The 250,370-nt window shown below is 35.6% G+C and overlaps 34 protein-coding genes, 4 long non-coding RNA genes and 1 pseudogene across 43 annotated transcripts; 21 read left to right on the top strand and 18 right to left on the bottom strand.

Moving 5' to 3' along the window:
- Positions 1 to 3,817: 3,817 nt before the first annotated feature.
- LOC108985936 (transcription factor MYB106-like) lies at positions 3,818 to 6,518 on the top strand. Its single transcript, XM_018958414.2, has 3 exons — positions 3,818 to 4,092; positions 4,201 to 4,330; positions 5,315 to 6,518. The coding sequence occupies exons 1-3, from the start codon at positions 3,960 to 3,962 to the stop codon at positions 6,225 to 6,227; spliced, it is 1,176 nt and encodes a 391-aa protein (XP_018813959.1). The 5' UTR covers positions 3,818 to 3,959; the 3' UTR covers positions 6,228 to 6,518.
- Positions 6,519 to 18,140: 11,622 nt separating this feature from the next.
- LOC108985953 (cystathionine gamma-synthase 1, chloroplastic-like) lies at positions 18,141 to 21,959 on the top strand. Its single transcript, XM_018958436.2, has 11 exons — positions 18,141 to 18,723; positions 18,824 to 18,927; positions 19,180 to 19,253; positions 19,351 to 19,519; positions 19,753 to 19,812; positions 19,913 to 20,116; positions 20,247 to 20,333; positions 20,479 to 20,586; positions 20,771 to 20,866; positions 20,983 to 21,101; positions 21,652 to 21,959. The coding sequence occupies exons 1-11, from the start codon at positions 18,237 to 18,239 to the stop codon at positions 21,779 to 21,781; spliced, it is 1,638 nt and encodes a 545-aa protein (XP_018813981.2). The 5' UTR covers positions 18,141 to 18,236; the 3' UTR covers positions 21,782 to 21,959.
- A 1,700-nt stretch (positions 21,960 to 23,659) lies between these two features.
- LOC108985939 (SPX domain-containing protein 4-like) lies at positions 23,660 to 27,590 on the top strand. The gene is made up of 3 exons (XM_018958416.2): positions 23,660 to 24,255; positions 26,443 to 26,608; positions 26,827 to 27,590. The coding sequence occupies exons 1-3, from the start codon at positions 23,956 to 23,958 to the stop codon at positions 27,309 to 27,311; spliced, it is 951 nt and encodes a 316-aa protein (XP_018813961.2). The 5' UTR covers positions 23,660 to 23,955; the 3' UTR covers positions 27,312 to 27,590.
- A 1,299-nt stretch (positions 27,591 to 28,889) lies between these two features.
- On the bottom strand, positions 28,890 to 33,138 carry LOC108985941 (phosphate transporter PHO1 homolog 9-like). Of its 2 annotated transcripts, none has more exons than XM_035694469.1 (12): positions 32,140 to 33,138; positions 31,990 to 32,028; positions 31,828 to 31,918; positions 31,602 to 31,731; positions 31,333 to 31,453; positions 30,969 to 31,227; positions 30,766 to 30,870; positions 30,619 to 30,663; positions 30,197 to 30,346; positions 29,833 to 30,111; positions 29,555 to 29,694; positions 28,890 to 29,182 (listed from the first exon to the last, which is right to left on the bottom strand). In XM_035694469.1, exons 1-12 carry the CDS (start codon positions 33,090 to 33,092, stop codon positions 29,083 to 29,085), a joined length of 2,412 nt encoding a protein of 803 aa, XP_035550362.1. In that variant the 5' UTR covers positions 33,093 to 33,138; the 3' UTR covers positions 28,890 to 29,082. The 2 variants fall into 2 exon arrangements, with proteins under 2 accessions (XP_035550362.1, XP_018813963.1); XM_018958418.2 differs by having other exon boundaries at positions 31,828 to 31,899; positions 31,980 to 32,028; positions 32,140 to 33,137.
- Positions 33,139 to 36,322: 3,184 nt separating this feature from the next.
- Positions 36,323 to 39,424, top strand: LOC108985944 (transmembrane emp24 domain-containing protein p24delta9-like). The gene is made up of 4 exons (XM_018958421.2): positions 36,323 to 36,646; positions 37,220 to 37,429; positions 38,559 to 38,635; positions 39,142 to 39,424. The coding sequence occupies exons 1-4, from the start codon at positions 36,431 to 36,433 to the stop codon at positions 39,284 to 39,286; spliced, it is 648 nt and encodes a 215-aa protein (XP_018813966.1). The 5' UTR covers positions 36,323 to 36,430; the 3' UTR covers positions 39,287 to 39,424.
- Positions 39,425 to 40,487: 1,063 nt separating this feature from the next.
- On the bottom strand, positions 40,488 to 42,977 carry LOC108985958 (uncharacterized protein At5g39570-like). Its single transcript, XM_018958443.2, has 2 exons — positions 41,734 to 42,977; positions 40,488 to 40,805 (listed from the first exon to the last, which is right to left on the bottom strand). The coding sequence occupies exons 1-2, from the start codon at positions 42,784 to 42,786 to the stop codon at positions 40,707 to 40,709; spliced, it is 1,152 nt and encodes a 383-aa protein (XP_018813988.1). The 5' UTR covers positions 42,787 to 42,977; the 3' UTR covers positions 40,488 to 40,706.
- Positions 42,978 to 43,190: 213 nt separating this feature from the next.
- On the top strand, positions 43,191 to 45,823 carry LOC118349594. The gene is made up of 2 exons (XR_004802574.1): positions 43,191 to 43,531; positions 45,575 to 45,823. It is a non-coding gene; the product is annotated as an uncharacterized LOC118349594 (long non-coding RNA).
- A 3,712-nt stretch (positions 45,824 to 49,535) lies between these two features.
- LOC108985959 (vesicle transport v-SNARE 13-like) lies at positions 49,536 to 52,430 on the bottom strand. 2 transcript variants are annotated; one of them, XM_018958445.2, is made up of 6 exons: positions 52,208 to 52,430; positions 51,905 to 52,007; positions 51,210 to 51,268; positions 50,931 to 51,119; positions 50,297 to 50,467; positions 49,536 to 49,945 (listed from the first exon to the last, which is right to left on the bottom strand). In XM_018958445.2, exons 2-6 carry the CDS (start codon positions 51,996 to 51,998, stop codon positions 49,793 to 49,795), a joined length of 666 nt encoding a protein of 221 aa, XP_018813990.1. In that variant the 5' UTR covers positions 51,999 to 52,007; positions 52,208 to 52,430; the 3' UTR covers positions 49,536 to 49,792. The 2 variants fall into 2 exon arrangements, with proteins under 2 accessions (XP_018813990.1, XP_018813989.1); XM_018958444.2 differs by having other exon boundaries at positions 51,905 to 52,010; positions 52,208 to 52,425.
- Positions 52,431 to 52,724: 294 nt separating this feature from the next.
- On the bottom strand, positions 52,725 to 58,997 carry LOC108985951 (ARF guanine-nucleotide exchange factor GNOM-like). Of its 2 annotated transcripts, XM_018958433.2 has the most exons (3): positions 58,791 to 58,997; positions 57,216 to 58,029; positions 52,725 to 56,855 (listed from the first exon to the last, which is right to left on the bottom strand). In XM_018958433.2, the coding sequence occupies exons 2-3, from the start codon at positions 57,948 to 57,950 to the stop codon at positions 53,208 to 53,210; spliced, it is 4,383 nt and encodes a 1,460-aa protein (XP_018813978.2). In that variant the 5' UTR covers positions 57,951 to 58,029; positions 58,791 to 58,997; the 3' UTR covers positions 52,725 to 53,207. The 2 variants fall into 2 exon arrangements, with proteins under 2 accessions (XP_018813978.2, XP_018813980.1); XM_018958435.2 differs by lacking the exon at positions 58,791 to 58,997 and having other exon boundaries at positions 52,725 to 56,851; positions 57,216 to 57,302.
- Positions 58,998 to 72,503: 13,506 nt separating this feature from the next.
- Positions 72,504 to 73,745, top strand: LOC108985950 (ethylene-responsive transcription factor ERN1-like). Its single transcript, XM_018958432.1, has one exon. It carries the CDS (start codon positions 72,504 to 72,506, stop codon positions 73,743 to 73,745), a length of 1,242 nt encoding a protein of 413 aa, XP_018813977.1.
- Positions 73,746 to 75,066: 1,321 nt separating this feature from the next.
- On the bottom strand, positions 75,067 to 80,415 carry LOC108985954 (SNF1-related protein kinase catalytic subunit alpha KIN10). Its single transcript, XM_018958437.2, has 11 exons — positions 80,170 to 80,415; positions 78,712 to 78,904; positions 78,429 to 78,613; positions 78,159 to 78,341; positions 77,926 to 78,057; positions 77,284 to 77,469; positions 76,932 to 77,021; positions 76,783 to 76,866; positions 76,267 to 76,407; positions 75,773 to 76,006; positions 75,067 to 75,538 (listed from the first exon to the last, which is right to left on the bottom strand). The coding sequence occupies exons 2-11, from the start codon at positions 78,899 to 78,901 to the stop codon at positions 75,425 to 75,427; spliced, it is 1,539 nt and encodes a 512-aa protein (XP_018813982.1). The 5' UTR covers positions 78,902 to 78,904; positions 80,170 to 80,415; the 3' UTR covers positions 75,067 to 75,424.
- A 1,250-nt stretch (positions 80,416 to 81,665) lies between these two features.
- Positions 81,666 to 87,415, bottom strand: LOC108985940 (protein IMPAIRED IN BABA-INDUCED STERILITY 1-like). Its single transcript, XM_018958417.2, has 9 exons — positions 86,685 to 87,415; positions 85,369 to 85,653; positions 84,894 to 85,211; positions 84,159 to 84,386; positions 83,589 to 83,689; positions 83,236 to 83,344; positions 82,652 to 83,149; positions 82,287 to 82,419; positions 81,666 to 82,026 (listed from the first exon to the last, which is right to left on the bottom strand). Exons 1-9 carry the CDS (start codon positions 87,054 to 87,056, stop codon positions 82,022 to 82,024), a joined length of 2,049 nt encoding a protein of 682 aa, XP_018813962.1. The 5' UTR covers positions 87,057 to 87,415; the 3' UTR covers positions 81,666 to 82,021.
- Positions 87,416 to 88,251: 836 nt separating this feature from the next.
- LOC108985955 (probable WRKY transcription factor 3) lies at positions 88,252 to 92,651 on the bottom strand. 2 transcript variants are annotated; one of them, XM_018958440.2, is made up of 4 exons: positions 91,987 to 92,650; positions 90,418 to 91,127; positions 90,181 to 90,339; positions 88,252 to 88,845 (listed from the first exon to the last, which is right to left on the bottom strand). In XM_018958440.2, exons 1-4 carry the CDS (start codon positions 92,398 to 92,400, stop codon positions 88,575 to 88,577), a joined length of 1,554 nt encoding a protein of 517 aa, XP_018813985.1. In that variant the 5' UTR covers positions 92,401 to 92,650; the 3' UTR covers positions 88,252 to 88,574. The 2 variants fall into 2 exon arrangements, with proteins under 2 accessions (XP_018813985.1, XP_035550759.1); XM_035694866.1 differs by having other exon boundaries at positions 90,181 to 91,127; positions 91,987 to 92,651.
- Positions 92,652 to 104,460: 11,809 nt separating this feature from the next.
- Positions 104,461 to 107,167, bottom strand: LOC109005558 (annotated as a pseudogene).
- A 1,429-nt stretch (positions 107,168 to 108,596) lies between these two features.
- LOC108985946 (lamin-like protein) lies at positions 108,597 to 109,630 on the bottom strand. The gene is made up of 2 exons (XM_018958424.2): positions 109,397 to 109,630; positions 108,597 to 109,250 (listed from the first exon to the last, which is right to left on the bottom strand). Exons 1-2 carry the CDS (start codon positions 109,581 to 109,583, stop codon positions 108,913 to 108,915), a joined length of 525 nt encoding a protein of 174 aa, XP_018813969.1. The 5' UTR covers positions 109,584 to 109,630; the 3' UTR covers positions 108,597 to 108,912.
- A 960-nt stretch (positions 109,631 to 110,590) lies between these two features.
- Positions 110,591 to 112,447, bottom strand: LOC109005559 (lamin-like protein). The gene is made up of 2 exons (XM_018984556.2): positions 112,207 to 112,447; positions 110,591 to 111,341 (listed from the first exon to the last, which is right to left on the bottom strand). The coding sequence occupies exons 1-2, from the start codon at positions 112,388 to 112,390 to the stop codon at positions 110,998 to 111,000; spliced, it is 528 nt and encodes a 175-aa protein (XP_018840101.1). The 5' UTR covers positions 112,391 to 112,447; the 3' UTR covers positions 110,591 to 110,997.
- An 8,137-nt stretch (positions 112,448 to 120,584) lies between these two features.
- On the bottom strand, positions 120,585 to 124,805 carry LOC109005560 (chorismate mutase 1, chloroplastic-like). Its single transcript, XM_018984557.2, has 6 exons — positions 124,338 to 124,805; positions 122,923 to 123,148; positions 122,751 to 122,837; positions 122,121 to 122,264; positions 121,286 to 121,378; positions 120,585 to 121,145 (listed from the first exon to the last, which is right to left on the bottom strand). The coding sequence occupies exons 1-6, from the start codon at positions 124,499 to 124,501 to the stop codon at positions 120,903 to 120,905; spliced, it is 957 nt and encodes a 318-aa protein (XP_018840102.2). The 5' UTR covers positions 124,502 to 124,805; the 3' UTR covers positions 120,585 to 120,902.
- A 2,070-nt stretch (positions 124,806 to 126,875) lies between these two features.
- Positions 126,876 to 128,392, top strand: LOC109005561 (UPF0301 protein CHU_1773). The gene is made up of 2 exons (XM_018984558.2): positions 126,876 to 127,163; positions 127,275 to 128,392. The coding sequence occupies exons 1-2, from the start codon at positions 127,019 to 127,021 to the stop codon at positions 128,024 to 128,026; spliced, it is 897 nt and encodes a 298-aa protein (XP_018840103.2). The 5' UTR covers positions 126,876 to 127,018; the 3' UTR covers positions 128,027 to 128,392.
- A 539-nt stretch (positions 128,393 to 128,931) lies between these two features.
- LOC109005562 (pentatricopeptide repeat-containing protein At5g46100-like) lies at positions 128,932 to 130,411 on the top strand. Its single transcript, XM_018984559.2, has one exon. The coding sequence runs from the start codon at positions 129,108 to 129,110 to the stop codon at positions 130,254 to 130,256; it is 1,149 nt and encodes a 382-aa protein (XP_018840104.1). The 5' UTR covers positions 128,932 to 129,107; the 3' UTR covers positions 130,257 to 130,411.
- Positions 130,412 to 133,543: 3,132 nt separating this feature from the next.
- On the top strand, positions 133,544 to 134,797 carry LOC109005556 (zinc finger protein ZAT4-like). The gene has a single exon (XM_035694865.1). It carries the CDS (start codon positions 133,680 to 133,682, stop codon positions 134,607 to 134,609), a length of 930 nt encoding a protein of 309 aa, XP_035550758.1. The 5' UTR covers positions 133,544 to 133,679; the 3' UTR covers positions 134,610 to 134,797.
- A 2,164-nt stretch (positions 134,798 to 136,961) lies between these two features.
- LOC109005555 (QWRF motif-containing protein 7) lies at positions 136,962 to 141,875 on the top strand. The gene is made up of 4 exons (XM_018984553.2): positions 136,962 to 137,695; positions 139,562 to 139,798; positions 140,568 to 140,675; positions 141,779 to 141,875. Exons 1-4 carry the CDS (start codon positions 137,021 to 137,023, stop codon positions 141,827 to 141,829), a joined length of 1,071 nt encoding a protein of 356 aa, XP_018840098.2. The 5' UTR covers positions 136,962 to 137,020; the 3' UTR covers positions 141,830 to 141,875.
- A 495-nt stretch (positions 141,876 to 142,370) lies between these two features.
- Positions 142,371 to 146,853, bottom strand: LOC109005563 (leucine-rich repeat receptor-like protein kinase TDR). The gene is made up of 2 exons (XM_018984562.2): positions 144,094 to 146,853; positions 142,371 to 143,021 (listed from the first exon to the last, which is right to left on the bottom strand). The coding sequence occupies exons 1-2, from the start codon at positions 146,768 to 146,770 to the stop codon at positions 142,612 to 142,614; spliced, it is 3,087 nt and encodes a 1,028-aa protein (XP_018840107.1). The 5' UTR covers positions 146,771 to 146,853; the 3' UTR covers positions 142,371 to 142,611.
- A 3,041-nt stretch (positions 146,854 to 149,894) lies between these two features.
- LOC109005564 lies at positions 149,895 to 158,634 on the bottom strand. The gene is made up of 6 exons (XR_001998485.2): positions 158,454 to 158,634; positions 156,974 to 157,930; positions 156,748 to 156,819; positions 155,844 to 155,910; positions 152,157 to 152,203; positions 149,895 to 150,326 (listed from the first exon to the last, which is right to left on the bottom strand). It is a non-coding gene; the product is annotated as an uncharacterized LOC109005564 (long non-coding RNA).
- Positions 158,635 to 160,097: 1,463 nt separating this feature from the next.
- Positions 160,098 to 163,071, bottom strand: LOC109013146 (transcription factor IIIA-like). Its single transcript, XM_018995128.2, has 6 exons — positions 162,814 to 163,071; positions 162,594 to 162,728; positions 161,335 to 161,623; positions 160,924 to 161,159; positions 160,658 to 160,801; positions 160,098 to 160,562 (listed from the first exon to the last, which is right to left on the bottom strand). Exons 1-6 carry the CDS (start codon positions 162,937 to 162,939, stop codon positions 160,392 to 160,394), a joined length of 1,101 nt encoding a protein of 366 aa, XP_018850673.2. The 5' UTR covers positions 162,940 to 163,071; the 3' UTR covers positions 160,098 to 160,391.
- Positions 163,072 to 164,564: 1,493 nt separating this feature from the next.
- Positions 164,565 to 165,984, top strand: LOC109013147 (transcription repressor MYB6-like). Its single transcript, XM_018995129.2, has 3 exons — positions 164,565 to 164,924; positions 165,008 to 165,137; positions 165,350 to 165,984. The coding sequence occupies exons 1-3, from the start codon at positions 164,792 to 164,794 to the stop codon at positions 165,954 to 165,956; spliced, it is 870 nt and encodes a 289-aa protein (XP_018850674.2). The 5' UTR covers positions 164,565 to 164,791; the 3' UTR covers positions 165,957 to 165,984.
- A 7,401-nt stretch (positions 165,985 to 173,385) lies between these two features.
- LOC109013145 lies at positions 173,386 to 177,565 on the top strand. Its single transcript, XM_018995126.2, has 5 exons — positions 173,386 to 174,086; positions 174,977 to 175,444; positions 175,681 to 176,058; positions 176,141 to 176,208; positions 177,063 to 177,565. The coding sequence occupies exons 1-5, from the start codon at positions 173,475 to 173,477 to the stop codon at positions 177,271 to 177,273; spliced, it is 1,737 nt and encodes a 578-aa protein (XP_018850671.2). The 5' UTR covers positions 173,386 to 173,474; the 3' UTR covers positions 177,274 to 177,565.
- A 1,871-nt stretch (positions 177,566 to 179,436) lies between these two features.
- On the top strand, positions 179,437 to 182,192 carry LOC109013139 (putative methylesterase 14, chloroplastic). The gene is made up of 5 exons (XM_018995121.2): positions 179,437 to 179,890; positions 180,430 to 180,669; positions 180,768 to 180,911; positions 181,030 to 181,164; positions 181,517 to 182,192. The coding sequence occupies exons 1-5, from the start codon at positions 179,639 to 179,641 to the stop codon at positions 181,787 to 181,789; spliced, it is 1,044 nt and encodes a 347-aa protein (XP_018850666.1). The 5' UTR covers positions 179,437 to 179,638; the 3' UTR covers positions 181,790 to 182,192.
- Positions 182,193 to 182,287: 95 nt separating this feature from the next.
- On the top strand, positions 182,288 to 183,110 carry LOC109013142. The gene has a single exon (XM_018995124.2). It carries the CDS (start codon positions 182,511 to 182,513, stop codon positions 182,835 to 182,837), a length of 327 nt encoding a protein of 108 aa, XP_018850669.1. The 5' UTR covers positions 182,288 to 182,510; the 3' UTR covers positions 182,838 to 183,110.
- Positions 183,111 to 184,358: 1,248 nt separating this feature from the next.
- LOC109013140 (immune-associated nucleotide-binding protein 9-like) lies at positions 184,359 to 188,566 on the top strand. The gene is made up of 6 exons (XM_018995122.2): positions 184,359 to 184,625; positions 185,435 to 185,684; positions 185,893 to 186,170; positions 186,888 to 187,052; positions 187,158 to 187,292; positions 188,163 to 188,566. The coding sequence occupies exons 2-6, from the start codon at positions 185,453 to 185,455 to the stop codon at positions 188,361 to 188,363; spliced, it is 1,011 nt and encodes a 336-aa protein (XP_018850667.2). The 5' UTR covers positions 184,359 to 184,625; positions 185,435 to 185,452; the 3' UTR covers positions 188,364 to 188,566.
- A 965-nt stretch (positions 188,567 to 189,531) lies between these two features.
- LOC109016631 lies at positions 189,532 to 190,948 on the bottom strand. Its single transcript, XM_018999023.2, has 2 exons — positions 190,768 to 190,948; positions 189,532 to 190,037 (listed from the first exon to the last, which is right to left on the bottom strand). Exons 1-2 carry the CDS (start codon positions 190,841 to 190,843, stop codon positions 189,796 to 189,798), a joined length of 318 nt encoding a protein of 105 aa, XP_018854568.1. The 5' UTR covers positions 190,844 to 190,948; the 3' UTR covers positions 189,532 to 189,795.
- A 978-nt stretch (positions 190,949 to 191,926) lies between these two features.
- On the bottom strand, positions 191,927 to 196,080 carry LOC109013138 (elongation factor 1-gamma-like). The gene is made up of 7 exons (XM_018995120.2): positions 195,899 to 196,080; positions 195,177 to 195,326; positions 195,029 to 195,089; positions 194,851 to 194,903; positions 194,246 to 194,347; positions 193,617 to 194,133; positions 191,927 to 192,541 (listed from the first exon to the last, which is right to left on the bottom strand). Exons 1-7 carry the CDS (start codon positions 195,905 to 195,907, stop codon positions 192,162 to 192,164), a joined length of 1,272 nt encoding a protein of 423 aa, XP_018850665.1. The 5' UTR covers positions 195,908 to 196,080; the 3' UTR covers positions 191,927 to 192,161.
- A 3,490-nt stretch (positions 196,081 to 199,570) lies between these two features.
- LOC109020652 (12-oxophytodienoate reductase 2-like) lies at positions 199,571 to 203,233 on the top strand. Its single transcript, XM_035694864.1, has 5 exons — positions 199,571 to 199,834; positions 200,824 to 200,964; positions 201,096 to 201,226; positions 201,714 to 201,890; positions 202,383 to 203,233. The coding sequence occupies exons 1-5, from the start codon at positions 199,764 to 199,766 to the stop codon at positions 202,973 to 202,975; spliced, it is 1,113 nt and encodes a 370-aa protein (XP_035550757.1). The 5' UTR covers positions 199,571 to 199,763; the 3' UTR covers positions 202,976 to 203,233.
- Positions 203,234 to 203,608: 375 nt separating this feature from the next.
- On the bottom strand, positions 203,609 to 205,720 carry LOC118349593. Its single transcript, XR_004802573.1, has 3 exons — positions 205,537 to 205,720; positions 204,508 to 204,594; positions 203,609 to 203,834 (listed from the first exon to the last, which is right to left on the bottom strand). It is a non-coding gene; the product is annotated as an uncharacterized LOC118349593 (long non-coding RNA).
- A 2,047-nt stretch (positions 205,721 to 207,767) lies between these two features.
- On the top strand, positions 207,768 to 211,281 carry LOC109021313 (12-oxophytodienoate reductase 2-like). The gene is made up of 5 exons (XM_035694863.1): positions 207,768 to 207,897; positions 208,896 to 209,036; positions 209,163 to 209,293; positions 209,782 to 209,958; positions 210,452 to 211,281. Exons 1-5 carry the CDS (start codon positions 207,827 to 207,829, stop codon positions 211,042 to 211,044), a joined length of 1,113 nt encoding a protein of 370 aa, XP_035550756.1. The 5' UTR covers positions 207,768 to 207,826; the 3' UTR covers positions 211,045 to 211,281.
- Positions 211,282 to 218,965: 7,684 nt separating this feature from the next.
- On the top strand, positions 218,966 to 222,591 carry LOC108979796 (12-oxophytodienoate reductase 2-like). The gene is made up of 5 exons (XM_035694862.1): positions 218,966 to 219,192; positions 220,183 to 220,323; positions 220,455 to 220,585; positions 221,074 to 221,250; positions 221,747 to 222,591. Exons 1-5 carry the CDS (start codon positions 219,122 to 219,124, stop codon positions 222,337 to 222,339), a joined length of 1,113 nt encoding a protein of 370 aa, XP_035550755.1. The 5' UTR covers positions 218,966 to 219,121; the 3' UTR covers positions 222,340 to 222,591.
- A 1,760-nt stretch (positions 222,592 to 224,351) lies between these two features.
- On the top strand, positions 224,352 to 227,450 carry LOC108983625 (12-oxophytodienoate reductase 2-like). The gene is made up of 5 exons (XM_035694861.1): positions 224,352 to 224,477; positions 224,907 to 225,047; positions 225,181 to 225,311; positions 225,885 to 226,040; positions 226,721 to 227,450. Exons 1-5 carry the CDS (start codon positions 224,407 to 224,409, stop codon positions 227,311 to 227,313), a joined length of 1,092 nt encoding a protein of 363 aa, XP_035550754.1. The 5' UTR covers positions 224,352 to 224,406; the 3' UTR covers positions 227,314 to 227,450.
- A 3,100-nt stretch (positions 227,451 to 230,550) lies between these two features.
- On the top strand, positions 230,551 to 232,592 carry LOC109021116 (40S ribosomal protein SA-like). 2 transcript variants are annotated; one of them, XR_004802572.1, is made up of 5 exons: positions 230,551 to 230,713; positions 230,896 to 231,066; positions 231,587 to 231,782; positions 231,877 to 232,080; positions 232,273 to 232,592. XR_004802572.1 is itself a non-coding variant. In XM_035694860.1 (5 exons), exons 3-5 carry the CDS (start codon positions 231,741 to 231,743, stop codon positions 232,371 to 232,373), a joined length of 351 nt encoding a protein of 116 aa, XP_035550753.1. In that variant the 5' UTR covers positions 230,553 to 230,713; positions 230,896 to 231,066; positions 231,587 to 231,740; the 3' UTR covers positions 232,374 to 232,570. The 2 variants fall into 2 exon arrangements, 1 of the variants encoding a protein (XP_035550753.1); XM_035694860.1 differs by having other exon boundaries at positions 230,553 to 230,713; positions 231,587 to 231,785; positions 231,876 to 232,080; positions 232,273 to 232,570.
- Positions 232,593 to 232,835: 243 nt separating this feature from the next.
- LOC109021115 lies at positions 232,836 to 236,220 on the bottom strand. The gene is made up of 4 exons (XR_002001033.2): positions 235,916 to 236,220; positions 235,643 to 235,740; positions 233,898 to 233,934; positions 232,836 to 233,158 (listed from the first exon to the last, which is right to left on the bottom strand). It is a non-coding gene; the product is annotated as an uncharacterized LOC109021115 (long non-coding RNA).
- Positions 236,221 to 244,748: 8,528 nt separating this feature from the next.
- LOC108985933 (12-oxophytodienoate reductase 2-like) lies at positions 244,749 to 246,837 on the top strand. The gene is made up of 5 exons (XM_018958411.2): positions 244,749 to 244,906; positions 245,022 to 245,162; positions 245,389 to 245,519; positions 245,676 to 245,855; positions 245,972 to 246,837. The coding sequence occupies exons 1-5, from the start codon at positions 244,833 to 244,835 to the stop codon at positions 246,529 to 246,531; spliced, it is 1,086 nt and encodes a 361-aa protein (XP_018813956.1). The 5' UTR covers positions 244,749 to 244,832; the 3' UTR covers positions 246,532 to 246,837.
- Positions 246,838 to 250,370: the final 3,533 nt, after the last annotated feature.

Genomic DNA, 250,370 nt, shown 5'->3' with positions numbered 1-250,370 from the left:
ATCCAAGCATTTTCAAATATTAAAGATGAAATTGAAGCACTTAAAAAAAGGCTAGAATTTGATAATATACTTTGAGTAGAATGACCAATTGAATTAGAAATGATGTTTGTAGCTTGGTGATTGGTATTATCATCATGTTGTGAGTGAATTAATGCTAACAATTTTTTATAGTCTTCTTGAGAGAAAGGCATTTGATTAAAATTCTCAAAATGAGTATTCAAGGTTTTGCCCGAAATCTGATTAGCAGTTGCTGTAAACTTTCCTTTATGTCGAAAGTTGGTTGAATTCTGTTTGAAGCCTGGAGGGTAGCCATGTATCTTGTAGCATTTTTCCACTGTATGATTGTTCATACCATAGTGAGTGCAAAACAATTTATCTCTTTTCGGCTGTTGTTTTCCAGGAACATACCTTTTCATTGCTGGATTTGTATCTTGAACTTTGCTCATAAAGACAACAGTGTCAATCATGTTGTTCTTGCTAATCTCTCTCTATTTCTCTTCTTGAACAACCAAAGAAAAAACTTCATTTATATTTAGCAGAGGTTCTAACATCAAAATTTGCCCTTTGATTTGGGAAAAACAATCGTTTAACCCCACCAAAAATTGCATCACATGCTGTCGATCTTGATAACCCAAGAAAATCTTTATTGCCTCATACTTACAGATTCTTAATGCTCCACATGAACATGTTGGAATCTGATTATAATCCAGCAATTCGTCCCATAGGGATTTGAATATTGTATAATAATCTCGCACTGATGAGTCTTCTTGCATCAAAATTGATGGATCTTTCTGTAGTTGAAAGATTCTTGGTCCATTTCCTTGTGTAAATCTGTTTTTCAGATCATCCCACATGTCTTTAGCTGTTCTTACACATATTATGCTGCAACCTATTTCTTTTGAAACAGAAGTGATGATCCAGGAAGAAACTATATTATTGCATCTCTCCCACAATTCATAGGCATAATTTTTTAAACTTGGTTGTGCAATCGATCCATTCACAAACCAAATCTTGTTCTTGGCTTTCAAAGCCATCATCATGGACTTGCTCCATGTATGATAGTTTTTTCCAATGAGGACGTTCGACTCCAGTATGTTTCCTGGTGAATCACCACTTTGTAAGTGATAGTAACTTGGAATATTCTCCATATTTGAATCAGAAAAGGAAGCAGAACTAGCCATTTACAATCTGATACCATGAAACAGAGTAATCAAAGATGAAGGAGAAGAGAAGTCTGTTACGAGAGAGATGAAGTTGGAAATATGTATTTTCATTTTAATGAGCCGTATTATAGAAGAATAAGTCTGCATTTATAACCTGTAATACAGAAGTATAAAAGTAACTGTAATAACTAACTCTCTATATAAGCCAACCAAAACATTACATGTGTTCATTCTAAAATCTACATTTCATTATATCAATCTATAACAGGACCTAGTCTTTTTTTGTCTTTTTTTTTTTTCATGCACTAAATCATGATGTAATTAGGACATGACCTCGGCCTTCATCCACGAGCCAACAGCCCCACATCAATAAATTGCTCGTGCTTCGACCATGTTATATATGTAAATACCCTTTAATAGAGTTACAATTGTAAGACACTTCTTGATTATAAATGGAAGCAGCCTTTTCTGGCAAGGTAAGTTAAATTATATATATATATATATAAGGGTATTTAAAATGAGGGAGATATTGAATAATTCGAAGCAGCTGAATGGAGATAATAGAGGATTGAATTATGTTCCATTATTATTCGAGATTAAGGTTGTGCCTATAATGTTGAGCTATATATAATAATATATATATATATATATAAACGTACGTGCTTTCTTAATTACGCAGCTAAAGCCGTATTTGATTGTCCATAATTGTGGGGACTTCTAAACGTACGTACACGGCCATTATGGGTCACAGAGGCTTTCATCCTAAACTTTAGATCAATTAATTAATAAAACTTTAATCACAACCTCAGTTTCTTGATATTTTTGGATTGGGGCCGATTATGATTAAGAAAGCACGAGAAAAATAATAATTGTGACCATGAAAGACCTCGGGCTCGATTCTCACTGAGAGTACAAGAATGACCTCATTAAAGGTTACGAGGGCACAACAGTAAAGGTTACGAGGGCACAACGGGTCTTTTCCTTTTGGAGACATCATTGCTTGTATGATTGAAATCGCGATGTTATTGCAGTGGGGTCGTTCAGATCAATTCACATTGCTTCGTTTGGATGATAAACATCTCCCAACTCATCGTTATAATTTTTTTAAATTCTAACATAAAATATAATAAATAATTTAATTTTTTTAAATTTTAAAATAATAATAATATTAAAAAATAATATTTTAATAATATTTTATCATTTCAACTTAATTCAATTCAACTGACTTCAACATCCTCGCGTGATCACACGTATATAGTCCGCTGTAAAGTCTCTTTGTTTTGCTTTGTTTTCTATACGTTGCATCATGCGAAGGCCACACGACTGGTAGTTGGACTTTGAAAATTCAAATCCACCCATTTCATGAAGTTGGTTGAAATGGTAAAATAAATTTTATGAAATTTATTTAAAATAAATTTAAATATATTTATAAAAAATTAAGAAATATTTATATAAATCTTACGTGTGAAGAGATATTAAGTTAAAAAAATTATAAATCTCACATATAAATAAATTTTGAATTAAGATAAATTTAATAATTTAAAAATTAAATATTTAGATATTACACTTATTTTAAAATTAGATTAGATTAGATTAAAATTAATAACTTACAATCGGATCTCAATCTTTGACTCGGGTTGCGATGATAGGCCAGTTGGGCTAGCTAGCTACCTACATATATATTTCACACAGGAACCTTAATTTTAACATAAGCAATACATAGCGGATCAGCCACATGATCATGATCATGTAGAGTACTGGGGGCGTGGTCTACTACATGTATATGGCATTGCGAATCTGACATAAAAAAAAATTAAAACTTAATTAGGGAAGAAAAATGATTTGAAATGCCTACCAAATGCATGCATGCATGCATAATTTTCATTTACAATATTTAAACTTAAATAAAAATTTAAATCTCAATTTTTTTTCAAAAGTCGTGCGTCCGACTCGACGTTAATTGAACCATTAATATCTTCACCACGACGGCCGAAAAAAGAAATTATGAATTAAAGCTATCATGAAATTAAAGTACTGGTTATATATAAGAATAAATATAGATAGAAGTTATTATTAAGAGTATTTATTTTGTATATATGATGTGACATCATCTAGACCATATATCTTTTCAAATGAGTGTTGAGAATAATCAACTAGAAGTAACCACGCAGTGAGTACAAAGTGTGTACTGTTATAGTGACTTCTCTCTAACATTACTCTATATATAAAGGTTAGAGAAAAAATGCAGCATGTTCCATATATTATGGAAATTAGTAAATTAAAACCGCACCTCCATACCCATAAATCCTGCTTGGAGACTTCTCAGTTGAAAAATCATGACAAGAAGTTAATTAATTTGAAAGCTTGGTAACTAATTTTCAATGTTAATTTGTACTTTGTAGAACAAGAATAAAAAAAAAAAAAGTAACTTTATCAAGTGAAAAGACATTGCAGCCATTTCATTAATTTAATTATTCCATGATCGGAAATTATACCATTTAATTATGTACTAATATTGGTTTATGGTAATTATAAGTACTACAACTCCGAATATATATACCACCAAATTTAGTTGAATTAAAGTTAAAGCTGGCCATAAGGGTACTTTCGGCAGATGGGTTTTATATATTATGGGTCGGATTCATTTCTATTCTGTCGCTGACCTTTTCTCCTCATGATCTGCCCACTCAGTTTACAAAGACAAGCTTGTCCAGTACTACTTGTTGTATGTGTTTAATATAAGGAAGAGCAAGAACCAGTTCCTCCTTAATTAGTTTGCTGATTCCACTTCCAAACATGGGTCGGTCGCCTTGCTGTGACAAGGTGGGCTTGAAGAAAGGGCCATGGACGCCGGAGGAAGATCAAAAGCTCTTAGCTTATATCGAAGAACATGGCCATGGAAGCTGGCGTGCCTTGCCGGCAAAAGCTGGTGATGAACTGCACTGATCCTAGCTACCTAATTATTTGTTAAGAGATATATAATATCGGTTTTAATTAGTACTTCATGATCTTTGACTTGTGTGTTACATTTTTCCAGGCCTTCAGAGGTGTGGAAAGAGCTGCAGACTGAGATGGACTAATTATCTTAGACCTGATATTAAGAGAGGAAAGTTCAGTTTGCAAGAAGAACAAACTATCATCCAACTCCATGCCCTCCTGGGGAACAGGTATTTAAGATTCTTGTAAAATATAACATTTTGCTGTTGAGTATTAATTAATATTTTGTCCCATTTTTATTTTTGTTTCCTTTTTCCCATAAAAAACAAAGTGGCTTATTCTTCGATCTCCTTGTGGCTAATGTGTCGTAATTTGGAACTTTAATTAATTAAGCGGCCTGTTAGTCCTAATAATCTTGAAACTCCATGGCCGTTGATCGGATTTCTCTAAGCATGCTTCTGCTAGCTTTTCCTTTAATTCTTTCATATAGATTCGCCTAATTCAGAGATAAAAAGATTGATTTTCATTGTACTCGTCTTCCTTCCTTTTAACAAAGTTCACTATTATTTGAATTATGTCATACATTATACTTTGAAACTCATCATTCCTTCGTACTACACATCACATTTTTTTAATTTTTTTTTGTTTTATTCTTTTTAAACTTATTAAATTTTTATACTCATAATCAATATACTATATATTTAATAAATAAAAAAAATATTATGATGTATAAAGATGATGAGTGAATTTTTCATACTGTATACATGCTTTAAATGTAATGGTACGTCCCTCAGATCACTTTCTGAACCAGTCGGTCTACCCTCTCACCTACACAAATTAGATCTCTTGCACTAATTTTAACCTATATTCGAACTGTGCTTAATTTCTACAATTTCAATCTTTTTTTTTTTTTTCCGGACGCACGCAATTTTATTAAGTGGGTTATCTTTAAATGCAAATTATGTTCATGGCACAAAAATAAAAATAAATCGATATATTTTTTTTAAAGGATTGTGATTTCATTTTTTCTCAAACATGTCATAGAAACTGAGGAATCTTTCTTCTATATTATACGCTGATCATGAATTATTGTTTTTGGATGCAGGCTGCAATATTGATAATTGCTTCTTGTAGTTGATAATCTCTAGGGTTTTATTATAGTTTTTGGGGTCTGTTCGTACGTTCTAATTATGCCTTTGTTGTCGTGTCCTCAGGTGGTCGGCCATAGCTACTCACTTGCCAAAGAGAACAGATAATGAGATCAAGAACTACTGGAATACGCATCTTAAGAAAAGGTTAGCTAAAATGGGGATAGACCCTGTCACCCACAAGCCCAAGAATGATGCATTACTCTCTGGCGACGGTCAATCCAAGAGTGCAGCTAACCTTAGCCACATGGCTCAGTGGGAGAGTGCTCGGCTCGAAGCCGAAGCTAGACTGGTTAGAGAATCAAAGCTACGTTCACATTCATTACAACATCAGCTCGGTAACTCAGGAGTACCTATGCCTCCAAGGTGTCAGGATATACTAAAAGGCTGGAATGGAGCCTGGTCTAAATCAACAGAAGGCAATGGTGGTGTTCCTGCAGTCACAGCAATTAATGGCAGTGACCTTGAGTCTCCAACGTCAACACTTACATTTTCTGAGAATGCGCCTCCGGTTTTGACTGCTGGAGTTGGGGACAATTCAATGCCTATGATCGAGTTTGTCGGCTCTACTTCAGGTTCTTCCGAGACCGGAGCTGTCAAAGAAGAAGCCGAAGAAGATAATTGGAAACCCTTTGAAATCTCCACCCATGTGGCAGAATACAAAGAGGGGATAGAGAATTCATTGTCTTTTACATCTAGTCTCCATGACTTGTCGATCTCTATGGAAGGAACATGGACTCCAGAATCTCTGATCAGGACAAGTGGTACTGGACATATTCATTTCGGAAATGTTATGGGAGATGAGGGGTTCACTAATCTCTTGCTTAACAACTCCGATGATCAGATCAGTTTATCAGATGGAGGGGATGATTCTGATCACAATGGAAGCGGCAGCGAATACTATGAAGATAACAAGAACTACTGGAATAGCATTCTTAATTTGGTCAATTCCTCCCCCTCTGATTCCCCAATGTTCTAAGTTTGTCAAGAAGTCCGGGTCATCATCATCAGGAAGTCATGAAGAAGTGATCTTCTACAACACGGTGCTAGCTACTCGATCCTCGAGCCAACTCAAGAAGTAATATTGTTTAGCATTAGCGAGTTTCAGATCAGAGAAATGATGATATTGCCAAAGCAGTACTACTAGTATGGTTGCTTCCACAAATTTTATATCTGAAATAAAGTAACCAAATGCTTCACATGTTTGAAAAGTACCGTACGTGAAAGCAGCAACATTAATACAGTTTTGGCAATCTGTCTCTCGTGTCAAATATTGCTCATTCATAGTACTTAGCCATTTCAAATCTTTCGAGTGATCAACCAGATGATGAAAATCCATTTCTTCTTTGAGCCTTTTTTTGTCTTTACCTTTCCATTAATTCAGATCTGAGTTCTCAAGGGCCAAGGATCTGGTCCTGTGGATTAAAGTGACTACTGATTCTAAATGGATTCTCTGGCCAAAAAAAAAGTATGCCCATTTGTCCGATAATTAAGAGAGGTTTTCATGTCGTGTTCTGGGCCTCTGGCATTAGAAAATTAGAAGACATAAGTTTTTATTAAGAGGGGAAATATTTTATTGTTTTCAATCTTAGGTGGTTATTATAACTCACTTGAAACTAGTCGGGAAAAAAAATATCTTGATCATATCAATTTAGAGCTCCGATCCGATGTTACTAGTAATTTTACCTTGATGTCTTGATCATCTGATTTATGATCTGCAACCAGTTTTGTCAAGGGATCAATTTGTCTGTAATTTTTTCTCCTAGAATTATTGAGATGCAACTTAGAACGGTACGTACACATAATTCAGAGGGAGCCAGTAGTACTACTTTTACTTGAACAGTGAACTGAAGATCAGTACGTACCGGCCACATGCTTGCTACACGGTACCCCTCGAAAAAAGCCAAGACTGTTTGCAAAATTTTGGATATAGATTGACGGCCATAGCTACGTACCTTTTAGCCTAAGGAATTAGTACTTGGAGCTGTGTTGTGATCCAAAATTAACAAAAAGAAAAAAGAAAAACAATGTGTTGGCCGGGTGGTGCATAAGTATCAAGTACTGATGATCTGTCTCCTCTCGTCTTGTATGGTTAAGCATGTGACGCAATGCTGGCATATATGGCACCATTTTGGGCAGACCACTATACAATGTCATGACGGCTGATAACGGGGCAACGTACCCCATCTAATTATAAGGACTCTTATGAATTATCAAACAAATTCGGAGATAAGACAAATCATCATTACAAAGTTGTCAAAATCATTCTTTTTCAGTTTCTTTTCCGAGATCTCTACTACTTTCATTAAATCAAGCATGGCATTACTTGGGTACGTACGTGTGTGTATCTATATATATATATATACATAGGGTCTAATTGGTCACTAAACATATGCATGCATAGACACACAGACACAAATGTTGTGTTTTGCAACAAGGGTTTTGTGATCTATTGGATGCAGTGGTATGGACACAAATGTTCTTTTTTTACCCTAAATGTTAATTGTGTGGCATGCATTTCCATCAATTAATATCATGATCAGTAGAGATCATAAAGGTATTGCGTGCATCGATCAACGATCTTCCAATATTTTACCATAGGCATGATGATCTCGATCGATCGAGACTTAAATGTAGGGTCTAGGTTGGTGATCTGGATGATATATATCTAGAATATATTAATAATGAAATTATGTTAGGCTATGGTCCACAATCGATCGAAGAAAGAGTGCCATTATTTTTGCTTTTGCAACCGATGGAGGCATGCTGCAGTACTCGTAATTAAGCTGTCTTGACAATAAATCGGCAATATTTATACATGGTCCCCCCCCATTTTGGGTTGATCCTTTGGCCTGCTGACTCTCTTGCTCTTGTTTCGAAAAATCATGGAGGCCATGAAAATGAATGATTCAGAAATCCTCAACGTGTCCAGGCTCAAAATATAATTCATATTGTAGCTATATATTTCAAAGACAAACCATGGACAAGATCTTATTTCTTGTCTCTTGGGGCCATGGACATGTCATACTGGTCTGAAAAAGAAGGAATCTAACCTCTGTCGTTGTCTATAATATTAAATATCAATTATTCTACATATATTTATTTTTATATATTCTTTACGTATTCTATTCATTAGCGAAACTCAACATATATTTTGTATTAAGAAAAATGACGCAGCCAATTACATCAGCAAAGTCCATCAAATACAAACTAGAAAGTAGAAAGGGATCGGAAAATCACTTTATTTTTCAAGCCGTGATTATTTTTCAACATATATATATGACGATGAAATGATCAGCAAATTTACAATTTATCTCCTTTTAATTAATTAAACTTTCATTGTTTTGTAATATATATCATTATGATCTGGTTATTAAAGTAACATGCGGCTCAATTTAGAAAAAATAACTTGGTCGATCAATATATAACTTTTCTTGTACGTTTAATTATTTGGTTCCATATCTTTAGATATTACCACATTGCTTGGTGCAGCTAGCACTGTAAAAAATAATTGAGAACCCTTTTTTTTTCTTTGCAAATGATAGATCATTAATGTATCCAATAAATAGTTCCTTCCTTCAAATTTAAAATTTTGAATAATTCTATTATAAAATTTCTATATTAAACATCGTCTACGAGATATAATTTAATTTTAAATATAAATTTTAAATTTTAAATTTTATAAATCAAATTATAATAATACTTTGTGGTTTGGAGGACTCAAAATAATATTTTTCTGAATTTGTACATTATAGTATCGTACAATAAATAATTATATATATATTAATAATTAATTAACAGAAAGCTTTCGGCCCTTCAAATATCGATAGCTATATAGGTAGCCTGGCCTGGGCTTGACTGATGACAAAAGGATAAATTAGATAATATATCGATCGTGACTCGTGAGTGTAGAAGTAGAACCATCGATCATCATCATATATATCAAGTATTAGTAGTAAAATACTTTAAAAAGTTCAATGAATTAATTATCTTCTTTACAAACAAAAATGGTAGCCTTTATATATATATATATATATATATATATATATTGCAAAATACATACCCTAATTATTATATGTGATAGAAAGAAAATGAGAGAGAAATAATTAATAAAATATATATTTGATATATGTACAGTAATTTTTAAATTTAAAAATATTTTTAAAAGTCACTGTAGTTAAATTCTAAATATTTAAAATTTAACTAATCTAATGTGAGTATATTTTATTTTTTAATAGTTAAATAAATTTAATTTTTAACTAATTAATCCAATGAGAATGTTTTAATAGCCAAATTAATTATTGTTTCCTCGTGCATGCAGCCCACTTTCACATGACACGTACACACACTGCATATATATACATACATACGTACATATATATATTATATATATATATATATGATATTTCAACACAATGCAAAATTTGGCAACTACCATGATCAATGACGGAAGATTTAAAGCTGAAATTTTTGGTTTATTTAACCAAAATGGGTTATTTATATACGTACTGATCAACAAAGCACAACGCACGTTAACGTACGCGCGCCGGTAGCCGATTCGTACGCATAATTAAGTCGTGGATGTATAGATGAAGCATGTAAAGACTGCCTAATCACGTACTGTATGAATAATTAATTAATAATTAAGGCGTCGCCTTAATTCTTGGATTCTCACTAGCTTATAATTTCTTTTCAACGTTAAGCGGCCGTGAAGTACTATATATAATGTATGTGTGTATATATATATATATATATATATTGTGTGAGAAGATCAGTACGTCGTTCTTAATTCCTAGATCACAGCTTGTTCCATCTTTAGTCCCCGGCCCATGCATGCACCAGCTAGCTAGCTAGCCCTAATTTGCCGGTGCTTCTTTTTAGTAAATTTAATTATGCATGTAAAAAGGAAACTTTGAATGCTCCTCTAGAGGAAGATCAAGATGATGATGATTTTTTTCTATGGTGTTTGCATGCATATTGGGAATTAATTAAATGGTTTGTGAGAGAAATTATTTCCTTCGCCAAAAAGTGAAATATAAAGAATGTTGTATGTGTTTCATTGTTGGAATTTCGGTGTGTATATATATATATATATATATATATAATCACAATACGATCGAAAATCAAGTTGAAAATAAACAAAGTTCATCCGCCAATATCAATCAGTATTAATATTTTTACCAATTAAGAAGATATTGACATTTTATGATTTTATCTGTTGGCCATAGGAAGAGCTTATTAGACTACGTACTGCCGTGTCGTTCTTTAATGCATGGAATTAACTGATCAATATCAATCCAACCGACTGAGGAAGGGAAATTAAAAACATGATATGAAGTACGCTACGATATATATGTCATGATGTTGTCATCGATGATTCGATCTCATATATTAAAAAAATAAAATAAAAGAAGAATAAAAAAAAAAGTTAATATATTTGCCATTAAATGAGAGGATCATGAATCCAGGCTGTGTTGAAAGCTGTAGCCTGTGGAGGGTAGATACAGGCCACAATTTAGATGTCAAAGATAGATAGATAGATACCCTACATACTTTGCTTTTTTCTGCATCTATATATTTGTATTTATTGTGGTAGAGCATTTATTTCGGTGTATATATAATGCACCTCACATGGGTCTTAAATTTGCCTCGACTCAGGCCAACTGTGCCTTATTAAATGAGTTCCTGATCTTGCAATTTTTGTTTGTGCTCATTTATACCAACCCCGAACTCGAAAGATGATCAATATATATAAATATATATATATATATAGTTTGCAATAATATTGCATACAAAAGGAGTTCTCTGCGAGTACTGCCTCGAACTGTTGCAAATGATAATTAAGATTTTCTTTAAGTTTTTATCGAAATTGTGAAGTCTAAAACGGGAGAGAAATAACACATAAAATATATATACCCTAAAATATTTGTACTTGCCCAAATAATTTTTTCGTATAATATTAAATGCTTAATATACGTTCTAAGGTCCCTAGCTAAATATTATATATGATCTGTTCCATCAACTTCATTATATTTTTTTCTTTTAAATTAGGTGTAATAAATGCTGAAGATTTTCATATCTACCAACAATAAAATCCACTTAATATGGAGGAAAAGTCGAATAATTTTAATGAAATCTAATAATAGTATATATCTTTTTCTACTAATTTTATGCACATATTAATCAAGGTCCTCGTATTAGCTATGACCAATCAGATTGATGACAACATGTCGACGAATGTGGAATACATACATACACACACATATATATATATATATATATATATATGCTTCGCACAAAAGTGCCCATTATGAGCTACGTATCGTTACTGTAAAAATTTAGAGCTCGTTTGGATACAGAAATCATTTCAACTCATCTTATTATTATAATTTTTTTAAATTAACATACAGAATATATTAAACAATTCAGTTTTTTCAAATATCAAAACAATAATAATATTAAAAGATAATATTCTAACAATATTTTATTCAACTCATCTAAAACTATCTCATCTCACTATCCAACCAAAACATCTACTTAATTACTCAGTTTGAACAAAATTTAGGAGAATATATATAGTGACACATGATGCATGCAGCTAGCAAATACTTGTATATGTGAAAGCGGAAGTAATACACTAGAAATGATGTTATATATGTATATATGGCATGCAAAGATTGTCGTCGGCATTTAGCATTTAGATCAATGTTTTGAAGTATGATATGTTTACAAAATTATACTATATATATTCACAGATATTAATGTCCATATATTATATATATATATACACACACAAATGTCAAGTTTTTTCAAAACAAAAGGAAAATGATATAATCTTTAATATTGTCTTATCGGCCAACATGAAACTCGGCCACTTTTATGGGTAGATGTCCAATATAGCTTTGAAAACGCCCTCACTAAATTATAAAGAAAGAGCTTTAAAAAGGGAACACAAGGAAATTTAGGCAAAAACAAGTTTACATGACCATACCCACATGATTATTTATGGTGTACTTGAAGGAAGACGCAAGTAGGAGTATTCTTTTCTTCACTCTCGGCCATCTCAAATCGACTTCTATATTTTATAAATGGTTATGGGTCCACCACACAGTATTTGGCGTGTTCAACCCATTAATTTCTACGGAACTTTTCACAACACCAGTGCAAAAGAGCTCTGAAAGTAATTGAAATTTTTTGTAACATCTTCGAAAGTACTTGAATATTTAATTGCCGGCAAGTATTACCTAATATCATTACAAACAAAAACACCTTAGGCTGATTTGAATTTAAAAATGGGGTGAGATAATTTTATATAAAAATTAAAAATTAAAAAAATATTATTAAAATATTATTAAAATATTAATTTTTTATATTATTATTATTTTAAAATATTAAAATATTTTTTATTTTTATATAAAAATTTAAAAAAATATAATAATAAAATAAAATGAGACGAAATACTTTTTAAATCCAAACCACCTTGAGTAAAGGTTAAACGAAATATCATTGGAATCTATAATATTTATATTTGTATGAGTGAACGATGGTATTAAATACTCAAGAAATGTCACGACGCTCTTATTTGTTATGAGTCTATCTCTCTTAATTATTCTAGATCTTAAAATGTCGGTCAAGAAGTTTAAAGAATCCAAATGCATTGAAACCTTACTATTTGAACAAATTTTGATTTATCTTGAAGAGTGTTATAAAGATGATTACTAGATATATTCATAAGTTATGTAAGCGCTGCGCATTTTTTTTAAAAAAATAAAAAAAGAAAAATCCTTACAGCCGGTTTTCAAACAAAAATAGTCTGCCACTTATAAACTTACACGTAAGCCTTCCACGGTATCTATCCTAAACCATCAAACATCAGAAAACCAATTTGTTTGCAAAACTCACTCGCACCCCCCTTCGAAGGAAATCCCTTGCATAGGCCTTCATCCCTTGCACCCGCACCCCTAAATCACATCCCCTAGGTCGAAGTTCAACCCGAGCACCCCCTACGTCGAATCGCACCTGCACCCCCGAATCGAATCCCCTAGGTCGAAGCTCAACCCGAGCACCCCTTCATCAAAGCTCAATGCGAAGGAAATCCCTACGAATTGGCATCGGAAGGTGTGGATCGGTCGACCTCCACACCTTCTGATGACTTCGACTATGATCACTCCCAGTACACCTCCTATGCCTAGCCCTTCGCCTATCGAAGGATTTTGGTTTGATTGTGGGTTGATTTTGGTTTGATTGGGTTTTGATGGAGAGGAGATGGAGATGATCAACGGAGATGGAGGAGATCAGCGATAGAGATGCGTTGGACTGAGATGGTCGGAGTCGGCATCGACGTCGGATTGAGATGCTTGTGTCGGCGTTGGCGTCAGACTGAGGGCAGAGAGACCAACGAGGAAGAGAAGACAGAGGATGATGCTGAGGAAGAGAAGGCTAGACGAGGTGATTATTTGTGGTGGTGTGTATTTCTCTTATAGTGTTTTATCCTACGTGACTTGAGATGAATGGAGGGCTGTTTTTGTAGAAAAAGCAACCCGACCGGTGTGAAGCGGTTTTCTAAAAAAAAAGTCGGAGAAGAATTAAAAATTTAATTTTTTCATGTAAGTTTCATATTTACTTACTTTATTTAAAATAAATTATACTTGTACACTTTATAATTATAAATATCATTTCTCTAAATTGTTATAAAATACCTCAATTTATTACAACTTGCTCCTTCTGTATCAAAGATCTTTTCTTTCGGCCATCCTGCATCAAATTTCTTTTAGCCCATGGACTGACTACCCGGCATTCCTAGACCCACATTTCCTCTCTCCCTGCCGTGGGCCTTAAGGGTTGTTGATCCTGCCATCACTTATTTTAGCCCATCACCAATAACTACAGATCAGGGAATTAGTAGTTATTGGGTTGCAACTGCAGCCCATTATGCAGTTTAATTGGGCCTCATTTTTGCTCAAAGCACGTCTTTCTGGTCTCATCCTTTGATCCAAAATTACTTGGGGCCTTCCAACCTGGATTCTGCCATCCCAAACCCAATAAAAAGTAGCGAAAGAAATCATGGGCACTCTTGCATCGTCGGCGTTGAACTTGTTTTCAAGTTAATGCTACGTCCATGAAAAAATTATATAAAAAAATCTCATAAATTAAAGTTACTTCATTTAATCTATTAAATCTATATTATATTAAAAGTAAATTTATAATTTGACGAATCACATCAATTCACGTCAGTTTATGATATTACTTTTATATAATTTCTTTGTGACAAGAGTATTTCTCTTTCAATAATCTTCTTAGACTATACACTATATTTAAAGATAACTGTTAAATCTACTTTATAATAAAATTATTTTATAATCTGATGAATCACGTCAAATTACACTAAATTGATTTTATATAATCTTTTTATATCTAGAGTATTTCCTATTAAACTATAGCAATTAGGGAATTGAGAACACTGAGGATAGATTCATGTTTGTGAAGGATTATATTTCCTTTTGATTCGATGTCTCTATCTTTAAAATTCGAAGGTGATGTTCATACGTTCCATTTTTAAATCATTAGATCCAACAAACAAACGCACCTCTAATGGCTAACACGGGTAGCATAATGGCGGCTTCAATTTTGGTCAAATGCCGCCGCCATTTTTCTGTTCACATACATCTTCTTGGCGTGCTAATCTTCTTGGCGTGCTACTTTATAGTATTAGTAGTGAACTAAACTTAGTTAAATTTTAACCAGAATTTAGTTAGATCGTATAAAAATTCACTATAATAGACTCAATAAATAAATAATAATCATAGCTCAAGATTTATTGATACCCCATATGATAAGAATAATAATAGGTGGTATTTGAGATCTCACATTCATTAAGAATTAGAAATTCTTACTCTTTATAAGATTCAAATGGATTCTAATTGTATTATTAACTAGTCTTTTTAGATAATAGGTCATGTGACTTGAGCCTTCTATTGAGACATTACAAATAATATCAGAGTCTATCCCAATAAAAAATGTGAAACTTGAACCGTGTCACTTACGACAGACTGGCCCGATGAGGACATTGACAATTTAAAGAGATAGATTGTGATACCTCATATGATAAGAATAAATGAAGGTAATGTATGTAATCCCACATTGCATACATTACCTGAGAATGAGAAATTATTGCTCTTTATAAGATTCTAATTATATTATTGACCTATCATTTTAAAATATATGTAATGGCTTGGGCATTTCATTAAAACGTTACATTTATTCACAGACCAAATCTAGTTAGCCCCTTGGGCTAGCTAAATATTATTTTTACCATCAAAAATTATTTTAAACAAGCATTTGGAGGTGTGTTGGAGTATTTAGTTTGTGGGGAGGTGCAACTGCATGTCTAGTTTAACTTGTAATGGTTTGTTCAAACGAGACTGTTCCTAATTTTTGAATTAAATGGGAGGTTGTGATGCATTTATTATTTACATTATGTGATTAGATTTTGTATGCATGGATACAAGAGGTACTTATAAAAAAAAACATGAACATTAAAAAATTAATGTATACTTATATTCATCAGGAATTATATAAATATTATAAAATTAATGTGTATATTTTTAATAACGAAAAAATATTAAGATTATAATTAAAATTAAAATTAAAATAAATGAAAATGTCAAAATTAATATTTTAATAGAATTGTCATAGATTTAGATAGTCTGTTATTTGATATTATTGAAAAATAGCTAGCTAAATTTATAAAATTAAATTCTCTAGTTAAATTTTGACCAAATTTTGAGAGCACTAATAGTGAAGTCAACAAAGCTAAAATTTGGCCAAGATTTAGTTAAGATGTACAATAAAATAAAATAATGAACTCAACATAAACAATAAAAAACATTACTATATCCACTATTTTTGACACTTCTATTTGACCACTGATCAAAATTATTATTATTTTTTATTGATTAAATAAGTAATTTTAAATGTATTGATGTATTTTTTTATTTTTTAAATATATTAAAAAATATAATTTTTTTTTTATACTAAACAGTATGCCTAGCGGTCAAGATTGGGCGGCAGAGCAGCCGCACCCATAAACAATAATTATAAACTAGGCTTCGTTTGGATGATAAACATCTCTCAACTCATCTCAACTTAACTCATCATTACAATTTTTTCAAATCTCAACATAAAATATAATAAACAATTCAACTTTTTTAAATATTAAAATAATAATAATATTAAAAAATAATATTCTAATAATATTTTATCATCTCAACTCAACTCAACTCAATTCACTTCAACATCCAAACGCAACCTAAGGTTGTATCACTGGCCAAATCTGACTGGCTAAATATTATTTTGAATAAAATAATTCATCTTCCTGCTGTCTGTTATTCTCCCCGCAAGAAGAAAAAATAAAGAAAAACCACAAACGTATGAGTTCAATCCCATGCCGAATTCCCCCCGTCTGGGATGAAACTTTTGGTACACATCCTGACCCTGTTATGATCACTACTTTTTTTAATCACTTTGAAAATTTCTCATTTTCTCATTATAATTTTAAATTTTCATATAAAATAAATAAATTTTTTAAATTTTAAAATAAAAGTAATATGAAAAAATATTTTATAATAATATTTTATTCAAATTTTTAATTTTAATCTCAATTCATCTCTAAAATCAAACGAGACCTAGTGATATTAAAAAGATAATATTAAAAAAATATAATAATATTATTTTATTCAACTTTCAAATTTTATCTCAACATATATTGTCTCATCTCATTTCATCTGTGAAAACAAACGAAGTTAAGTCCACTACATTGGCATTGACATTAGCTTCATCAAAAATCTAACCAAATGTAAAATATAATGAATTTCATCAAAATAGAGTTGCATTGGATTAGCCAGAGAGATAAGTGAGAAGTTTTGAACTACAATAAATAGATGGACTTTTTCAAATTTAAAAGGTTACTGTTCACCTATCAAATATATTTTTTATTCACTTTTCATCTCCAACGGTCTTTTTTATTCATGTTTAATTTCAAACCGTCTTGTAATAATAATACAAAAATAAAATAAAATTATTAATTAATATATAATTAATGTAATTATAAAATATGAAAAAAATATTATTATTAAAAAAATAATATTATATTATTATTTTACTGAATTCAATAGTTAATTTAATATAGAATTATGGTTAAAAAAGTTTTAAATTTATAAAAAATATTTTTATTAAATTTTAAATATGATTTTAACGAAACTAATGCCAATACTTTAAAGCTCTAATGCTCTTATGGCATGTATGGCTAGATAACCCTTTTATCCTTTTGTGTTTGTCTGTCTGTTGTGAATTGGGAATGATGGAATCCTGATCCCACTACGTACTAGCCGGGATATCATCATCAACACTCTATTATTTTGAACCAAACAAGGCAGACGCTGTACCACGAAGCCATCTCCACCAACCAAACGTTGAAAATCAATACCAAAGTGGATATTCGATTTGGATTCTTCGGCTAGTTTTTTTTTTTTTAAATAAAATCGTGCTGAGATTAAAATTAAAATTAAATATTATTATAAAATATTTTTTAATAAATATTTTTATTTTTAAATTTAAAAAAATTAAATTTTTTATTTTATATAAAAATTTAAAAAATTTATAATATTTAAAAAAGATAAATTAAAAAGAATTATAAAAACAAACCAACGACCACGTATTAATTAAATTGCAAACCAACGCAATTTAATATTCATAGATAAATTGTAAAAGTTTTTTGTTAAAAATAAAATTTCTGTACACGTCAGTCGGCTCATTCTAACCACTAACTCAGGTTAGGGTGGCTGGAAACCTAACTTTGGTTACAAATAAGAAAACGACAAACAACGACCACGTATTAATTAAGACGTTTCGCATTTCTCTGAAAGAGAGAACGCAACGTCCAAAGGTCTCCGGAGAGTCCGAGGCAATAACGTGCCGTTGTAGAATCAGAATGGCCGTGTCCACGTGTCCTAGGGTTTTTCCCTCCTTCGAGTGTCGCTCGGAACCCGACTTCTCCGGCGCGCCGAATATCGGACGAGGGGATAAGAAGCCGAGCCACGGCAGGCTCTACTCGGCGCGCGGAACGGTATCGTTCCACTGGGGCCTCTCCTCCCTGATCTTCCGATTCCCTCCAAACTTCGTACGCCAGCTTAGCACCAAGGCCCGCCGGAACTGCAGCAACATCGGCGTCGCCCAGATCGTCGCGGCCTCGTGGTCCAACAACCCCGCTTCACCGTCTGCGGCTGCGGCTGCGGCTGCGGCCGCAGCATCGGCCACTCCAGCCTCCGCCGAGCCGATCGCGTCGCTGGTCGATCCTGCAGCCGAGGATGACGTGACGTTGGTGGAGAAGGAAGTGGATCGTAGCGTTGGCGTTGAGGGTTTGCCCAAATCCAAGCCCTCCGTTTTTAGCTACGATGGGAGCCTCGCTATTCATGCTGGTGACGATACTTTCTTGTGTTCTCCACTTTTATATTATTACGGTTTCGGGTTTGGTGCTTTTGTTTTATGTTCTGAAAAGCATTTTCGTCGGTTGTGTAGGCGAGAGATCTGGACGCGGTATAGTGACCGATGCAATTACCACACCGGTGGTTAATACTTCTGCCTACTTCTTCGACAATACTGCTCAGCTCATTGATTTCAAGGTATGCAAACGCTTTTTTAAATTCATATTTAACATTCACTCCGCTGCATTTACATAATTAGCAACATAGATATACGTACATATATTTGTAGTTGATATATAAACTTGTAAAAAAGGAGCTGATTTGGTTAATTCTATATTCGTCAATAGTTAATTGAAAAGGTTCTTGATGGGAGAAACGAATTAAAATAGAACGAAATTTTTATTTTTATTTATGGAATTTTATTGATGTATGTATGTTCTAATGAGATAGGAGAAACGCCGGGCAAGTTTTGAGTATGGGCGGTATGGAAATCCAACAACAGTGGTTGCAGAGGAAAAGATAAGGCATGCATTTGTTGCCTGGCACTAGTTTTCTTTATAATCTACACCTAATTGATTAAACATTTAGTGAGGTTGTGTTTGTATTTGTCCCTGTATTCAGTGCACTTGAGGGGGCTGAATCAACCCTTATAATGGCATCTGGAATGTGTGCTAGCACAGTCTTGTTGTTGGCATTGGTTCCAGCTGGTGGGCATCTTGTGACGACAACTGATTGCTATAGGAAGACTAGGATATTCATCGAGACTATTCTTCCGAGAATGGGAATCAAGGTATAGGTTCTGCTTCTTTTGGTTGATTATCTGCATGCTGTTGGTAATGTGTCGATCCAGGTCTATTGACATTTTTTCAATGACAAGTACCTTATTTTTTTGTGCCCTTCTTGGCTTGGAAGAGCTGTGTGTCCCAAAGAGTTTGATATATTGAGAGAAATGGGGTATTTTGGTGCTACTTTTAAAGTTTTATTCAGTGGGTTTGTTCTTGATTATGATTATCACTTATGCAGGCTACTGTTATTGACCCAGCAGATGTAGGAGCCTTGGAATCTGCGCTGAATGAGAACAATGTCAGTAATGAACGTAGTGCTTAACTTTTATCGTTAAATGCTCTATTGACTACTTTGTTATGGGCAATCCTAAGTTGGGTGGAATTACACTTCTATGCAGGTTTCTCTTTTCTTCACAGAGTCTCCTACCAATCCATTCCTCAGATGTGTTGACATCAAGCATGTTTCGGAACTTTGCCACCAGAAAGGAGCATTGGTCTGCATAGATGGCACCTTTGCAACACCTCTCAACCAGAAGGCCCTTGCCCTTGGGGCTGATCTTGTTCTGCATTCTGCTACAAAATACCTTGGGGGGCACAATGATGTAAGTTGGGTTATTCTGGCGACTCGGTCTTTTTTTTAAAGTATACTGGCAGCTTATTTAGTTAAAACAATATAAAGAAGTGGGCTGTCTATAAATATGAAGTTAAGCACAAGAATTTTTCTTATTACAGGTCCTTGCTGGTTGCATTAGTGGTTCCATGAAGTTGGTCTCAGAAGTCCGTAATTTGCATCATATTTTGGGTGGTGCTCTCAACCCAGTAAGTCTCTTTTGTAGTCTTTCACAATATATTGACTTTTATTGTTATGCACTGCAAATTATTTATAAGGAAACGTTGTTATCTATTGCAAATTTAGTGAAACTTCAGCTCCATCATGATGATTTGTATTACTTTTCCTGAACAGAATGCTGCGTACCTTATCATCCGAGGTATGAAGACACTGCATCTTCGTGTACAGCAGCAGAATTCAACAGCGTTGGGGATGGCCGAAATTTTAGAGGCACATCCTAAGGTGTCAATTCCATTGATATATACAAGTGTAGAATAATGCAAATTAAATTCACAGCCATTCGGCGCTGCCGCTAGCTTGTGTAGCATGTAGAAACACCTTGGCACTATTGTTGCACTTCCATTTTTTCCTGCTTGCCTTTCTATTTGATATAATCACTGATATCATCACATCTTATTTTTGGCAGGTGAAGCGTGTGTATTATCCGGGCTTGCAAAGTCATCCTGAATATGACCTTGCCAAGCGTCAGATGACTGGTTTTGGTGGTGTGGTCAGTTTTGAGGTGATTATTTCTCACTGCTTTAATGTGCTGACCACTGTGGATATATTTTCTAATTTGTGTACTTCCTTTTATGGCGTGCCACATTTTAGCATAAAAGTTTTTCGCCCGTAATGCAGGTTGACGGAGACCTACAAACTACCATAAAATTTGTTGATTCACTAAGAATCCCATACATTGCCCCATCCTTTGGTGGCTGTGAAAGCATTGTGGATCAGCCAGCAATTATGTCTTACTGGTATTCCCTCAAGTTCTGCTTCATATTGTTCCCTAGATTTACAGTTTTTGTCATTTTGATTGCAATGGTCCTGCTGTGTGCACTTGTGAATATATATCTTTGCAACCTAACGAACTCCACTACAAAGGGAAAATCCAAAGGTGTATCTTGCAACATAAGGTCCCCAGACAATAGTTAGTGCGAGATTTAGGGTTCACTGGTGTCTGCATTTCTTGGAATGCCAACCAAACTGTTCGTCCATAGGGGGGACTCTACAAGGACCCCTGTTGGAGCCTCACCTATTGAACAGTTATAATCTTTGCCTTCTAGGATCTCAGGGTTTTGAAATTGTCGGGGAATATTTTCCCTTTTTAGGATGTTGAGATACCCAAGTGAATTGGCCTTTATGGAATCTAGTATGAAAATACTATATTAAGTGCCTAACTATGCGATTGCGCCTCCAAATGAGAATCCAACACTTGATGTTTGATATTATGCCAGATGATGTATAACAAAGTGATGTGATAATGATGTTCACGCTGACTTATTTTCCAATCGATTTTTGAAACAGGGATTTACCTCAGTCAGAAAGGCTCGAGTATGGGATTAAGGATAACCTGGTTCGATTTAGCTTCGGAGTCGAACACTTTGAAGATTTGAAGGCTGATATACTTCAGGCCCTGGAAACCATTAAGGCTTGAACATCTCCCCGATCTTGTGGAGCGTAAACCTGTTGTGTCCTTTTATTTTAACCGGGCCTTTTTCTTTTCTATTATTTTTCCGGGTTCTACTTTTTTGGGCGTTTCAATAGATTTTGATCATCAATTGGTCCGTTCTGCTCGTTAAAATGATCTAATGAATGACTTTAAATTTCGTCTCTGCCCCCCCTCCCTTCTTTGTTACTGTACCTGTCTTGCCCTTGCGTGATGGAAAAGGCAAGTTATATTCGAGAAAGAAAACGTTTCGAAATAAAATCAATCTCTTAACACCTAAATGATATTTGAGTGAGTAATTACTCCGACAAACACGTGCAACTATCTTCCTAATATAGTATGTAACGTCAATTAAAATTATGTTTACATAAATAATTTTAATTACATGGTATGGTGAAATATAATAGGATTGGAGAATTGTGCGAATTATATTTTGAGCCTAGTTTGGATTCAAAATTTAACTTATTTTATTTTATTATTATAATATTTTAATTTTTTATATAAAATATAATAAATAATTAAATTTTTTTAAATTTTTAAATAAAAATAATATTATAATAATATTTTATTTAATTCATTTAAAATCACTTCAACTCATCTTAAAATCTAAACTGAATTAATTATTTTCATCAGAATTTTGTCCAATCAATCAGAAGCACAATAATGTTTTTAATCTTAGTTGAAAGCCCTTGCGAACATTCGAGTTTTCAACCATGCTTATGAGTACTGAATTATTAGTGTCAAGATGCTCTCTTTTCTTTTTTCTTTCTTTTCTATTGCAATTTTGACTTTGTTTAGACCTGCATACGAATAGAAATCGGAAGTCGTTTTATCTCAATGGATGGAATTGTGAAATGAGTGTTAAATGAAGAAATATAATGAACTAAAGTCGGTGTGAGGTCTCTGAATGCAAGATGGAAGGAATAAGGTGGTTGCAGATAGATTTTCTACTAAAAGACTGATCTGGGTTGATTTCATCAACTCATCCTTTCTTCTTACACCATACGTTGATGGCTTTGTTGAACAAAGTTTTGAGGGGCAGGTGCCTTTAAGCTCGAGATATCCTTTGAATCAGGGACCTAGATTGCCTTACCGTTTTTGGCATATCAGAGTTTTTTTGTTTTTTTTTTAAACGAAAGATATTTATTAAAACTTCACTTATGACGGAGGAAAATTATGATCACAAACTTCAACTATTGCACGTTTGGACCAAGTCTTATTACAAAACTAAATATGACCTCATTTACAACGTAAATAAGGGATACTGGCTATGTCTATTGCCAAAGCACTCCTCACCATTCACGATAACTCATTACAATTATAAAAAATACGATCCTCCTTAAACTTTAGAGTTAATTATTCAATAATTAATCATACAAATGATTTGCTTGGTTAGGATGAAAAAGATTCTTTTATATTTTTTTAAAAAAATTTAATGACTTTAAATAGGAGACAAAAAAAAAATTAAAATATTTATTGCCACAATTTTCATTCCGTTTAAGAATGTTTAATAAATGTCGTAAAGATTAGAAATAGAAAAATTCTACTCCCCTTGTAAATATATATTTTTTAACCTAAGAATTTTAAGTTTTTATCCGAACTCAAACGGATAGATGATCCCTCTATCCTAATTTGGGTTATTATCCTAATTTGGGTTATAAGCTTGTTTGGATAGTAAGATGAGATAAGGTGGTTGTAAATAAAAGTTAAAAATTGAATAAAATATTAATAAAATATTATTTTTTAATATTATTATTCTTTTAAAATTAAAAAAAATTAAATTATTTATTATATTTTATATAAAAATTTTAAAAAATTATAATAATGAGATAAAGATAAAATAGAATCGTTTTTATATCCAAATCCAAAATTATTCTTTGGTTCCCCTCAAGGAAACAAAAGCTTTCAAACAGATGAAGTAGCACCAGCAGATAAGAGCAAAATCATCAAATACTATATGCTTTTCATTACCCATCCACTTCCAAATATTCCAAAAGTCACTTCTCGGTTACCGCCCTTTTTGTCTTTCTGATTATTTCCGATGTGCACAATACAAAAGCAGTACCATGAGTTCCGCACACTAGTGGGCGTATCGTTTAAACGCAATATAATATCTTTCTGCTCCGTCAGAAATCAATCCCAGAGAATAGCACATATCTGAAATGAAATTCGGGAAGGAGTTCAAGACCCACCTAGAGGAGACCATCCCGGCGTGGAGGGACAAGTTCCTCTGCTACAAGCCCCTCAAGAAGCTCCTCAAACACCACTTTCCCAATCCCGCCACCCCAGATTCCGATCTTCATCCGAACCATCTTAATAATACTAGCAGTACTGATGGTCTCGATAAAAAACCCACCTTGGCGGACCTCCAAGAATGGTTCATTCTTATTCTCAATGAAGAGCTCGACAAGTTCAACGATTTCTACGTTGATAAAGAGGAAGAATTCATCATACGCTTTCAGGTTCTTGGTTTTGACTTTTTTCTTTCGTAATCAGTTTCATGCGCTCGTCCCAATATATGTAGCTATGGTCTATGTGCGTGGATATGTCTTGTATCTATGTGCATGGATATGGCTTGTAGCTTAAAGGGTGATTCCGATTGTATAATTTGTTTTGCAAGTCTTTGTACCATATCTTTATTAACAACGTTTGGCGTTGGAAACTTGGAAATCGAAAACTTCAATTATGTACCGCTTGGAAGAGAGGTTGGGTCAAAAGGCTTTAGAATAAGCTGGACAGAAATTGATTGTACTGAATGTAAATGGAAGTAAAAGTATTAGAAGGTGAGGAAGCTTAGAGAGGTTATTACATGTAGGATTAGAAGGAAGGATTTGAATTAATTAAGTAGGGCGCTGACTGTTGTTTGTGTTGGGAGGAAAAATACATTGGCCCATAAATTGGGCCCAGCCCATCAAGATATCACTAGGAACAAAAGAGGGGACAAGAAGAATATAGGGGCTGTGAATGTCAGAGGGAGATAGGAAAGGATCAAGGAGAGCAAGTCAGACACGCTAATGAGATAAAGTCATGTCATGGCAGGGAGTATCAGAGCAGGCCATAAAGAGAGTAGGCCAAGGAAGGAAGTTGACATACGCAACAAATGCGTACATATATAAAGTATACAACCAGATGAAAAGACAGAGATAGACTAATGAGCGACTTCTACTCCAAAGGGAGACCGAGCTCTCCCTTAATTAGATCTTCTTCTTCAAGCAACCCCTCAAGGAAGATATCGCCCTCAACAAGAAGAGTTCCAACATTCTCTACACAGTGAGATATGAGGATCTATGAGTGATTGTAAACAGATATATATATACTATATTGGAGACATCCCTCCCCAAATCCCGTGGACGTAGACATATTGTCGAACTACGTAAATCTTGTGTCGTCTCTTTTTACTTTCACAGCACTTATTTTCCATTCACCGCCATGGATGTACGAGCCGCCACCATACAGCCACACCGGAACACTGCCGGGGGCTCCAAATAATTCACATTGCAGCACCGGGGATGTGGATTTGCCCAGGCCCGTGAAACACGACGTCAACAGTTTTATTTATTGAAAACATACCAAATCAAAGTTAATTTACATAAGATGAGTTGCAAAGTAGGGCATGGTATAGTAGTAGTGGTCTTTAGTTTGGAAGCCTTTTGTGTAATTTAATTTTCACCATCAGATTGCAGCCTATCTGCCAAATTGCCCTGGTTCAGATGGTTCATCAAATTTGCGTATCATTGATTTCATAGGAGATGGGTATCAAATCCTATTCGGTGTGGTAATGGGAGGCCAATACATGCCATGAAGATTTTCGAGAATAAAGTTCCAACAAGAACCTATGAAGGACATTTTGTTTTTTAGTGATGCTTTGGTGGTATTATTGATATCTGAACATTTCATTTATTCCAGATCTAATGAAAAGCACTAACCTCACAGTTCCACAACCGTCTTCCTTGGGAACTATAAAATCTAGTAGTTGCATTTGTTTTGGCTTGAATAATTGGGGCTCGATAATCTCTTCAACATGAGTCCGTATATTATATTTCTGAGTTTGGAAGACTATTGGCTGTTGCTTCTCTCATGCACATATTTGACCCTACTCCTAATGGCATGCACGACTCCTCGTCACCACCACACATATAGAGTGTGACATATAATTTATTCGTTTGTTCATCAATGTTTGAGGTGCAGACCGGGCTATGATGGCTGTGATAGCAATATGGCAATGGTTCTACCTTTTTACTTCGAATTTTTGCAAGTTCTCTGTTCTATAAGTAGAATTTCTCATGTTGTGATAAATTGTTAATATCATGAGTCTTAGTATCAGGCAGTACCTAAGATTTTAGTCTACAACGTAGTTTGTTAGATATAAGTTGAGTAAATGCAGTTCTTTTAATGAGTTGTGAAGTTGATGTTTTCCCCTCCTTTCTTCCTGTTGAATAACATATTCTTGAGGTCATGTGATGCTTGTTTTCTATTTGAAGTCTATTTTATGGGAGTCAATGGCTAGTCATTGGAGAATCCTCTGGGTTTATTCATATTGCTATTCATGTTTAGAATGGCGAGGCACCAACCAAATATTTAGCCTTACTCATCGATGCATATTTGCATTTTTATTCTTTATAGGTAGATTATTTGCAATTTTTTAACAGGAGCTGAAGGAAAGAATAGAGCAAGTTAAGGAGAAGAGCAGCAAAGGTGGAGTTTTCACATCAGAGAGTGAATTTAGTGAAGAAATGATGGAGATTCGGAAGGACTTCGTCACCATTCATGGGGAAATGGTGCTTCTAAAAAATTATAGCTCCTTAAATTTTGCAGGTATGACATTCGCTAATTTAGTTTCTCTTCTAAATATAACTGGGGTTGATATGAACTTTGTCATTATTCATGGATGCTACTGAAAAAATATTATAGCCTTGTAAATTCTAAATATACAACAAAGACGTCATAACCATTTTTTTGTTTGGTTTCCCGAGTGTCCAATTTGAATCTGTGAAGTGGAGCTTATCACCATTTACATTCTTTTTCTTCATCAGGGCTAGTTAAGATCTTGAAGAAGTATGACAAGCGAACTGGGGGACTGTTGTGTCTACCATTTACCCAACTTGCCCTTGATCAACCTTTTTTTACAACAGAAACGCTCACAAGATTAGTCCATGAGTGTGATGAGAATCTTGAACTCCTTTTCCCATTGGTAGCAGAAGTTATTGAATCTAATCCTTGTACGAAAGAACTATCAAGCCCACCACCATCTAATGCAGCAAATATCTCACCCAAGACACCATCAACTCTTGCAGAGGAAACTGTGGATCTATACCGTAGCACTATTGCGGCAATGAAAGCAATACGAGGCCTTCAAAAAGCAAGCTCCACCAGCAATCCAATGTCATTCTCATCCCTTTATAGAAACCGGGAGGATGAGAGTAATGGTGCTGTAACTGCTGAAAACTCTGCTTCAAACTCTTCAGCCTCCTTGCATACTGGGAAAGATGGTGATCATGAGGATTCACATTCCGTGTGACAGAGATCGTCTCTGTGGTTGCTGTAGTGTGCTTCTTTTAGCTTCTAGTTCTTGATACAAGCTGGAACTGAAAAACTGGTCTCCATGGCTCTGGGTAGAATTAGTTCCACAACCTTAATAAATTGTGATTCCAATGTGCCGAGTAAACTTGCGTGGCATTAAGTTGAATATTTTAATTGGCAGATTTGATTTCTGTGCATGGATTTGTAGAATAACACTGGTAATTTTTCTGCTGGTTCTTATATGAAAAAAATAAAATAAAATCTGCTGGTTGATGAATTTGTCTTCCAACTTTTTGGTTGGAAAAACGGTTACGACTTCCAGGGTAACGTAACAGCTGCTTGGGAACTGCTGGAGGCACCCCACAGGTCAAGCACAAAAGTAATGTTGTGGTAAACTTTGATATCATTCTCTATGATGTTGGACATGGTGTAATTGGTGCAGGTTCTCCAAGGCTCTAAAATTTAGAGTCTGTTTATCGTTGCCCCTGTTCTTTTGGGGTCCATCATGAACTTAAAACGCCCTGGCCTGCGCAGGAAAGCAGAACAGGGCGTTTTAGAGCCTTGGAGAACCTGCACCAAGGTTTGACTTTCGTGAAGGCAATGTTGTGTCTGACTTTCTAGCTAAGTGTGGGGCTGAAGGTTTGAACTCTGATTGGTCTGATATTCACATGCTGCCTAGCCTGTTGAGGGGTCTTCTCCGCATGGACAAATTGGGTATGCCCTACCTGAGGATATCATAAGCCTCTTGCCAGGTTTGTTTTGTGTTATTTGCTTGTCTAATTTTACTATCTTGGTATTTGCGTCTCTTTGTTCTTGTGTACTTGGCTTTTTGCAGGTTCCCCTCTTTGGCTTTCTTGGAAGTAGGTTATATATATTTCTTAAGACTTGTACTCTATATAGTTACACTGGTTTTGATGTCTGGGTGCTCTTTTTCTAGATTTAGGTTTTTGTACCTCCCAGGTGTCGTGATTGTAACCACAGTTTTCCTCCGCAAAAAATGAGGGCAATCAATAAAATTGGGGTTCCGTCCTCTTTTTTTTTTTTTTTTAAAAAAAAAAAAAAAAAGGCAGAACAGGTCCCACACAAATCTCCTCTCTCTCTCTGTCTTAGGTTCTGTGCTGGATTTTGGACGTTTGATCCCAAAGCCATTTCAAAGAGCACGGCTAGGGTAGTTTGAGAGAACAAACATGGTGGTGGTAAAGCATGCATTTTCAACTTCCACTCGAATTCCTTTTCAAATAGTTTCAATTGGCTCTTCTGTTTTTGTTCTCTCTCTCTCTCTACCCAAGCAATTTCAATCGACTCTTAGTGAAAGAGAAAGGTGGTGGTCACTAGTCATCATCCATCATAATTGCTAGGTTCGTGGTCTTTGCATCAATAGGGTCTGATGGAATGGTTCGATGTGCTTATCTAAAGCAGCATGCTTGGTATCTTGAGTCTTGAGAATTGTAGAGTACTAAGCTCTGCACATTGTCGTCAAACCCACTTCTTTGGGTTCACATCAGAGTCTATTACTACTCTCTCTCTCTCTCTCTCTCTCTCTCTATCTATGTAGACATTTTAATTTCACTCAAACTATAGATAATACAGATAAAATTAAAAACGTTAAGCAAAACCAATATCAAATAAATACCTATGTCCTTGTCTACCTTCAGTTAAAAGCAGACATGCATTTCAACTAAAAAAGACTAAAAACAAATAACTGTATATGAATGGTGATAGCCATCATTCAACCACCATTTTTTTGCTCTCTTCCGAGTTGTACATGCCTATATGTTCCTGTCTTCATCGTTGTAATGGTGGAAAGGTAGGGGCACTGACTTGAATGCTCGATACTTCCCAACATTGTTCAAGTGTTCATTCTCCAATCTGATCAGTTGAACATTAAATCATCATTAGCGTATGAGTGGAGTTTTGACTCTTGAGGCCTTAATTAATTATATTTGATCACGAATTGATTCATGGTGGTTGGCTTCATACATTCACAACTAAGTTCACCTACCACTGCATTATATATTATTAGTTCTCTGTCTTAAGTAGTACTGCTTTCCACCCAGAATCAATGGCTTCTGAGTTAAACAAGTGTATGTATATCAGCTCATATGACACGTGGAAACACAAACATATAGAAGCACATATACATTGTATATGCACTGCTAATCTCTGATATTGATCATGTACATGTATATATTAGTTTGGGGATTGAATACTACAAATGTATGAGTATTATATATAGCATACCTGAAGAAATTCCAAATTCCACGTCGAATGATCTCCAAGCAGGCAACTATTGCAATTAACGCTTGTCTATGCAGGAAAGGTGCTTCCCTAAACCCTAATACTGACTGCATCCAAGCAAGTCTCAGTACAACATTCAATGCCTGCAATTAACTGACGTTAATTAGCCATGGTTCAATTTCAGTAAACAAAGAAGAAGACTGAAGTACTATCTATGAGTACTCTTCCTCCCAGAGCAGCTGTGAAAATGCAATGACGATGAACGGCATATACATTCTTACCATTGCTGCAAAGTAAACACTTCTGTTCGATACAAGGAGTTTATCTCTCAGCCATGGGTTTTTGGAATCCCTTCTCAAAAGACCCCAATCTACGACAATGTCCCAATATGTAGCAATGATGGTTGCAACACCTGAACTCACTGCAGCCATTATCTTCCAAATCATCCCCTTTTGTAAATCATGAGTTGTCCTCATGGCAACTGCTACAAGTATTGAGAAGTATTTCAGTCCATTATACCCATGCATTGCATCTTTCTCCTCTATCAAGCGTCGAAGGCTCTAAAACATTAGACTGTTGTGAGCAAAAACTGTTGCCGCATGCGTAAAAACATGTATATTCAACATATAAACGGAAACTAAATACCTGCAGGAAACGCATCCAGTATGGAACTATTGCTACAACGAAATAAAAACTGTTATAAACACCACTTGCTTGGCACTTGTTTGATCTTATTTTGAAGTCACCCCAACCATAATAACAAACATAGAACTCAAGACTTCTGAAAGCCTGCACCTGAAATTATATCATAGACTCATAGTGTTAATCGATGCTTGCAATGGAGACAGTTCCGAGATTCCTCATGTCATCCACACCCTCATCATAATTTTAGGCTAAATTTATAATATAATTAAGTTGAAGTTCTTAAATGAAAAGTAATATATCTCATTAATTCTCATTTAAAGTTGTAAAGACTTTTAGCTTTCCTAATTGTAGAAACTTACGCAAAAGCATGACGATTGACGAGTATCAATAATTAATATGCTAACGTAAGCATGATGTCTAACCTGGCTAGTTAGCTGGTCTGCCAAGAAAAAATCTTGGAGGGTAACCTACGGTGGAGAAAAGATAAGAACATTAATTAAACTCGTGTTTACATGTGGGTGTAAATGATTGGTATCGCTGTTACAAATTCTAATTAATTCCCACCATACCTTGTACAGAGGAGCACAAAGACAATGAAACGCTGATTGGATTAGGATGAAGCGACTTGAACGGTATATGATGTTGAAGGGACAGAATATTATGAGAACCACAACCTGCGCGCATTACTTAAAAGGATCAATGGTTCATACCCATCTGGGGAATTTTGTTTATGTGAAATGCTTTTCTGAAGAGATTGTGCAGTAAAGTTTACAGTAAGTAATCCCAAAGGGACTAGTTCTGTTAAGGCTCCGAAGCTTCTTGTTCTTTCGTCCATTTCCATATCTAAATTTGAAATGACGCCAACCAATGCAAGTACAGCAAGAACTGAACTGAGAAGAAAGACTTGTCTGTAACCCAATTCTGTTCCTTGCTTGAAGCCGAAAATAAACGAATAATTGACTCTGAAACGCCTCCAAAAGTATATGTTTGCAGAGTACATAAGCATATGCAGGACAATGAATCCGAACAAGCTGCAAACACGGGCACAAACATTATTACAGATTATAATATGAGCATGCACTAAGTTTATAGGAGATAAGTATTAAATGGTTTGTCCCAACACCTGGAACTGTTACCTGTAAAGAGGAAACATGTTATCCATGTACTGAGTACGCCCATGGCTTTTCAGCAGATCTCTTGCATGTATAAGCACAACGGTGGCTACTACAAGTGCAAGTGAGCAGCCAGAGAAGAAACCTGAAGATTTATTTAGAACATTTAAGTAGATTGATGTATGATGAGCATAGATGATGACTAATCTTTACTATTTCATTTGAAAATTAGTTTGGAAAACAATGTTCCGAGGCCATTGAACAGCTTAATTAGGAACTTTGCCTCATCTCACCCAAGGAAAACGTAATCCGATGTCTCTCCCTTCTGGCTTTTGGCCTTAAAATCTTCATTCCTTTTCTATGATTTCCATTTGCAAAGTGCTTAATGAAGGTAGCCTCCACCCTTTCCATGAGCCTAGTAATCTGCGGGGGCACGAGATTGAAAAGAAGGAAACTGTTCATTTAGAATCCGCTCAGAGTAGCATAAGCTGAATTATTTCCTGATCTATAATAACTAACCTCATCCGAGCTACCGAGATAAGAATTGTCCACCATCGCCATATAAGTCTTTGATGCATTTCTTGAAGTGATCTGTGGTAGTGAAGCCAGTCTGTCAGAATAAAAACCTTGTAGTATCTGATTGATGAAAATAGGAACAGAAACTTTTTGACCTTTTCATACTTCTTCATGATCTTTGAAAATGCCAATAGATTCAAAAAGCTGTTACATTCATGATTAAAACTAGGTTCAGGTAAACTCCATCCGCAAAGATCGTAGATAAGAAAATGACTTTGTTTATAATCATATGATTATTGAAGAACACCGTGTTACCAGTAGCTCTTCAGAATTTGCAGCTTTCGATAGAATTCAGTAAAAGCCTGTGTCATTAGTTCCTCTGCTTTCCTAAGCTCTTTCTTGCCGAAGGACGTGGCGGAATTCGTACTCATGAGAATGGCTTTCAAAGTAGATACTGGAGTTTCTGGGGTGAGATTATTGATCTGTGCATGATCCAGTATTTCTAATGATGTTGGCCTCGATCCTTGGATGGAAATCTTTTGTCCCTTGCCCTTCCTATAATTGTCTCCAGAATTCTCGAAAATCTCGTTTTGGTTTTGCTCTTCCAAATTTCCTTCAGCGCTCATCTCAATTTCTTGAATCAAATCCATATGCTGCCGTCCAGGATTTCTCTCATTGCTTGCAAGATTTTCCAAATCAGCTCCAAGAAAATGAGATTTCACCATCGGTTTATCCACATTTATGCGAACAGCAATCAAAGCATCCATCTGCTCAGTCAATTCATTTGCCTCGTCCATAACTTCCTGCACCTTCATTTTGTAGAAGTTTAAGACCTTATTGAACTCATCATCAAGCCTCCTGAAGAAAACAAGCTCGTACTCTCCGCCGGTGTCGGAAGACATGAGGAACATGGTTTGGTAGTGCCCATCTGCGCCCTCCTGCTGCTCCACTGCATGAACAAGAATTACTTCATCCTCATTCTTTCTCGGAGAGCTTCTGTGCCGGCTTGTTAGCCCGCTAAAAGCTCTGTAGAAGGAAACCTTTCTTTTCAAAGAACTTTTTGAGGTCGATGCGGCCATGACTGGCGTTGATACGCTTCTTTGTCTGATCCGCCCGATATCTTTCAACACTGTTTTCAGACTGTTGTAGTCCATGTACGCGTCACGCCATTCCTGCACCATCTGTGCCGCGAATTCTTTTCCGAACTTCATCTTCTTTCCAAAAAAAAAAATCAGCTTTTGCAGATTATAGTATATATACACACACATACATATGCATTGACGTGCATGCTTCTTATATTAAGATTGGCAGATGATTGTATTTTACTTTTGAGCCTGGCCGGAGTATTATCCACTTGCATCAATTAATTAACCGAGAGAGAGAAAGAGAGAGAGAGATGATTGTCATGGAACGGGAGAAGAAAAGAAAAATATAAAAACACAGAAAGTCAAATTAATTGTCCCGCTTATTCAATATTGCGCTGAATTAAATTAGGTATATTGTACGTAAGGGTTGTTCATCTGTCACTGTTTTCCAAATAACTAGTAATAAGTGGCCATTCATCTCTATTGTTAGTAGCTAACCACTACAAAAGAATATAGAATTTAAAAGAAATCAGCGACAGAAACATCGACAGCGAGTTCATTTTGTCTGTATGCATGCGGTTCCAGCTGCGTGGAAATTTGATATTGTTTCAACTTTGAAGCAATCTACATTATTGGCTTTCTCCATTGCAATATATAGTCTTTATAAATTTTAGTTTGACTTTGGAAATGTTCGATCGTATCAATATTATATGTGGTCGACATGATGATCAGTACGGACATCATCTTGATATTTCTAAAATATTCCTATCCAGTGCATGGAACCTTCTGTGAATTTTTCATTTCAAATAGAGTACTTTTGACTTCAAATACAATTAAGTACCATACCAATTGGCCATATTGCTCTCGTATTGATACCAGACTAGTCTAATCTTGATGAACTTCAAGTGATCTGGTCTTGTTTTCAGGCTTGGTCATGCATGTTCCTTTCTCGAGCTTTTTCTTGAAATAGGTCCGATTTTGGAATTTGGACTGAATTAAGATTAATTCAGTTTAGTCTAATTTTAAGCTGAGTCTAATATCCAAACACTCAACTCTTAAATCACTAAACTCAAGTCCTTTTTACATATGAGACTGATAATCTTTTTCAACTTAAAACTTCTTTACATGCGGGACTCACAATTTTTTTCAACTTTTCATAAATACATCTCAACTCATTTTAACATTCAAACACATCTAAACTTATCTTAGATGAGTCTCACAAAACTCACTCCATCATCTCAACTCACTATAACTCATTTTAGCTCAACTTAACTCAACATCCAAACGAGCCCTTACCAACAGTACGTACGTCACTCTAGCATGAAAAACCATGTCAACATTGGATCGCCACCCAGAAGAAGAAGAAGAAGAAGATCAAGCAGCAGCAGCAGTGGAAATAGCAGTGTGAATGCATGCTGTCATTTCAGATCGTTCATTTTTCCTCCCTCTTTTGTAGGGACAACACCAAATTAATTACAACCTTGATACTTTCATGCTATATAGCTGATAAAACCATTATTAGATTAAAGTAAAAACTAACTATTTTTTTTTTTTTTTATGACAGAAATTTCATTTCTGACTTAAAATCAATTACGTGGCAGCATCTTAAACAAGAGTTCTTCGTAGAATAAAATCAGGTGGAGAATACCACCATACTGAAGCGTCATTGATACATTTAGCATGAATATATCACAAGTAAATGAGCAGCTGTACATTTCCTTCTCTACCAACTTGGGATACTTTATAGAAATCAAAAGACTAGAGTAGAGCAATAATTTTATCTCTGCCAGAATAGAGCCTTGATGAAAACAAAGTATATATATTCTCTCTATTTAGACAATCTACAATACATGAGAATCACCTTCTTGGAAAAGCCTATATTGCACACCATTTATAACCCTCTAAATGCTATTTAGATAATGAGTTCAAGATTAGATAAGTTGAGATAAAAGTTGAAAGTTGAATAAAATGTTATTAAAATATTACTTTTTAATATTATTATTATTGTTTTGAGATTTGAAAAAGTTAAATTGTTTATTATATTTTATGTATAAATTTTAAAAAATTATAATGATGAGATGAAACACTTCTTATATCCAAACCGGGTCTAAGTACTGCATTGGCCTTAACATCGTCCACCTCTGCAATAGCCTCTTCATTTTTTTCTCACAGCTGTAATAACAATGCCCCTTGCATCCAGTAAGAAGCAAATACACCCCTGTTGCAAGATGGGTATTGTTGAATGTATACTTTTCCAAACATATGAAGGCTTTGATCCCAAAGAAGATGGTAAGAAATCAGTATTTGGAAAATATTTTGTTAGAAAAACTTTGGAACCAAGAGACTCACAATTGAATAAAATTCTCCACCCATGCTTTGCTAGTAAGGCTAAATTAAAATCTTCCAAACTTTTGAACACCATTCTGCCCATGTGTTTTGACCTAGATAACCTCTTCCAACTTTCCAATGCACTACAAGAAAAATAGGCTTTTGTGACCATTTAATTAAGACGAAAAGGTTATTTGTGACCAAAACAGACTCATTTTGACTGTAAATAATCATTTCGCTGAAATTAAATAGTTACAAATAAGCAGTTTTCTTGTAGTGATGAATTCTCCGTTCATCTCCTACTTGTCCCCACCATTAAACTCTCAAGCTCTCTACACAATTGTTTTGATAGTTTAAAACAACTCATGGCATTAATTAGGAATAACCTGCAATACTACCTTAATCAATATTTCACGACCTGTTTGAGATTACAACTTTTCCTTCCAGCCTTGTAATTTATGCCAAACTTTCGTTAATGCATATGATGCTTTTGAAAGAATATAGCTTTGATATACCAATCAAAGCTGGTAGGCATAAATATTTTCAATGACTTGTGGCTTCGTGAACTACCCATAACGCGTCAATCATTCTCTGTTCATCAAGACTAGTATGGAAAAAAAGTGATTTATTTATGTCTTTCCCTAAACATACAAAAATGTTTACGGTTTAAACGAACAAATATGGAAAATTAAAAGAATGCATGACGACTTCAACGTCATTAAAATTGATTACTCTAAAGATTTGATTACATTTCGTACGTGCGGTAAAATTGATTAGTAGAGCTTATTCGGATAGTGAGATGGAAGATTTAGATGAGTTGGATAAAATATTATTTTTAATATTATTATTATTTTAAAATTTAAAAAAATTAAATTATTTATTATATTTTATATAAAAATTTTAAAAAATTATAATAATAAAATAAAATAAAATGAATTTATTTCTCCATACAAGCTCTTAGATTTGATTGGCGCTCGTAGAAATTAACAAGGCAAGTAAATTTACTGAACGTACTTTTTTTTAGCACGGCCTTCGCTTTAAGCCGGTCGTTGATTTGCTCGTAGTGACGTTAAAAGAACACAACGTTAGATCCCAGTACTTACTCCCAGAAGCAAGCTTTGCTTTTTTTCACCCAACGTCGGAATTCTTCGCCAAATTTGAAGGATATCCTTCTCCTTAATTTTCTGCCAAACATGTCTGGTTTTATAATGAATCTGCATCTAATTGTAACCATAGTGTTAGTCATATTCCTAATGTCTGCGCGCTCCATGCGTTTCGACCTCCGTTCGGGGGCCACAAAATGCATATCGGAGGACATTAAGAGCAAGGCAATGAGCGTGGGCAAGTACAGCGTCGTCAATCCCAACGAAGGCTTTCCTGTCCCTGATTCCCACAAGATCACCGTCAGGGTAATGCCCAGGATCATCACCGCTAAGCGCACGGGCATCCGTGTGCACATCATTTTTGCATGCCCCAAACGGGCCAAACCCCACCCCATTTTTCCTGGAGTTTTTTTCATTTTTTGTTTTTCGAACTGGGCCTCTGCTAATATGTCCGTATCTGCCAATTTTCCATCTCTCTGCATGTGTTCGATGCATACGCTGGCTTTTTTGGGGGATTAATGCAAAATTCAAACCTTGAAAATGGTTATCCATACATATCTAATGCACAAAGAAAATGGTAAGACTATTTTCTCAAATTACTATTAGTGGAGCCCCCCCCCCCCCCCCAAAAAAAAAAAAAAAAAAAAACTTGGAGCAAAGATACTTGCTGTAAAAACAAGGTTCAGTACTTAGTTAGAGGCGGTATTTGGACTAAATTAAGCAATGATTAAATTGAAATCAGAAGCTTATGTGAGTCTCTGTTCTAAATTTTGGATTTTTTTAAGCATCAGTTTTTTGTTTTGTTTTGTTTTGTAATTTGTGGATTTTTTGGGCTTGATTTTGGAGGATTTACGTGGTAGCGATCGGGGTTTTTATTAGGTCAATTCGCCTCATGGTGTTAAGTACCACCATGGGGATCACGTGGAAGCGGGTAATTTTGCGTTTACTGGGGCTGAGCCTGGTGATTATACAGCTTGTTTTTGGGCGCCTGATCGTAAGCCCCCGGTGACAGTGGGGGTTGATTTTGATTGGAGAACTGGAGTTGCTGCGACAGACTGGTCCAACGTTGCTAAGAAAGGGCAGATTGAAGTAAGTACTGTTATTTCATTTCTTACCGGGTTTTCATTCGTCTTTGGTGTCATATGAGATGAGTTGGAATTTAAAGACTTGCTATCTTGTTGGTTTCTAACTTACTATCGTGTTACTGCTGCATAATTTTTTTCTTGGATGCGGAGAGTGTTGTCAGTTTGGACTTAATAATTTAGCAAATCTCCATTTCTTAAACTTATGTTTCAATTTTGGGGCCTCTTCTATGATAATTACATGTCAATGCACAAGGTAGTCAGCTGATGCAGATCTCTGGTTCTGTTCCTGAGTCTGGGAAAAAGCTTGGTGAATGAAGCTTCTGGAAAATTACCACTAGCTTGCACAGGCAAGTTGTGGTTACACAATACTGGATGATGGTGACAATGTATATCAGAAGTTGGTGCTGGGAAGTTTACAACAACTACATCCTCTTAGGATTCACCTGTTTTCATTTAAGATACTCAAGTTCCTTAGTATAAAAAAATTTGGAGCTCGGGCGTTTTAGGCATTTTAATATAATTTTAATGGGAACATCATATGTTAATGCCAAACAAAAGAAGAGGAATGCTCGTTCCTATACCTTTAGGAGTGGGTATTCCTATTCCGCCTGCCAAGCATGACCTTAGTCTATTATGTCTTGTATCATGTGCAATCTGAAAAATAGTACTGCTCCTCAGGGAGTTTACTTAAGAAGGCATTCCTCTGATCTACAGCTTTGTTCTAGCATATCGTGATCTTTTTTTTTTTTTCCTGCTTCTGGTGCGAATCGTTGTTGAAGAATCTCATCAGATTTCAACAATCATGAAATATTGTCACAGTTTAGCATCAGCTTAGGAATATGCATGAAATAGTCAATTAAATGATCTCATTCATTCCAATCGGATGAATTCTTTTCTAGCTCAGTATCCAAAGCCCATTATTATTTGAAATTTTCCAAACCAGTTACAGTAGTTATTTTGCGGGATTAATCTTATATTATGATGGATGTTAGTAGCTCCTATTCCTGTTGTTATCTTAATGTTTTGATTCTATAGTTTGGTGATCATTTTTGTTTTTATATGAAGAGTCCAAGCAATTAGTAAAAATGCATGCTTCACATGGTTTGCTGATGCATTATCTCATATTGTGCTAGGTGATGGAACTTGAGTTGAAGAAATTGCATGCAACTGTCGTATCCATTCACGATGAGATGTTTTATCTTCGTGAGAGGTATGAATACTAATTGATTTTTGTGAATGAAAACTTCAATGACCTTATGCATTCAATTGACTTAACTTTAACACCTTGCTTGATTGATGTATTTGCTTCTGGGGAAGGGATGCTTATTGGAAAAGTTTGTACTTAATGCCATTGTTTCTGCAAATTCATGTTCCACACATGTATGTGTCCGGAACTACAAATCTCAAAATCCTGCCTACTTTGCTAGTGTTCAAGAATCGGTTGTACTCTAGATACAAACACGTTACTCCAACCCTTTTCTTGCTTGTAGAGAAAAGAGAAAAGTGCGGAAGATTTAATTTCCCAAATTTCTAATAGGAAATGATTTTTAACTTTGTAAAACCATTTATACCAAGACCTTGGATTTGAATAACCATTTACCTTAAGAGTTTGTATCCAAACAAATTTCTGTGCTCTGGTTTGTTTATGCTGAGGGGCACCATTCCCTTCCAGTTTATATCTGATCATGTATTCTTTTCTTTTTTTTGGTGATCTAGGGAGGAAGAAATGCAACTACTTAATAGAGCAACCAACACTAAGATGGCTACTTTTAGTTTCCTCTCGCTTGTGGTTTGCATGTCAGTAGCCGTTTTGCAGCTATGGCATCTGAAGACATTCTTTGAGAGAAAGAAGCTCCTCTAGATCTAATTTAACAACCAATTACTGTTCTTTTCTTTATTATTAATCTCTCATGGGCTATATATTATCACCAATTCATTGGTTGGACTATTCGTACTTCTTACAAAGTAGTTTTTAAACAATTCTCGGCAATTTATCGAAGTTGATGCCATTCATAGTTTTGTAGAATACTTCTTTAAAAATGAACAAAATATGAGATCAGTGATCATGTATGGGTCTGTGTTACGATTCACATCGAATAAGTATGAAATTGATTGGTGGTTTATAAGGCTTTAAACATCCTTTTCTTGTAAATTGATTTTCAAGGATGAATTCTACCTAGTGAGTTCATAACAATATGTGGTGGGATGGGCAAGTATCTGCTGGGTGGCGTGGGAAATGCAACTATTTAGGGGGATAACGCATACAATTAACAGAAACCCAAAGATCATAACAAGTCATATTTTGTTGGCTTGCCAATACTGACTGGCTGCAGAACAAGATGAAAACCACTGGTGCTTTTGTCATGTAAAACAAGAAACTGGTGGTTCTACCCTTTACTCTTTTCTTTTTTCCTTGTCTCGCATTATACTGACTATTTTCGAATAATTGTTGGGACGCCACGTCCCCTTCTTTTGTACCTTGGTTGATTTTCAATTATAATATTTTGGTTAAAAAAGGCTAACAGGCAATAATAAACATTATATTTTCCAACAATGACATAATGACAGTACTTTCCAATTCAAATTGGGCACTGAACAGAAAGTCCCAACTTGGCCCTCAATCTCCTCTTTATCTCAACATATGGTCACTTGATACTTGAACACTAAAGCATCTTTCTCATTAGACATTTTCTTGGGCAGTTGGGCGGATGGTGGGTGGAGAGGAAATTTTAGAGGAAAAAAAGTTCCAGAACAATCAACATAACTGCTGACATAAAATTCAATTTGGTTAGGAACAACAAAACCCCTAAAATGTCACTTTTAATTTTTAGAGAGAGAGAGAGAGAGGATCTTCCACTTGGCATTGAACATTATACTTCAAATGTACAGTATCGTTAGAATGTAATTTGTGATTGGAAAACCTTGACCTTTTCCTCCATCTGCCTATTTCTCTTTTTACACTTTCTAAAATGGGATGTTTTCTACCGATCAAATCTGTCAAACTTTGACCTAAAAACATGCCATTGATTCCAATGGCATGAACAATCTGAACAAAATAAAGATAAACAAACACATCAGCCCAAATATTATCCGGGATTTTATTTATAATCACGCACACTGAAACAAAATCGAGTTTACAGAGCTAAATATGTCAAGAGTATGGAATACTCCATCAGTACAATACGACTTTAAAAGATTCAAGATTACTCATGCCTCGACCCATTATTTAGTACTAATTATGGCATGAATCCCATTCACAAACCAACCCGCATGCATTCCAATCACTCATCATCATCGCTCTTGCGGTGTTGGTGATGTTGATGCTTATAACCGTGGTGCTTCTTCTTCTTCTCATCATCATCATCAGAGCCATCATCTACCTGTCAAAAACCAAATTGCTTTACAAATTAATGGAATAAAAAAAATTGTAGTAGTTAATATTTGTAGCTGATGACAAACACGTGCGCCCATGATTTATATGTACCAACGCTTCTAAAATTATAAATAACACTATCAACTAGTTGAGTTTCATACGGGTTTCATTGGTTCCGTTGAAAATATTTAAGGAGTATATTCTAAAGGACAATGATCAATTTATTGTTGTCTGGGTAAGATAGCTGAAGTTATTTCCCCGCATTTCAAAGGTTAAAATAAAGTGTAGGTATACGTCAATACTTCAAGTTACCACCCCAAAAACTGGAAATTAATGTTATTTAAAAAATTGGTTCTATGGCTGTTCGTGTTTTGAGGATGAACAAAGCATTTAGCAACTCAGTCTCAAAGAAGCAGAAAGTCCCGTCCCATACTCATTTGTGCGCATAAGGAACTAGCTATGATATGCTAAGCACCCCTAGAAATCTACCCCAACTTCTCCATGCACCATACATGATAAAAATCTGAACTCGATATTAGAATCACTACACGAGGATGATGAACACATCGTTTATCTCAATTGCAAATGATCTGACCATCTATCGTTCTCGGCCTACACAGAGTTAGCTCAAGTAAGAATGAGATGTCAACTGCAGTTTTATAACCAAAGGCTGTGGTAAAAAAGTTGTGAGAATTAAATTGAGTTGCAGCTACAGCTCCATAATTATTACCATGCATATTTGCAAATCTCAGACATTATAAAAAAATGTAAACCTGAAACTAATATCATATAAAACTAACATATAAGGCGAAAATAATCCAAAAATAAAAGTGATAGTGGAGTTGACGTATCAGGTATCATATCAGGCATCAAACACTATGATTGGATGTAAACATATCATAAAGAAACGTTAATTGAAGAACAGAGATGCTCACGTATTTCTTGCGCCCATAGCTCTCTTCACCGTATCCATGCTTGCGCCTCTCGCCACTATCATCATTATCATCATCACGCCTCTCATAGCTCTCCTCCCCGGACCGCCCATAACTCGGCCTCCGCGGCGGATCATCCCTCGGCCTCTCACTCCTCCCTCCATACACATACCCACCACCACCCTGTTCCTCCTCATGAACCTGTTTCCGCCCATACCCTGATCCGTACTCAGACAGGGGCGCCTCATACTCGGGCTTCCTACCATAACCTGATCCGTTCTCTGACTCGTGAGTCTCATAATCGGTCTTCCGGCTATACCCGGATCCGTATTCCGGTGAATGTGGCTTCTCATACTCACTCTTCCGCCCGTAACCGGAACCATATTCCGATTCGGGATGTTGCTCGTACTTGTTCTTCTGGCCATACCCTGATCCGTATCCAGATTCGACCTGATCATACTCGCTCTTCCGCCGGTAGTCCGATTCGGGTTGCTGATTATACACACTCTGCCGGCCGTATCCAGATCCAGGATGCTGCTCGTGCTCGTTCTTGCGGCCGTGCCCTGATCCGTATCCCGATTCGGCCTGTGCATACTCGCTCTTCCGCCCGTACCCCGATTCGGCCTGCCCGTACTCGCTCTTTCGGTCATACCCTGATCCGTATTGCGATTCTGGTCTCTCCGACCCGTAATCGGGTGCACCATGTCCGGGCTTGTTCACCCCAGAGGAAGGGAACCCATAACCACCTCCTCCAAACTGTCCCCCTCCAGGTGGAGAGAGTGCGGGCCGGGGCTTGGGGCGGGCGTAGCTGCTGTACTCAGTCTCGAGGGCCTCATCGCGATAGGCAGACGGCTCTGCGTACGAGGAGTACTGGGGCCGACCGTAGTCGAAGTCATCGGAAGGCGAGGACGAGGAGAGATGGTAGCAGGTCTCATTGGATGGCGGGAGAGGACGACCGTATGTGAGCACGATGTCATAGCCCCCTCCGTACGGAGTAGGATCGAATTCGTCGAAGTCGTCGACCTCGTCTTCGCGGCCACGAGAGTAATGCGTCATCGTTTTCCGGGAGTATGCTGTTTTGATTTTTTTTTTTTAGTGAATAAATGAAGATGAAGAGGTCGCGTTTATGGTGATGGCGACAAAGAAAAAGGCGCCGTTTGAAAAGCTCGTAACCGATTCGATCGTGTGGACACGTGGCTAACTATTTGGTGCGAGTGAGTGTGACAGCCGACAGGCTGCCTGAGATATGGATAGGCCTCATCGAAAGTAGCCGGCCCCAAAAGAATTAAGTAATGCGCAACCTTCTCAATTTTTATTTTTCATATATTAAATATTTAATAAAATAATAAAATAATAAAAATTAAAAAAAATGATATTTAAAAGTTATATAAATAGTAAAAAATTATACAGATATTTTCAAAAAAATATGAGTTGTGCTATACAATCCCTCATTGTTTATTGGCCTCCACAAACCAACTTATGCGGTTTTTTTTTTTTGTTTTTTGTGTCAAAAACTTAAAATATGCATTTGATAATGGTCAAGTAACATTCAATTTCAATTTTAGACCCTCCATCCACATTCTCTCCTTCACTCTCCAGCTCGTCCTCCTTTTGCTGGCCTCATCCTCCGCTCGCACCATGTGGCTCCATCACTTTGGCATCGTGTGGGTCTGCTGTCAAGGCTAACAAAAGTTTGAAACTTTTTCGACTTCATCATTTTCGCACGGCTTTATTCTTCCACTGGCATTCTTGCTGCCGACACCCACCATCATCGTCTGGCTTCGCCGATAAGGCGATAAGGGTAAGAAATGAAAGAAAATAGTTTTTATTTCATCTCTTCATTTCTAGCATTACTCATATTGTGTGTTTTTGTATTGAATGGATCTGAGATTTTGTGTTTGTTTGATCTGTGTTTTATAAAATTTTTGAGTTGTTGATTTTGTATACTCAGATAATAACTGGAATTTTTTTTATTTTTCCTATTTTATCAAGTGGGTGGCAAATCCATGTTTCCTGATCATTTACGGTATCATTGCCATTTCACTGGTTTCATAATTTCAACTAAGCATTGCAATTGTACTGCCTGTAGCACACATACCAGTTTCTGAATAGCTTATATAACCTATTTTGAGAAATCGAAGTGTTCCTTGAATGTACGTTATACCTTCTTGAATAAACCAAGTTTTTCCCAGGCCATGGTGCTAAGATATAGTGCAAATTCTTTTCTTCCGTTTCTGAATCTTATTCTCATTTTTTTATAATATTTTTTGTGCAATTTGTTTGGTTTGTTCTCATCGAGAAGTTTTAATTGGAAACGGTTAAATTACAGATGTAAAAATCCCTTATTCTCTTTGTTGCTGAGCTTAGATGGGTTTAGTAGAAACAATACATTTGAAATAAATTGAGCTTGGCAACTAGAAAGCAAAATAAAACATAAAATTATGGGATATGCTTTCGTAGCATGTGTGGGGATGGATAGACAAGGAAGCAAAAAGGTAGAAGAGAATCAATTTCAGTATCTTAAGAACAATTACAAAATTAGTTTTACTTATTATAGAGGTGTTTGTCAGAATCTGGGGATAACTTTTCATTGTTCCAAAAAAAGGAGGTGGGATTTTTTTTAAATTTTTTATTGATTTTCACAGTGACTGTCTGTGGTTTCAAACTGAATATATCATGGGAAATCTTTTTTGTGAGGCAAACTAGACCGGTCATTGCATTTAAAATGTATGAGATGTTTTCGAAAAAGTCTCTTGTGTGTTCATCCTTGCCTACCTCATTTTACGGGATTGAGTGTCCAAGATAGAAGCATGAGAAAAGTTCCTTTAGTCTAACTTTGATGCAGTTTCAAAAGACACTGGTGTCAAGCTTAACATTTGCCTATAATCATTCCAACATTTCATATGCCTTGTTCTGTAATATAAGAAAAGAAAGTTGATTTATACCGGAAGTTATAAAGTTAGCTTGTGTGTGAATTTGTTTTTTACCTTACCTATAATGATGAACCCTGTTTATGAGATAGTGGAGAGACGGTTCTGGGGTGGTAGCTACTGCCTTTGGCTGAGATGGTTGCTGGTTTTCTTGGTGAGTTTGGTGGCTTTGTTAGTCCCAAATTTTGCTGACTTCTTGTCTTTGGTTGAAATTTTCCACATGTTCAGTTTTTGTTTTTTCAAGTAGTGATCTTTGGCACTAATATTGGAGCTGAGAAGATTTACAGCAATAAAACATGAACTGCAACATTTTTCTTTATGAAACATGGCAACATTTTTCTTTATTGCCCAGTATTTTCAAGTTGTGTTTCTTTCATGCATGGCAAAATTTTCATTTATGAAACATGAACTGCAACATTTTTTAGGGTGGCTTTGTTGTTGGGTTGATAATCGCGACATTGGGTATTTTGTGTAATAGTTCTGGAAGTGTATATAGGAAAATATGGTATTGTTGGTGTTTGTATTCTTGGAAGTGTAATAGTTCTGGTCTTCAAAGCATTTTTGGAAGTGTACATAGGAAAATATGATATTGTTAGTGTTGGTATTTTTGGTCTTTTTGGAAGTGTAATAGTTCTGGTAATTTTGGAATTGTAATAGTTCTGGAAGTGTACATACACAATTCACAAATATTTAATATGATATCTGGAGGCGTTGGTAAATTATTGTATTTTCAGTAACTTGGTGTAATTAGACATGTCCATACACGGATTTTGGGAATCTAAAAATGATGTTCTGTTGGGTGATTTTGTATTACATTTTGTATAAGTTGAAGATGTATTTCTTTATGTATTTGGGAGTGATTGTAGGAAGTTGAAGTTGCATTTCTTTATTTATGTATTTGAGAATGATTGTAGAAAGTTGAAGATGCATTTGACCACTGTTGTAGGAAGCTGAAGATGCAACTCTGTTGTTGGGTTGCTAAAGAAACTTGTTGAATTCATGAACTGTCACTCTTGTTCAGAAAAATAGCTTTATGTATTTTATGAAAAAATATATGCACAATGGGTGCTGTTGTGGTGTGTTATTACTATATGTATTATATATGCATTCAAAAACAGAGCAAGCACATCTGGAATATAGACAAGTGTGATCATTTTAATGCTTTTTATCTTCGTACTAGCTCTATAGTTAGTTTTCACAGAGAATAATTGATGGGGGATAGGAATCAAATGCATAAATACTACATATATTTTCTGAACAAGATAGCACCACCATATTCATTATATTCAGCAAATTGAGTTATGTATTTGGCTACTTGTTGGGTTGACCGCAGAAAATTACTGATTTTGGCGGAAATGAATCCAATTTAATTAACATGAAAGTGTTTAAAAATAATAAAGTCACTAAAGTACTACATTCGATGATTCATTCCAACAACAATATAAAGTCACTAACAATAGATTTCCCAATAATTTTTTATAAGTAAAAATATTATATATAGTAAAAGGAGTAATCAAGTACACTGAATGTATACAAGAAAACACTTGACCTATATTAGAGAGCCCTTAATGACCCAAAAAGCCCTTGAAAAACAACTCAAAATACACCAACTCAAAAACAACCCAACAGATTTCTCAATAATTTGTCTCCCTTACAAATACTAAGTCCCTCTAATAACAAAGTCATCAACTGGTTGGTTAATGTATCCCAATTAGTTGGGGCTTCATTGTGATCTCAATACACATGAAACACCGTATGTCTACTTCTTGCCTTCGAAGCTCTACTTGATTGTTGTGGAGTCCCAATTTCCTCTTCCAAATCTCTTCTTCTCTCTTTTGAAAATCTTCTTCATTCCTTAACAATTCAGTTTTTCTCTTTACAAGTATTTTCTCTCTGTCTATAGTTGCAGTATGGTAATCTCTGATTTTAAATCTAAATTTGTCAACCAACAATATGCATAGTAGAAATAAGCTGCAAAACATATAGTAAAGTCGTAATTCATAGAGTGTAAAAGGTCTAAATTGGAATGAAAAGCAAAGGACTGTAAGATTGTTTTCTAATTTTATGTATATTCATATGGTATTATCATTGGTGGAAAATGTAGCTCCTACCTCTCCCTTCCACTCGTGCACAGATTCAATAGCTAAAAATGCAAAATACACATGGCTCAAGGAAATCCACAAATAAAAAAGAGGCATGACACCATTCTTCATGCTCCTTTCTTCTTCTCTTATGTTATAAAAAGTTCCAAAGCTGCAAAATACCCTAATCCAATTCCACTGTGATACCACCAGAGCCAAGCCTAGGTAATCAACTTAATGCCAGTTGTTCATAGGAGTATCCATTGGGAAAACCATAAAAATCAACTACCAATTCAAAGATAGAAGATTTTTATTTTTTTCATTTTGGTAGTTAGAAAAACCAAGCACAAAAGCAAGTTGAGCACAAGCTTTAACATTTATTTGTTTTCTTCAAATGAGAAATTCTTCATAATTACACAACTCATTAAAACTTACCTATGTGGTAGCAGACATCCAACACAAATTTCATTAATAAAATAGTTGCTAATTTTAAGATCAACCTAAAACAAGACTAACAAATTTAAATGCCCAATTGTTCTCGAGCCAATGTGATCACTATAAAGAAAATATTCAGAGCAAACTCACAAGCCTAAGCATCTTAGGATCACCACTGAAAGGGACTTTTGATGTAGTAAGTGTTACAACACAGAGGAAGAATGTATCTATGTGCATTTACATTACCTATGCATCTGGCGGCTATTCAAGATCTGAATCATCTTAGTGAAATCTACAGGAATCTGAGGTCAATCAAAGATATTACACAAACTAAGAGTTAGAGAGAGAGAGAGAGAGAGAGAGAGAGAGAGGACTCACTTTTGGTGGGGGGCTTCGTCTGGGTAAGGGGACTTCACAGAGATGGGAGAGTGAGGGTGGGGGGCTGGACACAGAAGGGAGAGTGAGAGTAGGGTGGCTTCGCTGAGATGGAAGAGTGAGGGTGGGGTGCTTTCATTTGTCTGGGTGAGGGAGAGTGAGGGGTCTTGCTTCATAAAACCGTGACATGGCTTCCGAAACGAGTTCGCCACATCAAGAGAGTGGTGTGCGTCCCACAAATCGAAGGCTGGGTAGACTTTTTCAAGAATTATAAGTGGGCCGTTTCAATTGCCCGTTTACATGTTTAAATTAGGGGTGTAACAACTTTGAATTTTAGCATAGAGATAGAAATGATAATTGCAGTAGTAATTGTATAAGTAGCGTATAATTATTTTGAGAAGTAAATAAATATATGATCTATATGAAAATAAATTAATTTTTTAATATTAAACTCTACTCTTTTTCAAAATCATTACACGATGTTTACACACCCTATAACTATATATAACCCTACAACTACAGGTAGTATTCTCTTCGTTAAAATTTATTGAGTTATATTTAATATGCATAAGTATCTCATTTATTTATTCAATCAAGTTTTGAAGTTTAATCGCTATCAAAAGAAAGTCTGAGTTTACTTTTGAGTAAATTAAGTTTAATAAAATAAATTATTTACGTAATATCTTATAACTTTATCTGCAAACTTCATTAAATAAGTTTTAAGTTTTTTAAATATACTTATACAATTCACATATACATATATCAATAATGAATATGTATACATGAATTAAAAACATAATTTATCTTTTTAGGTACTTACGATATTTTTATTATAAAATTAAGGATAGAGTAATACTATTACAAGACCTCTATATCACATACCGCTTGTTAACGTCGTATTTCACATACCTTTGGGTTAGACTCCAGTAACTCAGGTTTTCCGAAATGATCCTGCAAAAGATGAATAAAAGTGCAACTGAGAGAGGGCGGCTTTGGGGCCGATGAACCTCCAATGCCAAAATTAGTAAGTATTCATAGAAATTTGTAAAAAAATGAAGGAGTTTAGGGATCAGAGAGCTTTCTCGTGCCTAGAGCTTGCTATTTATACCGTAGGTTGGGAGAAGTGCATATCGTATTTGTCTCCAATGAGTTTGTGCCCCTTTTGTTGTCAGAATTCTTTAATCCGGTGTAACTTATTCAACAGTACCATAAATGTGGCGTGTAGCTCGATAGTGGCGCTATTAATGCGGCATGGTTTCCTAACTTTGCACATGTCCTCTGTTGGTTGTAGATGATCCAATGTCGATGGATCAAAGGCTGTCCGCATTTCCCATTGTGCTCTGTGCATGTCTTTGGGTTCTAAATGCGACCGCAAGCTGTCAAGCTAACCTGTTTTGTCGACTATTCAACTCATTTTCCTAGTAGATGTCTCGCTCCTTAAGCGGATTTGGTGGCCTTCGAGCCAGGTATTGGACTGAGGCCCAGTGGGCTTTGTAAAATGGAAAAAATCCCCTTATATTTAAAACCGCTTATGTGACATAATTTAATTTTAAAAATAAATTTTAAATTTTAAATTTCACAAATCCAATCTTACCATTAAAACAATAAAACAATGAGTATAAGGTTAGTTACATTTTTTTAAACGTGGGCAAACTGAGCTGAAATTTATGAAGTTGTATAATTTAATAATCTATTAAAAATTTTGTATATAACATAGTGTGAACACCACTTCGTCAAAAATACAATAATCCGTCTGAGTTTCTCATCTCAAATTTTATTTTTTATATAGATTATCTTCCATTTAAAAGCAGAACTATAGAAAGAGCTAGAAAAAGGGCTGTATATCAATATCAATCATCACTCTCTTGAATTTGATGGAACAATCAACTATGAACAAACAATACTAGCAAGATATTGACACATATTCTAAAGATGCAAAAACATCACAGATACAATATTAACTTTCTTCAAGGAAATAAGGGCATATTATTAAGTTATGATTAATCATTATCCATTCCATTTTTACTCATCATAATAGAGGAACCGACATTCCATCCGACAAAAAATAGAGAACACATTAAACATTCAACGATGAACAAAAGCAAATCAACATGTTGCTGTTACTGCGCAGCAAAGTATCTTTACTTTAGCACTCAATTGCAAGCTCACAATAACCAAGAACGGTAGAAGGCGAAAATGGCGTCCCTTGGACACCCAGAAGCCAAACCAGAGAAAATGTCCTCATTTAGCAAGTTTAAAATACAAGATCAAGATGATAGCGATGACAAGAACTGCAATAATGGAGCCAATGATCAACTTATTCCTGCTCATCCTCCTAGACATGGCAGTCATAATCCTCTTGCTCTTTCCTACGTTGTCATCCACTCCATGCAGCTGCACGGAAAGAGAATCATCCGATAGAAACATTGGCGTGTATTTTCATCAATTGGTAGGTAGAGAAATAGCCATACCTATCTTAAAATTGAAAGTTCATAACTAGGCACTACGACTGAGAGGGGAAAAAATGATAGCACCTAAAAGAAATGTAAATGATGCCCAGTAGTGGCATGTGAATATTTTGAAGCAAAGAACGTCGGAGGAAGCACAATCAAATTCCCAGTTCAAATATTACTGAGGTGGAAAAGTCAGAAAAGTAAAGTACCATTGAAGTAAATGAGGAGCCAAAAGGCAACCTACTCATTTTAGAGAGAATAAATTGAATTGAAAGCCTTAGATGACAATTACCGTGTTATGAGCATGCAAGAGAGACTGTCTCTGAGAATGCAAATCCTGAAGAATAGAGACACCAAGCTCCTCTGTTTCCAGCATGGTTCTTCTGCCATCCTTAATTCTGTCACCCGATTTGCCTAATCTCTCCGTTGACATCATTAATCTTGTTCTCTGATCAGCAGATGCCTATTGTATTGGCATCAATCATGTGTCAAATGAACCACAATTCAAGGAAGAAGGAAAAAGAATGTGAAAATATTCACCACTTATCAGACCTCATAATGAGACACTATAGTTTCAGTTTACCATATTGGGGGAACCAATACCTGCGTACTTGGGTTGTGCCATTGTGCTTATTAATAAAATCTTCTTACTTATCAAAAACAAAATATATTGGCCGAAGCATAACAAGTTATGAGTTTTAGGGACAGTAAACTTGGACTGCCTGTATCCTTGGATCCAAGAACTTAGGCTGCCACCATCCAGATGACAAAGCAAACTTCATTAATATGATAAAAGGGTGCCAAAATGAGATGGAAGCTGAAATCTCTTTCCAGTGAGTTACCAAGTCTATAATAAAAAACTACTGATCACCTTCTCACTTCAAAAGAACAAGAAAAAGAAGGAAACTATGCACTTCTAGACATACCGTGAGTGCATCTGCCATGCCTGATTCCAACAAGTCATCTCGGGCAGTCGCATTTAAGTTACCAGATACAATTCTTTTGACCTCACTTTTCAGATTGTTCAGATCTGATTTATATTCCCTCAACTTAGCAAGTAGGGCAGCCTTAACATTAGGTTGCAAACTTCTTGCCTCAAGATCCATTTTTCGGATCTGAATCAATTACAAGCAACATAAAATTCAATGCTGAGAATACAGGACAATGCATTAAATTTCCCCAGAAAGAATGAGTCAAGAAGGTACCAAAGATTCCGCTTCATCAATTCCAGACTTTATCTCAGAAACTTTCTGTTTCTTTTGCTCTGCAAAACAATAAGACATTAAATAAAGATAAAAATACCAGGTTGTTTTTGGTGGCCTTGGGAAAATTCTTGTCCATCACATTTCTAAAAAGATAATCAAGGGGAGAGTGAGCTTATGCAATCCCGTAATATTTTTGACAACCAAAGGACCAGAAGCTATTAAAACTAATTCACCCTCATCTGAAGGTTCGCCAGTTTGCCTTTTCCTAGTGTAAAGTGGTGGGAAGCCTTAGCATTATGCCGAATTGCCAATGATTCATACCAAACAAACCAATCCAAGTTTACTTACCCACCAAAAATAATCAAAAAGAAAATCCAAATAAATCAGACTCGGAAATATCGATTTTAAAAAGAAGCCAACAAGTTTCTTTTTTGGGACATCGACTTATCCAAATTTTGATAACCCTATCGTGCAGATCAACAGAACGTTACAAAGAACTTTTTTTGACTAATCGATTTCCTACTTTGCAATTTTCCCTTTTTCTTTTTTTCTTCAACAAATTAGAAAGTATAAATTTTTGGTTAAAAAAAATTACTTAGAAACACGCGTACCCTTAATCCCAAGACGAAAATACGAACATATACAAATTACATAATGAAATTAATCGCGAAACTGAAAGAGATTTTAACCAATACCTCCATCGACAGCACCAGCTGCCGTACACTTTCTCGATAGGTTCGCGGAGAGCTCGCAGTATTGGCGTTCGTATCCTTCAAACACGTCGCTCATCTTGTATTCCTGCTGTTCAATCACCAACCACCACGTACCCAACACCATCAATCATCAAACAAAGATCAAACTCATTGAACAAAATTCAGGCTTCAGCCGCAAAAAAGTAAATTCTTTATCAAAAAACAACTTGAGAACCCTAATTCAAACAAAATCACGAGAAGCGATCATAGAATTGGATACATAAAGATCGGATTCAATGGTTGGACCTGCGACTACAGGAGATCGGGGGGTTCACCGGGAGTTGAAGAAGTTGCCGGAGAAATAGCCGCTGTGGATCTTCGACAAGGTGTTGGTTTTATAGTTTCTGTTTTGTTATTCAAAGTAAAGAAACGGTAACCCGGCCTGCGGGGGTAATAACGCGATTGATGTTTGATGATAACAGCACCCGTTGGGGCACGCTCGCAAGTCGCATGTATTGATGACAGATGTGGAAGGATGACGCGGCAAATGTATTGATTTTGTATGCAACTGCAAATGGGATTCCGGAGAGGGTGACATTCGGTTTTGGGCCTAATGGGCTAAACCTTTTCTAGGCCCAACATCATTATTCATTATTCTCCTAATGTCAGATCCAATGATTTGTCAGATGGAAGTTGAAAAGAAATGAATAATATTACACCACATTGAAATATTCTGTAAAAGCAACAGCCAAATATCTGACATGAGATCCGCAGATATTGCTAGACAATAGAAAAGCAAAAGAATTATCTGGCTCAGAGTGCAGCTCAAGAAATCCAGCTGAACTAGACCATTGCATTATCAATATTAAGAATATACAGAGGGCAAATGGCGCAATTTGATGGTTTTGGTACATAAATTAATCAACCAAATACAAAATTTAAGTGAGATATCTACTAAGAGCCCACTGGTATAACAAATTAGCACTACTTCTAACGCTCTCTCCAATACAGCCATTCCACTCGCTCACTGAGTGAAAAAAAGGGCAATCTAGCCAAAACAAGAAGTTCAAACCACCCGGTATCAAACCAGGTTCCAAAGCTTGCTTCCTTAGTTTCTGCATCTCCTCCAGAAACTTTTGATCTTGTGAAGTCTGAAGGCTGTCAACTCTAAATATCAACATCCAACCGCAGATGGCTGCCTCCTTGGTGTTGTAGCTGGTATGCCTAAATTTGGGCAAACCAATGAAGCACATATTTCTCAGGCCATCTAAAATTTACCAAATCGTCGTATAATCTAAAACTCTCTTCATGCTGTGGTCTCACTTGACCGGACAAGCACTGTTCCATCAGGTGCAGGAATTCCTGCTGCTTTTATTTGCTTTGACTGCTGCTGCTCCAATTCAAATGCAGGGAACAATTCTGATTGCAAAGAAGGGGATATATTCTTCACATGCAACCATGTCAGTTGCCAAAAACTATCCCCACCAACAGTGTCACTGGGTGTGAGTAATCCTGTCGTCTTCATCACAAGTAGAGTGTTCCTGAGGAGCTCAGGAATCAATTCATGAACCTTCTCACTACGTCTTCCCCTGAATTTTATGTTCATATATCTCTCCATACGATTAAGAACCCCCAGCCATAGTTTGCAGAAAGAAGGCAAGCGCCAAAGATCCAACAGTAAATGCAAGAACACTTTTGACATGAGTTTCATGGCTAGAACAAGTGTTCCCTCCATATTCCGGTAGTCCTTTGGAGATTTACCCAGCACAGTTTCCAGTAAATCATCAAGCAAGGTGAAGATCACCAGATCAAAACACTGCAACCACAAGGTATTCGGAAGTTGAATCCCATCCACTCCTGCCAAAGACCTCTGCAACATTAAAATAGCATGGTTCCTCACTTCTTCTCTCTGGTCTAAACACACTTTCCTCAAACCCTGGACCAGCCTCAGCCACATCTCTCCGATATCTTGACTGACTTTCACTGCAGCCTCCTTATCCACATCATTCTTAGTCTCGCAAGACCATGTAACTAGACAAACAACAGAACCTGCCATCATATCTAAGGCAGAAACAGACAGATCAACCTCCCCGACCCGAGACTCAGCAAATTGCCTTGCAGCATCCACACAAAGAACATAATTAGACGGTAACAGGTGTGCCCCATCACACATAATAAATGCTAGTGCCTCAAACCCTACTTCAGATGCTTCCGGATGCCGAGCTGTGATAGATAGCAATGAAATAATTGTGCGCCAACCCATATGGGATCTTACATGAGTTGCATTTGCTTTTACAAGGCGCATAACTTCTTGTGTGATGTGTTCACAATAAGCATCAGCAACCCGAGCATCAAGTTTTAAAACCAGTTGCAGTGACCTGAGGAGTTCATCAGTCAGGTTTTCCTTATAAGGAAGCAGTCGCTGGCATATCTTAAGGAGCCCAAATATAGCCTTTTCAACCAGCATGCAAGGCATAATAGTCGACTGAACAATATCAGATATGTGCTCATAAACACCTTTCCAGATAAGCATTATTCTATCTCGATTATTCAGGGTAATTGCAATCAGCAACTCCAGGCAGATTACCACAGTGTCTTCATCCTCAATGGATCCAGTTACCTTACGGAGTCGGCCTGCAGCCAAGATAAGGGCCTTCACAAGCTGTACTAAAGACTCGGCTTGGAGAAACTTACTCTCCATAAAAATGCTATCAATGTGGCAGTTCTGTATAGTCTCCCGAGTGCGCTGCTGACCTGCGAGTTGGTGTTCTGTTGGTTGTGAGCTCGGCTCCTCCATATCAAAAGATAAGAACTGGCTGAACCTGCCCATCAGACCAGATGATTTACGAGGAGTGGCCACAGATGGCATGCGCGACGCAGACAATGAAGCAGTAGCAGGTTTCCCCCGCTCTGGATCAGAAGAGGGCTCCAGATCATACTCTGCATCACTAGTCAGGCTAGCAGGTAGAAGGCCAAGCTTGTACAAGCTTAACACACAGTCCAGTATGTTCTTCCATCCAGAGTGAATATAATCACCATACCTATTTGCTATGGTGAAAACTGTTGTGGTTGCCATCCTGGCCTTCGAGTCATCTCCAAGAGAAACGATAGCTTCCTCAATGGATAATGGAGTCACGAGGGTTGTGAATTTACAAAGAGAGACGACCAAATCATCCAACACATCATCACAGTGATAGCATGCTGCTATTTTGGCTACAGACAAGAATCCATCAATACATGTTTGTAAAACATCTTCCTGCTCCACCTGATCAAAAATCACCGACATAGCAGCGATTGTGGGTCCTGAAAGGATAGTAAACATATCATAGGTGAGGAGCTCAATCGAATCACAGACAATGAAAGGGGAGGACTTTCTGGATTTGTAAATCACATTAATCCATCGGCTCGATGCAATCACCGGAACCCCAGCATTTTGGTCAGGGATCATCTGGATTTCGTTCTCACAAATAGAGCGGTAAAGCTCCGACAGGAACCCACGTGGAAGATCCATCCCTCCGTTGATTCTCCTATTGTTTCGGATAAAGTCTTCTTCAGTCATCTTTTTCTTTACCTGTGCATTGTGTTGATCTGTGTTAAGCAATATTAGTGAATATGACAACAAGAGAGCAGCATCTTTGTTGATTAATATATGTGGTGACTGCTCATAATATCTTTCTGCAAATGCCTCAAGTACCCTCTGTATTTTCTGTGATTCTCCAGGCAATCTAAAAGTTCCCAAGAAAAGACGCAATGCAGTATCTAAACTCATGTCATGGAAATCAAAAGTCCTAGCAAATTCATGCAGCACCTGAACACAAAATTCATCATGATTCCCAAGAAAATCCCCAACAAGATTCTTATCTAACCCAGTGGTGTATCTGAAAAGGCATGCCACACTTTGAGGGTCAAGTTTCTCAGGCAACAAATGCATTCCTTGAAGAAATTCTAGACCTTTCTTAGGATCCCTATTGAAGTGATCTGCACCAACCATCAACTTTCGCTTGATGTATTTCAACTTACGGACAAATGGAACCCAACAATTAGGGTCACTATAATTCTCACACGTCTTTGTCCAAAATTCCTTATATCCCTCATCATCTAGCGAAGGCTCTGATGTAAGAGGTTCATTTCCTAGCCTCTCAGCCATACCCTGAACCATGGATATTAAACCATCCAGGGCAAGAATATGCATTGCAGATAAAGGTCCATTCACAGGAAATGCACTTTTTGACAGCAGGTTAGCAAGATCTTCAAACATATTACTGCAGGTTATGTCACAATCAAAGTTTGCATACATCTCAGCCATAAAAGTCTGCCGCCTGCAGAGATCAACCAGAGCCTCCATAGCAACCTCCTGCAGTTGGTATGAAGAGCCATGCTTGCTTTGGGCAAGCCTCAAAAGCACACATGACAGGAAAGCTTCAAGCTGCACTTTGAGCTCAGTTCGTAAATGATGATACAGGTTAAGAACAATGCTACATACTGTTGAGAGAATCAGGGGACTCATCGACAAGCCATATTGCATAAGATTACGAAACAGTTCGTCTTGAACAATAGCCAATAACTGGGGGTGTTTACTTACATAGGGGCCGCCCAACTCAATAGCTGAATTAATCAAGCCTAATGCAAATAAGGGAACATCTTCATCATATGTTATAGGATTTGATTGAGGACTGAATTCTATGTGCTCGATGGCATTCAACAGAGAGCACAGAAAGTGAAATATCTCCACCATGCAAGGGACCCCATACGGTTCCATCAAAAGTTTCTCATCATTTTTAGTAGGCTCCACTCCACTACTAGCATTCATCCCCCCATCACTCATCCCACTAGCTGACGTACTCATGGGAGCCTTTGAAGCATATGTGGATGATTGACCACCAAATTCAACTCCACCAAAGCCATTTTGTAGCTGTTCACTTTCCAATGTATGATCCTTCTCTGGTGAACCTACCTGTACAAAAAGATGAGCTTTAGGAATTCATGCGGAAGATAAATAGCTGGTCCCAAAATCTTAAAAATAAGGCGAAAAATACCCTGTACGCTACCACTCAATTCAAAACTAAAGACTGTATCTCATTTAAGGCTTCACCTACAAACCATTCATAATTCCATACCACCAAATATTCATACACATGAAGTACACTTAATTGATGATTCTCCAAAAGACTTCAAAAAGAAATCCCCTCTTTTCGTTTGGCAAAACTCAGAAAATTATATTGCACTATATCACCAAGTAATATGGTGCCAGAGATGTCATATATTGTTAAACTGGACAACATATAACATCAAAGGATGTGCCAAGAATCATTACCTCTGTATTAACACACGACCTGTTTCCATTAGCCAATGCATGTTCAGCGCTGTCCATATCAGGCAAGCGAGAGAAAATACACCTAACCAATTCATGCATAGTATGGCGTGCTATCCGCTGCAACAATTCACCTTTGGAGCTAGCTTGATGAACCACTCGAAAGCATGTATTTACAATATTGCACACATGCTGATTACTCAACCTAACTGATGCCGTACTCTTCATGCAAGCCAGAAGAACCTGAAGTATCTTCATCAGCACCACTTCTTCAGAGGCAGGATCAGTGACCTCAAACCGGCAACTTGTCACAGCATCAACTATCAAATGCATAGCATCTCCCACATTCACAGTATCAAGATTAAGTATGTCGAGGCTCAATATCTTGTAAACTGATGACAATGCAACTCCAGTGATTGGTGCACCAGTTTCATCAGATTGAATGACATCCAAAAACGGCTGGAGGTACACAGCTGGATCGACGTTGTGCCACTTATTTTGCCAAGAAAATATCTTCTTTCGTAGTTCTTTCAATGAATGGATGAGAGAGTGCTCTAGCTTATCATCATCTGCCACATAGCGAACTCCCCATCGTACATTTCTTCGCATCACAGCCAAAACAGCACCTATTTCAGAATTAACCATACAAGCTAAAGCACCTCTGAAATTCTTAGCAGGAGAATCCTTCCTTTCACCATTAAATGAGATGGTTCCAGAGTCTGGCTTTAGATGCCCCATGTTTGTTCCAGTTTCTAGATACAGTTCAATTTACGATTGAACCATGAGTCCAGAACCCAGACACACAAGATTCCAAAACCTGGCCAAATAATTCCATTCTTAATAATCATTGGAGCTCAACACAAACTAATTCAACTATCAATTTGTGTAAAAGGTGCAGCTAACAAACTAATCGCTAACAAACCAAATATATATCAGAACATGTAATAAACGGTGCAGCTATAACTGCAAATAAAAGGGGTAGATAAAACCTGCAGTTATATAGTAAACTGAAACATGGACATAGCAAGAAAGGAACAGCTTTGTTCTGGAATGCAGAAATTTCTGGATTAGTGGACTATATACAGAGGATGAGGAAATAAAATCAAATAATCAAAATGCCGAAACATGAACATAATAAACCAATGAACTCGGTTGATTAGGCCAAATGTAGAGAAAGAACAATTATTGTGTTCGTGGCCAAGCAAACTTCAGATATAAGGAGGGGGAGAGACAGAGAAAGAGAGCTCCTCGAAATACCGAATTCGCTACTCTAGGCCGGAGTCAATACTACTAGAAGATATAGTCGACTGAGACATATACTTGAAACCCATTTTCCCCTTGAAACTCACATTGCATAATTCAATTACTACGGATTAGCCAGAACTAACATTTTAAATTATTCCATAATAAACCCAGATTGGGCGCATCAATGCATAAAGCTACTTCTAAGATGAAAAAACCAAACACCAACACCATTGACCAGATCTACCCGAAATCAAGAATTTAAGGTCTCAAAGTAAAATCTCCCATCAATGAGACAAGCAAATTCAAATTAAACATCAGTCAAAGCACTCGTACCGGGACACTTCAAAGTTCAAATCCAAATGAGCCCGAATGGTATAAAAGCAACAATTCAGATTTTCCAAACAGATCGAAACAAGAAAAAAAAATTCAAACTCGGCGTTGGGGATGGCCAAGTTGAGAATTTGGTTCAGGGACCTTGCAGAAATGGGATGCGCGAGAGACGGGAGCTGGTGTTGTCACATGGGGCATGGAATCGAAATGGGTATTGGGCTTTTGGCATTAGACTCGAAGAGCTTGGGTTATCAATGCATCTAGAGTCCTAGACCACGAAGGTCTTCGCGGCCCGGAGAAACTGCTTCGGCTTTCTTAATTTCGTCTTGAGTTTTTTTTCTTTTACAGCTACATATGAATTATAAAAATAAAAATCAGTACTTTCAGAATTTCATTTACACTTTTCATAGTCTCAAAACTCTAGAAAAAAATAATTATACTAAACTAAACTTATTTTCATTATTATTCCTATGATACAAAAATAGATTATAATAGTTCAATAACAAAAGCTTGTTCTATAGACTGTAAAATGTCCATTTGACATTTCATCAAATAACGCTAAAATCTCAACAATCAAATCAATGTGCAATGCATGTACATATATGTGACTTTTTTTTTTTTTTTTTTTTTTAAGCACTCTGGTCACCCGTAATTTCATCTTACTATGTTTATGTGCCAATATCCATTAACTATTAAGGCCTATTTTGGATAATGAGATGAGATAGTTTTAGATAAAAATTTAAAATTGAATAAAATATTAATATTATTTTGAGATTTGAAAAATCAAATTATTTATTATATTTTGTGTGTGAATTTGAAACAAAAACGCTGCTGGACAGAGGCACCTATAAAGGGAGAATAACGGAGACAAATAGGGAGGTGACACGTAGGCCTTCCTCAGTTGTTAATATGGAGTTGCATGCAGGGTATCAACGAATCAGCCCCATCTTCTTTCGGCCTCTCCCCCAAATTCGATTTTCTCTCTCTCCGAAATTGATTTTCTCTCTCCTTCGGTAATTCCTTCGATCGACTCTCCCTCTCGCAGAAATTTGCGCGGCTCTCTCTCTCTCTCTCTCTCTCTCTCTCTCTCTCTCTCTCTCCTTCCCTCTCGCTCCTTTGAGTCACTTCGATCCTTCAATCTCCCTCACGAAAACACTCACAACAATCGGCACCTCAAGTAGTGCGTTTCCCTTTTTTTTTTTTTTTTTTTGTAGAGAGAAAATAGATGCAGAGAACCTTGGACCAAACACAGGACTTCCAAGTTAGAAATGCGTTACTCTGTGTCTTTGAAAGCAAGCTCTAGGAAAGAAATTAGACCTTCAACAAAATACAAGATTTTGAGATGCAATTTCGTCGTAAACTTATAAAAAAAAGTTTTATAATCTGAAACCATATCAATTTATAAAATTTTTGTACAAGATTTTTGTGTAGACCAAATATTTCCCTTTTCCATTCCCATTGTGGAATCGTATATTTTCTTGCTTCAAGAATTCTCACTTGTTACATCGTCGAAGGGAATAGGGGTTGAACAAAACTTCTGGCTGGAACCATCTGATGGTGAGCCAATGCGAATAGATAGTGGCGGGAACAAAAAGACTCTAGATTATCCAGAGAACTACAGAACCTGCAACGACTTGTTCAAATTGTTGTGGAGAATGGTTCTAGTTGGTATGTGAATGGTCAGATTTTGATAATTATCAGTAACACATTTTGTATCGACCTTGTTTTTTTGGCAGAATCCACACTGTGACAAGAACAGTTCCATGTCATGACATATACGCCTTTGTTGTTTCTCCTTCGACAGAGTGAGAGAGCAGAGAGAGAGGGGGAGGGGAGAAGCGAGAGACAAATAGAAAGAGAAATCTGCAGTTTACGCAGGGTAATCTTTGGTCATGAGCTCCTTACGTGTCAGTGCGCTATTGGTCTCCGTTATTCTCAGTTTGTAGGTGTCACCGGTCTGAAGTTATTCTCAATTTAAAAATGTTGTAATGATGAGATGAAACCGTTTCTATATCCAAACAGAGCCTAAATCTTCTTTTATTATTTTTTTAAATGATAGGTTTAAGATCAGTTAATGAATAATGTCGCATCGTTATTAGTAAGATAGAATTGAGATCATGATAACGTAGTATATAACAGTTAACGTGGAAATTGATAATGAATAAGATCTAATCTCCACTTAAAATATGGTATGATTATAGATTCAATGAATTATCCTAGAGTTACTAGCTAGAATTGGAGATTTTGGTGACTATTCCAAAATACTTGAGCTCTTTTTGATCTTTTACTTTGTTTTTAAATGTTTCTGAGAAGATTAGATTATTTTATATATATATATATATTCAACTTCACTCATAGGTTATTTTTGCATCAAGGATTTTCTTCTCATATATGGCTTATTCAATGATCTCTTGGATAACATTTTTTGACCAGAACCTTAACTTAGAAACTATAAACGGGCATGAATTCGTCCAGAGATCAACAGGGCGGCATGAATCTAACCCTTCAAATGGAGTTGTACATGACGTGGTAACCGATTATTTATTTTGAAATTATTATTGTACGTTGTTTTATATATATATATATATCTAGCTCCCTTTGAATTGCTACTAGAATCGTTGAGTTTGTAGCTGGACATCCACGTGGAGGAACAGGAACTACGATTGACATCTTCCCAGGGACATGTTTGGTCATGCTCTTAGGCGCAGGATATTCTTTGTTAGAGTGAATTATCCCAGCAGGTTTTTTCTTTCTCTAACGTGCCTTTTAAAAAATTTCGGAAGAACCAAGGGGTTACACGTGGCATATAAGGTAGAGTACTGTTGTCTAATTAGAAGTGGCAATATCATAGTTGCCTTCATTAACAATATAATGGAACTCCCACTTGACTTTGGGGAGCTAGCTAGGGTCTGCTCATTTAATAAATTATATATAGCTCTCCATTTCTCTGAATATAAAATGTATTTAATACATTATTCAATGTAAAATGCATAATTCATTATAATATATATATATATATATAATTCTTCGTAATTTTAGTTATTATCATGTTATGATATGGCATCAAATAATTGGTAGATGAATGAAAAATAATAAATATTTAATACCAGTACGTACATGATGATTATAAATTAATGAAAATATAGAATTAATGAAATTATAATTTGTTGGATCCATTGATTGAAAAAAGAATCTCAAATTGGGCGAGTAAACCAAAGAAGAGTTGTTTAACTTTGTATGAGCTTCGTTGCATAGCTTATAATTAACCAATTACAATACTTCACATTAATTAATTAGGAGACAGAAAAATGGAGCGAGTCCACGAATGTCACAGTCTGATCATCATCATGATCAGCTTGCTTGATGATGATGGATGATGGTGATCGTGAAAAGCCCGTCAAGATTAACAACATGCAAATTAATTAAAGAAGAAAACATAATTTTTTTCAATGTTTAATGGAAAAATTTTATTGCAAGCAAGTTTGTGCATCAATTCGTGCACCAATATTGATATGTAATACATATGTTTAACGAAACGATGTGAATTAAAGATGAAAATAATTTTTATTATATAGAAGATTTTTTTCTTCTCTCAAAAAAATTTTTTCATTTTTTTTTTAATAAAAAAATCATCGGTACGCGATATGGTGCACGAACTCGTTTGTATCTAGCAAAACCCATGTTTAATATATCAATTCTTCTAGGTACAAGCAAAGCTGCGTACCAATTGTGTACCCAAAGGTGACATGGCAGACAACATGGGCAATTAGGTAATTATTGAAAGTAAAAAAGCAAAAGCAATTAAAACAAAAGAAAGAAGAATCCCGCGTCTCCCTCCCAGCCCACTTCCCTTCCTCCCCAGATCGTACAACCGCTTCCCTCCGTCTTCTTAAATCTCTTCCTCAACGAAGCCTCTTTCAAATTTCTTCCTCTGCGCGGCGAGGTTGATGTGAAGTAAGTGTACAAGAATACATTTATTTATTCTGTTTTTGCAAGTAAAACTTCTAAGAGGGAAAAATATGAACCATCTGAATGTACAAAAAGAAACATGCTTCAATATTAAAACTCCCATAAGAATGGGTTAAATATTAGCCATGAAGAGTGAAAAAGAGAGGAGCTTTTGCTCTAAAAGAGTCGCCCACTTTCTAGGATTAATTAGGATTTATGCTTTTTTTTTTCTCTTTTTCTGAAGAAGGCAGTGGGCACTACTTTACTCTCTGTTCGTGCTTTTGAAGGAAAATTAGTTTTAAGTTCAGCTTTAGTCCTCTTCATAATCTATGTCAAATCTATGTTTTATGCTCAGCACTTATGAAGACAGCATGAGCACTTATGAAGTCAGCATGTGCGCCTATATTTTAACCAACATGGATGTATTGAAGTACATTATGTTTTATTTTGTATTTTATGACTTATACAGGTGTTGTTTGCTAATAAAAATATATCCATATATTATTGAAACGTTAAAACAAAGTATTTGCATTTGCTTCCTTTCTCATTGAGGCTCTTTAGCCTGCCTTAAGGAGTTTTAGACTATTATTGCATACTAATTTTTATTTAGATTCCTTTGGAGTAGTTATCTCTAACTTTAATATCCTTTTCACTATACTAGACCACAACAAAGTCTTTTGAGATTACAAAATACGTGATATTTCTAATTGGATAGAGCTTTTTCCTGTCCATTTAGTGATTGTAATGGATTAATTTTCAATTTACACTCTTATTCTTGTGCAGGACATTCAAGCACTAATCAACAAAATTAATAAGTCTATAGTGGCTCCACTTCCAACAAAGTATTTTGATGGAGAAATGGAAAGAGCACGCATCTCCTATCACACCTCCTACTACAAATTCATCAACAAATCCATCAAATTAGATGATACCAAGACCATTTTATACATATTTGTCAACACCTCCTAGCATAGATCCATCTATCAATCCTGCAACTCAGGTATTATGAATATAAAAAATTTAGAATAGGCCAACTAGTAGATTTAATTTTGATTTTGATCTATCTTCAAATCTTTAGTTTGAATTGGTATATATATAGATATGAATTAATTGGAAAAACAATACTTGCATGAGTTCTTTGTGAGACAACAAATTAATTTAGTGAATAAGAAAAAGATGAAGCTGGATGCCAGAATATTTCTTAACTTTTTTCTTTTTTTTTTGGTAGCTAGGGAAGGTCTTTCCAAACACAAATCGCCTTGTAATTACTATCTTCATCCTAATCATGATGATAGACCCTAAAGAAATAACATGTTTATAGATCGAACTAATTAGTAATTTTCTAAATAGTGATGATCTGTATGAAATTAGTACTTTCCTGACATAAAAAGCATCATCTATTGAAACACTACTTATATTCTATATATATATATATATATAATTGTACAAGAAGTACATGTGTGTGTGTATATATATATATATATATGAAAGTAGTAGTGGTAGGTACTGCATATAATATATATGAACGATATTTGAGAGAATCTTAGCTAATGAAATAGATTTTAATTTTATTTGATTATAATTAATTATTACCTATATATCATGTCTTGTAAGAATTGATCGGTCGATCGCGAGCATTAAATGATTGAATTAATGTATATATAATATGTTTTATATTAATGTCTATATTTATTAGTACATTTTTAGTTAATTGTCATTATTGATCTATATGTTAGGTGATACCAATGTCTTTTTATTTGGATTTCTCAAGCTATATGCATGAGAGCCATGCACCAATGCCACATGCTTGGTTCCTACCATTCTTACCTCGTCCTAATGTCAACCCATCTTCATGGACTTTTCAGGTGATGAGTTAAATTTTTAAGTAGCGTGTGTATTTTTCAAAATGCTTAAATTGATTCAAAATATTGTTGTAAACTGAATGTAAATCTTATGTAGGGATTTTAGTCATCAGCCCCTTCTTCGATTGGTTTAAACTCTGGAAGCTCAAGCCATGTGGAAGAAATTCAAGAGCCCACACCTGACTCGAGGGAGGTTGTCTACGCCCTCTGAATCCAAAGATGACAATGAAGAAGGGACAATAGTGCATACTGAGGAGGCCGATATCATTGATAAGCCGAAGTTGAGGATGGTGTTTAAATCTGAAGAAGAGTTAATTTTTTACTATAAAAGCTTTGGAAAATAATGCGACTTTGGGATAATAAGACAAAGGAGCCATAGGTTTGAGGATGAGAGGCTCAGATATATCACATTGGGTTGTGCTTGTGGTGGGAAGACACGGAATCGGATCACAAATATCGCTCGATCACGTCCGACATCAAAGACAGGCTATAATGCAAGGATAAATGCTACGTTTTTTGAAGGGATGTTGAAGTTGTTGACTATTCACAATACCCACAATCACGAACTAAGTCCACAAAAGGCGAGGTTCTTTTAGTGCAATAGAGAAGTGAGTTTGTCTGTTAAGAGAATACTAGATACAAATGATTCGGCTGGTATCAGAATGAACAAGAGCTTTGCCGCTCTTGTGCAAGAAGCATGTGAGTTTGAGAACTTGCCATCCAATGAAAAAGACTGTCGTAACTACATTGACAAGGCACGCCACCTTCGACTTGGGAAAGGTGGCGCTGGAGCCCTCCATGAGTATTTTGCTAAGATGCAATACAAGAATAAGATATTCTTTTCACTAATGGATATGGATAATGATGGGAGGTTGAAAAATATTTTTTGGGCAGATTCACGAAGTAGGGCATCATACAAATATTTTGGTGATATTGTCACATTTGACACTGCATATCTGACAAATAGGTATGGGATGCCGTTTACACTGTTTGTTGGTGTAAAAAATCATGGATAGTCAATACTTTTGGGGGCAGGATTGATTTCTAATGAGGATACAGAAACGTTCACATGGTTGTTTCAGATTTGATTGAACCGTATGGACGGTGAAGCTCCAAAGGCTATTATCACATATCAAGATAGAGTCATGAAAAATGCGATTGCGCTTGTCTTTCCGAATACCTGACACCGATTTTGCTTATGGCACATACTGAAGAAATTATTTGAAAAACTCGGTTCACATGGTGCATACAAAGATGAGTTGAAAAGTCAGTTGTTTAAATGTGTGTATGACTCTCAAACAATATAGGAGTTTGAGAGTTGTTGGGAAGTGATGATTCCAACATACAACTTGCAAAAGAATGCTTGGTTGTAGAGTTTATACGCTAAGCGTACCTATTGGGTACCGGTATTCCTGGAAGAAATTTTTTGGGCTGGAATGAGCACAACCCAACAAAGCGAGAGCATGAATGCTTTCTTTGACGGGTACGTTCATGTTAGGACAAGCTTAAAAGAGTTTGTTGATCAATTCGATAATGTGTTGAGAAAGAAGATTGAAAATTAAAATGCAGCAGACTTTCACTCATTCAACGTCACAATTCCTACCGTCTATATTTCTTCACTTGAGAAGATATTTCAATCCACATATACTAACTCTAAATTTAGAGAAGTTCAAAAAGAAGTAGTGAGAATGCTTGTGAGAATGCTCGGTGTTCTTCCAACTCTACACTGAAAAGATGGTGTAATTGCAACGTACCATGTAGAAGATGAAATAGAAGTTGATGATTTCATCAAGGAGGTGACCCAAACAGTGTACTTTAATGAGGCCGAATTTGATGTGAAGTGTCCATGCTCACTGTTCGAAATGAAAGGGATATTGTGTAGACATGCATTAGCCATTATGAGAGTTAACAAAGTGAAAAATTTGCCAGAAAAGTATATATTAGATTGATGGAGAAAGTACATTAAAAGAACATACACTCTCATACGCAGTACTTATGACTCAATTGATGCAAAGCCAGAAGTGAGCAGATATTCGTGTATATTGAAGGTATACTATTTTCTTATTTTCACGTATATTTTGTTGGTCGTCGTTTGTTATATGGTCGGATTGTGACATTCTTATTTTGTTTTGAACTTAACAAAAAAGAAAAAAAATTTGAATAGGTATGCTATGACGCTGCATTGCAGCGTCATGTGATGAGCATGTTGATGATATAATAGATAAGTTACATGCAATGAACATTGTCTACCGCATCAAGAAGTCTCCCCAATGACCTTTGGAACATGTTGCAGATACAATTGTCGATACAAGTATAGCTGGAAGTTCAAAGAAAGTCTTAAGTCCTCTTGTAGTTAGAGGCAAAGGAAGACCGCCATGCCTCAGGAAAAAATCAATGATTGAAAGAGTCAAACACATGACGAAGAAGACTACTTAGAAGGAAAAATGTAAACAGGTCAACTCAGTATTCCATTATGAATATTTGATATTTTTATCTTGTGTATTTATTTGTTAGACATAATCTGATTTTTTTTATTGATTTGTAGCCACATGAAAGAGATATCGATAGGGTTGACACGTGCATGAATTTATTTGGGTAAACAATTATTGGGGCTCAAGAGAGTGTTGTCATTCAGGCAACTCATAATTGTATTGTCTTACTTTTTTATTCTTACTTTTTGTAATATTTGGTAATATGATTATGACTTTTTACTTTTTTTATCTATTGCTAGCCTTCTCAAAACACTTTCGAAGTGTTGGACGTTAGTGAAACCCAACTTGGAGATGAGAGACAACCAGAACATAATAAAGCTCTAGATGAGACTTAAGATCGTGGACACGTGCATGACTGAAGATGTTGAAATACTTTCATTTGTAATTAATTTTGTTGGTGTATTTCATTCCATAGTTGGGATTTGTTTATGTTATGACTCATTTGGTGTAATTATGGGAGGTTGGGATTTTGAGTTGTAAGTGTTAATTAATACATGTAGAAGTAGGTAGTATGTTACATGTATATGCAATGGAATCTTGTATATAATGAAGTTATATTTTGTTAAAGTGAAATTAGAGACACCAATGAAGTTATCTTTTGTTAAAGTGAAATCAGGGACTTGAAGTTATGCTACTGAGTTGTGCAATTTTTCATGTAATTTGTGAATAGTTGCTTGGTTTCTTTTTGCCAACCAATGAAGTTATATTTTGTTAAAGTGAAATCAGAAACTTGAAGTTATGTTACTGAGTTGTGGAATTTTTCATGTAATTTGTGAATAGTTGCTTGGTTTCATTTTGCCAACCAATTTGCCATGATCTGTTTACTGATGTATTAGGACAATATCTGGTATCAACTTATTTAAAGTACTTTCATGGGAACAAATAACGCCAAGATCACACTTCCCAGCTTCATACATAGATAAGTTATATAGAAGAACATTGATGGGCATGCATTATTTACATCTCAATTTCTCAACTAGTTGCTTAAGGTTATACACAACAAATGCCACAAAAATATATACAAAGTTCCCTCTAGTTATATGGTTTCATTGTTTATAGACACAACACAATGAAATTAATATAAAAATAATCCAACAGACACGAAGTAGAGTGCGTTCACGCCGGATGTCTGCTTGTTGCCTTTGAATATCAAGTTAGCCATTGTGGATTCCCAATTTATACTTTACAATCTCTTCATCTCTTCTTCGAAACTTTTCCTCATTCCTTAACAACTCAATTTCTATCTTCATAAGTTTTTTTTTTCTCTTTACTCACTGTGATTTGCCCATTTGAAATAGTTGCAGTGTGGTAATCCCTAATTATAAAGAAACAAACGTAAAATATCAAACTTTTGTAGAAACTCAAATGCACATCAAAGTTATACTAAAAAATTTCTAACTCTGTATTGTAGTTTGGACACTAAAAAAATGATCGGCTTGAATTTTTTGGCATATTCGATGTTCTAAATTTTGCGGGCTTCCTACAAGTGCACATTGGGTTGTTCGTCGAAATCCATGAAGAAGTTGAAGATGACATCCTTATGAAGACAATGTCAACAAATCAACCAAAGAATACAAAAACTTTGCATATACATTATCAAAACTTTGCACATTACATGATCAGCAGTTTCCCCATTTCTCTTATACATAAGACATCAGTCTATCACTACAATATGATGCATGCACTAATTTTACCAAGTAAGGATGCAATCCAGCGACCCCCGTTGGAACTTTAGACCTCCAATTACTCTTTCAAGGGAAAGCAAAGTCAACTTTAGGAAGCAGCAATCAGTGAAAATGATTTAACCTCAAAAGATCATCTCTTCGAGGGGACCCAAAAAAAACTTATCTTGAATTCCACTACTTCTCTGAACATAATATAAAGCATTGAAAAAAGAAGATACAGAGTTAACCACCAAATCATGTACCAATTGGAAAAATTGAAATCCCTATAAGCCTTATTACTCTGTAAATGCAGACCTGGGGTGTTAGTTAGGATCTCTTTATATGATATAAAAAGCAAAACAAACTGTCTATTTAAATATGAACTTCCAATGTTTGCAAAGATAGTAAAGCATAAGCTATACTATATAACCGACACAATCCAATATGCCATTGACGAAATTCTTGGTAGATGTAATAGAAAACAAATTTGGTAAGAGAAAGCATAACTTAGAGTTAGCAGTAAGGTGAGCTTGATACACATTCTGTTTTCAAAACAAGCAAATCAAAGAAGTTTGATTGTAAGAGTTAAAACACATCGAATTTGATGACATGTTTAGTTATGCAACTTCATTTGGGGAAGCCCATCCTCCTACCAACAATTCCTGTGATTTTTGTTTCAAGGCATTGATAGAAGAGCATCAAAGACACAGTCACTTTGAACGCATTAAAGTGAAAAGATAATTCTAGAAAAGAAATAGGATCCATTTTGCTTCACTTACTACCTTACAAAGATGTTGTTATGTCAAACCATCAAAGGCAGCAAGCTCAATTCATATCCAATTCCAAAAATCACCAGCTAGTACAACGAATGGCTAAAGTGATCAAAGTATAAACATTTACCAGGAGACACATCATGTTGTTGCTGGTATTTTCTTTTATGTATGCTTCTAACAACAAATGACTAAAGTGATCAATTGGGCACTCATCTTTTTTTACAAATTACAGTGCATACTTATTTCTAGTTTATACAACTTACAGTGCATACAAATTACAGTGAGCAGTCTAGATTACAGTGCATACTTATCTAGTTCAGGGCATGAAGGATATTAGTTCATCCTCATAGACTGAACTCCATCACTAAACAGCTTCCACATTTCCTCAGATGAAGCAAAAAATACGAAAAGCACAGAGAAAGAGAGAGAGAGATATATATATATATATATATACCTGTACATTGAATTGCGTCGACGGAGAAAATGGATTTGTAGGGATTAGGGCTCGGAACCAAAAATGGAATTTGATTAAGGTTAGGGTTTGGAACCAAAGAGGGAAGAGGACATCTGTGCTTAGGGTTAGGGTTCATAACAATCTCAAAGAAAAAAACGGAATTTGACGGAGGAGAGACCGAGAATCGACATTGCTGAAGTGAAGTGAAATAGAGAAAAGAGAGAGCCTTACCATTTCGGCGAGAATGGAGGAGCCTTCAAGTTTCTGTGATGGGCAAGAATGGAGGAGAAGGTGGGATGGACGAAACGGTGTGTTACACTTGCATTTTTTCCCTTCATTTTTCCAAACAACTAAAATGAAACACACCGTTTCATTAAATTCATTACATGTCTATACTTTGGTGCGCATAGATGCGCAAACCGCTTGCCTTTAGACTTTTCCTTAATATATTATAATCGAAATATGACTAATTGTCGGGTTTATTGGCATGCATGGACAGACTTTTATGTATAATATATATTGTTGTAGTGGGGCTTTGAAGATATATATATATATATATATATATATATATATAATCGAAATATGACTAATTGTCGGGTTTAGTGGCATGGACAGGCTTTTATATATAATATATGGTGTAGTAGTGGGGCTTTGAAGAAATAGTTTTTTTTTTTTTTTTTACTTTAATCAAACATGACAAAAGAAAAATGATGATGAGGGTCTTTTTTTGAATGGATGGTTAATTATCCAAAGGATCATGGGCTTGCTTGAAAATGACCTCATGGAATAATAAACTTTCTTTCACGATATTGCAGGAAAAACAGGTTCGCCGTTGTAGTTAAGGTGTCTTCGATTGTCTGGTTTGGGTAGAAACCAACTTGCATATATATTACATACAAAATTACCAGCTCTCTGATCTCAAGTAATCCACGAAAAAAAGAGGAGAAGAAGACGTTATGCTTTATGTGAATAACTATATAATTAATTGCATGCATATATATGCTTTTAATACATGAAAACACATGCAAAGAAAAGGCAGGCATGCATGCAGCTAGGGTTATTTAAAGCTTGTGACAACAAAGTAGGAAATAGGCTAATGTGGGTTATTATGATGAGAGGCCAACATGATCAAAATGAAAAATAATTAAGGTTCTGTTTGGATATAGAGATGGTTTTATCTCATTATTATAATTTTTTCAAATATTTACACAAAATATAATAAATAATTTAATTTTTTCAAATATTAAAACAAATATAATAATATTAAAAAAATAATATTCTAACAATATTTTAGACAAGATGCCTCGTTTGGTTTTGTAGATGAGATGGGTTAAGATTAAAATTAAAAGTTGAATAAAATATCGTTAGAATATATATTTTTAATATTATTTTGGTTTTAAGATTTAAAAAAATTAAATTGTTTATTTTATTTTGTGTGAGAATTTAAGAAAGTTGTAATGATTAAATAAGATAAGATGAGTTAAGAGGAGAAGAGTTGTAAAAACTAACGATATTTAAAACCATCTTATCTTATTTCATCTCACTATCCGAATGAGTCCTAATTAAGTTTTCAGGATCAATATATCATTTGTTTTTCTTTTATCTGTGTTTGTTGTGATGAGGTTTCATGTTGAGATCCGCCTCCACGACCTCGTTCTGATCTTATATATATTCTTACGTCTATCTGGATGTTCATCTTTGATCAGGACAACAACAAAAAGTAGTTGAAAGTAGTTGGGGTCCTCTTGGTACTATTACTGTTAATTTACAATGAATGTATTTCTTCTTCCAAGTGATGGAGATATTTTCAAAAGTTAGTACGTTTGGCTCCTAATATATATTGTAGTTTCTTTCACTTTGGGTGACGAGTTTTATGCTTTAATTGTCTCTACTTGCATGATAAAGGATAGGTCAATAATTTGTCGAAATCATCAAATTATAATCGAATAAATTAACAAGATGAAGTGCAATTAACGACCCATTCTGCAGGCGGCAGCAGCAGCTTAAGCTTACGTTTCCATTCTGAAAATAAAATAAAAAATAAAAAAATCATGTTGAACTCTTAAAAATTAAAATAATATTATATCAAGGAAAATAACTCTAATTATAAGGTACCCCATTGGCTCGGTCAAAGCAAGATTAATTAATAAATTGCAATTAATTTGCAGCAATTAGATGGTCGGTTTCCCACTTTATTTTGAAAGAGAAGCCTCCACATGGATCGACATAAAAGCCAAAATTATAAAGAAACAACTAAACAAGAACAAAAAGCAGCAAGACCCTTTCAGCTCTCCACTTTCGTTTGACAGGATCTTCCACTCCACTCCCTTCATATAAATTGCAACATACCAACACAAACAGAAGCATAGAAACCAAACCTTCACGAGTACTCCCCGGCAGTAGATCAGTTTGATTAGAGAAAAAGAGGCAAATTTACCAAGTTTAGAGAAGAAAATTTAAGAGAGACACATTAGGAGATCTTCACACAAAGAACAGAAAAAAAAAACAACTGAAGTACTATACATGGCTAGGAAGAGAAACTCTAGTGGTGAGACCGTGGAAGATAAAAATTCTAGGGAGGGAACCATGGTTTGGGATCAGATGGTGAAGGAAGCTGCTGCAACCGTGGCTCTAGGTGGAGCCGTGAGAGCCCGAAAGCGATTTGTTGGCGTCCGGCAAAGGCCATCCGGCCGATGGGTGGCGGAGATCAAGGACACCATTCAGAAGATAAGAGTGTGGTTAGGCACTTTTGATACAGCTGAGGAAGCAGCCAGGGCCTATGATGAGGCTGCTTGCTTGCTGCGTGGTGCCAACACTCGGACAAACTTCTGGCCTTGTTCCTCATCATCATCTTCATCCCCAGCTCTTTCCTCGAAGATCACTAACCTCCTCCTCCAAAGACTCAAAACAAGGAATAGCAGTACTTGCACTGCTTCATCGGCCACGTCTTCCTTGCCCATCGGCCAGCAGGAAAAGAAACAAGCAGAAGCGTACAGAGATGAAGCAACAGATTTCTCAGATACCTCATTCACAGATTACCTCAATGATCCTGAAGATTACACCAACTTCAACAACATTAATGTACCCAGTACTAGTGCAACTGCTGCCAGTCCTGATTATATGAACCCGAGTTTTGAATCGTCTTTTACAGAAAAACAAGACTGTAGAGAGAGAGAAACGGACTTCGACTACAATTGGAATCCAAATGTAGCACAGACCTCTAGCGGTGACGGGAGTTTTGGAGGTGAAGGAGAGGAAGATGGAGAAGAAGCAGGCACTGATGTTGGAATCATTGATTTCCGATTTGTGGATGATTCTATTGGAAACTGTTTCTATTCCCCATTTGAGATTGCCGAAGAGATTGAGGAACCGGTACTGGAACCAGAGAACTACACTGATGAGCCATCAATGCTAAGAGCAGCCATGAAGAGGATGAAATATGAAAGGAAGTTCTCAGCTTCTCTCTATGCATTCAATGGGATATCTGAGTGCTTAAAGTTGAAAAACAGATCAAGAAATTTGAATGGAAGAGGAATATCTGACCAATTAAGCAATCTACAGAAGGCATGCAACAACAACAAAGTGGAGAAGAGTGCAGAAGAAGAAGAAGAAGAAGAATATGTGGAAATGATGGGGAAGAGGGAGGAGGAAACCCCACAAAGTTCAGTTGAAATGGGAACTTCTTCGGCCTCTTCTTTGAGCAACGAAGGTGAATGGTCACTTTGGAGCTCCCTGGATCTTCCACCTATCTGCTTTGTTAACTGATTGATAGAGGTTCTTCTGTTGATCATAACATTTGATGCTCTAATTAACAAGTGAAAATATTCACATTTATTTTATGAAATGCTGTTATCTGATGTATGTCCGAGGAAAAGAAAAACATGTAACGGACCTTTTATTAGCGTATACGATGAAGTAAAATGCCATTTCTGTTTCCTGTCATTCTTATGAGCGAATAGAACGATCCTTGCTTTTCTCGCAAGTCTTTTATATGCTCTACGCACTATTTTTAGGATGAAGAATTAGCTTGTATTTCATGAATTCCCATTTCAAACTTATAAATTGTCATTTAAAGATTTCAACTTAGAAGTCTAAAGCTGGTTTCTGACATTTTTAAACTTCATAATCTCCTGTCCAATAGATTTGAGGAAGGAACTTCTGAAGCAGGTGTTGGATCATGGGAGGGTTGGTTATGAAGATGTTGATGTACCAATGAACACAGAACAAGAAGAACATGATCATTGAGATCTCAGGGTTGCTGAAGAAGATAATGAAAAAGTTGCTCCGAATCATAGAGACGAGATTGATAACTGATATTGTAGTAGTACTGTAGGCTATAGTTTTTTAAGATCTGCTTTCTTCCTTCTTTTGATTGGCTTTGATTTTGTGATCTTCTTCAGCTCTTTTAATTCTTTGATTCAGGGTGGGAATTGAGATTTTGAAGATTGAAATATTGTTTGAGCATTTCACTTTGACTTCAGTAACAGAAATGATAAAACAACAACTAGAGTGAAATGTATGTAGAAAGGACCCTCACTCAAACAGTCATTTTCTCCCGAGTGAGGCTCTTCCTTTCTCCCTGTCTCATCCATCATCATCATCATTTCAACTCCTATCCTCTACTAGATGCCACCCATCCACAGTGTGAGAAAATGAAAATGGCTACAAGCCTACGAGTAAATATGTTTGGGTAGGGACAACTGTGACATTTGTTGTTTTAATTTTCATATGTTTTTTTTTTTATTTAGATTTTGTGGAAGTAAATAGGAAATATGAGAAGTTGTTTGGATTAAACTTTTTGGAGATATATTTATGTTGAACTTTGAAGTTTGTTGCAGTGAGTAGATAGATTTAAGTGGTTCAAATAATTTTTTTTTTATGATTTTTCTTTATAAGTTTTATGTGCTTTTTATCTTTTCATAATATCCTACACAAATAAACAGAAAATACTTTTTTGAGATTTTTTATTATTATTTAAAGATAAAGTTGAAAACTATTTTAAAAATAAAATAATTTTTGCATCCATCCAAAAAAGAAAAAAAAATCAATTACTGAGTAAACATGAAATGAAACGAAACAGAGACAATTACCGATCTTCCCAAGTCATTGGTTGTTCAAATAAACAAGAACAAGAAGATAAGTTTAGATTTCTATTACAAAAATAACCTCGGATTCAGATTAGATAAAAATCAAAGGCAAGAGTCACATGTTAAGCATCCTCAAGGATATAATCCAAGGGCAGGGCAGACTGCACCAAAACCCAGATTGTAAGCCACCAATTCCAGCGTTGAAGATCGGCTCAAACTAAACAATACCCGAAAAAGTCCGGGAAAAAAGCTACCAAATTGAACTTGTATATGTTATATACATAATTGACTTCTTATTCACAAGCATCAGAAGAGATTCACAGGCAAAGGTCTTCTTGTGAAGCTAGGCTTCTTGCTTTAAAGGACTCGGAGCTGGGCCAGGAAAGCAGCACAAAGATCCAAGAAGAGAATCTGTGGGCCATGGACCCTTTGGAGATCAAGCAGATACTTCTCCTCCCGAGTTTTGTAGAGCTGGTAAGAACATAGCAGAAAGCATATATTAGCACTACTCGAGGGAAATAGCTCTATTTTAATTGGCGTCAGTCTAGATCATGCATACAATGACAAAGTTAAAACACAAAACAAAAACAAAGCCAGTCCATTCTCCCCAGAAGAATGCTTGCTAGCTGGGGTAGCCCATTCCTACATATCCAAGCACAGAGAAAGCACAATCATAGAGAGGAACAATCAAGCAGAACAAATTACCTGCACTTCGAACTTAACAACATTGGGCGAGTTGGTAACACCATCATTCTCAACAATGGTCGGTTCATCCCCAAAGTAGTGATTATTGTGCACAGGATTGTTCAGCATGCCTTCAAGATGACTAGGAATCCAACGGCACTTCATGTTGTAGTGTCCAATCTTCTTCCAACATACATGCAATTCTTGCAGAGCTTTGAGGACTTCCGTCATTATTTCACGAGGATGAGCTCGGGACTGCCAAAATGTTGGAAGTACACAAATGTATCAATGTTCAGCGGAAAAAAACATCCACCCTGCTATTACTGTCCACATGCTATGCAGTTAACACAGAAACACATCATTGTCTCTCAAATAGCAAGACTTCAAGAGAGGCATTACCGAGATGGAAGCATTGACCATATACAACATGCAAAGCAATCTACTTATATATATAACAGCAGAGTAACTTCGCTACTTGAGTCCTATTCCAACATAAACATAGTTTAAAAACTAACCTGAAGTCCAAGAGCCCATTTCCTCTCAACAGGGTACTGTGGTCTCACGCCCATCCCTTGATACTCCATATATCCTGGAAGGCGGTGCCCAACAGCTGAAGCAGAGACCTCATTTTGATGCATACGATTGAAACCAAGATCCTGGCAAAAACAAAACCAAGTAACATCTATAGAACTCCCAATTTAATTGAAGTAGGTATAACAAAGAAAACATATGATTACTAATTAAGTAGATGAAACAACTTCTAAAAACAGAACAGTACATTCAATAAACACATATCCATGCAATGCGAACAGAAGTTAACAAAGGATAATGATGTATCATATTCCACAGGAAGTTCAAACTAGGGAATCTACAAGGTCAGGTCAATTGCAAATGGGGATATATTTGCAAAAAAACCCAGAGAACACTATCCAAAAGACCAAAGGAGGCTCAAAATGATTTTCTCAAGTAGAAAAAAGGACGCTATTAGAATCTTTACCAGCATAGAATAACTTAGCAAAAAACAGACTTACCATAGTCTCTTGGAACTCAGCTCCAAGATAGCCACTGGAAGGGCGGAACCGGTTGTCCAATAACAAATAGTAAGCAACAGTAGCCTGAAATATGTGTCAAGAAATAAGACAATTTAAAAAATGAATATTTAGTCCAAAAAAGTCCAAACCTTATTCTGCATTCGGTTGCGAAGAGATTCAACCAGCTGGTTCCTGTCAAATCCCCTTTTAACAACTTCCTGTAGAATCTCCTCGTCAATCTGCAAAAGAAGTGTGTCAATGGCAGAATTAAATACGACCAAGGTAACAATAAAACAAATACCACACGATATAAATAATAAGTATGTTGCCCAATTCTCCTATAACTTTTATAGCTATAAATGGATAAATAAAGCAAGAAATTACCCAATTCCACACAAAGAGGAGGACACTCTATAAGCAAACAGTGCAGTTATTATGATTCCAATTGACACATGCGATCAACAAAAAGAGAGGTATAAAGAGATGGAAGGATCAACATACATTTTTTGCTTGTTGCATTGTATCTGGTGGGGGCACAGCTAAATAACGTGGAAGATGAGACTGAAACCATTGGTGCTGGCGAATCTCAGGAATGGTCATTCGCTTCATTGGGTCAACTACAAGCATCCTTGGGATCAAGTCTCTTGCACCAGATGATAAATGACTGGGAAGAGTGTATATTCCACCCTAAAGAACAAGATGACATCAGTTCAAAATAATATTGATCTCTTTGCGCATGACTCCGATTTGGATATGATATAGAGTGGAGGAAAAGAATCGACCAATGAACATTAGAAAGAAAAATACAAAACAGAATCTGGACTCATCACTCATGACTCAACCAGTGACAAGTCTCCAAAGTCCAAACAATTTTTTTTTATTAGTCTCCCAACACAACAATGAAAACATTAAAGGTGAATTTTATTTTATTTTTGACAAGTATTAATGGTGAATCATAGTTATCTTCCACCAAGCATTCCAAACTGAAATTAAGGCTGAAAATAAACAACTGACCGCCTGGACTCCAAAGAAACAATAAAAAGGTCAAACAATTTCCTGAATCAATATCTGCTATTTAAATTTACAAAGTTATTGCAGATGAGCTGATCTGATATGTGTTAATCATCATAAGTATAGCACTACCTTTATCTTTTTAAATAGGTTGGGAATGTTTTCGTCATCAAAAGGAAGGGTGCCACAAAGAAGGGCATACAATATAACACCACAGCTCCATACGTCCACTTCAGGCCCAGCATACAATTTTCCAGAGATAACCTATAAGAAATTGGCATAGAAACCCTCAAGATCAAAATCATGACAATGGAGGAGCATTAGTTACTCGAGTTTCCTCAGCAAAAATTGCCACAAATTCATACCTCTGGGGCTGCGTAGTTTGGACTTCCACAACTTGTCTTCAGAAAATGACCATCACGCATTATGTTGCTTAAACCAAAATCAGCAATCTTCACATTGCATTTGGAATCTAAAAGCAAATTCTCAGGCTTCAGGTCTCTATGAACCACCATATTCCTATGGCAATACTCCACACCAGAGATTATCTGCCCCAACACACAGGGCTCAGCCCACTTGAACTTATCTAAGCAATGAAGAGTATGCAAAATATCAAAAATATTAGCTGATCCTACCTGCTGAAAAAAATTACGAGCTTCATCCTCCTGCAACCTTCCCTTCTCCACGATGTAATCGAAGAGCTCTCCAGACTTCACGTACTCCATCACAACATAAATGTCTGCTGGCGTGTCTACAACCTCATAGAGTCTTATTATATGAGGATGCATAAACAATCTCAATATTTTGATTTCTCTTCTCACTGCACCAATTTAAAGGGCAAAAAATTAATGAAGGAAATTTTAAAGTAAAAACGGAAGAAATATGGTAGACCAGATCATCTCCAAGAAAATAAAAGACCTTTTTCCTCCATTTCCATGTTCTTAATCTTCCGACGGTTAAGGATCTTTACAGCAACTTTATGACCAGTTAAGATATGCTCAGCAATTTTCACCTTGCCAAAGGAACCAATTCCAAGGGTTTTTCCAAGCTTATAATTTTGGAGAAACACATCCAGACCATTGCCACCTAGCCCAGTTGAGCCATCCATTTCCTATTTAATATTAGGCATGGGTGGAAAATAAGACAATGTGAGAGAAGTTACGTGCTCAAATCAGACAGAATGGCATCATAAGTAGCAATCTGGCAAACACATCCCCAAGGAAAGATCCCTAGTGGTAGACAAGTCCCACTATGCATAGAAACAAAAAAAAAGGACTAATGCTTATTTACAGTCAACATAGTAAAGCAAAATCCAGAGTTCAGAAGAACTTGATCAATCAAAAGATATGGAAATTTCTACGAGCATTCAAAGCCTCTCTTGGTCACAAGCACTTTACCAATATGTTTTCCTTTAAATCAGTTTGTTTTAATGACCATAGTGAAAAGATAGTAATCCAACAGACTCAATAATAAAATAAAAATGATTGACCAATTTCATCGCACATCAGTGTTATGTTGTCTATTATAGTAATCCAACAGACTCAACGAAAAAATGGATTTTATAGTGCAAGTTTTATAGCCAGTTGCTGTATCAGCGCTTCATTAATGATTCCAACATAGATGTCGCAACAACAGATTAGACTCACAGTCACAGCTGATGAAGGAAGGAAAAAAAGGGCTTAGAATCGAAGGATCTTCTGATCCCATAGTTGCCAAACAAAACTAATAACTAAAAAAGAAGCAGAACACAGAATTCAAACATCTTATTTTCCAAGCCAAAATTTGCCACATTTTTCAACCGCAGGGTCCTAAATGCTAGAAACTCCCTAGAAGAACACAGAAATATCTGTGAAGATCTTTTATTCTATACCTAAACAGGCAATGGATCACTGAATGAACGACACACCCAAAAACCCTAAATTGCCTAATGCTAAAGTCCTCCTTTGAAACCCAACCCATTTGGAAGGGTATATTTTAGCATGGCTTTTCAATCAATTCATCCAGCCATCCAAATTTCAAGAAATCATATGACCGGATTTCAGAGACAAACCGCCATTTACAACGTATACAATCATGGAATATTCCTCGATTACGTCAAGACAAAAAAAAAAACTAGAGGGGAGATTAAAACTAGAGAGACCCATCAAACAATAACCAATAAAGTTAACGAAAATCCCCCATCACGAAATAGCTTGAATTGCAAAATCCCCCACAATTCCTCAAAAGACTAAACAGCACAAAATAAAAGGAGCGAGGGAGAGAAAATCTACCAATCCAATACAAACTCTTCAAACACTAGCTGAGACAGATCTGAGAATCCAAAAGCTAAAACGACCAATTGAAAAATCGAAGAAAAAAGAAAAAGAAGAAGATTACGATATATCGTGACGAGGAAGGCACTGAAGTAGAGGCGTAGACTCAAGGAAGAGGACCTGTCTTGGCTACGTCACAGTTATTCCTTCAGCTCGTTGTCTCCCTCCCTCTCTCTCTCTCCTCTCTCTCTCTCTCTCTCTCGCAGCCTCGCTCGCGTCGGAGTTACGGACCCGACGACGATGGAATTTTACCTTTATAGTTTATAGTTAATACCGATAATCGCTTTTCTGGAATTAGTATGTTACGCATCCCTTCTCGAGTTCTAGAGTGGGTTTTTACTTTTTATTAGATTTGTGAGGGTAAATTAGGAAGAAAATCTTCATAGCCAGCACACACTCTATCTTCCATATTTTTTTTAATTTTTATTTTTTTTTTATCAAATATTTATTATATAAATAATAAATAAATAATTGTAAAAAATAAACTCAAACAAAACTTTTAAAAAAATATTAAAAAATTTAAAAATTTAAAACAATATAAAGTATGAAATGTGGTGAAAGTTATATAGCAAAACTCATATTCACGTAATATATCTTAAGTGATCGTTAATTTAAGTAATTCATATATAAAATTATTAAAATTATATCATTAAAGATAATAAAATGAAATATAAAAAATCGTATGTAATGAGCTAAATCAGGAGTACAAAAGTAATCCTATATTTTGTTCGTCAAATGCTAATATCAATTCTTATTTATATTTTTTTAAAATATGTGTTAATTTTTGGATATTAAATTAAGAAAAATGATTTATAAGATCTGATAAACCTCGTGCTTTCCCTTTAAGAAAATTCGAAAAAATCTGGCACCTATATGATTTATAAGAGCAAATAAAATCTAACTTTTTTTTTATGATAGATCTATATTTTTTTCAAAGAGGATGTGCAAGACTTATATATTTTATAATTATATCTAGCTAACATTACTCTTAAATTAATGTCTTTACAAGTTTTATCTTAATATTTTGGCTGATCATTAGGATATATTCGATACAATATTCAGAATACAAGAAAGTCTCAATTCTTCTTCCTTTTTTTTTTTTTGGTACCCATACCTCTCTTTATGTGTAGAACATGTACTATCGAATTTAATTGGTAGCTTTGACTCATGATCATTCAAATACAATCAATGAAATCTTAGATGTCGTTACAAAGATCATTTGAAGTAAGATTGTGTGTTCATGTCAGCAACCGGATCACCATTTTTGTAGGTTTAAAATAATAGAAATGGTGATTTTCCTAGAAAAAAATAACTAAATTGGAGCTTAGTTGGTCTAGGAATTTTAATTAATTCCAACAGCATTACGTGTTGTTACCAACAAAAGAACGAGATCAATATATACTACTTGTTTCAGTCATTGGTATTTTATATTTTTAGAAAGGAAAATGATTGGGACACAGATGGAATTTACAGGGAAAAACATGTACAAACAGACATAAAAAAAAAATATTTTACTGTTGAAATTATGTTGTGTTTTGCCCCCCAAAAAAATCCTGTCCGTGCAAGTATCAGTAGTACTACTCATGCTCATACTAATTATATGAAAAAACTGAAATTGTTGAAATTGGACATTTGAATTTAAAGTAGAAGCAAAACACGCTCTCCCATACACTCTTTAATGACTCAACTATCTATTTGATCAGCCGTCACAGTACAAAGCTGGCTATTTGAACAGGACGGACATCATGGAGGTAGCAGTAGCACCATGTCAGAAAGATCATGTACGTAGCTAGCCTACTTGAGCTTGTACTGGAGGCAGTGAGAGAGTTGTTGAGTTCAGCATTGGCTTGTACATTAGTCCACATGCACAATTAATTCCACCGTCCTCTTTAAACCGTAGAAATCTTGCTTGATCATCAATCTGTAAAAGCAAGTTGAAATCTAGTACTCATAGGTGCTATCGAAGAAACAACAAATTAATATCTATATATATATAGAAAGAGAGAGAGAGAGATCTTAGTTTTACATGGTCCCTTAGCATGATATGCTTTAATTCAGGTATGTCTGGCAAAGTTTATATTATTATAGCTCAAGTTGATCAGAAGATAAGAAAGATTGCAGGCTAGCTCGATTGACTGATGGAAATTAATACTGTAACACCGAAAGTTAACTTTCCGGTACCTCTTTCGAATCTTGATCTCCGAACTGATTGACGAATATGACTCTCATTCTTTTGCAGGAGTTCATCATATTTACGTGGTTGGGATAACAGCGGTCCTGAGTATTCAATGTGCTTCCCTTTGTTCTTGTAACCCTAAAATTGTTAGAAGAGTAATTAGCTTCAACCCATCACATGAAGAAAATTAGAATAGAATGAATGAGTTCTCCACAAAGTTGAAAGGTGTCTTAATTCTTGTAAGCAACACCAAATTACAGAAAGGTTTCCAACTCTGAAACCAAGTACCGAATTAAGAACAGATGTTAGTTAAGTCTGATTACAGCAGTTGGTTTTAGGTTTTAGTCTATGGTGATGATTGTACACTTACCGTATTGTTTGTTAGAGCATCTGCTACTTCTTGTTGACTAGATGTCATTGATACATCAAGAGAATGTAATGCATCAGATGCTTTGGAAGAAACTGGCATGTCAAACTGGTACTGCTGCTTGTGCATTTCATGCTTGGCAGCCTCAATGGAATTGATTAGAACCCTGCATAGAAGATCGTTCTCTTTTTTGGTTAAGTAAGATGCTTTTGCAAACGATGGATCTAATGCACTAATTTTGCTTTTTGATCCATCTGATATTGTGGATGCAGCATTCTCTTTTCGCCTTTTTGCCCATGTAAAGCCGCTTGATGTTGATACTTCTGTTGGGCGTGAAACTGTAGTGTCCCCTCGAGATCCATTCATCAGTCGGGAAGTCTCTGACATTGTATCAAATGATGGTTTTAATGGCTCTCTACGCCCAAAGCCATCTCTTCCTTTAGGAATATGTGCGTTGCTCTGATTTTTTCTATCATCAAGTTCAGCAGAATCTTGCATTTCCTGCATAAAGAAGGATAAACAAATTAGTATTAAAAAAAAAAAAAAACTTCCTATTTCTTCCTAAGCACACCCACACACACACTGACCTCATTTGGTGCTAATTTACTGATAGCGTTTGTTTCTTGCAAAGTTTTACGGAGTCTTCTAGGCTTTCTTGATGCCGCAGGCTCTCTCACTTTAGCACCAGTCTTTTTCCTGCTAGTGCAATGGGTATTACGTCAAACAAGTTTGATAATATAAAACATATGCTTTGAAGGAATGGCTCAGACTCAAACCCTGATAACTCTTTTGAGTGTATAAGCACAATCATATTAAGTTCACTAGATAATGGAAACAGGAATTACATTTTTGTTAACATAATCAATGACTGGGTCTTTTGGTCCCATTAATGTTGCATGAGCAGCCTACGCAAATAAGATAAAATGAAAAAATTGATCACCTAGTTCGCCCATCGTCACGATTTTTAATATCAATTTCCTTGCTAGGCGAGTACTTTGGCAAGCTTGATGGATCACATGCGTAAGGCTCTGTGTTGAAATACTGAAAAATGGAAGCATGGCGCAGACATCAAATAAGACCAGTCAAAACTGAAAAAACAGAATCTTTTTTCGGTAATAAGTATGTTCCACAAGCATATTAAGGGAACATAATATGCACAAGTAATTACGAAAGCTAACTCGGGAAACCTCGTAACAGCAATGCGCTAAAATTTGGAAACACTGCAATAATCAATCTGTCCAGTTTGGATTCGAAAAGTGTTTCATCTCATCTCATCTCATTATTATAATTTTCTCAAATTTCTATACAAAATATAATAAATAATTCAACTTTTTCAAATTTTAAAATAATAATAATATTAAAAAATAATATTCTAACAATATTTTTTTCAACTTTCATTTTTTATCTAAAATCATTTTATCTCATTCAGTTTAAAACTATCTTATCTCATCTCTAAATCCAAACCAGCCATCTAGAACCTTACACAGGATAAAATTTAAGAAAAAGCTACCTCAGACATAAGGGCAGAGGACGCAGTCCCACGCTTTTGAGGTTCCAAGGAAAGTAAAGTTTCAATGAGGTTCACAGCAGTTTTTGGAAAATCTTTGCACTTCTCCCCAATTGAACTTTCATAATTATGTAGGGGTTTAAACATTGCTGCATGAGGAAGTTTAGACTTTTTCCAAAACTCCTCTGGTGGAGAACCACAAAGCTTGAAGATTTTGTGTAATTGTTCAACCTGCAGATTGGAGAAGAACGCTTATCAAAATATCAGTTATATGAGAAATAATTTAAAATAAGTCAATCAACTAGTGCACTTATTGCAATTCACACACTCTATTCCTTTAGTAAATTAAAAAAAAAAACAAGTCTTAGGGTTTGTCTAAGTTGAAAATTCTTTAATTTGGAATACCGTCCTCTTTTCAAATTAAAAAAAAGAAAAAAGGGGGTCGAGAATTCTTTTCAAAATTCCACTGCAAGATCAATGATACTCTGTACTTGACTTTTTAAATACTATAGTGCTTATGAGGATATTAGAATGGAAAAGTTTCAGGTGTTGGCAAAATCTTCTAGATATGGGTATATTCAAGGGACCAGAATCGACAGAGAGTAAATTTGAAGACACTACATATCTCATACTTTATATCAAACTCCCAGTTGTCCCCGACCACAGGCTATTAAATAAGTGAAAACAGGTAAGAATAAAGTGGATAAGGAAACAAGTGCACTTCCTTAGTGTTATCACCTCAGTTCTCCCTTTAAGGATAGGCTTTCCAATAAGAAGTTCGGCAAATACACAGCCCACACTCCAGAGATCCACCGTTACCCCGTAATTCGTTGACCCCATCAAAAGTTCAGGAGGACGATACCATAGAGTAACCACACGACTGGTTAATGGTTGTCTGTTCTTTGGGCTGATGACATTTGCAAGTCCAAAATCTCCCAATTTCAGAACCCCTTCGTTGTTTACCAAAATATTGGATGCTTTAATGTCTCGATGCATTATACCTCGCAGGTGGCAGTGCTCAATTCCACATAATAGCTGTGTCATATAACACTTGACCTACAGAGAAGTCGACCTAAACTTTTTTAACTTCCAAAGAAACAGAAACACAACAATTTTAGGATTTTACAGCATCCAATGATATAATATCTCGATGATGATGATCAAAGCTCATTTTGTTTCACATATCTATTATCAATTTAGACAATTAACAAACCTGTTCTTCACTAAATTGGATATCCGGGCTAGCTATTAGTCCAGCAAGATCGTGTTCCATGTACTCAAATACGAGGTATATGCTACTTGATAACCGAGAAGTAATAAGCCCCTCCAACTTCATGATATTTGGATGGTTCAGCCTGCGGAGGATCATTATTTCTCGAGCCATAAACCTTATGCTCTCTGGCTGGAAATTTTCAACTCGTACCTTCTTCAGAGCAACCATCCTCCCAGTTTCAACTTCACGTGCTTGAAACACACTGCTGTACGTACCTTGCCCAATCTACATACATGGGAGGAAAGGGGAAAAAAATTATAAAGAAAATGGAAGTCAGGAAATTTACCAACATTTGGCCAAGTAGCCATCTAATACAACAGCATTAGGAAAATATAAGGGTGAAACAACCGACATCACGATCATTAATACATACCAAAAGGCATTACAAGGCATTTGGCTAACATTATTTTTTCTGAATTACATTTGAACTGAGAACTCCTCGAAAACTTTTTAAGCCCAGATGTAGTTTTAAGATATCTGCACCTTCACCCAGATAGGCAAAGGTCCATACTACTGAGATACTTATATCCCATTAGCGAGTATAAAGGTTTCCGGTTCGAGGCTCACTTAAGGTAATTCTAGAAGTGTATTGGGTTCTTATTTTTTAAAACAAGACACCTATTGAGATCCAAATCCTAATATGCATAATTTGTTAAGAATATAATATAAATAATTAAATTTACTTTTTTCCATTAGCTTAAGTTTTTTGAGATAAATGGTGATTTTACATGATATCAAAGTATAAATCCTGAATTCGAACATTAACTCTACACTCTATCGCATTTAATTAAATATTCCGCGTGTTATCTATTGAGGGGGAATTTGCCTCACACGTGAAGGAAAATATTAAGAATATAATATAAATAATTAAATTTACATCTTTCTATCAACTTAAACTTTTGGACAAGTAGACAAGCGGTGATTTCAAATAATTCTAATCTTATTATTCCATGTCGTGTTAACGTCAAGTTCACAAGTTCTGTCGAATATTGCCAGCTATCCCCCATATATAAACGGGAATGTAAATATATAGTAGCCATACTTTGAATTCTCAAATGAAAATACGAGACGAACAAACAGTAAAAATGAATTTGGACAGCGTGATAACGATGAGTTTACGAGTTTATTTCTATGAAATCCTTTGCAGCTAACACAATTCTCTAAAACAAAATCACCTGTATCCTTCAGGAAACGAAAAATTAGAAGAGAAAGATATGAAGTTATGGCATTAAACAAAAACAAAATGAGTTGCATACCTTCTCCAATTTCTCAAAAGAATCTGCTCTGAGAGGGAGCCAACCATCGATGGCTTCGCCAGCGACAGCGCTGAGCCAGGTGGGCCATCCAGCAGCGGTTTGTTCGGCCTGCACGTACCTGTGAGATAAGCCAAGCTTGGAGTTAAAGGGACCCTTGGAATGGGAATGGGAGCTCTCCTTCTTGGACTTGTTGTTGAGCTCGCGGCTCCGATCGGTGGACCTCCCGTCCTTCCTAGATTGATTACCGGATTGGTTCTTCTTCAACGAATATGGCTCGAGAATCATGGCGGAGCCATTGTTGTTGTCAGCCGGGTTATCGAAAACAGAGGACGAAGCATCCCGCGCCGCGTGCTTAGAGCTAAAGCAACCCATTCAGCAGGCGGGAATGGAGCAGGAGAATTCTCCAGATTCCCCCTCACATAAGCTTACGAAAGGGATTGCATCCTTTGTCCCTGCGTGTCTATATGCGTTCCGCTCCCTCCCTTCCTCTGAGAGAGATTAACGCGGCTGCACGCTTAAACCCGCCTCCGACAGACAGCGAGTCCTGGGATTCTCTTTTGGTGATGGTGTTATTTTCTGGTCTTATCGTTTCTAGTTTGGGTCTTGGCGAGATCTGCGGGGGATTGGAGGATGAGATAGATTTCCAGGACAAACGGTCCGAAAGGCAAGGAAGTGTGCGTGCTTGAGAGAGAGAGAGAGAGCTATTCGTAGGTGCGAATTGGGCACATCATCGTTTCGTTGTTGTGTATGTAATATATGTACGCGCGGGTCTATTTTTTCTTGGTTTTGCAAGAGGAGGAAAAGGCGGTTTGGAAGTTCGGTTATTTCCTTACCGTTTGTTGCGTTTGATTGGAGGAAGGCGTGAGAGAGTGCGAACATGGTGGTTGCAACTTTGCAGAGTCCCCATTTAACTGTCCGACAGCTCCACTGCAACCTCTTGTTTTGTCTTCTTTTACGCTTTTATTTATTTTGAAGAGATATATATTTATGCAAAATACAAAAATCAAATGGAAATTTCTTGAATTTTTTTTATTAAAATAACACTATCACATTATTAATGTGGCGGTTTGTAAAATGAATTGTATAATTATTCATTGGTTAAGTAGAATAATGTGCTAATTTTGTCGGGAAAAAAAAAAGATAAAAAAAATCATAAGCATAAGTTTAAAGCTAACGTGCAAATTTTAAAGCCTAAAATGAGAAAAAAAATAATTTTAAAATATTTACTGGGAATTAATAGGGAGAATAATAAATATTTTAAGCCTTATTTCACATATTTATCTTTTTTCTTATTTTAAATCTTAAAAGAATTGTTCAAGAATTCTAGAATCCTCATTAATAATTTTGTTCAAAGATCCGAAGACAATAGTAATAAAAGTCAACCTATTTTTTTTCCAAACAATGATACTATAAATAGGAACTCACACGTGAGGAATTATCGAGCCTAAACTCCCACCGGAATTATTGGACACAGTGAATATTAATAGAAGTTTGACATGCACGTAAAAGTATGGCATTTATTATATTTGACCAAATTACATAACAAATTGAGTCGCGAAGCCGATAATTAAACAAGACTGGCTGCTAAATCCATATGTAACTTCAAAGAGTAATCTCCTATTTTCTAGGTGTCAACAAAATCACAGAGGAGACCAATTTCTGAATTTAAACGTACAAAAGAAAGCCTCTTACTTCTGTATAACAAAAACTACAACAAAGCCTCGTCAACGAATTACACACGCATAAACTATTTCAGCTGAACGCCAATAAGCCTAGCTATCATGTGATTTCTTAATTTACTCTAAATTGCTTCAACTATATATGCCGTGTTAGTCCACCGGCATCAACCACCTGACCTGATGGATGCAGAAGAGATTTCAGCATAGAAGTTTACACACGTATTTGCTCTTCTTTTAGCTGTAGAAGCACTGGCCTTTTGTCATTGTTTCCAAAACCTGTCTCTTTAAGCAGTGACTGTTTCTCAGCCACCACCTTCTGAGGTGCAATTCTATCAGCTGTGTTGTGGCTGCTGTTTCTAGCTGCTGGGATATCATGATTGTGCTTTCCCTCGTATGTGGTTATGACAGCTTTGGGATCTGTTGAAGCTCTCTCAACATGCTTACGGACATTGCATCCCGGGTTTGTGCATTTGTAATAGCTCCTGTTACAGATTGTGAGGCATCGAAATGATTCTCCCGGCCAGAAAATGAACATTATTCATGGTTTTAGTGCCAAAACATTGGAACCAGCATCTTGGTAGACAATACCAGAATCGAAATTGTTAGCAGTAAAGCCAACACAACTAAGCAGTTATTTTCCTTGGGAAAAACAGTAGCTAAAAATTATGTTTATTGACGTTACCATTGATTATTCATTTGAGAAGTAAAAAAGTCACCATTGATTATGTGATCACCATACATGGGATAAGACAAGACTGCCTTGACGTTGGCTTATCTAATAATATCAGCAGGAAAATGGAGATAAACCATTTATATGACATACAAACACGGACAAACATTGACATGTATCTCAGATATGATACCACCAAAAACCTGAAAGAGGAACCGATGCAACAAGGAAAAAACATCTAGATTGTATATTGACTCATATTACCATTATCATAGTGCACGCTTAGAATACAAAACAGAAAGATCATGTCTCATATCCCTCACAGATGATTCTGTCTTGTGATACAAACACCAACTTTTGGAGGAACAAAATCTCTTACTTGTTGAGTTTTATAAACAGTGAGTCAGATCTGTATTGCCACATATAGAGTCTGCTAGATGCAGCACGCATCATGTGCAGAATGAAAAAAACAAAGAAGAAACATAAAAAATGTCCAAGAAGAGAAAAAAAGCTTCTAAGACCTACAGAAAAAGGTCTCCGAGATCTTATGCATATCAAGTGAAGCAAAAGGAGAGACATAAGGAGCCATTATTTGTTTTATTTTACTATTTGATAAGTAGAAGACATTTTCTTTATTTGTCTTTAATCTCCAATAATGAAACATTGAAAATCTAACCCCCCAAGTACTATATTTACACTCTTAAAAATCAAAGGATGACCAACATTTTTGTCACCCAAGTTCTAGAATGGTGACCTTGTAAACTGCATACCATAAGAATAAGCCTTAGAAAAATTATACTTGCAAGCTGGTGTGGAGGACACATCCTCTACACTGTGACATGGCAAGATTTGATTTCTATGAAAACTTAATTTTAAAATTTTCTTATAAATCAAATTATATCATGACAGTAAGGGCTTGCAAATAGAAGGACTGTAAGCCTTATATAAACTATTGACTTTAAGAGACAGCCACTGAGACGTAAGAATACTCGATAGCCAATTAACCGGGACCAAAGTTGTTGCAACTTTGTTGATCGAATTATGCAAGTTCTAGATAGATAATTAGTGAAAGATCATAGAATCCACTAGCACCATACAATCATTAAAACAAAACACAAATAAAGAGAAATTTAGACAAAGTTACCACCTTGGATGAGGATTTCCTTTTACCACCTTCTGCCCATACTTGCGCCACCTATAGCCATCATCTAAAAGATCAACTTCACTTCTTGTTTGCACAATAATTTTAGGTTCTGTGACAGTCTTGTGTCTGAGAGTTACCTCAGATGTGCCAGTATCTGTGATCCTGCACACCAAGGAATTTATTTCTCCAAGAAAAAAAGGTAAAATGATGATTAGGTACAGTGAGAGACTGGGAACATGCCTTCTCTTTGGGTTTGGCTCATCAAGATCTCCCTCTCCTCTTGCTTCCACGTCGCCTTCTTCCTCACTATCACTTGATCCAGGTAACTTCAGGGCCCCTGCTCCAGTAGATTCCTGATCCACCTGAGGAACTGAATAAGCCGATACTGTTTCACTTGATTTGTTCTGATTTCCAGCCCGACTTTGAGGACACAGATCTGACTTAGCTTGAATATTTACATTTAGATCACTACCTTCTTTTGCACGCCTATTGGGTTGAGGCAGTTCATGATTATGCTGGCCTTTGTAGATAATTTCAGTTACTTGGCCATCAGGAGAACGCTCAACCTTTTTTTTGACAGGGCAATTCAGATGTGTACATTTGTAATAGCTTCGCGGATATTCACTGCCCTTCACCTGCTTCTGCCCATATTTACGCCAGTTGTAGCCATCATCAGCAGGCTTATCAATGGCAATGGAAGCAGGTTGGTATTTCATATCAGAATGAGAGGCCTCTGATGACTCCATCATTGAACTTCTGGGGTCTGATGTTGATGGTGCCATCTGCATTTGTGAAGCTTCACTTAGAGTAAAGGATGGATTATGTGTCAGTGACTCTGTCGGATCTGCTACTGAAGAAGGTTGATATTCAGATAGCATTTGGGATTGAGCTAGTGCAGCTTGAGCTGTAACCTGTGCCAAGGCCTGCTGATGAGACATTCCAAAGGGGCTCTGCATGGTTTTTGAGGAACAAGAGTATCATAACTGGTACAAAAATAGGCCATTGCCTTCAAGAAAAATAAATGATATTGAAACAGTAGCAATGAGGCGCCGAACAGCATCACCAACGCATGCTGCCTTGAGGGACACATTTTCCCTATTTAATTCACTTGGATGGCTGAGGTAATCAATTTTGTCCTCAGCTGCAAGATTTATGAGATGAAACTAAATTGGCAAAGTTCTCTCTCCTCAACAAAATATATAAATTATCTGGAAGGAAATGGGGGAGCAAAGGAAATGGTTGTTTTTCAACAATCCAAAAAATTCAAGATTAGTCACTTCACTTTACAACTTTCCCTATTTCAACAACGTCAAAAAAATTAGGAAAAGGGAAAGATAACCTAAGGGCCTCCCGATTACAGATATGCTTATTTGGTTACAGGCATTCTACCATGAATTTTACACGGTATGAATACATAAGATAATCTCTCAATTGTCCTGCGAAATTCAAATTCTGCGCTTCACATTGTAGGTAAGCAATATTTGAACTTAGTACCAAACTTAAATAAACCTGTTTCAGTTATAACTCAAAGCCTTCACACCGTTGCTCACAATCTTTTAAGTATAGATCTCAATAAAATGCATTACATCTAATCCAATTCTTGAACCGACGAACGCAACCTCAATGGAAACATCAACTACCACCCATATCTTATCCTCAGCTATAAGGCTCAACACACTACTCTCGACGCAACAAGCATTACGCAACTCGAGAAAGTACTCTCCCAGATTCAGAAACGACCAAATTATTAAAGATATAATGAAAATCAGATCCAGACCACTATTAATTCACGAGAATTGATTCAATTACCAGCGGGGAGAAGAACCCGGGGGAGTTCAGCAAGCCAGAGGGGGTCAACCCGGGTGGAATTGTGAACAATGGTGACCGAGAAACCACCAAATTCATCGGCCTACTTTGCTTAAACCCAGAAACCGAATCGGGACCCGGTTCCTTTGTGGAATTACCAGTGGAATTTTCGGTATAGAAGCTAGGCCTCGCAAGCGGAGAGGCCATGGCTCCGGCAAGGAGCTGAGAGAAGGATCGGCAGCCAGAGTCCGGGTAGTTATCGGAGAAGAAGCTGGAGACCAGAGTCATGGGTCCGGGGCTGGCTCCGGACCCACCGGTGAAGAAGGTCTCCATGGATGGACGTGGTGGGAGCGTTATCGTAGGACGTGATGGTGCTGGTGCCGAAGAAACTCTTGCAGAATCTTCCTTCTCTGCCATAGTCCCTCTCTCTCTCTCTATCTCCGTCTATGTATATATGTAGATGAAGTTCTCACTCTAACCCTCTATTCCTCTCTCTGCAAATTTCGCTCCGTCAAACCGAGTCTGTCTCACCCTTCAATCCTCTCTAAACCTCTCTCTGTCTCTCTTTCTCGCCATAACTACAACTAGTTCGGTTGTTCTTTGTTGGGCGTTGGTGACCGGTGAGAAATGGGAGTGGAGGGTAATGTTAGTTGTTTGCTTTTGTTGTTTCGTGCCATCTTCGTATTTCATCCCACTGGAAAGTCTACGGGGCGGAAACTGAAAACGACCCTTTTTCTCTTTCTTTTCTTTTCTTTTTTTCTTTTTTCTTTTTTAAACTCTTTTTTTAGTTGTCTACTTTTCTTTTTTTAGGAATTTTTTTTTTTTTTGAAGAGAATATGCCATCATTCATTTATTAAAAATTTTTTATATCTATAATCGAATACATTATAAGATGTTTCCATATCGAAAATAATATCATAAATTAAAATAATGCATTTAGAGCTCTACCAATACACTATTTCTTTTTATGATTGATCTGATATTCACTATTACTGATATTCTCAACAGAAAAATGTCTAAGAGACAATACTATTTACCTAAATAGAGACTCGACTTCACCCTTCATAGAAAGAAATGACTCGACTTCTACAGCAAATATCTAAGAGATGAGCTCTTTAATTAACAAGAAGAAATTCAAAAAGGAAAGTGATAAAATAGATGCGAAAAATGACGAATTACAATTTGGATCAACTCCGATAGACTTTGAAATTTGAGACGGTCTGTGAAGGTAACACATTTGTCTCTTTTTATCCACAAATATCAGATCTGATAAGTCTGGTAATGGGGAGTCCATTGATCTGGAGTGTGTGTCGAGAAGAGTTGCCGAAAGGGGTGGCTCGTGAGAACCACGCACAAATGTGAGTGGCGCGTGAGAACCAAGCACGGTGATTTTCGCAAAACCACAACTTTCCTCCTAAGTTCCTAACGATTTTCGACTTGTGAATCTGCTTGTGTCGTGCGTATCTCTCGATAGTTGTCGGAAAGCTATAGATCTGTCTTTTTTGACCTTGAAGAAAGTAAAATAAAATTAGGCAAAAAAAATCTTGATAAATAAGGTGGATAGATGGAGGAAGGAGGAAAGGAGATTGATGAGTCTCATTTTGATTTTGATTTTGATTTAGTTAGTTTAACATTTAAAGGTTTTTACTTAATTTTTTTTAATAAAGTAGTTCCTGGCTTAATTCAGTATTTCTTTTAAGCTTAAAGCAATATATAATATTAAGATTGAGGAGTCTCATCTATCTTTTGAATTAAATAGGTTGAGGTATTGCTGATTCATCCGAGATATTTAGAACAAATAATCTTTATCACAATTCAGTAGGAGATTATTAAGTTAAGACCGAAAGATTTTATTAGTTTAATTATAAGGCTGAATTTAGATTAACTTTATAAAATACGAATCCGAAGCCTGTCCGATAACCCAAATGAAATTACAGATTCTAATTTAAAGACATCTTTCTTTCTTTTTTTCCTCTTCTCTTGGAAACTTTTGCTTCAAAAAAGTTGTAAAACTTACGTGCAAATTGCGGGCACGCCGGGCAAATGAAATGAGCACATATATGATATGATATGATATATGGGCTTTTCGAATTTCGATTAGACTTTGTTGCCCACCACGACCGGCACCTGGACCAACTGCTCGTAACCTCTTCCATCTCACACGTCTCTCTCTCTCTCTCTCTCTCTCTCTCTCTCTCTCTCTCTATATATATATATATATATATTGCACATCTTTATTTTCTTCCAAGTTGAAGTCATGTTAAGTTGGACCACAAACAACTACAAGTCTATAAAGCGGAAATTCTGATAAAATAAAAAAATAAAATAAAAAACCTTATTGGGCCCAAGCATCATTCGAATCATTAACTATGATGGTTTAAGTCATCTATAACGGACCCACTACAAAGTCTCTTAAATCTACTTATTTATTGAGCCCAAAATAATATCTAGTGGGAAGTGGGAACGCTGTTACTTCCCACTATTAGATATTTTCATTATTATGTTTTATATAAAATTATTTTAAGAAATATATATTTAAATTCTTTATTATTTCATCAAACTCCTATAATCATTTTAAGTAAGACGAATGACTTGAGCACATAAGTTTCAGTCTTGGATTTTCTCAATGAGAAAAAAGAAAAACTCTACTTAACCCCCGATTCACTAGCATACACCACACACCCATGTTACAAATCGGGTTTGTATCCGATTTGTATCCTTCCACCGGTTCTTCCACTCGATCTTCTCTCTCTCCCAAATGTCTTTCTCCCTCAACCCTTCTTCTCAGACTCGGGACACTCCTCGCCTAGGCTTCTCTTCTCCCTCAACCCTTTTTCTTCTCTCACTCGATCCTCTCCCTCGCCCAGACCTCTCTTCTTTACAAAATCACCTAACCAGATCCTTCTCCCTCAATCCTTCTTCTTCTCTCTCGCCCACTGCCTCTCTCCTTCAACCCATAACGCCCAGCTAGGACCCATTACCAATCACTCATCACCCCATTACCCATTACCTATCACCCCTGCAACCCTAGACATCACAAACATAGATCCGCCAAGGTGAGCCCCTCTCCGTCTCAATCTCTCTCCCTCTTTATGGATTTTGGTACTTTTTTAATCCCCTTTTCTCGTTTTAATTTTTTTTCCTTTTTAGTGTCTAATTGAGGAAATGATGGAGAAAATTATCAGTTAATTTTGTGTAAGCTTTTTGTGTACAAATGTTCAATGTTTTTTGTAAATTTTGTCTAAGTTTATTGTAGTATACAATGATTGTGAAGTTTGGTTGTGTAGATTTTGGTTTAAGTTTTTTGTTTATGCTTAAGTTGTGTAGATGTGTAGAAATAAAATGAATCAGATTTTTTGAGCATATTGTTAGCCATTGCATATTGTTGTAAGTTTTGTTAGCATATTGTTAGCCATTGTGTACAATATTAGCATATTGTTAACCATTTTTGTGGTTGTTTGAGCGGATTAGTATTGACAGTAATGTTTGCAGTACTGAGGATCTTCTTACCATAATCTAATTCACTTTTGTCTATATCTGCTACTTTTACCCATTTTACTTTTGGCCCCCCATTTGAGTGATATCAACATTTGGTCTATCAATCATCATGTAGATCATCTATGGCATTAAGTCAGTTTTCGTCATGTGTTGTTAATGCATTTAAAATGGACACACCAACTTGTTGGTGTGGTTTGAAAGCACCATTAAAGATCTCCCAAAATGAAAAAAAAAATCCTGAAATAAAATTTTATGTCTGCCCGAACTATAACACAGTAACTAATTTCTCATATTTTTTTTTTTTTGTAACTTTTGAATATGTACAAAGTTATTATATGTGAAACTTGAAATTTTTGAATTCTATGCAGGGAGAAGCAAGATGTAAATTTTTTTATATGGGCAGATATATTACAATTGGTAGATGGAAATATTGTAACAGGAGAGAATGTAGTTTGGAAGAGAGATGATGATTTATTGATGTGTGAGTATGAAGTTAGAAAAGCCAAAGATAAACTAATAGAGAGAGAATGAGCTTCACAAGAAAGAACACGAACTTCAAAGGCGGATCGCAGAGAATATGAGTGCACGTATACTGTTACATTTGTACTAGATCATATGTCTTATAATAGTTTTTGGTTGGATCGGACTATAGAATGTATGGGATAGTTTTAAATGTAATCTAATCTATTTTGAGTAAATAGTTCTGTCATTTCTGAAGTACAATTGTGAAAATGTTGTTAAAATGTAGCTACGCGTTATAGCATATGAATTCCTTTTCTTTCCATATTTTTAAAATGTAGATAGGCTTAAAATGTAGTTCACAAAATACTTGCAAATCTATTCCTACTGCAAAGATCTTGGCGTTACTTGCAAATATGTTCCTAGTGCAAAAAAGGCGCTAAATACTTGCAAAAATTTTGGCTTTACTGTACTAAACATGCCAGCCTTGCAAAATCAGTGCACCATCCATAGAGATCAACGTGATCCAGCCTTGCAAAATACTTGTAAATCTGCACATGCAAACCAGTCCACCATTTCACACACTACCAAGTGCACCATGATCATGTTTTTGTTCCTGTGTTTCTGACCCCAACCAGTGGACCATTTAAAACACTACCAAGTGAAGCTAGGATAGTTGGTGTTCTATAATTTCTTGAGATAAATGAGTTATGATTCTTGTAAGATAGGCACAACTTCAAATCTGCACATGCAAAATACTTGCAAAAAAATGAGCCAGGTTATTTTTTTTCCCCTTATCACGCTAAGGACCCCCATTTTTCTCTTCAGGTTCATAACCATCCGATATTTTGTAAAGCACTACCATCATAACAAGCATCAATTCCTCAACTAAAACAAAGCATTAACTACAATCACAACCATAATCTTAGTAGAAAAAAAATTAACACCCTTCACCGCTCCTTCATAACCATAACATGTACGATTGATCAACATGCATACATGATCAACTAAAACATATTTACAATGTTTCCCATACCGATTCACAACAAAATTTACAATCATTTTGTTTACAATCATTTCATACAAGCTCTAGTAAGTCACAAAAAAAATAATTTACATACCTCATTCAATCATTTTACAATCATTTTCACACCCACTTTAGTATGGAAACCACACCAAGAATATTTTTCATACCTTATTCAACTATTTACAAATACTCTTTCTAATAATTCATCTAAACCAATTGTTGCTCAAAAAACTTGACCAGTGATTTGCACTACCTCCCATGGGGCATGCACGGTAGCGTTGATTGTGTTAGAGTACTACATTGGGTTGGGATAACAATTTCGTTAAGACTACCACCAACTTGTGATTCGGGGAGGTCACTATATTGTACTGTGTAGTCAAAGATTTTCTTGCAAGTCTAAATTGACAAAAAAAAATTACGTTAGAAAGTAACATGTCTGCAATCCAATATTTACACAAATACTTGAACAAAACATAATACATGTTTCTTCTTTCTCTTCGTTGCATCCTTCTCCACTGGCGGTACTTTTTTTTATTGTTGGCGGCCTCCATTTCCCCCGAACTACATGCAGGTTTAATATTTTCTTACCCTTGTCGACGACTGTGTTCTTTTTCACCTTGGTTGAACCAGACTCAAGTTGTAATCCTGCAAACTTATGCTCAAATTCATCCAAATGATGCAATAATGCATTCACATGTTCATTACTTGGGGATACACGCGTCGCTAATCTCAGACATCTTTTAACCATAAAACAGAACGCAAAACAGAACAAAAGCCCCACGAAACCCCCCACAAACCCCCAAAACAGAACATAACACCTCCACAAATCCCCACAAAACAAAAAAAAAAAACCCACAAAACATAACAAAAAGCCTCACAAATCCCCCAAAACAGAACACAACACCCCACAAAACTCCACTAAAACACAGATAAAAAAATACAAAGTCACAAATTCATTAAACACAAAAATACACAAAATGATAGAAATGGAGAGATAAAACTAAAAGAGAAAAATGAAAATGTTTTCTTTCATTTCTTACCCTTATGGAAAAACATAACAATGTTGGGCTTGTTGCGATAATGAGCTAGATGATGGGGGAAGGACGACGCCGAATGGGGGACGTGGGACAACGTAGGCCGGCAGGGGGAAGGACGCAGGACAACGTGGGTCGAGGGTGGAGAAGACGCAGGACAACGTGAGGGGGGAAGATGCGAGACGACGTAATGGGGGGTTTCTGGGAAAGAGATATTTCAAATGGAAGAAAAGAAACACAATGTTTTTTAAAAAAAAAAAGAAAAAAAAAAGCCACGTGTTCTAGTGTGTGGAGGTTGTATGAATAGTGGGCGATTGAGTAGCTTAACTCGAGAAAAAAATGTCCAACTAAATGGAAAAGGATAAATATTCATATGGTGTTAACGAAAGTTTTTTAAAGAGAAATATTCAAAAATAATTTATAATCATTATTGCTAATTAATTTCTATTTTTGTTTTTGTGAAAAATGTAATTGTTTGTGTAAATTTGTCTATTGTATATGTTAGCTTTGTTCCTTCAAGAGTTGTGGATTTTACAGATAAAGAGTACTAAAACGATATATTGATTGAATGCTGAAAATTTTTAGGCGTTTAAGGACTCCTTTCACGATTTTATAACATTAATTAAAGAGAAATTCTTATTGCAATCCGCATATAGGGGACTGGGCACGCACGCCCAACATGGCAAAAACAATCCGTTTCATTTGATTTGGCCACGACGTCGTCTTGCTCTTGAGAGACTACTCTCCCCCTTCCTCCCAAGACTGCTCTTCCCCTTCTTCGTGAGAGACTCCCCTTCCTCCCGAGACCAGCTTTGCCCAAAAGATGCTAATTCCATCTAAGCCAATCTTCGTGCATTGGAGGAGTTGCTTTGGCCGATTTCGTCTGAGTCCGTCGTCGTCGTGCGATTTTTGAGTTGCTTCGGCTGATTCCGTCTAAGCTCTAACATCGTTGTGCGTTGGAAGAGCTGCTTCTAACGCCTTAACTTCACCCCTTCATGTGTCTTCATCTTCGTCCATCATCCCCTTCCTCTGTGCTATGAATTTGTAAGAGCTCAGCGTCCCCTTCCTCTTGTTGAATATCTGAGGAATTGAAATTCGTTCATGTGCATTTATTGTTCAATTTTCAATGTGATTGGTGTCTGTTGTTGTTCAATTTGGTAATTTCGTAAAGCTCTGGTTTCCAATGGTTTCTAATGTTGTTCTTCATTTTTTTCTTTGTTATGGCAATGTTTTTATGAGTATTAGGGCAACTTATACTTTCATGTAAAGCTCTGGTTTTCCTAGTATTTTCATGATGTTTAGTGTATAAAGTACTTATTATATCACACTTCTTTGTTACACAATATTTGCTCTGGTTTTCCTAGTATTTGCAATTGAAGATGGGTAGTTAGATGAATGCATTGTAGGCTTGAGATTGTCATATGAAAATCTCTTGCCACAATCTCAGAGAAATACCATTCATACAAAGTTGTTTCAACATCAATTCCAGTTACTGAGTTTGCTTGTCTAAAGATATATGTTGCATGCTAAAAAGTTAAAGTTTCATAAAATCTACTCTCTCTTGTAGTTTGTCATCATAAATACTAATGTACACTAATAATACAATAGCACTATTGTGAGTGCATTAAAAAATTTTGAACTGTCAAAACAGTTAACATTCCTTAAAATGCATTTTCTTTCTCTCAATGCCCGACGCTTTACTTGCATTTTCACCTTTTGATAGCTTGATATATGTTGGTTATGATAAGAGTGTTGCAACATTTAAGTTTCAGAGTACTGATAAAAAATAAGTTTCATGGTAAACATTGTCCTGCACATGCCTTTTAATCTATTCAGAACAAATATCTCAATGATATAACCCCATTTGTGATCATCCTTACTAAAAAAAAAAAGTCAAGTCCAAGGAAAACAAACTACCTCATTGATTTATTTTCTAAGATGGATTCCCATTAATCCATCCGAGTTTACCACTATAACTATAGAATTCAAAGGAATTGTTAAATTCAAAAGAATTGTTAAGAACTCGATACTTGATTTCACATCTCAAAAGAAAACATGGTTAAACCCAATTATCTCAGTAACTCATTTTCAATGAACTCAACACCTTAACTTTTTAGCTATAAAAAGGACTCAGAATGTGTCTAAAAAACCACTTGATGTTTACCTCACTCCATGAATGTTTTACTTTGGTTGTTTGGCTATGTGTGCATTGCCTTGCATGAAACCAAGAATGATTTATAGTAATATTTTGCTACTTTAAGTTATTTTAAGACATTTTTTTCATGCATTCCATTTCTTGTTTCAAGGGCACTTGTGTTGTTGACTTGCAATGTATTCATCGCAATCGCAATTGCATTCTGAATCTTCTTTGGTTGATCGCAGGTTGAAAAATGTCTCAATATGTTTATGCGGGTCAATAGCATGTTTCAAAGACTCGAACACCTCAAGAAATCCAAGAAGACCTTTTCTTAGTTGTCCAAATTACAATAAGGAGATCATTATTAACAACTCTTGTCCGTATATTTTTATTTTCCTATATTATTGAAGTAATCTCTTAGTTTCCTACAATGATTTTAGTAAATTGTTTATGAGAAGGAAAGACATATTGCAACTATTTTTTATGGGCAGATTTTGAAGAAGGAAATAAAAGTTCAATTGTGAGGGAAAGAGAACTCCAGCGGAGTGAGGAAGAACTACAAAAGAGAGAGGTTGAAGCCCAAAAAAGAAAGGAAGAACTCCAGCATGTAAGGGAAGAGATTCATAAAAAGGACATCCAATAGAGAGTATTGGTTCTTCTTAATGATCGAGAATAGCTTTAAAGTCAAGTTAAAGATATTAGTCATGCACGCATCATCATCATTTCCATGACTGCTCGGTGCTATTTCCTCAACCATCGATGGTACTTCCTCAACCAGTGCATTATCAACCTCCTGCAATATACCATAACATAGATCAGACCAAGGAAGGCATAAACTCAATGCAACAATTTGTGGTATACCTGTTGTTGTTCAATGAACTCGTCTCCCACATTTGAGCTATCCTGATATGTATTACTTTCAGAAGAAAACAACAATCGCCTGGTAGACGAGGTGGTTTATGTTATCTCCTTAGAATTACTTGAACATTCCAGATAGGGAATTTGAGAAGCAAAATGATAGGAAATTGGCGGTCTAAACGATACTCCCGTTGGCTGCTACAATTTACAATAAAAAATCATAAATGTAGTCTTCACAAAGTGGATTTAAACATAGAAACTTCCGAATCATAAATTTTATCACCTCATTTGTCCATGGATAAGGGTCGGCATTTGGACGAGGTGCAAATGGTTGAAAAGAAATTTAGGTGGCATAATCTCATGGTAACCATGCATATAGCTATATGCTGACCAATCTGGATAAAATGGCTTTGATATTTCCTGAAATAATATCGAATAATGATTTATCAATAAATTATAAACCACACCAATAACATAGATTTTGAATGGGAAAATAATATCTAAGTGAATGCAGTAGTGTTGGTATGCCTTGTAGCACTGCTGGCAGACCTTGTGCTAGTGCTAGTGGGCCTTGTGCTTTCTTCCCCTTTCTCCATCGACTTGTCCACAAAAAATGGACCTACTTCTATGTAATATTTAATAAGTAGTGTTCCAATATTTAATAAGAAATGCTAATAAATTCCATCAATAGTAGTGTTGAAATTAATGTGTGGCCCCATCTTGGCTAGCTTATACATGCAAAACAATTTTATGCATATGATATTATGCCAACAATATATTATACTTGAGCTTATTATAATAATTTGAATAATAATTATGCTAATATATATATGTTGCTACACTAGCTAGCAGTGGATCATTACAGTAGCACGTGCATTTTGCAGCAGCTGCCCTAACAGTACTCCTATCTTACGATGCATACCTTCCACAAAGCAAGTAATTTCACCAAATACATTCAACAAAGTATTGACTCAAAACAATCTCAGTGTAACGTTTTGAAGCTTTGTTATGAGGGAGGAATAGATCCACAAAGCGAGTAATTTCACAAAATAGTTTATGGGTGGTTTGGCTAAAACGTGTGTGTTGCGTGAGAGAAAAAATAATTCCTCAAACAAGGTAAATGGGAGTGGGTTGGGTGAAAAAATAATCAAACAAAGTTTTAGGTCTATGTTACCTCCGATGGTGGTGGAGGAGCAGACCACGACATCGGAACTCGAACTCAAAAAATGAGAGGAACCTCTCATAGGTTGGGTTGGGTCTACGTTATCGATGGTGGTGGTGGAGAACTAAGGATGTCGTCGGTGGTGAAAGAGCTGACCACGACGCTAGATTTTGAATGGTATAGAGAGAAACGAGAATGCAACTGGGTAACGGCAAAATCAAACTTCAATTACTTCTATACGATTTTGGGGCATGTTGAGAGGACATTTTGGTCGTTCTACCTACATTAACATGGACAAAAAACAAGTTAAGCACACGGGGCTTGGGTATAAAGACTATACCTAGCAGCTCTCTTAATTAAATAAAAGAAAAAGTCTAAATGGAGCCGCCATTTGCGTAGGCACTGCGCACAACTCAACATGGCCAATTACTGTAGATTAATAAAGTGCGGTGTTTACCACGAGTTGTGTTTTCAGCTTTGTTATGAACGGAAATACAGTTATTTTTAAGTATTTTTTATACATTCTACTGATTTGATTAATTAAAGTAATTATTTTATATTAAAAAAATAATGCAACTAATCATATTAATAGAGTGAATAAAGAGTATATAAAAATAACTGCACATAAAATTTTTAAAGAAGAAAATGCGAACACATGGTTGGGAACTGGAATAAATTTCATGAAACGGTGCGCTTCATTGATATCAAAACACGAAAGGTACAGATGAGAGAACCCATTAAGAAACTACAAAAGCTATTTACGATGCCTTGCCAAACCTCAAGTTCATCAACAATGGCAGAGACCAATGGTCTTCCGTTCTTGCGCAGTCAGTGCCCGATTTGGCAGCAGCATTGCGAAAAGAGATGACCCTTCCATCAGTGCAAGAGATGACACTGCCATCAAAGAACTGGTCTAAAGTTAATGGGGTTTTGTCGAATTCGAGAGGAGCAGGTCGACAAGTGCTGGGGAGAAGAGGGGTGGTGTGCTGGTGGATTGATGGCAAAGAAGAGCTATGCTAGTTTGGAGGAATTGAATGGGCTGTCCTCAACTGTGGCAATTGCAATTAATGGAGAAAACCGAAGTAGAAGGAGCAGAAAAGGGATGGGGAAGACTGTTATGGGGTAAAGACAGTTTTGAACGTCCCGGTGGTGGTGGTGTTTTTTCATATAGGATTTGAAATTCACCATTCTTCTTTTCTTGTTTGGAATTGGGTTTGTTTCACGAGCTTTTTAGTGTAATCTTTCATGGCCTTCTCGAGATGTTGAAGATGAATTTATTTCTTTTAGCGATGGATTTGAATGTCATAAATGATTGTAATATACAGATGGAGATCCCGTGGATGGACACCAAGTATTGACAGCCTCTAGGCCCTCTATATCATAGAAACCTTTTTTTTAAATTTTTTTTCTTCCAAAGATTGAAGAATAGAGAACCGAGAATGGCGTCTCTCTCTATAGTCTGGAAAACACACCAAACAATATTATTATTATTATTATTTTGTTTTTTCCTTCACCAAATAGATGAAAGTAGTTATTCTTGCAAAGAGTGCATTACTGTATTCACGGCTGCCTAGGACTCGTGCAGGTTCTTTTTCCATAATTTCCTTTTTGTTTTATTTTTTAAAAATAAAAAACAGCCACGTCAGTGGAGTGCGCGGTGGCTCTCAAGCATGACTGTATGTAATATTAATTAAATAAAAATATTTACATATTTTTCTGAGTATTATCAGGATTTTTTCGGCAACAAAATTGGAGATAAAAATAAAAGAATTAGACAGTAACCATCTCTCAGTAGATTAGGCTACATAACCACACATGATAATCGGGTCCGTTAAGGCTTCTTCTTTTCCTTATAGAAAATATGGGTAAAAGAACCATTCGACTTAAAAAAAGTATATTTACAATGATATTGAGGTATTCACAATAATATTTACAACTAGTTGAGCAGCAGCTCCAGCCTCGAAGCCTTCCACATCGTGGGTGCAAACCAGGCTCACCATCTCCTAACGACAGAACTCCTAATGGAATGAGTTGTGGGCATCCCGTGGGCATCCCGCCTGGCATGAAATATAACCAAGTTGTTCGACTGGAAACCGCTTCAATGTACATTTGTGGTAACTTCCACCAGTATATCCTAATTCACTAGTTAATGGTATTCCCACAAGCACAATTTGACTTGGAGCGAACGTGCTTAATCCTCCAAAAACTGAAGCAATCAAGCATGCCAGACATATATGAAAGCCTCCAGCTATATATATATATATATATATATATATATATATATATATATATTATGCTCAAATGGAGAGTCAAATTTGAAACCTCCAGCTATATATTCATTTTTGTCCAACTCAATTCGTCATGCCACAACATTACCACAAGATTACTCTCTGCCTCTTCCTTTCATATGAATTCCATGGAAAATGAATTAGAGACCAACCGCCCAAGAAGACCAAGGGACGATTAAACCTCGTTTTTTCTCATAATGAATCCATTCACCATTTGTTCACTCGAATCCAACTATAACTATAACCAGAAGATTTCCTTACTCTGGAGTGATGCATGAGTTTTCGTACTTTGGCGGCATCATCCCAATAACCCCATGTAACCAACACATTTGTTAGAAGAACATAAGTTGCAGGATCATTTGGGCATAACTCCAGGAGCTTCTTTGCAGAACGTAGAGCAATTTCCTTGTTTCCATGAACACGACAAGCACTTAGCAGAGCTTTGTAGACAGACGGTCCTGGGTCTATTGGCATACCATTGATAATGGCTTCAGCCTCCTCAAGATTCCCAGCTCGACCAAAATGATCAACGATTGTAGCATAATGTTCCAGTTTGGGGGGTTCAACCAATTCGTCGTTTATCATCAAATTAAAGTACTCAAGTCCTTTGACCCACAAACCAGCATGACTGCAAGCAGTGAGTACAATCAGGAAGGTGGTACTATTTGGTTTGATGTTAGTTCTTCTCATCTGTTCAAACAATTGAACAGTCTCTATACCATATCCATGATGAGAACATCCAGAAAGAATAGAATTCCAGGAGATAACGTCATGTTTGTCACCTGAGAAAAATACTCTCTTTGAATCATCAATGATGCCACATCTTGCATACATGGCAATAAGCCCGTTTTGGACATATAAATTTGCAGCATGCCCACTTTTGAAAATAAGAGCATGGATCTGCTTCCCCTCTTCAAGCCGAAATAATTCCCACTGCTTTTAGAACGCTTGTAAATGTGAAGCAGTCCATATCAATAACACCCTGCCTCATTTCAAAGAAGCATTTCAGGGACTCCTCAACATATCCTAAATTGGAAAACCCAGCAATGGCTGCATTCCACGAGATTTGATCCCATCTTGTGACACTTGAGCATATCTTCTGAAAGTTCTCCAAGCTACCACCACATTCCGAATATGCAACCATAAGGGAGACCTCTATATATGCATTAGACTCGAAACCATCCCGAATTATTCGGCACTGAATTTGCTTGCAATGATCCAAATAATTAGGCCTAGAAAATGAACTTAGCAAACTATTATAGGTCATGTAACTTGGCTTAAGATCCAAACACAACATTTGTTTCACTAACAGCATTGCCTCATCAGGTTCTTGATTCTGAGCATAGCCAATAACCATGGAACTCCAAGTTAAAATATTTTTATCCAACATCTTATCAAAAACCTCCCTCGAATCATCCACACTCCAGCACTTTGCATACACATCAATCAAACCTGTCCCCACAGCAACATTATCAATAAACCCCACTTTTAAGCTTAGACAATGCACCTGAGTTCCAAGCCCTCTCGCTTCCAATTGGGAACAACCTACCAAAACAGCCGAGACACTGAATGGTGTTGGAACTATACCCACTCGTAGCATCTCCAAAAACATATTAATAGCAATTTCAGGGCACTCAAAATGCAAATAACCAGAAATCAGGGAATTCCAAGTGACTACGCTTTTATGAGGCATTTCATCAAACACCTGTCGAGCACTTGAAATTTCACCACATTTACCGTACATATCTACTAGAGCACTGCATATATAAACATTTAAACTGAAACCCATTTTGATAATAGGTGAGTGGCATTGGATTCCTAGAGCAATATCTCTCAATCTGGCGCAAAAGGATATGTGTTTGTTGATAATGTGTGACGTGGGTAAAGATCCATGGGTTTGAAACTGAACCAATAGATCCAAAACAACTGGTCTTGATGATGACTCCTGGCGACCATAGATTTGATCGTTGGAGCATACATAATTGTCTTCTGGTCCTATGTCACTGTGGAAAGTGTGGGTCATTAGAGCAGGGAAAAGCACCCGGTTAGCTGTATTGGCTGCTTTCCATAATTTGCATCCTACATGAGAAGTGGACAATCGCAAGCTCATCCCAACCATCTTCTTAATCCTTCTCGATCTTCATTCTTTAGAAATATGACGCCACTCCTAATAAAGTAAGGAACTGATGAATTTCATTCGATGTACCAAAAAAAAAAAAAAAAAGAGCATGGCTTGCGAACCAGTAACCACCATACAACAAAGATATCCACAAAATATGAAGTAATGTATGTGTAATTGTGGTGTTGAGAGCATTGAGCAGCCCCAACCACGGTTCTATTTGGCGCTGGGATTGACAACAGCGGAATGTGGGTGGCTGTATGATGAAAAGCACATTGCTCGCCATGAAAATTGCTGTAAACATTGCTTATGATGGCAGTAGTGATGAATAATCCATAAGAATCTGTGTTATCAGCCATCACTTAGATAAAAAAATTTACAGTTGAATGAGCAAATGGGGCGGAAAAAGAGTGAAACCTTGGAGGGGTGGCTTGAGAGGCTCGAATATGATGCTTGAAATCATATGAACCCGCTGTTGCAGACACCCTCATCGCTCCAGTTCGTATCAAGTTTAATTTTTTTTCCTTCTTCTTCTTCTTTTACAGAGGCGAACCAAATGTTCGTTCCAATTTTTTTTCTTTTTCTTTTTTTTCCCCTCACAACTGAGCTCATGCTCTCGCTGATGGTAATGATGGAAAAGAACGTTGATATCACGGATGATTTGGAAAGTGATAGGGGTAATTAAGGAATTTGCCTCAATTGATAAGGGGCCGAACTGGGCTCTTTCTTTTGAGATTGTAAAATCTTGAATAGGCCCAATCCAGCCCATGACCGAGCTTGCGGCCCAGTACCATCTGTGGCTATTGAAACGAAACACTCGATTTTATAAGGAAAATACTAGATGCCCGCTTAGGCTTCCGCTGGGAGCTCTCTCGTTGGGCTCTAGTATTTTTTTATATATTTTGTTTTAGTATTTTTTTATATAGATATTTTTAATAATTTTAAATATTTTAAAAAAATAAAATAAAAATTATAATATTATTAAAAAAATACTTTCTTAATCACGAAATATAATAAAAAATAATATTTATTTTACTTCGTGATTAAAGAAGTATTTTTTAATAATTTTTTTTTTTACTTTCTAATTAAGGAAATGTTTTTTTAATGATATTTTAAATTTATTTTTTTAAAATATTTAAAAATGTAAAAAAAATCTATATAAAAAATAAATTAAAAAAATACATATGGAAAAGTACATACTAAGCCCAATAGGAGCCCCCAACAGGAGCTGCAGCATGACCATTTTAAATATATTTTTTTAAAAAAATTATAATATTATTAAAAAATATTTTCTTAATCATGAAGTAAAATAATTACTTTGTGATTAAGAAAATATTTTTTAATAGATATTTTTTTTACTTTTTTGATTAAAAAAATGTTTTCTTAATAATGTTTTAAAATTATTTTATTTTTTAAAAATATTTTAAAATATTAAAAGATTTATATAAAAAATTACTTAAACAAAACACATTTAAATAATATTACACCCCATCGGAGCCCCCAGAGAGAGCTGTAGCATCACCCATTTTATAACTTTCATGGCGCAGCGGCACCCGCTTACTCTCGCACACGCGATTGTTACTAAACAAATTAGAGACGATCTTATTCTTCGGTCGTAAATTCACTTTTTCCTTTTGCATTATTAAAAAATATAAAATAATAAGGCATTTATTTTCCCTTATTGTTTTGGTTTATATAAAAATTAAAAGAATTGATCCAGTGAAAGACATCACTAACATTATAAATTTCTATTATTAAAAAGAGTAACGTTAGATACAGTTTTCAAATATATGAGATTTGTATTTTTTTTAAATAAAAATTGGGTCTATTATTAAAAATAAATATATATTTTTTTTGTACATATATAGATCTCAAATTTGTAGACTCTTTTTCAAAAGGAGTAGTACGCGATATTTACATAATCTAAAATTGTATAAATCATTTCTCAAATTAAAATTATAAACAGAACCTTGCATATATATATATATATATATATATATAGAATCTACATTTCAAATTTGAAATGCCATAATATTCGTAGTGTTTCTATGTTTAGGAACTGGCAATCCTTTGCGCGCAACAACTGATCATCCTTTGTAAAATCTCAAGTACGAAAAAGCAAAACATCACAGTTCATCATGATGTTCCAGGCGACACGCTTCATTAATATCCTCAAAAGGCATGCAACAGCTACATATTACCATACATATATGATATATCATCACCCATGAATTGATCTATGCTAACCCTTCAATATTATATGTATTTATTATTAGTGGTGATTCCTTTCCTCGACACAGTACTTACTATATATATAATTATATCATTATTAATCGAGCGATATTCATCATGGTTTGAGCAAGAGGCCGACCATTAATATAAAAGCGATGGAAAGAGTAGTACTGATGGAGATCAGGATCATTGGTGGGGAAGCATTTTCGTTTTGAGCAGAAGCAGGTGCTGGACTCGGTACTGGGGCTTGATCTTCCACGTTAACAGCAACCCTCATTCCATGATAGCAATAGCCTCCGCTGGATAGGAAGTAATACGGCCTTGCTTCTGTCACTTGAAACACGTCTCGACCGCCTCTCGTAATGTTGTTTATGAAGCCTTTGTCATTACAGTTCTCATAACTTGTTTTGTTCACCTCCAGAACATTATAGAAGTGCTTGTCAAAGATGAAATCTTCACGAGGAACCAAACATAAATTAATAATGTCGTACACTAATAAATCAAGCAGCCCCAAATTAATCATGTAATTTAAGACCAAAACATGACTAGCATAAACTGAACTCAATTTATGAGAGAGAGAGAGAGAGAGAGATAATTACAGAGCCAATCGCCAACGTAGATATGCTGATGACTGGACCAGACAGTGTAGTTTACGTTCTGATTCCACGCTTGTACTCCTCCCACCCGAATTAGACTCGCCAAAGCGCACGTTTGCCACCTCATTATCATCAACATGACCACCATTATCACCCTGAAAGCTCCTCCTTTTCTTGCCAAACCCTCCATCTCTTTCACTCACTGATCAGTTTCTCTCTCGATCGATGATCACTCTACATCCAAATACACGAGGAGTCTATTTAAAAATATGAGAGTATTTGTAGGAGCGAATCAACATCGAAGATACGTGCTGGGTTTAACCTCGAAACGGTAAACATGGCCAATCAAACGTAAATCTGCATAATTGGCAACGGTGAGAACCCACTTGTACACGTGTGTCATAACCCATTTGATGCGAGATTGCGTACAATGCTTTAAAGGGGATAGTTGGGCACATTAATCATGTGATCAGAGGTGTTAAAATTTTGCGTAGAGTTATCTTTTTTATGGCAACTGAGGATAAGAGTTTGCTTCCCTTGCACTAAGAAGCAAAAGGGAAAGGAATTTGCTAATATATATGGGTATGTGATCTGGATTTTTTGCATTTAAACGTAGGTGGAGAATGATTAATTAGCTGTATCTCGTGGATTTGAACGAGGATACGTACGGATGTGAGTTGTCTTCTACGAATAATCAATTAGTGGGGGAATCGGAATTCATATTATTTGGTGTAACTGATCATTCATTGATATTAATTATAACAATTAAATATTTTTTATACATTCCTTTTATATTATAATCCATTAATCAGTTTTTGAGGGCTCGAGTGTTTTTGTTTTCCTAAATTAAGATCAATTGTTCAAATTCTACTCAGTTTTGAGTCTTAAAACTTACTATACCAAGAAGCATGTTGCTGCCTTAAAGACATGATGAAATGGCGCTTTTTTTGCTATTAAATCATCATGATGTCATTTAATCGAGTAAAGTTAAGCACTTTACTTTTTGTGCAATTTCAAGTGGCAGCATAGGACCAGCTGGATGGCCTGGACCCTCTGTCTCTCCCTCTCTCTCATGCTAGCCCTTGGATGAGTATGATATATTTACATCAATATGAATGGCCATGTTTGGGAGGGCCATAAAAGGAAGCAGCAGCAGTACATTCCCAGGGGGGAAAATTGGCAAGGTAAAACAACCACGTGGTTCAAGGCCCCACGTAACCATTTGATTCATAAACTTGCAAGCAGATGCACAAATTACAAGACAAAAGAAAAGAAAAGCAAAGCAAAGCTACTCATATTACGCATCTGAATCCCCCAACAAATAAAACCATTTCGCTCTTCTTTTTTTAAAGAAAATAAAACCATTCCATAGTGTTACAGTCATTATGTCGGACAACTCAGTCACCACCTAATGACTAACAACACCCAATTGAAAATTTGAAGGCCAACTACCATGAAAGGAAAAAACATCACAAAATAAATTACCCCACAAAAGAAACACCAAAGAGGGAGACAACTCAATTCCTTTCACAAACTGGCTAAAGACTGTCTAAAAGTAATTTTGATACCCTCATGAAAACGCTAAATCTTGAAGATCAACATGCTTAGTACCAGAACCGGCGAAATGTATCCCATACTGCTCCAATAGCAAAAACCATTGGCAAAACAATCTTGCTTCTGGAAGTTAAACTAGGGGAACTGCTCTTCTCGTTCAAAGCGGAAGATGTGGGAGGAGGTGGCAGATTTTCCACACGTATGGCTAGCTTCATTCCTCCATAGCAGAACCCCTTGCCACTAATGATGTAATAATGTCGAGTCACATTTAGTGGAATCACATCCCTTCCAGCTCCGGTAGTCCAGTTATGAAGAGGATGATCAGAATTGCATGTCTCATAGTCCGTCTTGTTCACCTCTAGCACATTCATCTGGTTCCTGTCATACACAAAAACTGGAGAAAACAACAGAGTTACCCAACAGCTTTAAATGGTCGGATAGCCAAATTTCAATATGGCTTAATGGAATCCAAAGTAACCAATCCTATGATTTAATAGTTCAGCAACATTATATAAACGAAATAACAGAAATGTTACAAGTAGATAGTGCGGACTTAAATTCAGCTGCAAGCATAATGGCTGCAAGACTGTTGAGACTCACAAATTCAAACAAGGAAAGCCGACAACCGAATCCTAGTACCAATAAAAAAGAACGACAGTGAAAGTAATATCAAGATCCAAAAAGGAGATTTACAATTAATAAAAAAAAAAGTACCCAAGGAAGAGTTTGTAAGAGTAAAGATGGGTACTTTATACATTTCACACCAACAGAAACCAATCCAAGCAAGTTCAAGAAATAAAGTGAGCAAAATGAAGAGCTGCTCCACACAGTAATCCTCAATTAAGAACTATCTTTGTCTGCAGATCCAAGCAAGGACGATGAAAGAACAAAACACAGAAAACAATTGAATTTGAGTTCCGGTATAAGCCCAGCGGAGACAAGGAGCCTTGAATTTTAAGTTTCACATACAAACAAACAACAATTAAGCAGAAACTTTGACCGTGAGAGCGAGGGGCGCCGAGGGGGTGGGGGGGTTAGCAATAGTAGTAGCGCAAGACAGAAAATGAACAAGTACTCCACAACCCAATTAGATCTGTCTCATTTACCTGCAACAGCATGCAAAACCACACTAAGATGCGAAGGACGTAATGTGAGCTATGAAATACTGTGAGAGAGAGCAAAGGAAGCTGTACTTAGGACAGATCTAAACTTAAACGCGTGCACGCACATTCCCACTCACAGACAGAGAGAGAACATACAGAGCCAGTCGCCATTGTAGAAGTGCTTGTCCTGAGCCCAAATAGTGTAGTTGACATTGGTGGTCCAACCCATTTTCGCTCCCACGGTCCAGCGAGTAGCCGAGACTCCCGGTACAATTACCACCACCGCGCACATCATCACCACGGTCCATGTTCGCACAGTCCCTTTTTGCACTCCCGTCATTGCGCTCTCTCTCTCTCTCTCTCTCTCTCTCTCTCCAAGTCTCTCTGGAACACTCTCTGTCTCTCTCTCTATATTGGGTTTGGCTTATTACTGTTACAGTGTTACTTCTATATCCGCTACAGTACAGCCTCATTCTGATTGATGGATTACATTCTAAATTAATTACTATTTTATAGTTTTGTTCATTCAAATTGTATACATTTTGCAAGTTCGAAATTTCCTTAACCCTTTAAAAAAAAAAAAAAATCCTTAAAGACCAATTTTTTTTAGTATTTTTTAAAAAATAAATTTTTTAATTATAAGAAAATTTTTATAAAAATAAATTTATAAACTAACATATTTTAATATGGTATATTAAATTATAAATTTATTTTTATTATAAAGTATGAAACTATGTTAGATTATAAATTTATTTTTATGAAATTTTTTTATAATTATAACATTTTTATTTTTTCAAAAAAAAAAAGTGCTATAAACTGAAAAAAAAAAATAAAGACAACTCAACTTCTACGAAGTTAAGATTCAATTTGTTTTACAATTAATAATCAAGATAGAAAACTATTTCCTTCTTCCCATTATTATCTTTACGTGATCATTCTATTTACTCCAGAATCAAGAAACTCTAAATTTCTTGTTCTATTTCTTCTGAAAAGAAATCAAGACAGAAAGTTGAAAATTGAAAGAGACCGATATCAACTATGTTTGGGGAATTCTTTTTATAAATATATTAAAAATAAAAACTTATTTTTATATAAAAATGCTCTATATGGGTTACCCGTGATCTCACGTAAGACGTATGTGGTGGGTTTTAAATGAACTGTACCAGACTTGAGAGCACGAGTTTCGAATCTTTCGGTGTCATTGTGGTACCAATTTAAATTAAAGAGCAGGTCTCATGTCTCATAGAAGAAGAGGTTGAGGGATAGGGTTACAATTAGTCATGGATTTGTATCTTGCTTAAGACCAGAGAGAGCAAACGAGGGATGTATCAACTATCATGTATATTATTGGATACATACTGTGTAGAGGAAAAATCTCTTACATTAGGCTTAGACTAGGATCCAGATTACAACCTAGTTATATGGTTTGGGTTGAACCGGGCCGAAGACATGGGCCAGATTAATGTTCAGATGATGATATGGGCTGAATCAGACAATAGTATCTGGATTAGGGCACGGGCAAGAGACTTGGGTCGGATCATGCTAACAGGACATGACACACAAGGCAAACACAAGGCTAGAGAAAGAAAGAGCATAACACTCATGACCAGACGGATGACTTACGACGGATCACACCTAGTATTAATGAGAAGGAAGGGAGTCGGGACAGAATGTGTGCCTCAATGTGGCTCAGAGCAGAAGATGTGCCACATTCAATGCGACCCAAGGCTCGAGCAATACACAACAACTCTAAGTCCAAGCCCGTTCGATAAGGTGACAGTATATGAGCAGCTCGGCAAATCAACAGAACAAGCATGTTATCTCCTGCTATGCAACACCCCACTATGGTGGGAAACCAGGTCAGTAGCTATAAATAAGACAATGCCAGCAGCAAGCAAGGTAACCAATCACTATTATCTTAAACTCTCATCTTCTTACTGTTTATTATCTTCATCACTATTATTGACTTAAGCATCGGAAGATCAACAGACCCCAAGGTGCCCCTTTTAGTTACTGTGCAGATGATCGCTCTAAAACTGCCGGCGTGAAGTTGCACAGGCCCACGAAACACGACATCAACAGTAGCGTCGTCTGTGAGATCTCTATTGTCCCAAAACTAGCGTGTCCTTCGTATGCCCGCGACAACTCGTTCTGAGCATTCGCAATGTGAAACGGTACAATCCGAAGCAATTGAAGCAAGATTCAATAAACAAAATGAAGCAATACAAAAACTCATGGCGGACATGGAGGCCCTCCAACAAGAGAACATTGCCTTACAAAAAAATGATGAAAAACCTGAGGTAGACCAACAGAGTCACCACTCTGGGATCCACCCTAATCCTAATATGACCACCATGGAGGAAGAACGGCGTAGGGTCAATATGCAAATCCAGATGGAAGTAGCAAAACAAATAGGTCAACCTTCTACAGTAGACCAACTACTCACCAATGCTGAGTTACCATTCAATATCGAGATTTTGGTTGCGCCTATACCTCCGAAATTCAAAGTTCCTCAGATAGAAGCGTACAACGGGTCAAAGGACCCATTGGAACACCTGGAGACCTTCAATGCCCACATGACTCTCCATGACTTTCCCGATGAGATAGCATGTAGGGCATTCCTCCTCTCTCTGAAGGGAGCAACACGAGTGTGGTTCGGTTCCCTATGGCCTGAAACCTTGGATAGCTTCAACGAACTGGCACGTATGTTCTTAACGCAGATCATGATAGCCGAACGAAGAGGAGGCCAGCGGCCTATCTGTTGACTGTTAAGCAGAGAGATGATGAGAGCCTTAAGTCATACCTCTTCCGGTTTAACAAAGAGCGAATGACGACGAACAACCAAGATGAAAAGATTACTTTGGCCGCATTGCTAGGAGGGATCTGGCCTCGTAACCCCTTCATGATAGAGATTGCCCGGAGGACCCAGGTGACCCTAAGGGAATTTATTGCCCGCGCTGAGGTTACATAAACGGAGAAGATACGCTCCAAGCGTTAACCGCCCCTAGAAAGAATGACTTGGAGAAGACGGACAAGAAAACAGCAGACCGGCATCACGGGTCAACCCAAGGGATCTACAAGAAAAGGACTTATGAAGCTAAGGGCAAAGGAAAACTCAGCCTTCATGTACACTCTAATTTGACGGTTGAAGCTGAGGAGGTTCCACGAGAAGAACAAAGGTTAAGTTCGTCATGCCCCAAATATTGTTCATTCCATAGGAGCAGTAGACATAACACGCAAGATTGCTATACGAAATGGAGAAAATTTGACGGCTCAAAAATTCAGGCTAACCAATATGGAGGCGACAGGGATGAGTCATGACGAGACTACTGTCCCTACTCCTGGAGAAACCAGAATCGTATTCGGAGGAATTAGGGTTCGATTCACAGAAGTTACAGCCCGACCAGCAAAGACCAAAACCTTGCTCGGAGGAGTAAATAGAGCCCCGAAAAAAGAAGAACCGCTAACCCCGGCAAAGAAAACCCATGTCAAAGAGACTCGAGAATAGAAGAACCTCTCATAGGCGAAATCAGTACCATAGCTAGAGAATATGTCGGGGTAACGACTTCCTCAACACGAAAGGCCCATGCAAGGAGGGCCAGGTATGAAGAAGTATTTTCCGCCCATAGGTCGTCCCATAATAACAGGGGTCGAACCGAAGAGCATCCCATAACTTTTAGCGAAGAAGATGGAGAAGGTTTGTCGCGCCCTCATGACGATGCATTGGTAGTAACAACATAAATTGCTAACTATAGGATCAAAAGAGTATTGATCGACAATGGCAGCTCCGCCGACATTCTCTTCTGGGAGGCATTCCTTAAGGTGGGAATCACTTCCGATCGGTTGCGACCAGCACCTACGCCCCTCAAGGGCTTCACAAGGGATACCATCCAGCCAATCGAAGCTATCGCTCTGTCTGTCTTGGCGGGAACAGTTCCCAAAATGACATCTCTCATGATAGACTTCTTAGTGGTGAAGGCCCCTTCTTCATACAATGTGATCCTCGGACGTCCGTCCTTGAATCAAATGAAAGCCGTAACTTCCACGTATTATCTGAAGGTAAAATTCCCAACCTCATCTGGGGTAGGAGAAATGCGTGGCAAACAGCAAACCGCAAGAGACAGCTACACCCGTGAGATGAAGTCAAAAGCGATAACTATACAAACTCTTGAGCAAAGCCGCGAGGAAGCAGCCATACCTCCATCTCCAGCTCAGGCAGAATCAGGCCAAGGAGTAAGAGACGAAGAGGCACTGAGGCAGGTGGAGCCTAACTAAGCAACCATGCTTCCACCTCCGGCTTTAACAGAACTAGACCGAGAAGTAAGGGACAAAGAGGCGTTAAAGAAGGCGGAGCCTAATGAGCGGTTACTTTTGATACCAATGGATCCTGAAAAACCAGAATAGACTGTGCGAATGGGATCCAAGATGCACACCGAGCTAAGCTAGTCTATGCAACGGTTGCTTATTGAACATCGTGATGTCTTCACCTGGTGCCATGAAGAAATGCCTGGTATTGATGAATCGGTATTAAAGCACCGCCTCGGTGTAAATCTTGAGGCAAAAATAATCAAGCAAAAGCGCTGCAGTTTTAGTGCAAAGAAATATGCGACCATTGCTAAAGAAGTGGAACGCCTTCTAGAAGCGGGTCTCATTCGGGAAGTCCATTATCCAGAATGGCTATCCAACGTCGTACGGGTCAAGAAGGCAAGTAGGAAATGGAGAATGTGTGTTGACTTCACCGACTTAAACAAGGTCTGTCCTAAAGATAGTTTTTCCCTCTCAATGATAGACTTGATAGTGGATTCAACGATCAGGCACACATTACTCAGCGTCATGGACGCATACTCTGGCTACAATCAGATCAGGATGAGCCCCAATGATGAGGAAAAAAAAGGCATTTATCACCGACCGAGGACTTTATTGCTATAAAGCAATGTCGTTCAGACTCAAGAATGCAGGAGCAACATATTAGCGTCTGGTCAACCAAATGTTCAAAAACTAGATTGGGAGAAACATGGAAGTTTATGTAGATTATCTTCTGGTTAAGAGCAAGAAATCCGAACAGCATCTTGATGATCTTCGGGAGGTGTTTGCAGTACTGAGAAAATACAAGATGAAACTCAACTCGTAAAAGTGTGTTTTCGGAGTCGAATCAGGAAAATTATTGGGTTTCATGGTCTCCAAGCGAGGAATCGAAGCTAATCCTGAGAAGGTTAAGGCAATTGTGGATATGCCTCCGCCCTGAACTATCAACAAGGTTCAGAAACTGGCAGGAAGAGTAGCCGCATTGGGCCGTTTCATCGCAAAGTCAACTGACCGGTGCCTCCCTTTCTTCAAGGTCCTGCGGAAAGCACAAGAATGGGATGAAGATTGCGGAAGGGCCTTCAGCGAGCTGAATGAATACTTGGTTCATCCACCTTTGCTCAGTCAAACCATGCTAGGAGAAGACCTGACTGCCTATCTGGCTGTATCGCCCAATGCGGTGTCCGCCGTATTAACTTGAGTAGAAGGAGTTCAACGCCCAGTTTATTATCTAAACAGAGCCTTCAGAGGGGCGGAGGCCAGATACTCCCGAGCGAAAATGCTAGCATTCGCATTAGTGATCACTTCCAAGTGATTAAGGCCTTATTTTCAAGCTCACCCAATAAAAGTCCAAACTGATGTTCCCTTGAGAAAAATATTGCAAAAACTTGATACGTCTGGTCGGATTACTAACTGGGCAATTGAGCTAAGCGAGTTTGAGATCAAGTACCTTCCACCCACTGCAATAAAGGGTCAGGTATTGGCAAATTTTGCAGCCAAATTCTCAAGCTTTCTAGAGGAGATGATCATTATGCCTCAGAGCAAACAGTGGCAGGTCTATGTCGACAGTCCATCCTGTCGGACCAGAGGAAGAGTAAGAGTACATATCATAACAGACTCGGGAGAAAAACTTGACTACACTCAAGCTCGGATTCAAGGTCACCAATAACGAAGCTGAGTATGAAGCGCTCTTGTCAGGTCTAACAATTGCCAGATCATTAAGGGCTACTGAAGTTGAAGTAAAGGCCGATTCTTGGATAGTGGTGGGGCAAGTAACATGACAGTTCCTTACGAAATGAGAAAATTTGAAAAGGTATCTCCAGTGAGTAGAAGAAGAGGGGGATCTGTTCCAGTATTCTACCATCCATCAGATTTCGATAATTGAAAACCAGGAGGCAGATCGACTAGCTAAAGTTGCCTCAGGCCACGAAGAAGTCACACTCCCAGATCACGTTGTAATTCATACTATTGACATAGCAGTAGTGGGGATCCGAATGTCCACTATCGAGGTTCTACAACTCCCAGAATAGGCCACAGAAATTCTAAAATTTCTCCAAGAGGGAATCCTTCCTGATGATCGGGAGGAGGCCAGGAGAATTAGGAACAGAGCGGCTCGGTTCACTTTGGTGGAAGGAGTCCTATACAAGAAAGGCCACGCTGAACCTCAATTAAGAAGTTTCCCCTCTGAATAAGCTCAGTACTACTGGCAGAGATACATGAAGGAGTTCGTGGGAATCATGCTAGTGGAAGGGCATTAGCAGTGCGACCTACCCGAGCAAGGTATTACTGGCCTAACTCTCACAGAGATGCCGACGAGTTTGCCAGAAAGTGTCTCGAGTGAGTAGAAGAAGAGCGGGATCTGTTCCAATATTCTACCATCCATCAGATGCCGATAATAGAAAACCAGGAGGTAGATCGACTAGCTAAAGCTGCCTCAGAAGTCCCACTCCCAGATCACGTTGTAATTCGAACTATTGACACAGCAACAGTGGGGGTCCGAATGTCCACTATCGAGGTTCTACAACTCCCAGAATGGGCCACAGAAATTCTAAAATTTCTCCAAGAGGGAATCCTGCAGGATGATCGAGAGGAGGCCAGGAAAATTAGGAACAGAGCGGCTCGGTTCACTTTGGTGGAAGGAGTCCTATACAAGAAAGGCTACGCCAAATCTCAATTAAGATGTATCCCCTCCAAACAAGCTTAGTACGTGCTCAGAGATCATGAAATAGTTTGTGGGAATCATGCTAGTTGAAGGGCATTAGCAATGCGAACTACCCGAGCAAGGTATTACTGGCCTAACTCTCACAAAGATGCCGATGAGTTCGCCAGAAAGTGTCTTAAGTGCTAGGAAAATGCCCACCTTCCTCATTGCCCCCCCCCCTCCCTCGCAGAGAAACTCACTCCTGTGACATCCCCATGGCCCTTCGCATAATGGGGATTGGACTTTATTGGCCCCTTCCCTATGGGCAAATGAGGGGTAAAATCTGTCGTGGTGGCAGTCGACTATTTCACAAAGTGGGTGGAAACGGAAGCTCTAGCAACAATTACGACCCGGACAATTACAAATTTCCTTTGAAAGTCTATAGTATGCCGCTTCGAAATCCCCCAAAGCTTCGTTTCAGACAATGGGAGACAGTTCGATTGCTCCAATTATCAAGAGTGGTACTCAGAGCTCACAATCAAGACTGAGTACTTGACACCAAGACATCCCCAAGCCAATAGGCAAGTAGAAGCAACCAACAAAACATTGCTCAACATCCTGAAGAAGAAACTAGGAAGCCAGAAGGGGGAATGGGCTGAAACACTTACCAGCACATTGTGGGCATACCGAACGTCGGTAAGAACCCCTATAGGGGAGACTCCCTTCTCCCTCGTTTATGGAACTGAAGCCATGATACTAGCTGAAGTGGTGGCCCCAACATATCGTGTACAACATTACGATCCGGATTGCAATAACAAGAGATTGAGAGAGAACTTGGACTTCTTGGAAGAAAGGCGAGAGGAAGTAGTAAGCCATGCAGCAGCCAACAAACAGAGAGTTGAACAATATTTTAACAAACGGGTCTGGCCCTACAATTTCAAAATGGGAGACATGGTGTTAAAACAAATGGGAGTCACAACTTAGGATGAAGGCAAACTAGGTCCCAAATGGAAAGGGTCGTATGTGGTAACAACAACCGGAAGACCTGGTTCTTATCGACTAAAGAATCATGAAGGACGAGAGTTGCCACACCCATAAAACGCCGAGCACCTACAGAAGTATTTTGTATGAGAAATCCAAGCCAAGTTCAAACAATATAAGATTGTGATTAGTTGAAATTTTATAAACTAATTTTAGATATTGCATTATTATGCCTCTTAAAAATAGCTTAAATCAAACAAGCCCGATATTGAGATTGGCCACGAAGTATAAAGCACAGGAACTAAGCCATGAATTCTGACCTGTAACAGTTATTCTCAACGCAGTCTAAATGACTTGCCGAGTTTCGTGCAAGGAAAGCAAAAACGATGCGTTGGTGAGGCAGCAGGGCCCTCAGGCTCTGCCAACCTATAAGGGCCAATCCACGAAGTATAAAACAATGAACCGAATCATGAGCTCGGACCTGCTAACAGCTATTCTCAACAGAACAAGCTTGTTATATCCTGCTATGCAACACCCCACTATGGTGGGGAACCAAGTCGGTAGCTATAAATAAGACAATGCTAGCAGCAAGCGAGGTAACCAATCACTATTATTTTAAACTCTCATCTTCTTACTGTTTATTATCTCCATCACCATTACTGACTTAAGTATCGGAGGATCAACGAACCCCAAGGTCCTCCCTTAGTTACTATGCAGGTGATCGCTCAAACACTGCCGGCATGAAGTTGCCCAAACCAGCGAAACACGACATCAACACATGCAGAAGCAAGCACCCAATTCACAAAATTATATCAGTGTTCATAATCAAAGCGTGTCTGAGTCTCTTTTACCTACAATACTTACAAATACAATCATCAAAAGCCCCTATCCAAACACAATTTTTTTCCTTTTTATTCAAACTCCCTATTCAATCCAACCTTCTGAGTAGATACTCAACTTGAACTTCCTTTGTTAATGGCATGATCCAGTCACCATATAAATCAGCCACTAAGCTTGGTACTATTTTATATACTTGTTCAGCTTCATCTACATCTTCCTCTACATTCACTGTCACCTCTCGGCCATAAGCTTTGGCCTTCATTTCTACTCTCCTTTTGATTGAATCTTCCACTTTTGGATATGTCAGCATATCCATCAGTCTTTGTCTATCCTGAAAAATCCAATACACCACCCCCCATAAAAAAAAAAACAAATAAAAAAAAAAAAAAAGACTGATGGAGTTAGAAACCATTTAAATAATACCCACAAAATGCATTGCACAGGAGTAGTACAGCAAGAAAGATTATGTACCTGTGCTCTAATGGCAGCTTCATAGGTACCTGGAGAGGCTCGAAATTTGGCCTCTGCAACAAATTTACCATAATGGATTCTTTTTGAAAGAGCCTGCAATCACAATAACCATGCATCAATGCAGAGAGAGAGAGAGAGAGAGAGAGAGAGTATTGATCATAATGATTAACGATGCAATGAATGATGTTGACAAACATGTTTTGGGGTTTACCTACAATGATATGCTATCCACATAAAACTACATCTGTGAAGATTGAACAGTCTACATAATTAGGCAACACTTGGCAAAAAATAATTTAAGTGGACTGAAGAATAAGTTGGTTGGGACCATCACTCTGAATTTCCCACAATGAATGCATCTAGAGAAAAAGGAGCATATCAAAAGTGTGCATTCTTTGCAAATTTACCTAAAAGGTACATTACTGCACATGAGAAAAGTAGGTAGATGATAGGTTAATATATCGATCTCCAAAGATGCAAGGAATGAAAATAACCAGCATGATTTGGGAAATTAAGGCAATTTGACTTGCACTGCTTGATTTACCAGTGGTAGTGAAGCAGTCACAATTTCTTCCATGGATGAAAGTAACACCAAATAAAGTATACAAGGGTGCATGCACGCGCGCGCGCGCACACACACAGAGACATCAAGATACGAGGGGGCAAATATAGCAAAAGACTTGAGATGGATAAGATCATTAACTCAGACGATGATAAAGACAGAACAAGTCATACCTCATTCGTGCTTACCACAGTATAATTCATAATAATTATAGTCATCCAAATTCATTTTGAAACTTGCTAAAACATAGATGATTTTAATCAAAATGCATACCTGCAAGCACAGTGTGTCACAAGCAGCAGCTGATCCGCAGTTGCCATCATCTCCTTCCTCCACTAATCTTGGGATAAGATCTCTAAAATACATGTCCCACACTTTATTATTTATATTAATTGAGTCGGCAAAAGGATGTAGTACCTGTTTGTAAGTCAGAAACAGGTTCAAAATGGAGGAGAATAGAGAGAAAATATGAAAAAATGCCAGCAGTTTATATGGATAAAAATGGTGAAATCTTTCAGGCAAACCTCAATCAATTATCTCAAATAAAACGGAAGATCACTTGTCTTTTCATTAATGTTATTTGCTAAATGAAACAAGGTTGTTTGACTTTTCATGAAGCAAGCAAATCTACATGGTACTCTTCATTGTTTTCCCCTTCTCCCAAGTAATATAAGTTTTTGGATATTTCATACTAAGCTGATCTCAAGAAAATTATGGACATGTATTCTTAAGTTCTCCATGTTACAAACTTCCAAAGACAAAAAGAATATATTTTCTGAGTTCAGATTTTTTTTTTTTTTTAAAAAAAAGAAAAAAAGATAATTCTCCCTGCACAGTTTCTTAAAAAAGCATAATAAAAAATAAAAGGGAAGGGAGGGTTGGGGAATACTCATCTTCTATTACCTGTGGGTATTGCAAAGGTGGCAACAATGGCTCTGGCAGCCCATCCGGGAAAAAGGGATGTTCATCAGGGCTCTTGTATCTACCCACCTAATGTGCAATGAGAAATTAATCAGAATACCTTCAATGACCATCCATTCATTTCAACCATTCCTTTTCCAGGAGTTTAACATACCTGAGCATGAAGTTTTTCAGTATTTTTGATCATGTATTCTACTAAAGAGCCATGGAACCCATCCATGGAGAAAGCATTAGAATCATACGTCTCCATGTTATAACAATATTGAGCTCTCTCTAAAAGGCAATATATAATGCTATCCTCTTGTCGAATTAAGGAACATCTTATACCCTCCAGTGTCAAGTTCTCACTCTCGTCCACCCTTTTCTTGATCACCAATGGCCTAAATTAAAAGACAGCCTAATTTAGAATCTGAACCACCGAGAAAGAGAAGCAATGTGCTCAAATCCGGCCACCAGAGACCAATAATGTCTTCTATGATATGTGTAATAGACTTGAGTTCCAGCAATAATTTTGTATGTATGCACAACCATTGCTGGAAAACAAGCCACTAGCAACAAAGTGAAGCATCAAAAATAATTTGAAGCAAGACAAGTTGCCATCTGGTTTATCATTAAATCCCACAAACAAATCACGGAATTGATAAAAATTAAGCAAGTAATTCAGGAAAAGTTTTAACCCAATCAATGGAAAAAGGATGAAGCCACTTTTTCCATGCATTTTCTTCAGGGGTGGAAATGGATGTATGGTTGGAGGGCTGAAAAAGGTTCAGAGATTAAAAAAATGATACTTTTTTGTAAGAGAAATTCTATGGAAATTAACTTTACCCCCCTATTTTTTTTTCTATATTTCCCAAAAAAAAAAAAAAAAACTAACTTTCTGGTTTCGTCCGTCTGTCTTATTAATAAATTATTAGTGAGCTTTAGGATTTTACTGCATAAGATCATTCCCTGTACATTTTTCTTTGAATGAATGAATTCAATACCAAACGGAAGTGCAAGAAGTAGCCCAGAAAACAAGGAGCGCCGGTTGCAGACAAGAAGACTGAATCACATCCATATCTACTTACTCGTAAAAAGGTTACGAACAACTAGAGCAACATCGATCCACCAAAAAAAAAAAGCATGAAGCATCTAATGTAAGTTTAGATCGAGAATCTTCTTAAATTGGTACTTTATCAGCCGTTCAGAATAATTTTTTCTTCTTTTAAATTTATGAATCTCATTCGGATGCAGATCTGATCATTCACAATAATGGTTAGATGTTATTTGGACATGCAAGTAGAAAACATTATACAGTGAACATGAAAAAACAAGACACGCAAGTCGGATCATAAGGCAAGATATACAACAATTTCCATGAACGGTATAACAATAAATTCTCGATAACCAGGAAACAGCAGAGAAAAATAATAGATGTCTATTTCAATAAAAGTAACAAAAACGATATTAGACGCAAAAACCGAAAGATAAATATTTTTTCCGGTCCCAGAAATAATGAATTCCAAAGAATCACGGGCTGGGTTTCGATAATAAACAAAAAGGTTGTTAATTTAGTTGTTAATTTGGTACCCAACGGAAGTTGCTGCGGCTTGTACTGATTGAATGCCTCTCTTCGTCAAGCTCGAGCCTTGGAACCTAAAAGAAAAACTCTGCCTGGTCTGGAGGACCAAGGGGCAAATGGGTCTTGCAAGAATGGAAGCATGAGAACCAGCTCCTAACAGCTTGGCCTCCATTAAAATGGAAGAGAGAGCTTAGAGGGAAAAACCAACAAAACAGAGAAGCGTTACAACCCAAGACGAAAACAATCGAAATTAAGGGGATGTTTGGCTGCCAAAACAGAAGGAATAAATAAAAAGATAGTTTTGCTGAGTTGGTGGTTGGTGCCGGAGGAGGGTAGGCATGAATGTTGGAATTTCGTAGGTCTCGAGTGTGGCTGTGGCAGCCATTCGCTTCGTGACCTTGAAGTACTAGACGAACCCCTTTTGTGCAAATGCGATATAGTTGGGGAAGTAACTAGAGACGTGGGAGTTGGGACGCACCAAACAACATCGTGACTCACGTGTTTTTTCCGTTCGTTCTCTCTTCCTGTTTTTTTTCTTAAGGTGGTGCAACTGTGCCGTCCAGGTTGACCCTGCCTGTGTTGCTTAACACAAACTGCATTTTTTTTTTTTAAATATTTTTTAAACATTTTTAATAATTAAAAATAAATCAATACATTAATACTCACTTTTTTAATTATTAAATAAAAAAAATTTAAAAATTAAAATAAAATACATAGATGCTCAAATTGAGAGAGAAAACTGAGACGTCGATCATTTTCATTTTTCTTTTAGCTATACGTAGGTTTTGACTTTGAGTTCATTAACATTTTGAATTCTACTCTTAAAAATTCGATCTATTTTTCAATTCGTTCATTGAATATATTATTTCTTATATATGTAATTTTTTGTTAGATGAAGTTACACCATGATTTGAATATACTCTTATATATATTTATTAGAAGTTTTATTTATAGTATATGTTGTATAGGTTATATATTTCATAGCTATAAGTATTTATTAAAATTTTTATTCTAGACTTAAATATTTAAAATAATACTAGATATAGTTGTATAATTATTTTGTATTTTTTTTTAAAAAAATATAATATATTATTAAAAAAATTATTATTTTTTATATAAATTTCATATTTACTGTATCTATTATTAAGTAAGGAAAAGTGGTAGGCGGGGGCGGGTTTTGGTGATTGGTGGGTGGGGCTTTTGGTTTTCGGTTGTTCGAGAAAGAATTCTCTATGGTCAGTCTATAAAAGTCCGTCTTTGTTGGGTTCCATGAGTTAACTGGGTTGGTTATTCATGTTTGTCCTCGTTGATTGAACACTTTGGATCATACAAATACCATATATTTTTTTAATAACACGAACATTGTCTCGATAAGAACCATATGATTTGTTTAAATAACGATGATTGATTGTATATATTAAAAAAACTGCAACTGGAAAATGTGTCACGTCAATAAATTTTCTTAATAAAAATTGCCCGTAATATCTGATTTTAATATTCAATATATAATATTGCTAACTCAAAAGAGTATTGCTACACAACCTCCACCACACTCCACACTCCATATTTTTTTAAATTTTTTAAATTTTTTTAAATTTTTTAAAATTTTTTTTTTGAGTTTATTCTTTTTAAATTATTTCAAATTTTTTATTCATTATTTATATAATAAATATTTAATAAAAAAAAAATAATAAAAATTAAAAATAATGTAGAGTATGGAGTATTAAGAAGTTGGGAAGATTTTTTGAACTCAAAAAGTTAGATGCTATTCGACAGAGAATAGAATATCCGGTTAGAAGACGTCAGCGATTATCTAGTCAACTTGATTGTTTTTACAATTATTTTTAATTTATCTCATCTAATTTTATTTAATTATTATAATTTTTTTAAATTTTTATATAAAATAAAATAAAAAATATATTTTAATAATATTTTATTTAATTTTTAATTTTAATTTTAATTTTATTTTATTTTATCTTATTTCATTTATAAAAAGAGACGAAGATCTTAACTCATCTTACAAAATAATAATAAAAAAAAAATAAAAAACAATATCTTTCAAGACGAATATTTTTTTGGAAGAAGGGCTGTCGGATAAAGCAAATCCACTCTTAAATGCACATATCCAAACTTCATTAGGACCTCTTATGTACAGTATGTTGATCAGAGTCGCATTTTGATTCCTATTGCCTCGTTCCAAAAATCCATGCTGGGCCCTTATCTTTTCGTGCTTTTTTTTTAGTTGATGGCATTAATCCAAAAATAAAAATTGGCCACTGGTAGGCTGCCATGTGGAATGACATGAAATTTCTGCCTCTTATGTTGAACATTATACCATTCCCATCCCAAGTTGCTGCTTCAGTCGAAGGGTAGCTACAACAACAAATAGTAACTGGCTATCAGAGTGGCACGTCATAAAAAAGGGTTTGATCAATCCAAATGCCACGAAGGAAGGTCCATGAGTAGTGATATACATCTTCTCCTACTTCGCCATGTGTAAAGTAATGTCTGCTTGGCCCATACTTGGCAGTTTGAGAAGGAATCATCCAACTTGGATGGGATGGGGGAACGTTTTGTGGTGCATATCACTCCTCGACTCACATTTATATTTGCAGCTACTTCTCGATCTTATCCAGCACCAACTTAATCCACAGTTGACAGAAAGAAGTGAAGAAGGGAATCTAAAACCATGGAAGCTCGTTTCCTCACCTCAACTTCCTTTACCAAAACCATACAACTTCTTCACTCAAACAAATCTACGATCCGGGTTCACCCTAAAGTATATGCTAAGCAATTGAAGGGCAGAAAAGTTGGCCTGTTGTTTCCCGTATCGTGTAAGTGGTTCAATTTCTTTATCAGTAGTACAAAAACTATCATATTTCCACACACACACACATATACAATGTTTTTATCTGAGCCTGCTTATGGATTGTAATGCCATATAGGTTGTCATATGGAGTCATCGTCCTTGCCATCTGAAGACAACAACACTGACTGGCGATCCTTCAGAGCGAAATTGGTAGCCGGAGAGCGAGCATCAAGTTTCCAAGAGTCTACCTCATATGTTGATCCAGATGTCGTGGTGGATGACCATCCTCCACCCATCTCAATTGGTGACAAATGGGCTCACTCTATTCATGAGCCTGAAAAGGGTTGCTTGCTCATTGCTACTGAAAAGCTTGATGGTGTCCACATCTTTGAACGAACGGTGGTTCTGGTCTTGTCAATGGGGCCCCTGGGACCATCTGGGATCATTCTTAATCGACCGTCACTTATGTCCATCAAGGAAACAAGGCCAACTATGATAGATGTTGAGGGGACGTTCTCTGATCGGCCATTGTTCTTTGGTGGGCCACTTGAGGAGAGTTTGTTTTTGGTCAATACTAAAGGGGGAAATGAGGATGGGGTGGAGAGGAGTGGGGTTTTTGAGGAAGTGATAAAGGGCTTGTATTATGGAACAAAGGAGAGCGTGGGTTGTGCAGCTGAAATGGTGAAGAGAAACGTAGTTGGGGTTGGGGACTTCAGGTTCTTTGATGGGTATTGTGGGTGGGAGAAAAAGCAACTTAGGGATGAAATCAGAGCTGGTTATTGGAGAATAGCAGCTTGTAGTCCAAGTGTGGTTGGGTTGGCCAGCGTTGGGAGTGTTGGGATGTGGGAGGAGGTTCTTGGGCTTATGGGCCCTAGAAAAGTTTGGTGAGACTTGATCAAGATTATTTATACTCTCTGTCACACCCTAAGATAGGACTTAAGGAGATGGGAGGGGTGTCGTGCTAGCGTTTACTAAACTAGGACATTACTGGAAGCCTGTTTTAGCGTTTAATAAAATGGGATGTGGAAATTGGAATGATTTTTGCTTACAGAAAAAAGAAAGAAATGTGGGATAAATTTATATGCAAATTCAAATCAAAGGGATATGATTTTGCTGCAGATAATTAAAAAGGGCATGTACGGTTCAATATACAAGTTAATTTTAGAGCATGTTGGGTATTATCATTATATTTTTTCTTTTTTGTTTTAATTTATTGTAATAATTTATTGATTACAACAGTTATTTCCCTTTGCATCGAATCTTATCAAATGCCAATATATAAATATGTGTGTGTATATAATACATATTAGATTGTCATCTCTTAAAAATTTTGTTCAAGTTCTAAAATTTAAAATAAGAGATTTGGACACGAGAAATAAAAATAGAGAAACAAAAGAGGCAGCCGAAATATAATCCTTTGAGAAAATAAAAAATTTAATATGGGTAGTGATAGACTTACTACTATTTTACTGCTCTTAGTGTATTTTTTTTTCTTTTAAGTATTTTTTTTAATATTTTTAATCATTAAGAAAAAATTAAAATAATATATAATTTTACTAATGGTCATTTTTTTAACCATTAATTAAAAGAAAATTAAAAAAAAATTAAAAATTAAAAAAAGTAATAGAAGGGTAGTATAAGAGTGATAAGACTATCATTTATATTTATATATATATATAATAAGATAGAAGTAAAATATCTTAAAAATATGATAGAAGAAAAAAAGTAAAATAATTCTTGAAATAATAAAGATTAGATGATAAAATAACAAAGTAGAATATAACATATTTCTTCTTTTTTTTTTATGACAAAGTGAGCCGTGGAGGTATAAAGATGCGCACGCGATAAGACTTTCAGAAAACCCGAAGGAATTTGAGAGTCGAGGACTCGAGAGAGCAGAGTAGATCCAGAAGCTTTAAAAAAGAACGCTTAGAAAGACTCACAAAGAGGAAGACAATCAGGATCATCAATGGCGGGCGCTAGATTGATATCACGGGCATTTTTGCAGGCATCTAACACTACTCCCTCTCTCCATCTGACCTTCGGCAAGCGCCTCTTAACTTTCCTCCACGCGTCGCCTCCGTTTCAATCAGAATCATTTGTACCGGCGTCTGCACGCAACTCCAGAATCTCTCCTCCTTGCTATTGCTTTCCAAGCGGAGAGTTGATGTTATCTTCGATTCACAGACACGACAGATTATTTGCCACCGAAGCCGGCTCCAACATCACCAAGAAAGAGGACGAAGACGGCCAAAATGACGAGGCCAAGGCAAGGGGCACCAAAGAAATCGAACCCTTCGATGAGATGGCAGTCGTAGAGGAGCCCAAGGACCCAAACAATTTGCAAGAGATTTTCCACCACATGAGGACCAAAGACGGTCTGCTCAAACATGCCGATAAGATGTTCGACGCTTTGTCTGAAGACGGACTCACCAACGAGGCCTCGGAACTCTTCGCTCAGATCAAGGAAAAGGGTTACATACCCAGTGTGGTGGCCTATACAGCCGTCATCGAGGCTTATACCAATGCCGGTCAGCCCAAGGAGGCTCTTAGAGTCTACTTGCGCATGCTTGCCTCAGGGATCGCCCCAAATGCCTATACTTACTCGGTTCTTGTCAAGGGACTTGCTGCGGATGCTAAATATTTAGGAGATGCCAAGAAGTATGTGATGGAAATGATGAGTAATGGGATGAGGCCTAATGCCGGGACCTACATCGCCGTGTTTGAGGCATTGGCTGGGGAGCGTAAGTTGGGCGAGGCCAGGGAGTTTCTGGAGCAGATGAAGAATAATGGGTTCCAGCCCGATGAGAAGGCCGTGAGGAAGGCCCTTAACAAGCAGCAGGGACGAGCTATGTGGAGGGGGAGTTTTATTGATGCATTCCTGTTCAAAACGAAGAAGAACAGAGATCTTCTCGTGAACAGAAAAATTTGGTCGCGTAGATCTATTATTTGGCCAGAATTTGTCAATTGCGTCGTACGAATTTACAACGGAAAGGCTTTTGTTCGTTGCAAGCTCACTGAACAAAAGGTTGGTCACAAATTTGGAGAGTTTGCTCTTACCCGTAAAAGAAGACCCAGAACAAAACTTGCACAAGGAAAAAAGAGCGGCAAAAAGTGAAGTCTCACTGTTTTAGTTCATTGATATGATCCTAATTTTCCTTCCTTTTTTTTTTTTTCTCTCTCGCGTATCAGTTATCATGTTTTCCTGTTTTTTGCATGAGTCTTGCCTTCCAATTATAGTCAAGGAGATTATTGAGTTCCCATTTTCCTCTTCGTATTGGTGTGCATCTTAGACGAGGCTATGTTGACGCCCCGTGAATCATCAAGAAATAAACGAAACATTCTCTTTCAAAGAAGTTATAGAACACAACGTTCGGAGTGCAACCGAAACTGCATGTGTTAAGGTTTGATCTGATGAACTTAATCACGTCATTAGCTTTTACATGTGGAGAGAGATTAGATAGAGAATGGTGTGATTAAGATGTTTAGAGAGATTAGAGAATGGTTCCATCCCCAAGCAAAATCAAGGGGATTGATCTTGGAACATAATTTTGTTCAGAACATCGTTCAAACAAAATAGATCTCACGTAGATTGGGCTTCGTACAGAGGTAAGTTGCGTTGTATTATAAGCATGTGCAATGCCATAGAATCACTCATACTAAGTTACAGAAGAGCACCGTTAGGCCGGATTCCCACCTAGATTACCCAGTTATGATATCACCATGGGAAAAAAGGTTCAGCTTACTTGGGTGTGCCATTGAGTGGATGGCTAGATTATCGATTATCACCAATGGGAATTGTTTAGGTTCAGGTTCTTTTTTTCTCAAATGAGAATATTACCCTTTAATTTCCTCTTCTCAAGTATAAGAGAAACTTGGGTTGGGTGAATGAAAATCGAAGAAGAAATGGTCTTGTTTGTATTAAAACTAAATGCATATATTTAACTGTTTGGGGAAACCATATTTGTTTAAAAAATAAAAAATAGGATTCATCGTTTTCACGAACTTTTGTAAATACTATAACATATATGATGGCTAAGTAAATACAAAAATATGAGCTTTGGAAATAAAAGACAAATTTTCGAAAATATAATTGTTGACTAACGACTTTTGCATTCTTCAATCCTAGTTTCCGAAAGATCCCCGTTTGAATAGTGAAAGTGTTTTTTTTCATCTTATCTCATCAATTTTTTTTAAATTCTCACACAAAATATAATAAACAATTCAATTTTTTCAAATCTCAAAATAATAATTATATTAAAAAATAATATTCTAACAATATTTTATTTAATTTTCAACTTTCATCTAAAACATATCATCTCACTATCCAAATCGCACATTAGAGACTTTCTTTTCTTTTTGAAAAATGCTACTCTCACCGATAGTTGGATCTCGACAATTTTTTTTTTACTTCGTGATTAATAAAGTATTTTTTAATGATGTTGTAAATTTTTCTTTTTAAAAAAAAATGTTTAAGGGTATAAAAAAAAATTGCCATTATCAAGACCCGTCTCATGCTCGGTGGGTGTAGCACTGCTCTTTCTTTTTTTCGTTTAGACTCCAAATGTATTACAGTGATGGGATATGTAAGAAGTTTTTTTCCCTCTATCTTAGCGAGCTTGATAAAGGCAACTGAGTTAATAATAAGCGAAAGTCTAGTCTAGAACAAATAACTTCTTCGACTCGACCCACGAGTAGACCCCCTTGGACACAACCTCCATGAGAGAGCGTACTGTAGGGGGATGGGACTTGCCGTTCTGGAGACCTCTCGAACAGCATCCAAGTCTTGAGTATCTGTCCACGTAAACGGGTAGGAAGTAAGGGGAACCATCGATCCTCTGACAATGAGACATTGACGGACCACCTAAGGCACCAATACGGTAAGGCAAATCGGAAAACCACGCCGCATTAATGGCACCACTATCCGAGCTACACGTCACATTAATAAAGCCGTCTCAAAGGCACGCCGTATTAAAGAATTCTAACAAAAGGAATAGTAAAAGAACACGACTACATGGGGCAGACACAATCCGTTTCTCCTAGATTCTCGATATAAATAGCAACTCTCAGATACGAGAAAAACTCTCTGATGTGGTCCCAAGCAAGTGTATTTCACCATGAAAAAGTGTGAAAAACTCATTTTTTTCTTGATGTGGTCCACGTTTTTATAAGAGGCTTGTATTTTTACGACTTGTACTTAGTATTACTCTTATTTTTTAGTATTTAGTGTTTGTTTTTAATAGTTCTTTATAACAAAATACATACAAAAATACTTTAAAAAAAATTTGCTTTAACACTCCTTTTCTTGGTGGATGTAGCATCATCCAATACAAAAAGGGAAAAAGAAATGCTGAAATACAAGATAACTGCATTGATGACAAGTTTATTATTTAAAAAAAAAAAAAAAAAAACCGCCTTCTATTAAAGCAAACAATATGCATATAAGCCACATAAAATAGAAAGAGTTTTCTCTAAATTAGGTTGGAGAAAGTTTCCTCTAATTCAGCGTCGAGAAAAGCTTTTGAGCGAATAATTCAATCCAATATTGTCTACCAAAACTCCTTTAAAACTCATCACATATTATTTTTAATAAGAGTAACCAAACACATTAAAATCGTGTTTACGATTTTTATGACAACTGTATTAATTCATTGGTGGGATCTTAGCTATAATTAAAATTTGATTAATATTTTTTTGTATTGATGATATAGTAATAATTATAAAATTATTACATAAATATCAATAGTCTTTCTTTTAAAAACATTTTTTTTCATTAGCTAAACATAAAAATCGACCTGGTTCTGAAAATATGCTTATAGCTGTGATCTAAAACATATATATAGTTTTTGAAAAAGCTCGGTTTGGATATAAAAGTCTCCCAAACTCATCTCAATTAATCTCATTTAATTATTATAATTTTTTTAAATTTATACATAAAATATAATAAACAATTCAACTTTTTCAAACATCAAAACGTTAATAATATTAAAAAATAATATTTTAAAATTATTTTATTTAATTTTTAATTTTCATCTCAATTCATCTCATCTCATCTCATATCAATTCACTATCCAAATCTCTACTTACATGTGAATTTAAAAAAAAAAAAAAAAATTATCTCTTCACGGCTCAACTTCCAAATCATCTTTGCTGCCATTACGTGTGAATTTAAAAACATAGAATTATCTTTAAAACAATTTTTCCATAACAGATCAGATTAGCTAGCAGGAGATTACGTCGACGACCAATATTTTTCCATAACAGATCAGACTGCATCATGCATAGATTTGCCGTTTGATCAACAATCATATAATGCGGAGAATCCATCGAATGGTTCGGGATCGAAGTTGTATAATGGGCCAAAATCCTAAGAAGAAATCCTTAACTTTCGCCATATCCGTTCTGGACCTGCTATTTTTGTGGCCTTTTGCTTAAGGAAAAATAAGTGTCACCTACTCCTTCTAGGTTTCTTCGCTCTTCTTGCTCTCTTTGGGATTGAAAGCAAGAGATCTGCAGATAGGAAGTAGTGAGTTTTGAAACCATGGAAAAGCACAGAATCTGCAAGATCTGCACCAAGCGCTTAGCCAATGGCAAGGCCATGGGGGGCCACATGAGATCTCATTTTGCCAAGCTTCCGATCCCTCCGACAGTACAACAGCATGACAACTCGTTCGCCGCCGAGTCAACTCTGCTATCTCCCTCTCAATCCTCGTCCTCTTCTCTCAACTTCTCCTCCCCCATGCAGTCCTACCGATCTCTCAACCGCGACGTCCTCTCTCTCGTTCCAAACTCCGACAAGGAAAGTGACGCCGACTCTCAACCTATGAATCCAACTCGCAGAATATCCAAGCGGCGTCGTGAAACCTTTGCCCCACTCGTCAAGTCGCCACTCGAACCGGAACTGGTCAGTTCAGTCTCAGATACTTTCTCTGAAGAAGACGTGGCTATGTGTCTTCTAATGCTTTCTAGGGGCAAATGGCCAAGAACGTCGAAAGAAGAAGTTCAACATGAAGGCAAGGATATTGGGGATGACCATTCTCTCCGCCTGAATCACACGCGAACACGGCCAAGAACAAAGTTCAAGTGCCAGACGTGCAAGAAAGCGTTTCCATCCTATCAGGCTCTTGGAGGCCACAGAGCGAACCACAAAAAAACCAAGAATCAGTTACGCGAAGAGGATTTGGAAGATGGTAAAGACGGGGGAACTGCCCGTGGCCGTAGCCGTACTGGTCATGGCCGCTTTGAGCAGAGAATCTTTGAATGTGAATTCTGTTTTAAGGTGTTCGAATCTGGTCAAGCATTGGGTGGACACAAGAAGGTCCACTTTTCCAACTTAGGCAATGCTAGAAGTTCTTCTGTCGTTAGATTTGGAGACAATATAATAGATCTTAATCAGCCGGCTCAGATGGAGGAAGATGATGAAGCTAGTCAGCTGGTTGACTTGATCTCAACTGTATCCGATGCAGAATAAGATCAAATTAAGTTGATGGAAAATTTTAGAGGTAAAAAATTTTCATATGTAAATTGTTTTTGGTTTCGTTTGTTCTTTCATTGATGTAGGCTAGAAATTTTAAGATCGTTTTGATACAATGGGTTTGTTAATTTTGGATTCAGAGAATTAACTTTGATATTAATATTATTTGTTTCTTGTAGTTTGTTTGCTAATTGGTTGTTTAAGGCTGCATGACATTAATTCAAGAATCTGAAATGAGAGTACGTAGTTGGAGAGCTGATCTACAATGCTGTGAATTTTCTTTGGTGCAAGCCATCAGTGGAAAAATTCATTAATTAGTTTCCATGTTTCATAGGACTTCCATGGAAAGAAGTTTAAGATCATCATGAGGACGGACGTACTTGCTTTTGCTACTGCGCTTGGCTGTTTAAGCTATAAGTACTGTTCTCTCTTATCTTCTCATTAAAAAAAGGAAAGAAAAGCTGGAGAGAGAGAGAGAGAAAGAGAGAGAGAGAGAGTCCACTAGAGCCTTTTATGTTCTGTTTGGATATGAATTTAGCTTAATTTTACCCTGGCAGGCATCACTCCACAGCTAGATTCGATCATATAAATGAACAGTACTTAGAGAAGAAGCGAAGAGGTTAATGGGCTCTATCTGACTGCATGCATCCTTATCTTCTTTTTGAATTTCAATTATATGTATAATCATGAAGGCTGGCTGGGAGCTAAGGTTAATTATACTAGTATTTTGTTTTACATGTATTTTTTTTTTACTTTTAAATATTTAAAAAAATAAAAAAATCACAATATTATTAAAAAAATATTTTCTTAATCACTAAATAAAAAAATTTTTGAAATTATAATTACAAATATTTGGCATGCATGCCGTTCCAATTTTCAATGACTTTTTAACCGTACGGATTTGATCAGATTTAATTTCATCAACTCGATAAGGATTGAGTAGGTCTGATTTGCTTTTACGACTAATTAAAATTCAAAATTTTGAAACCATTCCATATCATCGTTACAATTTTTTTAATGTCATCGTTCTCATCATCTTTTCATGTAATTATTTAAAAAAAAAAAACAGAGAGAGAGAGTGGGGATCAGTTATCATTCGTCGTTCTCCTCTAATGTCGTCAATAATATTGTTGATTCCTGTTGAACGTTGAATCTAAATTAATTTTATAGTCTATGAGAGATAAACCATCATTTTCACTGTCGAGCTCATGAAAATGATAGAGACAACTACAACGTCTAGTTTTGACTACATACGTATGATCATGTAAAGATCAGAATAAGATGAATGGACACGTTTAAACGTACGTGGTTCCCCGAATGAAACCAATTAATTAGGAAACGTACAGCTATTCACCCTCTTGAATATTTAACATTTTTCTTCTTAATGTTACTCACCATGCAGCCCTAACATGTTTGGAAGGGATATTTAATTAGGTCCATTGGTTATAAGCCCACGATTAGTGGACCGGTTCGGCCCATGGGTCCAAGATTGGGGGATGCACTGTCTAAAAATCCAAGTGACTCACAGGTTTAACTATGTGATATGATAACGTCAATAGATCAAGATTGGTTATCTCAGTCGCTAATTACAAGATAACTAGTCGTTATCTATATCTTCAACACTTCTATAAATAACACCTAAAGGTAACACTAAAGAGTAATACTACTCATCATTTCAATTTATATCATCATTTCATCATCTTATGATGTGGTATTATGCGATTAAAAATTATTTATTATATTTCATTTGTAAACCTATCATGTAATGACACAGCATAGGATGATGGGAGTTGGGATGATGAATAGATTTTTTCAACACTAAAATCTAATTTTTGCTTATATACGTATATTGAGATCATATTTCTCTAACTTAGGCATCGAATCTTTCCTGACCTACCAGTGCCACATTCTCATTTGTTACAAATTCTCCGAATAGTTAATAGTGTGAAACAAGTCTTCTACAGTATTAGAACTAGCTCTTGGGACGACTTATCTGTCAGTTTGATATTGCATCGAGGTTTTTTATTTTTATTTTTAAAAAAAATTAGGTCAAAGGATTTCTTTTAATTTTTTATTTTTTTTTTCACATATCCCTTATCAAACTACACCAACCCCATGGGAATTTCGTGTTGGTACGTGGAGGCCTCGACGGCAGAGAGCGAGAGAGACTTTTTGCATGGCGTGGTGACATGTTGCTTAAGCTAAGCTAAGAAGTCAGCCTTAATTTATTCCCCCCCAAAGACGTGCTCTCAACTTCCCAGCTCTAAGCTACCTCCCACACGCCCGCTGTGCTTACTTCTTTAATCGGACCTTGCCCTTAATTTTGAGACCCGCCCATCTCATCAGACAAATATGCTCACAACCATTCTACCCTGCAGCAGCAAGTATTACCCAAATAGTAGTTGATCATGGCATACACCCATACTCGCCGGCGCCTCTCCACCACATTGCCACCATCGCCTTCCCTTCTACGAAGCCGAAGCACAACCCCAGCCACCGCCACAGTACTTCCCGTCAACAACAACCATTTTTGCTCGCCAAATTCCGGCCACAGAGTAACCAACCACCGCCCAAAACCTGCATCAAAGTCAAGACCCACCAAAAATGATGAAAACATAATGATTCCTTCAATGACCTTTTTATCGACCTCGCAAAAGATCAAGGCTCAAGAAAATGCTCGTGATAATAATAATCAAGCAGGTTTCGCTAAGTTCTTGCAGAGTCACAGTAGTAGTACTTCACGTGCTACTGGCGCAGCAAAGGGGGCAAAATCAGTGACGAATTCTCCGTCTGCGTGGGCTTTGTCGCCGGGGAGGTCTTTGGGGTGTCGGGTGGGGCCGGAGTCGCCAGGGCAGAATTTAGGTTGTCCAGCAAGGCCGGGGTCGCCAGGGTTTGGTGGAAAGATCAGGGTTAAAGGTGGCGGTGTTGGTGGGGTTTTGAAGTACTTCAAGCAGAGGAAAGTGTCACCTCCACTGGAGGAAGAGTTTCATCGGTTTCGGGTTCTGCATAATAGATTGTTGCAGTGGAGGTTTGTGAATGCTATAGGGGAGGCTGCCATGGCTGGTGTAAAGAGAATTGCAGAGGTAAGCTTCCAGCTACTTTTACGGTATCATGTTAACTGTTAAGACCTCTTCCCACTCGTTACTGTGATTTTGCGTGATATCACAGAAAAGATTCTGAGTTTGAATCTATATTCAATCTGATTTAATTATATATTTTAGATATTAAAAAAATATCACTGAGAGGAGTCTCGCCCATCAGCTTAATTTAGCTCGGCATGACCGAGCAACATCTTATATATGGACAGTTCATATATTCAGGAAAAATACGTGGATATATAATAATAGTCTATCCACTTAGAGTTAGGGGTATAACTGGTCCGGTCCGATCTGATTTTGGACAAAATTTAAGACCGAACTGGTATGTACCAGTTTTGTATTTTTCAAAACCGATTACGCACCGGTTACTCTCCTAAACCGGTACTTCCGGTTTTACCAATTTCTGGTCCGGTCTGGTCCGATTTTTCAATTTTTTTAAAATGTAAGTTTCACAATTTGTCATTATAAATTTGTTTATAAAAAAAAAAAAACTAATTTAAAAAATATTGTTTTATACTTTTATTATAAGTTATATATTAGTATTAGTTATAAACTATATATTTAATATTAGTATTAGTTATAAACTATATATTTAATATTAGTATTAGTTATAAACTTTTAGTGATTTAGTATCAACATTTTATGTAATAATTTATAAATTATAATAAGAAATTATTTCATATATAATTATATATAAAACTTTCACATAAAAAATTATAATTATACATAATATATAAAACTTATATATATTAATATATATATATATATAATATTTTGTATAAAACTTATATATACAATAATATAAATATTTTTTTTATCAACCGGTCCAGTCCGAAAAATCCTAAAACCAGAACCGGCCGGTTTTCACATTCTAAGAACCTGTCCCAGACCGGACCGGTTCAAAACCAGTAAAATCGGTCCGGTCCGGTCCGGACCGATTTTCCGATTTTAACTTACACCCCTACTTAGAGTACTCACAATAGATTCTTTATAATATATTTTTCTTTAAAATATAAAGAAATGCTCTTAAAAGTGTCCTCTATTGGATCTTCTATTTTAAAGATACTTTTACATTCTGCTATAGTAAACCTCTAGATGTAAAAAATATTGTTCATCATTGTAAACATTTTTAATTAATTTCTCTTCCCTCTTGCTAAGTTTCTCATTTCTTCAACTCTCTTTATTCACATTATATAATTATTGAAAATGAATATTCTCATAATATATTTTGAGAATATTTTCATTATAAAATCTCTTTTTTTTTAATTAATTTATATTTTGATTTAGTTTATAAATTTAGATTAATTTAAAATAGAACATAATTATATGACATTGTATATGAGAAGATATTACAAATATCAAAATATATGAGGATATCATTAATAGTTAGAGAAAATATTTGAAATGAATAAAAAAGATTAAAAAGTATAATATTTAAATGATATGAAAAAAAAATAGATAAATTGATATATAGTATATTGTAAAAATTAGTATGTAAAATAGAAAAAATGAGTTTCGGTGATGTATTTTAAAGGATATGAAGAAGAATCCATTTGACGTGCTCTTAGTTTGCCCCAAATCTAAATATTTCGAACGTTGCATCATTATAAAAATGATTTGAATTCATGGAATGATGCAATTCTTATAAGAAAATCTCATTTAATTTTGATGTGTTCTTGGGGGCATGGGCTCTGGTCTGCTTGATAACATGCCCAAGTAATAATCTGTCAAATCATGTGGGTACGGTTTGTGAGGTTTTCACTTTTCAGGTTTCAATATTGCTTCCGGTGACAAATTGATCTGAAGATGGCACATCCTTATGGGTTTTTTTTCCCTTTTTCCTACTTCCAGGCTAAACTATTTTCTATATGGGTTAGAATCTTCAAAATGAGAAAAACCATAGTAGAAAAGAAAATTCAAATGCAAAGGCTCAAACTTGAGATCAAATCATATCAAATCATCAACCCACAGATGTTCCTTCTAAATGAATGGTCAAGGTTGGAGAGAAGGAATCAAGAATCAGTCAGCAGATTGGCAAGAAAGTTATTGGGACTATCGGTCAGGCTTCCTTTAGTCGAAGGTGCCAAGGTATATTTTATGAGAAATGATACTTGCAGTCGTGAGCGTGCAGTCGCCGTGCAGTCGCTTTGAAAAAAGTAAATAAATAAAGGACCTACTTGAAAAGAAATTAATTTTTTAATAGTGGACCCCACTCTTTTTCAAAGCGACTGCACGGCGTTTGCGCATTCCACAACTGTATGTAGCATTACTCATATTTTATACGTGTGTATTCCTTCCTTTTCATATCTCCTCCCTTAACCATGTTTATAATTTCCTATTTCTTATTCAAACAATAAATCAACACTAGCCGTGGGATGCCCTCTGTCACCATATGTTGTGCATGATCTCTTTGTTTATTTTCTTTTATTTATTTATTTTTTTGCAAAACTGAATAATAATTGAGCAGAAGAAGTCTCTGACCTCAGCTTTTTAAATTTCTATCTTATATCTAAACTTCCGATGAAAATCTGAGTACTTTACCTTCCAATCCTCTCACGACTATATATATATATATATATATATATGGCACAGGCTGATGTGGTATGTCTATACGAAGTTCTGACCACGGCCATGGGAGTTATGGACAGCATTGAAGCACTGATCGCGAAATTCTTCTCAAAGGTTCATTTTTGTTCATTTGGGATCCAATCTGCATGAGTACTGCATGCTAGCCACTAAAACTCCAAATACGTACGTACTCCCAAGTTCCACATATTCTGGTGAATTTATTAGTCCTCTAGAGATCCGTAGAATGCATTAATAAGACAACTAATATAAATTTGGGTTATTTCAGCAGATTGAGACAACACTTTATCTCCTTACAGAGCTCAGAAGCATGTTAGAACAAGAAGATGAGTATTTGGAGGAACTGGAGATGGCTGTTCCCTTGCTCCGTGCATTATTGGTAAGCTTTTAAAGATGAGTTGAGGTGATTTTAAATGAGTTGAATAAAATATTATTATTATTTTGAGATTTGAAAAAATTTAATTATTTATTATATTTTGTGTAAAAATTTAAAAAATTTATAATAATGAGATGAGATGAATTTAGATAAATTTTCAATCTAAACCGAAGCTTAATTAATTGTTTTCTCTTCCTTAAAAAATACAAAGAGAGAAGAGAAGAAGGCCTAGGGAGAGAGCCTGTTTTAGAGTGGCTAAGCTGAATATGGGCTTTGCTAAAGCATAGTCCACATTTCATGAGTTTCCGGCTTTAATTAGATCAACCCATATACCCTCAACGGGGCTGTAATTCCTTTATGTAATGATCATTAGGTTTATTCACAGTATTAAATTGTAATAATGCTTTCAAAACTTTAACTAGAAAACCCAATATCAATAATAACGATAGTGTTTCATCCAATGTTTTGAATATAGTATCGAATGTCGTACTAGTCAAGATACTGGAATGAAATATTTCAATATCGATATCGTTTCGTGTACTATTTCAGAATAGTCGATATATGAATAAATTATATATAAATATATATAAATTATATTCTAAAATAATAGTATATATATGAATAAATTATATATAAATACATATATATATATAAATTGTAAATAATCTAGTCTGAATTGGAGTAAAAAAAATGTTTTGAATATAGTATCGAATGTCGTACTAGTCAAGATACTGGAATGAAATATTTCAATATCGATATCGTTTCGTGTACTATTTCAGAATAGTCGATATATGAATAAATTATATATAAATATATATAAATTATATTCTAAAATAATAGTATATATATGAATAAATTATATATAAATACATATATATATATATATAAATTGTAAATAATCTAGTCTGAATTGAAGTAAAAAAATAAGCTTGTAGTTTAAAAAAAAAAAATTAAAGGCCAAAATATGTACAGGCCAAAATATAGGCCAATACAATCAGTATTTGGACCGGCATGAAACATATATGATAACCATATCAGCCGGTACGAAACGAGATTAAAAACATTAGTTTCAACGTCTTTTTATTTTGTTTTGTTTTTGGTAACAGGCAAAGGAGGAAAGTGTACAGATACATCTAATCCTGCAAGCTGCTAAATAAAGGAGTGCCAGCAGAGGGCCAAGATCACCGAGAAGATAAATTCAAGACAAGTTTATTGTAAAAATGTTACAGTTACTTTTACGTACTTTTTACACACTTCACTAATATAATTGACTGTATCATTTTTTTAATATAAAATAATTATTTTAACTAATCACATCAGTAAAATGTGTAAAAAAATATATAAAAATGATAGTATATAACAGAACTTTTTTGTAGTTAAATCGTGAAACTAAAGCCGAATAAGATTATTTAGGCCTCAAGACACGCATGCATGGACGTATTTTTCTCCCTTATTCTGTTGTGCTTATTTTTTCCCTCAATTATTTTTTTGGGAGATAAGTTTAATTTCATAATAATATTGCTTGGTAAGTAATAAAATCAGAAGAGGAAAATGGAAGGAAGAGGATATGTTACAAGAACATGATCGTGAAAGTGACTAGAACGTATCTAGTGCCGGGCATGGTGCATGCGGTCTCCACCCATGTAATTCAGTACTTGCTACTTTCACTAAGAGATAATAAATTAATGGTGCATTTCATGATTTGACACTCACCACTCCATGCTAACCATCATTTACACCCTTGAATTCATAAGCATGATCAGCACACCCAAAAGACATAATAATTATGACAACGTATTTAAGTAATTAAACATGCATGAAGATCAATTCGATTGAAATCCATAATGAAAAATCACTCGATCCTATACCAATCTCCCCGCAATTTGAAAAGTTAAAAAATAAAAAAACAAAATCCAAGTAAAGTTAAACATATTAACAGTTAATCCAAGACTGGTTTTTGTGCCAAAGGGATATCACCGCCACCACAACTAACATTAACATTACGCATGCCCTCGAGAAACTTCCTCTTGGGCATAGCTTCTTGCAGCATCAACACGACATCCCTCATGCAGGGTCGGTCGGCCGGGTTTCGACTAGTGCAAAGTAGGGCGATTTTAAGCATTTGCATCATCTCTTCCCGGACGGATGTGCATGAGGCGCCGGCATTTTTGTCCAATATGTCTTTGACACCGTCCTTAGTCTTTAGCTTAGACCTCACCCAATCCACAATGCTATTACCATCCCCAAATTCTGCGTCCACCGATCTTTTACCGCTCAAAATTTCCATCAACACCACCCCATAACTATATATATCGCTCTTTTCATCTACTTGCAAGGTATATGCATATTCTGCAATAAAAAAACAAAAAACACAGCCTCAATAATTCAGTGCAATTGATCAATATCGCTTTCAAAATGCATGTTGATCATATTGTACCAACTTTTTGTATGCATGCGGGTGCTCTTATTATATAAGAGCTAGATCTTAGTGAAAAAAAAAGAAAAGTGGAAGTAAAGAAAAAGGGAGGCGTCACGCGCAATAGTGCGCCATTTTAATATAATATAATATATATACATATATGAAAGTTAAAACAAGAGTCGGGACAAATCCCGGCGCCAAAGGACTCTAAACTTCAGCCTTGATCTGTGCTATTGCTTGCCACGTTCGCCTGCGCACTCATGAAATGCTATATATTTATTTATTTATTTAACCACAGCTTGAAAAATGTAGCCTTTTTTTCCCCCCTCCTTTGCTTTGCTGCTTATAAGTTACTCATACAGTACGATCCAAATAGTTGAAAACGACACTTGTTTTGTCTCCTCTCTTTTTGGCTCGTCACTGTCCTTTTCTTTCTTGTTTTCTTTTATTTCATTCTTTTTGTATAATTTTTACTTTAATATCGAATCCTATGACTTTGACAATAACTAGAAGAAGCTAAGGTGGAACTAATTGACTCAGCCAGATCCGAGATCTCGTCACCCAACAAAAGGAACTTAACCCAACATTCCCTTCCCAAAATAACAGCCCAACAAAAAACACATCAACAGTCATCAACGCCTCTAACCTGCGCCGTAAAGTCAACACCACTTACACACAAGGGCGCACGATAGCAAGCCCTCGCCGTCCAACAGAACAAACCAGAATTTAATACAAGAAAATAATAAAAAGAAAACAAAAAATCTACTCAACCTCCTACTATTCACACAACCTCCACACTACACATTATTTTTAATTTTTATTATTTTTTTCTTTTATCAAATATTTATAATATGAATAATGAATAAAAAATTTGAAATAATTTAAAAAGAATAAACTCAAAAAAAAATTTAAAAATAATATTAAAAATTTAAAAAATTTAAAAAAATGTGGAGTGTGGAGTGTGGTGGAGGTTGTGTAGCAAAGCTCAAAAGAAAAACGCACCTGGCGCAATGTAGCCGTAGGAGCCGGCAATCACCGACATGGACTCATCGCTCTGGATCAACTTAGCGACCCCAAAATCGGCCACTCTGGCCTCCATCTTACCGTCCAGCAAAATATTGCTGGGCTTGAGATCGCGGTGCACGATGACCGGGTCACAGTCGTGGTGAAGGTAGCAAATTCCCTGAGCCACCCCAAGCGCGATATTGTAACGGGTAACCCAATCGGTGACGACCTTAGTATTGGAGTGCAAGAGATCGTCGAGATTGCCGTTGGGCATGTACTCGTAGAGCAGCATGGTGCACTCCCTGTTGCTGCAGCACCCTAACAATCTCACTATGTTCCTGTGCCGCACGTTCCCCAGCACCTCCACCTCAGCCAACACACCTAGTCTGCTCCTCCTCACGTTGTCCTTGTGTTTTCCCCACAGCTTCTTCACCGCTATGATCTCTCCACCTGGCATTTCCGCCTTGTAAACCGTCCCCGTCGAACCCATCCCTAAGATCTTATCCGTGTTCGTCAAACACTCGACCACGTCCTCCGCCGTGAAGTTCAACCTCTGGAACGCCGTCAACCTCCACGGTCCTATCTCACGCTCGTCGCCAAATCGACGGCTGTAATTGGTGCGGAAACACCGAGTTCCGGCGGCAATTACGAACAGGCCAATTCCAAATGCCAACGCGATTATCCAAATAACGGCTGGGCCAGCCGTCCGCTTGGGCTGTTGTTTGTTAGCCTCCTCGACCCGACCCTCTGACGACGTGTCGGTCGCACAGGGCCTCGCCAATGGCCCTCCACAGAGACCCTCGTTCCCTAAAAACGAGGACGGATGGAGGCTTGGGAATATCAAACCCGTCGACGGTATCGGTCCGGTCAGCATATTGTAGGATACGTTGAAGCTTTCCAATGTGGTGCAGTTTCCGAAATTGGAGGGGATGGTCCCCGTGAGGAAATTACGTGAGAGGTCGACGTCCGCTACCGACGGGAGGATGGATATCTCCCAGGGGATTATTCCGGTGAGTGAATTACGGCTTAGATTCAAACACAGAAGCCGGTCGCAATGACCGATATCCCAGGGAATGGAACCGTTAAGGGAGTTTCCTTGGAGCTCGATCTTTGACAAGCTTTTGCAGCCGATGAAGTCCGGAATTTTACCGATGAGCTTCGCTGAACTGGCGGAAAAGATCTGCATGTTCGTGGCGTTCCAGATATTGTCAGGCAGAACAGCGTCGAAATGGTTTTGTGAGATGTTCAATTGCTGCAATTTCTCGGCATTGCCTAGATCTTCCGGGATTGGGCCGGTGAAATTGTTCGCGCTTATGTCCACGAAGGTTAAGTTGGGCAAAGAGCCGAGACCGTAAGGGATGGAGCCGTTGAGCAGGTTGTTTTGGATCCGAAACCTAAACAAAGAGGTGCAGTTTGTTAACGATCTCGGGAGCTGATCGACGAGCCTGTTGGAGAAGAGAATGAGCTTGAATAACTTGTTTCCCAGGCAAAGGTTCGGTGGGATTGGACCGGTGAGAGAGTTCGACGACAGGTCGAGCTGCTGCAACTTGCCGTTGGACCCAAGTTTTTTAGGAATAGTACCATTTAGCGAATTGTTCCATAGGAGTAGCGAGTTGAGGTTCGGCAATTCGCCGATCTTTTCCGGTATTTCGCCGCTTAGGTTGTTGTCCATTAGTCTTATCTCGACGAGTCCCTCCAAGCTAGCCAGTTCTGAGGGAATCGTGCCCGAAAGACGGTTATCGGACAATTCCAGAGTCCTGAGTGCTTTGAAATTTCCGAAACTCGCCGGGATTGTGCCTGTAATCTGGTTCTTGTAGAGTAGCAAGCTCTCGAGCTTTGTCAGTTTCCCGAGCTCGGGTGCAAGTGTGCCAGAGAGAGTGGCGTTAGAAATGTCCAAGTACCTGAGATTTGATAGCATTGAGAATTCGACGGGTACTCCGCCTTCGAACGCGTTGTAACCGATCTCCATGTGCTCGAGCTGTGTCAAGAAGCCTAACTGTGGTGGTAGGGGGCCATCCAAATAGTTCCCGGCCAGGTAGAGAAACTTAAGCCTCGGGAAACTCCCATAGCTTGGTGGAATGCTACCATTGAAGTAGCTTCCGCTGAGGTTAAGCTGCTCGAGGAAGCGGAGGTGGACGAGGTCATGTGGAAGTGAGCCAGTGAAGCTGTTACTGTACGCGTTGAAGATGTGCAAGAACTTGAGCCTGGAAATTCCAGGTGGAAACGTTGAATTGAAGTAGTTGTGGCTGATATCTAGGGTCCGGAGCTCTGGTAGCTCGAAAATGGCTGGTTGGAGAGGTCCATCGAAGTTGTTACCGCTCAGGTTCAAGTTGATTAAGCGTGGCAGGTACCGGATATCTGGCGGAATTATACCGGAGAGATTGCGATGAGAGAGGTCTAGGGTGGTGATTTGTGCGGTTTTGGGGTGGCATTTGATGCCTGACCAAGAACACCAAACTGGGACGTCACCTTCGGGGTTAGGATTAACGGAGGAGGTCGGGTCCCAGTCATGGAGGGTGGAGAGTGGGTCTTTGAGGGAGGATTTGAGAGCGAGAAGAGACAAGAGTTGGGGAGGAACGGCAGACGAGGGAGCAGAATAAACGAGGGAGAGAAGAAGATGAGGAAGAAGAAGAAGAAGAAGAAGAAGAAGAAAAGGAAGGGAAGAAAGTTTCATGGTTGTGGGTGTGTGTTGTGGTGAGGGGTAGGGTTTGAGAGGTACTGGAGGGTAAATTACTAAATTTAAGGGAGGGAGGGTTTTGATGACGGGGAGAGAGAGCTACTTTTTTGGAGTGCTGGGTGGCTGCTGGGTGCAGAGGATGTTTCATTATTATTATTATTATTATGGTTGGTTTCAGTGGCCTTTGTTTTCTTAATCAAGATGGAAATGAGAGAAAAGAGAAACTGCTACTCCCACTGCTACTTCTACCATTTGTAATTTTACTGCTTTGTTCGTTTCATGCTTCCCATATCCCTCTCTTCCATGGTCTAATACTGCAGATACATCTTTTGGTTCTGTCGCCTCCCCATCAGTATTCAACCTTTGTCTGATCTCCTTATACTTTTTTGTTTTCTTTGTAATTTCTATTTCTTTTCTTTTCTTTTTTTATTTACTTTACATGATTCATCTGTTTCCTTTAGCTTTGGCTGCCGAATATATATTTTATAATTTGTATGTCTGTCACAGGATCCAAGAAAGTCAATCCAATTTCCCACCATATTCCCCCAGCCTCTTATTTAAATATCCTTTTTTTTATTCTTCCTTTATTTTTCTACAATTCTTTCTATTTTTTTATGAGAAAAAGGCAGTCTATGCGTAGAGATTAGAGAGTTCCTCGTTTCTTCAGGTGAGACTTGAGAGACTTAAAATGATCGTAGTAATTAATGGTGCTTGGACGACGCTCTTAATTTTGAAGGTTACCAACATTTTTTTACGAATCTGATCAGCTTGATTTTCATTTATTATGAGTCTTTCATAGGGATTTATACATTTATTTTTTATTTTTTTTAATGCAGTATATCCTTCAATTCAATTCTCTACTTTATTAGTTTAATTTCTAAACTAAAAAAAAAAACAGGAAGTATGTCGTATCTGCGGAAATTGGAACCATCAAGAACCAGATTTCTGCTATTGAAAAGGGTAAAGAAAAAGAAAAGAAAAACAAAAAGAGAAGAAACAGGAAAACAAAAATGGGCACTCAATCTGAGTAAGATGTCAAAATCGGAGTGAATTAGCAGGCCTGTCGATCTATGATTGTGCTTCTCGGAATACCCACGCCCATCATGTTGGGCGCGGATGTTTGAAATCCCAAAGGAGAACTGTATATTATAATGGTAAATAAAAGAAAACCGAGAATTATAATTTCCAGAGTAAAATAGAAGGATTTAGTAGTCAGTCATTTACGTGAATAAAAATACTAATAAATAGTTGTTGCTTTTCGTCTCAGCTTTGACTTTCGGTACCAAAGCCTTATCACAATGGATATCAATCATCTACATTTGTATCATTGGTGTTGCTAAAGTACGCCTTAAGATGACAACAAAGCTTCGAACACAAACCTCGGTTTCACACTCTACCTTCCATCCGACACCTTTTCGTCTCTACATTATTAATGCTATCACCCCTATTAGATCAACTCAATCAAAACCGATTCTTATAAAACTTAACGAGCTATCAAGTTATTTTGAGGTATTCTGTAAATAAAATAATAAAATATTCTAAAAATAACTCAGTACCTAAATTAGGCCTTACTCGACGAACATAAGTTCATATAGCTTGAAATATATTATCTTTTTATCTGAATATTTCAAAATATTAAAAAGATAAAAAAATAAATAATGTTTCGAACACGACAAAGTTCTTATGAATATATAAATAATATATTTTGTTTAAAATAATCTCATAAAATAGCTTGCAATAGAGAATAGAAATTAATTAAAGTACTGTTTTCCAGTTTTGGAAGGAAGAATTATACATTTGTACGTACGTCAGGTCGGCTTCCGCAGCGGTTGAGAGGGGGGCCGTACTAGGAATATTCCTATGTGTTCCTCAATGCTGCTTTATCCTTAGATTCCACCGTCGCTTCTATGGAGCTCGAGTGGAGCAGTAATCCCCAGTCCCAATTAAGAGTTACAAGTTGGCCATGCAGATGTTTTTTTTCCTCGTGACTTTGTGAGATGTAGAGGGTTTAACATTTTAATAATAATTTCAGTGCATTTTTATTTGTAGCATAAAGCTTCCCCTACAAAAATAAAAAATAAAAAAATCTAACCAGTGTACAGTCCGTTGATGTTTATGTTTTAATCCCAATTAATAGCATATGACAAGAGAGAAAAACACAAGTTCTAAATGCATTGTTCCGTGCAAATTCCGTTTAATCGTGCATGTATCTGTGAGATTTCTTCAAATACATCATATTGAGATTAAAATTAAAAGTATAAAGAATTTTAAAACAAAAAAAATGATTGCAGAGGAACGGCAGGCGTGGTGGCCCTTTCGGGATTGGGGGGGCGGGGAGAGAGGAGGCGAGGGGAGTATCAGGGGCCCACAGTAACTTTGCTGTTTAGGCAATAAGTAAACGCAGCAGACTAGCAGAGATGGTAGTGAACGTGCCTCGACACGCAGTCATGCTCGCGTGAAGAAACACCAACACCCATTCGCTTTTTGCATGATGGTCCTCATCCCCACGCCAAATCCATCCCCCTCCATTTTTTTTTATTTATTTTTTTTTAAACACATGCCTCTCCATTTGACAATGAATAATTATAATGGTTGGTTGCCCTTCACCTTTTTCATGACCATTTTGTCCCTTTCCCTTTCTTCTCTGAAGACAACTATATCTCAACACACCGACACACCGACACACGTCCCCCCCTCCCCAACCTGAGCTATAAAATGAAGTCTATGCCAGCCTACATCACTTCCTTATGCACAAAATATATATTCAGATAGAGAGAGAGGATACTCGTTTGTTTTTAAGAAATTTTTTAATTTATCTTATTTAATCATTATAATTTTTTTAAATTTTTATACAAAATAAAATAAACAACTTAACTTTTTCAAATCTTAAAGTAAAAATAATATTAAAAATATATATTTTAATAATATTGTATTCAATTTTTAACTTTAATTTCAATACATGTCATCTCATCTGCTAAAATAAACAATATGGATATTAGGCCAAATATATGTTCATTAGTTCTTATTTTGTTTCAATATATATATATATAGTCTGATTCTTATAACAAGCAATATAATTGAAAAAAAAAATCAATGGAAATTTCAAATGAAGATTCCGCTTCAATATTAATGAGGTGTTTGGACACGAATAATCAAGGACCTATGTGTATATAATCTAAGGTGCAAAGCAAACAAATGTAGGAATCAGGAAGGCCCAAAAAAAAGAAAAAAAAAGAAAGAGGAATAAACAGAGAGATCCAGCAAACATTCCGTAATAGAAAGTTGAAAAAATAAGCGTGGTTGTTGGGGTCCTTGAGAGAATGATGAGGAAAAAAATTTGAAGGCACAAAGACAACAAAGATTGGTTAAGAAAAAGGTGGTGTGGATTGGAAAAGAAACCCTGCCATAAAGGGACCCCTATTTCCATTCTTGCCACAGAAACATACTGTAACGTTGCGTGCACTCACTGCTGATGTTTGACTTGACACTCACCACTCTCTCAGTTTGCTCTCATTTTCTTGCCCACATCAAAACTTCCATTCCATTCCTATCCCTAAGTGGAGAACAAAATAATTAGTGTTTGAAGGTGCGTGAAATGAACATGTGGCACCACTTCTAAGTCAAGATTTTGGACTTCAAATTTGTCTTAGTTACAAGATGTGTATCATCTTCAGGATCCCTTTACCCGAGAGTGGAGATTCACGGTCCAGTCATACCCTTCTACTTTAATTTCTATCATAATAAAAAATATAAGAAAGGATGACTATCATTTAATATATAATATCTGTGCTGCTATGTAATTGGTTTGGGTTCTCGCATTCTTGGGAGAGAGAGGCACTGCAGTTGTGTTGAAGGTGCGTGTGAATGAAACAAGAAGAAAAAATGTTCTTCCCACGTAAACAAGTTCTATGCATAGAACAATTGTTTTAGGTTTCAAATCCATAGATCCAAGTTTTTTTTTTATTGAGATTGTAACCCAACATGTTATATTAGGATATATTATGATTTCAATAACTTTTCAGATGATCTCCCAAACATTATATTTCTTCATATGATTGGTATTTGTAAATTGTCAGGCATTGAGTTACCAATGTATAGAGCATCAAGAAAATTTCTAAAGTCTGATCTCATTTTTCACCCAATACTATTCCGGAGAGTTCAATCCGCGTTAACGGATTTAACTTCATGTAATTAGCATTAAAAATAGTGGTTCCACTTCCTATTAAGTTAGGTTCTTAAAGTTCATTTGGCAATGACGACTGTGGCTGCCTAATCTCTACTTGGTTTAACTTTTTAATCGGTTGGGGTTATCTCAACCATCGACTTCTTTAACGTTATTGCCAGAGGCTAATATACCGAATTTTTTGTCGTTTATTATGAACACTTCAAAGTAAATGAAGCTTTTGTCCCGTACTTTAGATAGCTATAAAGGATAATTAAGAGGAGTCCATGTGATCAATGAACTATTACAATAATCACACATTTGAAAAACTTTATTTGTTGGTGACTCTTAGTGGCCTAAGTTAATAGGAGAAGATAACAAAAGGATTACAAAAAGGGTCCCATATTATCATTACATGTCATGCTCTATCATTCGATGTTGGCTACAGATAGATGCTTTAACATGAAGATATAGGTAGAGGATGCCACTTATTGTGGGGGTATAGGAAGTAATGAGAATGAACAAGGACAAACAAATGATTTGGGTCTTCTATAGAAAAGAGATGAAAAGCTTAGTGAAACCCAATGTGGGTAGGGGATTTGGGAAATTGCTTCACTTCGTTTTCAAAGAAAGGGGATCCAAAACCCACTCTCCATGGGATCTTCCACTTTCGTGGTGATATATTAAGCAAATCATGTCCAGCTGAGTGGTTGCAAAATAGTTTCTACCTCTCCTTAATTTTAAAGTTCAACACAAAATCCCAACAAAGGATTCGGTCTTGAAAAATCCAACTTAACATGAACATGATGTTTGATGGAAGAATTTTGCGTGACATTTGGCTTGGAGATATTAGGGGGTCAATTATGACGAATGCTGGTGTTTATTCTGCCCATGTTCTTTTCCCCGTTTACCCTACTATGTTTTTTGTTTTCCTTTTATTTTCTTCTCTAATTTTCTTTCTTGGATTAATCTTAAAACAGGAAGCAGTGTAGAAGTCCATTTTACACCCTCCAATCAAAATTTGATACAGTAGTGTTTTCATATCCTCAAATTTAATTGGGTTCCTAAACTCCAACACGATATGTCTTGTTTAATTCATTACCCTAAACTATTTTATGGGTCAATTAATCTCATACTACTAAATAATTGCAAAAAATAACAAATTTTATGCACTTTAATGTCTTGTGAAAGAAAGGCTCAAAAAGATAATTTAAAAAGTACCTTTTGGGGTCAAGCTAGCTTCTCTATCAGAAAGAGATATATAGCATCTGCATTGCACAATATGGGTCTTAGTAATAGTATAGCTGCTGATAATTTGTTTATGATTTTTTTGTATAAATTAAAGGGTTAAAGATGCTTTCATCATAAATTATTATGTTTTAAATATAGTATGTCAAACTATCAAAATTGACACACTGCATGCTCAAACTACTAGGAAATAACATATAGCACATTCCATCTAGGCATGACAAATAAGTGAGATGACACAAATCCAACAAAGAGTTCTATATAACAATCGGCAATAGTTGGTGACAGTTAATCTTAATAATTTAAAGGGATGACAAGCATATTTCATCCTAAATTAGAATAAAGGTAAAATAATTAGAAATAAGAAAGCCCCTAAAACAAAGAGTAAAAAATGGCCCAAGTCTGTCCTGGTTCAGGTGAAACTACAAGTTCTCGTTTCTCACTTGTTATTTGTTGGGTTTTTATTACTCCGTGTTATTTCCCATTGAAGTGTGCTCGTGGACTCGGTCGTTTCCGCGTCTTGAAGCAAAAGACTAGCTAGTGCGAAATCCATCAAAGAATCCAACCTACTAAGCAAAACTCAAAAACTACAATCATTTTGTTTTAGAACATGAAAGTTCACTTTATTTTATAAATCTGGTTTTGTTGGATACTTGTCTAAGACCCTAGTCTACATCCTAATCATAAGTATCATACATATTTTCCCCCACTTTCTTTCTTTTCTACTCCTCTTTATCAAGCTTTCAAACCATATAATTAACGTTGTTGGTCATTTCTGTTGACATTGGAGGACAACTCATACACCCGTGGGTGTCCTGTTAATCATCACCTCTGTTCTTTTTCACCCATCTCTCGTCAGCTTTTTTTTTTTTTTTTTAGTAGGTCGGATTTGTACGCTTACTTAACCCCCCAAAAATAAAGAAAAAGAAAAAGATTTTGTACTTTTACTTATTTCTCACGTATTCTAAGAGTTGGGCTTGAGCCTTTTTTCTCACGTCTTGTACGTGCAGAATTCATCAAGATTGATTTGTTTTATCCCCGAGAAGTAGTATTTTGTATCTTAAAAAAAAATTGTTATAGTTGTTTCAATTTGAGCCCCAAGTTACCAAAATGAACAGCTGACACTAATTTATCAACTTTTAACACTAGTGATCCCGATGGTTAAAATCACAAAAAACTGGATACGTATCGTAATCTTGCTGCGTTTAGATGTTGAATTGAGTTAAACTGAATTGAATTTTTTATAAATAGTAATAAGTTAAGATGACAGAATGAATTTTGTAGAGTCCACCTAAGATCAGTTTAAATATGTTTAGATGTTAAAATGAATTTATATGTATTTATAGAAAGTTAAAAAAAGTTATAGGTCCCTCATGTAAATAAGTGTTAAATTGAAAAAATTGTGAGTCTCAAATGTAAAGAGATTTTGAGTTGAGATAAATTTAGTAATTTGAGAGTTGAGTGTTTAGATGTTAGATTTAGCTTAAAATTAAATTAAACTGAATTGATCTTAGTTGAGTCTAACAACCAAATGAAGCCTAAAATGATTATACCTTAATTGTTAAGTCTGGTAAATTATTGTGCCAATTGCAAAAGTAGAGGAAATTCCAATGGTATAAAGTGTAGTTTGTCCATTTATTCTTTAGAAACAAAAACCAAACAAAACTAAAAAATATTTATTGTTATTCTGAAGTGTTATTTTATTTTATGTAAGCAGGACCTGTAGTATTTCTAATCAGAAGATTTTATGTTAAATTGTTAACTTTCCGTCTATTTACTTTAGTCATATGTTTTTTTAAAGAACTTTAGTCTTATGTTAATCTGGCTTTAGGGCTGTAAATGAACTAATTTGTTCGATAGTCTGCTCGGTACTCGCCCGATCAAACTCGAATCATGAAAAAAAAGCTCATCTGTGAAAACAGATATCCGCTTGATTAGTAAATAATACATACTCAACAAAACTCAACTCGACTTGACTAAGACTCGTTAAGGCCTGCGCGTTTATGCCCGAGTCGACTTGTTAACTCAACTCGATTAAAACTCATTCATATATTGATAAATATATACATACATCTATATATATATACATATATATGTATTAGCTAATAATATAAACATAACACTTTTATAATTAAATATATAATATATGTTATATATTTAATTATATAATACATATATGTAACCTAATTACTTGTGTCTATATATTGAATATACTCCATAGCTATATTTTATAATTTGTACAAGAATTAGTTGATAAGATTTAATAATTTCATATACTAGTACGTGAGAACCATATATGAAATATATATATGCTATCATATTATGTGTATGTATTAATCATTTCTGTATGCATATAATATATTGTTATTATGGATAACTATCGACTAGTTAGATATTAATTATTTATAAATTTTTAAAATCTTATAATTCAATAGAGATAATACTTGTTAGTTATACAAATTCAATATTATATTTTTTTATTTATCTTATTTATTAATTATTAAATCTTGTCCAAAAAATAAGCAATTCAAGCTTGAGATCGAGCTTGAGTTGGGAATTTAACTTATCAAGTTGAGCTCAAACAAAAAATAAATAAAAATATCGAGCTCGAGCTTGAATATTTTGAGTCGAGCCTAGCTCGGCAAGCCAAAGACCGGCTCGGCTCTGCTCTGCTCCATTACAGCCCTGTCCGGCTTAAATGTCTTCAGGTTTCAGGTAACACTATTATTTGCAATGGATTTGTGATGGGTTGGGGCTGACCCAAAGTTTTAAATTTCATACCGTACCGGTCAGTATGGTCGAAATTTTCCATACCGGCCGCTGGGCCGGTACAGGTACCCCATATGTTTCGTACCAGCCCAAATACCAGCCGTACAGGCCTCAATTTCGGCATGTACCGGCCGATATTTCGGCCTTCTTTTTTTTTTTCATTTTTTTAAACTACAAGCTTATTTTTTAACCCTCAATTCAGACTAGGTTATTTATAATTTATATATATATGTATTTATATATAATTTATTCATATATAGACTATTATTTTAGAATATAATTTTTATATATATAATTTATTCATATATCGACTATCCTGAAACGGTACCGTTATCGAAATATTTTATTCCAGTGCCTTGACCGGTATGGCTTCTGGTACGGTATTCAAAACATTGGCCTGACCTCTAAACGGGGCACATATTTGGGTAAACATTTTCCAGCTCTAAAGCAACTCGTTGCCATCCCAATATACAACTAATCTGTTCATCCGGATCTCTTCAGTTTGTTCAAATTTGCAGAGAGCAAACGAGGAAAAAAAAGTCAGGACACGAGACACCAGTGATCTAGAGACAGTTAACTAAGACCGAGGACCATATTTTTACTTAATCTTACAAGATTCTACTAGGACCACAGCCAAGATGGTGCTACTTCTGAGACACCAAAAATAAAAGTGAAAAAGAACAATGAGTTTTTTTAGGAGCACCATCAAAATACAGAATGCTGGTGAGATGATTTTTTTTTATAAGTAGTAAGATGATTTGTCATCCAAGTAAAAATCACTCAGATTAGATTTAAAGTGAGTAAGGGTGAAACAAATATACATACATGAAGGTCACAAAAATGAGCAGAATTATATAATGGTACTAATACAAGGGGGCTAAAATTACTCACCATTCAATCATTCATACCGGGGGCTGTTGATACTTCTCCATCCGTCTATTTCCAACCATACAACAATCTGATGAGAGAATATGATTAACATGGGCCAAATGCCATAAAAACAAGTCCTACAAGAGCTATTCAGAGAAAACGATATGGTTTTTATGGCCATCAACTAGTACCATCACAATCTTTATATTGGTCAGAACTTTAGCATAGAACTCATGCACTCACAGGGAATATAGAATGGTTAAAACTAAATTTATTGAAGCCTTTGGAAACTCAAACATGATGGGGCCAACAAAGTGAATGGCCAACTAAACAGCCAATTATGTACTTGGATTTCATGTAATTGACTAGCTTAAGACAAATAACTAACTCTATACACCACTACGAAGCAGACTTGCACCTGATGAAGGGAGGTAGGAGATTTCAGAACTATCAAGTGAAGGCTAAGCTCAGTTCAATCAAGTAGATTTCCAGACTGGGAAAGAACATTGAAATAATCTTCGTAGGGTAGTCTACAGAATTTTGTTTGCCACACACCAAAACTAAAGAAAAAAATTATGTAAAATCATCGGGGAAATAAAAGGGGGGTGGGTGTTAACTAAACAATTCTACCACAAATTTTAACGTATTTTGTACATGACTTTCCAGGTAACATGTCATAACCATAAAGATAAAAAGGGGAAGGTCTGGTAAAGCAGCATGTTGATTCATCCGCTAAACTGTATTCCAAAGTACCATACTTAAAAACTGAACTCTAAGAACTAAAAAATTGTCCATTATTGAAATGTGTAAGGGCCTACCAGAAATCAATGCAAGCCAAAAATACTGATGCAATTGACATTTAGAAATTTGTGTAAATGGAAAGTTGAAAATAGATGAATAGATGGACTTAGTGAGTATAACAAACCAATAAATATAACCAACTTCAGGGCCTCTGAAAGGCAATTTCCCAACTTCCTGCTTCTATCTGAATATTGTCCTGTCAATATATAAATAAATATTTTTGAACAGCTCATGAATATGAAAAATACATAATCCATAGAGATAGGTCAAAGCAGCTCCTGAATCAAATTAGAGAAAGTAATAAACACTTCGACCAAGAAAATAACCCATGATTAGGATGAACGGCGGACCTTGCAAAGGTAGCATATGAACTCTTCAAAGGGAAGAAAGACCATCCTCACCACCAAGCTTCCTGTAATGTGATAAAAATTAATGGTTTAAGCGTGCTCATAAAGTCAAAACAGGAAAAATGTTAAAACTAAACACCTTTTGTGGGTTAACACAGTTCAGATCAAAATCAAGTCAATCCATGTCAAGAAAATACTCATGTTATGACCATAAGGATACGATCATAGAGAGGATATGATCTGACTGTTGCTTCATAGATGTGGATAGGATTATAGATGAGGATTCTCCTGCTATAATCACAAGGATATGACCGTAGATGAGGATACAAAGAGCAGATCTGATTGTTGCGTACAATCACAGATGAGGATACCAAACAAAAGACACCGCAAAAAATTCCCCACAGAAAATTGGAAGAATGCTGGCACATTGCTGAGGGCAAAACTGAGAGTTACATAATGATCTGATTCGTTCTGTTTTTATTGGGATATGATAGCTGAAGAATAACATAAAGGTGATTCAAAATGGTGTTTACTGGCTTCAAAATGGTGAATAAAACCTAAATTTTCTGCTGCTTTTTATGTGCTCTGATTCCAAAATAAAACCATTAAGGCAGATTTCTCTCTCTCTCTCTCTCTCTCTCTCTCTCTCAAACAAATTTTGGACTGGTTTTTGAACATCACATGAAGCAAGCCCCGAGCACGTGACCAGACAAATGGAGCCTGATGAGTTCAACAATCTGCTCAAACAAAACATGTAGTTGGCATCTACATTACAATCTAAAGCTCTTACCATATTTCATGTAACTAGAAGCCTAGAATGGATCTCATGACACACGAAGTAACTACAAGCTTTTAATAATTGAAATGAGAACAAATAATTCAGAAAGAAAAAGAAAACTTATAGATAGCAGCTCTTGTTAACGCGTAGTCCTCCTCTGTTAGATGCCTCACGATCAAGAACTGCGTAGCAAATCCAAAATAGAAATGGAAAATAGCAGGAAAAAAATAACAACAACGATGCAGGATAAACTAAAACCAACATAAATCAAATTTCACAGAACAGGAGACTCCGTTTGCTTACTGAGAAATGTAATGAAAAGAAGATTGAAAATAAAATGTTGAATACTAAGTTTGCCGCTACTCTAAACACGAGAAAACAAATATTCCACTCGATGAAGGGACATAAGTGATAAGACGCCAATTCTTACATTTTTTTTCAGCAACCAAACAGAACAAATTCGATTTCAGCGGGCAAGTATCCACACTTCAAAAGGAAAATAAAGCCTAAACTCCATCAGTTGACGAATGGAGCTGAGTTTCCTCATAAATATAAAACGAAAATGACTGGAGACAAATTACATTTAAAAAAATTTCGTGCCTTTTCCACTGCATTCTAAGCAACCAAACGGAGGATAAAGAAAGTAGAGCTAATCAGGGAATGCACAATTCAAAAGTATTTCATCATAAGATATGAAGAACTAACCGAGTGTATTTGAAAGTGCGAGAAAAATCGGTACGGTCATGCCTGGACTGAACCGAGAGGAGGCGGCCTTCCATATCTCAAAATGAACTGATTTGGTTAGTTTAAATCCGAGAACAAAATAAACGAGTCGGATCGGATGAACGAAGCGAATAAAATAGGAAAAAGTAGATGATGAGCTATAGATCGGATCAAATAGGATAGGAAACAAACCCCTCAACTACGTGGCATTGATAGCTCTCAATTGCTGACAATCCATCAAAAGAACACTTTGTGGACCAGGCCGGTTTGGAGCGAGTCCAACAGTAACAAAACCGAGGCTTTCTTTCTGGAAGAATCATTTTAGAATAATGATATTCACCATCTTCTAATCATCTCAATATGATATTAAATTATTAAAAATTATTTATTATATTTTATTTATAGACTTATCATAAGAAATGTTGAGAGAATTATAAAAAAATGATAAATAGTTTTTTCATAATTTTAAAGCATATGATTTTACCTCCAACAACCACCTCCAAAAAAGAAAAAAAAGAAAATGATTTACCTGTAACATTATTTCTCTTCTTAAATTTATCTGAAACCCAACATAAAAAATCCTCCATGAACAAGAAGTTCTCGTCAAAACTCTTAACTAGTTGCCTACATAAACCCCTGGCCCAAAAGGAACATGACTTTAAAAAATATATATATATATATATATATTTATATGTATACACAAAAGGTTTGGTCCAACAAACAACGGGCAGAGTCTGCCCTAGTTTAGAGAGAGACTCCTCTCTAGAAATTATCACCGAATCAAAACCTGATTAGAGGGGAGAGGAGCTTCTACTCCTCCCTCCCTCTCTTTTTCATCCCTACTCCCTCTCTTCTATAGTTTTCTTATTTCTTTTTATATTTTAGTTGTTTTTTTTCGGGACTAAGTATGGTGGAAGGCTGATCACTTTGTTTGTAATTTTTCCTCTAAAGTTGAGAATGCAAATCTTTATCTTTCCAAGATGTAATTCGTTTTTTTTCATGTATCTTTAATTTCTATTACGTCTTTTGTTTTAAAATATATGTATATATATATATATATATCATTTCTTGGACTTCTATCCATAGGGTGTCTCTTAGACTTTTATCCATAGAGTATCATCTACTCTATCTTAGACAGAATACAAGACTTATTAACTCTGTCTTGAACAAAATTGTGTTGTCTCTCAAGTGGTCTGAGAGAAGTTTGCAGCATGTATTAGACCATATTAGTCACAGTTGTGTCTTGAAAAGCCATTAATGTTGTAGTTGGCTTGTAATAAATATTTCAGGTCATAATTGTAATGTCCGTTATTATTTATAAAAAAAAAAAAAAAATGTAATACTTGTTATTAATTAATGCAATTTTTTATATATATATATAAAGAAAAGAAAAAGAAAACAAAGGCTATATCTACATTAATTTAGTAATAATGGTGTGAATGAAGACCATTGGAGAACCTACGGTCTGTTATGGATAGTGAAGCATCTGCTCCACAAGAATATGCTGCAACATAGAAGACGGCAGCACAAGGACCCGTAGCAGGGCCACAACCAAATCAGAAAAATCCGAAATAAAACAGCAGAGCAATAACAGATTAGTAGGACAGGTGGCAGAAGATTCAAGAGCCATGGAACAATAGTCGTTACAATTTTCTCCTATATATACGTACTGTACAAACAAGTGTAATGTGTGAACTTTTTCATGAACACAAAAACAGAGGAATTATTTCACTCCTTGTATCGAACACCTCGGACACACTAACTTGCAGTTTTTGATGGAACGAACCTCATTATACAAAGATGCTAAAAAACTATACACATCATTCCTAACGAGCTTGATATATTACCAAACTCCTATATATAATATATTCATAGTGGTAGAATCCAATCCACATCATGTGAAAAGTGCCCGACACATTGCTAATCCTCAGTCGTCTGAGCGAGCAACCAAGCAAGGCAGTCAGATCCCTCTTCCGATTGACTTGGTGGAGTAACCCTCTTCCGAATCAGCATTTCTACGGTTGGGTACTTCCTCTTTCGCCCACCCTTAGGCCTGGATTGAAATCGCTCATCTGATTCTTCAAAATCCCCCTGAACCAGAAACAGTAACAATCCCGACCATAAATTTTATTTTCAAACCATGTGGCAAAAGGATGCCTATCTAGATGAAAGCAAAAGATACTTACAAGTGTATAAACATGGTTCCCTGTCTTTTCATGATTATCTCTAACATGCTTATGTGCGAACCTCATGCCACAACCAGAAAAGCTACAGGCAAAAGGTTTAAGTTCAAGGTGCACGGCCTTCATGTGCTGACGGAGATTTGATTTCTGCAAATATACAAATACGTGAGGAAAAATATCAATAAAAGCCATATAATACTCCGTATCTATTAATTCAAAAGCTAGAAAATAAACTTATAATGGAAAATCTCAATGGTGTAGCAGCTTACATTTGAAAATGTTTGAAGACAACCCTTGTAATTGCATTTGATTCTCTCCAATGAACCTGCAGATTCATGTGTTCGCTGGTGTCGCTTAAAGTTCTTTCTCAGCTGCCTTGTCCCGCATATCTCACAAGTAATATGTTGGTGGCACGACTGGATGTGGGCCTTAAGGCATTTATCGTTTGCAAAATAATTCATACAACCAGGCTCGGAGCAGAATGCCTCCACCGAGTCTAGTTTAACTGCAGCAGTAAAGGCATACATCAGAGATTGCCATCATGTGAATGAATATCTAAAATCAAAGACTAATTATTTTCTCATTTAAAGAAGATAATCCACATTGCCATACAAAAAGCAATGGGGGAAATATACAGACATAATTAAAGAATTTGGAATCTGGAAAGCAGGGCAACTTGCCATGGGATTCCTCATGCTTTCGCAGCTTTGATGCAAATCTGAAAACTTTTCCACAACCTCTTTCCAGGCAGATATACTGCTTCTGGCATTCAGCATCAGGGGAAGAGCAATCCTCGCGATGGAATTCTTTCATGTGCCTTTTCATGTTGCCTTGGAATGAAAATTCAAGGTTGCATCTCTCGATTGGACACTTAAATAGTTTACCTAGGTGCTGAAGAAGATGGCGAGTCAAGTGGTCCTTTCTTCTGTAACTGGAATGGCAATCATCAACTGGACAAGTATACGGCCTCTGCACCCAAATCAAAAGTACCGTACATTTGTTAAGAGCTCGAGGATAACTGACCAATATATCTAGATATACATGAACAAGAAGCCTTCAAACCTCAACTTGAAAACACCGTGTGAATGAGGCTCGCTTGAAGGAGCTTCTCAGGAGGTCTCCCACCTGATACTAGTCCACTCAAGTCAGGAGATGAAGCCTCACGCATTTTGGAGTTCGTTGTATGGGATCCAATGCTTCACACTTTAACATATAAGAACTATTCCTGCAAAATAATGCATCTTAATCGACATGGAAACTAAATATATGCCATTAACAAGGTGCAGACAGCCATAGATGAAATTGATAGCTAAGAAAGAACGCAGTAGCATCACAGCAGTGTCTTCAGACGTTCCACCCCACCACTCATAAAACCCATATTTTGACGCTTGAGGTTATTTCTGCCTACTGATTAGTGAAATAATCAAATGAATTGAGTTCTCTACCCAAAAGAGAAAAAGAAGAACAGAGAATTGTGGCCTACAATTGAAATCAAATTGGAACAAAGTCCATCACTTGTTAGATTCTTAGAAAGGAGCAATATCATCAAAGTAACAAATAAAGTTCATTCATCCTACCCGGTTTCGTTGTTTGTTTTTGAGAAACATTGGGACAAGTAAGTTCGTACTCTCTTAAGGTCATCCAACTCATGGAAAACATCATTACACACACACACAAAGCATGCCGATTAAATATTGTATCCATTAAATTAAATACGATATACATGAAGAGCTCCTGCAAAGAATACCAAACAATCAATTACAAAAATGGTGATTCGGCCAGCGCGAGATTCCCCAATCACTTAAGATCATATAACCAACCCAACCAAACCAAACCCAACACGGAATAAATTCAAGCAAGCAAATCTAAAGCTAGAATAGGTTAATTGAACCACAACGAGAAAAATAGCATAAAAAAAAGGAAAATATGCCAAAAATACCTCAAGTGAATGACTTTGCATGTGTTGCTTCAGATACGCGGGTTTACTGAAAGCTGCACCACATTCTGAGCAAGCATTAGATTTATTTCCCTCTATTTTATCTTCCCCATCAACTTCAATCTCTCCCATCTCTTCCTGAACCACAGGAGAACAAAAACTTAAGTATGAAACGAAAAACATAAATAAGCACGTATTAGCGAGAGAGTGAGAGAGGGAAGACCTTGTGATGAGCGAGGATGTGAGAGGTAATAAGGGACTTCTTGGACCTGCAGATGCCGCAAAAATCACAGAAATAACGCCTAATGTCTCTGAATATCGGCTTTTCCATCTCTCCAATCTCCTCCATCTCTCTTTCTATCTACACTCCGATGAAGCGAGAAAGGAGAAGCGCGGCGGCGGTGCAGATAGATATCTTTATCGAGTGAAGCGAGGGTAGGAACTAGGAACCCTAGTGCTTTAGCTCGATCAAGCTAAACTCGAGTTTTGTTTGGTTTAAAAACTTTGATGGGGAAGTACCTCTGGGCCCAAGCTAACACCGTAATATCTCGACCCATCAGCAAAAAAAAGGATCTGGCCCATTTTTTCTATGACCCGCTAGGAAAACAACCTTAAAGCATTCTTATTAGTTTGATTAAATTTATTTTTAAAATTTAATCAATATTACGATTTTTTATATTTATCTATTCTATTTAAATTCAACTCCTATATTAGATTATTCATTCATTCTTTATATAATAATAAAATATTATTAATTTAATAATTTTTTTTATCACATTTTATATCTCTACCAATTAAATATTAATAATAATTATATTCTAATTAAATTAATATTAAAAAAATCATATTTTTAAAAGTCATTTAATGTTAATAAAAAAATTATTTGATTAAACTCATTTAAAATTCTATCTAAATTTTTTAATTACAAATCAAATAGTATTTTTATTTGGAGTGAGAAACTAATATTTTAATGTTTGTTTGGAGTAAGAAATTAGTATTTTAATATTTGGTGAATCAATTCTGGTTCTTCATATTTGGCCAATCACTGTAACAAAAGTCTAAATTATTTTAGATTTATCCAATTTAATATGGGATGTTTTTGACATCAATTATACAAATTTTAACCAATTTTCTTATTTGACCAAGTCAATAAAATACTCTTAAAAAGATAAAATAATAAGGCAAGGAAATTGAATAAGCCCAACGGGAGCTTCTCACTCTACACATTTCCCATATATGCCCGATTGGATTTGTAGACAAGACAGTAACACGAGAACTGAACTTGTTTGAAACTCCGAAGGAACGAAGAACATATAAGAATCTAGGATTTGAAACTTTTTTTAAACTGTATATTTATATTTTCTTTTAGCAAGTTCCTTGACCTTAATTCTTTGGTTTTGAGTTTTATTCTGTTAGTGTTTTTCTAAATTACTAAGAAAAATGCTTTAATTATAAAATTATTTTACAAATTGACATAGTTTAATTTGATATATTAGATTGTAAATTTATTTTTATTATAAAATATATTAAATATATCATATAAAAATATATCAATTTTATCAAATAGTTTTATAAAAATATTAGATATAAAAATGATTTCATCTTATTATTACAATTTTTTTAAATTTTTATATAAAATATTGTAAATAATTTAATTTTTTTAAATCTCAAAATAATAAAAATAATAAAAATATTATTCTAATAATATTTTATTTAATTTTTAATTTATATTTAAAATCATATCATTTTATTTCATTATTTCAATCTCTTTTTTATTTTTTTATTATATCAATAAATGAATGAAATAAAGTCCCCCAATAACTCGTACCATAATCAGAGAGAGAGAGAGAGAGAGGGAGAGGGAACTCTCCATGTGACGTTAAAGTAGAGCTACCTACCAAATTCAGTCCTATCTGTAACCACTAATCATTAAACAGCTTGTCTTCCTCACCAACTAGGTCAAATCCCTCCCCTCCCTTCCCCATCCCCCCTAACTCCTGATCCCTCCCTCCCCTTTGAATTTGAAGAATCCCCGAGTCTATTAATTGCCTCCCCCTCCCCATTACTCTCCTTTTTTATTTAAGAAATTTGGAATACATAGACGATACACTTGTCCATTATAACTGTACACTAACTTTCCATATCTATCCAATCCCAATCCCAAACCCCACTCCTCTTTAATTCCCAGACTTTGGAAAAGGATGGGACGCTCACCTTGCTGTGAAAAAGCGCAGATGAACAAAGGCGCCTGGACCAAAGAGGAGGACCACCGCCTCATCAACCACATCCGCCTCCACGGCGAAGGCTGTTGGCGCACCCTTCCCAAAGCCGCTGGTACTAAAAGATGAACTAAAAGTTGTTCTCTCATAAATTTTGTGTCTTTGCTCATTTTGTGTACGTACATGATATGTGTTTAGGATTGTTAAGGTGCGGCAAGAGTTGCAGATTGAGGTGGATAAACTATCTCCGCCCGGACCTCAAGCGTGGTAATTTCACTGCAGAAGAAGATGAGCTCATCATCAAGCTTCATAGCATGCTCGGAAACAAGTAATCCCTCATTTTTCTCTCTTATTCGGCGCTACAACTAGAAATATGAATTGTCTGAGTTTTCATTTTTTAACTTCTGGGGTTGCATAGTCTTTTCAGATTTGTTTTCCTGAACCTGTTTAATTGATTGCTGAGAACGAAAACGTGGGAAAAGATAAGAAATTTCGCAGTTGTTTATGTTAATTGTTTAATTATAATGTAAATTCTTGCAGATGGTCTTTGATTGCGGGAAAATTACCGGGAAGAACTGACAATGAGATCAAGAACTACTGGAACACTCACATCAAGCGCAAGCTCATCAGCCGTGGCATCGACCCTCAAACCACCGCTAGGGCTCCATCCCACCTAAATTTAAGGAATTCCTCTCCACCATCGTTACCCGTGGCCAAAATCAGCCTCATGAATCAGAGTAACAACAAGGACATGATCAGTAGCGCCACGACTTTGAAACCGAAGACCGAATCGGTAGAAGATGCCAACTGCAGCAGCAGCGGCACAACAACCGAGGAAGAACCACCACGACTACGACAACGACAAAAACCAGAGTCGCAAGAAGTACTGTTCGAGAGCAAGCTCAATTTGGATCTTTCTGTAGGGCTTGGGCCGTTTCAGGCCGAGTCGACTCCGGTGGTGTTTGCGAACACGGCCGAGTCAAAGCTACAAAAAGTTCCTTACCAATTGTTTGGGAGGGTGCAGTCTGCCATGGTAGCAAAAGCGGTGTGTTTGTGTTGCCATTTAGGGTTTCAGAGCAGTGAGTTGTGTAGGAATTGCCAGAACTCTAATGGGTTCTATAGATATCACACTTCTTTGGATTTGTAATTTCTATTTATTAATTTTACTTGCTTAATTTTTTTTTACCCGCGAATGTAATCAAAGTCACTGTTAGATATATATATATATATATATATATATATATATATATATATACACGTTATTGATCATGTTTAGAGGAACATATATAATTTCTATACAGGGCTGGCCTTTTCAGCAAAAAATAAAAATAAACATACATGAATTTGTGATCTTATTATGGCACCAACAGTAGATCGAGAGCATAAATCAGCGAGGTGTATAAACTTTGTTAATATTGCTGATTGATGACGAGATTTGGCATAGAGACCAGAGACGAATTAACGTACGAGAGTACTCGTGCTTATAATATTATAAGTGACTAATAATGCCCTGTACTGCGTGAACATGATGATCAATTAGGTACCTCTTTTATTGAACTTTGCCTTGCTGCTCAATGTTCTTGCCGTCCTTAACTTTTCAAACTGAAATATGGGATTAAATTGAAAGGATTTGAAAAGTATGTACGTAATGATCATGTGTGCGCCTCCAACGACTCATGGTTTGGTTCATCAAACAAGTATTTAAATTACCATAGGATACGTTTTATATGTTAAAATCTAGTACTTTTACACATTATAGAAAGAATAAAAAGTACTACCTCAACAAAAAGACATTATATATATATATATATATATATTCCTCGTGTGTGGGAACAGGTAGACCTACCGAACATTATGATCAGACGGTGATTAGTTTTGATTTAATACGATAAACCACGTGTAGTACTACATATATATATATAGTCATACTAGGTCTCAACTAAGACTAAAGGCAATCTCTCTCTTTTTTCTTTTTTATAAGCAAGCAAATTAATTTCTGTTAAAAACAGAAAGGATGATACATAAAGAGGAGGTGGGATTTCCCAATAAATATCCCAGTACAATAACTACAGTACCAAAGTGATAGAAAAATAAAAATAAAACAAGTTTTGGAACCACTTTCTTAGTCCACACCCATACCTTACAAAGAGAGTCGAGATGCCGTTTTAAAAGACGATAGTTAGGAGTTCGTAAAGTCATGCGAACTATGAAACTACCGTCGATGGAGGTGGAACCTCTGCTGGAAATGGTGAAATTAGTTATGGGTGCGTTTGTAGTCTTGATATGTTTTTTCGGAGAGATCCATAGTCCATTTCCCAAGATTATCAATTAGAGAAAGTGATAACATAATCGAAAGCATGGCATCGGATGAATTGATCTACGACCAGTCATTTGTTTTCCTGTGCATCTATGGTGGCACGTGGCAGCCATGTGCCGGTGATATGGAGGTGAGGCTGGGCAAATTTGGAAGATCTCGGCATGGAAAATCTGCTGGTACGATGTGTGTAACCGACGGAGGCGTCATGGCACAACGGCTTGTGAAAACCACGTGCATAAACAAGTCGTGCCTGAGGGCCACACGCCGAGATTTTTGGTTCAATTATTAATTACATACACCTTGAATTAGTTCAATTTTGTAAAACTGAAGCTGGTATATATATACGGTGCAAGCTCATGATCATCTGGGAATATATCTGTCATAGCGGATTTCCTACTAACTAAGACCACCATCTTTTGACAGCTTGAGATATAATTTTTCGGCAGGTACATCTTATATATATGCAATGCATGACATCATGTATTCATGCAATAAGAAAGTCTGAATTAAGTCGCTCATAGATACATATACATATATAGTACTCAATAATCAAATCATCCGAGTGAAAAGGAATTCAAACACAGCATCTATTTGATTGGAGGAAATCGATCCAAGAACAAAATAATGGATGCGAGAGAGAACATGTGACATGTTTGGGAGGTAGGTTAGACAGGTTAGCGAATCATGTCCAGTTAGAATAATAGAGAAGGAAACATGAGTTGGTCCATCAGTTAAGGTAGTCGAAGAAAGGGGCGGCCGGGAAAAAGAGATCAGAAATTAAACAAAACACAAAAAAAAAAAAAAAAGAGAGAGAGAGAGAAAAATAGTGCCCTTCTAAATGCCAATTAAAGCATAACCTATTGACATATATTAAAAAGCTAAGTTACTTTCTAGGCTCGAAGCCCTGCACATTAAAAAAAAAAAAAAATCATTTATTGCTTTGATTACATCCATAAAACCTGCACGGCGCACCAATGAACATGAGGGAACATGGTAGGGGAAAATTTCTACCCCATCATCCAGCTTAATTAGCTTTTACAATTTGAAAAAGACGCTATGATCATCTCGAGTTTTTAAAATCATCATTTGGGATCTGGCTGAAGTCAATTAATTAAATTTAATCATACATATTCTTATTTTATTATCTTACTCTATGAGAACATCATTTCATGCGTGACAGATCTCGAGTAGTAGTATATGGCAAACCCTACATTATGGGTGATCAGCGGTAGCATGAGTTTTTCATCAAATGGGCCAAAATATGCAACATGTGTACGTTGGGGGCTTCGCTAATTCTAATCATTCTCATCCATTACGTTGACCTAGGCACATAATTTTTGTAGAAGTTCCGTGGTCACTGAAGCAATATTTCTCTTTTTCAGTCCCATCAGTAGCCCAATGTATACGTGGGGACAGGAAAGCAACGAGACCGGAACCTCAAAAAATTAATTTTTAAAAAAAAAAAAAAAAGTGGATAACGATAAACACTTGTACCGACGTGGAACATTGGAGGAGCCACGGCATATGACAAAGAGATAGAATTGGTGAGGGTTGGTAGATAGGGTGGCATTTACAACTGCAACTACCTCTGTCTTTTCTCATCAATTCCTGGGCCGAGATACTTCGGCTTCTTTTGGCTTTTTATTTAACTGTTTTCTACCTACCTGTTTTGTTCAAACTTGTTATTAAGTTTGGCCAAGTAGTTAGTCAAGCAGGCGGGAGAGGTTTTTTTCTAGAATGCCAATTAAGCAAGATTTACGCTACCCGTACATATAATAATTCGGCTGGCACTTTGTTTCGCAGAAGAATCCGACTCGCTGATCATCTGATTAACTTTCCAACTAGATGATAAGAGAAAATAAAATTAGATATTTTTATATAAATTAAATAAAATATTATTATAATATTACTTTTTAATTTTATTATTATTTTAAAATTAAAAAATTAAATTATTTATTATATTTTATATAAAAATTAAAAATATATATATAATATTAAAATCACTTCGCAATCAAATATACCTAAATCCTAATTAAGAATTTTCATTGTTTTGAGGTAGAAAAGCTAGAAACATGCATTTATATTGGTAATTAAGAACATTCAATTTCGTCTTGGCCAAGATGACCCATTTTTATAGCTGTAGGGTCGACGTTGGAAATATGCATGCATGAATTTCGTCTCTGGAGTCAGACATTATAGAGAAGGTTGTTTTTTCTTTTCCAATTTTGACTTTGGATCAGTTGATGACCATGTAATAAATCCAATGGCCGATCAATCCGCATGACTCGATTGGATTCGCTCGACAATAGTTGGGTTCATTAGGTCCAAATCATCTAACGGATTCGATAATTTTCATATCGGTTGAAACCGATCACCGACGGATTCGATCTTGCATCGATCTTTGGTAGATTTTGAACAAACTACTCGCAAAAACCCGTCAATATTCGATGGATTCCCCACTGCTAATCAGACCCATCAAGAAATCAACAAAATTTTACATTTTCTTCGAGAATAAATCAAGTAAGAAATCAACAAAGACCGGTACAAGGTTCTACCCAAAGCCTCTACTTCCTCTCGAGGTGAAGGTCGTCAATAATTTCAAAGAAAATGAAATAGATCTTGAAATAGATCTCAAAGAAAATAAAATACATCACAAAGAAAATGAAATACATCATAAGTTTCATCACTAGCGAGGCATCCGACAAGTTCCAGGGATAGAAGCGACGATCAACAGTGATGATCTGCGGTTGGCCCTAACCACCCTCGACTTCGAGGACTACGTGGAGCCCTCAAGATGTACCTGCAGATGGAATGTGAGTTTGAGAAGGGAAAGGCTGAGTTGTAGAAGAGAGGAAGCAGAAGAGGAGGACCGGACAATTTGGGAGAAGCTAAGTTTGCAGAGGAGGAATAAAAGGGTGTGAGTCTGTAAATGAAGGTGAACGGATGAAATCATGAAAGATCGAAAACAATAAAAAGTAAGACGAACGGGTTCGACCTGATCCGACATTTACGATTTGGATCAAGTCGAGATGAAACTGTCTTTTCTGCAGGTCGGATCGGGCCCAAATTTGATCGGACTGGATCTCAGTGCAGCCCTACATGTAACAGGCATCACTCATTTGTCTCATGTCTCTATGGTTTCTGGTCATGCGCACATGTAGTTCCACGCCAGCATATGATATTTATCCTTTTCTCGTGATTAGAATAAATAAATAAATAGCTATAATCTCCCAAAGTCTTTCCAAACGTGTTAGAAATGAAATCATCTCCAGCCTGGTGATTGCCACATGCAACAATAGTACTAAATCGCAGTACACATTAATTTTCAAGGCAGGAATTAGTGACGCAACATTAACCTAGCTAGAGCGAGATAGATATATCCTGCACTCGAGAATTTATAAAAGAAAGCCGATCGAGACTAAATTGTTAAAGTAACATGCTTGATCACTACCTAATTAGCTAGCTTCCTTCAGCGGCTATCCTACAATTAATATTTCTAAGCAAACTAATTATTAATTAATTCTGCCACCTCATTCTGTATTTGTGCATATCAATATATAGAATAATGCTAGAGTTCTCACTGGCATGTATTTATATGTATTTTTTTAAGTTATTTTTTATATAAAATTTTTAATAATTTTTAATATTTTTAAAAAATAAAAATATTATTAAAAAAGACTTTCTAAATTACGAAGTAATAGTTATATAAATTTTTTAATAATTTTTAATATTTTTAAAAAATAAAAAATATTCAGAATATTATTAAAAAATACTTTCTTAATCACGAAATAAAATAAAAAATTATAAAAATACTTTCTTATTTCGTAATTAAGAAAGTATTTTTTAATAATTATTTTTTTATTTTCTAATTAAATAAGTGTTTTTAATAATTTTTTTAATTTATTTTATTTTTTAAAAATATAAAAAAATTTTATATAAAAAATTATTTAAAAAATAATAATAAAAACATATGCTATAACTCAGCGGGAGATCCCAGAACTGTAGCATCGTCCTAATATATATGTAGCTCAAACTATACATATCCTCAGCCTTCACTCATAAATTATTTTTTAATCATCACATGATGACTTGTTTACTCGGCCGGCTGCGCCACTGAGCAGCCCCAAGTTATTGAAAATTTCAAGGAACTTTTTCCGTTGGTAATAGAATACTAATCTTATCCACTTTCACATGAATATTGCTGAAGTTAGGTGAACCTCGGTATGAATATTTTTTTATATTCTTAGGCTCCTGTTTTCAACTTGAATTAAACTGAGATTAATTTAATTTTAAATTAAATATTTAAATTATTAAATTATTAAATTAATCTCAATTCAAAATCTCTTTATACATAAGATCTATAATTTTTTTTAACTTAATATCTATTTATATGTAAAATTCACAAATTTTTTTAATTTTATATAAATACATATAAATTCATCTTAACATCTAAATATATATAAACTTATTTTAGATGAATCTCATAAAATTTACTTTATTATCTCAATTTATTATTATTTATAAGAAATTCAATTCATCTTAATTTAACTCAATATTGAAACGGAAACTTAAGAGAAAGTGAGATTCCTTATACAGAGTACTTCCGGAATTTGAGCTCCGTTCTTCCTTCTAGTTTTAGATGACATGATATAGCATGGATGAAACTTGGTACTGCTTATATAATATTATATTAGCGTGCAAAATAATTGCATAGTTGTTAATTATTAAAAGGTTTTCAAACCTGATCTGATTAGTTCCAATCTCGTTACTTGCTAAATCAAACTCCAGTGATTCGGCTAGCATTATGCTCATTAAATATTATGAGACCACTTTATGTTTCTCTTTGGATGAATAAAAAAAATCTAAATTAAATCTAATATATTTATGTCTCTCCCACCTTAAGTCTTAAATCTCGAGTAAATCCCATTTTGTTCTAGGTACCTGCAGGTTAATTTCAGAGCACTACACATCTCTAATATGTTTGGATATTGAAGTAGTCTCAGATAATATGTGAAAAATAATGAATAGTAATAAAAAATTAATCAATAATTTATGACTAGTAATAATGCAAATCAGCTCACTTTTCAAACATTTAAAGTGTAACGTAAATGGGCCAAGTCCGAGAAAGTGAAATTCTTACTTAAAGCTCGACCATCACATAAAAAATGCTGATTGCTGAACCACAAGGCCTGACAATCGATGGGTGGTTATAAAGCCCAATAGAGCTCATTACAATAGATATCATTTGTAACATGGCCCGTGTGAATATTGTAGGTGAAACGCCTACTTGACCCCTTTGAAAACGCTGCGGGCTTCATGACCCATTTAGACTCTCCTAGAGAGCGAAAGAAGCGAAAGATCTGTTCTAATCTTTTGAGATGACAGTTCGTGTATATATGACACATGAATATGTTTGTAAAAGAAAATAAAAGAAAGAGCGAGCCCGTTATAGGTACGATGGAAGCGTTATCTTTGTAATGTTTTTTTGTATTTTGTTTTGTTTTATTATAGTATTGTATTGTATTGTATTGGGTGGTGCTTGTATCTTGTTGCGGTGGAACGGATTTGGGGAGAAAATAGTTTTGCGACACCGACAGGACAAGACCGCCTGTGACCTTTGAGACAAAAGATCATTAAATCCATTGAAGTGGGAGAAGTGTGTTTTCCTTGTCACTAACGTTTTTGGTGTGTATATTGGCATCGGAATTGGTTCTATCTAGTTCCGTAGTAAGGCTGGTCTTGTGAATATTTGCTAAAAGAAAACAACAATGCACTATATATCACATTCCAAGTATTTTATACATAAATTATATCACATAAATTTTATATAATTTGATAAATAAAAACTCCTTCTTCTTCATGGGAAGAAACGCACTAAACGACTGCGCCATCAATATAACGGTGTATTAATATGGTAAAGATTAGATGTATCACCAGAATTTATTGTATTGAATTAGAATCATTGAAAGCAAATATCTTATGATATGGAACAAAAATGAGCGCAATGTGAAACAAATAAAATAAAGAGTAATTTTTACGTAACTAAACACGGTGTAATCATTTTAAAAAATATATAATTTATTATTAAAAAATTAATTTTTTATATATCTCATATTTTATTTAATTTTTTTAAAATAATTACGGGATAGTTACATAATTTATAATTATAAATATATTTAAAAACCCTAAAACCCGCCTCTACTTACAGTATAAAAATGCCCCCTAAAACCCTCCAGCACCTGTTTACAAACTATTTCTTCTTTCTTTCCGTCTGCCCCTGCGTTTGTTCTGAACTTTGCAGAGGAAATATACGAAAAGAGAGTGGGCGGGAAATGCATAGCAGAAGGGATGCAGAAGTTCTCATTGCCCTTCATAAGTCCTAGCAGTAGCAACAACTTGTTGTCTCTTCCCCTCAGAAACCACACTTCCAAAACCCTACGCTTCAGAACCACCACCTCCATTGTAAACCATCTTATCCCAATGCCAGCGCCACCGACCATGGACGCTTTACCCAACCCCAACTCCACTTCCTTCTCGGCCCTCACTGCCTCTCTTTCCACCAAGTCTTTCCCCACCAGCACCACCCTCTCCTCTATTTTCTTCGCCGCCGCCAAACCCAGAAATTATTGTCTTATTTGCCGCTGCGAAATCGATAACAAAACGCACTTCCGGGCCAGGAGCGGATCCCGGGCGGCCTGGACGCACGCGGGTTCTGATGTGTCGGGATCCGAGAAGTTATCCGAGAGTGCTGAAGGCTTGGAGGCCGAGAAGGAGTCGGAGAAGAAGTCATCGAGGTTAAGTACTGATGGCGGTATTTGGAGGCATATGGGCTCGACGGCGTTGATTATAGGTAATCCGGATTTGTTGACGATTCCTGGCGTGGGGCCGAGGAATTTAATCAAGCTGGTGGAGAAGGGCATTGGGGGAGTTGCTGAGCTCAAGCAATTGTACAGGGACAAGGTATTCTTTGCTTGAAATGTTGAGTTATTTTTCAGGAAAAAAATGTTCTTGGGCCGGAATGATTTGGTTTTCAGTTCTAGATAGTGCCACAGGAGATAAGATGTTTTAGTTGGATCAGCCACTATTCACTCTACCTATAATTTTTCATAGGATATGAAGCATTTTTGATTGGATAGGGGAGTGTTTTGATGTTGGGTGGTGAACAGTGATTAATGGTGAATAATTTTTCTTTAGTTTCGTATATCGAGAGTGCAACGAGCGTATCCCAAATGGGCTTTATTGTTTATTACTAAATTCTGTGTTCTAGATTCTAGAGACGAGTTTATCGGTTAAAGTCCCACTGTGTAATGTGGTTATATTTCCCACTCACAGCTGGACTCAGTCCGACTTATATTGTTCGATATTTTGAGATTAGCGGTTCAAATATGTCGCTGAGTGATTACTGGTTGCAGGACTTTTCCGAGTGATTCTGTTTTCATAGCCATCGATTTCGAGTTAATCCAAAAGTTGTGTTTCTAATATAGCACGTTTTGGCTGAAACCCAACTCTTGCCAAGTCGCCCAATTCATAGCTTACTTTAGTCCACTCAAGTTATTCAGTCTTTTGAAACTTACAGCAGGAATTTCTTAAGGCTTTGAAAATGGCAGATTATTATTAAAATTTATTGTAATAAGTTGCAGAAGCATTTTTTTTCCTCGTGTTCAAAGCGGATTCGACTCTCTGTGCTAATCAGCTAAGTAATTATTTTAAAACATAAAATAACTGGAGTAAATTGCATAAAAAACGTACAAGCTCATGTTCCATGCAAACAGAAGAGAGCATGTTATGGCCGGTATACGGTCTTTTCCTTAACACTTTCATGATAAGGATAAGTGTGCTTGCATATGCAGTTCTTCGGCAAATCTAGTCAGAAGATGGTTGAGTTCCTGCAGAGCTGCGTAGGAATAATACATAGAAACCATGCCGAGAGTATAACTATGTACATCAAAGAAAGTGTTGATGAAGAGTTGAAAGAGGACGGTTCAAACTCAGATGTGAAGCAGGTACAGAAGAAACGAATTACTTTCTGTGTTGAGGGAAATATCAGTGTTGGAAAGACAACTTTCCTTAAGAGAATAGCTAATGAAACCCTTGAGCTACGTGATCTTGTCGAGATTGTTCCAGAACCCATTAACAAGTGGCAGGATGTTGGACCCGACCACTTCAACATATTGGATGCTTTTTATGCTGAGCCACAAAGGTATGCTTATACCTTCCAGAACTATGTTTTTGTTACGAGGGTTATGCAAGAGAGAGAGTCATCTGGTGGTATCAAGCCCCTCAGATTGATGGAAAGGAGTGTTTTCAGTGACAGAATGGTAAGCATCTCTCTCTTTCTCTGTTATTTTTTTTAATTGGCACCGGGTGTCCGAGAATAAAAACTGTTTTGTTTTGCTTTGTTATTATTTGCTTGACATGAAAAAATGAATAAAAAGAGGATTTTTATACATTTTCTACCCATCTTTCTTCTCCCGTTGGTCCCATTCAAGAGGAAGAAAAACCCTATTACTATTTTCAATGCTGATTCCTCTTATCTTGTTCTTATTCAATAAAGGTCTTTGTACGAGCTGTTCATGAAGCAAATTGGATGAATGAGATGGAGATCAGTATCTATGACTCGTGGTTTGATCCAGTGGTATCATGCTTGCCTGGGCTTATTCCTGACGGCTTCATCTATCTTAGAGCGAGTCCTGATACTTGCCACAAGCGAATGCAGCTTAGAAAAAGAACAGAGGAGGGTGGGGTCTCCCTAGAGTATCTCCACGACTTGCATGAAAAACATGAGAGCTGGCTTTTTCCATTCCAAAGTGGAAATCATGGTGTACTATCTGTCAGTAAGCTACCCTTGCATATGGACAGCACTTTACATCCTGATATAAGGGACCGTGTGTTCTATTTGGAGGGTGATCATATGCACTCAAGTATCCAGAAGGTATGATATTTGCTATTTTTAAATAAACTTCTCATACTTATTTATTCGTGCACTTAACTAAAAGTTTTTTCGTCACAAGCAGGTTCCTGCTTTGATTCTTGACTGTGAACCCAACATTGATTTCAGCAGAGACATTGAAGCAAAGAGACAGTAAGATAACGCATCATTTTGATATTTAATTCGTATGCATAGAAATATGATTGGTTCTGCCTCTCCCCCACCCCAAGTGTTCTGTGGGGTTGCTGAGGCTGAATCAAATTTTTTGTCAAGTTATACTTTTTCTGATTCTAGCCTTTATCTCTCATTTAACATTTGGTCATGTATCCTATCAAATTATGTTTGGGCATAGTCGTGGTTTGGATGGTCTGAGAAACTTTCCTTTTGTTCAGTCTGTAAAAGATATGTTTTGAGCAGTTATATTTGGTCCATTGTTGGTATGGCCGTCTTTAATAATCCAATAAGTTTGAATTGTAAGCTTCCATCATGGCGGAAGTGATGATTCGATTGACATGCTATGCAATATGTTTTGCTGAGAAACACAGTGACCAATACATTCGAAGGCAAGAATATACATCTCTTACCATGCTCTGGGTTATTGTTCATACATAGAAAGAAGTGAAGTATATGCTGTGTGGACACTGGTCTGTGTAGTGTCTAGCATATTTTAGATGTGGCTGCTTCTCAAAAGTGTATAGAAAGTTCGGTGTGTGTTTGCGTAGTTTCATACATTTACTGGGCATATGGTCACATATGTGTCACTGTTAATTGCTGACATTCTATATGAAAATACCATAAATGAATGAAACAGAGGTGGATTATAGTGGGTGTAGTGGAATATCTGCCCCCAACTAAACTTCTAGTGGCCTTGTAAAATGCCTATGGTTTTATTGCTCTGGCTGTGTTTGCATTTTGGCATTTTTATTAATACACGGTATACAAGTCAGAACAGATCTTAACCCAAAAATCTATCATTTATTTTTCTGCATTTTGGCTTTTTCTTGAAGGTATGCACGCCAGGTCGCGGAGTTTTTTGAATTTGTGAAGAAAAAGAAAGAAGTCCCATTTATGGAAGCTGGTGAAGGTGACACTAGTTGCCAGCCACAGGTGATGCTGCCCCGTAATGGTGAGCTATGGGTACCCGCTGGGAAGCATTTCCCAGAGTCAGCCCTCAAGTCTTTGGATTTCAGACGAGCCATGTCATTCATGTCAGGCTAGCAACACTTTCCACTGGTCCTTTTTTGGTTAAACCCAGAAGTATGTCAGAGGTATACGTTTTCTGATCACTTCTGCATGATGTGTTTTAGGTCCTTTGTTTATGTGAAAATGGTTTTAACCCTTAACCCCTTAGAGATGTAGATAAATTAATGTGGTTGTGGAATTCTTTGGTACTCTGTTGTCGATTTGTTGAAGCTTTACTTATTTGAAAGAAGACAGCGTTGCCGGTGACTGGTTATTGATGTAATGTGATTCGGAAGAAACAGAGCGATTTCTTCCATTGTAATGTCCATGACGACCTTTTCAGCTTAAGATTTCACTATCGATTCAGCATGCAAACGAACAGTTGAAACAAATTTCAGAAACCAGAAGCTCAGTGTTCCTTTTCACCAGTTGGTAACCCTACAAACCCGGTTTCTTTCAGCATAAAACTTCTAATCCTTGCGTTATTTCAAATGTATGCAAAATTGTCACTACCCGAACTTTATAATTTTCGCATATTAAATAACTCATAATGCATACAGATATGCTATACAGCCTGTGAAGAATAAAGGGTAGATAAGATGCCATAGTTTTAAATGAATTGAATTAAATATTGTTAGAATATTATTTTTTAATATTATTATTGTTTTGTTATTTTAAAAAATTCAATTATTAATTATATTTTATATAAAAATTTAAAAAAAGTATAATGATACGAGTTAATAATATTTTTGTACCCAAACATATCTTAACATTTTTATTTAGAATTCTCCGTTGAGCTTTCTGTTTACAACGACATTCCTGACTGCTTCATTGGCTTCTTTGCCTGCTAAATGCCAACATCAATCTTCGTCATGTCAATAAATTTTAATAATAAAGTCTCTGCATGCAGGGTTTAGAGAAAAAAAAAAAGGAAAGAATAGTATGAAAACGACCGAATTAAATGGCCGAAAATAATTGGTGTGCTGTCATTTTTCGTCCTATCGGGTATTATTTTAGTTAATCGACGTGGTGGCAGGAAATATATCAATTAGTGACGTCAAGGATCCTGGAATTATTTTAATTGATACACTTGGACGCATCATGGAGTAATAAGGTAGCAATGATGTAGTTCATTTATCATTATTAAATAATTATTTATTACATGTTTCGAATTTAATATTAAATTTTATCTTAAATTTTATCATCTCGAATCACCTGTTGAGGTGTCACAATTATAATGATTACTATTTAAATGATCGCCTAAATAATGTCATATCAAATTTTCTATCATTTAATTGAGAAAAGCCTTGGTGGGGGTGATTTTTTTTTTTTTTTTTAATAAAAAGATGGTGAACTTAAAATCTTAGTTGTTAACCCCTAAACTTTGTATATGGAAAAAGCATATCCTCACCTATCAGGCTTTGGACCTCAAGAAGCAAGGGAAAAAGAAACAAGGAAGTTCGGTGCACAGGTTATTAGTGGGAAGAACCAAGTTGGTGATTGGGATTTCCTGAGCCACTCCAGTCACACACGTATATCCAATTACTCGAATGGCATGAAAAATGGGGGCACTAGTAAACAGACAAGGATATTTGTAAGAGCCTTTGCAATCGAGATGTTCTTGACATTTAACGAGAGGACGAGAACTTCTTTTTAAAGTTATATTTGAAAAGATAATGCCTAGTACAAGATAACCACTTTAGTTGACAAAATGACCTTGGTTTCAAGAGACAAGGTAAAAATTAGTTGGCCAGATAAAGTGTGTGTATGATTCATGTTCTTAACTACTGCACTTGGCTTCTCGAGTCTCAACCACTATTGACCAAATCATTCATGTGAAATGTGAATTTCAAGCAAGTTTATAAAAACATTCTAATTAATGGAATTTTTATCAAACATGGATGATCAAGTTATTTGCAAATCTTTCAAATGCTAAAATTTCATTAGCTTAAGAGATAACATCCATCGTGCTCCAATTTCCCCACATGCTGTTCATTTTCTACCTCGTCTTTTAACTGCAATCAGCTCACCAGTCAATAAAACTACAGTAGATGTATAATCTACAGAGAGAGAGAGAGCGCATTGAAAGTCTTCAGCAGTTGAAGTTTGAAAGACAGAAAAGCATTAAATATGGCTCCCAAAACCAGTTGGCGTTTGTGTTCACATCATATTCACAGTTTGTTAGTAATAGTAATTTTTTCTTTTTGCATTTATAACTTGCAACAGATTCGTTGATGTTTCTCTCTCCTTCTCACCCACTCTCTCCCTCTCTCTCAACAAATCTCGTCTCTATAACAAGAGAGAGGAAACAATGTTCGAGATACCTCGTCTTCCATGAAAATTGACTGTCCGGAATTGACCGTACGATTTCTGGGTATTGTCTGAAACTAGTTTTAGAATAATGGGTAATCGGTTTATTTGCATGACAAAGAAGACGGAGGCCAACGAAAATGGTTCCAGGAGCAAGAGAATGGGACGGTCTCAAAGGAAAATGATATCTGAGGAGGAGTTATTGCACAGGCAGGCTTTGTCTATGGCTCTCCATCAGCACCAGTTGTCTCAGAGGTTCGAAGGATCCATGTCGCGACGAATCGGGTCCACGAGCTTTAGGAGACGCAATCTCCCTGATGACCCGCTCTCTAATGAAAAACAAGTAAGATTGAATTTGAAGAACCCCAAAACACATGTTTTTGCTCTTTCTTTTCTTCATTTGTATGTATTTTTATGTGCAATCATTGTGTTAATTACAGTTTCTGGTTGAGCAGATATTAAAGAAAAGTGGATTTTCATGATTAAGATCTGTAAGCTACGGGTTAAAGTGAAAAGGGGCCTAATTATGAGTCGAAACAGTAGCAGTCAATGGTCTACTAGGAGAACATTTAGTGTATATTAAAAGGTAAAGGAAAAAGACTTACTTTAAAGTGAATCTGGAAAAGTATGAGCTGCAATTTTTTAATACACCAGAAAAATGATGTTTGAAGACTCACTTTTGCTCATCATCCATGTATGATTTATTAAGGTTTGAGCTCTCATACTCAGTTAGTTGTAGTATTTTAATAGGCTTTTCTCCTCTTTCAGTGCTAATATGCTGCTATATGCAGTTGACGGATTGAGATTGGCAAACTTGTTTCGCCCAAAGAGAATGAATGACATGAAAGTGCTATAACCAGTTGTATTTCCTATCCTCTACAGGCTCCGGATTTTCTGGAAAAAATTAAATCAAAAAAATTTATTCTAATTCATGGAGAAGGGTTTGGAGCATGGTGTTGGTACAAGAACATTGCCCTGCTGGAGGAGTCAGGTCTGTTTCCTATTGCCTTTGATCTCACGGGATCTGGTATTGATTTGACGGATACAAATAGCGTTGCTACACTGGCGGGGTATTCAAAGCCATTGATTGATTATCTACAGGGCCTTCCAGAGGATGAAAAGGTAAAACGATACATATTATTTTGCCATACTTTTATAATCTAGGAACACTTTGCTGGCTTTTATTCCGCCAAATTCCTTATCTTTGTAGTTGTTTGCAGGTCATTCTGGTCGGTCATAGCAGCGGAGGTGCATGTATTTCTTATGCAATGGAACGTTTTCCACAGAAGATATCAAAAGCAATCTTCCTTTGTGCTACAATGGTATCCAATGGCCAGAGGCCTTTTGATGTATTTGCTGAAGAGGTACATAATCAATGCAATTAACACATGCTATGTTTTCATCGCTTATGTTTATGTTTCCGAGTTCTTGCTCTGGACACTGTTCTTTCAATTGTTCTAACATAAGATATTTGTGCTACAGCTCGGTTCTGCAGAACATTTCATTAAGGAATCGAAGTTTTTGATTTACGGGAACGGAAAAGACAAACCTCCCACGGGATTCATGTTTGAGAAAGAGCAAATGAAAGGATTATATTTCAATCAGTCCCCAGCGAAGGTATGGTACCATTTATCTGATGCATATTTTTGAATGCAATAAGCCAAGGCTTCCATATATATATATTCGATTTCATGCTTAGTTTCAGGAGAGTAACATGGGATTATGCCTTATGGTCCTTCAACCGATTCTGCTCCTGTCTTTGAGACATAATTGTGATGTATTCTGCATTCTATTGAAACTTTTAATCGAGCGTTTCTTATATCACATGAAAAAGTTGTGAAATTTGTATGATGTTTGATTCCACCAAGTAATTATTGGCAGAAAAAAAATGCAATTTTTACTCGGTGGTCTGTTAAGTAGTATTCCCTACTTAATACTGAAGAAATTGATGGAATGTCGTTCTCTTCAGGATGTTGCTTTGGCCATGGTATCCACGAGACCCATCCCACTCCGTCCAATCATGGAGAAGCTATCATTAACCCCTGAAAATTATGGAATTGGCCGGAGATTCTACATACAGACACTGGATGATCGTGCACTTTCACCAGATGTCCAAGAGAAGCTTGTGAGGGAAAACCCACCCGAAGGAGTTTTCAAGATTAAAGGCAGTGACCACTCTCCCTTCCTCTCAAAGCCACAATCCCTGCACAAAATTTTGATTGAAATTGCTCAAATTCCATAGCTTAATTATCAGGAAACTACTCTTTTTTTTTTTTCTTTTCTTGTGTTAGTTTTTCCCTTCTAACAAAGCAAAAGGTAGTTGATTGCTTTACAATTGGAAATGTATGTAGAACATGTAGGTCCTGTTGGCTGATACATCCTGCTTTACCATTTCGAAAATGGATGGAAGATCAAATGTATTGTCTTTAAAAAAAAAAAATTTAATCACGCTATCTATCATCTGATATGAGTCTCTGGGCCGTCCAGATTGTCTGTTTCAAACTTGCAGAGGAGAGCAAGCGGACTGATAAAAGAGCTGGAGGAAGTTGTGTGTATACTCACATTTCACATTTTCATGTCCTGCACATATATGTGTGTGCGTGTACGTGTCTGTTCTATATACTTGCTGTTCCATTTCTAGATGACGAGTTGCATGTGCTATCAATGCAACATCTAACCAAGAAAAATACAAATAGTAGGAAAAAAACCAGCATTGCAATGTTATGGTTTTAACAAAAGTAAGCCAGGTAACAAAGTAGAACACAGAAAGGCTGACAAATATAAGCGAGGTTAAGAAGAGCACACCACGCGGCAGTTTAAAGTTACACTTGTCGGCCTTTCCTGACTGGAGTCAGCCACGTATTGCTGTAATGTGCTTATGTGTCACGCACACGAAGTGCTGAGACGCCGATGAATACGCACATGAGACGCGGGCGGTTGAGAGTCACTGAGAGAAAAATAACATGGCAAAGAGCAAGGACGATATCAAGTATGGGACTGCGCAGGCGAGGCTGAACGAGGATGAAGCCGTGAGGGTGAGTTACAAGCACGGCACTCCACTTGAAGGTGGCAAGATTGCAGACTCTGAACCTGTTGATTTCTTTCCCAGCTCCCGAACTATCTCCAAGGCCACTCCTACTCCTAATCAATGTGATTCTACGAACCAACCTCAGCAAGATCGTGGCCCTGGACATGCAGCAGACAGTGCAGGAAATACCAAGGATTCCACCACCATCAACACCAGTGGAAACATGTCTAAAAAGACACCGCCTACGCTACAACATGGATGAAGAGAGATCTGTCATTAGATTGCCCATGCACTCTTAGTAGAATTTTGTAACTCGTTAAGTTTTGATGAATTTGAAGCCAAATGCTTGTCAGAAAGTACTATGCCATGTTTCCCGCAGCTGTACTAATCCTAATATGCATAAGATAATTTACGAAGGTAACAATTTTTTTTTTCGAAGATGATCGGAAATGTCCATCGTTACAAAGTGGTATGAAATTATGAATTATTCGGAATGGGCTAGCAAAATCTCTAAAATGCCCATCCTACTTGCTCAGAATGACCGATTTATTTATTTTTGTTTAAATATAGGAGAAATGTTATTGTCTGAATGGTTGACACGTAAAAATCTACATACCGTCCATCACATTAGGTTTAGAAAAAGCCATGTCTAAATAATCTTAAGGCTTAAAAAACATTATTTTTAAATCTAAAAAGCATATTTGAGAAAAAATATCATTTTTTAAACACTTTTTTCCGGATAATCTGGAATCTCTTTTAAATTTTAATTTTTGTTTACTTAATGCTTAAGAAAATATTTTTTAATAATATTTTATATTAAAAAAGTACATAAATAAAAAGGTACACTTATCGGAAAAAAGCTCTAAAATTATAAGATATATTTTTCAAGAGTTTTGTTAGAGCACTCTCCTTGGATTAACTAGATGTTTGGATTCGAAAATGACTTGAGATGAGCTGAGATGAGTTGAGATGGATTGTGAATAGTAATGAAATGAGTTGTGAATAGTAGTGAGATTTGTGAGTTAAAGTTGCTGAATAGTAATGAATAGTAGTGAAATGAGTTGAGATGAATTGAGATGAGCTGAGATGACTTGCGAATCCAAATAAATTAAAATCAAATTCATATTATTTTATTTTATTATTCTATAATAAAAAAATAGTTATTCCAATGTGAAAATTTATTTGAATGGAATAGTTAAAAATCAAATTTCTCTTATATTCATAAAATAATATAAAATGGATTTGATAAATAAACAGTGTCTTTCAAATTTGGAAATAATTTTAGAAGTTACTGTCGCTATATTCTAAATATTTAGAATATAACTATTCCAATGTGATATATTTTATGGTTCAATAGCTAAATTCTTATTGAATTTAACTTTTAGCTACTTCAATAATAAAAGTGCTCTTAAAATTAACAACTATTCATATCACACTCTATATATGACATGGAATTTTTTTTTTTTTTTTTTGTTTATAGAATGTGAAGGTATTTTTTATAAGATATATAAATATTTTTTATAAAGTATAAGATGTGAAGTAATAAATATTTTTAAATATGAATAAAACTATTTTGTCCTCTCATTTGGACCACTCTATTTGACTGTTGGTTAAATTTTTTTTTTACTTAATGATTAAGAAATTAATTTTAAATATATTAATTAATTTTTTTATTTTTAAAAATATTAAAATATATTAAAAAATATTAAAAAAAAAAATTACAACGATAAGAGTGGAACGGCAGGGAAGCTCCGCTCTTTAAACATACGCCGAGCGCACGACGATGCTAGATACTACGTATATGGACAGCCCATTATCATCAGTACAGAACCTTTAACTCCGAAGTCATCTCCTGCCTTTAACGTACTATCCAAGATGTTCCTTGTTCCTTTCCACAATGGGTCTTCCCTTTCTACTTCATTTCTCCAATTTAGCAGTCTAACAACATTCGTCAATCGAAATATAGAATCCTTTCATTCCATTTAAATACCTCTCTCTCTTGCTTACTCTCTCTCTGGCTTCAGAGTCCTTTGCCTTCTCATTCTCTCAAGTAAGTAATTTTATTCTTAAATTTTTTCTAATTGGTATAATAAAAATTTCTCATTCTGATTCTGTTGATAAAGGAAGGAAGAAGAAAAAGTCGAAGTCTCGAATCTCATATTTGTAGGACTTATTCGATTGTGTTTTTTCTCTGTTTTCTCGGCAACCAAACAGACTGTTACGGACTATTACGTGTTCTGTAGGTAGATCTGTTTTTAATATTCTTATTTTTGGGTATAGTTCTTGCTCTTTTTGAAGTTCAATTTGGGTTTTGATACTTTAATTTCTCAGCCGTCAAGGTTTTTCCGCCAGATCTTCCTGGTGTGACCTTCGGAAATTGGTCCTAATATCTCATTTATTTATTTGCTATTTGATGTTAGTTCATAGATGCTTGTTGCGTCGTATTCATGGGTCCGATCCTGAATAATTGAAATCTTAGCACCACTGAGTTCAAAGTTTCATGCTGAACATAGGGTCTGACTGATATTGTGTCGTTGACGTTTCCTTGTTTACTTCAAGACACTTCCTTTCTCCATGTTATCTGTTAATGCTAGTCAAAGGTCTAGTAACGTTGTTTTGCAATCATTATGGTGAAATCAGTATGGGTTGAAGATGCTCCAAAGTCGAGATCTAGGCATAGAAGTCATTCCCTTAGTTTAAAAAAAAAAAAAAATCCTTGTATGAACTGCTGATATCAATTATCATTTTATCTTGCTGAACCATTGGATATTGATGAAATTGATTCCTTCTATGATGTGCGATTTCTCGTAACAAAGAAATTGCGGACAGAAATTATATAAATGTTTGCTCGCAACGCAGATATTCTGATCTGACATTATGGGCGGAAGTATGATAGATGACGAATGGGAGCTTACCTTTCCATCTAATGGGGTCCGAACAGTGGTTTTGGTTGGACGTACTGGGAACGGGAAAAGTGCAACAGGGAACAGCATTCTTGGGAGAAGGGCCTTCAAGTCGAAGGCAAGCTCTTCTGGCGTCACAAGCTCTTCTGAAATGCAGAGAACTGTACTGAGCGATGGGCAGATTATTAATGTCATTGACACTCCTGGTATAGTCATACCAATTTGTATTACTAAATATATTTTTTTCATATAAGTAAAAATATTATATATATTAATATCAATAGTAGTAAACAAGAAACACCTAGCCCATACTAAATAATTGGCTTAGTTGTATTTAACGTTATCCAAGCTATTTCCATACATGCCTTTCGGTATGTTTTGGTTACACGAGGACTAACAAATAGGTCATTGCAGGGCTATTTGATTTCTCTGCTGGACCTGAATTTGTTGGCCGAGAAATAGTGAAATGTATTGACTTGGCGAAGGATGGTATCCATGCAGTTCTTGTAGTTTTTTCAGTTAGGACCCGCTTTTCACAAGAAGAGGAAGCCGCACTTAGTGGCTTGCAGACATTATTTGGAAGCAGAATTGTTGACTATATGATTATGGTCTTCACTGGGGGGGATGAGCTTGAAGACAATGATGAAACATTGGAAGATTATTTGGGCCGTGGGTGCCCGGAGCCACTAAAGGTTAGCTGCAGATAATCCTGCGAATCTACACTACTTCTTAAGCTTTGGGTTCACTGCTTCTAATATGATGACATTGTTAACTACGGGCTTGCTTGTTTATGGAGTTTTGATTCGCAAGAATTTTTTTCTTTTTTATTAGTGTTTTGATTCTCAAGAATTAAGACTCTTGAGGGTCAAAATTATTTAAAAAGGAGTTTATATGATCCAGGGTTATTTCAATTCATTTGTATGTTGAGTTTTGAGTTAATATTTTTAAAAATAGATTATTTTCTAAAGAGCTATAGACTTTTTGAAATGTGCCTATGCACTGGCTGGAGGTTCTCTGAGATGAAGAGATCATTGTGAGAGAAGCGAAAAATTAGTGAGTAGTAGGATGGGTTTGTTGAGAAAAACGTTTTCTATACCATCATATAACAGACTTAAATATTTGACATTAGCAGATTCTTGTCAGGGCACCATCTCTGAGTAACTTCATGGAGTCCCGAAAAATGGATGCTAGAACTTTCTCATTACTGGGAAATCACTAGTGGTGTGGACATAGTATAGATTTGTTAAGAGCAAACCTAAAATACCTTGCTAATATTTAAAGTACTTTGTTATACATTTGTTTAGTTGAACATGTGGGAATTTGTGGTCTATTCTGCTTGGTCATTTACTAACTTTGATGAGGAAGCTGACATATAGTAATATTTTTAATCAATTTTGATTTTGATATAGGAAATCCTTGCTTTGTGTAAAAATCGGCTTGTGCTATTTGATAACAAGACCAAGGATGAAAGTAAGAAGATTGAACAGGTTCAGCAACTTCTCTCCCTTGTAAACATGGTCATCGCACAGAACGAAGGTCAACCATATACCGATGAGTTATTTTCTGAACTGAAGGTGATTTTTTCCCTTTTCATGGAATCAACATGCTCTTGTTATTTCACAATATTTCATTAGTCTTTCTATCAAAATATCATGATAACGACTTTTATCATTTGACAGGAGGGGTCAAATAAACTCCGCAGTCAACAAGAGCAAGTTGATTCCCTGAAAGGTTACTCTAAACGAGAAATATCAGAGTTTAAGGAACAGATAGAACGTTCATATGAAGAGCAGCTCAAACGAATCACTGAGATGGTATCTTCACTGCCTTTTACTTCTATTTGCCAACTGCTTCTGTGTTTGCACCTTGCAGTCAATATGTTCTGTGATCAATGTTTCAAAATTGTGATATAAATCTGGGAAGGAGTGCAGCTACACTCTTGATCTGCCCCAAGTTAACACGAGGCGTTATTTGTATTTTCTAAACCTCCATCTTACCTTCAGTAAAAGATATCTACTAGAACTTCTTGATTCAGATATGCAGATGCATATATTTTTCTGTGACTTTCTGGTTGGATTCTTCTTCGTCATTTATATGCACGCACAAGGTGTATGACAAAGTAATAGATAATTTCCTCCCTGGTTTACTCATGATTTCAGATGAATTCATTGAGTGTTGATATCAAATCCAGCGATTTCACAAAAATATACTGCAATTTAAGTGTGCAGTTCGGACTCTGAAGAAAGTAGGATAGGATAAGCTGAATAGAGAGTTCTGGCTTTGACCATGTCTATGGTTTTTGGTTTGGTGTGAGATTACAACCTTGGGATCAATGTTTTGAGAACTTAAATGGCATTTTCCCTTTGCACTGAAGCAGCACTTGAAATCGAATGCTCATTTTTTGGTCATCCTGTTATGTCTTTGTTGTCTATTAAGGACTAATTGGTCATTCTAATCAGTTGATAGATTGGGAAGTGCTATAGAGTCTCTCTTTCTTCAATTTGGCAAACTATGCTACAAGTCCTTGTTTTAGCCTTTTAAGTGGTATATGGTTGGGTCGGGGTGGTTCGTTTTTTTTTGTTTCAAGTTCTGAATATTTCTTTGAAAAGAAATACAATATACCAAATAAATATGGATCTTACTCTATTTGGTTAAGTCATGATTAACGATATATTGTTCACTAGGTTGAGTTGAAGCTAAGAGAGACAACTACGAGGCTGGAACAACAATTGGCAGAAGAGCAAGCTGCTCGACTGAAGGCTGAAGAGCTAGTACATGAAGCTCAACTGAAATCCAGTGAAGAAATTCGTAGGCTCAGAGAGCATCTAGAAAAAGCAGAGGAGGAGCTTCGTAAGCACAGTGAAAGTCGATGTTCCATTCTGTGAGGTAAAGGGTTATGAAGACAACTGCTGTGGAGTACAGACCTTCCCTTTTAATTTTTTCGTGTTAATGTTTCTACTACAATTGATTTGATAACAAAAAGAAGGATTAATCGTCTATGTATATGTTTCTATCACAAACATAAATGTATTCATGTATAGGTATGTGTTTCTTTTGACTTTGAAAGTAGCTAGTTTAACGTCTCTAATACTCTTCTTCATAACTATATATTTTACCTCTCCCCGCTATTCACTAGACAACATACTCCGATTTATTCAAACAATATGATGTACAACAAAGAATGCCGATTCCTCTCCAAAGGGGCATTCACTTTTTATATGCCCCCAACAAACATTACGCCTTTCTGGGCTAATGACATACCTTTCTATAGAGATAAAATGAATGGCCAGCTCATTTGAACTATGATGAGATAAAACAAGTTTCCAGGAGGGAACCTGCTTGAAACTGTCATATTCCACAAGATCGATATCAAGAATCTTGCATTCAAGGAAGTGATGACGATTTATTCCCACAAAAATCACTAAGAGATCCCAGCATTAGCCCATGAACCACCAATTCCTCCATCAGAATGACCGAATTCCCACAAGCTTACTGGTTAGTCAAGATTAATTGTAGGGTTGAACAAAGTCAGTGGGAGGAGAAAACCACTGTGGCTTCATGATGTGCCAAGCTAGATTCTGAAGGATACAGTCATTTGATGTCAGCGTTCCTATTTATTTGACATTGTCAATCTTTAACCACTTGAGAATGAGTAGTGCGTATCTGAAATGCAAACTTCTAACCATGTGTCGAGGTTGTTAGAAGTGCCCTAATGCTGTTATTACAGCAATCATTTGGAATACATTCCAACTAAATCAATTGAGCACAATATTTAAAACTGTAAATATAACATATGTTAAGATATAGAGTTGCTTTTTCTGTGGTGTCATTCACATGAATAAAAAAAACAACATTGTTCATTACGCCGTCCTCAACTTCCAAAATGAAAATGCAGACTCTTTCACATCAATCTCACTCATTGAACCGGTATGATATATTAACAAAAGAGCTATCCATTTGATTTTCTGATTATTTCCAGCGGCAGTAAATATCATCATTAAAAACGAAGTTTATGAACACCTTATGGTGGTGGTGGTGGTGGTGGGGAGAGAGTAAAACCATAAATCCAAACCATATGATAATCTAAGTGCAAGACATGGTCCTTTCTCAAGAAAACCAATAATCTCTTGGGTTAGATCGCCTATGAGCACAACAGTAGAAGATCTAGAAGCCATTATATGAAAAACATTCAATGCAGAATCACGGTAACTGTAAGGTTTCAAATGAACTATACTTGAAAAGAAGTGAAAACGACATCATAGAAGCCATCAGGCGCACCTCATTTAATTACAGTCAACACACGAATGTGAATGGAACTCAATCCCGAATACCAAGCTCAACCTCGAGCTCATCATCATCTTCAAAAAGCTTTAGGAGACGTGCATGCTGCTCTTCTCTCTTCTTTTTTTGCCATATCTTGAATAAGAGCACAGAAAAACCAACAACTGCGACCAAACCAAGGCAAACAATGGCTACCTTGAGTCCTATAGAGCCACTTGAAGAACCATGACTCATAGTTTTGTTATCATTTTTGGTACTCAATGGATCGCTCGCCAACCCTTAGAATAAAAACAAGACCAGAAACAAAGAAAACAACCTTGAGTTTCAAATCAGAATTTCTTTAATGTATGTTCTATTTAAAGGGTAGAATACCATCTGAACCAAGCCCATCTAATTGTAGTCAAGTAGAATAAAACCAAGAAAGCCGCATAATTATATAGAGGCTAAAATTTGGGATCTTATACATTATTTGGTCGTAATTGGAGTGATTTTATTGCTTTTGAAAGCAAATTTCACCTAGATCTTTTCCAAGAAAAGAAAAGACTGTAACTTCAACATGCTAATTACATGGTATCGACAGCACGGAAGACTAAAAGTTCGTCTAATCTTTGATCAAGCATCATTAGAAAATTTCCAAATCCAACCCAACTTTTCTATTCAATAAAAAGAGGAGAATCAAAATTATCTTCAACAATTCCAATTACCAATTGGAGTTAAGTCCCCTTAGATAGAAATCAACGGAATAATGATAAAAACCAAGTCATACTCTTATTATCCTCCATTGTCAAACTACTAATGCCACCGAAGCTACCAAGCTTGAGCTGAGATTCGCACGCGGAACAGCATAAAAGACCCAAAAACTACGTTTCTTAGTTTGTGATTATTGTACAAGCAACCAAACAGAAGAATGTTTCGCACAACTTGCGAGTTGGGAAATCGAATAAAAACCCAACAATAATCATATCTTCTTATAAACAAACACAAACACAGAGAGAGAGAGAGAGAGACCTGAAATGAATTGCAGATGGATCGAGCACAGCAGTAAAGGGAATTGCAGAGATCTAGGGATTGGAAATCTACTCATGTTTTTCTCTGCCACTCTTCCCTCCAGAAAACATAAAATGAAAAATAAAAATAAAAATGGAAAAACTAAATAGTAGAAACAACCAGGTCCTCAACAATCTCCCCCGCGTCAAACTATCAATTATGTGATCTCGGCCCCCGCTTCACCATGTCGGCTGTTTATCACGTGCCGGTTCAGGCTTCGCATCTGTATAGGTGGCAGCCTACTACTGGCTTATTTTTTATAATTTTGTCGTATTTACTCGCACTATAGTAAAATTCTCTTCACTCATTTAGGTGCATTTAGATGTTGAATTAAGTTGAATTGAAATGATAAAATATTATTAAAATATTATTATTATTTTAAAATTTAAAAAAGTTGAATTGTTTATTATATTTTATATTGAGATTTAAAAAAATTATAATGATGAGTTGAGATGAATTTAACTTCCAAATAAAACCTAATCTCATCTCAATATCTAAATACTATAAACACTTTTTAATTTCAAATTTTTAACTTTTATATCTAATAGCTACTTAATTATTATAATTTTTCAAACTTTTAAATAAAATATAAAAACAATTCAATCTTTTCAAATTTCAAAATAAAAAATAATTTTAAAAAATAATATTTTAATCTAATCTCATCTCATTATCTAAACTATACCTAAATATGTACACGTATATAATATTATATATAAAAAATATTTTTATATCATATGTGAAATGTGCGATGATTTTTAACAAAACTCATAACTGGCAAAATGAAGACACATATTTTTGGAATTGCTGTTTATAATCTAACTAATGAGTTTTCGCTCTTTTTTATTTTCTCAATCTTTTTTTCTTCCGATGAGGCAGTCCCGGCGACTATCAAAATTTATCCATTTTTTTAAAATGATTTTTTTTTCAAAAGAGTCTACAGATTGCTCAGACAAATGATTTTTGGTATGATAGTACAATTCAAAAGAGAAACACGTAGACACTGCAATATTGAATTATGTCGAATGATGTGAATCCGCTTAGACAATATACCGTGAGTCTCTACCACTGTATGATCCCACATTGCATCTACTGCTTCAGACGTTAAAGCTTGAAAACGATATGCCGATAAGAAAAACTCATGTGATATAATTTAAGATATCCCAGTAAGTTATAATGAGACCAAAAACAACTAATGTGATGATACCAACGTTACAAAACAACTAATGCGAACAGAATAAAAAAAGGTCGGATTAGTTCGCAACAAGAGAGCCTAGAAAAACAAAAAATTGGGGTCAATCATAAATAAAGAGAACCCTAACAACATTACATCCACTTTGGAGCATACCCTTGTGCTATCACTTGAAGCACTTGGCATCCAACAAAGCCTCCCCCTCGAACGGCTCATAATCTTCAATCATTTGATTGACGCGCTCCTTCTCTGCTTCATCATTGATGTCAACCTTCTTCCATTCGTACAGCTCCATATCGTAGCACTCATCAATAACGAACTGAGGAATTTCTTGTCCACGGAAAAGCCACAAGCCCTTCACCTTGAATGGTGGCTCTGAGCCGATAACCAGCATCTTTCCGAATGCATACTTACGAGCCAAATCCATACGTTGCAGGAAACCACCCACCTTGTTCAAAGTTACAAAGGAGACCGTATTCTCGTCATTATACTTGTAATCACAGAACCATAGGGAGTATCCCTCAGGATCATACATGTCCCAAAACCCTGAAAAACGAGGCAAATATGAAGATATAAGTAGTGCAATAATTATCACATATCAAACACACGTACCATCTGCTGAGCTGAACAGAGTTTATCAATGTTGCAATCCACAAACTGATCAGCTAAGTTCTACAACCCACATGCATAAAATACAACTAGCGCCACCGCAAAGGATTAAACATACACCAATACAGCTGCAAATAAGTCCGGGTGTGATTAACTAAATTAGCTTGGTACCACAAGACAGTTGACCTAAACAAACAAATAACGTGGAATAGACCTTCAAGCGAGCGGATCAAGAATGATGGTACAACTTTATATTATGAGAATTAAATTAGAAAAAATTATAATTATGGAACGGTATCAAAGCTAGAGCCCAGGCAGTTACAAGGTTTGGGCAACATGTGTGAACCCACTACTTAGGACTCATTACATCATCCTCAGTTATATCTCAGTGGCGTTTCTTTAGTTGATCAGCATTCCCAATATAGTCACTAGCATCAATGGCAGAAATTACAATTTAGAACTTTAACCAGGCATCATGAATCTGACCTACAAATCCACACCATACCAGACTCCCATATGCATACATCTATACTTGCTCAAAAAAGTGAAGAAATCAGTATTGATATAAAAAAAGTGTATAACCGCAAGAAGAACAGTGGACAAGATAAGAGAAGATTCAATAAAGTACAGCAAGTAGGAAATGCGATTCACAATCATTGGTCATTTCAGAACTTCATAATTAGCATGCTAAATTGCTGTATGATATTTAAACTAACAAATGTCTGAATAGAAATCTGAGCAACAGAAAACATACGAAAAAAAGACGAAACACAAAAAAAAAAAAAAAATGACAAACCTATTCAGACCAATGTTTAATGTACTCTTAATCGGATTAAGAAAAATCATAAGCTGCCAGTGTCACACAATTACTTTGGTGGGTGGCTACAAATTGTGCATCATGCAATTTAGAACATTCAAACTGCATGGTAGAAAACGCATTAAAGTATTTTCATACAGGCTAATAACATATATAAAAGAACGAGATATAGCAAAAAACTTGTAAGTGAAATACCTTTAACTGCAACCTCACGGAAGTTAGTCTTTGTGTTTGAGTAAAGTCTTTTCCATTCATCCAGAATCATCTTACTAGGAGGCAAAAGATCAAGAGGATTCTTTGCTTTGGGTTTGGGGGCCTCTTCCTCCTCACCAGCCCCTTCTACTTTAGGTGGTGCTAGATCTTTCTTGACCTCTTTCTTTGGTTCAGCTTTTGACTTAGGTTTAGCAGGTTCTTTTGGCTGTGAAGGCTTCTTTGCAGACTGAACTGGTGGGATGGATTCAGTTTGCCTCACCTCACCCAATATCTTTCGGAAATTGGGCTGATTAACCATGGTCCAGAAGTATCTCTCTACATGAGGGAATTCAGAGGTAAAACTCTTGGTCAAGATCCGGTTAAATCCAAGAACCAAGTTACAAATCATAACGATATCAGCCAATGTCACAGAATGTCCGACAAGGTAAGTGTTGGAAGCAAGGTGTGTATTTAAGGCATCTAATGCTCTCTTCAGTGCAGAAATGGCAGCTTCTTCAGCCTTCATGCAGATAACAGAAAATTACGGTAAATAATCCCCCCATTTCCAGATATATAAATAAATCTTTGGCAGATGAAAGAACAGATCTTTTAGAGAGTAGGACTTGACTAACCGGTGGAAGGTAAACGGCAAAACCAATTCGCGGTATGAACCAGTGCAAAATATTGGCATCTATTTCCAATGATGCAAAATCAATCCATTGCTCAATATGGGCCTGCCAAAAGAAGCGGGACAAGGAAATGATCACAAGTGGCTCCATTGGAAAAATCTAGAAGCATAGTAGCATTATTAAAACCCTAGCAAAAATATAGGTAAAATTGTTTTTGCACGAAATCAACCTCTAATTATTATTACAGACCACATATAAAAAACAAAAATCTTGTCACCCAGTACCTGTTTTCAGTGGATTTCTAAAGTTTCTAAGACTTTTTGAATAACCAATTATCCCAATTGTTCTGGAGTTTCATTTTCTAATCAATCAAATCTTAGCATCAGGGTAATCCAACCAGACCTTGAGATTAGAAAAAACAAACTGATTTGATGAAGCTTTCTTAAACTTAATCACTTTGACTCCAAAATGAGAAAATTTAAACTAGAGAAACACACAACCGAAGAAATGGAATTCCCAGTCAACTTACACCAAAAGTTAACACAAGGACATAGAAAGCAACAAACTAATCTATGAATACTCTTGACCATCCATACATCATCACTTACATATTCAATCAATGAAGTGCCAAAGAGAGGATTATCAGCCTTCAAACGTGCAACTGCAGCAAGCAATAACCGAGTTTAAAATCCAAGTTGTGTCACTTTCTTCAAAATATTCTAAGGAAAGCTACTCATAAAAAAAAAAAAAAAAAAAATCTAAGGTTAGCTTAAAAGGTAACCGCACCATAGCGTGCAATGGCATTACTCTCAAATACAGGACCATTGGGTGTCTCCAGCACAGGAACCTACACAAGAATAACTTTTTTCAGGAAAACCAGACATAAGAAATATATGGAATGCAGAAGAAGTCTGTAAATATCAAAAGACTCCACCTTTCCAATGGGGTTCATCTTGATAAACTCGGGAGTTTTGTTTGAAACCCCCATCTCAAAATTCTTCACCAACTGAACATCGACTCCAATATACTCAGCCACAATAAGTGCCTTGTAAGCATTCTTATTTGTGCTCCCCGAATGCAGGACCTAAAGGTAGATAAACACACAGGTCGTTTAAAATAAATTTTCAGTTGCGTGCACTTACATTATCCACCAAGTTAAGATGAAAAAGAACGATCACCATGTATCCTCACAACAGTGTCTAAAAGATATATCAAACTTTTGAGTTCAAACTAGGGTGCTTAACAAATGGCGCATCTGCTTCGGTTCTGTTCAGGTTCCAACAACGTTAACTTCCAAATACATTGAAGAAAAAACACAGAGGAAATCCGCATTTGGCAGTGCATTTTCTATTTGAAAACGGCCCATATTATTACCAGGCCTTTTTGTAAATGAGCGGCATGATAGTGCAGCCTAGTGTGCTGTTAACAGATGAATATTTGATCATATCAAGATTCAACTCTTCATTTTTCCCAAATAAAAAACATTGAATTGAATAAAAATTTCAATTCTGCGCACCATTTCTTACTTCACCATAGAAGGGAACTAATCTAATCCAAACTAAAAGATTGGAGACAAATATAATCTGAAACTTCCACATTTTGGATTGAAATGAGTAACGAAATGTAACCTAAACTCGAAAGTTGTTGAGAGCTCACCAAAGCCATGGCTTATGAGACCGAGAGTAGCAAGAGAGGGCGAGTGAGAGAAGGTGTAATACGCCGTCGTGGGGAGATGAACGAAGAGAAGAAGGAAGTACGTCGGCAGGAAGATGGGAAACCTAGGAGAATAAGAAGTGAACTGGGTTAAGCGGCCGTGAGAGGTTTGGGTAATCCAGAAGGCTATGTTGCAGATGTGAGGCTTATAATCCAAGTGGGCTTTGGGCTCTCTGTAGGGCTAAGGCTTTATTTTATCATTGCATTTCTTACATTAGTTTATTTTTTTGCTTTTGTTATGAGGCCCACGGGCCGTTGTAAGGAGACTTCTAATCTAGTTAAATACGTAAAGAAGGGGAAGAGAAAAAGGTTATTTCAAAGGAAAAAATTAAACTGTAAGCGATTATGTGTATTAATACGCGCATTCATTCAATATGATTGATCAGAAAGTAAATTTTATTAAAAATAGTTCTAATTTGAATTTAGAATATGAAGGTAACAATATTAGTACGTAGATTAGTAAACAAACCTGCTTGTACATAGCAAAACTCATTTCAAAGAGACTATTTCCAGAATTTGTTCCGAATCTTGTGGAGGCGCTTCTCTCAAAGAGAGAGCAGTTATCAATACTATTTCAACACAGTTTATCATTTTTATCCATTTTATCTTATTCATCACTGTTTTCTATAGAATAGTATTACAGAATGAGAGAGAGGTTTAGGGTTTGTGGAAGGAAATATGAGGGTGGTGATTGGTCTAATCTAGGGAAAAAAATGCAATAAAAAAAAAAAAAAAAGGAAAGAGAGGTGCGAAGGATGTAGATGCAAGATTGTATATTATTATTATTTCAAACATCTATGGGCCTTTAGGTAATTCTGGTTGACCTCGAAGTTCTTGCTCTGACCCACTAGTACTACGGCCTGCTTATTAGGCTGGGTCAGTAGGCCCGTATTTTATGGGCCGTGTCTTGAAAAGGCCCAATCAAAAAAACAGACTTTTATTCTTTTAGATTTATATATAAATGAATTGAAATAATTTATAAATAATAGTAAGATTTATGAGTTAAAATTTATAAATATAATAAATAATAGTGAGATGGTTGAGATGATTCTCTCAATCCCAATCCAAAAGGTATTATGACGAGGCTATAGACCTGCAAGAAAACAAGTTGGTCAAACATGTCCATTAAACATGAACTTTTACGTATTTTCCGCACAAACATTTTTGGTACTAATGCCCAACATGTCCATACATTGCTAATTGTTATTTATTAATCTCATTCCCGCCAGGTGGGGATGACATTGTTTATATTATTTGTTTTTCAGAAAATAATACCTTTTTTTTTCATCCAAATCTATTTTAATTAAAAGATATTTAAAAAAAAAAATTAATAAAAATTATATAATTTTATAGAAGAAAAATATTACAACTATAAAAAAATTACATAAAAATAAATTTACTAACTGACATACTATATTTTTTTTATTTTTATAGAAATATTCTCAATTTACAACCTAATTTTATATATTTTTGTGGGTCCGGTTTTTGTTTTTTTTTTATGAATAATACTATATACAGTCGTGAAATGTGTAAATACCGTGCAGTCATTTTGAAAAAAAGTGAGATCTATTATTAAAAAATTAATTTTTTTATATAAAATTTATATTTATTTACTTTTTTTTAAATAATTATACGATACTTGATACTCAAGTATAAATTTTCTTCTTTTATAGTCGTTTGGTTTTTGTTGGTGAAAAAACTGTTTTCTGGACAGCCTAAATCTGAATTGATGACAATTCTACGTCCAAGTTCATAATTATGACTATTCACGGCATTCACTTTGCAGTTTATTGTGAAGTAATAATAAAATAAAGTTCGTGATTAAAAATAGAGTCGTGCCGCCCTTTGACTGTAGGTGTGTGATTGAATGAATTATTATATATTTTATATATTTAAAATTAATATATTTTATTACATTATTATTAATTTTTAATAAAAAAATAATTAAGATGTATAAATTTGAGTTATGGTTTAAATTGATTTATAGTATAGTTAATACTTAATTTTTATAATTTGTGATTTAATTAGATAATATTCCTTTACATACACAATATATTTTTTATATTCTATTCTTTTTATTTATTTATTTTATTTATTTCTAATTTTTATTTTATTTTATCATTTATTTTTCTTTTCAAACAAAAGAAATGAAAAGTGAAGAAAAGTAAAAAAGAGAAGTCTTTTGGCATGGGACGGACTCATACGGAAAAAGTAAAGAAAAAAAAAGAAAGAAAACGCACGTACCCCAAAAGGAAATAAACGCCGCAAGAAAAAAAAGAAGGAAAAATATTTACATCAGCTCCACACCAGCACACAATCAACCTATTGAGTGTAAAAAAAAAAAAAAAAAGTGATGTGAAGTGTGTGCTGGTATGAGGCTGAAGCATAGCATTTTCCAAAAAAGAATGACTTTTGGATGGAAACTCGCACACGCACGCGCAAACGCAAGAGTGGGGAATTAAAAAATGCACACGGCTCTTTCAGGATCAAAACTCACTCACGCAACCACGCTGGGTTTTAAAGGAATACGGATTTAATTTAATTTTTTTATTTGTTTTTTTCACTTTTTATTATTTATTTAATTTTAATTTAAAATTTATAATATATTTTTGAGATATTTAATTTAAACTTTTGAATATTTTATTTGTTATTTATTTAACTTAATGTCGTTATTTTTCTTTTTCTTTTAAACTTTTATTTAACAATGATTATAATTGAATTGATTTTGAGAAATTGTGATTTGAATATAAGGATGAACTCTATAATCTTGATTTTAGGATTTTACAATTCTCAGCTCATATTTTATCAATTATTTTATAATCTAATTTAATTCTTAACTTAGTTTTATTAATCTCTTGATTTTATTGCATATTAGATTGATTAAAATTTAATTAGGACTTGAATAATTTCAGTTTTATTATTTAATTTTTAAATTAATTAAGATTATTTAACTTAGTTGATTCTTTGATTGTTAATTTTAATTTGTTAGTCTTTTACGTTTCATTTCGACATTCAAAAATCTAAAAATATGAATCTAGTCCATGATTAGTATCATTTTCATTCCCGTTGCGCTCTTCAATTTATTGCACGTACCACTATTTTTATTTTCTCTTTGTGAATATTTTCACCATTTTAAACGAGTTTGATTTTAATTAACTTTTTATGAGAAGACAATCTAAGAATTTATTCCTAATTATTACGCGACATCCTCCTATACTTGAAATAATCTTTGTACTAGTCATTTTTTAGTGAGGCAGTGTGCCGCTAATAAAGTTATTTTATTATTATTATTATTATTATTATTATTTTAATATATTTAAATAAAAAATATCAATACACTAAAAATTATTTTCTTAATTATTAAGTAAAAAAAAATTAAATACATAAAAGGTTAAAATAAATAGATAAATTCAGACCACATATTAATATTTTCCTTAAAAATATAGGAGATGTTTCTATCAAATATACATAAACTTCAACGATTGATGGAGCGAGGTGCAGACCGTCCAAACAAACGTCCTGTTAGTTTGCAGCCACATGTCTCTATGTTATTCAAAATAAAGAGGCAAATTCAGACTGTATAACTAAGATTTTTCTATCAAATATACCTAAACTTCAACGATCGATGGCGCGAGGTGCAGAACGTCGAAACGAACGTCCTATTAGTTTGCAGAGACATGCAGCCTTCATATTTTGAGAGCACGCAATCTATAATTTTTCTTCTATAAATACCCCAGTTGGATCTCGCATTTCATTCATCCCGGCCACTTACTTGTAGAAATCAAGTTTTACGAGCATAATCATCGCAATGGCAGCTAAAACTCCCACAGCTCCTCTTCTCACTCCTTACAAATTGGGGAAGTTCGATCTATCCCATAGGTATGCACCCAAAGATATGAATTATCAGTATATGCGATGGGTTTTGACTTCCCATGATGTTGTAATCACGCTTGGGGCGGGAATAGTTCTTTTCACTTTTACTTTACAAGAAACATGTGTTTGTTGAAACCCCAGTTGGTATTATGACCATATCTGTTGTCGTAGTATATCTCTGGATACAATGTCATCATTCCAGCAAACTCTTGTTCAGTTCTATTGGTTCTTTTATATTGGTGTGTGCCTATATGCGTTTATTATAGCCAGAAGATCAATAAACTCTTGTGCCATTTAAATGCTCCATTCCGCGAGAAGAGGTGTTTGTGATTTTTTTTTATGTTTTTTCTTCAGTTTTTGGAAATTTTTGTTAGAACGAGGAAAACCTCAGGGACACACCGTTTTTTTTTTTTTTTTTTCGCAAAGGTAAAAAAAGAACTGCCTGTGATAGTATTGAAAGGAGAAAGAGACGAGGTAAAATATTGTATTCAGTTTGGCCTACTTGTACAGGGGTTGGGGTTTGGAGAAGAAAGGACCTGAACAAAATATACTTGTGTTGCCTTCAAAACTGCTCAGTTTTGGCTTTTAAAATATTTCCTGACAGTTATTTATTGTTTTACTCTTGGAAAAAAAATTACATTAATCAAAAGACTTTTCTTTCTGATTCTGTTAGCTAGTGTTGACTGTTTTTCTCTTCAATTCCTCAAACCTTATTAAATTTTTTAATCTAATTATCCACTGGTGAAATTTTCTAGCTGCCCATTCTTCTTCTGCAATCATTTCATAAATGGATTGTTAGTTTATTTTAATTTGTAGCTTACCTTTAGTACTTTTAAGCATACTGTTATAACAAATATAAAGAGGCGTAATCATATTAGTCTTGTAGCTTGCAACAGGCAATAAATATGTGATCTAAAGCTAGCATACCTCATTCTTGAGGTTAGAAAGATTTATTTTTCAATTAAGTTAATGTGCCATTTACCTTCTAATTTCAGAGTGGTTTTGGCGCCATTGACTAGACAGAGATCTTATGGCAATGTTCCTCAGCCACATGCTATACTGTACTATTCTCAAAGAACCTCCAGAGGCGGTCTTCTGATAGCTGAAGCCACCGGAGTTTCAGACACTGCTCAGGGGTAATTTTAACCATAATAGTTTGGAAAGTTCGTTTTGTGATCCACACTTGAAGGACAGTTTGCATTTTGAGGATTCCCTTTATTTCCTTGTGAATTTTATGACTTACTTTGGTTTCTTTGGTGTTGTAAAGGTATCCAGACACACCTGGCATATGGACAAGAGAGCAAATTGAAGCATGGAAACCCATTGTAGATGCTGTTCATGCAAAAGGAGGAATCTTCTTTTGTCAAATTTGGCATGTTGGGAGGGTTTCAAATCAAGGTTTGTCTTTGAAAGTGGCCTTTACTTTTCTCTTCTAATTTTGATGAATTGGGCTGTGCATTTTTATTGTGAATGGAGTGAGTTAAATGTTAAAAAGGTACAAGTGACAAAAACTTCATATTGAAAAAGTTTGCAACGAGTGAAGGAGTGGTTCTGGTTTACAAGCATACAACATTTTGGTTCCATACCATTAATCGAGGAGGAGTCATTGTATATGAACTGATTTTGTTGGGAATTAGATCCAGTGGAAGTTCTGATTGACTTCTAAAATATCTTTAGTGCGGTAGTGTGCAGTGCCCATGGTTCCATAATCTGCCACATTTGGAAAGAAAATTACCTTTCAAGAGAACCACTAATGGGCTTTGCATATGGATTCCTATATAATGCGAAGTTTATACCAAGTGGTGGTTAGTGGTTTCCTTTCAAATTCATGTGATTGAAGTTTTTTCTTAGACATTAATTCTTTCTTTGATATTGCTTTCTTCAGGTTTTCAACCAAATGGACAAGCTCCAATTTCTTCAACTGACAAACCTTTGACACCACAAATTCCATCTAATGGAACTGATGTTCCACAGTTCACTCCTCCAAGGCGGCTTAGGACAGATGAAATCCCTGGAATTGTCAATGATTTTAGGCTTGCGGCAAGGAATGCTATTGCAGCTGGTAAGTTCTTTTCATAAAATTGATATTGAGTTCAAAAACATTATTGAGAAAGAATAACAGATGTTGTGCTGAATTAGTTCTAAAATTAATAATAACAGGGGTAAGATACAACGTTTGGTTTAGGCTAATTTGAAATGATGTTATTTAAGTTTATATTAATGCACTAGAAGAAGAGGGCATTCAAAATCAATCTTGAGAGCAACAGGAAGCATGTTGGTATTATTTGTTTATGCAATGTGGGAAGAATAAGAAGTACAGAGTCTATTCTTAGGCAACATTGCCCCTTGGATCAACTCAGTTTCTTTGGTAGATACTCATAAGAAGCATTCTTACAGGATTAACACTTTAAAAAAAAAAAGAAAAAAAGAAATTACGATTGCTTGCCGCCTTCCTGGCATGAAATGAGATTATCACACCACTTTCATGGTTCCTTGGATCAACAATAACTTTGTTGCTTCCTTTGTGAACCGATATTGTTTGTCTTGCTCATAGGTTTTGATGGAGTTGAGATCCATGGAGCTCATGGTTACCTGATTGATCAGTTTATGAAAGATCACGTGAATGATCGAACGGACCAATATGGTGGATGCCTTGAAAATCGTTGCCGATTTGCAATTGAAATAGTTGATGCTGTTGCTAATGAGATAGGAGCAGAAAGGGTTGGAATAAGGCTATCTCCTTTTGCAGACTTTAATGAATCTGGAGACTCGAATCCAAAAGAATTGGGACTTTACATGGCTGAGTCCTTGAACAAATATGGGATTCTCTATTGTCACATGGTTGAGCCAAGAATGAATGGAGTCTTGGAAAATCCTAACACTTCCGACAGTCTTCTACCCATGAGAAAGGCTTTTAAGGGTAGTTTTCTTGTTGCTGGGGGTTATGATAGGGAAGAAGGAAATAATGCCATCATAGAAAACCGCACAGATCTTGTTGCTTACGGTCGTCCATTTTTAGCCAATCCAGATTTGCCTAGAAGATTTGAGCTCGATGTTCCTCTCAATAAGTACAACAGAGAAACATTCTACACCTCCGATCCTGTTGTTGGTTACACTGACTATCCATTTCTTGAAGATTCTGCTTAGATCTCCACAATAAATCTTAATAGTCTAAAGTGATCCCTCTTCTAAATCCTATGTTTTTTTTCTCCCAAAGTTGTTTCATTGTGTTGTACAAGTGCAATGAAGATATGCTTATAGATTTACAATATAATAATTTTGTCATCTTGGTATAATTCCTTTGGTTATTTTGTAAATACCAGGATGATTACATGTAATTGCAGTATTCTTTGGCCATAAGTGAGGATTATTAATAAAAATTGAGGTCCAGTCCTCTTTAGTTAAAAAAGGGTTAAACACAAGTTGGTGTGAATCTGCATGCATGCATGTCTGACTATCAATGTTAATTGTAATTTGGCTATTACAAGCAACGATTCTTACGGGAGCATGTTAGCTTGGTTATCCAGATTGCATATACAATTTCAAACGCCTAACAAGACGTGCATTGTTGCATTGAAAGTGCATGCAACAACCGAGAATGAAATCCAAGTTGTGTCACTTCCTTCAAAATATTCTAAGGGACGCTACTCATGAGTCATAATAAAAAAATAAAATAAAATTTAAGGTTAGCTTAAAATGTAGCCGCACCATCGCATGCAATGGCATTACTCTCAAATATAGAACCATCGGGTGTCTCTAGCACAAGAACCCACACAAGAATAAAATTTTCAGGAAAACCAGACATAAGAAACATATGGAATGTAGGAGTCTGTAAATATCAAAAGACTCAACTTTCCAATGGGGTTCATCTTGATGAACTCAAGAGTTTAGTTTGAAAACCCCCATTTCAAAATTCTTCACAAACTGAATATCGACTCCAGTATACTCAGCCACAACAAGTGCCTTGTAAGCATTTGTGCTCCCTTCATGCACTCCTCCAGGGCGTCTAAGAACATATGAAATCCCTGGAATTGTCAATGACTCTAGGATTGCGACAAGGAATGGTATTGAGAAAGAATAACAGATGTTGTGCTGAATTAGTTCTAAAATTAATAATGACAGGGGTAAGATACAACGTTTGGTTTAGGCTTATCTAAAATGATGTTATTTAAGTTTATATTAATGCACCAGAAGAAGAGGGCATTCAAAATCAATCCTGGGAGCAACAGGAAGCATATCGGTATTATTTGTTTATGCAATGTGGGAAAAGTAAGAAGTACAGAGTCTATTTGTTTATACAACTCAGTTTCTCTCGTAGATACTCACAAGAAGCATTCTTACAGGATTAACTCTTTTTTGTTTAAAAAAAAAAAAAATTACAGGGTTTTGGCAAGCTAGGGTTGAAGTTATAAATACAGACAAATAAACTTCTAATCATTTAGGTTGTGTTTGATTGTTGAACCAAATTCAATTCATCTCAAATCAATTACGGATGAAACCCATTAATTTTTCAACTTCTCTTAAAAAAGTTAAACTCATTTCAACTTACTTCATACATTTTAATTGAAAAAGTTAAACATATCTCAATCTAAAAAAGTTAAATCCATCTCAATGAGACCTACAAAATATTATTATTCACAACTCAACTCAACTGATCTCAACATACAAACGTAGCTAACCTATCAATATCCATCTCGATCCTTCTGCAATGATGGAGTACTTTCAGATGCTGAATTTGATCGAGTTTGAGGCTGAATGCATGAGTTCTACCATTATCAATGTTACAAAATGGGATTAATTAACTTCAATTGTTTAGTAAAAAAAATTAACAAATTTTGTATGGGTATCTAATTTGACGGTTGATATATATAAATTTATAATGGACTCATGCTTGCATTTGCGAGAATTTGAATCACAGTTATGCATATTTGTATTTATCGGACAAAGTAAGAAAGAATCAAATAGCTTATGTCCTATTCTTATAGGATATTCTAATAATAGGCTCCATGATGGAAAATCAGAAAGTCAATCCAAAAAGCGTGGGACCATAGGCATGCAGAGAGTCACAAAATCCCTATACACCCATAATTTACATACAAAACCCAGCACTTATAATCAAACTTAAACATAAAAATCTCTATACAAACTGACGTTCACATTCAAAACTCAGAAAAATTATAGGATAGGGATGCTAGGATTTCAAGGACGTGAGAGAGAGAGAGAGAGAGAGAGAGAGAGAGAGAGAGAGGAAAACTGATGTGTGCGGGCGTAGCGGTAGGGCTTGGGAAGTAATTAGGAACTCAGAACGACGTCATTTTTCATAAACAAAATGACGTCGTTTTGTAACATAAAATAGTTTCTTTAAATACAAAATCGATTGATCCTATTATCAATAATTTGTATTTGAAAACGGCCCATATTATTACCAGACCTTTTTGTAAATGAGCAGCATGATAGTGCAGCCTAGTGTGCTGTTAACAGATAAATATTTGATCATATCAAGATTCAACTCTTCATTTTTCCCAAATAAAAAACATTGAATTGAATTAAAATTTCAATTCTGCGCACCATTTCTTAGTTCACCATAGAAGGGAACTAATCTAATCCAAACCAAAAGATTAGAGACGAATATAGTCTAAAATTTCCACATTTTGGATTGAAATGAGCAACAAAATGTAACCTAAAATCGAAAGTTGCTGAGAGCTCACCAAAGCCATGGCTTAGCAGAATGCTTCTCACTCCTTAGTTCGATGAGACCGAGAGTAGCAAGAGAGGGTGAGTGAGAGAAGGTGTAAGACGCCGTCGTGGGGAGATGAACGAAGAGAAGAAGGAAGTATGTCGGCAGGAAGAAGGGAAACCTGGGAGAATAAGAAGTGAACTGGGTTAAGCGGCCGTGAGAGGTTTGGGTAATCCAGAAGGCTATGTTGCAGATGTGAGGCTTATAATCCAAGTGGGCTTTGGGCTCTCTGTAGGGCTAAGGCTTTATTTTATTGTTGCATTTCTTACTTTAGTTTATTTCCTTGCTTTTGTTATGAGGCCCACGGGCCGTTGTAAGGAGACTACTAATCTAGTTAAATACGTAAAAGAAGGGGAAGAGAAAAGGGCTATTTCAAAGAGACTATTCCCAGAATTTGTTCCGAATCTTGTGGAGGCGCTTCTCTCAAAGAGAGCAATTATCAACATATTTCAACACAGTTTATCATTTTCATCCATTCTATCTTATTCATCACTCTTTTCTATAGAATAGTATTACAGAAGGAGAGAGAGGTTTAGGGTTTGTGGAAGGAAATATGAGGATGGTGATTGGTCTAATCTAGGGTTTCCAAAAGAATGCAATAAAAAATAAAAGAGAAGAGAGGTGCGAAGGAAGTGGATGCGGATAGTATATTATTATTTTTTCAAATATCTATGGGCCTCTAGGTAATTTTGGTTGACCTCGAAGTTCTCATTTTGACCCACCAATACTACGGCCTGTTTATTGGGCTGGGTCAGTAGGCCCGTCCTTTATGGGCATGATGGTGTCTTGTAAAAGCCCAATCGAAGACTTATATTTTTTTGTTAAAGAAGATTTTTATTCTTTTAGATTTAGAGATGAGATGAATGAATTGAAATAATTTATAAATAATAGTGAGATTTGTGAATTAAAATTTATAAATACAATAAATAATAGTGAGATTATTTAAGATGATTATCCCGATCTGAATCCAAAAGATATTAGGACGAGGCTATAGACCTGCGAGAAAACAAGTTGGTCAAACATGTCCATTAAACATTAACTTTTACATATTTTCCGCACAAACATTTTTGGTACTAATGCCCAACATGTCCATACATTGCTAGTTGTTACTTATTAATCTCATTCCCGCTAGGCGGGGATTCCATTGCTTATATTATTTTTTTTCCAAAAAATAATATCCTTTTTTTTTTTATCCAACTCTATTTTAAATGAAAGATACTTTTAAAAAATAATTAATAAAAATTACATTATTTTACAGAAGAAAAATATTACAACTATAAAAAAATTACATAAAAATAAATTTAGTAATTGGCATACTATATTTTTTTTATTTTTATAGAAATATTCTCCATTTACAACCAAATTTTATATATTTTTGTGGGTCCGGTTTTTGTTGTTTTCTTTCTTTTATAGTCGTTTGGTTTTTGTTGGTGAAAAAGCTGTTTTCTCGACAGCCATCTGAATTTACGACAATTCTACGTCCAAGTTCATAATTATTACTATTCACGGCCTTCACGTTGCAGTTTATTGTGAAGTAATAATAAAATAAAGTTCGTGATTAAAAATAGAGTCGGGCCGCCAGCTTTGACTGTGGGTGTGCCGCTAACAAAGTTATTTTTTTTATTTTTATTTTTTAAATATATTTAAATAAAAAAATATCAATATATTAAAAATTATTTTTTAATTATTAAATAAAAAAATTAAATACATAAACGATTAAAATAAATAGATAAATTCAGACCGCATATTAATATTTTCCTTAAAAATATAGGAGATGTTTCTATCAAATATACACAACCTTCAACGATTGATGGAGCGAGGTGCAGACCGTCCAATTAATCTTCATGGCCGAGGCGTCATCGCAGACATCATCACCGCCGGCAGAAAAGCTGATGATAAATGCGTTCATATTTTAAGAGCACGCAATCTATGGTCCAATTGTACAGAGAGCTTTTTTAAAAACAAAAATTGTATAAATAATTTTACTATTCTTCATCTTTATATATATTACACATCATTTTTTTAAAAAATTTATTTATTTATATTATTTTCAAATTAATTAATTTTTTTTCCTCATAATTCATATATCATATATTGGATAAGAAAAAAAAGAGTAAAAAATAAAATAAAAAATAAAAAAATGTAATGTGTAAAGAGATGAATAGAAATTTTCTTCTATAAATACCCCAGTTGGATCTCGCATTTCATTTATCCCGACCACTTATTGTTGAAATCAAGTTTTACGAGTATAATCATCCCCAATGGCTGCTAAAATTCCGACAGTTCCTCTTCTCACTCCTTACAAATTGGGGAAGTTCGATCTATCCCATAGGTATGTACCCAACGATATGAATTGTCAGTATATGCGATGGGTTAATTTGACTTCTCATGATGTTGTAATCATGCTTGGGGCGGGTATAGTTTTGTTCACTTTTTACTTTGCAAGAAACATGTGTTTGTTGAAACCCCAGTTGGTATTATGACTGTATCTGTCGTCGTAGTATATCTCTGGATACAATGTCAGCATTCCAGCAAACTCTTGTTCAGTTCTATTGGTTCTTTTATCTTCGTGTGTGCCTGTACGCGTTTATTATAGCCAGAAGATCAATAAACTCTTGTGCCATTTAAATGCTCCATTCCGCGAGAAGAGGTGTTAGTGATTTTTTTTTATGTTTTTTCTTCAGTTTTTGGAAATTTTTGTTAGAACGAGGAAAACCTCAGGGACACACGGTTTTTTTTTTTTTTTCGCAAAGGTAAAAAAAGAACTGCCTGTGATAGTATTGAAAGGAGAAAGAGACGAGGTAAAATATTGTATTCAGTTTGGCCTACTTGTACAGGGGTTGGGGTTTGGAGAAGAAAGGACCTGAACAAAATATACTTGTGTTGCCTTCAAAACTGAGCAAACTGCTCAGTTTTGGCTTTTAAAATATTTCCTGACAGTTATTTATTGTTTTACTCTTGGAAAAAAAATTATATTACTCAAAAGACTTTTCTTTCTGATTCTGTTAGCTAGTGTTGACTGTTTTTCTCTTCAAGTCCTCAAACCTCATAAATTTTTTAATCTAATTATCCACTGGTGAAATTTTCTAGCTGCCCATTCTTCTGCTGCAATCATTTCATAAATGGATTGTTAGTTTATTTTAATTTGTAGCTTACCTTTAGTACTATTAAGCATGCTGTTATAACAAATATCAAGAGGCTTAATCATATTAGTCTTGTAGCTTGCAACAGGCAATAAATATGTGATCTAAAGCTAGCATACCTCATTCTTGAGGTTAGAAAGATTTCTTTTTCAATTAAGTTAATGTGTCATTTACCTTCTAATTTCAGAGTGGTTTTGGCGCCATTGACCAGACAAAGATCTTATGGCAATGTTCCTCAGCCACATGCTATACTGTACTATTCTCAAAGAACCTCCAAAGGCGGTCTTCTGATAGCTGAAGCCACTGGAGTTTCAGACACTGCTCAGGGGTAATTTCAACTATAATAGTTTGGAAAGTTCGTTTTGTGATCCACACTTGAAGGACAGTTTGCATTTTGCGGATTCCCTTTATTTCCTTGTGAATTTATGACTTTGGTTTCTTTGGTGTTGTAAAGGTATCCAGACACACCTGGCATATGGACAAGAAAGCAAATTGAAGCATGGAAACCCATGGTAGATGCTGTTCATGCAAAAGGTGGAATCTTCTTTTGTCAAATTTGGCATGTTGGGAGGGTTTCAAATCAAGGTTTGTCTTTGAAAGTGGCCTTTACTTCTTCTCTTCTAATACTGATGAATTGGGCTGTGTATTTTTATTGTGAATGGAGAGAGTTAAATGTTAAAAAGGTATAAGTGACAAAAACTTCATATTGAAAAAGTTTGCAACGGGTGAAGGAGTGGTTCTGGTTTACAAGCATACAACATTTTGGTTCCATACCATTAATCGAGGAGGAGTCATTGTATATGAACTGATTTTGTTCGGAATTAGATCCAGTGGAAGTTCTGATTGACTTCTAAAATATCTTTAGTGCGGTAGTGTGCAGTGCCCATGGTTCCATAATCTGCCACATTTGGAAAGAAAATTACCTTTCAAGAGAACCACTAATGGGCTTTGCATATGGATTCCTATATAATGCGAAGTTTATACCAAGTGGTGGTTAGTGGTTTCCTTTCAAATTCATGTGATTGAAGTTTTTTCTTAGACATTAATTATTTCTTTGATATTGCTTTCTTCAGGTTTTCAACCAAATGGACAAGCTCCAATTTCTTCAACTGACAAACCTTTGACCCCACAAATTCCATCTAATGGAACTGATGTTCCACATTTCACTCCTCCAAGGCGGCTTAGGACAGATGAAATCCCTGGAATTGTCAATGATTTTAGGCTTGCGGCAAGGAATGCTATTGCAGCTGGTAAGTTCTTTTCATAAAATTGATATTGAGTTCAAAAACATTATTGAGAAAGAATAACAGATGTTATGCTGAATTAGTTCTAAAATTAATAATAACAGGGTTAAGATACAACGTTTGGTTTAGGCTAATTTGAAATGATGTTATTTAAGTTTATATTAATGCACTAGAAGAAGAGGGCATTCAAAATCAATCTTGAGAGCAACAGGAAGCATGTTGGTATTATTTGTTTATGCAATGTGGGAAGAATAAGAAGTACAGAGTCTATTCTTAGGCAACATTGCCCCTTGGATCAACTCAGTTTCTTTGGTAGATACTCACAAGAAGCATTCTTACAGGATTAACACTTTAAAAAAAAAAAAGAAAAAAAGAAATTACGATTGCTTGCCGCCTTCCTGGCATGAAATGAGATTATCACACCACTTTCATGGTTCCTTGGATCAACAATAACTTTGTTGCTTCCTTTGTGAACTGATATTGTTTGTCTTGCTCATAGGTTTTGATGGAGTTGAGATCCATGGAGCTCATGGTTACCTGATTGATCAGTTTATGAAAGATCACGTGAATGATCGAACGGACCAATATGGTGGATGCCTTGAAAATCGTTGCCGATTTGCACTTGAAATAGTTGATGTTGTTGCTAATGAGATAGGAGCAGAAAGGGTTGGAATAAGGCTATCTCCTTTTGCAGACTATAATGAATCTGGAGACTCGAATCCAAAAGAACAGGGACTTTACATGGCTGAGTCCTTGAACAAATATGGGATTCTCTATTGTCACATGGTTGAGCCAAGAATGAATGGAGTCTTGGAAAATCCTAACACTTCCGACAGTCTTCTACCCATGAGAAAGGCTTTTAAGGGTAGTTTTCTTGTTGCTGGGGGTTATGATAGGGAAGAAGGAAATAATGCCATCATAGAAAACCGCACAAATCTTGTTGCTTACGGTCGTCCATTTTTAGCCAATCCAGATTTGCCTAGAAGATTTGAGCTCGATGTTCCTCTCAATAAGTACAACAGAGAAACATTCTACACCTCCGATCCTGTTGTTGGTTACACTGACTATCCATTTCTTGAAGATTCTGCTTAGATCTCCACAATAAATCTTAATAGTCTAAAGTGATCCCTCTTCTAAATCCTATGTTTTTTTTCTCCCAAAGTTGTTTCATTGTGTTGTACAAGTGCAATGAAGATATGCTTATAGATTTACAATATAATAATTTTGTCATCTTGGTATAATTCCTTTGGTTATTTTGTAAATACCAGGATGATTACATGTAATTGCAGTATTCTTTGACCATAACTGAGGATTATTAATAAAAATTGAGGTCCAGTCCTCTTTAGTTAAAAAAGGGTTAAACACAAGTTGGTGTGAATCTGCATGCATGCATGTCTGACTATCAATGTTAATTGTAATTTGGCTATTACAAGCAATGATTCTTACGGGAGCATGTTAGCTTGGTTATCCAGATTGCATATACAATTTCAAACGCCTAACAAGACGTGCATTGTTGCATTGAAAGTGCATGCAACAACCGAGAATGAAATCCAAGTTGTGTCACTTCCTTCAAAATATTCTAAGGGACGCTACTCATGAGTCATAATAAAAAAAAAAAAATTTAAGGTTAGCTTAAAATGTAGCCGCACCATCGCATGCAATGGCATTACTCTCAAATATAGAACCATCGGGTGTCTCCAGCACAGGAACCCACACAAGAATAAAATTTTCAGGAAAACCAGACATAAGAAACATATGGAATGTAGGAGTCTGTAAATATCAAAAGACTCAACTTTCCAATGGGGTTCATCTTGATGAACTCAAGAGTTTAGTTTGAAAACCCCCATTTCAAAATTCTTCACAAACTGAATATCGACTCCAGTATACTCAGCCACAACAAGTGCCTTGTAAGCATTTGTGCTCCCTTCATGCACTCCTCCAGGGCGTCTAAGAACAGATGAAATCCCTGGAATTGTCAATGACTTTAGGGTTGCGACAAGGAATGGTATTGAGAAAGAATAACAGATGTTGTGCTGAATTAGTTCTAAAATTAATAATAACAGGGGTAAGATACAACGTTTGGTTTAGGCTTATCTAAAATGATGTTATTTAAGTTTATATTAATGCACCAGAAGAAGAGGGCATTCAAAATCAATCCTAGGAGCAACAGGAAGCATATTGGTATTATTTGTTTATGCAATGTGGGAAAAGTAAGAAGTACAGAGTCTATTTGTTTATACAACTCAGTTTCTATCGTAGATACTCACAAGAAGCATTCTTACAGGATTAACTCTTTTTTGTTTGAAAAAAAAAAAATTACAGGGTTTTGGCAAGCTAGGGTTGAAGTTATAAATATAGACAAATAAACTTCTAATCATTTAGGTTGTGTTTGATTGTTGAACCAAATTCAATTCATCTCAAATCAATTACGGATGAAACCCATTAATTTTTCAACTTCTCTTAAAAAAATTAAACTCATTTCAACCTACTTCATACATTTTAATTGAAAAAGTTAAACATATCTCAATCTAAAAAAGTTAAATCCATCTCAATGAGACTTACAAAATATTATTATTCACAACTCAACTCAACTGATCTCAACATACAAACGTAGCTAGCCTATCAATATCCATCTCGATCCTTCTGCAATGATGGAGTACTTTCAGATGCTGAATTTGATCGAGTTTGAGGCTGAATGCATGAGTTCTACCATTATCAATGTTACAAAATGGGATTAATTAACTTCAATTGTTTAGTAAAAAAAATTAACAAATTTTGTATGGGTATCTAATTGGACGGTTGATATATATAAATTTATAATGGACTCATGCTTGCATTTGCGAGAATTTGAATCACAGTTATGCATATTTGTATTTATCGAACAAAGTAAGAAAGAATCAAATAGCTTATGTCCTATTCTTATAGGATATTCTAATAATAGGCTCCATGATGGAAAATCAGAAAGTCAATCCAAAAAGCGTGGGACCATAGGCATGCAGAGAGTCACAAAATCCCTATACACCCATAATTTACATACAAAACCCAGCACTTATAATCAAACTTAAACATAAAAATCTCTACACAAACTGACGTTCACATTCAAAACTCAGAAAAATTATAGGATAGGGATGCTAGGATTTCAAGGACGTGAGAGAGAGAGAGAGAGAGAGAGAGAGAGAGAGAGAGAGAGGAAAACTGATGTGTGCGGGCGTAGCGGTAGGGCTGGGGAAGTAATTAGGAACTCAGAACGACGTCATTTTTCATAAACAAAATGACGTCGTTTTGTAACATAAAATAATTTCTTTAAATACAAAATCGATTGATCCTATTATCAATAATTTGTATTTGAAAACGGCCCATATTATTACCAGGCCTTTTTGTAAATGAGCAACATGATAGTGCAGCCTAGTGTGCTGTTAACAGATAAATATTTGATCATATCAAGATTCAACTCTTCATTTTTCCCAAATAAAAAACATTGAATTGAATTAAAATTTCAATTCTGCGCACCATTTCTTACTTCACCATAGAAGGGAACTAATCCAATCCAAACCAAAAGATTAGAGACGAATATAGTCTAAAATTTCCACATTTTGGATTGAGATGAGCAACAAAATGTAACCTAAAATCGAAAGTTGCTGAGAGCTCACCAAAGCCATGGCTTAGAAGAATGCTTCTCACTCCTTGGTTCGATGAGACCGAGAGTAGCAAGAGAGGGTGAGTGAGAGAAGGTGTAATACGCCGTCGTGGGGAGATGAACGAAGAGAAGAAGGAAGTATGTCGGCAGGAAGAAGGGAAACCTGGGAGAATAAGAAGTGAACTGGGTTAAGAGGCCGTGAGAGGTTTGGGTAATCCTGGAGGTTATGTTGCAGATGTGAGGCTTATAATCCAAGTGGGCTTTGGGCTCTCTGTAGGGCTAAGGCTTTATTTTATTATTGCATTTCTTACTTTAGTTTATTTCCTTGCTTTTGTTATGAGGCCCACGGGCCGTTAGATACGTAAGAACATTGATAATGGCCTAGTCATTGTTCTAAAATTTGATTAGAATCTTAACTTTTAGCTATAATATTAACTTTTGACTAATTAAGTTCACATTGGACTAGCTATCTTAAATTGAAAATAATAATATAATATTATATATTTTAATATTTTTTTTATATTTTACAAATACACTTTATATATTAATTAATAATTTATATTTTACTTAAAATTATTGTTTCCTCAACCTATTTCTTATGCAATGTGCCTAAAATTGCAAGTGTAATCAAAAGGAAATCAAAAGACAAAAAGAATCGAGATAAAACTCTATTCTCATTCATGAAAATGAATAAAAAATACAAATGCAGAACTACTAAAATTCAGACCATTGGATATCATCTCTACATCATAGCCTTTTGTAGTTTTGCATAATGTTGTGTATTAAGCACAATGTGCGGTTGGAAAGTTTTGCAACAAACATCATGATCGGTATATCCAAGCACAAAAACATCACAACGGTCAGTTAGAATGCATATGCACTAAGAATGAGAAAGATTGGATAGAGGCAGATGTTGCAAATTAGAAACAACCAAAATATCCCAACTACACGATTATCCAAACTGGGAATGTTCTCTACAATAAAAAGAAAGTCAAGCAACTACATGCAGTAGCCATCACTTTCATCAGCATCCTAATTCCTAAAAGCAATATATGAGTTCCAAACAATCACCAAGGTGCCCAAACAATAACTGAAGCTGTCATAACATAAGAAATACACCTGAAAATTAAAGCTGTCATAACATAAGAAATACACCTGAAAATCTTTCCATAGTCCCCATTACATCAGCATCCAATGAAACTTATAGTTCAATAAACCAAGTATGGCACAAACTATCTAAATCATGATTTTCAATCTAGCAATTCTTCACAAATGAACAGGGAAAATACCATAGCAGACGTTGCGCTATAAGTAGTAGAAATTGTAGTGCTAACAAGGAAAAAAAACAACACTATATAGACAGATATATAGATGACCATATAAATTGCTTTTTGATTTGTATAGATGAACATATTAATTAAGGATCAATAAATAATATATGACTCTAACGGCTTCATAGACAAGTCAATCTCCAGCCAATTGAACCCAGTGAGGTAATTGGGTGACAATAATCAAAATACCCAAATTAGAAACTAAAATACCCAAATCTCAAATCAGATTTCAGCACAAAAATACCCAAATTACAAACCAAAATACCGAAATCTCAAAGCAAAATATTGAAATTATTCAACACTATGTATGACCATAGACAAATATCCAAATCACAAACCAAAATATCGAAATCTTATATTAGTTACACAGAAATACTCCAATCGCGATTTTCAAGTTCAGTTTGTAGAGGAAATGTACAACCTTTTGGACTAGGATTCTAGGGCTAGGTAACCTTGTGACAGAGTTTGGGACACGCAAACCCTAAACACAGATTCAATCACTTGATGAAATGGGAGAAAATAGAAAGAGAAGAGGGAGAGGAAATCTAAGCATAAAAAAGGGAGAGAGGAGCGAGGAAGATAAATTACCTTTTGGGCTGGAAGACGACGGCTACATGACAGAGAGAAGGTGTCTTGCGGTTGAAGAAAACGCAGGTCTCTTCATTGCTCGCGGTTGAAGAAGACGAATGTTACGAAGTGGGGGTTTCAGGATGAAGAAATGAAAACGAGGGAAATAGATGAAGAAAGAGAAAATAACGTGGGAAAGTAGATGAAATAATTTTAATATTGGTTTAGACCATGAACAGTAACTCGCTATGTTTGGAGAGGAGTAGAAATTTACTGTAGTTGAAGCCTTTAACTTTAGACTTTTAGCTAGTCCAATATAGATGTTTATTTTTACATATAGCTAAATTATGGACTTGCATTGACATTTGATTAGGCCATTGCCAATACTCTAAGGAGGAGGAAGGGAAAAAGGCATCTAGACTATTCTCAGAATTTGTTTTGAATCTTGTGGAGGCACTCCCCCTCGAAGAGAGCAGTTATCAATGCTATTTCAATACAATTTATCATTTTCATACATTCTTTCCATTCATTCTATCTTATTCATCACTGTTAATATAGAATAGTAGTATAGAAGAAGAGAGAGGTTTAGGGTTTGTGGAAGGAAATATGAGGGAGGTGATTGGTCTAATCTAGGGTTTCCAAAAAAAAAAGCAATAAAAAACAAAAACAAAAAACAAAGGGGAGAAAGGCGTGAATGCAGATGCAGATAGTATATTATTATTCTTTCAAACATCTATGGGCCTCTAGGTAACTCAGGTTGACCTTGAAGTTCTCGCTTTGACCCACCAGTACTACGACCTGTTTATTGGGTTGGGTCAGTAGGCCCATGCTTTATGGGCTCCATGGTGTCTTAAAAAGGTCCAATCGAGGACTTCTATTTTTTTTTTAAAAAAAACAGACTTCTATTCTTTTAAATTTATAAATGAGATGATTTGAGCTGAGATAATTTATGAATAGTAATAAAATTTATGAATTAAAATTTATAAATAATAATAAATAATAGTAAAATGAGTTGAGATAATTTTTCTCATCTAAACCGGCTCTTAGTCAAAAGGTTTTATGACTTGGCTATAGACTTGCATGAAAACAAGTTGGTCAAACATGTCCTTTTTATTTATGGAGTCAAACATGTCCATTAAACATTAACTTTTACATATTTTCCGCACAAACGTTTTTGGGTACTAATGCCCAACATGTCCCATTGTTGGTTGTTATTAATCTCATTCCCACTAGGCGGGGATTCCATTGTTTATAGTATTAGTTTTCAAAAAATAATACCCATACAATCAGTTTTGTATTTTTTTTTATCCAACTCTATTTTAAATGAAAGATATTTTTAAAAAGTAATTAATAAAAGTTACATTATTTTTCAGAAGAAAAATATTACAACTATAAAAAAATTACAAATAAATAAATTTACAAATTGATATCATCATAGTTTTTATTTTTATAAAAATATTGTGAGTTTACAACCTAATTTTATATATTTTGTGGGTCCGGTTTTTGTTGTTTTCCTTTTGGACGGTGCTATGTCCACCGCTCCCAACTCCAGCTGAGAGTTACCATTAGGCATAATTAGTTTTTTTTTTAAATCTTTTTTACAAGTATTTTTTTACACTTTTAAATATTTATTTAAAAAATAAAAAATCACAATATTATTAAAAAATATTTTGTTAATCACTAAATAGAAAGAAAAATAAAAATAAAAAATAAAAATAAAAATTTCCAGCAGTAATATTGAGCTGTAAGGACCAGTTGTGAAAATATCATTTTCCTTAATTTTTAGAGCGGTACTACAATCATCATTTGTTTCCGCTAATTATTTGGATATATATATTTTTTAAATTTATAAATAACTACTTAATCACGAAGTAAAAACAAAAAACAAAAAAAGAAAATGCCAGCGGTAGCAGCGCTATCTTTTCATTTTAGAGCACTCTCATTGGATTAGCTAAAAACTAAATCCAATGAGAATTTAGCTATTGAACCATAAAATATATCACATTGGAATAACTATATTCCAAATATTTGAAATATAGTTACAGTAATTTCTAAAGTTATTTCCAAATTTGAAAGATACTATTTATTCATCAAATCCATTTTATATCATTTGTTTCTCTCTCCCAATGTCTCCATCAATGTCTTTCTAATTTATATTTTTAATCCATAATTTAATTAGAATATGATTACTAATTAATATATAATATTATGAATTGTAAAATATGATATAATAAAATAATTTCATAATTAAAAAAATTAAAATATTTTTGAAATTGATATATTAATTTGAGTTAGTGATATATTAATTTAATAAGAATATGATTATTAATTAATATATAATAGGTAGAATAGTAAAATATGATAAAATAAAATAAATTAATAATTAAAAAAATTAAGTATTTTTAAAATTATTAGTTATTCATTACATATAATAAATAAATGTATAATCTAATGTGAAGATTTGATGTGAATAATTACTAACTATTTCAATATAGAGATTTATGTGAATGAAATAGTTAAAAATTAAATTTTTTTTATATCTATAAAAAATATCTTTTAACTTTAATTAATCTAATAAGAATGATCTTATAGTCGTTTGGTTTTTGTTGGTGAAAAAACTGTTTTCTGGACAGCCTAAATCTGAATTTATGACAATTCTACGTCCAAGTTCATAATTATGACTATCCACGGCTCTTCAAATAGAGTGGTGCCACCAGCTTTGACTGTACTAGTACAAAGTTATTTGAGAAAGGAAAATTGCTAGCGTCCCACTCAAGTTACTGCTGAATTTATGAAAATTAATAGTACAAAGTTATTTAAAATAATCTAATACTATAGGGGACCGCTACAGTATACTGCTGAGATTTTTATTTATTTTTTAACTTAATAAATAAAAATAATAATTTTAATTATATTAATATATTTTTTATATTTAAATATATTAAAAAAATGAAAAAAAAAAGTGACTAGTGGTATAAACCACTCACCCCACTCAAGTTATTTTTATATATATTTTTATATATTTAAATATTTTTAGAAAATAAAAAATATATATCGATACATTAAAAATTATTTTATTAATTATTAAGTAAAAAACATTTAAATACATAAACGATGACAAGGAAGAGGCAAATTCTGACGGTATGACAAAGATTTGTCTTAAAAATATAGGAGATGTTTCTATCAAATATACATAGAGTAATGCTACATACAGTCATGGAATGCGCAAATGCCGTGCAGTCGCTTTGAAAAAGAGTAGAGTCCACTATTAAAAAATTAATTTCTTTTCAGATGGGTCTCTTATTTATTTACTTTTTTCAAAATGATTGTACGGCGACTGCACGCTCACGACTGCCAGTATCATTTCTCATATACATAAGTTTCAACGATTGGTGGCGCGAGGCGCAGACCGTCCAATTAGTTTGCAGCCACATGCCTCTAATTAATCTTCAGGGGGCCGAGGCGTCATCATCATCACCGCCCGCAGAAAAGCTGAAGATAAATAATAAAAAAATTATGAAGTTTAAAGAGATGAATAGAATTTTTCTTCTATAAATACCCAGTTGGATCTCGCATTTTATTCATCCCGGCCACTTCTTGTTGAAATCAAGTTTTACGAGTATAATCATCGCAAATGGCTGCTAAAACTCCGACAGTTCCTCTTCTCACTCCTTACAAATTGGGGAAGTTCGATCTATCCCATAGGTATGTACCCAACGATATGAATTTTCAGTATATGCGATGGCTTAATTTGACTTCTCATGATGTTGTAATCATGCTTGGGGCGGGAATAGTTTTGTTCACTTTTTACTTTGCAAGAAACATGTGTTTGTTGAAACCCCAGTTGGTATTATGACTGTATCTGTCGTCGTAGTATATCTCTGGATACAATGTCAGCATTCCAGCAAACTCTTGTTCAGTTCTATTGGTTCTTTTATCTTCGTGTGTGCCTGTACGCGTTTATTATAGCCAGAAGATCAATAAACTCTTGTGCCATTTAAATGCTCCATTCCGCGAGAAGAGGTGTTTGTGATTTTTTTTTATGTTTTTTCTTCAGTTTTTGGAAATTTTTGTTAGAACGAGGAAAACCTCAGGGACACACGGTTTTTTTTTTTTTTTCGCAAAGGTAAAAAAAGAACTGCCTGTGATAGTATTGAAAGGAGAAAGAGACGAGGTAAAATATTGTATTCAGTTTGGCCTACTTGTACAGGGGTTGGGGTTTGGAGAAGAAAGGACCTGAACAAAATATACTTGTGTTGCCTTCAAAACTGCTCAGTTTTGGCTTTTAAAATATTTCCTGACAGTTATTTATTGTTTTACTCTTGGAAAAAAAATTACATTACTCAAAAGACTTTTCTTTCTGATTCTGTTAGCTAGTGTTGACTGTTTTTCTCTTCAATTCCTCAAACCTTATTAAATTTTTTAATCTAATTATCCACTGGTGAAATTTTCTAGCTGCCCATTCTTCTGCTGCAATCATTTCATAAATGGATTGTTAGTTTATTTTAATTTGTAGCTTACCTTTAGTACTATTAAGCATGCTGTTATAACAAATATAAAGAGGCGTAATCATATTAGTCTTGTAGATTGCAACAGGCAATAAATATGTGATCTAAAGCTAGCTTACCTCATTCTTGAGGTTAGAAGGATTTCTTTTTCAATTAAGTTAATGTGCCATTTACCTTCTAATTTCAGAGTGGTTTTGGCGCCATTGACCAGACAAAGATCTTATGGCAATGTTCCTCAGCCACATGCTATACTGTACTATTCTCAAAGAACCTCCAGAGGCGGTCTTCTGATAGCTGAAGCCACCGGAGTTTCAGACACTGCTCAGGGGTAATTTTAACCATAATAGTTTGGAAAGTTCGTTTTGTGATCCACACTTGAAGGACAGTTTGCATTTTGAGGATTCCCTTTATTTCCTTGTGAATTTTATGACTTACTTTGGTTTCTTTGGTGTTGTAAAGGTATCCAGACACACCTGGCATATGGACAAGAGAGCAAATTGAAGCATGGAAACCCATTGTAGATGCTGTTCATGCAAAAGGAGGAATCTTCTTTTGTCAAATTTGGCATGTTGGGAGGGTTTCAAATCAAGGTTTGTCTTTGAAAGTGGCCTTTACTTCTTCTCTTCTAATTTTGATGAATTGGGCTGTGCATTTTTATTGTGAATGGAGAGAGTTAAATGTTAAAAAGGTACAAGTGACAAAAACTTCATATTGAAAAAGTTTGCAACGAGTGAAGGAGTGGTTCTGGTTTACAAGCATACAACATTTTGGTTCCATACCATTAATCGAGGAGGAGTCATTGTATATGAACTGATTTTGTTGGGAATTAGATCCAGTGGAAGTTCTGATTGACTTCTAAAATATCTTTAGTGCGGTAGTGTGCAGTGCCCATGGTTCCATAATCTGCCACATTTGGAAAGAAAATTACCTTTCAAGAGAACCACTAATGGGCTTTGCATATGGATTCCTATATAATGCGAAGGTTATACTAAGTGGTGGTTAGTGGTTTTCTTTCAAACTCATGTGATTGAAGTTTTTTCTTAGACATTAATTTTTTCTTTGATATTGCTTTCTTCAGGTTTTCAACCAAATGGACAAGCTCCAATTTCTTCAACTGACAAACCTTTGACCCCACAAATTCGAGCTAATGGTATTGATGTTGCACAGTTCACTCCTCCAAGGCGGCTTAGGACAGATGAAATCCTTGGAATTGTCAATGATTTTAGGCTTGCGGCAAGGAATGCTATTGCAGCTGGTAAGTTCTTTCATAAAATTGATATTGAGTTTAACAACATTATTGAGAAAGAATAACAGATGTTGTGCTGAATTAGTTCTAAAATTAATAATAACAGGGGTAAGATACAACGTCTGGTTTAAGGCTAATTTGAAATGATATTATTTAAGTTTATATTAATGCACCAGAAAGAGGGCATTCAAAATCAATCTTGAGAGCAACACGAAGCATATTGGAATTATTTGTTTATGCAATGTGGGAAGAATAAGAAGTACAGAGTCTATTCTTAGGCAACATTGCCCCTTGGATCAACTCAGTTTCTTTGGTAGATACTCACAAGAAGCATTCTTACATTATTAACTCTTTTTTTAAAAAGAAAAAAAGAAAAAAAAGAAATTACAATTGCTTGCTGCCTTCCCGGCATGAAATGAGATTATCACACCACTTTCATGGTTCCTTGGATCAACAATAACTTTGTGCTTCCTTTGTGAACTGATATTGTTTGTCTTGAGCATAGGTTTTGATGGAGTTGAGATCCATGGAGCTCATGGTTACCTGATTGATCAGTTTATGAAAGATCGCGTGAATGACCGAACGGACCAATATGGTGGATGCCTTGAAAATCGTTGCCGATTTGCACTTGAAATAGTTGATGCTGTTGCTAATGAGATAGGAGCAGAAAGGGTTGGAATAAGGCTATCTCCTTTTGCAGACTACATGGAATCTGGAGACTCAAATCCAAAAGCGTTGGGCCTTTACATGGCTGAATCTTTAAACAAGTATGGGATTCTCTATTGTCACATGGTTGAGCCAAGAATGAAGACAGTTGCGGAAAAATCTAACACTCCCGACAGTCTTCTGCCTATGAGAGAGGCTTTTAAGGGTAGTTTTCTTGTTGCTGGGGGTTACGATAGGGAAGATGGAAACAAGGCAATCGTAGAAAACCGTGCAGATCTTGTTGTTTACGGTCGTCTATTTTTAGCCAATCCAGATTTGCCTAGAAGATTTGAGCTCAATGTTCCTCTCAACAAGTACAACAGAGATACATTCTACATCTCCGATCCTGTTGTTGGTTACACTGACTATCCATTTCTTGAAGATGCCTCATAGATATCTCCAAGGACCAAAGCTGTGGACAGAAATTTAAATTATCTAAAATAATTCCTCCTCAGAGTGATATGTTTTTTTTTCCCCTGAAGTTGTTATGTTTTATGCTGTAGAAGTGCAATGAAAAATATGCTTATAAATCTTGAGGAAATCCATGGTGTAAGGGTTAAACACCTGTTGTTGTGTATCTGCAATTCTGCATGCATGCGTAACGATGAATGTGAATTGTATTTTGGCTATTTAATGATTATTTTTTAAATATTTTAACATGAAATTTTAATTTTTAAAAGTATATCTCGATAATCTATACTCTACAATATTGAATATAATAAAATTAAAAAAAATTGAAAGCGGTTATCTTTTTTGATAATTTGACCAAAAGTTTATCTCATCATTAGAGAAGGATCATCCTGATAATTTTATCTTGGAATGTCTATTGACAGCGGTTAGAAACACAATTATATTATTGGTCAGAATGATTGACTCTCTGTGCACTTTAAATAGATTTTTGGCTATCATGAAAACGATAGAGGTATTTGCGTTTCATTATAACTCATTTGGATTTAGAATTAATCTCAACTCATCTCATATCATTGTTATAATTTTTTTAAATTTTTATATAAAATATAATAAAAAATTCAACTTTTTTTCTTTTATGTTATAGTTTATATATATCACGATATTATCTCTTTTATATAATTCCTATATAATTGTTGTCATAGTTCAATCTCATTATTTTATTACAATATATGAAAAGTTTATATGTAAAATTATCAAATATTTAACGAAAAATATAAATTTAAAATTTATTTGTTTCTTTTTATTCTTAACACGTTTTTTTATCACCTCATTAAATATATTTTTAAGAAAAAATCAATTCAGACAATCTGAGAATGATATTAACCATAATGATCTGTCTAAATAACATGGTTGGTTGGTCAATTGACTCAATTCAGACATGGCACCTATCAAATGAGTCGTGATTGGCTTTTTGTTTTTTTTATACATCTGAATGGATTCAGGGAAGGATAATAAATATTGTTTAAAGTACATAGTATAAATATTTAATTTAAAAATGAAACCATAAAAGATAATATCTTAGAATTATATTAATTAATTTTAAAACTTAAATTTAAATATGTGAAATATATAAGTAAATAAATAAAAAATAGAGTGAAGACTCGAATTTAAGATGTGATATCATGTAAAATTATATCTTATATAAAAAAAATATAAATTAATAGACAAAAATACATTTATATTTAACATTAATCAAGTGATCCTTACGAGTATGAGGAACATCGGACCAATGATCAAGAATTTAACAAATGAAAAATTTTATTTATCATCCTCACATCACATATTATATATAATTTTTTATTTTTTTAATATTTTTCTCTTATTAAATATATAGTGTATAGATAATGAATATAAAAAATTAATTAATTTAAAAAGAATAAAATTAAAAAATAATAAATAATAAAAATAATTATGATGTGTGATGGTTAGCGTAAAGAAATGATAAGCAGCAAAACTAATGTTTTTAGGAAAAATATATGCATCTGCCCCACACCGGCACACACTCAACCTATTGAGTGTAAAAAAAAAAAAAAAGTGATGTGAAGTGTGTGCCGGTGTGAGGCAGATGCATAGAATTTCCCATGTTTTTATTGACCTTTTTGTTTCAACGGGTCAATGGTCAACGTATTCTGGCGGGAACTTGCGGACGGATGTGCAGCAGTCCATCCAAACGCCCTTTTTGCAGCCGCATGCTTCCTAACTTTCATGGTGGAGGCGTCATCACGGACATCACCACCGTGATGGTGAATATGTTCATATTTCTCGAATCTTCTGGTCAATCAAATGCCCTTTTTGCAATCAAATGCTTCCAATATTCATGCCCGAGGCGTCATCACATACGTCACCTCCGGAGGAAAAGATGAAGGTGAATATGTTCATACTTTTGCAAGTACACATATATTGTCGTTTGTATAAATACCCAGTTGGGTCTCGCATTTAATTCATCCCACTTATCTCTGCAATCAAATAATACCAGTACTATCATTACAAATGGCTGCTAAAGCTCCCACCATTCCTCTTCTCACTCCTTACAAATTGGGGAAGTTCAATCTATCCCATAGGTATGCACCTTGCAAAGTCTTTTTTTCCTTTTTTTTTTTTTGGGGGGGGGGGGGGTGAAGCTTATTGATTATATAAGTTGTGAATATTGCATTCACAAAAGTTGAAGCATTTGCAATGTGTGAATGATGGAGAAATCATGGTGGTCGAAGGACCTAGAGGATCTCTTCACTTCCTCTCTCTCCTACTTCAATCCAGATTTTTCTTGAAATTTCTCTGTTTTGCGTGGAAATCTGGCTGTACTTGAATCATGATTAATGAACTCAACGAAAAAGTTCATGCTATTATAACAAATATAAAGAGGCATAATCATTTTATTCTTCTAGCTCGCAACGGGCAACGAATATGTGACCTTGATAATGTACCTCATTCTCCAGTTTAGAAAGATTTCTTTCTCAATTGAGTATGTGTCATTTACTTTCTTTTTTCAGAGTAGTTTTGGCGCCAATGGGCAGAAACAGATGTTATGGCTATGTTCCTCAGCCACATGCTATCTTGTACTATTCTCAAAGAACCTCCAAAGGTGGCCTTCTAATTGCTGAAGCCACCGCAGTTTCCGACACTTCTCGGGGGTAATTTTAACTATAATAGTTTGTAAAGTTCATTCTATGGTCCACACTTGATGGACATTTTGCATTTTGAGGATTCCCTTTCTTTCCTTGTAAATTTTGTATGACTTACTTTTGTTTCTTTGGTGTTGTAAAGGTTTCCGGAATCACCAGGCATATGGACAACAGAGCAAATTGATGCATGGAAACCCATCGTAGATGCTGTTCATGCAAAGGGGGGAATCTTTTTTTGTCAACTTTGGCATGTTGGAAGGGTTTCAAATCAAGGTTTGTCTTTAAAAGTGACCTTTACTTCTTCTCTTCCAACATTGAACAATTGGCCTGCGCTTTTTGCCTGTGAATGGAGAGAATTAAATGTTGACAAGGTATAAGTGACAAAAGCTTTATACTTATTAAGAAGGAAGCATTGTAGAAAAGCATGGTTCTCAGTGTGTTGTTCTTTTGTAAAGGTGATATGTAGATAATTTTTTTCTTGTTTTTGATAGGCAGATACCACATGCTCTATTTCAACTTAGTCAAATACTAATTCTTTTGACCCTTCATCAATTCAAAAACCACACTTTTTGGACAAAGAAGGCATAACAGCTCTATCATCTCTCTCTCGCACTTAAATTATTTCTTCAATGTTTTAGCTTTTTTCTTTGTGGAGCTTTGTTAAGGAACATCCTGTTTTGAGTACATATAACAGATCATAACTTTTGTTTTTTAGTTCTTAACTTTTTAACGGGCGGTTTCTGATTTATTTTCACACTCACGTGAAGGAAACACTGTATTAAACATTAATTCTAAGCTCAGCTTGTTAATTTGGATTTTTTTTTCTTTCACATTGTTTTTCTACAGCTCCAATTTCTTCAACTGACAAACCTTTGACCCCACAAATTCCATCTAATGGAACTGATGTTCCACAGTTCGCTCCTCCAAGGCGGCTGCGGACAGATGAAATCCCTGGAATTGTCAATGAATTTAGGCTTGCAGCAAGGAATGCTATTGCAGCTGGTAAGTTCTTTTCATAAAATTGCACTTAGGGTTCAAAAACATTCCTGAGAAAGGAAAAGGGATGTCGTGCTGAGTTAGCTACCTTCTATTGTTGCAGGGAAAGTTTGGTGAAATGATGTTATTTAAGTTTACACATGTTAAGGGAAATGATTTATATGGTCCTAAGATGTGCAATGCCAACCCCATCAGTTCTGTTGAAAAATGTGGACAAATATGGGATCCACCTGAAAAAATTCATTTTTTAATAGTATACTCTACTTTTTTTGTTTTCACATGGAATACTCGGAGCTTGCATGCCCTAAGACTGTATCTAACATTATTATTATATTAATGCACCCAACGAGTATGGAATTCAAAATAGACATGTATCAATCTTGAGAGCAGCAGGAAACATATTGCTTTTATTTGTTTATGTAATCTGGGAAAAATGAGATGTGATTTTTTGGCATATGTTGCCCCACAGATCAAGTCAGTTTCTCTAATTTTGAGACTTTCTTTGGTATGTACTCACGACAAGCATTCAGCTTACAGGATTAATTCCATGAATAAAAAAGGTTCACAAATGCTTGTCGGATTGAAATGAGATTATTACAGCATTTTCATGGTTCCTTGTGTCTAGTGTCAAAATAGCCTTTAATTTTGTTGCTTCCTTTCTGAGATGTTTTTTCTCTTATGCATAGGTTTTGATGGAGTTGAGATCCATGGAGCTCATGGTTTCCTAATCGACCAGTTTATGAAAGATCAAGTGAATGATCGAACGGACCAATATGGTGGATCCCTTGAAAATCGTTGCCGATTTGCTCTGGAAATAGTTGAAGCCGTCGCTAATGAGATAGGAGCTGAACGGGTTGGAATAAGGCTATCTCCTTTTGCAGACTATTTGGAATCTGGAGACTCGAATCCAAAAGAACTGGGACTTTACATGGCTGAATCTTTAAACAAGTATGGGATTCTCTATTGTCACATGGTTGAGCCAAGAATGAAGACAGTTGCGGAAAAATCTAACACTCCCGACAGTCTTCTGCCTATGAGAGAGGCTTTTAAGGGTAGTTTTCTTGTTGTTGGGGGTTACGATAGGGAAGATGGAAACAAGGCAATCGTAGAAAACCGTGCAGATCTTGTTGTTTACGGTCGTCTGTTTTTAGCCAATCCAGATTTGCCTAGAAGATTTGAGCTCGATGTTCCTCTCAATAAGTACAACAGAGAAACATTCTACACCTCCGATCCTGTTGTTGGTTACACTGACTATCCATTTCTTGAAGATTCTGCTTAGATCTCCACAAGAAATCTTAATAGTCTAAAGTGATCCCTCTTCTAAATCCTATGTTTTTTTTCCTTGAAGTTGTTTCATTGTGTTGTACAAGTGCAATGAAGATATGCTTATAGATTTATAATATAATAATTTTGTCATCTTGGCATAATTCCTTTGGTTATTTTGTAAATACCAGGATGATTACATGTAATTGCAGTATTCTTTGGCCATAAGTGAAGATTATTAATAAAAATTGAGGTCTCGTCCTCTTTAGTTAAAAAGGGGTTAAACACAAGTTGGTGTGAATCTGCATGCATGCATGTCTGACTATCAATGTTAATTGTAATTTGGCTATTACAAGCAACGATTCTTCAGTACGGGAGCATGTTAGCTTGGTTATCCAGATTGCATATACAATTGCAAACGCCTAACAAGACGTGCATTGTTGCATTGAAAGTGCATGCAACAACCGAGAATGAAATCCAAGTTGTGTCACTTGCTTCAAAATATTCTAAGGGACGCTACTCATGAGTCATAATAAAAAAAAAATTGAAGGTTAGCTTGAAAGGTAGCCGCACCATCGCATGCAATGGCATTACTCTCAAATATAGTTCCATCGGGTGTCTCCAGCACAGGAACCTACACAAGAATAAAATTTTCAGGAAAAACAGACATAAGAAACATATGGAATGTAGGAGTCTGTAAATATCAAAAGACTCAACTTTCCAATGGGGTTCATCTTGATGAACTCAAGAGTTTAGTTTGAAAACCCCCATTTCAAAATTCTTCACAAACTGAATATCGACTCCAGTATACTCAGCCACAACAAGTGCCTTGTAAGCATTTGTGCTCCCTTCATGCACTCCTCCAGGGCGTCTAAGGACAGATGAAATCCCTGGAATTGTCAATGACTTTAGGGTTGCGACAAGGAATGGTATTGAGAAAGAATAACAGATGTTGTGCTGAATTAGTTCTAAAATTAATAATAAGAGGGGTAAGATACAACGTTTGGTTTAGGCTTATCTAAAATGATGTTATTTAAGTTTATATTAATGCACCAGAAGAAGAGGGCATTCAAAATCAATCCTGGGAGCAACAAGAAGCATATTGGTATTATTTGTTTATGCAATGTGGGAAAAGTAAGAAGTACAGAGTCTATTTGTTTATACAACTCAGTTGTAGATACTCACAAGAAGCATTCTTACAGCATTAACTCTTTTTTGTAAAAAAAAAAAAAATTACAGGGTTTTGGCAAGCTAGGGTTGAAGTTATAAATACAGACAAATAAACTGCTAATCATTTAGGTTGTGTTTGATTGTTGAACCAAATTCAATTCATCTCAAATCAATTACGGATGAAACCCATTAATTTTTCAACTTCTCTTAAAAAAGTTAAACTCATTTCAACCTACTTCATACATTTTAACTGAAAAAGTTAAACATATCTCAATCTAAAAAAGTTAAATCCATCTCAATGAGACCTACAAAATATTATTATTCACGACTCAACTCAATTGATCTCAACATACAAATGTAGCTAGCCTATCAATATCCATCTCGATCCTTCTGCAATGATGGAGTACTTTCAAATGCTGAATTTGATCGAGTTTGAGGCTGACTGCATGAGTTCTACCATTATCAATGTTACAAAATGGGATTAATTAATTTCAATTGTTTAGTAAAATAAATTAACAAATTTTGTATGGGTATCTAATTTGACGGTTGATATATATAATGGACTCATGCTTGCATTTGCGAGATTTTGAATCACAGTTATGCATATTTGTATTTATCGGACAAAGTAAGAAAGAATCAAATAGCTTATGTCCTATTCTTATAGGATATTCTCATAATAGGCTCCACGATGGAAAATCAGAAAGTCAATCCAAAAAGCGTGTGCCCATAGGCATGCACAGAGTCACCAAATCCCAATACACCCATAATTTACATACAAAACCCAGCACTTATAATCAAACTTAAACATAAAAATCTCTATACAAACTGACGTTCACATTCAAAATTCAGAAAAATTATAGAGAGAGAGTAGTTATCTTCCCATAATTTGTTCTGAATCTTGTGGAGGCACTCCCGCTCAAAGAGAGTAGTTATTAATACTATTTCAATAAAGTTTATGATTTTCATCCATTCTCCCTATTCATTACATCGATTCCTCACTGTTTTCTTTCTATAGTGTAGTACTACAGAAGGAGAGAGAGGTTTAGGGTTTGTGGAAGGAAATACGAGGGTGGTGATTGGTCTAATCTAGGGTTTCCAAAAAAAGGTAATAAAAAACAAAAATAAAAAACAAAAGGGAAGAGAGGTGCAAAGGATGCAGATGCGGATGTAGATTGTATATTATTAATCTTTCAAACATCTATGGGCCTCTAGGTGATTCTGGTTGACCTCAAAGTTCTCACTCTGACCCACTAGTACTACGGCCTGTTTATTGGGCTGGGTTAGTAGGCCCGTACTTTATGGGCCTGATGGTGTCTTGAAAAGGCCCAATCGAATACTTCTATTTTTTTTTTTTTTTTTAAAGAAGACTTCTGTTTCTTTTTTATTCTCGATGGTGTTGGTAAATCTTTTCCGTATGGCTCTTAAGTTTATCTTGGTGAACTCTTTCCGTGTGTTGCTAAATGTAGAAAAAATGAGAGGAAGCCAGATGTTAGGATATGAAATACAGATTCTTGAAATCATTGTGTCATTTGTGATGCATTATTTTTGAGTCCTAATCGTTTTGTCCTCCGGTTTCAAGCGCTAATTTTTTGTGTGAACCTTCATATAGGTGTTGTCCTCCTCTCTCTTTAAGAAAAATGTTATTTTTGTAGCAAAAAAAAATATAGATGAAATGGAAAGCAAAGATCTTTATTCCTTATTTTTTAATTTTGGGTTGTATGTCGGTTTCTTATTAAGAAATCACAGAACTTTGTAGCTACAGTCCTGTTCATGAAGGTTTTCCGAGAAAAAAAAAATGATTCTTACTTATCAAAAAAATGAAGGTTTTTTGGAAAAATGAAACGACAATGACATGCTGTAATGCTTATTCAATTATATCATGGAATCTAAATCACCAAAAACAGAGTGGGATTAACCTAGTGAATAAGCTGATCATTTTCCTGGAAGCTCTTGCTTCATTGGTATCTAGACTCTGCTATGACAACCTCAAGGGTGATGATCCTGGAGTTTTAGGGTAGCACTTTTGGGTGAAGTGGGATTAAATTTTTTCCTGATGTTCTTAATTGATAGCCAAATGCTGATTAGTTTTTCATTTAGTTCTTTCTTTCATCTTTTTTGCTGAGGTTATATCTGAATTGGTTACTGAAATAAGTGCTAACATGCAGATTGTGCAAGCCTTCCATCATTTCATACATGTGTTGGCACTAATGAGGAAAGGCTAACCCCAAAGTGGTATAAGGAACATGGTAGTCACATTCTCTCACTATTATATTTTTAATTAAATAGGCTAATAAGAAATTTACTCAGTAGAATACCTTTCTGTTGATACATGTTCTTGATATGTGTTGTGTGTTGATTGGAGCCATGTAAATATTGGTGCATGTTTCTCTCAATGTGGGTATTTATTTTGGGATCTCGGTCTCTGTAGGGATTGAATTGGTTCTTGGAACTCAAGTCAAGTCAGCTGATGTAAGGCGCAAGACTTTATTGACAACAGCTGGGGAGACTGTTACAAGATGTCATTTGAAGTTCTTTGTTTTCAAGCCAAGTCAAGTCAAGTCAGCTGTCATTTTAAGTTCTCTGTTTTCATTCTTCACCAGTGAGTTCCTCTTTTTTTTTTTCCAGTATGTAGAGTTCAGACTTAGCCCTTTTGGGCTTGAGGTAGAATTTTTTGATTTCATAACAAGCGTGTAATTCTTTCACTACTTTGTAGATCAGAATATTTTGAACTCTGGTGCTATTTGAGACTTTTTTTTTTTTTTTTGGCCTGTTTTCCAAATTGTCAATTGTCTAGCTATTGCTATCATTTTGAATAAAATTGTTGACAATGTAAATTAGAATCTCTACCTAGATCCTGTTTTTGAAAATAAGCTTTGTTTAGCGGTTTCTAAGTCGTTCTTGATGTTTTTGGTTGCATAAGGTAATCTTTGCTATCCTATGGACCTTCAGTTTGTGAGGGGTTTTATTGTGAAAGCTATTCGCATAAGAGTTTTGAAGACTTTGAATGCTATCATATATTAGAAGATTATGTATATTGCCGTGATCTGTGTGCATCTGTGTTTGCTTGTCTTGTCTTTTGTTTGTCCTTATTTTTACTCACTACTAAAAGCTGCTTGCAGCCCATTAAGAAAGCTGCTCTTGGAAATATCCCAACCATTGCCTTCTGTGACACTGATTCACCAATGCGACACGTTGATATTGGTATCCCTGCCAACAACAAGGGGAAGCATAGCATAGGGTCTCTTTTGGCTCTTGGCAAGAAAGGTTCTGCAGATGCGCGGTACTATTCGTCCTGGACATAAGTGGGATGTGATGGTGAGAAAGAAACTTGAGGGCTTTGTTTGGTGGAATCTTTTCACAGCTCTAAACTGCCAATTGAAAATGGGTTATCCTTTGTATGTGCATGTAGATTTGTTTTTCTATCGTGAATCTGAGGAGGCTAAGCAACAGAAGGAGGAAGAAGCAGTTGCCATTCCCAATTACGGACTCATTGATTATTCTGCTCCTTCCCTTGCCTCTGACCAGTGGCCTGTTCAAGTTGCTGATACTAAGTGGAGCCCTCATGTTCAGCATCCTATCTCAGCAGTTCCTACTACTTGGGCCACAGAACCAGGTAGAACCTTACTACCTTCTTTTGTTTTGTTTTTTGTTTCTTTTTGAATAATTTTGGTTTGTTGGAAAACCAGGTGGAACTACTTGTAGAATTAAAATCTTTATGTGGAAAAACTACTTATTTGGCTGGCATCTGTTATATTTGCTGGCCTGTTTTATTAATTAGTTTTAACCCTATTTTGTTCAACTGCAGTTGCTTTAGCAGCAGGGGATTGGGATGCTGCTCCCGTGCCACCAGTGACCACCACTGTTATTGAAGGTGCTGCTGCTCTAGCTTCTGGATGGGGTGAATGAAGTTAGAAAGCAAAAAAAAAAAATTTTGAGTTAGCTTTCCAAGTTTGATCAATTTCTTTTGTGATATGAACATTGTTTATGGGCACAGCTTAGTGTAATTTCAAGGATTTTTGACTATGTAGTTGGTGCCTTTAAGGGATTTGCTTTATTTTGATCTGTTCAAGAATCTAATATTCTCAAGCAATGCAAAGACATGCTTTATCAGTCTCCTGAATGCAACTAATCGAATTGCATGCTTATTGTTCATCACTGCATTTGGCCCCTGAATTTTCAGAGTAAATAACTTATAGATGACTATAGATTTTCTGAGCAGCCAATGACGGCTAATAATGCCTGTGAAGGGTAAAGATGTATTATTGTCAAAGTATTTGCATTTTGTGTTAAAAGATATTCCTCTGAATGCTAACGATGGTCCTCAAACATAATCTTACAGATTGAGATTATGAATGGAATCTCATAATCTTATGTAAGCAAGTTTTAATTATAGACATCAGAGAATGCCAAATAATTCTGAATTCAACAAATACCCGTTAAGTTGTCAGCTTTCAATTGAACCTTACATGTAAAGAACTTTCACTTGCCAAAGATTGGAAGAAAAAAAAAGAAACAATTTACTCGCGCTCAGTATAGATTAATTAAAGGATGCGCGAATAAACACTGTGGGGCTCTAATCTTTTTCAGTCTTCTAAGGAAGAGTGACTCTTCAGTCAACTTCTAAGGAACAATGCCTCCCCATGAAAGAGCCACTTCACAAAGCTCTCAGAATATCCACCACGCAATACTCCCTGAGACAGGAGAGAGAAACAAGTAAGAATTCGTTTCCAATTGTAGTAATCAAGAAGAACGAAAGCAACATGTTGATAATTGTGTAGGTAGCAACTTATGGCTGCTGCTGACTGCTTAAGGTGATTCGTCATTCCTATTGCATATAAGGAACAAAAGTAATAATCATATGAAATATAAATGAACAAAATAAAAGAAAAGAAATAAACAGCTGATGACAACTTTTCTCATGCCATGAGTTCAGAAGGGTTGAAAATTTAAATAAAGGAACTCAATTGGTGAAGGGAGATAAATTAATTCTCACCACCCTACTGATAGGCACTGCAGCAGTACTAAATACACTACCTCATCCTGGTTAAACCGTCATATGGTTCTAATCATATGAACATGCAACAAAGATTAGGAGATGTTTGGATTCGAAAATGATTTGAGATGATTTGAGATGAGTTGAGATAGATTGTGAATAGTAATGAGATGAGTTATGAATAGTAGTGAGATTTGTGAGTTAAAATTGCTGAATAGTAATGAATAGTAGTGAGATGAGTTGAGATGAGCTGAGATAGATTGAGATGACTTGCGAATCCAAACAAGCCCTGCTCATATATCTTTGGATATTTAGTAAAAGAAATAAGCACAATCCTATGTTATAATCCAGGTTTGTTTAAACATAACTAACTTGTTTTTAATCTAAAGCAAGACACCATTACACACCAAACAACAATAAGATACTAACGTACTGACCTTCATTCGATGAATTATAGTCTCACATGAAAAGCACCTGCGGTCATAAAAACAGGGGTCAATCAGAAGGTTCCGCTATTGTTTCCAGGGGAATGACTTTCATGGGTCAAAAAAAAAGTATTTTTACATTCAGGGGATGAGCTCTTAGATGCCATTGCCACTCAAAATTTGTAAATGTCTGGATAGTAGAATCTAGTGTAGGAAAGCAAGACAAATGATTCAGATTAACCACCAACATTTTTAGTCTTCTACAATCTTTGCATGGGATTCACTATCAAATTGTTCTTTTTTACAAGTACACTATTGTGTTTTTGTGACACTAACAATTATCACCTGAGTTTTCTGTCAAGGTTTTGACTGATTGTAGCAGTCAAAATTCCTTGTGGACTGAAAAGATTGCTTTGCATATGTTACCTTTCAGTGTGCGGTTAACTACTACATGGAATTCTCAATCATATTATATCAATTAGTATGTCTCTACCTATCAATCCAAACTTGACCATGTTTACGTGCACTAGGTTGGTTCGATCCTTGCTATAACATAACGCACTGTAGACACCAAAAACAAATAGGGGAAAGTGGAGCAATACATATTAAATTTTTAGTTCCCATATGATATATATATGGTACAAATATCTGCAATATCCCAACATAGTAAACTGCATCAGATGTCAGGGAGTTGCACCATTTAACTGCTATTACAAATGAACTTATAAAAAAAAACAAAAAACTACTATTACAAATTATCCATTTGCACATGCACAGCATGTGTACCAACCACCAAATGAAGTATATAACGTATTATAGAGCTGCCAGTTACTGCAGAGAAATAGAAGGTAGAAACTGAGAAAGTCCAATAATCGTTCAGAACAATCAACAACCTTCAGGAAAGAGTCTGCAGCTTGAAATAAAAATGAAACTTTTTTTTTTTTTTTTTGATAAGAAAGGAAGAAAAATGAAACTATCATTAAAAGGCTCCAAAATATACCACCTGTTTGACAACATTCTTTTGATAACATGATTAATTCTTGCTTTTGTATAGGAAAATGAGACTGATGTAAATGAAAAGGTACAATAGCAGGGGTGGGATACCCCAAGTAACATCACAAACCAAAAGTTGATCATTTAATACTTTTTATGGACGCAAGCTTACAGAAGGCAGAGAGAGAGAGATAATTTGTCCGTTTTCTTAGCATTTTTGTACAGCTTTAGTGTAAAGTTATCTCTAGCAAAATCTCCCAAATGGTGACATGAAGACAAAAACATTTATGTTATTTCCTAAAATATAGCATTACATGTTTAGCAAAGAGTAATGTTATTTTCAGAGTTTGCTCACTCATAACGGTTTCTCCTCTGATTTTATGTTTTCTGAGGAAAAAATGTACCATTAACAATGAATGACCTGAATGAGAGTTGTCCCAAATGCCTTTCAAGATTTTTGAGATGAAACCTTTTAGTTGGTTTAAGTCTTGAATTACATCGCTGCATGTCAAATGTTGTGATGTTGAATTTTACTTAATCCCATATAGATATATATAGTTTTAGACACATGAGTCACACACCATAAGATCTAAACTATTTGACGTATTCTGAAAGAACAGTTAGAAATTAGACTAAAAAAATTAAACATTATGATATATGAGAATTACACATCAATTGCCATATGTGCTTGTATTTTATTAATGAAGTAACAGTTTATCATGAATTACATATGAATGTAAGAAACTTCAAATATCAAGCCTAACCTAAGAATTTCAGTATGTGATGAAGGAGCTTGAACTTATAAGCTGGATGGTGGGATCTAAATTCTTCCTATTTATTCTGTTTGAAGCATTTGCAGTTCCTGAAAAGAAAATGACCAACAAAAGAACCAGTGTTATCATCCATTAACATGCTAGATAAATAATTTAACATATAGAAAAAAGAGAAGTATGCCATGAGAGGCAACATCAGCAACATCTACAACCCCGCACCATTAGTTTCTAGTAAATACAGAGAAAAAAAATGTAGGCCCAAACCCTAGAATCACAGATTATTTTCCCTCCCGCAGATTTGAGGGCTTCGCGTCGGTGGACTGAGGGCGGGCTCGCGTCGGACTGAGGGCGGCTTCCGTCGGTGGACTGAGGGCACCTTTCACGTCAAATGGACTTAGGGCTTCAGGTTGGTGGACTTAGGGACCGAAGGCTTGGGGACTGATCTCCTTGGGAGGGCTGAGGTCAATGGTTGCTTGGCTTCGAGGGAGAAGTTCGATTCGAAGACGAAGTTTGGGAGGGGGAACGAAGAAGACTGGTTCGGGAGGGGGAACGTGGAATTCGAATTTGGGGGTCGAATTCATCATCTGTCGAATGCGAAACCAAAAACCGGGAAAATCGGTCCACTGGTTAGTGAACCCGGTCCACACGTCAGGTGTGTTATGGCTGATGCAAACAGTAGGCTGATGCAAAGAATAATTCTTGGGGTTGGGATTTTGCCTCAAATCTCCCCCCAACCCAGGCCTTAAGCCCAACTATTTAAATTGCGTTCAACTAGCTGGATACCTTTTCTCTGCCCCAGTGGCCCATCACACAGATTTAATGGCCGGAATCCAGGTGACCCTCGGCTCATAACTCAACTTCCTAATCTGAGAATCACTGAATGGGCTTGGAACTTAGGCTTATTTTCAATCCCCACTCACCTTATGATGGTTGCACATCCGAACATCCACCATTTCCAGAACACGACAATCATCATCATGGTCATAGAGCTGTTTGAAAGAAAGAATAGTCAATGTGAGGGGAGTAATCCCCATGGCCGGCCCGGGTCCAAGGATAAGGCCTGGGTTGGGTTGAGTCGGCCTAAGGAGAGAAGCAACAAGGTAGAGTACTGATAATAGAATGAAAGGCAAGACAGTCTGACATCATTATTGATCGACAATAAGAGACATCCCTTAATCCTGAATCTTGGCGTCCAGACGGGTCAGAGAGGTGGACGTGCCTGATTGAGACCACGCCGCATTAATGGAATGGAGGCGGGCATGCCAAGAAGGGGAGCCACACCGCATTTAATGCATCACGGGGCTCAACACGTCATGACGTGCCTTCTAGGGTGTCAAAGACAACCACAATAAGGTCTGACTAGTTTGCAGAGCAGTAGGTAAGTGGCAGGGACACTCGATCCTGTACGGAACGCCACACCCATTACCTCTGCCTCGAGGACCAACCTAACCAGGTATAAATATCCCCCTCTCACGATCAGGGAAGGAGTTCACACTCTTCAATTCTTCAACTTTCATTTTCCTTAATTGAATATTTTTCTCTCAATATCATTCACTAACTTAAGCGTTAGAGCTACCACAGCCCCCGAGTCCTCCATTCTCCATTCTCTATTTCATCAGGAACCAGGTCCAAACTCAATTGCGTGGAATTGTCCAGGCCGCAAAACACGATATCAATAGTCAAGTTCATCGATTCCAACAGATATCCTAAGCCATGGCTGCAGCCACCTTCTCTGAGTGTGTATTCATTAGCTTTTTTATTATTGTACAGTGTGCGACTTTTAATATGGATGCTGAAGTGAGTCGTTATTGCCACAAAATCCAACCTCACTGTCCGCTGAAGTTTCAACATTTTGATAACCAAATGCATGCGCTTTCTCTCCCATAGTCGTTCTTGCATTGGGAGAAATAACCATCAGGACCGGAAACAAAAAAAAAGAGACCCGGATACACAACCTTAGCGAGAGCCATCTCGAAGCCAGCCAAGTCAAACCAAACAGCCTCAGGCTTTGTACTAAAGTTTTATGCCAATTTCAATTTCGATAAGTTTGAGAAGAAAAGGATAGAACTAACCTTGTAGACAGATCCAAGGCCGCCTTCTCCAGTCTTGTTCGAGGAATGGAAGCCTTTGGTGGTATATTTAAGTTTGTTGCAAGGCCCTAATTTATATCACTTATTTTTTCTCTTGATTTGGTAAAACATTGTGGTGATACGTACGTAATTTATTAAAAAAAATAAAAATGTAAATATAAAATAGTAAAGAGAATTTAAGATTTAATTTAATTTTTTTTTTTTGTGTTTTCTGGCACTATTTTATTTCGAATATATATTTTTAAAATTTCTTTAATAAATCATATGACATTTTATTGTGGCACAATATTAAAAGATAAAGTGAATGATATAAATTAAAGATGAAATAACATTTTTTTTCCTTTCTTAGTTTTTAGTATAATATAGATTGATAAAAAGCTGATCCAGATAGAGTAGTGCTATTATGCCGCCCAGTTTTGATTGCCCGCTAGCACAAATTTTTTTATTTTATTTTATTTTTATCTTCTTTTATTTTTTACATTTTTAATATATTTAAGTATTTTTTAAAAAAAATATATACCAATACACTAAAAATTACTTTTTTAATTATTATATAAAATAAAGTTTAAATACATGAACGATCAAAATAAAGAAATAAACTCAGACAACATATTAACATTTTCCGATCCAAATATGACCTCAATCTCCCTCTTCCCATGCTTGTCTATCTGGACGACTTCCTTCTTTGAAACGTACTATTTTTTTTTTCTTTCTTAGTTTTTAATTTAATATAGATTAAACTGCAGCAAACTTGACTAAAATGCTGATCTTTTTATTGTTAATTATAACTTATTATTACCGGTACCTAAATTAAGTTGTCATTACGGGACTCTTCTTTTCGACTTTCGTTTTCAAATGATCGGGGACGACATCGAAGCCACATGTTTTTTATTTGTTTATTACTTTTTTGAAAAAGAAAGTTCGTGGCTGCTGAGTTAGTCAGGAAGGTAAAAGAAGTCGGAGAGGTATAAACAAACTAAACGTGCCCTAATCTTCATGGCCGAGGCGTCATCACAGACATCACAACTCATAAATACGTTCATATTAAGGCTTGTTTGGACCTTAGAGACATAAAATTTTTATTTAATCTCATTTTATTTTATTTAATTTTATCTTATTCTCAAATATAATTTAAATATAAAAATTTTAAATTAATCATTACAATTTTTTTTAAATTTTAAAATAAAAAATAAAAAATAATTGTGACTTTTTCAAATGCCAAAAAAAAAATAATATTATAAAAATATATTCTTACAATATTTTAATTTTATAATATTTTTTATTTAATCTTTTCTTTCTCCTTTCTCAAAATTTTAAAAATATTCAACTCAAATTGAAATTATCTCATTATTATTCACAAACTATCTTATTATTATTCATAAAATTCTCATCTCATCTCATTCTCCAAACTAAATTCTGAAAGTGATCTGTATTTCTTAAATTGAAAAATAATTTATGTTTAAGTGATTTTTAAAAAGAAAATTATGAATTTTTTTTTTATATGAAATGAATTATTTTCAAATCACTTCTCAAACATGCCCTTCATCTTCGTGGCCGAGGCGTCATCACAAACATCATCACTGCCGGCAGAAAAAGCTGACCATATAAACATGTTCATATTTTAAAAGCACACAACATATGTTGCAATTGGATGCATCTAACTGCTTAATGCTTATTGCGGGAGTGAAAGTGAGTGGCGGAACTATGCTGATCCATGGCACTCCAATTTTTGTTTGAAAAAACAAAATATTCCTTAGATTTTGTTTATAATTCTATAAATATAAAAAATACCCCAAAATAATTTATAATGCCTATATCCTCTCCAGATTTTATTGAAATTTTAATATATATAAAAATATCTCCCTCTAATTTTTTTCCTATAGCGCTAAAATCTTGTATAATTTCCATATATATGATCTATTTTTAAGGATGTAATCCCACGAAAATTAAATTTAAAATTAAATTTAAAAAAATAATAAATTTATTAATATGACCTATTTTTTTTTTTTATTATACGATACAATATTAAAAACATCCAAAAGTTCCTATATATATATAAAAAAAAAAAAAAATCCAAAAGTGAAAATACAATGAAAAAAACATTTAAGCTGGTTCTGCCACTAGTGAAAGTGATATGGCCTTCTTAACATCTCTGTATATTTTTTTTTAACATGGAGGAGAGAGATTCGATCATTGGTTCTTTTAGTGAGAAATCAAAATGTTGCCAATTAGTCCAAAGGACTTTGGCAACATCTCTAGAAAGGGAGATCTCCCTTTCTTAACACTGTCGTTATTTGTATAGATAGCCAGTTGGGTCTCGCATTTTATTCATCCTACGTACTTCTTGTTGAAATCAAGTAATACGAGTATAATCATCGCAAATGGCTGCTAAAACTCCTATAGATCCTCTTCTCACTACTTACAAATTGGGGAAGTTCGATCTATCCCATAAGTATTCACCCAAACATATGAATTATTAGTATATGTGATGAGTTTTGACTTCTCATGATGTTGTAATCATGCTAGGGGCAGGAATAGTTCTTTTCACTTTTACTTTGTAAGAAAACTGCATCACGTGTTTGTTAGAGCATTCTCAATAACTTTTGTATTATAAAAAAAAGAAAAAAGCTCCCAACTGATCGGGTGAAAACTCAATTTTTATACTCAGCCAATAAAATTTTGCCACATAAGACATATAACAAATCTATATCTACACTCACATATTTCAGAAGTCTAAGAAGAGAAGCAATCAGGCAGAATACACTGACAAAAGGATGAAAGGCAGGACATTTTGACACCATTACTGGCAGACAATAAGGGACATCCTTTGACCCTGAATCTTGGCTTCCAAACGGGTTAGAGAGATTGACGTGTCTAACTAGGACCACGCTGCATTAATGGGATGGAGGTGAGCATGCCAGGAAAGGGAGCCACGCCACATTTAATGCATCACAGGGCTCGGCATGTCACAACGTGCCTCCTGGGGTGTTAGAGACAGCTACAATTAGGTCTGACTAGTCTGCAGCGCGATAGGTAAATGGCAAGGACACCCGACCCCATACAGAACGCCACACCCACTACCACCACCTTGAGGACCAATCCAACCAAGTATAAATATCCTCCTCCCACGATCAAGGATGGGATTCACACTCTTCAATTCTTCAACTCTCATTTTCCTTAATTGAATATTTTCCACTCGATGCCATTCACTAACTTAAGCGTTGGAGCTACCACGGCCCTTGAACCCCCCATTCTCCATTCTCTATTTCATCAAAATCTAAATCCGAGCTCTAATATGTAGAGTTGCCCAAATCGCAAAACATGACATCAACAGTCAAATTCTTTTGGAAACTAGCAGATATCCCAAGCCATGGCTGTAGCCACCTTCTTTGAGTGTTTATTCATTAGCTTTTTTATTAGAGTGGGGCTACTCTGTTGCCCCACTCTTACCGTTGAACAGATTTTTTTTTATTCTTTTTTTTTTTATATATTTAAATATTTTAAAAAAATATCAATATATTTAAAATTATTTTTTTAATTATTAAATAAAAAAAATTTGACCAGCGGTGGAGAGATAAAATAACCTTTTTCTTTTTATTATTGTACACTATGCGACTCTTTTAATATGGATGTGAAGTGAGTCGTTATTGCCACAAAATCCAACCTCAGTCTCCGCTGAAGTCTCAACATTTTGATAACCAATGCTTGCGCTTTCTCTCCCATAGTCGTTCTTGCATTGACTGCCGGAAAACTTCCTCGGCACCCAAATTGATGAGTGCACTACTCGCGCAATCAGCCAGTTGGAGCTCTTTTTCCGATGAATATCATTTAAATATAAATTTAGAATTTCAAGGCTCCATTATCATTTTCCTTCCTTAAAATAAAGGATATTTATAGTGAATCGCACGCTTTTCAAGAATCTGTCCGGAAGTAAGGCGACAATCAAACTTGTACAAGCTACATTTCTTTCGTTTCGTACAATTTATACACATGCTTTACGATAAAAAAAAAAAAATCTTTCTCCACTGGATCACTACTACAAAGACCAGCGTATCTTTTTATTGTTCCTTCACGGTTCCATGTTAACCCTAGTTGAGGATGTCAGAAAGATTCTCCAAATAATACATCCAACCGGCCTGTATTACCTTCCCTTCCGCTCTCCAAATATATATATATATATAGACACATACAATTAAGCATTAGAAAATTATCTTTTTCACGTACTTTGAATGGTTGCTAGGATAATATTTTCGAATTACAGAGGAAAAAAAATATTTTTTAATATAAAATTATAAATAAGTAGTAGAGTAGTTGGTGTTGTATTCTAGCGAGTTCACAGATCACCGGACAACAGCTAGCCACAGGCCCACGTACAGGGTCGGGGAACTGGAATTTCTCAGCTAAGCACCAAACTAACTTGCATGACCCAGTGGCCAGTGGGTCTCGATCTGTGCGAAAAGGCTCTCGACTGCAACAATGAGTCGTGAGAGTAAAACGATATATACCACTGATTACATTCACGTTGGAACACACTTTGCATGTCATGTCTCAAAATTAAACCCCGTACATGTTTGTCACAATGTCTTACTCCTTCATATATCCCATCTTAAATTGAAATCGATGAGGTATTTTTGATTAAGCCAACAGAAAGGAATGCATATGCCATGGTCCTTTTTAGTTTTCTTTATGATAATTTCTTAAATAATGTAAGTTAATGATTCAGAAACCCAGTGGAACGACTTGGCCACCTTCCTCGGTCTTGAGGGTTGGATTCTTACAAATTCAATTCATTAAAACAATAGTAAACGATACACTGCATGCAATTCTTTTACTATCTTATATATATATATATATATAATTATGTTTAAAATTGAGAATATTCTTGTAAAAAAGTATTATTTTTATAAATTATTTTACGTTTAAAATAGAATTATAAAGAATATTATATATTTTTCTCTATACAAATATTTATTCACAAAACTTATAAATAAATAACTTCTAGGAACTGGTCCAAAAGGTGGGTCGATTCTAGCAATGAAAGCCACTAAATTAACTTTTTCTTTCAATTTTTATATATATGCCTGCACATTATCAAGAATCAAACAGAATACGATATTGTTGTGCGTAAAGAAATGAATCAACATCATATCTTTGCCGTAAGATCTCGTTACTCTCATCGATCCAACGGGTAGAAATATCCCCAAAATCTTTTTACAAAAGTACGAGGAGTCATGATTGTGTTTAGATGTTGAAGTGAGTTGAGTTGAGATGATAAAATATTGTTAGAATATTATTTTTTAATATTAATATTATTTTAAAATTTAAAAAAAAATTAAATTATTTAATATATTTTATATTAAAATTTAAAAAAATTATAATAATAAATTAAGATAAATTGAGAAAAATTAAAGAACCACGTAATCACCCCACGCAAAATACGCAACAAATGCGACAAGATGCGCGATTATCTAAGCAAACTCGTAGATGAGGGAAGGTTAGGTACAAACGTGGCGGTTAATTAGGTACAAACTCGTAGGTGACCAGAGAGGGAAGCTCTGCCTCTGGGGTACTTTCTTTATTTATTTTAGATTTTATTCCATTTATCGATGTGATGTTGAGCGTATCTATCAAGAATTTGAATAATATTTATTTTATTTTATGAGTAATGATATCTCATAATATATTTTTATAATAATATTATAAAATAAAAATATTTTTATAAAATGATGTTATTCTTATAAAATATTTTATAAAAATACTTCTTATTTAAAATATTATTGTAAAAAATATTATATGAAAATCATTTTCCTTATTTTATATAACACGTGTGATTAGATAGAAAAGGAACAATTTAAAAACATTTGCTATTTTAATTTTAAAATAAAAGATAAAAAAATAAAAAATAAAAGAACACGGATTGTCTCACGCGGATTGTCTCACGCGGATTGCATGTCCGTCCATGTTATATTAGATTCCATATAATAAATGAACAGTACTGATATTCTAACCACCGGTCAACGACTCAACATCAGTTGTTTTACCATTTTATAATAAAATAGTATTTTGTTATCAAATATATCAAAATTAAATTAGAAGTCAAAGAAAATTTTAAAAAATTAATTTGTTATTAAGTTGTAGAAAAATTGTATACGCTTATAATTTTTTATAATAAATAAGGAGGTTATCTCTTTCACATTTTGTATAAGAAAAATGTTTACTCTTTATTAAATGAAGTCTATTAATTAATATAATTTTATTATAAAATTAATTTGACAAATAACAAATTAGGTGAGTTTATTCTATTTTACTTTTGTCAGCATTTGACGCTGTGGACAGATCTGCGGGAGCTAGCTGGTCGCACCGCCCCTCACGTGATGCTGCCTCTATCGGATCCACCTGATCCAATGGCCGTTTCACACATCATCAATTAATAATTAGAACATTAAAAAAAGAAACACAAGGAGTCGATGAGAAACTGGCTTTCGTTTCGTTTCGCAATTTTTAGGCAAGACAAGGAAGGGAGGGCAAGATTTAGGCCAAATACATTTTATTTAGTAATTATAATTTTATTTTAAATTATTACATAAAATATAATAAATAATATAATTTTTTAATTTAAAAATATTAAATAATATTAAAAAAAAAGAATGTTACACTTACAAAGATATTATATGTAAGTCATCAGATTTACAATACAATAAAAATAATTTTACAATCTGACAGATTACATCAAGACACGTCAATTTATATAATTACTTTTATATAATCACTTTATGATTAGAATATTTCTCTTTTCAAAATAATTACGCAACAATTACACAATTTACAATTATAAATATTTTTTTTTATATTTTATTCAACTTCCACAGTCTCATCCCATTCACACCTTAATTTCCTGCTTACTTTTTGGAGAGAGAGAGAGAGAGAGAGAGAGAGAGAGCGACCCTTCCAGCTAACCTTTTCTGCCCTTCAAAGTTTCTTTCTATATATACCCAGTTGGATGTCACGTTTTTTCTCATCCCGCTTCAGCCAAGTCGAGAATTGAATTGCAAAGAAGAAAGCACACACAGCATAATCGTTAGTCGTTACAAATGGCAGCTGAAGGACTCACAGCCATGCCTCTTCTCACTCCTTATCAATTGGGAAAGTACCATCTATCCCATAGGTATGTACACGCATATATACTTTTAAGCTATGTTGGCTCTGTTTTCTTGGGGCGTTTCGGATGCCGAATCCACATGTATCCCATCCTCTGATTTGCCTACTCTTCCAATTTGCAGAGTAGTTATGGCACCATTGACCAGACAGAGATCTTATGGCTATGTTCCCCAGCCACATGCTATCTTATACTATTCTCAGAGAGCCTCCAATGGTGGTCTTCTAATAGCTGAAGCCACTGGAATTTCCGACACTGCTCAAGGGTAATTTTAACCCTTAATAATTAGTTTTTTAAATTTCTTTCTATGATCCAATGAGTTATATTATATATTTCATAAAAGAATAAATTAACATATTTTTAAGCAACGTGGAAGAATATAAGGCTTATGTATAGAATTTTTCATACACTTGAAGGACAGATTAATCCATTTTGAGGATGCCCATTAATTAGTGCCCAATTGAAAACCGATCTTGACTTCGGCATTACAGGTATCCAGACACACCTGGCATATGGACAAAAGAGCATGTTGAAGCATGGAAACCCATCGTAGATGCCGTTCATGCAAAAGGTGGAGTCTTCTTTTGTCAACTCTGGCATGTGGGGAGGGTTTCAAATGAAGGTTTGTCTTTGGAAGCCATCATCTCTTTCCTTTCTCGTATGATCTCTTCTAACAGTGCCTTTACTGAATCATTGGGCTTCTGCACTGTTAAACATTATGACTAAATATTGCTAATTTGGATATCTTTTCTCCATTTCACACTGTTGTGGTCTACAGAACTACAGCCAAATGGACAAGCTCCAATTTCTTCCTCAGACAAAGCTTTGACCATTATACCAACTCCAGAAACCGTATTTGGTCTTTCCCATTACTCTCGTCCTAGGAAGCTAAAGACAGAAGAAATTCCTCAAATTGTTAACGATTTTAGGCTTGCAGCAAGGAACGCTATTGAAGCTGGTAAGTTTGATTAGTTTGTACATTTTGCGAGAAAAATTAGATGATGTACATGATCATGAGCTTGTGTAACAAAAAAAATAGCGGCTTTTAATATTGTTTGGCTTTTACATATGTAGGTTTTGATGGAGTTGAGATCCATGGAGGTTATGGTTACATTCTGGAGCAATTTATGAAAGATCAAGTCAATGATCGAACAGATCAATATGGTGGATCACTTGAAAATCGTTGCCGACTTACTCTGGAAGTAGTTGAAGCTATTGCAAAGGAGATAGGAGCAGAGAAGGTTGGAATAAGGCTTACTCCTTTTGCTCAAAATATGGAATGCGCAGACTCAAATCCACAAGCATTGGGCCAATATTTGGCTGAGTCCTTGAACAAATATAACATTCTTTATTTGCACATGGTCGAGTCATTTACTGGTGAAGGCAGTCTTGTGCCACTGAGAAAGGCTTTTAAGGGCACTTTTCTTGTTAACGGAGGTTATGACAAAGAAGCAGGGAATAAGGCAATCGCAGAAAATCGTGCAGATCTTGTTGTTTATGGGCGTTCGTTTTTAGCCAATCCAGATTTGCCTAAGCGATTTGCGCTCAATGCTCCTCTCAACGATTACGACAGAAAGACATTCTACATTCCTGATCCAGTGCTTGGCTATACCGATTATCCTTCTCTTGAATGAACACGTGGGAGTTGGAATTTAGATTTTCTAAAATAATATCCCTTTCAGGAATCCAATCATGCTTTATTAATTTCTTAGTTGTATTTTTATTTCATCATCTTGTACTCTTGTGCCAGTGTGAGAACATGATATATTCCTAAAGCTAGCCTTAGTATTTTCAAGGCGCAGAGGCTGTGCGCATCTTTGTTGTAATGTTGGCATGCATATATGCATGCCGGACTGGTAATAATTTGAATTAATGCAGTGTGGTTTTTTTTTTTTTATGCACTATCTGAAATTAATGTCGGATTACGGATTATTTACTAATTGGATTTTAAAGCCTATTGATCAATTTTCAGTAATGATTAGAGAAATATTATATATTTTGTTATCTTTTTTACAATTTTATTATTTCAACTGAAGGGTTTTTTTTTTGGAATAATGATGCTCTTATAAATATATTTTACAAAATTTTACTTTCATGAGTCCCAATCCGGCCTAGTCTTCATGATCACTGCAGATCTCACTGACAAAAGATCATTACTAATCAATATATATATATATATATATATGTTATATGTTGAGAGATTAATAATAATGCAGAAAATGTCATGCATGGGGTCCAACCAATGAAATTGCTAACCGTGCGCCCATGCGATTGCTTCTTATATTTTTTGTTTGATAAAAAATATGAAAAGTCATATGATCTTTACACACACGTACGTGTGTATATATATATATATATTTATATGAAAGGGCTAGAAGATCATATAATACGAAAGCTATTACATAAGCATATATCTCGAAAGATAAAGCTAGCTAGCACTCATGTTTGGCAACCACCGAATTTTCAAGATTTTTCAAATTTTCTATAACTTTCATTCGGTCCCAAATATACAGCTAGCAGACTAAGGTCATCATGTTTGACAAGCAATGGAAATTCTAACCGAACCGTGCGCCCATGGGAGAAGTGATCTCTAATTTATTTTTGCTAATAATTAAAAAAATACAAGTCTTTTTTCACTTACGTGTATTACATAAGCATATAAGAGCTAGATCGAAGATTATATATAATACGTAAGCTATTACATAAGCATATATAAACATCATGTTTGGAAACGCAAGATTTTCAAGGTCTTTCAACATTTCTCAAATTTTCTAGAACTTTCATTTCCAAATATACAACAGAGTACTAAGGCCATGCTTGACAATGTCAACCAATGAAAATTCTTACCCAAGTTACCGAACCGTCCCGTGAGAAGTCTCTTTACACTCGCGCGTGTCTATATATATGTGTGCGTGTGTAATACGTGTAAGCTATTGCATAAGCATATATCTGTTTGGTGACTACAAAATTTTCATTTCTCAAATTTTCTCATTCCCCAACATCAGTACTCAAACATAAAAATATTGTCTATAATGAAATAACTACTCATAGTGTAGCCGTAGGAGAGGTGTTTGACAAAATGCCTCAAGGATCAATTACTTTTCATTCCTACTTTTCTCATTTTCTTAACTACCGTGCCTTTCTTACATTGATCTTTATATAGATAAATACATATGACTAACTGCTCCACATATTTTATGACACCTGTCTACAAGAATATTCCCTCACTCTTAATTCTCAGCTATTCTAGATCATTCTTCTGAGGTGCACTTGATCCGTTGCATATAATTTCTTCTTGTATTCCAGCTTGTGTGACTGAGTGAATGCTTTCCTTAACGGTGTATTTCAAATTTTTATTTAATAATTACCCAATCATTTTTCAAACATAAAAATCAATACAATTTTTATAAATTCTAGAACAAAAATAATCTTAAAAAATTATATTCAAATAATTTTTTTAACTTTATCTATCAACTTTCACAAATTCTAATACAGCAATTTAGGAAATATTTTTCTTACGTAAATTTTATAGTACTATAGTATATATCATGTAGTATAAATTTGGTGTGACGCTTCTATTTTTTATGCATTGTACGACGTGTCAATCTGAGTTTTAAACTCGGCTCAAATGGATGGGACCGTGGGGCGTACGTATTTCGGGTAAGCATATGACGATGATTATAAGAGCATTCCCGAATGCAAGATGAATATGGTATAAATACATTTATGCAACACGACATGTAAAAAAAAAATTTAATATTATTGTCCAATATTAAATGATATCTAAATTAATATTTTTGTTTTAAGTTTTTATGATTAGTTGTATAAAGTCAAGGAAAGATGCTTCGCCTAGCTGCTAACTGCTGACATCAGAAGAGAACACTAGTACGGCTGCAGCAATTACTGACTTTAATTTGCACCAATTACCAGCGTACTAATTCCCCATATCCACTAACATTAATACAAAATGAAATATTTCAATTCTACCATTGGCTCTATTTATGTCTAACAAGTATTTTACCTACTGTTCATCATGTTGTACTAGTGTAAGACTGTAAGCTAACGTCGTCATTGTGTAAAACCCATGGACAAATCTTGTCGGCAGATGATGTTTTGCCATCCTAGTACTGCTACTTTAGCTCGTAGTGTCGTTTGCTATAAAAAATATGTTTGTAATTTACTGTTTTACTTATGATCATCTCTCTCGAGACTTGTGGGTGGTTTAAGATTCAGATCAAGCATAATATTATTCATGTATTGGAGCCAGCATTCTCAAGATCCCACTCAACTAGTTTTGTTCAAAGTCGTGGAAATGCTAACGATCGATGTAGTGTTGGAAGTATGAATAGAGAGCGAGCACGAGGGTATCCCTTTTGTGGGTTCATGACCAAAGGCTCAAAGGGGAGTCCATCAGGATGATTAACGTACATACTATCGTGTTATCTCTGTTGAGGAATAATCTCATATTGACTGTGGATAAGATCTTTAATATATTTATAAGTAATGAGCAATCATCTCTTGTAGAACTGGTTTTATGAGATGAGTTATATCTATTAATTTTTTCATAGTATCAGAGCCTGCTACAGGACGAATGGAGGCCCACACTACTTACTACTTATCCTGTAACAAGGACCAGAAAAAATACTGACCTACATCTGAGGGAGGGTGTTGAGGAATAATCTCACATTGACTGTAGACAAGGTCTTGGATATATTTATAAGTAACGAGCAATCCTCTCTTGTAGAACCGATTTTATGAAATGAGTTAGGCCCATTAATTTCTTCAATCTCAAAGCATAACAGGATATATAATTTATGAAACGGGGGAAGAAACTCATGTGCTCATGTATGACAAAAATATTGGTTGGCATGGGAGGTAGCTAGGGGTGATTAACGGTCCGGTTGGACCGAACCGACCGGACCGATCGTTTCGGTCCGGACCGGACCGGACCGAGACTTAGACCGGTCCGGTCCGGTCCATATTTTAGAGGACCGAAATCATTCGGTCCGGTCCACGGTCCACAGTTTTTTCGGACCGGACCGAATGAAAAATTAAAAAAAATATATATTTTTTATATATATATTTTATATATAATAATTGTACAATTAACAATATAAATTTTTAAATATATTATTAATACTTGTTAATATTCTATAAATTAACATTATTTTATATATATCTTCATTTAACCTATCACTATTAACAATATAAAATTTTAAATATACTATTAACACTTGTTAATATTCTATGAATTAATAAATATATAATATCAATTAGTTAATTATATAGTAATTATATAAATTAATAATATAATTTTCATCTAATTTATTATCATTGACCATATAAAATATTTTTTTATTGAGTTTGTTACATAATCCACATTAATAAGTCACTTAATTTAATTTAGTATTTTAAATAAATTTTTTTATTAATTATTTAAAAAAAAAAAAAAAAAAGGGCGGACCGACTGGAC

Source organism: Juglans regia, chromosome 10, assembly GCF_001411555.2.
Source record: "Juglans regia cultivar Chandler chromosome 10, Walnut 2.0, whole genome shotgun sequence".
NCBI lineage: Eukaryota > Viridiplantae > Streptophyta > Magnoliopsida > Fagales > Juglandaceae > Juglans > Juglans regia.
This window is presented reverse-complemented; position numbering and strand designations above follow the sequence as displayed.

Coding starts and splice junctions, on each gene's coding strand:
- LOC108985946 (XM_018958424.2), bottom strand. CDS start 109,583: ATGGAGGGTTTGGCAAGAAAAGGAGGAGCTTTCAGGGTGATAATGGTG. Junction 109,251..109,396: donor CTACGTTGGCGATTGGCTCT/GTAATTATCTCT, acceptor TTCCTCGTGAAG/ATTTCATCTTTGACAAGCAC.
- LOC108985941 (XM_035694469.1), bottom strand. CDS start 33,092: ATGTGTGTGTATATATACTATAATCTGCAAAAGCTGATTTTTTTTTTT. Junction 31,454..31,601: donor TCGGATTACGTTTTCCTTGG/GTGAGATGAGGC, acceptor ATAAATCTTCAG/GTTTCTTCTCTGGCTGCTCA. Junction 31,228..31,332: donor AACATGTTTCCTCTTTACAG/GTAACAGTTCCA, acceptor CCGTGTTTGCAG/CTTGTTCGGATTCATTGTCC.
- LOC109005556 (XM_035694865.1), top strand. CDS start 133,680: ATGGAAAAGCACAGAATCTGCAAGATCTGCACCAAGCGCTTAGCCAAT.
- LOC108985958 (XM_018958443.2), bottom strand. CDS start 42,786: ATGACGCATTACTCTCGTGGCCGCGAAGACGAGGTCGACGACTTCGAC. Junction 40,806..41,733: donor GCTATGGGCGCAAGAAATAC/GTGAGCATCTCT, acceptor GGTTTTTGACAG/GTAGATGATGGCTCTGATGA.
- LOC109021116 (XM_035694860.1), top strand. CDS start 231,741: ATGCGCGGTACTATTCGTCCTGGACATAAGTGGGATGTGATGGTG. Junction 231,786..231,875: donor ATAAGTGGGATGTGATGGTG/AGAAAGAAACTT, acceptor TATGTGCATGTA/GATTTGTTTTTCTATCGTGA. Junction 232,081..232,272: donor TACTTGGGCCACAGAACCAG/GTAGAACCTTAC, acceptor GTTCAACTGCAG/TTGCTTTAGCAGCAGGGGAT.
- LOC108985940 (XM_018958417.2), bottom strand. CDS start 87,056: ATGGGTTGCTTTAGCTCTAAGCACGCGGCGCGGGATGCTTCGTCCTCT. Junction 85,212..85,368: donor TCCAATTTAGTGAAGAACAG/GTTTGTTAATTG, acceptor ACTTCTCTGTAG/GTCAAGTGTTATATGACACA. Junction 83,150..83,235: donor GTAAATTAGCACCAAATGAG/GTCAGTGTGTGT, acceptor TTCTTTATGCAG/GAAATGCAAGATTCTGCTGA.
- LOC109013145 (XM_018995126.2), top strand. CDS start 173,475: ATGCAGAAGTTCTCATTGCCCTTCATAAGTCCTAGCAGTAGCAACAAC. Junction 174,087..174,976: donor AGCAATTGTACAGGGACAAG/GTATTCTTTGCT, acceptor TTGCATATGCAG/TTCTTCGGCAAATCTAGTCA. Junction 175,445..175,680: donor GTGTTTTCAGTGACAGAATG/GTAAGCATCTCT, acceptor TATTCAATAAAG/GTCTTTGTACGAGCTGTTCA.
- LOC109016631 (XM_018999023.2), bottom strand. CDS start 190,843: ATGAGTAGATTTCCAATCCCTAGATCTCTGCAATTCCCTTTACTGCTG. Junction 190,038..190,767: donor CCATCTGCAATTCATTTCAG/GTCTCTCTCTCT, acceptor TTTTATTCTAAG/GGTTGGCGAGCGATCCATTG.
- LOC109013146 (XM_018995128.2), bottom strand. CDS start 162,939: ATGGAGGAGATTGGAGAGATGGAAAAGCCGATATTCAGAGACATTAGG. Junction 161,160..161,334: donor AAAGCATGAGGAATCCCATG/GCAAGTTGCCCT, acceptor TTACTGCTGCAG/TTAAACTAGACTCGGTGGAG. Junction 160,563..160,657: donor GGAACCATGTTTATACACTT/GTAAGTATCTTT, acceptor TTTCTGGTTCAG/GGGGATTTTGAAGAATCAGA.
- LOC109013142 (XM_018995124.2), top strand. CDS start 182,511: ATGGCAAAGAGCAAGGACGATATCAAGTATGGGACTGCGCAGGCGAGG.
- LOC109013139 (XM_018995121.2), top strand. CDS start 179,639: ATGGGTAATCGGTTTATTTGCATGACAAAGAAGACGGAGGCCAACGAA. Junction 179,891..180,429: donor CGCTCTCTAATGAAAAACAA/GTAAGATTGAAT, acceptor TATCCTCTACAG/GCTCCGGATTTTCTGGAAAA. Junction 180,670..180,767: donor GCCTTCCAGAGGATGAAAAG/GTAAAACGATAC, acceptor AGTTGTTTGCAG/GTCATTCTGGTCGGTCATAG.
- LOC108985939 (XM_018958416.2), top strand. CDS start 23,956: ATGAAATTCGGGAAGGAGTTCAAGACCCACCTAGAGGAGACCATCCCG. Junction 24,256..26,442: donor AATTCATCATACGCTTTCAG/GTTCTTGGTTTT, acceptor ATTTTTTAACAG/GAGCTGAAGGAAAGAATAGA. Junction 26,609..26,826: donor TAGCTCCTTAAATTTTGCAG/GTATGACATTCG, acceptor TTTCTTCATCAG/GGCTAGTTAAGATCTTGAAG.
- LOC108985955 (XM_035694866.1), bottom strand. CDS start 92,400: ATGGCAGAGAAGGAAGATTCTGCAAGAGTTTCTTCGGCACCAGCACCA. Junction 91,128..91,986: donor CCGGGTTCTTCTCCCCGCTG/GTAATTGAATCA, acceptor AAAACCATGCAG/AGCCCCTTTGGAATGTCTCA. Junction 88,846..90,180: donor AAAGGAAATCCTCATCCAAG/GTGGTAACTTTG, acceptor AATCTGTAACAG/GAGCTATTACAAATGCACAA.
- LOC109013140 (XM_018995122.2), top strand. CDS start 185,453: ATGGGCGGAAGTATGATAGATGACGAATGGGAGCTTACCTTTCCATCT. Junction 185,685..185,892: donor TAATGTCATTGACACTCCTG/GTATAGTCATAC, acceptor AGGTCATTGCAG/GGCTATTTGATTTCTCTGCT. Junction 187,293..188,162: donor TCAAACGAATCACTGAGATG/GTATCTTCACTG, acceptor ATTGTTCACTAG/GTTGAGTTGAAGCTAAGAGA.
- LOC109005562 (XM_018984559.2), top strand. CDS start 129,108: ATGGCGGGCGCTAGATTGATATCACGGGCATTTTTGCAGGCATCTAAC.
- LOC109013138 (XM_018995120.2), bottom strand. Junction 194,904..195,028: donor TAATGCCATTGCACGCTATG/GTGCGGTTACCT, acceptor TGCTTGCTGCAG/TTGCACGTTTGAAGGCTGAT. Junction 194,348..194,850: donor GCACTTCATTGATTGAATAT/GTAAGTGATGAT, acceptor TTCTTTTGGCAG/GCCCATATTGAGCAATGGAT.
- LOC108985936 (XM_018958414.2), top strand. CDS start 3,960: ATGGGTCGGTCGCCTTGCTGTGACAAGGTGGGCTTGAAGAAAGGGCCA. Junction 4,093..4,200: donor TGCCTTGCCGGCAAAAGCTG/GTGATGAACTGC, acceptor ACATTTTTCCAG/GCCTTCAGAGGTGTGGAAAG. Junction 4,331..5,314: donor CATGCCCTCCTGGGGAACAG/GTATTTAAGATT, acceptor TCGTGTCCTCAG/GTGGTCGGCCATAGCTACTC.
- LOC108985951 (XM_018958433.2), bottom strand. CDS start 57,950: ATGGGGCATCTAAAGCCAGACTCTGGAACCATCTCATTTAATGGTGAA. Junction 56,856..57,215: donor GGTCGTGTGTTAATACAGAG/GTAATGATTCTT, acceptor CTTTTTGTACAG/GTAGGTTCACCAGAGAAGGA.
- LOC109021313 (XM_035694863.1), top strand. CDS start 207,827: ATGGCTGCTAAAATTCCGACAGTTCCTCTTCTCACTCCTTACAAATTG. Junction 209,037..209,162: donor GTTTCAGACACTGCTCAGGG/GTAATTTCAACT, acceptor GGTGTTGTAAAG/GTATCCAGACACACCTGGCA. Junction 209,294..209,781: donor TGGGAGGGTTTCAAATCAAG/GTTTGTCTTTGA, acceptor TGCTTTCTTCAG/GTTTTCAACCAAATGGACAA.
- LOC109005563 (XM_018984562.2), bottom strand. CDS start 146,770: ATGAAACTTTCTTCCCTTCCTTTTCTTCTTCTTCTTCTTCTTCTTCTT. Junction 143,022..144,093: donor CTACGGCTACATTGCGCCAG/GTGCGTTTTTCT, acceptor TTTTTATTGCAG/AATATGCATATACCTTGCAA.
- LOC109005561 (XM_018984558.2), top strand. CDS start 127,019: ATGGAAGCTCGTTTCCTCACCTCAACTTCCTTTACCAAAACCATACAA. Junction 127,164..127,274: donor CCTGTTGTTTCCCGTATCGT/GTAAGTGGTTCA, acceptor AATGCCATATAG/GTTGTCATATGGAGTCATCG.
- LOC109005555 (XM_018984553.2), top strand. CDS start 137,021: ATGGCATACACCCATACTCGCCGGCGCCTCTCCACCACATTGCCACCA. Junction 139,799..140,567: donor CTTTAGTCGAAGGTGCCAAG/GTATATTTTATG, acceptor TTATTTCAGCAG/ATTGAGACAACACTTTATCT. Junction 140,676..141,778: donor CCTTGCTCCGTGCATTATTG/GTAAGCTTTTAA, acceptor TTTTGGTAACAG/GCAAAGGAGGAAAGTGTACA.
- LOC109005560 (XM_018984557.2), bottom strand. CDS start 124,501: ATGGAGGCCAAGCTGTTAGGAGCTGGTTCTCATGCTTCCATTCTTGCA. Junction 121,379..122,120: donor GTGACACACTGTGCTTGCAG/GTATGCATTTTG, acceptor TTGTGATTGCAG/GCTCTTTCAAAAAGAATCCA. Junction 121,146..121,285: donor AAGCTGCCATTAGAGCACAG/GTACATAATCTT, acceptor TGGATTTTTCAG/GATAGACAAAGACTGATGGA.
- LOC108985959 (XM_018958445.2), bottom strand. CDS start 51,998: ATGAGCGACGTGTTTGAAGGATACGAACGCCAATACTGCGAGCTCTCC. Junction 51,269..51,904: donor AGCTGGTGCTGTCGATGGAG/GTATTGGTTAAA, acceptor ATTGTTTTGCAG/AGCAAAAGAAACAGAAAGTT. Junction 51,120..51,209: donor TTGATGAAGCGGAATCTTTG/GTACCTTCTTGA, acceptor TAATTGATTCAG/ATCCGAAAAATGGATCTTGA.
- LOC108985953 (XM_018958436.2), top strand. CDS start 18,237: ATGGCCGTGTCCACGTGTCCTAGGGTTTTTCCCTCCTTCGAGTGTCGC. Junction 19,254..19,350: donor GTTGCAGAGGAAAAGATAAG/GCATGCATTTGT, acceptor CCCTGTATTCAG/TGCACTTGAGGGGGCTGAAT. Junction 20,117..20,246: donor ACCTTGGGGGGCACAATGAT/GTAAGTTGGGTT, acceptor TTCTTATTACAG/GTCCTTGCTGGTTGCATTAG.
- LOC108983625 (XM_035694861.1), top strand. CDS start 224,407: ATGGCTGCTAAAGCTCCCACCATTCCTCTTCTCACTCCTTACAAATTG. Junction 225,048..225,180: donor GTTTCCGACACTTCTCGGGG/GTAATTTTAACT, acceptor GGTGTTGTAAAG/GTTTCCGGAATCACCAGGCA. Junction 226,041..226,720: donor AAGGAATGCTATTGCAGCTG/GTAAGTTCTTTT, acceptor TCTTATGCATAG/GTTTTGATGGAGTTGAGATC.
- LOC108985944 (XM_018958421.2), top strand. CDS start 36,431: ATGTCTGGTTTTATAATGAATCTGCATCTAATTGTAACCATAGTGTTA. Junction 36,647..37,219: donor CCCACAAGATCACCGTCAGG/GTAATGCCCAGG, acceptor GGTTTTTATTAG/GTCAATTCGCCTCATGGTGT. Junction 38,636..39,141: donor ATGTTTTATCTTCGTGAGAG/GTATGAATACTA, acceptor TTGGTGATCTAG/GGAGGAAGAAATGCAACTAC.
- LOC109013147 (XM_018995129.2), top strand. CDS start 164,792: ATGGGACGCTCACCTTGCTGTGAAAAAGCGCAGATGAACAAAGGCGCC. Junction 164,925..165,007: donor CACCCTTCCCAAAGCCGCTG/GTACTAAAAGAT, acceptor ATATGTGTTTAG/GATTGTTAAGGTGCGGCAAG. Junction 165,138..165,349: donor CATAGCATGCTCGGAAACAA/GTAATCCCTCAT, acceptor AAATTCTTGCAG/ATGGTCTTTGATTGCGGGAA.
- LOC108985954 (XM_018958437.2), bottom strand. CDS start 78,901: ATGGATGGCTCAACTGGGCTAGGTGGCAATGGTCTGGATGTGTTTCTC. Junction 78,342..78,428: donor CTCGTAATTTTTTTCAGCAG/GTAGGATCAGCT, acceptor GTGTTGGGGCAG/ATAATCTCTGGTGTGGAGTA. Junction 76,007..76,266: donor AATGGGCTCTTGGACTTCAG/GTTAGTTTTTAA, acceptor ACATTTTGGCAG/TCCCGAGCTCATCCTCGTGA.
- LOC108985950 (XM_018958432.1), top strand. CDS start 72,504: ATGGCTAGGAAGAGAAACTCTAGTGGTGAGACCGTGGAAGATAAAAAT.
- LOC108979796 (XM_035694862.1), top strand. CDS start 219,122: ATGGCTGCTAAAACTCCGACAGTTCCTCTTCTCACTCCTTACAAATTG. Junction 220,586..221,073: donor TGGGAGGGTTTCAAATCAAG/GTTTGTCTTTGA, acceptor TGCTTTCTTCAG/GTTTTCAACCAAATGGACAA. Junction 221,251..221,746: donor AAGGAATGCTATTGCAGCTG/GTAAGTTCTTTC, acceptor TCTTGAGCATAG/GTTTTGATGGAGTTGAGATC.
- LOC109005559 (XM_018984556.2), bottom strand. CDS start 112,390: ATGACGGGAGTGCAAAAAGGGACTGTGCGAACATGGACCGTGGTGATG. Junction 111,342..112,206: donor CTACAATGGCGACTGGCTCT/GTATGTTCTCTC, acceptor TGTTTTCTCCAG/TTTTTGTGTATGACAGGAAC.
- LOC108985933 (XM_018958411.2), top strand. CDS start 244,833: ATGGCAGCTGAAGGACTCACAGCCATGCCTCTTCTCACTCCTTATCAA. Junction 245,520..245,675: donor GGGGAGGGTTTCAAATGAAG/GTTTGTCTTTGG, acceptor TGTGGTCTACAG/AACTACAGCCAAATGGACAA. Junction 245,856..245,971: donor AAGGAACGCTATTGAAGCTG/GTAAGTTTGATT, acceptor TTACATATGTAG/GTTTTGATGGAGTTGAGATC.
- LOC109020652 (XM_035694864.1), top strand. CDS start 199,764: ATGGCAGCTAAAACTCCCACAGCTCCTCTTCTCACTCCTTACAAATTG. Junction 199,835..200,823: donor AAGTTCGATCTATCCCATAG/GTATGCACCCAA, acceptor TTCTAATTTCAG/AGTGGTTTTGGCGCCATTGA. Junction 200,965..201,095: donor GTTTCAGACACTGCTCAGGG/GTAATTTTAACC, acceptor GGTGTTGTAAAG/GTATCCAGACACACCTGGCA.